This window comes from Salvia hispanica, chromosome 2, assembly GCF_029641045.1.
Source record: "Salvia hispanica isolate PSC_SH4W2 chromosome 2, Shi_PSC_v1, whole genome shotgun sequence".
In the NCBI taxonomy this organism is placed as follows: Eukaryota; Viridiplantae; Streptophyta; class Magnoliopsida; order Lamiales; family Lamiaceae; genus Salvia; species Salvia hispanica.
The window spans coordinates 18,663,266-18,917,069 of NC_142693.1; the positions used below are offsets into that span (position 1 = coordinate 18,663,266).

At 36.2% G+C, this 253,804-nt stretch overlaps 29 protein-coding genes, 1 long non-coding RNA gene, 3 other non-coding genes and 2 pseudogenes across 47 annotated transcripts; 20 read left to right on the forward strand and 15 right to left on the reverse strand.

Annotated features, from left to right (window-relative positions):
* The first annotated feature begins 15,953 nt into the window (after positions 1-15,953).
* On the forward strand, positions 15,954-18,403 carry LOC148931733 (sphingosine kinase 1-like; annotated as a pseudogene).
* Positions 18,404-20,047: 1,644 nt separating this feature from the next.
* On the forward strand, positions 20,048-28,099 carry LOC125200604 (B3 domain-containing protein Os07g0563300-like). The gene is made up of 14 exons (XM_048098271.2): positions 20,048-20,571; positions 21,692-21,773; positions 21,882-21,980; positions 22,640-22,976; positions 23,086-23,416; positions 23,651-23,744; positions 25,025-25,199; positions 25,524-25,603; positions 26,026-26,125; positions 26,221-26,426; positions 26,703-26,755; positions 26,865-26,978; positions 27,077-27,147; positions 27,216-28,099. Exons 1-14 carry the CDS (start codon positions 20,456-20,458, stop codon positions 27,896-27,898), a joined length of 2,541 nt encoding a protein of 846 aa, XP_047954228.2. The 5' UTR covers positions 20,048-20,455; the 3' UTR covers positions 27,899-28,099.
* Positions 28,100-28,213: 114 nt separating this feature from the next.
* Positions 28,214-29,948, forward strand: LOC125200605 (syntaxin-125-like). Its single transcript, XM_048098273.2, has 2 exons — positions 28,214-28,907; positions 29,385-29,948. The coding sequence occupies exons 1-2, from the start codon at positions 28,468-28,470 to the stop codon at positions 29,860-29,862; spliced, it is 918 nt and encodes a 305-aa protein (XP_047954230.2). The 5' UTR covers positions 28,214-28,467; the 3' UTR covers positions 29,863-29,948.
* A 2,707-nt stretch (positions 29,949-32,655) lies between these two features.
* On the reverse strand, positions 32,656-34,266 carry LOC125214472 (uncharacterized). Of its 2 annotated transcripts, XM_048115518.2 has the most exons (3): positions 33,592-34,266; positions 32,918-33,276; positions 32,656-32,833 (listed from the first exon to the last, which is right to left on the reverse strand). In XM_048115518.2, exons 1-3 carry the CDS (start codon positions 34,205-34,207, stop codon positions 32,801-32,803), a joined length of 1,008 nt encoding a protein of 335 aa, XP_047971475.1. In that variant the 5' UTR covers positions 34,208-34,266; the 3' UTR covers positions 32,656-32,800. The 2 variants fall into 2 exon arrangements, with proteins under 2 accessions (XP_047971475.1, XP_088920224.1); XM_089064098.1 differs by having other exon boundaries at positions 32,656-33,276.
* Positions 34,267-42,678: 8,412 nt separating this feature from the next.
* On the reverse strand, positions 42,679-44,927 carry LOC125202694 (uncharacterized). The gene is made up of 4 exons (XM_048101143.2): positions 44,534-44,927; positions 44,320-44,442; positions 43,853-44,140; positions 42,679-43,036 (listed from the first exon to the last, which is right to left on the reverse strand). Exons 1-4 carry the CDS (start codon positions 44,795-44,797, stop codon positions 42,827-42,829), a joined length of 885 nt encoding a protein of 294 aa, XP_047957100.2. The 5' UTR covers positions 44,798-44,927; the 3' UTR covers positions 42,679-42,826.
* Positions 44,928-45,877: 950 nt separating this feature from the next.
* Positions 45,878-51,798, forward strand: LOC125202692 (beta-galactosidase 8-like). 3 transcript variants are annotated; one of them, XM_089064766.1, is made up of 20 exons: positions 45,878-46,031; positions 46,165-46,265; positions 46,353-46,448; positions 47,033-47,132; positions 47,267-47,333; positions 47,399-47,491; positions 47,606-47,749; positions 47,873-47,961; positions 48,039-48,144; positions 48,237-48,324; positions 48,478-48,596; positions 48,836-49,000; positions 49,228-49,427; positions 49,529-49,635; positions 49,937-50,046; positions 50,180-50,287; positions 50,519-50,629; positions 50,767-50,978; positions 51,093-51,420; positions 51,518-51,798. In XM_089064766.1, the coding sequence occupies exons 5-20, from the start codon at positions 47,277-47,279 to the stop codon at positions 51,626-51,628; spliced, it is 2,148 nt and encodes a 715-aa protein (XP_088920892.1). In that variant the 5' UTR covers positions 45,878-46,031; positions 46,165-46,265; positions 46,353-46,448; positions 47,033-47,132; positions 47,267-47,276; the 3' UTR covers positions 51,629-51,798. The 3 variants fall into 3 exon arrangements, with proteins under 3 accessions (XP_088920892.1, XP_047957098.2, XP_047957097.2); XM_048101141.2 differs by having other exon boundaries at positions 47,403-47,491; XM_048101140.2 differs by having other exon boundaries at positions 45,901-46,265; positions 47,020-47,132.
* A 15-nt stretch (positions 51,799-51,813) lies between these two features.
* On the reverse strand, positions 51,814-54,149 carry LOC125202693 (uncharacterized). The gene is made up of 6 exons (XM_048101142.2): positions 53,817-54,149; positions 53,088-53,267; positions 52,861-52,942; positions 52,679-52,786; positions 52,387-52,545; positions 51,814-52,223 (listed from the first exon to the last, which is right to left on the reverse strand). The coding sequence occupies exons 1-6, from the start codon at positions 54,066-54,068 to the stop codon at positions 52,024-52,026; spliced, it is 981 nt and encodes a 326-aa protein (XP_047957099.2). The 5' UTR covers positions 54,069-54,149; the 3' UTR covers positions 51,814-52,023.
* Positions 54,150-56,076: 1,927 nt separating this feature from the next.
* On the reverse strand, positions 56,077-58,663 carry LOC125212258 (uncharacterized). Its single transcript, XM_048112368.2, has 6 exons — positions 58,352-58,663; positions 57,261-57,446; positions 57,026-57,107; positions 56,832-56,939; positions 56,548-56,706; positions 56,077-56,393 (listed from the first exon to the last, which is right to left on the reverse strand). Exons 1-6 carry the CDS (start codon positions 58,637-58,639, stop codon positions 56,194-56,196), a joined length of 1,023 nt encoding a protein of 340 aa, XP_047968325.1. The 5' UTR covers positions 58,640-58,663; the 3' UTR covers positions 56,077-56,193.
* Positions 58,664-71,160: 12,497 nt separating this feature from the next.
* PEL1 (Eukaryotic release factor 1 (eRF1) family protein) lies at positions 71,161-75,366 on the forward strand. Of its 2 annotated transcripts, XM_048104669.2 has the most exons (16): positions 71,162-71,345; positions 71,490-71,572; positions 71,720-71,795; positions 71,919-71,993; positions 72,071-72,127; positions 72,276-72,321; positions 72,650-72,725; positions 72,961-73,036; positions 73,142-73,174; positions 73,274-73,342; positions 73,432-73,538; positions 74,059-74,131; positions 74,275-74,313; positions 74,446-74,540; positions 74,830-74,936; positions 75,082-75,366. In XM_048104669.2, the coding sequence occupies exons 1-16, from the start codon at positions 71,295-71,297 to the stop codon at positions 75,153-75,155; spliced, it is 1,137 nt and encodes a 378-aa protein (XP_047960626.1). In that variant the 5' UTR covers positions 71,162-71,294; the 3' UTR covers positions 75,156-75,366. The 2 variants fall into 2 exon arrangements, with proteins under 2 accessions (XP_088919891.1, XP_047960626.1); XM_089063765.1 differs by lacking the exon at positions 73,142-73,174 and having other exon boundaries at positions 71,161-71,345.
* Positions 75,367-75,884: 518 nt separating this feature from the next.
* Positions 75,885-76,187, reverse strand: LOC148931734 (signal recognition particle RNA). The gene has a single exon (XR_016136134.1).
* A 466-nt stretch (positions 76,188-76,653) lies between these two features.
* On the forward strand, positions 76,654-79,979 carry LOC125188500 (endonuclease 1-like). The gene is made up of 9 exons (XM_048085366.2): positions 76,654-76,801; positions 76,971-77,151; positions 77,233-77,340; positions 77,420-77,475; positions 77,555-77,638; positions 79,107-79,202; positions 79,310-79,374; positions 79,454-79,527; positions 79,736-79,979. Exons 1-9 carry the CDS (start codon positions 76,688-76,690, stop codon positions 79,867-79,869), a joined length of 912 nt encoding a protein of 303 aa, XP_047941323.2. The 5' UTR covers positions 76,654-76,687; the 3' UTR covers positions 79,870-79,979.
* On the forward strand, positions 77,921-78,081 carry LOC125202932 (U1 spliceosomal RNA). The gene has a single exon (XR_007173261.2). It is a non-coding gene; the product is annotated as a U1 spliceosomal RNA (small nuclear RNA).
* Positions 79,980-80,658: 679 nt separating the features above from the next.
* Positions 80,659-80,960, reverse strand: LOC148931735 (signal recognition particle RNA). The gene has a single exon (XR_016136133.1).
* A 2,447-nt stretch (positions 80,961-83,407) lies between these two features.
* LOC125200687 (internal alternative NAD(P)H-ubiquinone oxidoreductase A1, mitochondrial-like) lies at positions 83,408-86,957 on the forward strand. The gene is made up of 9 exons (XM_048098421.2): positions 83,408-83,542; positions 84,502-85,149; positions 85,237-85,441; positions 85,523-85,683; positions 85,757-85,822; positions 85,893-86,056; positions 86,126-86,240; positions 86,363-86,542; positions 86,623-86,957. Exons 2-9 carry the CDS (start codon positions 84,538-84,540, stop codon positions 86,773-86,775), a joined length of 1,656 nt encoding a protein of 551 aa, XP_047954378.1. The 5' UTR covers positions 83,408-83,542; positions 84,502-84,537; the 3' UTR covers positions 86,776-86,957.
* Positions 86,907-89,600, reverse strand: LOC125200688 (E3 ubiquitin-protein ligase AIRP2-like). 2 transcript variants are annotated; one of them, XM_048098423.2, is made up of 6 exons: positions 89,253-89,600; positions 88,360-88,510; positions 88,215-88,281; positions 87,874-88,108; positions 87,225-87,431; positions 86,907-87,152 (listed from the first exon to the last, which is right to left on the reverse strand). In XM_048098423.2, exons 1-6 carry the CDS (start codon positions 89,339-89,341, stop codon positions 87,083-87,085), a joined length of 819 nt encoding a protein of 272 aa, XP_047954380.1. In that variant the 5' UTR covers positions 89,342-89,600; the 3' UTR covers positions 86,907-87,082. The 2 variants fall into 2 exon arrangements, with proteins under 2 accessions (XP_047954380.1, XP_088920890.1); XM_089064764.1 differs by having other exon boundaries at positions 86,907-87,431; positions 89,253-89,597.
* Positions 89,601-96,558: 6,958 nt separating this feature from the next.
* Positions 96,559-99,513, forward strand: LOC125202337 (uncharacterized). The gene is made up of 3 exons (XM_048100715.2): positions 96,559-98,516; positions 98,704-98,794; positions 99,001-99,513. Exons 1-3 carry the CDS (start codon positions 96,666-96,668, stop codon positions 99,189-99,191), a joined length of 2,133 nt encoding a protein of 710 aa, XP_047956672.1. The 5' UTR covers positions 96,559-96,665; the 3' UTR covers positions 99,192-99,513.
* Positions 99,514-100,532: 1,019 nt separating this feature from the next.
* LOC125200875 (mediator of RNA polymerase II transcription subunit 16-like) lies at positions 100,533-109,135 on the reverse strand. 2 transcript variants are annotated; one of them, XM_048098687.2, is made up of 16 exons: positions 108,616-109,135; positions 107,759-107,827; positions 106,998-107,086; positions 106,783-106,895; positions 106,551-106,652; positions 106,376-106,460; positions 105,178-105,774; positions 104,253-104,859; positions 104,021-104,100; positions 103,329-103,411; positions 102,972-103,208; positions 102,660-102,831; positions 101,982-102,502; positions 101,575-101,751; positions 101,041-101,418; positions 100,533-100,909 (listed from the first exon to the last, which is right to left on the reverse strand). In XM_048098687.2, the coding sequence occupies exons 1-16, from the start codon at positions 108,945-108,947 to the stop codon at positions 100,763-100,765; spliced, it is 3,789 nt and encodes a 1,262-aa protein (XP_047954644.1). In that variant the 5' UTR covers positions 108,948-109,135; the 3' UTR covers positions 100,533-100,762. The 2 variants fall into 2 exon arrangements, with proteins under 2 accessions (XP_047954644.1, XP_047954645.1); XM_048098688.2 differs by lacking the exons at positions 106,998-107,086; positions 107,759-107,827; positions 108,616-109,135 and having other exon boundaries at positions 106,376-106,455.
* A 9,652-nt stretch (positions 109,136-118,787) lies between these two features.
* On the forward strand, positions 118,788-123,099 carry LOC125202536 (cold-responsive protein kinase 1-like). Its single transcript, XM_048100943.2, has 7 exons — positions 118,788-118,992; positions 119,784-119,923; positions 120,874-120,986; positions 121,431-121,641; positions 121,727-121,961; positions 122,103-122,253; positions 122,612-123,099. Exons 2-7 carry the CDS (start codon positions 119,839-119,841, stop codon positions 122,936-122,938), a joined length of 1,122 nt encoding a protein of 373 aa, XP_047956900.1. The 5' UTR covers positions 118,788-118,992; positions 119,784-119,838; the 3' UTR covers positions 122,939-123,099.
* Positions 123,100-124,817: 1,718 nt separating this feature from the next.
* LOC125209491 (clathrin light chain 1-like) lies at positions 124,818-127,155 on the reverse strand. Its single transcript, XM_048109090.2, has 3 exons — positions 126,809-127,155; positions 125,457-125,610; positions 124,818-125,356 (listed from the first exon to the last, which is right to left on the reverse strand). Exons 1-3 carry the CDS (start codon positions 127,108-127,110, stop codon positions 125,018-125,020), a joined length of 795 nt encoding a protein of 264 aa, XP_047965047.1. The 5' UTR covers positions 127,111-127,155; the 3' UTR covers positions 124,818-125,017.
* A 1,825-nt stretch (positions 127,156-128,980) lies between these two features.
* Positions 128,981-135,947, reverse strand: LOC125209461 (RNA polymerase II C-terminal domain phosphatase-like 1). 3 transcript variants are annotated; one of them, XM_048109063.2, is made up of 17 exons: positions 135,321-135,946; positions 134,218-134,694; positions 133,689-133,899; positions 133,433-133,590; positions 133,286-133,356; positions 133,090-133,195; positions 132,824-132,907; positions 132,033-132,608; positions 131,864-131,927; positions 131,269-131,399; positions 131,132-131,185; positions 130,816-130,912; positions 130,420-130,655; positions 130,235-130,324; positions 129,954-130,019; positions 129,777-129,850; positions 128,981-129,676 (listed from the first exon to the last, which is right to left on the reverse strand). In XM_048109063.2, the coding sequence occupies exons 1-17, from the start codon at positions 135,594-135,596 to the stop codon at positions 129,568-129,570; spliced, it is 2,880 nt and encodes a 959-aa protein (XP_047965020.1). In that variant the 5' UTR covers positions 135,597-135,946; the 3' UTR covers positions 128,981-129,567. The 3 variants fall into 3 exon arrangements, 2 of the variants coding, with proteins under 2 accessions (XP_047965020.1, XP_088921856.1); XR_016135808.1 differs by lacking the exons at positions 128,981-129,676; positions 129,777-129,850 and having other exon boundaries at positions 129,971-130,019; positions 130,802-130,912; positions 135,321-135,947; XM_089065730.1 differs by lacking the exons at positions 128,981-129,676; positions 129,777-129,850; positions 129,954-130,019 and having other exon boundaries at positions 130,230-130,324; positions 130,802-130,912; positions 135,321-135,947.
* A 5,742-nt stretch (positions 135,948-141,689) lies between these two features.
* On the forward strand, positions 141,690-143,750 carry LOC125209499 (bifunctional bis(5'-adenosyl)-triphosphatase/adenylylsulfatase FHIT-like). The gene is made up of 5 exons (XM_048109100.2): positions 141,690-141,924; positions 142,044-142,154; positions 142,917-143,063; positions 143,251-143,349; positions 143,423-143,750. Exons 1-5 carry the CDS (start codon positions 141,781-141,783, stop codon positions 143,537-143,539), a joined length of 618 nt encoding a protein of 205 aa, XP_047965057.1. The 5' UTR covers positions 141,690-141,780; the 3' UTR covers positions 143,540-143,750.
* Positions 143,751-144,620: 870 nt separating this feature from the next.
* On the forward strand, positions 144,621-146,755 carry LOC148931736 (bifunctional bis(5'-adenosyl)-triphosphatase/adenylylsulfatase FHIT-like). Its single transcript, XM_048109112.2, has 5 exons — positions 144,621-144,868; positions 144,988-145,098; positions 145,909-146,055; positions 146,251-146,349; positions 146,425-146,755. The coding sequence occupies exons 2-5, from the start codon at positions 144,988-144,990 to the stop codon at positions 146,539-146,541; spliced, it is 474 nt and encodes a 157-aa protein (XP_047965069.1). The 5' UTR covers positions 144,621-144,868; the 3' UTR covers positions 146,542-146,755.
* Positions 146,756-149,389: 2,634 nt separating this feature from the next.
* LOC125209470 (wings apart-like protein 2) lies at positions 149,390-155,407 on the forward strand. Its single transcript, XM_048109073.2, has 12 exons — positions 149,390-150,416; positions 151,407-151,506; positions 151,619-151,964; positions 152,374-152,486; positions 153,064-153,192; positions 153,289-153,382; positions 153,491-154,038; positions 154,229-154,428; positions 154,537-154,687; positions 154,771-154,868; positions 154,950-155,031; positions 155,128-155,407. The coding sequence occupies exons 1-12, from the start codon at positions 149,581-149,583 to the stop codon at positions 155,209-155,211; spliced, it is 2,781 nt and encodes a 926-aa protein (XP_047965030.1). The 5' UTR covers positions 149,390-149,580; the 3' UTR covers positions 155,212-155,407.
* Positions 155,408-155,558: 151 nt separating this feature from the next.
* LOC125209480 (G-type lectin S-receptor-like serine/threonine-protein kinase At4g27290) lies at positions 155,559-159,210 on the reverse strand. The gene is made up of 8 exons (XM_048109083.2): positions 158,664-159,210; positions 157,394-158,194; positions 157,192-157,323; positions 156,988-157,124; positions 156,701-156,908; positions 156,290-156,527; positions 156,054-156,204; positions 155,559-155,989 (listed from the first exon to the last, which is right to left on the reverse strand). Exons 1-8 carry the CDS (start codon positions 159,151-159,153, stop codon positions 155,681-155,683), a joined length of 2,466 nt encoding a protein of 821 aa, XP_047965040.1. The 5' UTR covers positions 159,154-159,210; the 3' UTR covers positions 155,559-155,680.
* Positions 159,211-162,882: 3,672 nt separating this feature from the next.
* On the forward strand, positions 162,883-165,943 carry LOC125201346 (4-hydroxy-tetrahydrodipicolinate reductase 2, chloroplastic-like). The gene is made up of 8 exons (XM_048099418.2): positions 162,883-163,218; positions 163,351-163,588; positions 164,435-164,568; positions 164,658-164,732; positions 164,867-164,968; positions 165,296-165,405; positions 165,496-165,583; positions 165,715-165,943. The coding sequence occupies exons 1-8, from the start codon at positions 162,988-162,990 to the stop codon at positions 165,781-165,783; spliced, it is 1,047 nt and encodes a 348-aa protein (XP_047955375.1). The 5' UTR covers positions 162,883-162,987; the 3' UTR covers positions 165,784-165,943.
* Positions 165,944-166,270: 327 nt separating this feature from the next.
* On the forward strand, positions 166,271-169,315 carry LOC125200824 (protein RTF1 homolog). 4 transcript variants are annotated; one of them, XM_048098601.2, is made up of 3 exons: positions 166,271-166,501; positions 167,032-167,098; positions 167,206-169,315. In XM_048098601.2, exon 3 carries the CDS (start codon positions 167,222-167,224, stop codon positions 169,106-169,108), a length of 1,887 nt encoding a protein of 628 aa, XP_047954558.1. In that variant the 5' UTR covers positions 166,271-166,501; positions 167,032-167,098; positions 167,206-167,221; the 3' UTR covers positions 169,109-169,315. The 4 variants fall into 4 exon arrangements, with proteins under 4 accessions (XP_047954558.1, XP_047954557.1, XP_047954560.1 ...); XM_048098600.2 differs by having other exon boundaries at positions 167,216-169,315; XM_048098603.2 differs by lacking the exon at positions 167,032-167,098.
* A 1,012-nt stretch (positions 169,316-170,327) lies between these two features.
* LOC125201283 (uncharacterized) lies at positions 170,328-176,135 on the forward strand. Its single transcript, XM_048099331.2, has 18 exons — positions 170,328-170,665; positions 171,263-171,379; positions 171,511-171,636; positions 171,732-171,794; positions 172,495-172,602; positions 173,314-173,391; positions 173,500-173,592; positions 173,752-173,838; positions 173,950-174,051; positions 174,176-174,295; positions 174,384-174,446; positions 174,552-174,703; positions 174,820-174,901; positions 174,992-175,050; positions 175,138-175,186; positions 175,421-175,512; positions 175,604-175,673; positions 175,752-176,135. Exons 1-18 carry the CDS (start codon positions 170,426-170,428, stop codon positions 175,821-175,823), a joined length of 1,773 nt encoding a protein of 590 aa, XP_047955288.1. The 5' UTR covers positions 170,328-170,425; the 3' UTR covers positions 175,824-176,135.
* A 5,647-nt stretch (positions 176,136-181,782) lies between these two features.
* LOC125219531 (uncharacterized) lies at positions 181,783-183,762 on the forward strand. Its single transcript, XM_048121540.2, has 2 exons — positions 181,783-182,673; positions 183,161-183,762. Exons 1-2 carry the CDS (start codon positions 182,262-182,264, stop codon positions 183,433-183,435), a joined length of 687 nt encoding a protein of 228 aa, XP_047977497.1. The 5' UTR covers positions 181,783-182,261; the 3' UTR covers positions 183,436-183,762.
* A 448-nt stretch (positions 183,763-184,210) lies between these two features.
* On the reverse strand, positions 184,211-200,936 carry LOC125219928 (protein MOR1-like). Of its 2 annotated transcripts, XM_089064287.1 has the most exons (54): positions 200,625-200,936; positions 200,350-200,455; positions 200,118-200,241; positions 199,554-199,633; positions 199,279-199,456; positions 199,126-199,190; positions 198,763-198,845; positions 198,279-198,364; positions 198,074-198,187; positions 197,827-197,946; positions 197,518-197,620; positions 196,825-196,961; positions 196,405-196,470; positions 196,205-196,322; positions 196,075-196,112; positions 195,557-195,628; positions 195,307-195,414; positions 195,099-195,204; positions 194,196-194,308; positions 194,011-194,098; positions 193,697-193,797; positions 193,086-193,193; positions 192,893-192,998; positions 192,701-192,780; positions 192,469-192,615; positions 192,308-192,383; positions 192,097-192,221; positions 191,753-191,863; positions 191,518-191,667; positions 191,357-191,431; positions 191,175-191,256; positions 190,941-191,062; positions 190,767-190,868; positions 190,573-190,647; positions 190,233-190,328; positions 190,053-190,154; positions 189,644-189,745; positions 189,372-189,554; positions 189,170-189,281; positions 188,936-189,012; positions 188,781-188,860; positions 188,119-188,181; positions 187,846-187,969; positions 187,133-187,256; positions 186,976-187,052; positions 186,706-186,864; positions 186,444-186,602; positions 186,236-186,333; positions 185,968-186,124; positions 185,763-185,879; positions 185,563-185,658; positions 185,369-185,440; positions 184,814-185,105; positions 184,211-184,732 (listed from the first exon to the last, which is right to left on the reverse strand). In XM_089064287.1, the coding sequence occupies exons 1-54, from the start codon at positions 200,782-200,784 to the stop codon at positions 184,503-184,505; spliced, it is 6,045 nt and encodes a 2,014-aa protein (XP_088920413.1). In that variant the 5' UTR covers positions 200,785-200,936; the 3' UTR covers positions 184,211-184,502. The 2 variants fall into 2 exon arrangements, with proteins under 2 accessions (XP_088920413.1, XP_088920414.1); XM_089064288.1 differs by lacking the exons at positions 198,763-198,845; positions 199,126-199,190; positions 199,279-199,456; ... (2 more) ...; positions 200,350-200,455; positions 200,625-200,936 and having other exon boundaries at positions 197,827-197,915.
* An 8,089-nt stretch (positions 200,937-209,025) lies between these two features.
* LOC125203899 (polyphenol oxidase, chloroplastic-like) lies at positions 209,026-211,005 on the forward strand (annotated as a pseudogene). Its single transcript, XR_016135065.1, has 2 exons — positions 209,026-209,595; positions 209,742-211,005. The product of XR_016135065.1 is annotated as a polyphenol oxidase, chloroplastic-like (transcript).
* A 567-nt stretch (positions 211,006-211,572) lies between these two features.
* LOC125200975 (uncharacterized) lies at positions 211,573-217,302 on the reverse strand. 2 transcript variants are annotated; one of them, XR_016135914.1, is made up of 8 exons: positions 217,202-217,302; positions 213,820-216,537; positions 212,676-212,730; positions 212,552-212,581; positions 212,183-212,314; positions 212,047-212,105; positions 211,883-211,957; positions 211,573-211,777 (listed from the first exon to the last, which is right to left on the reverse strand). It is a non-coding gene; the product is annotated as an uncharacterized LOC125200975 (long non-coding RNA). The 2 variants fall into 2 exon arrangements; XR_007172819.1 differs by lacking the exon at positions 213,820-216,537 and having other exon boundaries at positions 217,202-217,296.
* Positions 217,303-222,750: 5,448 nt separating this feature from the next.
* Positions 222,751-224,698, forward strand: LOC125202666 (polyphenol oxidase, chloroplastic-like). Its single transcript, XM_048101114.2, has 2 exons — positions 222,751-223,314; positions 223,457-224,698. The coding sequence occupies exons 1-2, from the start codon at positions 222,769-222,771 to the stop codon at positions 224,630-224,632; spliced, it is 1,722 nt and encodes a 573-aa protein (XP_047957071.1). The 5' UTR covers positions 222,751-222,768; the 3' UTR covers positions 224,633-224,698.
* Positions 224,699-226,113: 1,415 nt separating this feature from the next.
* LOC125215877 (uncharacterized) lies at positions 226,114-230,125 on the reverse strand. Its single transcript, XM_048117463.2, has 9 exons — positions 229,607-230,125; positions 229,013-229,198; positions 228,856-228,942; positions 228,635-228,758; positions 227,382-228,549; positions 227,156-227,321; positions 226,920-227,084; positions 226,701-226,853; positions 226,114-226,616 (listed from the first exon to the last, which is right to left on the reverse strand). Exons 1-9 carry the CDS (start codon positions 229,997-229,999, stop codon positions 226,431-226,433), a joined length of 2,628 nt encoding a protein of 875 aa, XP_047973420.1. The 5' UTR covers positions 230,000-230,125; the 3' UTR covers positions 226,114-226,430.
* Positions 230,126-231,208: 1,083 nt separating this feature from the next.
* On the reverse strand, positions 231,209-235,962 carry LOC125201438 (COP1-interacting protein 7-like). The gene is made up of 9 exons (XM_048099549.2): positions 235,695-235,962; positions 235,429-235,605; positions 234,361-234,494; positions 234,125-234,165; positions 233,997-234,046; positions 233,763-233,915; positions 233,330-233,541; positions 231,715-233,246; positions 231,209-231,638 (listed from the first exon to the last, which is right to left on the reverse strand). Exons 1-9 carry the CDS (start codon positions 235,751-235,753, stop codon positions 231,453-231,455), a joined length of 2,544 nt encoding a protein of 847 aa, XP_047955506.1. The 5' UTR covers positions 235,754-235,962; the 3' UTR covers positions 231,209-231,452.
* Positions 235,963-248,006: 12,044 nt separating this feature from the next.
* On the forward strand, positions 248,007-249,182 carry LOC125188505 (putative 2' cyclic ADP-D-ribose synthase BdTIR). The gene is made up of 2 exons (XM_048085378.1): positions 248,007-248,458; positions 249,098-249,182. Exons 1-2 carry the CDS (start codon positions 248,007-248,009, stop codon positions 249,180-249,182), a joined length of 537 nt encoding a protein of 178 aa, XP_047941335.1.
* Positions 249,183-253,804: the final 4,622 nt, after the last annotated feature.

Consider the following 253,804-nt stretch of genomic DNA (forward strand, 5'->3'; position numbering starts at 1 on the left):
CTTTTTATGTCAACTACACACATATAATGTCAACTACATATATAATTTATGTCAATTACATATAATTCATGTTAACTACACACATATAATATCAATTACATATACAAATCATGTCAACTACACACATATAATGTCAACTATGTGTACAATTCATGTCAACTACATATACAATTGATGTCAACTATACATATATAATGTCAACTATAAGAGATTAATCAAAGCCAATGATCAAAGCCATTGAGTTATTGACATTCGATATTCTCGGTATTGATATGTAAATTATAAGTGTTATTTGTTAGTTGTTGACATTTTAATACGAGTTGTTGACATTCGATATTCTCGATATTGATATGTGAATTATAAGTGTTATTTTTTAGTTGTTGACATTTTAATACAAGTTGTTGACATTCGATATTCTCGGTATTGATATGTGAATTGTAAGTGTTATTTGTTAGTTGTTGACATTTTAATACGAGTTGTTGACATTCGATATTCTCAGTATTGATATGTGAATTATAAGTGTTATTTTTTAGTTGTTGACATTTTAATTAGTGTTATGTTATTGAATGTTGAAGATTTGAAGATTTGAAGACTTTGCAGCTAGAGTTTTAGAGGGTTTTAGAAAATGATTTCAAATACAATTTAATGAAAAGACAATTATACCCCAGTGTTGACATAATGTGATAGATGTTGACATTAAGTTAATCTTGTGAATTAGTGGTTGAGATTGCATCTCATTTCTCAATTATGCCCAAAAATCTCATCCTAACAAGACCCTATCCAAATAAATATTAGGTACTCCATCCGTTCACTAATTAATATTTCATTTTGCTATTTTCGTTCATTCACTAGTAAATGTCTGATGCACTTTTTATTTGCACTATAAATACCTGCAAGTATACAGAGTAGGTATAGTATAGCAAAAGGTTAGTACCGGGTATCGAACACGGGGAAGATGTACACAAAGTGTCTATCTTCTACTAGAACTCAATTACTATCTGGAGAAGCAAGAATTATTGGAAACTTTTTGAAAACAGTAAATATTAAAAACAGTAAACAACTAAAAACAAGCAAATCACGGAGAGAAAAGTATAGAGATAAGGGGAATTCCAGGGATGTGCTTTCGCTTTATGGTTATACAAATTCCAAACTACAATACCCTAGCACAGTTAATACTTTGAAAGGACGAGTCACCTAGCTTATGCTCATGCGATACAAACGTTGATTACTAACATTAGGGTTGTCAATCCTAACACGTAACTCCAAAAAGCTCCTAAGACCCTTGAAAAGTCCTCACTCTCAATTAACAATGCCGTTTTAAAGGAAGCTAATTGTAGTGTCTACTAAGTGGATCTAACTCGCTAGAACTCTGTCACAGTTATGAAGCAAGTTGTATTGAATCATACATAATTGTGTCACTCAATTATGAAGCATCATGATTAACTTAGGGAAGAAACAAAGTAAAAACAAAACGGGTATTAAATAGAAAACGGAATTGTATAACCAAAGTTGCTACTAACACATCCCTAGAATCCTATGAGTTTAGTTACACATGACTGAATAAACTAAAAACATAGATTGAAGGGAAAGCAATCTGAACATAAAACTAAAGCAAATAAAACCCGTAGGTTGAATCCTTGTCGTTCTTGATGTTCTTGAAATCCTTCTTCAACTCCTTGCACAATTGAAGTACTCTAGCTTTTGATCTCTATGAATGTGTTCTTGTTGTGTGTCGGAAAAAAACTCCTTTTTCGATGAAGCTTGAGGTCCTATTTATAGGGGAAGATTATTCGTCATCATAGAAGGAAAAGATCTTCAAAATTTGGTAAATCTTGGAGCAAATCTAGGGCTGGTCGGATTCGCCGCCTTTCTCCGGCGGGCCGCCGCACCTTGGCCGGCGGTCGCCGCGTTGGAGTCCAGAGACTCTGACCCTTCGGTGGCGGACCGCCACATGTCCTCCGGCGGTCGCCGGGCGAGACTCTTCCCCTAGCGTAAATTTCCGAGGCGGGCCGCCACATAGCTCTGACCGCCGGGCGCCGGCGGTCGCCGTACAACTTCGCGGCGGTCGCTGGTCGCCGTCTGACTCCAGATTTCCAGACTATGCGTTTTTACTCCCCTTTTCGGCTCAAATATGCACATTTCTCACAAAACACGTCAAAATACCAAAATGTATAGAATATGCAAATAATGGACATGTAGAGTGATTTTGATGACAAAAACGGACCAAATAATGGCCTTAAAACAGTGCAAAATCCGGGCGTATCAATGTCTCATTTGATTTTTTACTGTTTTTGGTAATGACCGCATATTCCATTAACTTTATTTCATTATAAAACTAGTAGTAATACATAAAAGCATGACCATCTTTTACAGTTTTACTAATCTTTTTCACTCACTACTATATTTTTTAAATTCGTTTAGATACATGTAACTTGGTTTTTATGATGCCATTTCAAATATTTATTTATTACTCAGGCATATCTGCAGTTTTTTATGCTGGAGGAAGAAGAAGTAAGAGCGAAGTTCATCAACTATTCAATTAGCTCTCCCCAATTCGATCCAAGTTCCTATGCAATCCGATCCAAATTCACTAGCCTCCCCCACCATCCATTCACTAGCTCATTGTATTTGTGTAAGTTTTACTTCAGTACCGTTTCATTTCTAATTGTTTACTTGCCACACAGAGAGTTCAATATGCTAATCGAAATCAGATTGCATTGCTAAAGCAGAAGGTATCTATGAGAAGCAAAAGAAACAAGAGGAAAAAGGTGAATTTTCTCTCATGCTATGTCAATTTATTCCATATTGGAATTAGTTTGTAAGCCTTGAAATCTCTTGTTATAGTTTATAGAGAAAGGTATCACTAGACCTTGTTTATGTGTGGGCTTACACAATTTTCTCTAAGAGCATCCGCAGCGGCGGACTTCCCGCCGGACGTCCGACCGGCGTGTTGGTCGTCCGCGCAGGACGTCGGACGCGGACGTCACACCGCTCATCCGCGGCTGCGGCGGACGTCCGTCCGCCATTTCGACGACGACGCGGACTTCCGATTTTTTCTCTTTTCTTTAAAAAAAAACTCTATATATATGGCTCGTTGAAGTATATTTCATTCGCACCACTTGTGTTAACAAGTTTCTCTCTCTAAATTTCTATTCTCAAGTATATCCAAAATGGCTAGTAGTGGTGCGGGTGGAAGTGGTGCAGGTGATAGTGGTGTGGATGAGGGCCGGCGAATTAATGAAGAATTGCAGGCCGCTATGACAGGGGCGATAGATCGCCTGCTACGCAAGGCGATGCAGCGGCAGCAGCAGGCAGCGGTACCTCGCCCCATCCGTCGTCGAGCTATAGCACCCCGAGACCACATTGTTGCACATCATCGGTTGGTTGCGGACTACTTTACTCTAGGGCCGCGTTTTGGGTATAACTTATTCCGGCGACGTTTTAGGATGCATCGTCCGCTATTTATGCGTATTGTGAGTGCTTTAGAGCCTCGATACGAGTATTTCAGGTTCAGGGAGGATGCGGGTGGTAAACCCGGTCACACGCCCATACAGAAGTGTATTGCCGCAATCAGGCAGTTGGCGTACGGAGGCACAACCGACACGTTCGACGAGTACCTCCACATTGGCGAGTCGACAGCTCGTGACTGTCTGAAGTATTTTTGCGAGGGCGTTAGAGAGATATTCGGGGAGTGGTATCTTCGGAAGCCCAGCCCCGTAGACTGCCAGCAGATAGATATGCACGGGTCGGTGCACGGGTTTCCCGGGATGTTGGGCAGCATAGATGTATGCATTGGGAGTGGAAGAATTGTTCTGCCGCCTGGAAATGGATGTACACTATCGGCTTCAAAGGCAAGCATCAGTTGTAGCTGACTACCGGACTGTGGATATGACATGCGTATTTTGGAGTAGTCGGATCGAACAACGACATCAATGTCTTCCAGTCGTATCCCCTGTTCAACGATCAGTGCAATGGTGTTGGTCCCGCAATCAGTTTCGTCGCCAATGGCAATCAACACAATATGAGCTACTATTTGGCGGATGGGATATACTCAAACTGGCCCGTCTTTGTGAAGACGATCAGATGCCCATCAGAAGATAAGAAGATCTACTTTGCGGGTTGTCAGGAGGCAGCGCGCAAGGATGTGGAGCGGGCATTTGGTGTGCTCCAGAGTCGATGGGCGGCAGTGAAGGGTCCTTCACGGATGTGGTATATTGACAGCATCGCTGATGTCATGTACGCATGTATTATTTTGCACAACATGATTGTTGAAAGTGAAGGTCCTAAACTGACTCAGGACCAATGAAGATGCTATGGGTGCCGGTCCAAGCCACGGCGTGGCCACCGCGAATGTGCGTATGGGGATACCCCGTGGAGAGGCCGATCGGGTCCGCGCATTTGCCGACATGGCCAAACACAAGCCCATATACGACTTCAGAACGATATCGTTGAAGAGCTTTGGACGCGGAGGGGTGGGCGTTGATATTTTAATTTTTTTTGTTTGCATTGTAATTTTTTTATATAATTATGTATGTTTTTTTAATGAAGTTGTTGCATTTTCCCTGTCAGTATTCGTGTCAAAAATTTGATTTCGTAACGTAAATTGCATATTTGTGAATTTGTGAATTTTTTTAACTGCGGGAAGTCCGCGCCGAAAGTCCTTGGGGATGTCCGCTATTGTACAATGGGAAGTCCTTATGACGTGGCAGGAGGTGTTTTTGGAAAGTCCGTCGGGAAGAGCAATGGGACATCCGCAGCATTGCGGATGCTCTTATGGCTAGTGGTCCAAGAGCTAATAGTAATGGAGGCTCAGTTGTAAGCTTGCTTTGATTTAAGTCTACCCTTTCCATCCTAAATTGTTTATCAAAGTGATGTGATAAATTAAGCAGCAATGATTTGGTTATTTGAACTTTCATGAAAATAAACAACCAATGATCTAACCGGGCTTACACGAGCACAAGTGCACTCAGTAGTACATAATCAGATTAACACATGCCTTATTGCACTATTTTAAAATACTACTCATATTTTAAATTCATATTATCGTACTGTATATGCAACTACATGTAAAAATTTAATTAAAATATACTCTACTTAGATATAAATAAATTTGCTAGAAGTATAATTTTGTAAATTTTTTATGTTGAAAGAGGTCAAGATATTTTCCAAAAAACTGAGATTTAATTAAGAAAATAGAGGAAACAGAGGAGTTTCATCGTTAATTAAAGTTAGATTATTTAAACAATAAAAAAGATTAGAAAAAGCTATCACGTACAAAACGCGGGTTGCATGATCATCTCTCTCCCTCTCTCTCCCACAACTACCATGCTCTCAATACAGCTGGAATCGACAATGGCAGTTGTTCCATGCTTCATCCGGCGCTACTCCACTCATGACATGGTTATTTTTTTAAATCCATTCCTCCATTTTCATTTTTATGCACTAAATTAGTGCAGTTTTATTCGTGCGATTTAAGTGAATAATCCTTCTGAAATCCCTCTGAATTTTAGTATAGTCATGAATTCATGAATTAAGTGAATATTTTACAGTTTCAATTTTATCATCTAAATAGGTGTATTTGTATCATCTTATATATTTAGGCGTGCGATATTGAAAAATCTAAATCGCGCTTTCAGAGTTTGATGAGATATCTCACATATGCTCACGATAATGTGTTTTCGAGACTCCTATAATTTATGTTCAAGTGTCAGCAACATGAAGAAGCCCTTAGGATGATTAAGCACATGATAGAGAACAGAGCACCTTTAAACCCACACTCGCTAGGCACTGTCCTTAGATGTTTTTTTGCATTAGGATCACCCTATCTTGCCTTTGGCTTGGTTGCGACGGCTCACAAGATTGGTTGTGTAATATCCCTAATCTAATTGGATGAAGTTTTATGTGTTATTATATTATATTGTGTTTTATACTATAAAAATAGTAAATTAGTATTAAAATAACGATTCAACTAATTAGATGAAAATTTACAGTATATGTTTATGTTTACATATATGTATACAAGTATGCTTGTGTACGTGCAGTAATGTGTGTGTGTATGCATGGAATGAGAGGAAGTAATATGTGCATGGAAAAATATATATAATGATATTTATAAATGAGCTCTACTATTATTTAAATAATAGTAAGTATAATTTGAAGAATAAATATGGTGCATGCACGTGGTCACCATATAATAGTGCCACTAATCTAACGAGACAAATGTCAAGTAAATAAACTATGTGACATGCATGTTGCCATTTATTTAAGTTATTTACGATTCATAATTTAATATTAACCGCTTTTCAATTCCTATATATGTGGAGTTAGTAAACAGTAAGAAAGAAGGAGAATAAAAGGAGGAAAAGAAAATATAAAGTTTAGTTTCAACGGAGAAAAAAAAAGAATAGAAAACGAGAATAGAAGAAAAAAAAAAAGAAGAATCATGCATAGTATAGTAAAGCAGAACCAAGAATTTAGTTAGATTAATTTCGTACTCAGGTGGGTATATATCGCTCTTTTAATTTTACATAGATTATGCGGTTGATTGTTATGTGTTGAGTTGGAGAGAGTATTTTGGAGTATGTGATGTTACTCTGATATAGTTACATGTGATTTAATATTGATAGTGGATATGATGGGGTATGTTACTGGTGCAATGAATACGTTTTTTTTTTTATATGATATTGGAAGTACATGAATTATATGATTAAAGAGCATCTGTGACGGTCTTGCCCTGGATCTGAAAATACAGAGGGACCTATGAGTCCAATATAGAGGGACCTTCGGGTCACAGAGGGACCTATGAGTCCAATACAGAGGGACCTTCGGGTCATAGAGGGACCTATGAGTCCAATATAGAGGGACCTTCGGGTCACAGAGGGACCTATGAGTCCAATACAGAGGGACCTTCGGGTCATAGAGGGACCTATGAGTCCAATACAGAGGGACCTTCGGGTCATAGAGGGACCTATGAGTCCAATCACAGAGGGACCTTCGGGTCATAGAGGAATCCCGGGCAGATACCAGGCTTGATGTGTCACAGAATAATAAATTGATCAGAGAGACCTATGCATATAGAAATGAAATTATTTATGATATATGCTTTGTATTGTGTATGATTACATACGTTATTTTGTGGTTAATGAAGTGAGAGAATAAAGTAAGTGAAATGAAAAGGTAGAGATGATATTGTTTTTATTTTTATAAATTTTGTTTATGGAACAGAAAGAATTTTTGTTTATTACAAATGTGTACGTCAGAGGGGATGAGGTGTGATAGGTTGTGAGTCGTATGGTGGTCAAAGGTCCAATGATTGAATACGAGTTGAAATTGGAAAAGTCTCTGCATCAGCACTATGAGTTCAAACTGTATAACTCCCCGAGTTGGAACCACGTGCTGAAACATATCGTGGACTCCCACGTCTGAGGGCACGTGTGAGGGCAGGTCCAAATTGGATAATCCACGTTAGAACTATATCAGTAACACAGTGGCAAAATCAGATTTCAAAATCCCTCCGTATCCCTTCATTTCCGTATGCGATTAAGTGAATCCGATAGCAAGATATGTGTATTTCCATTGTTATCTTATTTTAAATGCAATTAAGTGAATCATATAGCAAGATATGCGTATTTTACATATCTTATTTTCTAAAAACCCTCTGAAATTTCATTTCCGTTTACTTGCCCTAAATCGGTATATTATGTAGAATAATCAAGAATTTTTTCAAAATCCCTCTGAATTTTCATTTCCGTTTATTGCCCTAAATCGGTATATTTTGTAGAATAATCAAAAAAAATTTCAAAATCCCTCTGAATTTAGGGCAAAATCGGTATATTCTACAAAATATACCAATTTAGGGCAAGAATTTTTTCAAAATCCCTCTGAATTTTAATTTCCGTTTACTTGCCGTAAATCGGTATATTTTGTAGAATAATCAAGAATTTATTCAAAATCCCTCTGAATTTTCATTTCCGTTTACTTGTCCTAAATCGGTATATTTTGTAGAATAATCAAGAATTAAGTGAATCGGATAGCAGGGTCCTGTTAGGTTGAGATTTTTTAGCTTAATTGAAAATTGAGATGCATTTTCAGCCACTCATCCACAACATTTTCGAAATGTCAACTGCAAGTAGATTATGTCAACTCGAGGATATTATCGTCAAAGCCTGCATATCAAATGTCAATAGTCTGCACATCAAATGTCAACAACTTATAGTTGACATTATATATGTATAGTTGACATGAATTGTATATGTAGTTGACATTATATGTGTGTAGTTGACATGAATTGTATATGTAGTTGACATAGATTGTACACATAATTGACAGTTGACAAAAAAAATTCTAATTTTTAAAAAAAAAAAAAAAACTTAAAAAAAAGTATTTATTGAATAAAATGTACCAAGAAATTACCATTCCGCTCATTCATAATTAATTAATCTAAAATTATTTTTCATGTGGCAAATTCTAGACCACTCATTTAATAAAAATGAGTGACCGATAATGCATTTCAATTCTCAATTAGGCTAAAAAATCTCAATTGATCACAACCCTCAGATAGCATCTACATATGTGTGTTTTACATTATTTTAGTTTCAATTATATCATCTACATTTTGTGTCATCTTGTATATGATTAGGCACGCGATATCGAAGCATCCAAAGTGCGGTTTCAGAGATTGATGACATTTCTCCCCTTTGCACATGATAATACATTCTCAAGATTACTGTACTTTATGTAAAAGTGTGATCAATATGATGAAGCCATTAGAATGATTAAGAAAATGGTAGAGAACATAGCACCACTAAACCCACACGCCTTAGACGTTGGCCTTAGCAGCTTTTTCGCAGTAGGCTCACCCTTTTTGCCCTTGGGTTGGTTGCTACGGCTCACAAGCTTGGCTGTGAGCCGTATGGTGGACTCTGAGGTCCGATGTCTGAATTCAAGTTCAAATCGGATAAGTCCTTACATGGGAACTATGTGCTTAAGAAGTATGGTGGACTCCTACGTTCGATGTCTGAACTAATAGTAATAGAGGCCCAGTTGTAAGCTTGCTTTGATTTAAGTCTATCATTTCCATCCTAAATTGTTTATCAAAGTGATGTGATAAATTAAGCAGCAATGATTTGTTTATTTGAACTTTCATGAAAATGAATAACCAATGATCCTACCGGGCTTACACGAGCACAAGTGCACTCAATAGTACATGATCAGATTAACACATGCCTCATTGCACTACTTTTAAATACTACTCATATTTTAAATTCATATTATCGTACTGTATATGCAACTATATGTAAAAATTAAATAATTATATACTCTACTTAGATATAAATAAATTTGCTAGGAGTATAATTTTGTAAATTTTTTATGTTGAAAGAGGTCAAGAAATTTTCCAAAAAACTAAGATTTAATTAAGAAAATGGAGAAAACGAAGGAGTTTCATCGTTAATTAAAGTTAGATTATTTAAACAATAAAAAAGATTAGAAAAAGCTATCTCGTACAAAATGCGGGTTGCATGATCATCTCTCTCCTTCTCTCCCTCTCTCTTCTACAACTACCATGCTCTCAGTTCAGCTCAAATCGACAATGGCATATGTTCTCTGCTTCATCAGGCGCTACTCCACTCATGCCAGGTTATTTTTCGAAATCCATTCCTCCATTTTCGTTTTTATGCCCTAAATTAGTGTATGTCGTAGTTTTATCGATTTAAGTGAAAAATCACTCCGAAATCCCTCTTAATTTTAGTATAGTCATGAATTCATGAATTAAGTGAATATTTTACCGTTTCAGTTTTATCATCTAAATAGGTGTATTTGTATCATTTTGTATATTTAGGCCTACGATATTGAAAAATCCAAATCGCGCTTTCAGAGTTTGATGAGATATCGACCATATGCGCACGATAATGTGTTTTCGAGACTGCTACACTTTATGTTCAAAAGTCAGCAACATGAAGAAGCCCTTAGGATGATTAAGCACATGATAGAGAACAAGGCACCTTTAAACCCGCACGCCTTAGACGTTGGTATTAGCGGCGGCTCACCCCTTTTTGCCCTAGGTTGGTTGCATAAACATTCATTTATAAACATTCGTCCTATAATATTGAAAAGAAACTAAGTGAAACATGAAGAAGAAAGTTGAAGAGATATGTAGCTCAAAATAGCAAATGTGATTTTTAATGTTTCACCAAATGCGGATGACAAAGACAACACAAGCTTATATAGCTAGGTCAGGAAAGATCTAGAATCATTTCCTAAAACACAAGCTTATATAGCTAGGCTAGGAAAGATCTAGAATCATTTCCTAATCAAGTACTACAAGCTAATCATCCACTTTTATAAACAAACATAACAGAATTGCTAATTACTCATCTTCATGAATCATTGTAATGTCACGTCTCTCCAAGACCTTTTGTGGTCCTTCAATCCACCTGTTCCTTTGCCAACAAACTCAGCAATGCCAAGCTTGTATAGTTTGTCCACATTCAACCACTAAACCAAGTCTCGTGCTCCACACGTTGCAGTACTACCACTATCCAGCTTGGCTTTGTATGCAACCTTAGTTTAAAGTATCTTGTGTTCACAAGGTTTTCTAACACTCCCCCTCAATCCGAGCGAGGCAAATGACACCACACTGAGTCTGTCTATTAGCTTCACGTACTCAATGGCTTAATGAACATATCAGCTATTTGATCCATCGTAGGCACATGTCTCAACTCTATCTCCTTTGCTAGTACCTTGCACTCATATTGCACTCATATTGTCTACCAAAGCTATCTGATCCAATTTAATTTTTTAGTCTTAGCATGTAGAACCGGATTTGAAGCCAAAGCTATTACACTCATATTTCCTACCCAAATCACTGTACTTGATTTCCTTGGAATTTTTAGTTCCCCAAGTAACGAATTCGCCAAGTCACCTAGCTTGAGCGAGACTTCTGTATTCTGTATTCTGCTTCAGTGCTCGATCTAACCACTACACTTTGCTTCTTCACACACCAAGATAAGAGATTACTTCCAAAATATGTGCAGAAACCACTTGTTGACCTTCTATCATCGATATCGGCAGCCCAATCCGAGTCAGAGAATGCAGATATCACACCATTCGACTTGTGAATTTGAATTCCATAGTCCAGAGTACCAGAAAAATATGGTGGCCGTGAAGGCCAAAGAAGATCGATTTGATATCACCGGAATGGCCTGAGAGAAGGCTATCATACCGAAGGAAAAGACGACGAGTTATCCGGCTGAGAGGGCGAGATATTGACCAACCGGATGACTCATCTTCAAAGCAGAACCACTAGTGGAGAGAATACCGCTGGAAAAGAGCTGAATCCCAGACACAACCGCATGAAAGATTGGTAGCAAGACAACCCAGATAGGTAAAGCAGTCGAAGAATTATCTGGCAGAGGGAGAGAAACAATACCATGCCAGAGCAGATGGAGTCGCTAAGAGGGCGAGAAGTAATAAGTGAATACTGGTGAAGTTTCATCAAGATATCGGTGTTGAAGTCAGAAGGTCCTCAAGAAAGAGTGATGATCATCCACTGAGGAGAGAGAGAGAGAGAACCGCCACACTGTTGGAGGAAGTTTGGCGCCCGAAGTGGTCACCGAGAAGTAAATTTGAGCCTAGTGGTTATTAGACTCAAGAAAGAAAAGAAATGAAAATAATGAGCTCATAGTTTGAGTTTGGAATGGGCCGAAAATTGTCTAAGATGGCTCCTAGATACGAGCTAAAACTATCTGAGGCTCCTAGATACGAGCAAAAACTGTCTAGATTAGCTCCTCGACATGAGTTAAAACTGTCAAAGATGGCTCCTGGATACAAGTTAAAACTATCTAAGATGGCTCCTTGATATTAGTTAAAACTATCTAAGATAGCTCCTAAATATGAGTAAAAACTGTTTAGACAAGCTCCTTGACACGAGTTAAAACTGCCAACAAAAAATTAAAGAGCTCCTTGACACGAGTTAAAACCGTAAAATTGAAGAACTCCTTGAAACGAGTCTAAACTTTCAATGAAGAAAAATGAAGAAGCTCCTTGAAAAGAGCCTAAGCTTTCAATGAAGAAAAATGAATCCGGATAACTCGTCATCTTTTCCTTCGGTATGATAGCCTTCTCTCAGGTCATTCCGGTGATATCGAATCCGGTTGGTCAATATCTCGCCCTCTCAGCCGGATAACTCGTCGTCTTTTCCTTCGGTATGATAGCCTTCTCTCAGGCCATTGCGGCGATATCAAATCGGTCTTCTTTGGCCTTCACGGCCACCATATATTTGGAGAGGAGTTGTTTGGTTGTTCGGTCGCATTCTTACTCTCCCTCTCTGCTGGACAAACCGTGAAATCCTTCTTATCTTGACTGTTGTTATTTTCTCTTTGGCTGCAGTTCAGCCTTCTTCTAAGGGCATGGCAACTCTAAAGGAACTGGCAGCGGAAGCGGTATTGTCATGGATTAACATAATTTAACAATTATTAATCACACCAATAAATCACATAATAATCAGATCTATTTAGCAGATTATTTAGACAAAATCTATTCGCGTAATTCTTACATGTATCATGCTCATAACTTGAATTAATCATGCTTTAAGAATATTGAAACCTAGAATATGCTTTTCTACGGAGCAGAAAAATACCTTATTAATTCTCCAAAGAATTGAAGATGGCTAGCTGCTTTTCCACGTGACGCTTTGAATACTAGACCACAAATCTTCTCTCTGGTTCCTGAACTGTACTCCGATATCAGTGTGGGCTGATTTCACTAGAATACTAGGACTTAAATAAAGAAGACAGAAGAAATCCTTTTGGAAATAGGAGTAGAATTCGAATTCCTCTTCAGCTAGAGGGAGTCGAAATTTTCGAAATTTTTAAGTATAAAATTGTGATTATTCTGTCTCCTTTATTCTCCTATTTATATTAAGTTCCTTTTGGGCCCAGACAGGGATCTATGGAAGGTTTTGGATATGGGCTCATCCAATTTACTTTTTACTAATTAAATTGAACCCACAATTTAATATAAGTTATAATTGGAATATTACGAGCAGCCACTACAGAAGTAATATTGAACTTTCCCCATCCAAATCCGAAATTATAAGTAATCCGGGGTTCTGTTTAACTTTCATTTCCTGCGCTTAAGATAAAAATGTCCATTAATTAATTAATATCTGCTATGGACTTAATTAATTAACTTCTTATTAATTCCAAGAGTGGACTTAGCATGAAACGCTCATTTATTATTCATAGAGTAATCAAACTCCAACTAGCTAGGTTCCGAATAATAAAACCTTGTTTCGCGCTCCTCTTGGGGACATTATCAAACGAGACTCAGCTCGCGCACGATTCAATATAATAGCAATCCTAGCACCGCTAGACATTGATCACCACTACCCAATATATCAGGATCATTGGGTTACGAAAAACCCGTACCATTTGATAAGTCAAAGTAATGCATAATCAATACTGTATGCTCAATGCTAACCTACATTGATTAAGAAACAAATATTTATCAAGACCTCACCTTTCAGTAGATAGCATAAGGACAAGTCTTGCTTTTAGATCCATTCAGTGCTATACCACACCAATATCATCTTATTTCAGTAAGGCTTAAGACTTAGAAATATGCAGACTGACATTGCAACCTTTCTCGATGGATAGTCAAATTCCAACTAGGTTGTGAAATTCATCTTTTTCTTTGTTTAGAACTGACCGTGTTACCTTAAAGTGGACGCCGCCCACAACCGGTCTACTCAAACAAAGACTTAGACTTTGTTAAGTTAACTTATACATTTAAACATGCATTAACATCCATTAAATGTAAAACATAACAACATTATGACAAAAATAATCTGTTTTATTCATTGGAAAAAAAAAAGAGTTTTAGTATTCAATCACTCGAAACGTGATTTCTAGTATACAAACTCTAACAGACTCCTCATTCTGATGAGCCGCCTCCTTCTGGTTTCTCGGTACTGTGGGTGGAACTATCCGGCTGTGGTACTACTATACCCCTCAGCCGGATGGTTCATTAAACAGGGTTGATCCTATTGGTGCTGCAACACAATCGTCTCTTCTTTTAGCAATGTTTTCACGTCCACGGCCTCCACGGTCTCCTCCCATCAGCGTTTGCCTTTCCAGACGGTCTGCTCGTTCCTTCTCGGTGGTCGTTCCACCACTAGCATATTCATCTAATTTGAAGGGGAATCGTCCGGTCAGAAACCTTATTCTCCCCCTCGGCCAGACGTTCATTGAATTCAGATTTTATCTCTGGATCTATGGCTCGCTGCCACCTCCAAATAAGCTAGTAATCGCTGAACTCCATGGAGCTTTTGCTCCGTTCCTCCGTTGTCGGCTTCTTGCACCGAACAAAGTTTCTCTAGCAGCCTTTGTGGCCTTGCTACTGGCTCCACCATCAACGGCTTTTCTCAGCCACCTCGGCGTTCCCGATCTGCAGTTAGCCCTTGTGGCCTCCACCTCCTTCACCAGAATGCCTCCTTTCTCTCTTCCTCTGCTGTAGTTCTTGACTGCCATCCTCGGACTTTTCCTTGGTGGTTTGTGCATCTTATTTGAAGATTTGAAAAAGAACTGTCCAGCTGGAGACTCTTTTCTCTTCTTTTTTTTAATATAGAGACAGTGAACGATCCTTTGATCGAACCTGCTCTGATACCATGTTGAATAATAGAATTGAAATGCGGAAATGTAAATACTAAAATTAAAGAACATCGAAGAACTTTGAAGACTACATTTTGATAGATGGCTTGATTGGTTCTTCAATAATATGACACCCTTATATAGGATATTACAAAACTTGTGCTCCAAGTATTCTTGGACACCAAGCTAATGTATTTCTTAGCCTCTAAGCTAATATGTTTCTTGTCCTCCAAGCTAACACGTTTCTTGATCTCCAAGCTAATATCTTTTTCCTTACTAACACTTAGTATCCTTTTCACTACCTTCCAATGTGTATCAAGTGGTGCAACCATGTATTGGCTTACCTTGTTCACAACAAAATTTATATCAGGTCTAGTGATAGCAGCATATTGAAGAGCTCCCACAATACGCCTATACAACTTCGGATCAGAAACAGGCTCACCGTTAAGCTTACTTAATTCACAACTAGAGAACATAGGATTGACATAGATGCAATCCGTTTTGAGCAGTTTTGACGATCTCAACTCCTTAAAATAGGCTCAACCCCTTGAGATCTTTTAAAGAAAAATGAAAGTCTAGCTGAGAAATAACAGTCTTGATGGATGAGGAGGAGTTACCTGTGATCAACATATGAGTAGATAAATCACTTCATCACCTCTCTTCCTGAAAACATTGATGCATCTTCCTTTGATTGAGAGAAACCAAGAGAGGAAGAACATAATGGACTGTGAAGAACTAAGCTCTTGAAGCTTGTTTGAGGCCATAAATTGCCTTGTTAAGTTTGGACACCAAGTGTGGTCCACCTTATTCAAATCCCAAGGATGCTTCATGTATATGTCATCATCCAATTTCCCGTTCAAGAATGCATTATTGACATCCAGATGAGTAACACACCATCCATGAGAAATTGCTTGAAGTCAAAACCCGGCTGTTAAGCAAATCCTTGTGCAACAAGTCTGGCTTTGTGTCTAGCAATAGCACCAGATAAATGAAACTTGATTTTGAAAATCCAAGTACATCCTATCAAATTCTTTCCTGGTGGCAGAGTAGTGAGAATCCAAGTGTAGTTCTTAAGTAGAGCAATAAATTCTGAGAACATGGCAGCCTTCCAAATTGAAATTAGCAAGGCATGAAGGGCCGATCTAGGAAGTAGATGTGGGGAAAGAGTCAAGGTGTATATTTTTGGCTTATAAATTCCAGCCTTGGCTCTAGTTGTCATATGATGAGTGGGTGCAGAAGATTTAGGGAGTGAGGTTGAAGTAGTGTTATCAAAAGTAAGAGCTGATACAAAGGAACTATCATGAGATGAAACTACTTGCTGTGAAGTATCAGGAGGGGAAGAATTTGGAGAAGATGGTGAATGATGAGAAGATGGAGTGGAGTCGGAATGCAAATTTTGATCAGGGTGAGGAGAAGGTGGAGGTGTTGGTGTTGAGGAATGATTATGATCCAGAATTGAATTTATGGAAGAGATAAACTGATTTTGAGAGACAATAGGTATTTCCTTAAAATTGACAGATGGAATTTCTGGTTGAGGTAGGGCAGTATTTACAGTGGCATGGTTATTGAAGTTGGCAGTAAACTTGCAATTACATATTGGAATGTTGGTGAACTTGTATAGAACAAGATAGCCACACTCTAAAGGTCGGCTTTCTGTTGTATGAGTTGCTTTATTAGTATTAATTGTGATTCTCAAACTATGAATGTAGAATTAGTGTAGCTAAGAGTGGGCATGAAGAAGGTTCTGGATATACATAGTTCTGGAGAAATTGCATATTCATCAATGTATATATTGATTACTTGTATTTTTCAGTTTGCTATTAGCAGAAGTAACAGAAAATGCCTTGTAATTGTTCAGCTACTTATTGTTTCTTAGCACATTCTGACTGCTCAGCAGGGAGGATTGGGAAAAGGCAATAAGGATACCTCTTGAAGTAGTACCTGCAGGTTTGACTCATTTTATATTTGTTTATGTTGCACAAGTTAGGTCAATAACTTAAACTTGATAGTACATGGCATGGCAAGGTCGCTTGGCGAACCATGTGCAGCCGTTAATGCTGCTCTTTTTATTATTCGAGCTTAATTGTGTTCCCATTTAATCCGTTGACAGTTTTTCACAATTTTATTGAAACTAATATAAGTAAGCTATTGCTTGCTGGTGGATTGCAGGGCATGATTATACACTATGTTAGTGGTATGTATGAATTTTTGGGGCAAACCAATACAGGTATGGTGGTTGATATAGATATCGAGCCTGAGAAGTGCAGATGGATGGGGAGTGCTCAATTGGATTTCTATGTAACTTTGCATAAAACAAAGTACACATATGTTATTATTGCACAACTCATGCATGCCATAAAATTTTATATACTACATGTGATTCATACTCTGTACAGTAAAGTGTTGATTATTTATTTCTTCGAGAAGAGATTTTGCATTTCTGTATTTGTTTCTAATTTTCGTAGTAGTCATGTTGAATCTTGTGATATCATTATCTTAATTGAATACATCCATGTCTGAGATGTCTTTTTTCACTTAAAAGAATGAGGCTCTAATGTGAATTTTAGGGTCTTCAACAAATATTTGGTCTCAGGAGGTACAACGAACATATGATTATCGATGATGAAAGTGATATGAAATTTGTGGACGGGCTCGTTAGGGAACCAATGTATGGTTACCAGGCTCCTAAAGTGGATACAAAGAGTTAAAATTGGCGGATGATTGACAGACCTTTTGTTTCAATCTGGCTCCATAATGTACCTTGGTGACACTAGCGGAGCCAGCATAAGACAAGGGGGTACCATTGTACGCCAAATGATTTGATAATTAATATAGTATTGAGATTAATATTTCAAAAAGCAGGCATTGCAGCGATCTGTGAGGTAAGTTCTCTAAGTGGAGGGCTGAGTTCGATTCCTCCTTATACCACTAGTTTCCAATTGTTTTCCATTTTGATAAATTATCATTCGTCACTTATATAGGACTAGTAGATAGGTGCTGATTTAAGGAAGTTTTTTATGTTCTTTCTTTTCTATTGTACTATTTTTTTTTGGCAGCGTTTATTTACTAAGTATATTGTATAATATTTTTTTTGTTTACATTCTAATGTAGTAGTACTATTTTTTAAAATGTTGGATGTTTATTTATCATAAAATTCGTATCCCCAATATTACAAGTCTGGATCCGCCACTGCTTGGGGAGCTCAAGATACTAAGGTAGAGAGCCCCTCATGCTGAGGTATATAACCCTTCATTCACTCACTTCATTTTTTTGGTTTTCCACCGTAGTTTTATTGAACCACGTATAATTGTCACGAGTAATAACTCCATCCTTTTGTTATTCATCCGCAGTTTTCAGACGGTTACTTGGACCTGATGATGATAAACGATAAGTCCCAAACTAACATTGCTCAAGTTGATGAGTGAATTGAGCGGAGGCCATGTTAAACCCCCTCATGTTTCGAAGTTTTAATAACCGATATCGTTTCAGTATCTTTTTCGTGCAATAAAATTGTAACATCCCCTTATGTATTAGTTTTTAATCTTAGCCACAGGTGAAGGCATTCATTTTGCACCTTGGTCCACGAACCGATGATGCAACGAAAGGTTGGATCATAGACGTGGATGGAGAAGCTTTGGCCCGAGGGTCGAGGGAGAGGAGCATACAAATGCAAAGATGATACATTGATGACATATGACTGAAGACTCATTAGAATTGATCAAGGTTTGGCTACTTTACTTGCTCAATGTTGTTAATTTGTTCATCACATGTATATATATCTGTGTTTGTGACCCCTTTTTTTTATTGTAGATTCTTCATATGGTTTCTAACATCAGAGGTGGTTGCTCACTTGCATTTACTATTGTTTAATGAAACAAAGGTACATGCAATTTATTCGACATTTATTTTCATCGAAGTCTCAAATTCGTACACCTGGGAAAAGACGAATATATCGTGCTTATAACTTCTGTAGAAAAAGAATACTTGAATTGATCGAGTTTGGTTCCGAAACATTTATTGTTTATTTATATATGTAAATATAGAACTTGTGATAGTAGTATTCTAAAAAATGTTGCCACTACCAGTTTTATTGATATGTATAGAAACAATGCAAATTCAGTGTTCCGACATCATTGTTTAGCAGAAGTATATTATGTCATTTTTCTACAACTATTCGCGAAATTTATTTAGAGAAGTGTATATATATAAAAAAGTATTGTTATTATAGTAATTATTCTTACGTAAGAATATCAGATTACAAACGTGTCCGATCAAAGCTTCGTAAAATAAAAGCTTACAAGTTATAACAAAGAGTAAATCCTTTTTTTGTATAGTCGATGTGACTTTCAAAGGCCAAACGGCCAAGCCCAAAGAACCAATTGAGTAATGCAAGAAATATTTTAAAATAAATAGCATCTTCGTTCAGAGTTAATTTACGTACTAGTACATATTTTGAGCACAAATTTTTTCAAAAATACTACCTCCATTCAAAATAATGGACTAATTTGATCAATTCTTAAACTTTTAAATTAATAAACCTTACACGTCATTCTAAATATGAACCTAATATCTAGTAACACTTGTACACCATCCGTCCCATTTTAGGAGTTCCAGTTTACCATTTTTAGGTGTCCCACTTTACAAGTTCCGGTTGGAATATTTCATAAATGGTATAAGGCCTCACATTCCACTAACTTTTTTCCACTCACATTTTATTACATAAAACTAATACTCCATCCGTCCGTGAAATATTGTCCAGTTTTACCATTTTGGAACGTCCTTGAAAAGTTATCCACTTTGTTTTTTATTTTTTTTTATTTTTGGTAAATGGTCTCACTTTCCACTAACTCTTTACACTTACATTCTATTATAAAATTAATAGTGGTACTATAAATGTGGGACCCTCATTTTTTTCAACTTGTTTTTCTACACATTTCTTAAAACCCGTGTCGGGTCAAATTTGGATAATATTTTGCAGACACGAAGCGAGTATAAAAAAGTAGGACACACATTTCACTATCTTTTTTCACCAACTTTCCTTTATATTTCTTAAAACTTATGTCAAACTCAACTGAGACTCCTAAAGTAGGACGGAGGAAGTATCATTTATAAGTTTGTTTATTTTTTTTTGGATCGAAAGCAAGGAGTGGAGTAATATTTAATGAGTATAAAAAAATAAAAAAGTAGATAAAATAAAAAAGAATAAAACAGTTGAGGAAAAATAGAAGAAAAATCAATGTGTAAAAAGTGTGTGTGAGTGTGTGAGAGAGAGAGAGGGAGAGTATTCACACAGTGACATATGCATGCGCAGGTGCCTTTCTCACACAGCAGCACACACAGGGACACATATAATATATATATGAACGAAATAACTGCAACCTCACACAGTCACACTCACTTTCCATACAAATACACATTTATGGTGTATGTTCATATGTAGAAATCTCACACAGTCACACTCAATTTCCACACAAACACACTCTAATCTCTCTCTCTCTCTCTCTCTCTCTCTCTCACACAAACACATACACTCCAAAAAAACACACTTTCTCTCTCTATCCAACACCTTCACCCCGGCCCTCCTCCATCTCATAATGATATTCAAATCTTACTTATGTCTTTTTTGTCGCCTTTTCTCTCTCTAGCTTCGCCTAGGGTTTTGCGCTTTTATAGCTCACTGCACACCTGAGCTACTACGCAAATTTAGTGCTCAATTTATTCCTCGAGCTAACACAGAACCACAACACTCACCATTTCGTTTTTTTGGCTACTTGCGGATACACAAATTCGGCCTCTTCTTAGGGTTTATGACGGCGACGATGGAGGTGTGCTTCAATTCCAACTGCAGAGAGTCGTCGGAGAAGTGGAAGAGAGGCTGGCGCCGCCGCACCGGCGAGTACGCTCACCTCTGTGATCCCTGCGCGTAAGCGAGTTTTGCTCATCCAATTTTTTGTTGTTGTTGTTTGAATTGCAGTATTTGTTAGTGGTTTGATGTTTGACCTTTCGAATTTATGCCATATCTTGTTGTATGCGGGGAGCAGAGTATCTAGTGTGTTAAAAAGTTTTAATTGATATTCATTTTCCTTTGATCGTGTTCTAGTATGCGGCTGATGGTTGTTTGGGTGAATCTTTTGATATAACCTATTGCCAGATGTGAAGTTCATTAATTTAGAGCTAGATTACTGGCTTGACACTCTATAAAAGGGGAGTTGAAAGGGGAAGATATTTTAGAGCGAATGGACATTGCTGTTTACTTAAATTGTTTTTGCTGCTAGCATTTTACAATGTGGTTTACATTACCCCAGTTTCTGCCTGTGAGTGTGAACTGGGTATTTTGACCTTGGACCTTCTAGTCATGAAGTTGCCTTCTAATTTACCAAGTCGCCCTAAGTCATGAGTTTTGAAAGGAAAAAAAGAAAACTCTTAGTACCTGCAATTATTTGTTCTGTTCAGTTTGAAGTCAACTCTACTTGGCATAAGTGATATGATAAAATTTGTTCTGTTCAGTTGATAAAAATTATTTGTTCGTACTATTAGATGCAGGAGGAATAAATTATGATAAAAATTATTATTTGTTCGTACTATTAGATGCATAACGTGTGCAAAAAAGAGCTACTTTTGACACAATCCTTTGATCGTGTTCTAGTATGCGGCTGATGGTTATTTGTTCTGTCCAGTTGAAGTCAATTCTACTTGAAATCTCATGGAAAATGTTTTCAGAGGTTTCCAGGAAGAAATGGGTTTTGATTTCTTGATGGAGCTGATATGATAAGATTTAAATCAAATCTAATCTATTCAAATCCTAAGTAATTAAGAATAAGGGTAAGTATGAAGATTCTGCAAAATCATATCAAATCCTATTATCTCGTTTGCATCCAAATTCCATTCTGTGTCATGATATGATTGTTCCCAACTGGATTTTGTGTTAAATATGACACCAAAGTGGGTTGCTGTATCATGTTGGGCTCTATGGCTTTATACTTGGAAGATATCTGTCTCATCATGATTTTCTTTCAAATTGATGTAACATAATGTATGTGCAGTTCTGCTTATGAGGATGGGAAATTTTGTGAGACATTCCACACGAATGCTTCAGGGTGGAGATGTTGTGAGTCTTGTGGAAAGGTAACTTGCTAGATTTCTACATCGACTTCAAGATGTAATTTTTCCTGACATAAATAGGCTTGATAATTTGATGTCCTTCTCTTGTGAATTTTGGATTTCCTCATGCAGCAAATACATTGTGGATGCATAGTTTCATTCCATATGTTCGTACTATTGGATGCAGGAGGAATAGAATGCCTAACGTGTGCAAAAAAGAGCTACATGATGGTACAATATCATTTTCCCCCCTAATTTTCTTTTATGTTATGTCTATTTGTTGCCAGTTTTACTTTATTTGTTTTGCAATTACGGCTAGAACTGTATATAGATTGTTTCACATGGAAATTATTTTAATGTGTCACATCTTTTCTGAACCATTTTGGAGAATAGAGATGCATTCTGGATGCATTTGGATGCTCTTTCAATAGAAGGTTTTCGTTGCTTTTTCTCTTTTCCTTAGTTTTTCACGCATAATTGATGCTTGATCTGTTCACAGATTATCCTTAAAACATTAGTAATTACTACACATAGTTGAGTTTATAAGTACATCATTAATCTGAATGTGTCCTGCATGCACATTAGGATTTATCTATACAGGGTATTGAGTCTATTGACCACCTGGAACCTGGGTGTTTTTTCTAATATTCTCTATGAGTGTACAAAAATGTGCTCATTGGTTTGGAATTCCTTGGATAACCATAAATAAGTGCTGTGAATGGGTTTCTCCTAAAAAATATTAAGTACTCCAGATCCTGAAAAGTTGAAGCTAAACATCACCGCAACAGAGAGCACTTGCTATTTCACCAAACCAAATTTGATGCTGGCATATTCTTTTGTTAACTCATTTTGGATATAAGTCACTCATGTAATTTACCTTTTTCATATAGACACCAAATCCAGCATGGCCACCACCTTTGCATTTCCTTCCTTCGCATCCTGAAAGAATGAAAGACATTTCAATGAAAACATGGAGTGGTATAGCAGCCTCAGGTCCAGTTCCATGGCATCAGGCTCCCTCTTTGTTCAACGGTCCTAGTATCCAAGCTAATGACCAACTGAAGATGCCCTTCGAAGTAGATGTGTCTGATGGGATTGGCAGGTATGGCCTTTCTGAGAGATTATCTATGGCTTCACCTGAGATGAAACAAGAGCGCTCATGTGCAAGATTAGCTAATGGAAAGATGAGATTTGGCCCACCTGAAATACTTCAGAATGGAAATATTGGTAATATTTTATACTTATATTAAACAAAGGATTTTGGCTACTACAAAGTGTAGCTTGGGCTTAGCATTATATTTTCACTGTTAAAAAATGTTTTCAATTCTGATTCAAGGATTCAAGGTGAAGGAGCAGCATTGTCCATTCACAAGTGATTTTAAGCCCATCTATTCCAGAAATGATACTTCTTCAAACCAAAGTTTGGGCGTCGCTTCTTCATCCAAAAATGAAACAGATGATGCTCCAATTTCGTCTATTCTTTCACAATCACCATCTGTCTCGATTACTGTGGGAAAACAGGTGTTCAGTTCGAGTGGATTGGATTCATGTGGTGAGGGTCAGATACGTAATGAGAAGTCTCAAGGAGATGTGCGAAGTCGAAACCAGTTGCTTCCTCGCTACCGCCCCCAGATAACTAACAAAGAGCTTCAGAAAATCTCTGGAGAGTATCCTATGGTTGTAGCAGGTTGCATTGTTTTCATTTTATTTCTCAATGATCTCGACAAAACAGTTTATTAGTACTCACGGATTACCTGTGCTCCTAAATTGTTCGTATCAGCTTGTAAGACTTGCACAAATCATTTTTTCTTGTCGTTATATGTTGCCTGACCTGACACTAACCTTAAATCATGTGCATTTTTTCAATTTTACTCAGAGATTTTACCTTAGCTTATTTTTAGTTTAAAATGTATTACCCCATTGTTCGAGAAAATGTTAAGTGCAAGTGACGCTGGACGGATTGGGCGCTTAGTGCTGCCAAAAAAGTGTGCGGAGGTGAGTACTCGTGCATTCAAGTCCTTTCACCAACTTCAACTCATCAAACTTTTATGTTCAGAAGTTTCTCTTCTAGCTAAACTTGATCTGTTGATTTTATAAGACTGCCTTAAGCATTATTGTGCAACATGTAGGTTTGAACAATTAGTACACATACACCTATATACCGTAGCTTATAAATTGAGGCCTGTTATTTGCTGGCATGTTCCAAAGCCTTGTGGAATAATCTGAACTGGAATCTCTCTCTGAATGTCTCAGTCTATAGGGGGAGAATAATTATTTTGCTACTGGGTAGCGTAGATTGTTTTCTAAATTCAACAGTGGTTTCTATAGTATTTGTTGAATTTCATTAATTTGAAGTGCAAAAACTACATGCAGCAATCCATTTTCAGTCTGAACTTGATACTGATATTTCAGTTCCTCATGATTTTGAGGTAGTGAGTTGTTGGAGTGGGTTAGAGTGCTGCTTATACCGCTTTTGTAAAACTGTAGCCGGATATAGAGGTGCCCACGGTTCAGGAACCGGCGGTTACGATTCGGAACCGCTGGTTCCAGTTTTGGAAATTGTTGAACCGACACCGAACCGCGAGGGTGTTTTGCGGTTACGGTTTCGGTTCCGTACCGGCGGTTTTTCACGGTTCCAAACCGTCGATTTTTTGCAGTTCCGGCTTGATTTCACGGTTTTCCGGCAGTTTCTCACGGTTCCGGTTTGAAACCGCCCGGAACCGGCGGTTCCGACACGGTTTCTGTTCGAAAATTTTTGGACCTGAACCGAACTACGTTCAAAAATCGACGGTTTCGGTTCAGGTAAATTCTCACGGTTTCGGTTTTAACCGCCGGTTCGGTAAACCTTGGGCAGGTCTAGCCGGATATGGTTTATGCCCTTCTTCAGACAGGTCTATATCTTTTCAACCTCCCTGAAGAAATCAGAAAGGTGCAACGTAGGAAGCAAGTTTTTGTCTGCTGTATTTGTTTTCTTGTTGAGAAATGGGGTTCACTGAAGCTCCAAAGAGAATATGTGTGTAGAAAATTCAGAGGATTCCTCATGGGTTGGTTCTTCCCACAATTTGGTGTTATTAGTTAAGTCACAGTAAAAATATTTCTTAAGTACTATCCATTGGCATGAAAGAGATAATTTGAAATGATCCTGGTCCTTCACTTAAGGGCTAGAGTAGAACATCTTCTTTATGCAATATCCAAACACTTTGCAGCTTTTATTCAATATAGCCCACACATACAGGTTCCTTGTAACAAATTTTATTTCATTGGTGACTGGACAGGCTTATTTTCCATCAATTAATCAAGCAGAAGGGTTACCTCTAAACGTACAAGACATTAAAGGGAAGGAATGGGTTTTCCAGTTCCGGTTTTGGCCAAATAACAACAGCAGAATGTATGTCCTGGAAGGAATAACTCCTTGTATACAGTCAATGCAACTACAAGCTGGTGATGTTGGTAATCTTTCAGTACCACCAAATGCCATTTTATTGTCTTTTTTCCTCTGTGCTATTTGACTTCTTTTGCGGCCTAGAAGTTTTTATTCTTCTGAATTCATTGTGTCATTTTTATGGGTGCATCAGATCTGTCAACCACTAGTCCACTACCACCATTAATGTGTCATATCGTTTTTCTTTTTATGCCTTCACCTTAGCTGCTTGGTTTGACATGCTGAGTTTCTTGGTTTCTTTCAGGGTATTTTCCTTTTTATTGTTTATTTGCATATTCACTGCTTCATTCTTTTGTCTTTGAATCACAAAATGACTCGAGGACATTTTCCAGTAACATTTAGTAGGTTGGAGCCAGAAGGGAAGCTGATCATGGGTGGCAGAAAGGCGTCAGTGGTTCCATCATTTGATCAGGTATGTCCTTCTCCAAGTGCTTCTGCATCTTTTCAGGTTGGCACATACACACAACTAATAATTGCATGAATGGACAAAGCTACATAGAAATTTGTTACTCCCATATTATGTGGGGTGGCACCGTAGCAATAGGGCTGCATGAACTGATTTTTTCACTACCCCAATTTGTACACTGTTTAAGCTACTCTAATTCTTAGTTCAGTGCATACCCACTGTTATGATCCCAATATCACTTGATTCACTTCAATGTGCCAACTCAAGTTAGTATTTATCCTACAAAATATTTATAAAATGAAAATTACTTTATTGCAAATGAAAAAAAAAGTCATGGTCATCCTTGAGAAAAAAGTAAATATTTTTCTTTATCCATTAAAATCAATGTAAATTTAAGTGTGTGTCATATCATTTCTCTCTGATCACAGGGAGAAGTTAATGTGATAGGGAGTGAAACTTCAAGCCCAGGAGATGCTAATGCTAGAAATAAATCTGCCGACATTGTTACTGTAAATGGTCACATGAAAGGTAAATCTAAGTGGCACGTGTGTGGTCAGCAACGGGATCAAATCAGAGATACATCAAGTACATCTGTGAAATTACTGAACTTGGGTTGATTGCAGAGAAAGTACTTGAAGATAAACATGTCATTCCTGCTAAACGGAAGAATAATTACATAAATGCAAAAAGTAAACGCCTTAGGATTGAAAATGAGGATATGATGGAGCTGAAACTCACCTACAAGGAAGCTCAAAGCCTGATTCGAGCACCTGAAAAAAGTGTTCCGTCATCTTGCATTGTTGATGGGTGTGAATTTGAAGAATTTGAGGTACTTGGGATCTGTATTTAAAAGTATCTAAAAAATTCTTTAGCTGTTGTTTATTTCTAACAGATGTTTTTGTCTTTTGTTGCATCTTCTTGCCTTAATATTGGTTTTGCACTTTTAATCTGGGCCTCAGATTTTGATCTGATATATTTCTCATTCATATTGCTTTTATCTGTTTACAAAAAGGTTGTGTGAGTTTTTATGTACCATGCCGATACTATAATTTTCTGCACTCTAGCTTCATCATCATCATCTTGATTGGATTCGGTTCTTTTTCAGGAATGTGAGCCAGTTATTGGGAGGCCTACTCTTTTTGGAATCGATCACTCTGGGTATGTGTCTTAGCTTATGAGCAATAGCATTATCACAAGCCAGCTTTAACAGAGGTGAGAATTATAGTTGCTTGTAGAAATGTTAACACTAAGTTATTTCATGTGTAAGTGAAAAGATCCAGTGGGTTCAATGTGAGGACTGTTTGAAGTGGCGTAAGGTCCCTGCAAATGCTCTTGTTCCTTCAAACTGGACCTGTTCGGATAATGCGTGGGACCTTCACAGGTTGTCAGACCTTTTTTATGTTCTGAGTTCCGGGCCTCTGTCATGTTACTTACTTCACCCACCCGGAACCTTAGTTCTTCCATTTATTCGTGTATCAGATCTACGTGTTCATCTGCTGAGGAATTAACTAACGTACTGCTCGAACAACTGTTACCTGCCATGAACAAAGGTAGTCTCTTTTCTTTCTTGTCTAGCACTGTTATGTGTTTCACTCTAAAGTTTGCAAACTATGAGCAGACCCTAGAAATAAAGAAGAGAGCTCTGAACGGGATGCAGATGTATCTGTTGCTGTGGAAGGACACGATACACTCGCTAATTCAACTATTCAAGGGGAGGGAAAGGGCCTCATAGCTTCTTCAGAAAACAGGACAAAACACCCGTGTCATAGGCCTGGCTGTACATGCATTGTCTGCCTTCAACCTCCCAGTGGGAAAGGGACCAAGCACGGGCCCTCTTGTGACTGCGGAGTCTGTACTCCGTTGAGGTTTCGTTTTAGAACCTTGATGGAGAGACTAGAAAAGAAACAAACCGAACCATCATCTTCATCTCAGAACTCACATGAAAAGGAGCTGGATGTTGATGCATGTGTTGGAAGCAGCACTGTAAAATCCAGCTTAAATGTGGAAGAGGTGCCGAGCCCGAGCCATGTAGAAGAACCTAAAGGAAGAATATCATCAGCCTCGCCTTTGAAAGGTCAAATAGACCTTAACATCCAGCCTGAGCGAGAGGAAGATTTCTCACCTCGCTCAGATTGTGGGGTCGTGAAATACTCTCAGCCAGGTTCGTCCGATAGATTTTTCAGGCAGCAGCAGCGTAGATCGTTGGAGTCCGATGTGATCGGGAATTTGTTAGGGAAGCAAGATGGAGTGGGGTGTGTGAATATTATAGGTTGTGTGGCGTTAGACAAAGAGAGTGGTTAGATGAAATTGGAGGAAGAAAGTAGTCGAAATTTTGGTTGGATTGGCTGGATAAAGTTGTAGGTATAGATTTAAAGGGAGGAGATAGGCTTTTCAGTTTTCACAGTTGCTGTTATCGTATTTTTTTGCACAACTGCTATGTAATTATTATTCTTAATATTTTAAGGAATAGAACGCAGCAACTATTTTCTTTCCCCAAATAAATCAATTACTAATATTTTTATTCCAGAGAGATAATTGTAAATTGGTGCTGAGCTTCTCACCAACGGTTTTAACTAATTTAGATTTCCAACGTGGAGAAAAGCATAGCGCTCGGAGATGGAACTTCCCAAAAAAAGCCATGTAAAAACTCGAAAAAACAATGTCTCTCTCCCATTCCCAAATTCCTTCATTCCTCATCCTATTCCTCTTCCTCTTCGTCTTCATCTTCATCTTCCGCATCATCGGAGATACGAGGAACATCAACGATGATCCATAACCAAACCTCGTTCTAATCTCGAGAGGGACACACATCCCCCCAATTTCTCCTGGAAACCCAACCTTCGTTACGTTTCTAGAAGAAAATAAAAAAAATGGAGGGAGCAAGTTCCTCGAAGATGCACTCGGAGGCAGAGGCGGAGACCGGGACGAGGAGGCAAGACTCCTACTGCCTCGAGATGTTCTCTGTGGAAGTCGAAAACATGAAGCAGGATCTGACGGGTCTGGAGAATCTGTACAACAGCCTCTGCGAATCGAACGAGGAAATCAAGAAGGCCAAGGATTCGGCGACGATGAGAGCCATCCGGGCCCGGCTCGACGACGACCTCGACGACCTTTTCAAGCTGGCTAAGCAGATCAACAAGAAATACGAGGGAATTGTTCGGGCTAATGCGGCCCAGCGTGGCTCGGGCGATGACCAGGCTCGGGCGGGCATGATCTCGGACCTTGTCGACACGCTCCATGGTCTCATGAGGAGATTTCAATCGCTTAGGGGTGAGATGGAAACTGATCATAGACAGATCATTGAAGCCAAGTATGTATCATTCTCTATTTCATTTTATTTATGAAATCTATGCATTTGTGTGAATTGATAAAATGGGTAAATTATTGTGATTCTGTTGACCGACGGGATAAATGAGGAACCATTATTGATTTTCTACAGATAAAACTGAAGAGATTTTAGGATTTTATTGTTGTCCTTGTTGATGTATGTGTTTGAATTGATACAATGTTGATTCTAATTTCTAACACACTGATTTAAGAAAGATTGTATAAAATGGTTTAAGAAGAGAAAGAAGAAAAAATTGAATAAAAATAGACTACTTTTTTTCATTTTGATCCGTTCCGTAACTTCTATTTTATGAAACTTTTCTCTCTCTAATAAGGTGTACTCTATTAACAATACTTCAATTACTCTTTTCGTTCTATCTATCTTTGACTTACCAATTGCAAATTAAAATTCATACCGTTTCAAAATTTTCTAACATATTGTTTCTATGTCGACAATAAGGTTCTACACGATCACACGTGAGAAGCCGACGTCCGAGGCCATCGACAACCTAATCGCGAGCGTGGCGGCGAGGAGCCCCCTCCCCCACGCCACCCAGGAGAGGGACCCAGTGGCCGAGGCCGTGGCGGAGATCCAGGAGCGGCGCGACGCCATAAGGGAGGTCCGCAGGAACCTCATGGCGCTGCACCAAGTGCTCCTGGGAATAGCCGCGCCGCCCTCCTCTGCCGATGTCGGACAGGGGCAGGGCAGCGGTAGCAAACCCGCCGCGGCCGGAGATACGGCGGAGGCTACACAGCCGCCCACCGCGGCGGCGGCAGGAGGCGGAGGAAAGGGCGGCGGGATGGGGGCCCTTAATGATTACGAGAGGGAGACAAGGAATCAAGCTTATATTGCTATAGTAATTGCTTTGGTGATTATCATAACACTTGTCATCACCACTCTTAGAGTGGATATTGCATTGGAAAATACCACTCCATAAATTTAATGCTAGACATGGTAAATTATACTTCTGCATTATATATATGATGATTGAAATATATTTATATAAAATTGGTCTTCTTTAAATTCTTCATTTCTTTTCTATCATTTTGTTCCTTGATGTTTTGCCCCAAAAGCATAATATTATCAGACCAATACCTTATAGTACCTTATGATGGTATTATTTTTAATTGAAGTGGAAATGATGGAAGGAATTAAAAATACAGAATATTTTATTCATAACTACTAGCTATAAATTATAATGAAATAGAATTAATGCGCCATAAGAGAATAGTATGTATAGAATGTTATGTTATATGAGCCTCGTTCAAGCACCACTTAGCTTTTTTATTCTTGATTTTGGCATGAAAATCAAACATATTAATGAGTTTTCATTGAAGATCATGTAACATTTACATCGAATGACTCAATGAAATAATGTAATACATCAATATATTATTTATCAATGAAATTATATAGATATCTCTATTTTTTCGGATAAATATGTCAAAAGAGTACTTGCTTCCGACCATCAAATGAAATGCGAATAACCCATCATCCTCTTTTTAAAAAAAGATGCACTTCCTATTCCGTCGGTGCTTGAAACAATTTTATCTTTTTCATATTACTGCGAAAAATAGGATATTGCAATTGTATACCTTTGAAACATGAGATACGTTTATTTTCAAATGTGACACTTATTTATAGATGGAAAAAAAAGTGTGTATATGATTTTAGAATTAATCAACTTGAATTATTTGCTCGTGGCATCTAGAAATCATAGGATGATGAATAATTGAGGAGAAGCACTTCATATGTGGTGATTGAGTCAGTTTGTGTTGGCTAATAATCATATAACAAGTCGACACACTCCTATTTTTTAAATAAATTATTGGGATGACATAGACTGGCTCCTCGACATTAATTGCTACGTTGCCCAATTAATCATATGATATAATATAGAGTTCAAATGAAACAATGATGACCTTTTTGGAAAATTTTGAAGATTTGATTTTACTTGATAAGCACTAAGCACCTATCAAATCAACGGTTCACCGTCCACGACCAGCCTACCAATTAGCCTAATCCTAACTTAGATAAGTAAGAGATTTGGACCATATTAGCCAACCTTTTCATAGAATTTAGACCACCTAAACTTAAATTAGCTGGTTGGTATTTCGTTGTTCAAGATTAACTTATTTTGAAATTGACCAAGATTTAATTGATTTAATATTATCAGTAATTTTATTATATTTCGATAGACTTAAAGATAAAAGTCAAGATTAATCCTATGTGATATTGATCCAAAATTCAGTAGAGTCATATATATTTATCTTACTCAAGTAATATTCATAAAACTTAATCTATCTAATCATCATATTATAGAGCGGGAGTTAGTTTGTACATATTATAAGCCAAGATATATAAGTTATAGTATTTGGCTGTTTGATAAATAAAATAAGGTCCATTTAGACCATCAAAGCCCATCTCGACCTATCGAGGCCCGAAGTGAATTAGTTCAAAAGGGTGTATTATTTAATAGTCCAAAAGAGTGAGATAACATATTCTTATCTTAAAGTGCATCTTAAATAATTATCGTGTGCTAATTTAACATGCCTACCAAATATGTATTAAAGAGATGGTGAAACCGATTGAAGTTGCGAGCTAGAATTCAATCGAAATTATACACCACCATTTAGATTTAAAGGAGGAGAAGGAGATAGAATGAGATAATATATGCATACAATTTGATAGTATAAACGATGATATTGTTTCACGTAAACGAACGAACCAACATGTATTATCCTAATGGAGAGAAAATTAGTTAACTAATTGAATATCTATTTATTTAATAGTCATCACGTGTCAATCGTTAAAAAGAATAATTAAAATAAAAACATAGTGAGGTACAGAGTATTCTTTTGGAGAATATTTTTTGAAAGTATAAAGGTGAACAAAATATACATTTTGGACTGAAGATGGTCCCATTTTTTTGCAACGTGATATCAAATATTAACAATAATAATAATTGATCTTTAATATTATTCATACAATGATTTAAGCATTATCATTAAAAAGAACAGCATTAATTAATTGGTAAAATATGATTTTATTAGGCCTATATCGCGTAACATATACGCATTATAATAGTGTCAGATAAAATTTCGAAATAGGAGTTCTAATAGGGTCGTTAAAAACATGTTGAATTGGTGGCGTGACACTAAATCAAGTGGAATAAATTAATTAAATATTTGACTTTATATACACGAGTCGGCAGTCAGCACCGTGATCCTTTTTTATTTTTTTCCATTCAATTCTGTAAAAACGTCGTATAATATTGACCAACAAAGTTCGTAGTATTAGATTTATACGTAGAGAAGTAAAAGTTAATCTCGAATATAACCTCTCATAATCTAAGATGACACTTGACGGCCATGCAACGTATGCCACATATTCTACTTCACAATTTAAAAAGGCTGCTTTTACTATTATTCGAACCTGAAAGTTCGTCCATTTTTTCATTTTCGTCTTTCCCACAAAATTTATCTCATTTCACTTTTTACTATTTTCAGTAGTGAAACTTATATTCCACTAACTCAGTACTACTTTCTACTCACATTTTATTATAGAACTAATATAAAAGTAAGACTCATATCCCACTAATTTTTTTAACTCACTTTTTATTATATTTTTTAAAATCCGTGTTGAATCAAAGTGAGACAATATTTGAAGGACTGAGAGTATTCATCAGCATGATTTGTACATATACGTAAGAATAAACTGTAACAACAAATTAAATTGCAAAAACACTATAACAAATTCATTAATGTACAGAATGAAATAAATATTATACACAAACCTTTTTTTCTGTTAACCTGTAAACTCCTCTAACCAAAGAATTTCATAACTTCTAAAAATATCAAAAATTCCCATCATAATTAACTGTGATTCTGTTTTCGAAAAGAAGCTATCTGCATTATAAAAAAATAAAAATAAAAAAGCAAAAAAGTGAAAGAAAAAGGAAAATGCGAATCTGATTGGAGGTGAGACTATACCCCACGATTGATCATCTCATGGAATTGCTGCAGCGATTCCTGTCTCTGCATCCTCATATCTTCATTCATCTTATTGATGAACGCCTCCACTCTCCGATTCAACTCGTCCTGCCCCAGCGACGGCTCTTTTTTGATCCTCGGCGGCGGAGGCGCGTCGTAGCTGCTGCGATCCTTGAACGTCTCCGACTTTGGCACGACGGCGGCGTGATCCATGGCGGGCGACGCGTGCTGCTCAAACGTCTCGGATTTCTTTAGGTGTCGCGTGAGCGGCACGTGACGCCCCTCGGTTATCATCTTCCACGTGCTCTCCAGCGTCTCCTGCTTCTTCGGCCGAGCTACGCGCCGCAGCGCCCTCGCACCTGCAATTAATCAATCCATCAGTGAATTAGGATTACAGAAAATTGAAATTAATGACGATTTCATGCTTAATCGCAATCGAATTCAATGCTATTGAATTTTGCGGATTACAGAGCTTGGAACAGAGCGAGAAACGTAGAGATCGCGGAAATTGAGCTCTGAATCGCGTAACAACAATTGCATGTTTAATCGAATTCCATGCCGTTAAGTTTTGTGGATTTCGAAGCTTAGAACAAACGAGAAACGTAGAGATCGTTGAAATTGAGCTCTGAATCGCCGGAAATAGAAGATACAGTGAGATTTTCTAGTGAATTTACCTTCGGGAGGAGTTCTACTCGGCTTCCGGTGCACGAATCTGGAAGAAGCGAGCGGTTTCTCCCTCGCCGGAAAGAGCGACTCGAATTGAACTTCCGGCGAAAAACTCTCGCGCAACGGCGGAGTGTAAGGCAAAGCCGATTCATCGAACTCATCTTCAGCCTCCGCGCGAATCACGCGCAGATCGTCTACTTCCGCCGCGAATTCAACCTTCAAACCGTTCACCACCATCGGTTTCAAATCCTCTTCAAACGCCGACGCCGCAACCTCCTCCGGCGCCGTTTCCGGCACGTCTGCTGCGTCGACATTCTCCGGAGGCGAAATCGGTTGAAAAATCTCGGCCGGAGGCGTTACGGCCGAGATCAGGTGATCAGATCGAGCCGCCGCAGGCTCGTTGTGGCTCTGGCTGAAGTGAGACGTGGCGGCGATGGTGATGATGATGCCGTTGATGATTATGTACAGATACGGAGGCTTCATCCACGACAACACGACCGACCACAGCGTCGGAAAGCCGTCGACGGCTGCCGGAATCGACAGCTTCAGCGCCAGAGCTGCGGATAAAACTCCAGCTGATATCAGAATCGTCCTCATCGACATCCAACTGTTGATTGATTCCATAGGTTTCAATATAGAGAGCGATTGTGAGTGATTTAGAGAGAGAGGGAAATGGAGAGTGGTGTTTTGCTGGTGAAGTTGGTGCAATGGGGTATATATGTATGTATGAGGGTGGATCGGATGGTGAGTGGACGCGGTTTCATCAAAGCCGTGAAATCTGGGCCGTTGGATAACAAGACAATAGCAGTGGTTTTTGAAGATGGCCCACCTGTGGTTGTAAGTTGTAACTATATTCATTTAATTTGATTTTGAATTTTAACTGTAACTAGTACTATAGCTAGAATTGAAATTACGTACAATGATTTTATAGGGGTGACAAGTGAAAACTCAAATCAACGGATTTCGTCAATTTATCGGCTTTCGGACTAGTTCTATTCAAGATAGGAGTTACTGGATGCGGGCTATTTGAGTTATAAATTTTCGATCATATCCTTAGATACTCAGATTTTGAGTAAATTCAAAGAACTTGTTGAACTAAAAAGTTACTTTCTCCTTTCCATGTTAATTGGGTTATTTTTCTATTTTGAGAAATTCAAGATAATTGAGTTTTTTCTATTTTTTTTACAAAAAGTAACTCTTTCTCTTACTTTATTCTCTTTTAATCTCTCATGCTTATTCACTATCCACTTAACACACTATTATTGAACTCTTTACCGAAAAGAAGCGTCTCTCTAAATAAGAAATAGAGGGCATACTATAGTATTAAAATTAATTTGTGTATTTTTTAGTACGGTTAGTAGTATAAATTTTTTTAATACAACAATAGATAATGATGAAGTTTGATAAATCTTGAGTAATTGGATGATTTATCGTACTATAAGATTAGGTTATGATGAATATCGACATACTATTAGATCTAAGTATAAGATTTATACAACTCTAATAAAACATAAACACATTTTGATAAATTTGAAAACATGTTTTAGAACACATTTCTTTCCTGATTCGTCTATCTAGAAGTAGTACTACATTAGGTTATCTCCGGCGGCGCCCCTCCCATTCGCCCCTCCCACTCGCCCTTCCCATGCCACGTCAGCACTAGCCCCTCCCATTCCACTGCCACACCACTAGCCCTTCCCACTCGCCCCTCCCACTCGCCCTTCCCACAATTAAATTAATTCACAATTAAAATTCACGGAATTAAAATTCGACACAAATACGAACGGAAAATACGAATATTTCAATAAAAAAAAAACATATATCATTCGAAAAAAAAAATTATATAGTAGATAGAAAAAAAACAACCACATCAATGTCCACCCCTCCGCGTCCAAACCTCTTCGATGATATCCTCCTGAAGTCGAATATGGGCATTTCTTTGCCGCATGTCGGTAAATGCGCGCAACCGCTCAACCTATTTATAGAGTTTAAAAAAAAAAAAAAAAATATGTCGGACGTCCGAGTTGGGACGGGCGACCTTCGCCACAGTGGCGCCCGTCCCACTCGCCCGTCGACGGGAGGGGCAAGCTCATCGCAGGGGCACCCGGGACGGGCGTGGGCGCCCTTCCCGCCCACTATGGCGCCCGTCGGGTCGCCCGTCCCCGACGGGTGAACGGGAAGGGCGCCGTAGGAGATAACCTCATCGCAGGGACACCCGGGACGGGCGTGGGCGCCCTTCCCGCCCACTATGGCGCCCGTCGGGTCGCCCGTCCCCGACGGGCGAACGGGAAGGGCGCCGTAGGAGATAACCTTACATTGACTATATATGCGCCTTTTGATTGGTTGAGTAAGATTTAATTTCGTTCTACAATAAAATATCCTAGTTTAGCATTTAAAGATACACACGTTCACTTGTCTATTCCTGTAATATTAATCAAACTGACATTGCAAGGAGATGACAACATTTATAATTAATACTAGGAATTTCTAATAGTAGTATCATAAAAATATAGTATTGCTTTTACTATTAGCTAAAATATGGATTGTTGAATATGCAAGGTAGCATGTCGATAGTCAAAATCCAAAAAAAAAAATAATTAGCATTCGATGGCTGTAAAACCGAAGTTGAAGATCTTTCATGACTAAAAAAATTGTTATGTTCGAATTCAACCTTTTTTTAGACGTGTATATAATTGTGTGGTTCGAATGATACGGTAAAATTGATAAATAATTCAATTTTCCCCTAATTTTTCTTCATTTTGTCAAAATCCTTTAATTTATCTTAATCACAACCAACCAAACCAGACACAAAATTAAATAATTTAATCTTACGTTATTACGTTAATCTTATTTATCTCATCCACCAAACTAATTAAACCTTTCACTATTTGTCTCCATATCTATGTATTTGAAAATGTTTTATGAATAAACCTTTTTTTAGCAGTTTTGATGAAATAAACATAATATTTACACCATGCGTCCGATGATACAAAATACACGTTACTTCATTTAGGATAACTGAAAATATATTATTAATGTGTTGATAATTTATGAGGAAAAGAGGAAAACAGAAAAATTATATGAAGATTCATGGGTTGCGGGTAGGCCCATCACGTGGCCCACAGCCTGTTCAATGCGTAAATCGTAATGCGCAGCCCCTTTTCTTCACCGACCTTTGCCTCTTTTTATTTGCAGCTGAAAAAGGTGCACTTTCCTAAACAGAAAAATGAGCTGCTTTTAAATTTTTTTCAATAAATATATAAATACTCAAATTTTAAAATTAACAATTAAAGTTTACAAAAAATTACTGACGGTGCAAACAACACAAAATCAACGCGATAGACTATAATGTGAAAATTTACAAATGGCATACTTATTCACGCTAACCTATTTTGTTTAGCAAATATATCGATATTGTAGTAGCTACTTTTATTAATTATCACTTTTTTTATTATATGCTCAGATCCCACTACTAAAGCACACTGTATTACGGCATGTCCTCTAACGGCTCTTCTCCTTTTTCTCTTTCAAAGTTTTTTTTATTGCCACTATTATCAAATACTACTAGTAGTTTAAAGGAATGAAAACTGGTAAAAGAAGTTAATTATTTTAATTGGTTTGGACCACGTATTTTGGTGATGATATATGCCAATACATCTGGTTTAGTAATTATTGAGATTTAGGCATTTTTTCTAATGTTAGGTGTTCCATTTTTATCGAGGTATTTGATTATAATCGAGTGACATCCATTAATAATTTTTGTGTTAGGTAGTAATGTTGGGCTAGAATTGAGTCCTCTGATATTTCACGTGTGGATATTTTGCAGCAATATAACAAATCATGGAGTAGTATTTAATTATTTGAAAGTTGGGAATTTTATGGATGTGTGATCTAACTTTTAGAATACTAATGGGAGTCAAACGCAGTGGTGCATTATAATCATCTAATTAGCCACTTATATTTTATGAAGCAACATGGTGTTACTGATTTTTGCTATAAAGTGACACTTAAATAAAAAAAATAATCACTACTTGAATAAGCAATTATTATTATTTTTTAATTTGAAGATCTTGTTTGTCATCTCATGGCATTAAGAATTTCCTCGGCCAAATTAAGGATTTAAATATAGAATCTAATTGCATGTGACAGTGCTGGCTTGCTTAGTTAGATTTGGTATATTCTGCTATATTTGCGTGCACTCGATTGCAACTTGCAATTATTGACCAAAATGTGATGGCCATTTAATTATAAATTTATTTAACTTATTTAATTTAAGTCAAACTAGTACTATAACAATTGTCTCTTTAATTGCTGTTATTTTAATATTGTTCACACCTAAAGCATGTTGTAACTGTGGAATTCTATTTAGGACAAATCTGTTGAGTTTCATGCTCAATACAAATTTACAAGATTCATTCCTATTTATTTAACATTTATTAATACAGAATAAAAATTTGTATGCACAATGTATTTCAAGAATGTTACGATTCATGGAGTAATATGTATGGAGTCAAAAGATCCGAAGTGAATGCAAGATATGATTCATATGAACAATCATTTTCTTGAAAATACTAACCCATACCTATTAAATGGTTAAAATTTTGAAGATAATTAGAGAGTTGATTTTGCCCATAACGTGACACAGGTTAGAAATTTCCATAAGATATGGGTACAGTTCAGTGTATATGGCCAACGGCGTTATTACTTTAAACTAAAGTAATAGTATAATTTTTCAAATTATTATTATTATTATTATTATTATTATTATTATTTTATTTTATTTTTATTTATTTTTTTTAATAATAAAAGCGAGAGTTTATTTTATTCTATTCGCAATAGATAAAATCAGTTTAATCGCACCCTCATTTCATTCAACACTAAAGGCATGTTTGATAAGTTAGTAATACTAAGATAGAGAATTATATATGGACATTTTTAATTGTTTAATATCATAGTTAAGCTTAACTTAAAGCCCAATATAAGACCAGAGCCCTATCTAAGCTTACCAAAATTATAATATTAACCTTGTTTATGTAACTGAGTATCTCACCAATTTGTCAAGTTAAGCCATGTTATTTAATATACAATACAAATTTAGATAATTTCTTTTTTATCAAACAACAATAGATAAAATCATATCTTTGCATATCTTGACATGAAGCCCGTATTTCTTATCTTGTTTTACATATCTTCTCATATCCCATCTTTTTTATCAAACGAGTCCTAAGTATTTTATTAAAATCTCGGTCCAAATCGATTGGTTTATTAATTCAATCAATTTTTTTCAGAATTCACAATATTTTATCGATACCTATTTTAGAAGATAAATATAAAATTTTTATTTCTAATTATTTTTTTGAATTTATACGCTTCACTCATTCAAGAAATATAATTCTAGATTCATTTATGAATTTCAATGACTTTAATACTTTTCAAGTTTATCCCCTTAAGCATATATACTATACTAGCTACATTTAAGGCATTGTTAATTATTTCAAGTTTATTATAAACTCTACTCTATCACTAGTATTTCTTGTTGTCGATTTATATACAAGATTTAAAATTTTAAAATTATGATTATTTAATAGGAACAAGTGATCCTTTTATCAAACCTAATTTTACTAAATTTGATTCCTTATTAGTGCCTTTACATAGGAAAAAAGAGAGAGAACAACTGAACAACCAATTCGTGCCGGAAAGTTGAAAGAATCTTCTTCATTCCTCATTCTCTCAAATATTCTTGCACTTTCCTCCCCATTACCTACTTTATTAATGAGAAGATGAAAGGAAAGCTTTTTGTCCTTGAAAATTGTGAATCAATCTAAATCACTAATTTTTGTGGTCTATGATGGCCATAAAGAGATACTAATAATTTATAAAATATATTAAAAAGAGAAAGAAAATATATTATTATATATTCTTCATAGAAATCAACCATGATCTGATGATCACCCATTTAGTAAAATTGGAACCATGTTCCTAAAAAAACACATGCATGCACCATAGTACATATGTATAAACTTAATTAATTGATTATAGGTGATGGTTAATTTCAAAAGTTTTCTTAAAGTTAGAATATAAAATTATATTAGTTCGTAAATATATTAATATTAATTGACATTAAAATATATAAGCATTCAACTTAATATTAGTTTATGATTCAATAACAGCAACTGATACTTTTTGTCATGCAACTGATATTAATATATAAAAGAGTTTATATAATTTTCAGTTCTCAAAATTCTTATTTTAATTTTTCTTTTACTGAAACCGCCTCTATAATTATAATATTTTACTATCCCCTATGTATAACATCATATATAAATAAATACACTATAATAAATACTCACATGATTTTACATTTATATATAAGTATGTAATATCTATGCATTTAAAAAAATGAAGATGCAAGTATCTAATAGTAGAATGATTAATCATTAATGTATGAAACTAAAATCTTTAATTTTCTGTCCACTTTCACAAAAAAATAATCTAAATTGGATTAGATAATACAATAACAATACAGATTCTTTTCTTAAAAGGGGATGCCACTTTCCAACCTCTCTATTATATCATTGGTGCCCAAAATTTATGTATATGTACAATTTCACATGTAAATAGAAAACCAAAATTCAAGATTTTGAGATTGAAAACGACGTAGTGCGATAGGTTCCAAGATGTGGAACCGCCGACCAAAAGCTTTAATACAAATGCTTCTCTTTATCTCTTTCTGCATAATCATCCAACACCCCTAACTAAATGAAAAGGGATGGATCACTATAATATTATCTTTCATTCTAAATATAAAATAATTGCCTAAAATATTTTTTGGACCCCTCCAAATTAATTATTTCTAGGAGTTTCACAAATTGTCTACACCTACCAATTTTTGTTTCTTACTTTAGGACAAGTCGTTGGACCATTCACATCTCAAATTTTGAGATTTTGACTTGACTTCATTGTGAAAATTGATTGTAAATGGTTGATCAATATTATAGTAGTAAAATCACTATCACAAATGAAAAATCTGCATTCATATATACATGGAAAAAATCAGTATAAATCAGTATTTATTGATCATGTTCTCATGTCCTATAATAATTATTTGGTCTTAGTTTTGCATTAAGGATGTGGTTCTAATTTGATCACATCTATATATACCTTAGTAGTAGTTTAATTAGTGTATGTGAATCATGCTTCTAATAAACAAAATAAAAATATGAAACAACTAATTTAAAATGGAAGGACCAATATTTTGTAAATGGGGACGCAATGTGTGGCATGGGTGAAGTGTTGAAAAATGTGGAAAAATAAAATGAAAGGAGGCGTAATAAATAAAATTAAATAGTATGGGAAATTCAAAGGAAGAATCGAGAGTAATTGTGTATCCAAACGAGCCACATCCACTTGATGCTTAGGACAAAATGGATGATGCTTGATTGGATAGGATTACAAAGATTCCTATTTACCTCAAATTAATTTTTGGTTTTTGCTTACCAATTTCTTACAATTTATAGCCACAAACATGTAAGTTTGGATCCCATGACTTTGTTGCCTGATCAAGAAAATTTTAGTTTAAGATTTGGAAGCTCATACAATTGATACAAGGTGATGTGTTAGTTAATTAGTAGATATATATATTGGGCACCAATTCAATGTTTCACGGATTTTGCGTGTATAAAGATGATTCGAATCCCGATTTAGTTGAAGAGAAATGTCGTACCAATTTAATTGTAGTATATGCTTTCTCAAATAGAAAAAGAAAAAAAAGTATTAGAAATGGGCCACTCACCCCTTAAAAGGCCTCATAAGGGAGAGGGTTATCCACACTTATATAGATTAGATTGGATCATCACCAAGTCGATGTGGGACAGAATTGAGAGAATTTAACACGCCTCCTCACGTGTGGGCCGGAAAGGACATCGGTCTTCTATCACGTGGGTAGGCAATGCAAGAGATAAGAGAGAATCATCATCGATGTGGGCTGGAAAGGACATTGGTCTTCCACTCGTGAGGTAGATAAGAAATAAAGAGAAATCCATCATCGACTTGGACCCGCTCTAATACCATATTAGAAATGGGCCATGATTGGCCACTCACCCCTTAAAAGGCCTCATAAGGGGTTGGAGAATTTAACACGCCCCCTCACGTGTGGGCCGGAATGACACATCGGACTTCCATCACGTGGGTAGGCAAGAGAAGAGATAAAGAGATAAACTATCATCGACTTGGGCCCTGCTCTGATACCATATTAGAAATGGGTCACTCACCCCTTAAAAGGCCTCATAAGGAAGAGGGTTATCCAACTTATATAGATTAGATTGGATCATCACCAAGTCGATATGAGACAGAATTGAGAGAATTTAACAGAAGGGAATAAGCTTGTGATAAACACGCAGCCCATCGTTTTCATACTCATAAATGCTTACCAAATATTATTACATTATTAAAAATTTGATTGTTTTTTCATAATTTCATTGAAATTGCATAACACCCAATTCCCAGTGACCCAGTATATTTTGCATAAACATATCAAAGAAAATGCAAAGCATTTTACATCAAATTTAACATAATCGTCAATTGTTCATATGCACTACAGACATATGAAGCTACGAAATGCAAAGCATTTTACATCAAATTTAACATAATCATCAATTGTTCATATGCACTGCAGACATATGAAGCTTCGAAGCAATTTGAATTTGGTAAGTATTTAATTTGGGAGCTGTGAGTAAAGGATTAAATAGTAAATTCATAATTATATACTGCTATTATCAAAATAAAGGCTATAGCCTATATACTAAGTAAAATGAAACTTCTAAAGAATTACTACGCGCACTTTTTTGATGAGCTACTCCTTTTCTTTTCAGTCCATCATTTAATAAATGAAAATTCCAAAACCCAAAATAAGGCTTGGGCTTAGCTCTTTCTTTAAAAGCCCAAATTAGGCTTGGGCTTACTTAGCTCAGTCCAATATCAAGTACACACAAAACGAAAATAATCACTCTTTTTAAGGGTTTCATCTGATCATCAAGGTTGTGCTTTGTATATTGTAATCATTCCATTTTGAAAACTAAGGAAAGAATTGAGTACAATTGAGACCAGAAACATACGCCATATTGATTTCAACAAAACAAAGCTCAAACTGTACAAAAGAGACATACATCAGTTTCAGAACCTCCAAAAACTGCAAGAAGGATCATGTCATAAAAAATTGTACTCCATTGCAGCTTCTATCCACAATCATTCATGCTTTTTCTGCAACTTCAGTTTTGCTTCTACATCTCCACTGTAAGGTGCAGCATGGTAGGCATATTGATGGAGTACTGCAATGAACATCATCTCGACACATACTAAAACCTTCTGATATGCTTCGCCAACATTCTCTGTCTCTAACCAGAAATGATGAGATTGGAGAACGCCCATCGCGACCAAGATGTGTAGTAACACTCCCTGCATTTCATCACGACATTAGCAGAGTTCAAATAATTTTATTATGATGCCCAGTTGACAAAGAATCATCGTACTTTCTACCCCATGTTCATCATATTTTAAACATACAGAACCTTTGGAAGGATTCAAAATGCGAGAAACTGAAAGAAAGTTCGTTACATTGGAAATTTCAGTTATATTAATAGCAGTTTCCTTCCAGCAGAAACTGATAGTGTTGTAGTAATGCAGTAATATAAAGCAAATTTCTTCATATCTTAATCTTGAAGAACATGTTTTGAATCATTTATCATGACTTCTCAAAAGTTTAGTCACTGTGGCTACAAGAGAAGATTCATCACTTGATTTTCAGTGATACACCGAAACGATTAATTTCTCGTACAAACAATCAGAAGCAGCAAGGGTTTCTCCCAATGAGATAGATTAGTAGTAGTATCTAAAAACTTATTTTTTTCAAATATAACTACTGTCCAGGTAATAACTCGAATTATACATAGATCTGATTGCATTTATGCCTATATCACAAACATATACATTTTCCAAAACCTAGTTTTCAGTTGGTAGATATTCAACAATCGCCATTTAGTTGGTGAAGCTTTGCAGTCAAGCATGAATCAACTCCCATATACTAACTTCTTATTCAAACTAACAATCCCATAGATTTAACGAAGAAAGAACACATGTGAAGCATGCAACATGAAATGCAATCGCCATCCAATTTGACAAGCTCTAAAGATATACTCCCACATATTTATCTACTTAGTTGTGTTTATCTAGTGAATATAAAGCAGAGCACGAATTAAGAAAAGCCGCATTTACCTGCCAAAAACCGAAGAAAACAACCCCCTTGATGCAGATGAACTTCGAGAGTGGCTCGTGTGGTTCCAATTCTTTGGCAAAGGCGTAATAGAAGACGAGCAACGAATACATGGCAAAAAGAATCGATATATTCAGAACAACGGTGAATCCCCAACCGAGCCAACTGGGATACACCCCAATGAACTGCAATGCCATCATCAGAACAGAACAAACCGGACGGATGATCACAAATTGCCATATCCAGCTCTTCAGACGCCTCAACGTCTCCTGATTCAAACGAGTTCCAGGCTGCAGATTTCCAGAAAATAACACACAAATTCATAATTAACAATCCAGCTTAAAACATTTTTGCAGAACCCCCAAATTATTAAACTCAATTGAGCTGCAGAAACCCTAGTTTTCTTGCGCATAAAATTCAACACCAGAAAAGCACAAAGGACTACTTTGATTAAAGGGAAAAACCTCACCGGGAGAAGATTCATCGGAAACGGAAGGCGAATCTCCCTCCCCTTCATCTCATCAGGCACAGCATCTCCGCTCAACGAGAGATTCGAATAGCTATAGATCAAACTCAAAAACGTCGCAATTGCCTGCTCCGCCAACACCAAAACACACAATTCAACATCAATACACCAAATTAACACAACGATAAGAAGAAGAAAGAAGAAGAAATCGACTCACCAAAGCACCGTAGCAGTCTTTAACAGAGTCCAGGAGCATGAAAAACTGCTTGCTGCCGCGGCGATCGATGAATCCGAAAAATGAGGTAACAGCGTAAACCGGCGGGAGGAGGAGGAGGATGAGTATGGATCGCTGCTCCTTGGGATTCTTCCAGTAGAAGAGGTGCTGCGAAACCAGCTGGAAACTGTAGTGCAGAGTCAGCATCACCGAGAATCCGGCACCGGCTAACGTCAGCTGCCGCCGATCCATATTTGCGAAATCCATGGTTTTCTACAACTTCAATTTGATTCTTCTGTAAGAATTGCAGTGAATTGAGAAGCGTAGATTCGATTTTCTGAGTATATAGGGATGGAGATGAAGAATTTTGACTCTCTGAGCAATGAGCAGCGGATCAATGATCGCTCAACGGTCAGAGTTGAGATGCGAGAAAAGTCAAGGGTGTGTTTGACTTTTGACTGTGTAGAAATTAGAAAAATTGGAGTAATTTTTTCTCTCTTTTGTGGAAAAATGAAAGGTAAAATGATTTACTAATTCCTCAATAATTTGGTCTTTGACCTTTCAAAAAATGGTCTTTTACCTGTTAATAATTATAAGAAGAGATGATGCACATTTTTAAAAAATGTTCTTTGTTGTGTTAATTACATGTTACGTGTATGATTTTTGGTTACGATTTCCTTATCTTTGATTTACACAGTATTAAATATGCTAATTAATATTCACAAAATTTATGTTACAACATAGTTTATACTGCTTTATAAGGAAAATATAAGCTTTTCAATTGTCATCATTCTCTTAAATTAAGGTGGCAACAAAGCACCGTCTATTAACAGAGAGAAAAATATGTAATTAAAGTCTTGTTGAAAGAGATAAAAGATAGTTAGATGTATTAACGGATGATTTATTTTCTTCAAAAAAAAATATTATTTTGGGATGAATAAAAAATAAATGAAAATGCAACTGTTTTTTTTAGAGTAATAAAAAAAAAGGAAAGTGCGACATTTTTGTGAGACGAAAAGAGTACACTACGTACTACTCCATTTATATAATATTACTAATATTAGACGATGTTCAATTTCCTAGACAAAATAATACCAACATATAAAACACATTATCATACATTTGCGGGCATAAGATTAAAAAGTTCATTGTTATGTTCATAGCTTTTATGTAAATAAAATGGATCATTTGAATATTTTATCGTTGGTAAAATATTCTACCGGCAAAATTCTCTCTTTAGGTGATTTTAAAATAAATATTTCTACAACGGAATGTTTTTTCACATTCTTCCAGTAAGTTGGATTTCTTCTACGTCGCAATCACAAACAAGGTTCAAGTTTGTTTTTCTAGAACTACCGACAAATTCTTCACTCTCGCAATTATCAGTGAAATAATCCAAAGATTGCAGGCCACATTTGTTCCCTTCTAGCACATCACTATCGATCTCGACAAATACACCAAGACACATATCTATTCAGAGCTCAGACAGCATAAATACGAAGTTTAGTTATGCTTTTCTCTTACTTCGGTTGTAGTAATAATAATGTCTGCTTTTAAATCTTCAAAATCTATGTTGTTATCTGCACTTGTCTTTGCAGTTTTACTGTTTGATTGCGGTTTATTCCAAACTGCAGTTTCTAGGTCAGTGAGTTATGATAGTAAGGCGTTGATCATCGATGGGAAACGGAGGATCTTGCAGTCGGGATCCGTTCATTACCCGCGCACTACACCAGATGTAAGCTGTTATTTTAGTTTGTTTTTTGTTTATGTTAATTGGTTTGAGGTTGTAAAAGATGCAAATGGTTTGTGTGTTGGTTTGAAGGTTTGGCCGGAAATCATTGGGAAGGCGAAGGAAGGAGGGATTGATGTGATAGAGACTTATGTCTTCTGGAATTATCACGAGCCTGTGAAGGGAGAGGTATACTAGCTACGGTTTACTTGTGATTCGAGTGTATGCTTACATTGCGCGAAGTTTGAGTTCTAGGTTCAGTCTGGTTACATCACATGTGTCGAAGCAATCCGAAATACTATGTCAAGAGTAGTACTTTTAAATTCAGTTTAATTTAGTTGAAGAGTATATATATTTAGTTATTTAGTACTTGATTGTGTTCGAACCGTAGTTACTATTTCTGACATTGTTCTCTTGCAATTAAAGAGTGTTCTTATGTTACTATTTAGTACTATTATTATACTTACTTTATTGTGCTCATATGTGAATCAATTTATACTCTAGAATATGCAACAAGTTTATTATATGTAGTACTACTTAATTTCTTGTTTCATGGCTGTCACTCGTTGATCCGAGTTTAACGCCTTGGTTTCAGTATGCAGTTGATTTTACTTGTTTTTATCTGTTCTAACCGAACAGTAAGTTTCCAAGTTCACTAGCTTTATTGAAAGTATCAAAAACAAACAGAAGTGTAGCATGCTTCTACTTTCTTGCTGACTTCGAAATTGTAACCTCATACTCTGGCTTCTTCAATATGTAGTACTATTTTGAAGGCAGGTTCGACTTAATACGGTTCGTGAAGGAAGTTCACAAAGCCGGCCTCTTTGTACATTTGAGAATCGGACCCTATGCCTGTGCTGAGTGGAACTACGGGTTAGTCTTTCGTTTATTATGGGGCTCATTTTATTATAAACATTGTGAAGTTGGAAGCATTTTTCGATCTATCTTGAATCAAAGATGAAATCACTCAATTTAAACCACTTATGTTTTCTACCTTGTTTGAACAGGGGATTCCCAATGTGGTTGCATTTCATTCCCGGAATACAGTTTCGTACAAAGAATGATCTTTTCCAGGTGCTTTCCTAGTTAGTTTTTTTATACGTATCAACGCAGAAGCTCAAGATTTCGTTTGGGTGCAGACAGAAATGGAGCGTTTTCTTGCCAAAATAGTTCGCATGATGAAGGACGCGAACCTATTTGCATCACAAGGAGGGCCGATTATTCTTGCGCAGGTCGGCTTCCCCTTGTTTACTCGGTTGCTGCAATAATGAACATGTTCCTCTTGAACTCGCAAAAATTATTCAGATATCAAACATGTTTTGAATATACAGTTCGTATCGATATAGGTGGAAAACGAATATGGAAACGTTCAAGCAGCTTATGGAGCAGATGGAGCGTTATACGTCAAATGGGCTGCGGAAACAGCTGTTGGTCTTAATACTTCCGTTCCTTGGGTGATGTGTGCGCAACAGGATGCACCCGATCCAATTGTAAGTACATAGTATCTTATTACTATATGCATCACAAGTTTGTTACTGTAACTTTGTCGAAAGTGACATGTGATCATGGAAACCGTATGCAAATGCTTGACGATGAAATTCTCGCTGCTGCAGATAAACACTTGCAATGGGTTTTACTGCGACGGGTTTACTCCAAATTCACCAACCAAGCCATCGATGTGGACTGAGAACTACGTTGGATGGTAAAACTACACAATTCACCGATGTTCACACTCGTTTTTGTCTTTAGAGATTTCAGCAGTTATATGTTCTTTCATAGGTTCCTAGCATTTGGATACGCTGTCCCTTTCCGACCAGTTGAAGACTTGGCTTTTGCCGTTGCACGCTTTTTTGAAAGAGGCGGCACTTTCCAGAACTATTACATGGTTAGTTAGCCATAGTAGGTTTTATATTGTTTATTTGCAGCTTGTGACTTCTTAGCTAATGCTATCTCCGACATTGTTTATCTTTTTTGCAGTATTTTGGCGGCAGCAACTTTGGTCGAACAGCCGGGGGACCTTTGGTTGCCACTAGTTATGACTATGATGCTCCAATTAATGAGTATGGTAAACATTCTAATCTAGATTAGTTTTTTCACTTCATGTTCATGCGTTTCTTTCGAATTTCATTTAATCAAATGAATCTGCAACTATGTGCACTGTGAGAAGAGCAGAAGCATGTGTCTGAGTAACTTCCATCAAATGTGATAATTTATGCAGGTTTTCTCAATCAACCGAAGTGGGGTCACCTGCGCGACCTTCATATCGCAATCAAACTATGTGAGGAACATTTGGTCAATGCAGATGCAACCCAAATTTCTCTTGGTGAGAATCTTGAGGTATGTTTTATATCTAAAAGTCTGTCTTGCTACTTCTCAGCTTGGTGGAAAGTCTCTCTCTGTGTTCTCGTTCGTTCTACTCCCGTTCTGTGCTAAGAGGCTCAGATACGGAAACTAAAAGGCGAAAGAGGGAAACTAATAAGTTGTAAAACCTGGAACTATTGTGTACTTTTCTTTTCATGCACTCTTATATTTCTGATGGTTTTATACTGAAAATTAACCGTCGTATTTTTGATCAGGCGCATGTATACTACAAATCCTCGGATGACTGTGCAGCCTTTCTTGCCAATTATGGTAGCTCTTCGGATGCAACGGTAGATTTCAGAGGAAAATCTTACTTTCTTCCTGCATGGTCCGTGAGCATTCTTCCGGACTGCGTGAACGTTGTGTTCAACACAGCTAAGGTATATACTGTCGCCCCTCTGTCTACTTCCTCTTCCGAAGTTTCACAACTTCACATTTTTCATTGCTTGTTTATGTTTCTTTTTCGATATGATTTTGGGTCCCGGGATTAGTAGTATGCAGTCTATGAGAATATCAGATAGAAGATATCTTCACTAAGTTTAGTTCTCTAAAATCTAATAGTAGTACTTAGTTCTGTAAGCTTATAGAGGTTATGCCTTTGGAAAAGGTTACTTCACAAACAACACTCAATGATGAATCGTTGACTCGGAACATCACCATGCACGAGTCTTCAATGTCATCGGCATCTTGGAGTTGGTACAAAGAAGAGGCGGGTGTTTGGGGCAACAGCTCATTTGAGGCATCTGGTTTACTAGAGCATATAAATACAACGAAAGACACAAGTGATTTTCTGTGGTATACGATAAGGTAAATCGCTTCATTCTCCCTTTGTTGTTTTTACATGTTCCATATCAACAATACTATACTGAACTTGCTTATCTTCTCTGTATTGCTCTACATGGCCACAGCATAGATGTTAACGCTGATAACAAGAAAAATCGAACCAAAGAGGTAGGTTTGCTTATCGGGAGCTTGGGGCATGCAGCTCTTCTGTTTGTTAACAAGCAACCAGCAGGTAAGCCGTTAGTTCAACTAACTTTTTATCTCTATCGAATTTGTACATTAGCACATTACTTCACACACGTGATGCAAGAACTCCTCTTCTCAAAGAATGGACGATTAGCGTTGAATATGCAAATCAGATTCATCTGTAGTTTGCTGCTGCTTTTTTTTGTTGTTCGTTCTTTATACGAAACTATGAACAACGTTATAGTTTCGTGATTAGTTTCAAGCCATTGACATGCTTTTTATGATTGATCCAAATGCAACAAAATGTGTTTTTACTCTGATATTCATAGTGATTTCTTTGCTGTCAGCATTTGATTATGGAAATCATGATGATGCCAGCTTCAATTTGAGTGCTACGGTTGAGTTTCACAGTGGGAGCAACACAGTAGATATATTGAGTATGATGGTTGGTTTACAGGTACGAGGTGTTAGAGTTTTATAATTCTCTCTCAGATCTCATCAAGTCTATCACTTACAATGCAAAAACTCCTCTTCTCAAACATAGTATTGAAAGGGATATTACATTAAAGTTTGGAACATAATTTCTTCAGAACTATGGGCCATGGTTTGATATCCAAGGGGCAGGAATACACTCGGTTGTTCTAACTGGATTGAAGGGTTCAGAAGAGGATCTTTCGTCTTCACAATGGACCTATCAGGTACTCAGTTATACCTCGATTCATTGAAGTGTTTACGTGCATCACGTAATAAAAACCTAACTCGAACTGAACCTGGAATCAAATCTAGCATTTCTCAGATTTCATGTTCACATTCCTGGTGGATATTACAAAGAGAAAGGAACTGTGTCTAGTAATTCTAGCATATATTTGTTTCTATACACAGCATTTTCCATTGTAACAACTATTGTTCCACAACTTGTATTCATTCAGGTTGGACTTGAAGGTGAATATCTTGGGCTTCAGAATGTTTCTCTCGCGAATAGTTCAATATGGACGGACGAAGGTGATTTACCACTTAATCGCAGTTTGACATGGTACAAGGTAAATTGTATGCTGCAGCTAGTAAGCTAGAGATGTCTCTTTTTCTTTATAGAAGAGAAATGGAGTATGTATAACACATAGACATGGCATGCATTAAGAATAGCATGCTCGATTTGACATTCTACCTGTATCATCAGACCGCATTCCTTGCTCCAGTAGGGAATGGCCCTGTATCACTAAATCTTTCCGGGATGGGGAAAGGCCAAGCATGGGTGAACGGTCTGAGCATAGGGCGGTATTGGTCTCAGTATCTTTCACCATCAAGTGGATGCACAGAGCCATGTGACTATAGAGGAACTTATGACGCGTCAAAATGTTTGAAGAAGTGCGGCCAACCAGCTCAAACATTGTGAGTAGACACTTCACTTAGCTTCTTTCAAAGTTCTATAATCAATATATCTTCAGAAATCCACTTCAGCTCTTCTGCTAAACTCTTCGTTTCTCGTTAATGAATCTTCTCTAGGTATCATATTCCACGTTCGTGGTTGCAACAGAGTGAGAACTTACTAGTCATCCATGAGGAGCTTGGTGGGGACCCTAGGACCATCTCTGTGGTAGCTCAAATCGGGCAAGTGATATGCGGGCGTGTAACAGAGGATGATCTTCCACAGGCTGATACTTGGGAACAGGGAGTAGGGTTTGCATCCACGACACCAGAGCTTCGACTGTCCTGTGAAACGGGACAGCAGATTGATTCTATTCGTTTTGCGAGCCTTGGGAACCCTCAAGGAAGTTGTGGAGCACACCGGCCAGGGACTTGTCATGCCGATGTCTCAACATATCTTAAGAAGGTAATTTCATGTTAATGATCAGTAGACTGTATGAATCACTGTTGTGTTTGTTACATTTTATCTTGCTGAAGCTGACGTGGTAAGTGGTATCATACAGGAATGTGTGGGAAAGGAAAGATGTTCGATTCCCATCTCGACAGAGACGCTTGGAGACCCCTGTCGAAATCTTACCAAAACCTTGGCAGTTGAAGCTCTTTGTCTAGGTTGAGACAGTTGACTGCTTTTCAACCTATAGCTTTCAAATTTCATCAACCATTCAACATTGTATGTATGCATTTATCAAAACATTATCTTCTCAGGATGATTCTGTATGTAATCAACTGCTGATGCATTTTGTCATGATAATGGGTATGATTGGGATTGTATCCATTGCTTGAATTAATCGAAATCCCCTTTAAAACAATTGAACATTCTAATCAGAAACTTTGACAATAGCAGATGCAAATAACTTGTAATTTCCCGACAAGGGAGATTTTTCCCCATTATATTACATATATGAACAAAGGCACAACTGTGGTGAAGAGGCAGCTGTATTCAAAACAAGACAGACTTTGGTTCTTACAAACTTATTACTTATTACATAAGTATCTCCCCAACTAATCTTCATGGAACAAGCAGGATAATTTTTCCGATATGCTTGCTGCTTTCCATGATCCGGTGACCTTCTGCGGCTTCTTCTAGTGGAAGACGCTTATAAACCACTGGTTTAATCTTGCCTTCAGCTATTGCTGGCCACACATGTTTCTCGACCTCATTTACAATCGCGGCTTTGTTCTCTAGGCTCCTATTTCGCAGACCGGCAGCTGTAAACAAGTAAATGTACATTTATTTAGTTTAAAATGCCAGTCATCAACTTAGTTAAGTTGTAGGTAACTGTGAATAACATAAATCAAAAGAATGTGCCACAGCTCTCACTGGAGCTTCTATGTGATTCTTTCTAATGCCAGTAAGGCTCGAGCAACTTACCCTGCACTGTAAGGCGCTTTGATAGCAAACTGGCAAGGTTGATTTCGGTGGTTGTTCCACCCATAAAACCTATTATAAAAAGCCTCCCATCGATGTTTAGGCTTTCAAGGTTTCGTTGCAAGTATAAGGCGCCAATGTTATCTAAGATGACATCCACACCTGTTATTGATGAAAATCAGATATAGAACAAATGGTGTGTTGATAGGAAAGGAAACTTGAGAGCAGAAAATCTTTCTCAAGTACTCAACACCGAAAAATTAAAGAATTTTACTAGTTCAGTCAACCATACAACCTTTCCCTGCAGTTTCTTCCTTAACACGTGAAACAAAATCCTTAGTCTTGTAATTTATGCAGACATCAGCTCCGAGTTCCTTGCAAGCAGCTAATTTTTCTTCACTTCCTGTATGTCGGGTATAAATCATCAATAAAATATGCCAGCTTTGCTAATAAGTAAATGTTCATCTTTGCAGTAACCTGCAGTGACGAAAACCTTGACTCCAAGGTGCTTAGCCAATTGAATAGCAAATGTGCCGATGCCACTGGAGCCCCCATGTATCTGAGGTTACACGTGAATGAGTCAAATAACAGAAACAACAATACTAAGGCCAAAGCAGTAATACAGCCTCGTCGGATTTAGTACAATCAACAGATTTTGAACACGGCACTTGATTGATAACAAAATTCAGGCATGGAAAACATACCAGGAAGGTTTCCCCTTGTGACAGGTGGCTCATCATAAACACGGTGGACCACACCGTGCATGCTACCTCCGGAAAACTAGCTGCGTCTTGCAACGAAATATTAGGCGGAACAGGAAGAACTTGGCCAGCAGGAACAGCAACCTTCTCGGCGTATCCCCCTCCAGCAACAAGAGCACACACCTTTATAACACACAGCTACATCAGCACTTCACAATAATCACAAAGGTAAACACTTGTGTACATCCAGATGTACTGTGTAGCCATCCCAAGTAGAAATTTATAGCTAGCATAATCTCACTATCAACAATTAGGGTCATAAATCTCCCCCGCCAACAATTATGCACTTTCTAAAGTTGTAAACAGTGTTGTTAAACTCTCATTCAATAATAAGCATGATCATAAGAATCACCAATAGGAAAACGATGACATCGCCTGAGTTCATATTCAACTAGGCATTTCATCATACAGTTGATGCAAGCAACAATCACAAAGGTGAAAACTTGTGTACATCCATCCCAATTAGGCCCTGTTAATCCCAATTAGTAGAATTTCATAGCTCGCATAATCTAATTATAAACAATTAGGGCCATAAAACTCCACCATCGACAATTATGCACTTTCTACAGATGTAAACAATGCTCATCTCTCACTCTGGCATCGCCGGAGTTCAAATTCAATTAGACATTTCATCAAACAGTTTCCGCAAGCAACAATCTCAAGAGGAAAAACCTGATCGCCGATTTTCCAGCGGTGGACATCTTTGCCGACGGCTTCAACGATACCGGAGCATTCAAGGCCGGGAAACTCGCTCTCGCCCTTAGGGGGAGGGTACCTGCCCAGGCGCTGAAGTGTGTCGGCTCTGTTGAGAGCGGTGGCGGCAACTCTGATCAAAACCTCGTTGTCTTTGATTTTGGGGGCATCCACTTGTTGCAATTGAAGGACTTCGGGGCCGCCTGCTTCTGTGATCACTATCGCCTTCATGGTTTTCTTCGTCGCCGGCGGTTTATGTTCTGATTTTGGGATGAGAAATTATCAATCATTCAAGTGTGATGACTAAGAACTATGGTGAATCTTGCTGACGGAGGAATCATGAATGTAAAATTTTGAATTCAAAAATAAGAGTTACTGTAGTAAAATGTTCATATTTTAAGTTTTAAATTTAAAATATACTGCTCTAAATGTAGATATAAAATTTTGCATACAATTGTCTCATTTTTATAATAAAAGACAAAAGAAAATGAGGCAATGAAACGTGGATCTACTTACTATTCATAATAAAATAACCAAGATTCAAATAATGGATTGAAATGACAAGGCGATGAATTACGGACGGAGGGAACAGTATTGAATTAAAATATCATGTGTGAGCTCTAAAATTTAATAATGTGCATACAATTTATCTTTTTCTCACTACTCGAAGAGATTTAATCGTGAAATCATTGTTATCGTAATTTTGAATAGATTGAATAAAAAAGGTCGAGGGAATACAAAAGCTCAACAAATGAGATTGATATAATTAGCTTTATGTGATTTTTTCAATTTTTAACTATGTTTTGCAGGTCACTCGAAGTATCAATTAGTATAATTTCACCTGGAGGGAAAGATGTCTCAGTACGGAATAATCTAGTATCTCTATGGGATGTGTTATTAATCATATAAGTAGGGACGGAGTATATGGAAATGGACAAAAATATACATACACAAAATTTAAGAGTTTTAAATGGGCAATTAGTGAGAAAATAAAATAAATCTTACAATGTAATGTATAATTATGTAAGAGTTTTAAAAGGGGCAGTTAGTGTTAAAATAAAATAAATCTTACAATGTAATGTATAATTATGTGATGAAATTTGAGGATTAAAATAGTTTTAAAACTTGGATAATCGATGATTATTGATAATTTTGGGAATTAAAATAGTTTGGGAAAGAAGGGCGATAGTTTGGATTATTTGGATCCATAAAACCAAATTTATCAAAACAAGAATGAAAGGGCGATAATTTGGATGATTTGGTTTGCTTCTGTGATGAGTTCTACATGTTAAGTGGGATATATATAGAAAAGTGAAGCACAATGTAGTAGCAAATAATAAAAAATAATAAATTAAAATGAAATAATAAAAAATGAAGTAGTTCACGTCATTTTATGGAAGAGTGGTTCACATGATTATTTTGGAAGAATAATTCACATGATATTTGAAAAGATATATAGAGATAAATGTAATAATCATTTAATAAAATAAATTAATAATCAATAAAACAATCAAAATTTAATGTAGTGCAAAATTTTCAAGATTGAAAATGTGATGTAGAATTATATTGTTATTATGCAAATTTATTACAACATACATGTACTCCAATAATCAAGTAATAAAATAAATCAATAATAAAAAGTGAAAAAACAAAAATAACAAATATTTCAATATTTAGCCAATAATATTAAGACATGTGGCATGTGCCCCTCACTTTTTCTAGTGGCAGCAGGGTGCTCCCGAGAGATGAGGGGCGATTGCTTTTAATTATTTTAGAAATACTTTTATTTATGCTTATTTTGTTTTTTAAGTGTGACATTGTGTGGAATGTCACCGGTGGAGGTGGTCTAATAAAGAGTCAACCGGCAACCGTCACCAAGGTTAGACTTACTAGGTTTAACTTTTTTTAAATTGAAGATAATCGTTTGCAAGGAAGAGTCGGAAACTATTGAACACATTATTTTTCAACTGCGTGGTCTCTAGAAGTCTATTATTGCAACCGTTGAAATATCCCAATATGCTTACCCCGAAAGAATCGATGGCATGCTTCCTCAGTTGGTTGAGAACCTCTTTCCACAGTTTTGACAAGAAGTTGTAGATATTCATATTTCATATTTTATGTCAAATCTGCCTTAAAACATTTGAATAGATCCAAATCAGAAACATGGACAATAGAAGATGCAAGAAACTTATAAATTCCCAAGAAAATATAGATGGCACAATTGTGGTGAAGAGGCAGCTGGTATTCAAAACAAGACAAGCTTAATTGTTCTTACTTCTTACACACTTAATTAGTAGTGCAGTATCCCAGCTATGAGCATACATTTCAACTGGCCACAATAAATAAAACCAAATCTTCATGGAACACGCAGGATAATTTTTCCGATATGCTTGCTGCTTTCCATGATCCGGTGACCTTCCGCAGCTTCTTCTAGCGGAAGACGCTTGTAGACCACTGGCTTAATCTTGCCTGCAGCTATTGCGGGCCACACATACGACTCCACGTGACTCAGAATCAAGGCTTTGTTCTTCATCGCCCTACTTCGCAGACCGGCAGCTGTAACCAAATAATCCATTCAGCATAGCAAATCCTCGAGTTTTAAAATGTCAGTCATCAACTTAGGTTAACTTGTAGATAACATAAATCAAAAGAACGTGCGAAAACTTTCATTGGAGCTGTTAAAATATCATGCAAGGCTCGAGCAAGTTACCCTGCACTGTGAGGCGCTTTGCTAGCAAGGCAGCAAGGTTGATTTCAGATATTGTTCCACCCATAAAACCTATTATGATAAGCCTTCCGTTGAAGTTTAGGCATTCAATGTTCCGTTGCAAGTATGAGGCACCAACGTTGCATAAGATGACGTCCACACCTGTTATTGATGGAAGTCAGAGATAGAATGGAACCATCGGTGTGGTGGTAAGATAGGAAACTTGAGCAGAAAATCAGAGTTCAGAAAGAATTACTGAAATGAAATAGAACAATCAACCATACAACCTTTCCCTTTCGTTTCTTCCTTAACACGGGAAACAAAATCCTCTGTCTTATAGTTTATGCAGACATCAGCTCCAAGTTCCTTGCAAGCAGCTAATTTTTCTTCACTTCCTGTGTGATTGGGATAATCATATCATCAACAAAATATGCCAGAATTGCTAGCATATAGAATCAGTGAATGGTATCTTTGTGGTAACCTGCAGTGACGAAAACCTTGGCTCCACGGTACTTAGCCAACTGAATAGTAAATGTGCCAATGCCACTGGATCCCCCATGTATCTGAGGTTACATGTGAGTGAGTCAGATTAACGAAACAACAATACGAAGAGCAAAGCAGTAAACAGCTTCTGTAAGATACTAAGATTTAATACAATCAACAGATATTGAACACAGCACTTAGATTATAATACAGTTGAGGCAATAAAAACGTACCAGGATAGAGTGATCAGATTGTAGTGTTAGGTGGCCCATCATAAACACGGTCGACCACACCGTGCATGCTGCCTCAGGAAAGGTAGCTGCGTCTTCCATCGAACAATTGCGCGGAACAGGAACAATTTGCCAGTGATGTACAGCAACCTTCTCGGCATATCCCCCTCCATCAAGAAGAGCACACACCTTATAACACATAGCTACATCAGAACTTCATAATAATCACAAAGGCAAAAACTTGTGTACATCGAGATGTACTATTGCAACCATCCGAATTAGGATTCATTAGTCCAAATTACTCCCTTTGTCCCATTACAAGTGATTGATTACCCTTTTTAGGGAAAAACAATACTCTCAATCCTACTTTACTCACTCTCTTTGTCTCTCTAGTATTATATTCTCTTACCACTTAACTTAATTCGATAAATATCATTTTAATATATCCCGCGCGCAAAAGAAATCAATCACTTGTAGCAGGACGCAGGAAGTCTAAAGCGGTAAACAATATTACTCTCTCATTCAATAATTAGCACAATCTCACTATGAGCAAAGAATCACCAATTGCAATACGATGGCATCACCCGAGTTGAAATTCAATTAGGCATTTCATCAAACAGTTGTCGCAAGCAACAATCTCAATAAGAAAAGTCTCCAGTGGGAACTTAGGGCTTATCAACCTAATTTCAAATTAGGGCCACAAAACTCCACCATCAAGGCATCAACAAATTACTTACTTTCTAAAGCTCTAAAAATGTTAGTCTCTCATTCAATAACCAGCATAATCTCACTATCAGCACAGAATATCAGAGGCACTTTCAAATTCAATTAGGCATTTCATCATGCAGTTGTCGCAAGCAACAAATTAATAGCTAGCATAATCTCACTATTAACAATTAGGGCCATAACACTCCACCATCACCAATTATGCACTTTCTAAAGCTCTAAACAATTATAATATTACTCTCACATTCAACAACTAGCACAATCTCACTATCATCACAGAATCGCCAATTGCAAAACGACGGCATCGCCTGAGTTCAAATTCAGTTAGGCATTTCATCAAACAGTTGTCGCACACAACAATCTCAAACCTGATCGCCAACTTTATAGCGGACGACCTCTTTGCCGACGGCTTCGATGACGCCGGAGCATTCAAGGCCGGGAAGCTCGCTCGCGCCCGGAGGGGGAGGGTGCTTGCCCTGGCGCTGAAGTACGTCGGCTCTGTTGAGAGCGGTGGCGGCGACTCTGATCAAAACCTCGTCGTCTTTGATTTGTGGTTCCTCCACTTCTTGCAGTTGCAGGACTTCGGGGCCGCCTTCTTCCGTGATCACTATCGCCTTCATGATTGTCTCTGTCACCGAGGGTTTTGGTTCTGACATGCACAAGAGTGAATTATTCAAAAGAGGGAACTTCTTTTTTTGTCCACGAACTTTGCCAAAGTATCATTTTAGGTCCGTAGATTTTGAAAATATCATTTGAGGTCCATCAACTATGGAATAATATCATTTGAAGTATTCTTTTACTATTTACAAGTTTTTCTGGACGAAAATACCTTCAATACCTTAAAGGATATATATTTTTAATAAATTTATCATATACTCATATTTTTTATAAATATCTTTACAATATATTTTTGACGATTTTTCTAAATATAATTTGACCTTCAATATTATCACTTAATTTTGTGACATGCAAGTTAAATTGTTTCTTCAATTATTTATATTAAAGAATTTTAAAATTGAATATAGAACTTCTTTAATAATATAAAAATTAAATAAGGATTATTTCTTGCATGTCACAATATTAAGTGATAATATTGAAGGTCAAATTATATTTATAAAATTCATCAAAAATATATAGTAAAGATATTTATAAAAAATATGAGTATATCATAAGTGGGGTGCGTTAAAATGACAACACTCTTAAAATGACACTGTGACACCACGCTAGACTGCAATATTATATATGCTAGACTGCAATAGTATAAACGCTAGACTGCAATCTATAGATTGCAGTCTAGCGTATTGGATATTGCAGTCGGGAAAAATTGCAGTCTAGTGTATTGGATATTGCAGTTCGTGAAAATTTACCCTTGAGTAATTTTTATGATTGCCACATGGCAGCTTATTATTCGTCCACATGTACAAATGATTGGCTAGGAATGGTGGTATGGTGTTACTTTAAGAGGTGTTGTCATTTTAACACAATCCTATCATAAGTTTATTAAAGATATATACCCTTAAAAATATTGAGGGTATCTTCGTCCAAAAAACTTGTAAATAGTAAAGAGTACTTCAAATGATATTATCCCATAGTTGATGGACCTCAAATGATATTTTCAAAGTTTACGGACCTAAAATGATACTTTGACAAAGTTCGTGGACCAAAAATGATGTTCCCTCTATTCAAAAACCTTGAAATACACTTCTTTATTAGGGTTTAATAAAATGTGATGTGAAATGAATTATTTGACCCTAATATGGAATGATATAAATAAAATACAATATATTTTTTTAAGAGGATCAACAATGATTCTTCATCTATTTCGTGATGATTTGAACCTCCGATCTATTGGTTGGAGGGAAAGTACTAGACTAATTGAACTGCACTTTATTGTTAATTTGGGCCTTCAAGCCTCCAACACATGGCATGTGTCATAACGATATTAGTTTATACATTGGCTACTACATTTGTTACTACATTGGCTAATACATTGCCAGGGGCGAATCCAAAGAACGAGAGTTCATGGGGTTGGATAATATACTTCCTTTGTCCGCTATTATTAATCTTATTATGTTCGATACGGGTTTTAAGAAATATAAAGGAAAGTGGGAGAAAAGATAGTTGGAATGTGGGCCCCATTTCTATACACTCTACCCCGGAAAATTTGTCATTTATTTCCATTTTCATACATCCCTAGAAACTTGTCACCTTTCACTTTTATCATTTTTTATAGTGGACTTTATATTCCACTAACTCAATACCACTCAAGATATAAAATTAATACTCCTTCCGTCCACAAAAAATAGAGCAATTTGTGTATGGCATAGGTTTTAATGTAGAATTGGTAAAGTAAGAGAGAAGGGAAAAAAGTAAGAGAGAAGGAGAAAAAGTAATAGAGAAGTAGTGTTAGTGGAATGTATGTGCAGGATTATTATTTGTTGAAAACTTTCCATAAATGAATGTACTCTATTTTTTGTGGACGACCAAAAATAGTAATTATGCTCTATTTTTTGTGGACGAAGGGAGAATATAAAAGTAGGACCAATGTGCCACTAACTTTTTGAACCCACTTTCTATAAAAACCCGTGCCGGATTAAATTGTGACAAATTATAAGAAACGGGGGGAGTATTAGTTTTATATATAATAATGTGAGTGGAATAAGTGAACTACGACTCATAATGGCAGACGAAGTAAAATAATAAACCGGAATTCCTGGGAAACAGATGAAGTACTGTTTTAAATAATTATTTTAAAAAATATATAGGAGTAATATTTTTGTTATGTATGGTATCATGTCTTGAAAAGATAAGGAGTACATAATTTACAGACTAGTAATTTAGTTGTTTAGCCTATATCAAGATTTTAGTTTTTTAAAATATTTTTTATTTGTGATATGTTGTGTACTTTTATCTTATCATTTTTATTATTTTGATCATGTTGTTCTAAAATGATTAGTATATTATTTTAAATTTTATTTTAATTTTACAAATATTATTAGTATTATTTTTAACTACAACTAAAAATAAATTTAAATTAATCAAATAACCCTACTAATTAATGGTTTTACACTCATGGGGATGGGATCTACTAAATTAAATCCATTATGCAAATTACTAATAATAGCATAAAAATAAAAAAAATAAAATAAAATCCATAACAAAAAAGTACCTATATCCATTGGTGAGATGATAGAGGAGAAAAATTGTGTTGGAGGTTTCTTTTTTCACGTAACATCCACTTGGTCTGATTTACACAGGCGTATTTGTAATTGTTGGTGATTCCTTCAGCGAAAATGAGCTACGACTCACTATGTATAGAGTTGAGATAAAAGAAGTACAAAGTGTACCGCATATATTGTATCGTTGCTTAATGAGCTTCGACAAAAAATATATGGAGTAACCATCACATGGACCCTATGTATAATGAATGTAATTTATACTCATACTATGAGTTAATTAATTCATAGTTTGGATATAGGGTACAAGAGATGGTTGTTGCCTGTTGCTCCAAGACGGTTAGAAAGACTTGGTTTTCTTTTAAGGTCGACGGAATGCCCAAAATACTTTTAGTTACCTTATTAATAAAAGTAATGAATATTAGACCAACTACACATAATAGTTCCACGTATGGTTTAATCTTACTAACTAAAAAGTTACCTTACTAACTAAAAAGTTGATTTTTGAAAAAATCAACAAATAAAGAAATTAGGGAAAAACAAAAAATTATGAAGGGAAAAGAAACTTCAGATAAGGAAATAAGCCAAAACGACACCGTATGGTGCACAAATCCAACTCCACCGAAAAGGAATGGAATGTTGTTAATCATGAACCCTAGACTATGTTAATTGCAAATTTCCGTCCAAAATACTTTTACTTACCTCATTAATAAAAGTAATGAATCTTAGACCAACTACACATAATGGTTCCACATATGGTTTAATCTTACTGACTAAAAGTTACCTTACTAACTTAAAAGATGATTTTTGACAAAGATCAGCATATAAAGAATTAATAAAGATAAATTAACAAATATATTGTATTAATAAAATATCCTAGAATTTTAAACCGGTTTTTATTTAAACCGACTTTTTTTATCAACCATTATTTCTTTACGACATTATCCCTTTTTTTTATTTGTAAAGTCAAATCAAGCTAAAATTACATTAATTGTGATATGGTATGCAATTCTTGCACAATACAAACCATTCCATTATTAATCCAAATTTTATGAGGTAATCCAAATTTCAAATTGTCTTATGCATGTCTTAAGCAATTTAATAGCAAGTCCCATAAAATTTAAAATTATAAGATTTTTAAATATTTTAAACTTATTTCTTAAAGTTCTTGAAACCTCAAAAATTTGAGTAATATTCATGGCAACACCAACGATATTTTATACTACTAACATGTTTGGATCTAACGATGAAGAGAACATTGTTACGAATGAGTCGAACAACGCTCCGAGGATGAATCTCAATTCCGAAAATTTGTATGAAGATGATACACACAACTCAGAAGATGAGATAATACGAGAATGTTCACAGGACGAAATGATACGAGAAGCTTCACAAAACGAGATGATACGAGAAGGTATTGTTTGGATGGCAACATTAAGAAATTAAGAAATGATACGAGAATGTATTATTTAATTGGATGCGAATAATAATTATTATTATTTCATTAAATGATAACATTAAGAAATTAATTACATATGCATGTAGTCATTTTTATAACTTAGAATTTTAAGAATGATTTAGTGATAAAAAATTAGTTGAATGTTAATGACTATTATTCCATTGGATGATAATGTTTAGAAATTAAGTATATAAACATGCATTCATTTTAATAACTTAGAATTTTAAGAATTATTTGGTAATAAAAAATAATTGTATGTGAATGATTAATAATATTTTATTGGATGATGCGTCTAGGAATAAAGTATATGCACATGCAGTTGTTTTTATAACTTAGAATTTAAAGTTATAAACAATAGAATAATTGGATGTGAATGGATATGATTATTTCATTAGACGAAAGTAATAAAGAAATTAAATTAAAATTTTAAGTATGATTTCGTTATAAAAAATTTATTGGATCTGAATGACTACTAATATTTCATTTGGATGATAACGTTTAAAAATTAAGTGTTTGCACATGAAGTCGTTTTTATAACTTAGAATTTTAAAGATAAATTAATAATAAAATACTTGGATGATAGCACAAATAAATTAATTATATATGCAAGTAGTTGTTTTTAGAATTTGGAATTATAATAATCATTAAGTAATAAAAAATAATTGGATGTGAATGACTATTATTATTTCATCAGATGATAACATTAGAAAAATTAAGTATATATGCATGCAGTCGTTTTTCTACCTTAGAATTTTAAAGATGAATTAATAATTAAATAATTGGATGCAAATGGATATAATTATTTCGTATCTCCGTTGATGATAATACTAAGAAATTAATTATATATGAATGTAGTCGTTTTTACAACTTGAAATTATAAAATGGCGAAATTTATGAAATCATATATTGTTTACAATATATCCATTAATCTTTCATTATATAAAATGACAGTCTTTGGGTGGCATTTTTGGCGGGAAAATGGAAAAGAAGAGGAAAACCGGTTGTATTCTTTTGAGATGATCCATCTTTTTATGTAATGTTGCAGACGCTAATAAGGCTAAAGCTACAATGATTGTAGCTGCATCTAAAATGCCTTTTTTGTGCAGTTAGAGCAACTTCAAGGGGAGAAGATAAATGAAAAGGGTATATCATGTTTATACCTTCTCAAAAAGTGTAATATACATTTCTAAAAATCAATTAACTCCAAGGATAAAAGGTATATGGAAAGGTATATTATTTAAAAAAAATAAAATAGTAATACAAAAACATTAAAAAAACATAAAGTGTAATACCTTCTCACATACCTTCTCCCTTGGAGAATGATTTTTTATGAAAAAAAGGTAAATATGGTGGTTATATGATTTTACCTCTCCATTGATGTACCTCTTCAAAATGGGAAAAGGTATAATACCTTCTCAAATACCTCTCCCCTTGGAGGATAATTTTTCATGAAGAAAAGGTAAACATGATAGTTATATTAGTTTACCTCTCTATTTACCTATCCTCTTGAAGATGCTCTTAAGCGGGAAAAATGAGTGTATATGGAAAAGTTTTAGATTCATGTGTATGCAGTAAGAACAACTGACGAATAGATATATGCAGAGATGGTACATATTCCAATAAGAAAATAAAGCAGTGGTGTTACATATTCCAAAAAGAAACCTGGCAATCTTGATTTAGGGAAAAAAGTTTGCACGCCAACTTTCAATTTGCCCAATAACTACAAGAGCAAAACTGAAATATTTTTCTATAAATACCGAGCAAAACTTTCAAAACTCCATTAACAAATTTCTCTCTCTAAGTTGATGTTCTCTCTTTTTCAGTTCAAGATTGGTCCTATGATGGTTTGTTTTTGAGATTGGTATTGTGAATTGGTTATTAGAGCATCTCCAACCATTCCACTGAACTCAAACTCATTTTAGTGTAAATCTCACACTAAATATTGATTTTACTCTAATCATTTACATTAAACTCAAATATAAAAGAATATTCTCTATATTATGCCTTTTTTACTCACAAAATTTGAAAAACTTTTAGGTTTTGGTTTAGTGTAAACCTAAAGATAGGTATTTTTTTTTCAAAAACCAATAATATGATTGGTTTTTGAGTACTATTGGAGCTAAATACCTATCCAATTTTAAGTTTTAATGTACCCTTGGAGATGGTCTTAGTAGGTTGTCTCAACGTTATTAAGAATTTTTTAGTTTTGATGTTTCACAATATTGTTGTAATGATAGTAGTATTATTTTTTAGTTTTGATGTTTCACATTGTTGTAAACTAGTTTTAGCACCCGTGCTATGCACGGGCCAAATAATTTTTACGTACTGATTACATATTCTCAATAAATCAACATAAATGAGGATTGATAAAAACCACAAGTGTTACACACATACATATGTTGATCAAACAACCACAAATTTGACAACGATACATATGTTGATTAGAACAATTATGTATACTTATTTCAAATAGAACAATTATGCTTCCACAAACTGTAAATGAGACAAACTCAAAAGAAAAGTGAGACATCTTTATTGAACGAATAGACTATATAAAAAACATGAACATAAAGCGACCCTTAAAAAAACAAATACTACTAATATATATTACCTACATTTTTTAAAAATATAAACTTTCGAATTGCATGAATATTAAAAGCACAATTATTTTGTTTTTTTAATCATCTTCATAAATCAATGTTTTTGGCTGTGGAGTTACTTTGTTTTGGTTGTGGTTCTGTAGGTGCGTGTGGTTGTGACTGTGTGCACGATTTTTGTGACTTTCACCGTTTGAGAGAAGTGAGCATGTTGGCTTCGTGGAGGCAACGATAGGAAAATGAGAATGCCAGAATGGGTGATGGACTGGTTTCTTCTCTTGTTAATTTTTTCTTTCTTCGTCACAGATTTCCTTCGCACAACACCTTCGTTCTCTTATTTTTCGAAGAATGCTAAGATGGATTATCCGATTCTCTAACTTACTCTTCTAATGTAATTAGGCTGTAATGATGATTCTGTCACTTAGAGCATCCGCAGCGGTGGCGTCCGTCCGTCCGTCCGCTGAGCATGAGCTCGTCCGTCCGCCGCTGCGAGCTGTCCGTCCGTACCAGCGGCACGGCGTTGCTCATTGCTAAGAGCACGTCCGTGCCGCTGAGCAGCCTTACGTGGCGGCACACGATTGGCCAACGACAATTTCGTTTCTTTTTGTAATTTTTTAAAAAGATTCGAATTTAATTTTAAAAAAAATATTTTCCCACTTCTCAATAAATTATATCCGTTTTCTACACACTTTTAATTTATTTTTCAATTTCCCCCCCAAAATTCACTTTTTAATTATATATTTTTATTTTTTAGAATTTTAATTATGTATTTTTTATATTTTAGGATTTAAATATGTAATTTTTATATTTTAATATATTTTTATATTGTAGAAATGTTTTTAGTAATTGAAGTATTTAAATTAAATAATAGAATAGTGGGACCTTTGAACTTGTCCTTGCGGAAGAGCACGGATATGGGTGTTGTACTCTTGCCTAATGACAAAGAGTAAAAGTGGGCCTAGGCCCACCTCCATACTCTTATTTAAGAGCATGGATGGGGATGCTCTTACGATGCTCTAGAATTCCCTTTTACATTGCTCAAGATTGAAACACTATATAAGGATAATAACTTTTCAAAAGTACAACATTATCAAAAGTACAACATTATTAAAATTGAGCAAAAGAAATGATATAAAAACTCAAAAACCATTCGAAGCTTCGAACTAACAAAATACAAAAGGAATCCCAATTCATAAATATTGGTAAATTTATTATTAAATATCATACTATTATACTACTACTAATCTCATAATTATTACAAAATAAAAAATTAATACTAAAAACCGCCACCCATCAAATTAAACTAAATATCATACTATTATTATTATACTAATCTCACAAATTATACAAAATAAAAAGTTAGTAATACTTGAAAACCACCACCCATCTAATTAAAATAACAATTATGCATAAAGTTAACAAATAATTAAAACACAAAATTGAACAAATATAGCCCAAGTCATTAAATATAATAACCTAAAAAATTTTGTTTTCTTTCTCTTCAACCTTTTCTCTGTTTCATTTTCATTTCATCAGTTTCCGTCAACCATTCTTCAGGTAATTCATTGCCTCAATTCGAAAATACAACAAACCCAGTTGATGAAGCCCATTTCCTCCGATTCCACCAAAACCGTCGACAAAGTGGTTCCTCAGGTAAATTATTACAGAAAGTTCAATGACAAAGTGGTTCCTCAGGTAAATTATTACAGAAAATAGATATAATTAGGAGTTGCAGATGACCGAAACTCAATCAATTTAAATGCAAACCTGAAATTAACTAAATAATATATATGTACGTGCGAATTCTGCAGGCACCCTCTTCCCTCTCAGTTCGGTTTTTCCTTTTGATTTAGCTTATTCGATGGCACAACTCGCCGCTTAATTTTCCAGGAATGACGAAGATTCCCTTGACGTTCTACGTGACAACATTCGTCTGCTGCGGATGCTGCTTCTTTAGTTTCCAGCGCTTCTCCATCTTCCAGATAGAGCGAGGTGATTAGCCGGAGCGTAGAGGCATTGAAAAGCGTGGGCGAATGGTCGGATCTCCTTTCAGGGCCGAGATGGAAGGTGTTCATCCGCTGGTTCAACCACACCAGTGGCATTTGAGTAAGAGAAAATAAGGAGCACTCCATAGTTGTAGTTCTAATTCTGTTTTGTGTATCAGTTCATCAAATATTTATGATAGTGTTCAAACTTCCGGTGTAAGCTACTTCTTGGGAAGACCTGCAAAATAGGAGTAATTTCTTGGGAAGAAGCAAAATTTCTAGAGAAGATACAAAAGTCTATTGTGCATACATATACACACAGCTATATATACACGCAGCTACTCTCATTGTAGCTGCAGCCCTATTATCTTGTGCAGCTTTACATAAAAAAAAGATGGACAATACAACCAAATTTTTCCTTCCTTACCATTTTCCCGCCAAAATTAGCTCCCAAAAACTGTCCCTTTATATAACGAAAGACTTGTAATGATAGTAGTATTTCTTCCTCCCTTTTTTGTACTTTCGTTAATTCTTTATTAGTTAATCTGATGTAACAAATGATATAAATGAAGTTACATACCTGAGATATTTTCATTTCTCTGTACAGTGTAGTGGTGGAGAAATGGATTGGAGAAAGCTTTGGAACAATTCTCCTTATGTCTTCACTCAAGAAAATCTGGAAAGGTTATTCAGACTGCCTCGAGCATAGATTTGCTCGCCGTGGCCTGAGAGGCTCTGAAATTTAGTATTTCACAAAACGGACATCTTTTTCTCCTTCGCTCTCTCTCTCTCATTAAAGGGAACCTCTTGAAGTCAGAGTTAAAAGTGCTGGTTTTTAAGAAATCGTTTGAGCATTTCTGAATCCACGCAGGTGGGCGACGAAACAGCAAGACAGAGTGACAACATGGTGGCGATGCTGGCCGGATCGGCAATCAGGACTCTGATTGAGGTGGCCGAAGGCGAGTTGGGCTTGGATCGAGAGACAAAGAATTATGGCCCCACTTTATTATATCAACTATTTAAGCTATGTAATTTGTAAATGGTACGTATATGTTTATTTAAATTGCTGAAGGCAGTATACAACTTTAAAATTGAGTTGAGATTTGTTTAATTTTTGAGGTTTCACAAATTATCGAAATGTTTATAGTGAAGTGTTGTATCTACATCAAATGCGATTTTTTATGAATATTTTAAACTGCTTCCTTCGTTGCATTTCCGTTAAATTAAGTTTTAATATAATTATATGGTTTTACCAAGGAAAAAAATATTTTCTATATAGCTTTACAACATTAATGTTATTCCAAAATATTAAGAATTTAATTATGAAATTATATAGTTTGGAAGTTTAAAATTAAAAAAACTATATATAAAATTCTTATAATTAAAGTCATTAACACAATCGTTATTTAAACATATAATGTCAAATTTTATTATATTCTTAAAACTACCTACTACTCCATCCGCATTGTGGCCTATTTCTTTAATAAATAGTTAAGGTAACATCATTCTCTTCCGCCGTGCAATGCACAGGGGTGCAAATAATCTGTTTCATTATTAATAGTGATAATGTTTATTAAAATTTGTGTATGCATGTTAAATTTTCGATAATTAATAATATTCGAATATTAGATGTTACAATCAACATATGCGGCTATGTTATTTTAATTTTTAATATAAATAAATTTATATTTTTAATTACTATTTAATAAGATGTCACATTTTAATTTTTAGCAGTAATAGTTTTCTAGAATCGGATCCCTTTGTTTCTAGGTTGTATTACCAAAGTTGTTACATTTTTTTTGGAAATGGTTTCTCCCCCCCTCCCCTCCCCCTCCCCAATATTAATACTATAAAAAAAATTTCTCCACTTAATACACAAAATACATTTTCTAAACTTTCATGTTATTATTCAAGTGTGACATCTTTTATGAGACGAAGAATTATGCGCATATCTGATTTTTAAAACCCGCAAAATAATATTATTTCTCATCTGCATGTGAAAACAATTTTGGCCCGTGCATAGCACGGGTGATAACACTAGTTGTAATTAAGTTTTAATTTTCGGAAATCTCATTTAGAGATATACTATAAAGCAATTAAATTATGCATATAGATAAATAATCTATGATTTATTAAATTAATATCTGTTGTCGATTTTCGCACAACGATTTCAGAATCTAAAGAAGTTTGGCTGTTGAATAAAAACTAATTATCTTAGAAAAATAAATATTTATTTTTTCGCTCGACGTGAAATATAATAATTCTTGGAAGAAGATATTATGTGATGCGTATTTTAGAGTATCCGATTCAGTTCACACAAGATATCAAGTTTAATTAATTAACTCTAATAATACTACGATACTGCAAGATTACAGCGTCGTTAGTAGTATTTCAAGTGTCGATCTACAGGAAGGTAGAAGATTGTTTAAAACTTATGAAGTTAAAAAGATGAAACATAAGGATTTGATTTTTTTGGTTTTGAAAGATTCAGACAAACGAAAATAAAAGATTAACAAAAGATGGATTTCTCAAACGGAAAAGCATGTCACTCCAAGTTGCTCAATAGACTTGCATATTTCTACATCTATCAAAATCACAAATTTTGGGATTAATTCATCAACCTAATCGCTTGCACTGAACATGTTTGCGACGTATAGTTCACAGTCAGCTGAACACTTGTTCCATGAACTAATTTTCAATGTTTATAAACTCCTGCGGAAGCACGGGAGACATAAACATCTACTATATAAACTTACCTAATCCGTTGTCAAATTATCCTCTGAACAATTCAAATTCAACAACACATCAATTGATTAGTCCATCCAAGTCTATGTTAAAGAGACGATAAACAAAGATTAAACATCTATAACGATAGAGGCCTCTAAAGTGATAGAATCTAACATTAAACACATCAACGATGTCAAAATGTGAATTCAAAGGTGTAGATACATTCACACAAGCCTAAATCACAACTTGGAGCAACATTGAGAGTTTAGCCTAAACACATGATAAACATCACGATGAAAACCATAGGAAGCATGCTCTCGTTGAGTGGAATTGAGATTTGGAGACGGATAGTCGGAATGTTGGCCGGAATTTCTTCCTTCTCTTCTTCCTCCTCTCTTTCTCTCTTTTCCCCTCTCACTTTTCGTCCCAGGAAGTCTCTCTCCCTCCAAAAACCGCCCATAAACCAATTTGAACAATGAAATTCGGCAGTTATCGAGAAAAATGCCCGGCCCGGGCGAAATGATGACAATCCGGGCATTTTGTATGCCAACCCGGGCGTTTCCACTGTACCCGGGCGTTTTTTATGCCGAAAACGCTCGACCCGGGCGTTTTTGCCGATTTTGACTGCTTCGCGCAACCTTCGTCAAATGGTCATAACTTCTTCATCCGAGCTCCAATTGAGGCGTACAATATACCCACGCGAAGCTAATTCAAAGACGAAGATAATGGTGGTAAGATAAAAGAATTTGGACACCATCTTAATAGGCAACGAACAGTTTCAATTAGACCCTACTCCACATGTACATCTATCAACTAATATATAATAATCAAACCTTAATGATCAATTGATAGATGATTTAAATATACAAAATAGGAGAAAACTTGGAGTATAATCAGTATCATTTGATTATCATCATTATGCAGACATATACTTATATTACATGGATGTTAAGTTAATCTACATAATTAATTTCAAAGATCTAATACATTATTTCCTAAATGTGTGTATATTGATTACAAAACACTTGTTCTTTCCTAAATAATCATACAAGTAATCCGTTAAATCAATTAACAACTATAAATTTATTTTGAATGTAAAATATCTAAAATGTCCAATTTTGTATAAACAATTTTTGTGAATTTATCACTGCTCAAATTAAAAATAGGAAGCAACTTTATATAAGGAAATAAACCAAACGACACCGTATGGCGCTGAAATCCAACTCCACCGTTAAAAGGGAATGGAATGTTGTTAATCATGAACCCTAGACTATGTTAATTGCAAATTGCAATCTTCAAATTTAGCTTAAAATTCATCCAGCATCAGCTTGGGGCAACAGAACTAAGCACGCTAAAGAGAGAAGAACATGAAGATCGTCCGGAGAGACCTGACGCGAAACGGACCTGGAAGTGTGAAGGTTGATTTCTTTTAATTTTGAGAATTAATTATTGGAGCATAATCGATTTTCTTTGTGTATATTGGTGTCAATTTTTTATTATTTTATCTTGAATAATGAATTCTTAGTGCGTTTTTGTTTATTTGATTACTGATTTTGGTGCAGATGATTCCAGAAGAAGCAGATGATCTGTGGATTGCTTATAATTTGATTGTAGCGGGCGATAGTGTAATGGCCGTCACAGTCAGGTAGAATTTTCGTTGTGTTAAAAGAAAAGTAGTAATTTTATTTATCTGTTCTAATTCGGATTCAAGTTGACATGTTAAATGGTTTTGGAAGTCTAGGTTTGTTGAATTTTGAAAATAGATCTCATCTCAACATGTTGTTAATTTCAGAAAGGTTATGAGAGAAGCTGCTTCGGGAGGAAGAGATGCTGAAAGAGTGAAACTGAAACTAGAAATCAGTGTTGAGGTAAATGAGGAACTTCATCCATGCTCTTAATGGCTGTTGAGTTTAATTGAATGTAATGAAATAGTTCATTTACTTGAAATCTTTACTAGACGAGATAAGTAAGGATATTGTTTTCAATATCAGAGTGTCGAGTATGATAAAGAAGGAGCTGTCTTACGCGTACGTGGGAAGAATTTGTTGGAGAATGAACATGTCAAGGTAGGTGGCTTGGGTCTTCTACTCCTGTATCTCATATCCTTGGTGCTTCAACAGAACTTTTTTGTGTCATACTGCAGATAGGAGCATTTCACACCCTAGAAATTGATGTCAACCGGCCTTTTGTATTGAGGAAGGTATTCTTGTGTTAAATAATGCTTTCCCTTTCATGACCCACTCATTCTGTTGTGCTTATTCAACAGTATCATGTTTATTGCATCTCACTGAAAAGTTAGACTGCATAAATACATTTATGCTTATTAAATATTTTTTCACCTGTTTTAGGACATCTGGGACTCGTTGGCACTGGATGTTATTCACCAGGCATCTGGTACGGCCTCGTTATATTTGCTTTTTATCTCCTGTTTTAGCTACTACACAATCAAGATGAGGATTTAAGTTCCACTAAATATTTTGTTTTGACAAATGGACTTGACTCACCCAATTTAATGTTGTCTATAGCTGACCACCAGTACCATTATATAATAGCACTATTAGTTATGATAAAGTATCAAATTGAAAAATTTAAAAGAGTTATCAAAGGAAGAAATTAAACTGAGTATTAATAGATGTTAGTATATATTTCTCGCCACCCTTTGAAATCATTGTATGGGTAACTTGAGTTCCATTGTTCTTATTGTGACTTCATATTTTTGCAGATCCAAATGCTAGCGCAGACCTGGCTGTTGTTCTGATGCAAGAAGGTCTATGTCATATCTTACTTATTGGTAAAAGGTAATTTTAGTAAATTTGGTTGTAATGTATAATTGAGGATATTATTAACAGTATACCTATTAGTTGATTTGCTTTTTAGTTGGAATTCATGGGTTCTCTTCACTCTTCTATAGTTTAATGGCTTTCCAAGGCACTTATTTTGGTTTCTATGAGATGTAACTTAGATGATTGGTCATTTCAGCTTTATATACATTATTGTTTTCCATGTCTTATGGTCAACTGATGTGTGCAACAGCATTACACTTACGCGTGCTCGTATAGAGACTTCAATACCGCGAAAGCATGGACCTGCTGTTGCTGGATATGATAAAGTATGAGCACCTTCTTGCTATATGTAATGCTTGTCTGGTTATGTTAGTGGAACTTGTTAAACATGATGTCAATATAACCCTTTTTGGGATGCCTTTTTTTGGCAGGCCTTGACTAAGTTTTTCGAAAATATCTTACAGGTAACTTTAACTAATTCTTTGTTGTTCTGCCCAATCTTTCATTTTCAAAATTGATTCCGAAACTCAATAAGTATGGCATACAAACTTGTGCTGTTTTAGGCATTTCTTAAGCATGTGGATTTTAATGTCGTTCGCTGTGCTGTGATTGCCAGTCCAGGATTTACTAAGGTACAATTTGATCTCATTTAACTTATCTCTGTACGTGCTGACTTTCATCTGTGTGCTAATGTATGTAAAGCATTCTTATTCATATTTAGGACCAATTTCATAAGCACTTAATGCTGGAAGCAGAGAGGAGGCAGCTGAGGTCTGTCATTGAGAATAAGTCCCGCATTATTCTCGTCCACACTACCTCTGGCTACAAGTATGACCTCCTCATTTTTATTCTTACTGTACTCTCAAACTTGTTTATATTTCCTTGGAGAAATCAGTAGCAATTTATGTTTGTATGATAAAAATTGAATTCAAGCATTTCTTTGGTTCCACCATAAGTACTAGCGGCCATGTGTTCTCAAATGTAACCTCACTCTCCCCAAGATATAATAGAGACGGGCTTTGATATGTACTTAGAAATCCTTATAATGTTTAATTGTTATCTAGTTTGATCAGCGACTGAAAGACAGGTGAAGTTTGCACTTTAAAACCCCGTAGCGCTATAGCTACATATGCAGTCTATTCGGCTAAGCTTTTTTATTTAAATTTGATTGTTCATCATGCTTACCAGTGAAGACAATTGTATGATTTGAAACTAAAATCTAAAAAATTTACATCTTGTGTGGCACCAATTTTTAGGTTAAAAAGGTCAAAAGGGTTGCTAATGAGTTTCAATGCTACTGTAAATGTGTGCTACTTTTGTAACTCTTTATCTTTAAAAATTGCCGCAGGCATAGCTTGCGAGAGGTTTTGGATGCTCCTAATGTCATGAATATGATTAAAGATACAAAAGCTGCACAAGAGGTAAAGTTGCTCCTTGTGAACTTCCTATTAGTTATAGGCTTATAGCTGCCTTTTCCATCTTTGTTCTTATATGTTATCCTAGTACAACAACTTTCTTAGTCACACGAGTTATTTGAAGCTTATGTTTCATTTCTTTGATGCAGGTTCGAGGACTTAAGGATTTCTTTTCCATGCTTTCCAATGTTAGGCTCTATCCTTCATATTGATGTTCATATCATTATCTTGTTTCTAGTGTAATATTCGTATTGGATATAGTAAAAGTGGTAGGCTATAAGTTTCTTACTTATTTGACTTGAGCTTTTGCATTTTGCAAGGATCCTGAACGTGCATGCTATGGACCCAAACATGTTGAAGTTGCCCATGAGCGAATGGCTATCCAGACGCTTTTAATAACCGATGAGCTCTTCAGGTTAGTAGTCGCATAAACTCTTATGAACCTCCCAACCTTTTGTGAATGACCGAACTGAACACATTTAAACCGGAGCCATTTGTGAAGAAGTAAAACCAACAGAGGGACATTCTATCATTTTGTGAAAACCAGTACATCATTTCCTTATTCCTGACAGACGTATCGAGCCCTATTAGAGTTGATATTCATTCATTTACAAATCATGAACATACATTTCCATATGCTATGCAAAGAGGGGCACCATAAAATCTCCACCACTAAAGATGACTTCTCTTTCTGCAATTCTTAGGAGTTCCGATGTTGCAACAAGGAAAAAGTATGTCAATTTGGTTGACTCAGTCAAGGCTTCAGGAGGCACTGTTCACATCTTCTCATCGATGCATGTTTCAGGAGAACGTAAGTACTCAAATTCCAATTTTTTAGCTAATAGTTGTGTGTTGTGTGGTATTGTTTAGCTAATACAGTCTCGCATGCATTTTAAGAATCTGATTTTAACTAGCTTTTGTGAATTTATTGGCATGATTTTGTTGTCGTCGAGCAGAACTAGCGCAGCTGACTGGCATTGCTGCGATTCTTCGTTTCCCACTGCCAGACCTAGACGACATAGAAATGTAACACAAGGTTGAACCAGAGACGATCAACTAGTTTGTGACTCTGTTTGTTGTATACTATATTCTTTTTCTAGTTTTATGCACCGGTCTTTCTTGTATAGCATTGTGAGCATTTTGATTATTATAAATTATAGGCCTGATGATTGAATTTCTTTCTTCATAGTGATGTAAGGAATAAAAATAAAGTTAATTGTAGTTATTCCTTAATGTTTTTAGTTCTGGTTAGATGGTTCTATAATCGTTCATCGTTTTCTTATCATCAATAAAGAAAAAACTTTATTTGAAATTGTAATTTAGAAACTTGTTAATGCATGTCAATTAACCATAATTGTGAAGTGAAACATGTAATACGAATACTAAACCTTGAAACAACTTTGATCAAAGTTCCATTGACAAAATAATGTCAAAATAAACATCTCTATCACGATTGCTTCATTGTAACTTGAGATTTATTCTGTATAGATCACGTTTACATAGATAGAGAGGAAAACTATTACATTTACAAAATATTTTTATCGAGATCATCATTTAATAATTTTTTTACTCAAAAGTCATTACCTTTGTCTACTACTACGAATAACCTTAATAGCGGACAAAACTAGTTTCAATGTAAAACTAATAAATTTTGAAAGAGATACTAAAAAAGTGAATGTAGATTGTTAATGTTTTTGTGGGCAATAAAAAAAAGTAGAATTATTGATTATGAACAACAGATAAAGTAAAAATAAAACAAAAAATTGGTTGTCTAATTGGGCCAACACATCCGACTTTAACGGGCAAGCGACACACCGGCCTGTTATCCTTCCACTGCCGAGAGTGGGAAGTGGTCGTTGCTCTGTGGAACCAGCCTAACGCGGTGCCCTCCACACTATGAGCCAAGAAGCCCATGCCTTCGCACAGGCCCCGTGGGGCAACTCCCAGCTTGGAATGGGCAGGCCAGAATAAGCACCGCAAAGCCCAGCCAGTTGGTTCGGGCCAATATCCAACCAATTTGATGCCCCCACTTGGGTGATAAGCCCACGTTAGTAGGCTCGGCGATACGTATACACATTTCACTCATTTATATATTACCACAACTTATACTAAGATATTGATGTGGGATAACACAAGAAACTTTTGGTGAATAAACACCTAAGAGAGTTCAATTGTACGTATAGCTAAGATACTACTACAACTTTCGTGTTAGAAAAATATTACTTTATTAAACTATTAATTAGAAAATCAATGTAAAAATTTATCCAATCCCTAAAAAGTTATCTCTTTGAACAATTCCCACACGTCAAGATTAAAGTTGCCAAATTAAGTAGTTGGCTGTCTTGGAAGTGAACATTGCTGCACTGCTAAGAAAATAATGTACCTTAAATTCTGTTGCCAATTCTGCTAATTTGGAGTTGCTTTTGTGTAAAAACAACTTAGAAGACACATGAAAGATGAGTAAGTCTTTGGCTTGTACGCATTGTAAACTATCAATAGTTTCTATATATAGAATTAGCTTGTGATCTTGGTGGCTCGCAATACCATTTTCGAATTCTGAAAATGTCGTTTTTAAGAGATTGTTTCGTTGCTTTTCTTGCTTGTGTTGTTGTTTACGAACCCTGTGTTCGAGCATGGAGCAAAGAGGGTCATGCCATGACTTGCAAAATTGCCCAGGTATTAATATCATTAGATATACTAGTTTTTTGGAATGAATTCTTTTGTTTTTGTCCGACATCGGTTGCGTAGGGCAAGAAATGTGGGATTTATAGACCAAATGAACGTTATATATCTCCTCAAAATCTCTCACAAACTTCACATTCATAATTCCCATGAATACACACAGGACCTGCTGGAACCAGAGGCGAACCACGCCGTCCAAATGCTGCTGCCCGACTACGCGAAGGGAGATCTCTCGTCGCTCTGCGTTTGGCCCGACCAAGTAAGGCACTGGTACAAGTACCGCTGGACAAGCCCTCTCCACTTCATAGACACGCCAGACCAAGCCTGCAACTTTAAGTATCAAAGTAAGCCAACAAAATCGTCCTCACTTTTACACTCTCAACTGATTGTAATAACATCTTATTTTGACAATGAATGAAAAATAGGGGATTGCCATGATGCAAAGGGTGTCAAGGACATGTGCGTCGCAGGCGCCATCCGCAACTTCACCAAGCAACTCTCACACTACCATCATGGCTCCTCTGACCGGCGCTGTAAGATACAACATACTTACTAGTTTTTTGGTTCTTCTGTTTGGTGTGTCGGCTTAGAATTTTTTTTTATGATTTTCAGATAACATGACAGAGGCCTTGTTGTTTTTAGCACACTTCATGGGAGACATCCATCAGGTAATGACCAAACCAGACACTATCATGTCTTTCTTTATGTGTGAATTCTTGGCGATTGGTCGGGTTTCGTCTTTGTTAGCCGATGCATGTCGGGTTCACGAGCGACGAAGGAGGGAACACCGTGGAGCTGCGCTGGTTCAGACACAAGTCGAATTTGCACCATGTGAGTGTTTGCTATAAAATCAGGTTTTAGATCATTTCATAGTATAGAGAAAAATGGAAAATTACTGAAAAAAAATTATAAAGTTGGATCAAATTTTGGTACATCAATCGGAAAAATAATGAAGTTTTAACACTATATATAACTATCCAATCCTACTTATACATATGTGTTACAAGAAGAAAAGAAAAGAGATGAAAGAAATTAGGTTTCCCACATCGAAAGTTTAGTAGATGCAGTTTGGGAAGTGCACATATACAAAAGGAAGAAAGAAAAAGAGAAAACGTACTTACCTGGACGGGGTCAATTGGCGATCCATAAGGCCAATGGCCTAGGTTGGCGACCTCCATTGCACTTAGGAGGGGCGCCCGCCTAAGGTCGGCCCAAGTGGTCGAGCCTACGTCATAATTTGTGTTAGAGGGGGCTTGCGTTCGCGCAGCCCCTGCCAATCCAAGTCCGATTTGTTGCCATCCAACACTTAAACCCACATTAAGTGACTTTACTCAATCGTACTTCTTTTGTCTAGCTTTTTGCATTTTTTTAGGCTGTAATTTATTTATTTTTAAAGGTAAATAAAGTATTTTAATTGTAACGAAGAGACACTAAATTAACTCTAATTATCCTAATTAAATACCTTAATTTTAGTTATCATAATTAAATACTTTAATTCTTATTTGAAATATAAATAGTATAAGAAGTTTGAAATGAGTCTAAGTGATATTACATATCACATTTCTATCTTTATATTCATAATATTCTTCAATTTGATAACAAACTTCATGTTACCTTGAGACACGTATCACATAAACTGTATACTTTCTCCGTCATAAACAATAGTTCTTTCTGTGGACGACACAAATTTTTATAAGAAATAGATAAAGTATAAGACCGAGAGGAGAAAAACTAGGTGAAGTATGAAAAAGAAATTTTCTAATTTTTAGAAATTGGATTATTTTTTATGGACGTACCAAAATGAGACTATTTTTTGTGAAGATGGAGTATTACAACATAGACTAACTAAATTTTGCTGTAAGATAATTGCAAAGAATGTTAAATTTCATGGTTTTGAGGACTAATTTTCAAAGTTGTGAAATAAACCAGAATTTGACTGTATCTCATATTTTTCTTTTTCTGACCATTTGCCTTGTACTATAAAATACTCTTATGTCTACAAAGGAGCAGGGACGGATCTAATGTGCAATTAGGAGGGGCAAAACCCTCCCTCAAAATTTCATATCTATGTATAAATTCTATTGTAGAAAAAAATTAATATTAGTTTCTTCTTTAAATGCCCCTCCTCAAGCTCTTCAAATATCCCCACATGTATTTTTGCCCCTTCTATGATCATTTTCTAGATCCGTCCCTGCAAAGGAGGTAATCACCCTAGTTAAAGATCAAGATTAGATACTTCACTCTCTTGTCAAGTGGCAAATTGAGTGAGCATAACAGTATTGATTTCTTGCCCAATTAGGTGTGGGACAGAGAGATAATTCTTACAGCCGCCGCAGACTATTATGGAAAGGACATCAACCTCCTTCAACAACACATTCAAGGAAACTTCTCTCATGTAAGCTACCTAACACACTTTGCCTAAAACAAACTAAACCTTAAGCCCATCATTCATATATGATCAAAACATCAAAATTTACTTGCAAAATCCACTGTTGCTAACAGGGAATCTGGTCCAGTGATCTTGCCACCTGGAAGGAATGTAGTCACATTTCTTCTTGTGTCAACAAGTAAGCATATCAAATGCAAGAAACTATGAATGTAGTAGTAATGTTGGTGATCATAATCATAATGTATACATATTTGCAGGTATGCTGCTGAGAGTTTGGACATGGCTTGCAAATGGGGATACAAAGGTGTTGAGTCAGGGGAGACTCTTTCGGGTAAGGGGGGCCTGTTTTCCGATCAAAACGAACCCTCCATGGGTCTTAAGCCCCCACCCAAAAAAAATCTTTTTATAATATTATTGAAAAGCCCATATCACCAATACAAATTATAGAAAAAGTTCTTTTTTCAACATTTTGAATACGAAATATAGATTATACAATCTTTACTAAAAACTAATTTTGTGTCCGTCCCTATTGTTGACAGATGATTACTTCAACTCAAGATTGCCCATAGTTATGAAGCGGATAGCTCAGGGCGGAGTCCGGCTAGCAATGATATTGAACCGGGTTTTTGCCGGTGATAGCCTAGAGATGGAGGAGACTCTTGTTGCAGCTTGATTACTTAACTTTTAACAAATTAACTTCCTTCACTTTTGCATTATTTTTTTTATGTATATCATCTAACATAATTTATTTTTCTATTTCAAGATTTGTATATTCAGCTGTTATTCCGAAATATATGAATAGATAATTGCCTCGGAGAGAGAACTGATTATAGAGTGAGATAAAAAAAAGATTAGTTGTTTAATTGGGCCAACACATCTGTGACTTTAACGGGCATTATCCTTCCACTGCCGAGAGCGGCATTATCCTTCCACTGCCGAGAGCGGGAAGTGGTCGTTGCTCTGTGAAACCGGCCTAACGCAGTGCGTTCCTAGTCTAGGAGACCAGGACACCCATGCCTTCGCACAAAGCCCAGTCAGTGTTTTGGGCCAACACATAACCAAAATAATGCCCACCTTGGGTTATAGCATCGTTACAAGGCTCAGCAACAAAACTATACATTTGACACATTTCTATATTCCAACAATATATTTTATGATACCGATGTGGGAAAAATATTATTAACAACAAAGTCAATGTAAAATAATGTCCAATCCCTAAAAAATTATCTCTTTGAACAATTTCCATACGCCAAGAATAAAGTTGCCAAATTAAGTAGTTGGCTGTCTTGGAAGTGAGCATTGCTAAGAAACTTAGAAGACACATGAAAGAAGAGTAGTCTTTGGGTTCAATAATTTCTATTATATGACTCACCATATCGATTCTGGAATTCCAAAAATGTTGTTTTTAAGAGGAATTAGGCAGATGTAAAATTGATTTATAGCAGATATAGAAAAAAAAATAAAAATTGGTTGTTTAATTGGGCCAACACATCTGACTTTACGGGCAAGTGACGCACCGGCCTGTTATCCTTCCACTGCCGAGAGCGGGAAGTGGTCGTTGCTCTGTGAAACCAGCCTAACGCGGTGCCCTCCACACTATGAGCCAAGAAGCCCATGCCTTCGCACAGGCCCCGTGGCCCAACTCCCAGCTTGGAACGGGCAGGCCAGAATAAGCACCACAAAGCCCAGCCAGTTGGTTCGGACCAATATCCAACCAATTTAATGCCCCCACTTGGGTTACAAGCCAACGTTACAAGGCCCGGCGACATGATTATTCATTTAACTCATTTATATACTACAACAACTTATGTTATGATATCGATGTGGGATAATACACAAGAAACGTTTTGGTGAATAACCACCTAGAATTAAGAGCTCGATGTTTTTGGTCCTTAATGCTGCTGCCCGACTGCGCGAAGGGAAATCTCTTGTCGCTCTGCGTTTGGCCCGACTGAGTAAGACCCTGGTACAAGTGCCGCTGGACAAGCCCTCTCCACCTCATCGACACACCAGACCAAGCCTGCAACTTCAAGTATCAAAGTAAGTCAACAACATTATCCTCACTTTCACACTCTTAACTGATTTGTAGTAATAACATTTGATGTTGATAATAAATGAATGAATGAACATAGGGGATTGCCATGATGCAAAGGGTGTCAAGGACATGTGCCTCGCAGGCGCCATCCGCAACTTCACTGAGCAACTCTCACACTACCATCATGTCTCCTCTGACCGGCGCTGTAAGATACATCGGACTAGGTTTTTGAGATTAGTTTTTCTGTTTAGTCTGTCGGCTTTTATTTCATTTTTATGATTTTCACCTTTTCAGATAACATGACAGATGCTAACATATCTTTATGTGTGAATTCTTGGTGATTGATCGGTTTCGTCTTTGTTAGCCAATGCATGTCGGATTCACGAGTGACGAAGGATGGAACACCGTGGAGCTGCGTTGGTTCAGACACAAGTCGAATTTGCACCGGCTTATGAGATCATGCTACTACTATCTTATTTAGCTATTTTCTTGCTAAGAATAATACTTCACATGTAAGTAATTATATATAAAAATAAAAAGAGAGAAAAAGGGAAAAAACTGTCTAAAAACATGAAATGTAAATTTTGGTCTATTGGCAACTTTGAAAATCAGCCAAAAAAAATCTTGAAGGTTAACATTGTTTACAATTGTTCCTTGGATTTTAATCGTATCCGATATAGCATCTGAATTTCGAGTTTATATTTTCATCTGAATCTTTATATTCGGAATATTTGCTATTTCACAACAAACTTCACATATACTCAATCATATAATCTATTTGAGACATGTATGCGTCACATCAATAATATATTACTCCACATGTATACGACCTATATTTCGAACAATGTTACTTTATGACGGCATTGATTTCTTCCCCAATTAGGTGTGGGACAGTGAGATAAAACAACACATCCAAGGAAATTTTACTCATGTATGCTACCTAACATCCTTTGCTTAAAATAAACTAAACCCCATCATTCATATATGATCAAAACATCAAAATTTAGTTGCAAAAATGCATCGTTGCAAGCAGGGAATCTGGTCCAGTGATCTCTCCTCCTAGAGAGAATGTGGTCACGTATCTTTTTGTGTCATCAAAAGTATCTTTACCAACAAATACAAGAAACTATGAATGTATGCAGTAAAGTTGGTGTTTAGAAATTATAATTATGTAGTTTGCAGGTATACTGCTGAGAGTTTGGACATGGCTTGCAAATGGGGATACAAAGGTTGAGGCAGGGGAAACTCTTTTCGGGTAAGGAGGGCCCGTTTTCCGATCAAAACGAACGACCCTCGATGGGTCCTAAGCCCCTACCGAAAAAAATGTTTTTTATAATATTATCGATTATTTAATATTTTAGTATAAATTAGGTCTCATATAAAATCTCGTATCGCCCATTTCGAATACAAAATATGGATTATACAGTCTTTACTAAAAACAACTTATGTGTCCATCTGTGCTCATATCACCATATAAAAAAATTCTTTTCAACATTTCGAATACGAAATATAGATTATAGTCTTTATTGAAAGCTAATTATGCATCTACCCTTGTCTGTTGACGGATGATTACATCAACTCAAGATTGCCCATTGTAATGAAGCGGATAGCCCAGGTGGAGTCCGGCTAGCTATGATATTGAACCGGGCATTTCAAAAACTGGTGGAGCATTTTATAAGAGTACTAAGTAATAGTATCTCATTAACTCACATTTCACAATAAAATTAAAGTAGTAGTGTATAGAAATAAAAATACACAAAATATTACTCCCTCCATTCCATAGTAATAGGGACGTTTTTCCATTTCCGTCCGTTCCATAGTAATAGAGTCATTTCCCTTTTTAGTAAAAGTCAACACATTTTTCCACACATACTTTACTCTCACTTACTTTTTTCTATCTTCATCTCTCTACCTTTTTCATTTTTCACTTTATTCTCTCTTTACTTAACTCACCTAACACAATTTTTCTTAATCTTCGTGCCGAAAAGTTTTGCCTCTATTACTATGGAACGGAGGGAGTACTTATTTACGTTTCTTAAAACTCGAGCTGCCAAATAATACGAACGTCAATCTTCACATTTCTTAAAACCCACCCTCGTAAAACAGGACTAAAACAGGACGTGCATTGGTAGACGAAGGGAGTAGTATAATTAAGGCATATTCCCATCGCACACATTGATCAATAGGGTTTATGGCCAACGTATCTATTTACAGTAACATTTTTAAACGTATAAAACCAACCTCCTTTGAGATTTCAGCATTCGCAGAATTTTGACAGTAAGCAAAATTTGTCATGCCGCGAATCCACCAGGTATCTCACCAAACTTTCTTCTTCAGCAATGTTTTCCATTTTGTAAGCTTCGTTTCTGCAAAATATCGTAATTTAATTGATAATCATGTGTTTAATTTTAATTTATTCATCTCCGAACATGGCGATTGCATTTCGTTTCATCATTTTCGCTTTTTTTGCGTCGAAAAGCACGCATTCCGCCAATGAGGAGAGCTCATGATCGTTTTCTCTCACATAAACCCTGCAAACACTTGCACAAATTTTTATATAATTACATTTTGTATTAGGTGCGAATTTCTGCTCGCGCCGAGCAGATCTAAGTTCTAAACAACTCTGTGTTGATTTGAGTGCGTTTCTGGTTGTTTTTGTTATCAGTGATGAAGTCTGTGTTGAGATGATTCATTTCGTCATACGATCAGTTGTAACGTTTGGATGAGTTTCTAAACAAAGTAATCGGACTTAGCGCCCATGCTCTGCCGATTTTTGTTTTTATTGTTTTTAAATTCTGTTTTTTGCTGATAGTTATCGTTCTGTTAGAACAGAAAAGGCCTAGTTGTCGAACCCTTGATTTTACATAGTAGAAATAGGACTCTTGATGTTTGCTTCTTTCATTGAGACTGGGATTGAGGGATTGAGTATTTTTTTTTTGTCGGTAAGACTGTTATATACTTAATATCTGAGAAATCATAGATATGTTTTGTTGTTAGATCAGAGCTAGTTTTGTGTTTTCTTGAGTAATTCTCTGTTGATTCAGGTATGAAATTGGAAATTATTTTGAGATTGACAGCTAACAAGTAGACTTGATAGTATTTCATTAGGCTTACAATGAATTTTGCTGCTTCTTGCCTTTTAGTTAATGTATTTTTTGATGTCACTGTCTTTACTTCTCCACATTCTTTGGAGTTTAAGGTTCTTCCATAGTAAGATCATTTGGTTTTCTTCCTCTGTATATATAACTGGTGCTTGAACATTTTGGGCAGTGAAATTTATAGAGAAATTCTTCTTCGTGCCCCAAAATGGCGTTGGCGAGAATAGCTAGAAACGGTTGCCAACAATCCAGAGGTGCAGCAGGTAGATATGCTATAGTAGGGAACATGCTCGGTGAGGAATCATCATCAGTGAGCAAGTCTCATTCACCTTTCAGTGGGAGATTCACAGCTTTCAACCAAAATGTCACACCATATAGCAGCAATCTCCCGTTTTTCTCGACCACTGGTGGGCTTCCCACTGCAGCTCTTGGCAGTAGGGGGCTGAGGACAACTCCTCGATATGAATATGCTCACGCACAAGCTGCAGTCGAGGAATCTGATTCAGAATGTGAGAATCTTAAGTATCCTACCCTTGAAGCAACAAAGCCCGGTGAGAAGCCTCGGGTGGTTGTTATTGGCAGTGGGTGGGCAGCGTGTCGATTCCTTAAAGGGCTCAACACCAAGGTATATGATGTTGTCTGTATATCGCCTAGGAATCACATGGTCTTCACACCTTTGCTTGCCTCAACTTGCGTCGGAACCTTGGAGTTCCGTTCAGTAGCTGAGCCTGTTAATCAGATCCAGACAGCTTTAGCAAAGGAACCAAACTCGTATTTTTTCCTTGCTTCATGCAATGGTCTTGACACGGACAAGCGTGAAGTAAGTAGCTTCGTATATTCATGTTATGTATTTGAGTTGATTCAGAAGCACCATGTAATGACATTCAATCTACCTTTACCATATCAGGTGCTCTGTGAAACAGCAGCTGAAGGTGGAGAGACACACCGATTCAAAGTCGCGTACGACAAACTGGTAATTGCTTCAGGAGCCGAACCAGTGACCTTCGGCATCAAGGGAGTCGAAGAACATGCTTTCTTTCTGCGAGAGGTCTCTCATGCGCAGGAAATAAGGAAGAGGCTTCTTCTAAACCTGATGCTCTCTCAATATCCAGGTGATCTTTTATGCATATATAAATGATGATTTGGGTGATCTAATTGCGCTCTTGTACTAACTTTAATGGACGTTGTTGCAGGCGTGTCAGAGGAAGAAAAGGAGAGGCTACTGCACTGTGTTGTGATTGGTGGAGGACCTACTGGTGTGGAATTTAGTGGAGAGTTGAGTGATTTTATTATAAGAGATGTTTGCCAGAGGTATGCTCATGTCAAAAACTACATACAAGTGACTCTCATTGAGGTATGCCCAATCCTTGTGTTAGCTCATTAACTTGTCTTTTTTTATTATCTTTCACCATTACTATTCTTATTAGGCAAATGAAATTCTATCATCATTTGACGTCGGATTAAGGCAATATGCAACAAAGCACTTAACAAAGGTAATTTTCAAGCACTTATCCCTTTTGGTTGGAAGTATATCTATACTTGATCGTTGTTTACCCAAATCAGTGTGGTGTGCGCCTTGTGCGTGGGGTCGTTAAAGAGGTGCACCCGAATAAGATAGTTCTCAGCGATGGAAGCGATGTTCCCTATGGTCTCCTAGTCTGGTCTACCGGAGTTGGTCCCTCGAAACTTGTAAAGTCACTCTTGCTCCCCAAGGCTCCCGGTGGAAGGTAATACTACTGAACCGATCCTTTTGTTCTGCGTTCATCGCGGTTTATATGAAACGGGATGTATTGCAGGATTGGTATCGATGACTGGCTTCGAGTCCCATCAGTGGAAGATGTGTTCGCCATTGGTGACTGCGCTGGATTTGTTGAAGGGGTCGGGAGGCCAGTGCTTCCCGCTCTAGCTCAGGTGAGACTTCATTCGTCATCACTCGTCTTCTTCATTTGCTACCAAACTCAAAACTAGAGATATGCACATTATCATCTAGAAGGAGAAAATGACGCAGAATATATACCATTTATCTTGATCAGGTTGCGGAGCGGCAAGGGAAGTATCTAGTTGAGCTGTTCAACAGAGTAGGGAAACAGGGAGGAGGCAAGGCCTCGTCCGGCAAAGATATTCCCCTGGGTGACCCGTTTGTCTACAAGCATCTCGGAAGCATGGCGTCTGTGGGGCGCTACAAGGCCTTGGTCGATCTCCGCCAGTCCAAGGTAACTTTTCATGACATTCTATTTCAACAAATGAGCTCATAAAAACAAGTCATTTAATAGAATACATCTTGGTGTGGCAGGATGCAAAGGGTTTATCACTAGCTGGCTTCCTAAGCTGGTTCATCTGGCGCTCGGCCTATCTCACGCGAGTGATCAGCTGGAGAAACAGATTTTACGTTGCCATCAACTGGGCAACCACACTCGTTTTCGGCAGAGACAACTCCAGGATCTAATGTTGCAGCATCTAATGTTGCAGCATCTAATGTTGCAGCATCTACCACAACTTGAATTCTATGATGTTCTATTTCTCTATACTATGTCCAAAAGAAAACACATTGAGCAGCAGAAGCATGCCCATGTCATATAAACTAAATATTCACAAGTTCGATAAATTTATATCGTTATGTCGTCACAATCTCAAGTTACTGAGAAGAACTCAAACTATACAAGAATTTACAAATTACCAGACAACATAGGTACTTTCCTTCCCCTTATCTAAACTTAAACCTCTGCCCACAATAAATCAAGGCTGGGTTGTTCCTAAACACAAGTGGAATATGGATAATCTAAGTCTAACTCAAAAGAGCATCCGCTGTTCCTCTTGTGAAAGCTGAGAACGAAAAGAACCATACCATAATCCAGCACAGATAGCACAACGACTTTAAATATACAAGTCATTTACCTGACATGGGAATCGTAGGGATCAAATAGGTGGTCAGGGATAATCACTGGCAACTTATCAATGTACATAAACAGCCTCTTCAAATTCTCCCTTGTTATGGCAGCCATGTCTAGCACGTCCTTGTTTTCGAGAAGCACCCATAGATCACCGGAGTTTACCCTCTTTAAGCTGTCACGACAGAAAGGGCAAGATTGTGATCTTGAACGCCTGCAGTTAGAATTATAAGTTATTTAGTGGAGAGAAATCAAAGCCATCGACGTTAAACAGTTATGGATCTGGCACAGTCTCACATAATTGCATGTGCTCCTCTCTTTAAAGGGCCAACAAAAATTACATATGGAATTTAGACCTGCCTAGTTTCACCCCCGAGGAGACGAGCGTTAACCTAACCTAACAGAAAACAGATACCAACATGCATGGAATAGAAAAACAACAGCACTTCGATACTAAAAGACAAAAACTAAATATTTGATGTAACTAAAGTTAATGCTAAGCCAAGACATTATTTGATGTGTAGTTCTCTACTACGATACATGACGCAACCATATGATGGACCGCAACAGCAATAATTCTAATCCAGCAACAAAGATATCTGTTTTGAACTCTCTACAAAGAACTTAGAAAATATTTAAACAAAGCAGTAGCATACCATTCTCTGTAGCATTTGAGGCAAATGGCATGATTACAGCTGGGTAAGACAATCTTACTATTAGTCTCCATGCAAATACCACATTCTTCTTCCCTCTCGACATCCAATTCCCAGCAATGCCTGAGATCATCTTCATCCTTCCTTCTGTATCTCTCCAGACATACAGCTTTCTGTTTCTTATCTTCTGAATCAGTAACACCTTTCTGAAGTTGCATTAAAGATGGATATATAACAGCTGTGCACAAGATATACTTCTTTTTCAGAACAGAGCTGATTATAACTGCCTTAGAAGAAATGTAATCTATTAGAAAGTAAAAAAAAAAAAAAAACAGGAAGTTTACCATAGAACTCTCGAATGCTCGCTTTCCTCTCATGAGTGGACATAGTGGTGGTGCCATCAGCATATACCTGTGCAATTGAACAAGAATTAAGGTGAATCGCGACAGGCATTGTAGGAAATCACATTATACAGGGCATAAGACTAACCTTATAGATTAAGATCCGCAGCAGTCCGAGAGCTCCGGCAAGGTGGCAATCAGTCCATTGAACTAGAAATAGGAAAATGTGGGCAGCTGGACTGTATGACATTCTCATTTGAAGGCACGCGCCATCATACTCCCTCGGAAAATCAGATGCACTGTAAGGATGTTAGAACATTAATTATACTAATTCAACAGATGAAATGGTAATGGATAATCTAAACCAGGTTACACCTAGCAATTAACATAATTGAGAGGGGAACTCCAGTTGAGAGGAATCAAAATCCAAATACACGACTAATTTTTGGAGGATCATACAGAGAATAATTATAATTTTGGCAAGAGGCAATTAATTCATAGCAACAGAGTATTCCAAATTCCAATTAATATGAAATTTCCCCAAATTTTAATCCAAAATAGGAGGGGAACAGAAAAAATAGAGAGAAAAACAATACCACTTCAAGAGAAATATCTGAGAAGTTAAATAAAAAGTAGTGACTCCTGAAAATGATAATTATTGATACCAATACGACAAGCTGAAGCAACAGATAAAGTGAAAGCCAAACCATCATCATTCATTAATTACAAAAATTGCCAGATCATATGCAGAATCTGGATTCTAATCATCACACCAGCACAAAGAGCGTTTTCGATTTCATAGAAATTTTATAAATAAACAAATTATAGCTCCAAACACAGAAACCGCAACAGAAAATTTCCGACGAATAAGCGAAAAAGCAAAAAAAAAAAAAAACCATAAAATTGCGTTAATTATTCAAAAATAAACTGTAGAAAACAAAAAAAAAATCGAGCAATGAAATTGTTTGATCACGAGAAGCTCCAAATTATCCAACGAAAAAAAAGGAGAGGCAGAGGAAATGGAAAAAGAGCTTTACTCACATAGTATTAGCATGCTGAATATCGGCTTCAAGGACTTTGAGCGAGTCTCTGAAAGACTTTCGTATTGGACTTCCGCCGCTCACATACATCTCTTCTCCTACGAAAATTTTCCTTTTCCCCAAATATTTTTCGAGGATCAAACAATCATCCGCGCTGATTATAAACGGAAATTTTCAACTCCGTTGAAAATTGAAAACTGAACTTGGATTGGATTTGATATTTGGAAGGATAGATGTTTCTGGAGATGTTTTGAATTTTTATTTTATTTTGTATGTATAGAATTTGGAAGAAATTTCTGAAACTGTCACTCTCACTCTCACTCACACACTCTCTCTCTGAAATTTAGAGCTTTCATCTTGGATATATGAGAGAGAATAGATAGAGGGGACACGTCGACGGGAGTGGGTGAGTAGGGATAATTTCCCTTTTTATAATTTTGTACAGTACTTATTTAATTGCATTAAATTATACCCTAATAATTACTGTTATTAATCATTCTAGCATATATTTCAAAATATTGTTACAATTAAATTATGCCATGGGTATTACTGTACTAGGGTGGTTTCTTTGCATAATTGTTTTTCTATAAAACTATTGATATTTTATTTTACAACAAATTGTCTTTTTTTATATTTTTGGAAATAAGGTTATACTTTATCCGTTCACAAACAATACTTATATTTATTATTTTTGTTTGTCCACAAAATTTAATCTCTTTTCATTTTGGTAAGTTTTTTTTCTTCTAATCTCATTACTGATATTCTCGATTTATCTTTTTATTTTTCTCTTATTTTATTGATCATGCAACTATATTAAAATTATTGAGAGTAGAGAAAAGAGAATAATTGATAGTAGAGAAAGAGAATAATTGTCTGCAGTTTTAAAAATTGCTGGTATGGGAAAAATATTGATTTTAGCTATTGACTGAATTTTATAGTACTACTGTATTTGATATTTTTATACTATCATAATTCATAATTATTCTTGTTCTCCAAATAAAATTGTAATAGATTTACTAGTATAGAATATTTTAGATATAGAATTTTGGTTTAAATTTATTAGATTATTATACATGGTTTATATTATTTGATTCACCTAATCATACCTTATCTTAGCATTGACCTAAATTTAAATTCGGTAAGCTTATCATACTTTTATAATTTATTTAAAAAAAGTTGATTATTGACATTTTATAGCTTATCCAAACTTATGTAGCGTTATCAAAAGACAAACTATATACTATGTTGTCAATTTTCCTCATAATTTTAATCAGTTGACTACCTAAAGAGATACAATCATGCATTCATACACTTATTTCATAGTAGTAGTATTATGATAAACACAAATATTCTAAAGCATTATGATTTCACAATTATTAGTAAACACAAATTCAAATTATGATGTCTGGTGTTGGCCTATCCACAAAGAAAAAATTATATATTGTTTATTTTAATTGAAAAGATATGGATGGTGGTAATTAATTTCAAGCCACTCCCTTTGTACAGAAAATTCTAAACCTCTCTTTCTATATACAGAAAATCTTGTTATCATAGTTAAGTAACATAATGCAGCTTTTATTGGATTCTTCCCATCCAAATTTAACATTGATGTGAGATGAAGCAATATTTATTAGTGAATAGTGGATAAGTGGGGCAAAATTAGATGTAGTTCTATCCATAATCCACAGCCCCACTATAGCACCCCACTTTATCAATACTTAATGAATTAATAATTTGTCCAATACAATTATTTTAAGTTTATTCAGTTCCAACTTGAAGTTAATAACTATAAGTAATCTTTATTAAATTAATAGGATTGCAATCTCTCTCCTTGTAATAAGTAGAGCCTCTTCAAAATAATAGTATTACTAAATATTTTAACCGGTTCAAACATGATGTCATTAAGTAAATTAATAATTTTTAAAAGATTATTTTATAAATAGTTATATGATCCTATCAATATCATAAACTAATAATCTTATGCATTTCTTTATTTAATTAAATTTCAAATTTTGTCGAATTTAAGTGATACATAAGGGTGCCTGCCGAATCATTCTTAAACTACTCCCCCCTCTCACCAATAAATAATCTATTTTATCATTTTTCATCGTCAATAAAAGTCTCATTTACCATTTTTTATAATAAACTCTCATTCCACTAACGTCATCTCACTTTTATTAATAAAATTAATATATAAAAGTAGGACTCACCCTCCACTAAATTTTACCCATTCACTTTTAATTACAAATTTTAAAACTCATGACATGTCAAATGTGGACTTATAATCGATGACGGATGGAGTAATAAACTGTTAATATACCTGTTTATTAATATTTTTTAAAAATAAGTACTTCATTTAATCATGAAAATAGTCATGTTTTTTAATTTTTTTTTTTCTCATCCATCAAAATTAATGATGGAATTTTTACGCAATTTCTCAATATCGTACTATCTAGTAGGAGTATCTATTTACTACTACAACTTATATTTGACTTACTATTTATATTCATTTTCCTTTCTCTTATATATTTTTCTTAGATTTTATTAATTATAGTATTAAAATTTATGTTGTTCAATATTAAAATAATTTTTTCAAAGATGGAGTGAATATGATATAGTGATTTAATTTTTTGAGATTCTACTTTAATCGAATCAAAAAATATTCGGGTGTCTGCCACTTTTCATGCTTTTGCAATTGGCATTGTAATCCGTGGGCGAGTTGCTTTCGGCCCATCAATGTGCGCTCACTGGTTTCAAGAGTACTATTAAAAACTTTTTGTCTTTATATGGAGGACATCCGCAATGCTATCTCTTATCCGTGTCTCTTAACCGTCTTATTTCTTCATTATTCATAGGCTTCACTGTACTTTTCAGCTCATTTCTTAACTAAGAGACAACACCTGCATCCCTCTATCTCTTAACCATCTTTTAACCATCTCTTAACTATTCATTCAATTTCATTTTTTATTTTTAATTCCAACAAATTCAATTAATAAAAAACACACTTCATTATAAATAAAATAAAATTACAATTTAAATACCTAAAAAAATAAAAAAGACATAATTAAAAAACTAGAAATTACAAATTGCACACTTAAACTCAAATAAAAAAAATGGAGGCAAAGAAGCAGAAGAAGGAGTTCTCTAGTGACGATCATCTAACGGTTGCCAAATTTTGCCCAAATGTGCTACATTAGATCCTCCTAGAGTTGGGCGTGGACGGTAGAATCACGTGTCCCTGCCCGAATAGACAACCGCTCTTGCAAAGACGGATGCACTCCCGTTCGAGGCGGACTACTTGCGGTTGACCTTCCCGGGGTTTCAGGGTCGAACCAATTTTCCGCCTCAGGTCCTTCTTCGGCGACAATCATGTTGTGCAAGATTATGCACGTATACATGATGTCGACCATATTCTCCATAAACCACTGTCGAGCCGAGGCTTTGATAATGTTCCATCGAGCTTGGAGAACCCCGAACGCTCTCTCCACATCCTTGCGAGCAGACTCTTGCTTCTGCGCAAAAAGAGACTGTTTTTCGTCCGCATGCCTGTTGAACGTCTTCACGAAGGTTGGCCACTTCGAATAGATGCCGTCGGCAAGATAGTACCCCATTTTATACTGGCGATTGTTAGCGACGAAGTTGATGGCCGGCGCTTTACCATTCAGAACTTCAGCGAAGAGGTCGGAGTTGTTGAGCACGTTGACGTCGTTGTTCAAGCCGGGGACCCCGAAATACGCATGCCAAATCCATAGCCGGTAGTCGGCGACGGCCTCGAGTGTAATGGTGGAGTGGGTACCTTTGTGGCCGCTCGTGTATGACCCCCTCAACGCCACAGGGCAATTCTTCCATTGCCAATGCATGCAATCGACACTCCCGAGCATCCCGGGGAATCCGTGCACTTGTTCGTGAAGACGGAGCAGAAACTGACAATCTGCGGTAGTTGGCTTCTTCAGAAATTCGGCGGTGAAGGCTGCCCGGACGCCTTTGCAGAAGTTCAACAAACAAAGTCGCCCAGTGGATTCTCCGACGTGCAGGTATTCGTCGAACGCATCCGCCGTTTGTCCAGTAGCAAGCTGACGGATCGCCGCAGTACATTTCTGGAGCGTCGTGTGGCTAGGACGGCCAACAGCGTCGAACCCTTCTCTGAAGAACTCTTCCCGTGCCGCCAATGTAACAAAAATAGCGGGCGTGACATACAGAAACGGCGACGGAAGTAGATATCTCCCCACACCGGGTTCGAACTGAAGTAATCACGTTCCAACCTTGCGGCGGCTTCCTCCCGGTTACGGTGGATGTATGTCCGGCGTCGCCTAGAAGGCGCGGCGGCTTCCTCCTCCCTACGTCGATCTTCTTCTAGCGATTCTTCCATTATTCGACGCATTTGCTCAAATGGATCCATAATTGATTAAATTTGGGAGAAGAAAAAAATAAAGGAATGATTTTATAGAAGTGATTGGAGAGGAAAGAAAGAGAGATGAGAGAATAGATGTGTGTTTGTGTGTAAAATGGAGAATGGAGAAGAGTATATATAGAATATAAAAAAAAAATTAAGAATATGACCGTCCCGTTTTTTTTTTTTTTTCGAAAAATCTGATTTTTTTTAAAAAAATTGAATTATGACGTCATAAATCCGACGCCCACTCGCGGGTCGGCGAGTGGGCGTCACGCCAGCCGCCCGCGCGCGCCACGTGGCGCCGGACGCGTGTCTCGCTAGCTCGAGGCTAGCCTCGCCGGGACGCGTCAGGCGTCGAGACGAGACGGGAGCCGCAACGCTGTCTCGATGCCGTCTCGTCTCGTCGAGACGAGACTGAGACCGCAACGAGGCAGCGTTGCGGATGCTCTAATCTTTTATTACTAGTTCTTTTTATTGCAGCAAAAAAGGCCACGCCATTGCCTTAGCAGCCACCACCCTCCAGCCCAACATCATGTGAAGGAGTTAAATCAAAGTATGTAGTAGTTAAAAGAGAGGCCTTAATCCACTGACTGCTAGAAGCCCATCTCCCAAGACCTCACACTTGTGCCTGAGAAATAGAAGCAACTAGTGACTGAGAGATGGAAGCAACTACACGGCCGCAGTGGGATTCAAACCCAGGGTCATTGCAGCAAGATTTGCCCCTCCGTTGCCAACTGCGCTACGCACCTGCGGGCGTTACTAGTGAAAATCAAATACTCCCTCCGTATCCCATAATTTGACACCATTTGACCCGACACGGATTTTAAGAAATGTAATAGAAAGTGGGTTGAAAAAGTTGGTGGGATGTGAGTCCTACTTTTAAAGTATTAGTTTTATAATAAAATGTGAGTGGAAATGAGTTAGTGGAATATGGGGTCCACTATCAAAATTGGTAAAAATGAAAGGTGACAAAGTTTTTGGAACGGACTAAAAAAAAAATAAGTGACAAATTTTCAGGGACGGAGAGAGTAATATTCATTTTAACTTAAAAAAGGAAAAGAATGTAAAGAAGAGAACCGACTATATACTCTAGAGTAGTATATGTAAAATTATAGGGACGTGATTGATTGCTAATTACTCCCTCCGTTCCTCAAATATTGTCCCACTTTGACTTGACACGAGTTTGAATAAATATAATGAAAAATGAGTTGAAAAAATTAATGTAATGTGGGTCTTATTTTTATATATTAATTTTATAATAAAATGTGAGTAGGAATGAGTAAGTGGAATATGAGGTCCACTACCAAAAATGGTAAAAAGTGAAATGAGACAAATTTTGTGGGATGGACGAAAATGGAAAAATGGGACAAACTTTCAGGGACGTAGGAAGTATTTACTAACGTACTAACTACTTCTGTTAAAATATACTCCCTCCGTCCGCCATTAAGAGTCCTATTTATAGGCAGCATGGGTTTTAAAAAATGTTAAGAAAAATGGGAGGAAAAAAGTTAGTGTAATAGAGATCCTACTTGTATATATTAGTTTTAAATGAAATGTGGGTGAAATAAGTTAGTGGAAGGTGTGACCCTATTATCATTTAAGGTAAAAGTGAACCGAGATTCTTATTTGTGGATGGACTAAAAATAAAAAACGGAACTCCTATTTGCGGACGAAGGGAGTACTATTAAATCTTAAGGATTCAGTGGTGTCACGTGAAAATTCATTTCATATTTGTTAATTTGAAATTTGTCTTTTAGTCATTTCTTATGCAAAGCAATTTTCGTGATTCCCATATTGTCAACACACTTGTAAAATTGGCAAGGCAGTGTTTTGAGTATGTCAACTAAATTTAATTAACATTTTTTTCATTATAGTATTTGACATTAACTTGGTTATCGAAAACATTGAAAAAACTTTGTGGGACAGACAAAAACAGAAAAAATGGGACAAGCTTTCAGGGATAGAGTATATGTTTTGTGAAAAAATAATTTAAATCGAAATAATTATATGAATTTAAAGTTTTGAGATATTTTAAATAAAAGTTAGTTATAACTAACAATATTTGATTTCCATTAATACCACCATTTGATATATTATTTACCATTAGTACACTTTTTTGACATTGTTATAATAGCTTGTTGACATAGTGTGGAATTTGAACTTTTTCATTGTTTTCAGATAGAATGGACTAAATTTGGTAGTTATCAATTTAAGGTAAAGTTAATAGTCTAATAGTACCCTAAAACTATATCTAAGCATTGATATGGAGACATATGTATGAATATGAGTATACAAGTTAGAGCATCCTCATTGTAGTTCGTGGAGGCTCTATCTCGTCTCGTCGAGACAAGCCACCGACGGACCGCGTTGCAATGGTCCCATCTCGCTGAGTGTGGTGCTAGGGGAGAAAATCGATGAGTCAGAAAAATGGTATAGGTCATGAACAATGTAGATGAATTATGAAAGTACTGCCTTCGTTCCATTCAAGATGATCTTATTTTCTTTTTTGTTTGTCCCAATCAAGATGACCACTCTCTAATTTTAGTGATACGGAGTGAGTAAGAAATAAGGTTGTTGATAGCCTTATGAATTAAAATATAAATAAATAAATAAATGTGACGTTGGACAAAAAAGAAGAAAGGAACAATTTCAGCTCTATAAATGTTGCCATGACAATTGTTTTCAAGTAAGCATCATGTTCAAAAAAATTAGCTGAAATAGAAAAGACTGCAAAAAATTATAAATAGTTTAAAAGGCAAATTTATACCTATTCTTTTTGTATAAAATCTAATTTCGTGGAATTTCATAAAAATCAAAAAGTGAGAAAAAATAGAAGAAATGAAAATTTCTAAATAATAACAGTAAATTTTAAAATATGTTGCAGAAAAACAGATATTTTGATATTTTTATGAACAAAAAAAATCAAAACAATGTAATCTGCAATCAGCTTTGATCCATTTCAAGAAGAGAAGACTGTTGATAATAAGGCAATGTCAAACTAATTCTTCCCCAATTTCCATTATGCACTCCCTAATTCACCACAAAGCCATTTCCCGATTCCCTTCCCACACACCACTCTCCAATTACTACCTCTCACAAATCAGCAAGAACAATGATTTTCTCACGATTCACTCCAAAATTCGTTTCAGAACGCTGACTAAATGCTCCGCCGCATCTCTTCAACCTCTACGTTACAATGGCTGGGACGATTTTCAGCTCGATTCCGGTGAGGTAAATCAGTTTCGTAATCTTCTTAGCTCCTCTGGAATTGGCGATAAGAAGTATGTATTTGTGTATCTGTTTGGCTTTATTTGCGCACTGGCGATTTCTAGAGTTAAGGTTTCATGGATTATGGTGTTTCCAGCTTGTGCTGTGGTGTTTGCTGTTGGATTTTCGGCTGGATTGGTTAAAGGGGGTCACTTGAAAGGGTTGAAATTGAATGGGAATCGGAAGAAGATTAGTGATGAATCTTTAAGAGGTTGCATTGAGGAGTTAAAGAAGAATGAAGAGAGGGTTTTGGGGATGAAAAATGGAATTGGAAGATGCATTGAGAGAAATCAAGTTAGTTTAAGTGATTTAGAAGGCTATATTGATGTTATAGGATCTGTCAGTGTATCTCTTCGAAACACGACAACTTTTGTGGAGAATTGCGTGCAGAGTGTAGTAGGTGGTAAACAAGACAAGGATGGGGGTTTTCATGACGAGTCCGGTAGGAAAAGGAAGAAATCGGGTGAAAACGGGTTGAATTTCTCTCAGTATTTGACTGGTGTCTTTGGAGCTAAGCTTGATGATCCAAAGTCTGGTAAAATTGGGGGCGTTGGTAAGATGGAATCTGTGGATGCAGAGGTGAACAATGAAAAGCTAGAAAACATCTTAGCTTCTCCTGCCGAAGAAAGAAATCCAAATTCTTCATTAAGCGGAAATTTGGACCCATTTGATAGCTCTAGTAGAGCTCGAGATAGTGTTGGATATTCTGTTGATGAGTCTGGAATGGAATATATGTCTTTTGGAAATGAGAAGAAGAATTTCGTTGAGATGAATGATACTGCAAAATCAGTTTTTGACCAGACAATCTATACTTACCAGAATAAGACATCAAGGTTCGTGAGCAATCAGCATATTCACATGAAAGATTGTGAGGATGAGACTGAAACAATGTCGTCTCACAATAGTTTGTATGATTCTGTGGATGTTAGCATTAACATGAACCGTGTAAAAAGTTCAGCTACTTCTGGTCGCCAGAAGAAAAGCAAAACCACAAGTAGAAATTATCTGCATCCTGAAAACATGGAAGAGGAATTATTAGATTCCCATAGATATCCTTTTGAGAATGTGGCTTTTGAGCCCGAAAAGGAACCGAACTTTGCCAATCAAGACTCTTCATATGAGAATACCTTTGGTTCTTCTCCATCTTCGTCATGTAGTGATGATTTGAAATTCAATAGGTATCTTGTGGAAGCTAATGATCTTTTGAAAGAAGCAAAGAGGTGCTTGACACAAAAAGTTGATGATGGTAGTGCCGAGCATGCACTGCATAAGTCTGCAATGCTACTCTCAGAAGCAATAGAAATGAGGCCGATGAGTTTATTGGCTGTGGGCCAGTTGGGTAACACATATCTCCTTCATGGAGAACTAAAACTGGGAATGACCCGGTACTTGAGATCCCTAATCGTCAAACCTGATCAACTTGCTAACAAAGACAAGATTAGATCTTCTCTTGTGGTTGCTTGTGAAGAATGTGAAGAGCTCCTGATTAAGGCAGGAAGGAAATACAGATTGGCCATGTCAATTGACGGGAATGATATGAGAGCCTTGTATAATTGGGGCCTCGCTCTTTCCTTCCGTGCCCAGTTGATCGCAGATATTGGACCGGTAAGCAATTTTTCTCTAGAAAGAATATCTCTTTTCCATATTGATGTTAATTAGTTAGAGCCTAGTACTTTCTTAGCTCTACTTGATATGTATATAGTGCTAGAGTGAACCTATTGTTTTCAAAAAAATTTATTGAAGTTAGCCTTTTGGTCTTATCACTCATTCAGTCCTTATGTTGATACTACAGAGTGCTGCACGTGATGCCGACAATGTCTTCTTGGCCGCCATAGACAAGTTTGATGCCATGATGTCCAAAAGCAATGTTTATGCCCCTGATGGTACTTTACACCTAACTTGAACCAAGTTTGCATACTTTACTTTATAGTAATATACTGAGGTTTTGAGAAGTATTCGGATTTCTGCCGATATCTTACCTTAAACCTACTTCAACGACAAGGAAAAACTTAGACATTTGTATTTATCTGCACATCATCATAATATTCGGAGTATATGCTTATTTTATCAAGTAATTTGCGCATTGCAGCTCTTTTCAGATGGGGTGCTGCATTGCAGCACAGGGCGCAGCTGAGGCCTAGTCGTAGTAGAGAAAAGGTGAAGTTACTGCAGCAAGCGAGGCAATTGTACGAAGATGCTCTTCAGATGGATTCAAGAAATCCTCAAGTACGACGAGCCCTGTCGTCCTGCGCGTCGGAGTTGAACTCATGGTATACTTGAAAATAAAGGTATGAAATTGGAATACCAGGGCAATGAATATGGTCCTTCAATCACATTTTTGTGCAAGTTCTCTGCACTTTCTGTTGTGTGTTGATTTCATCAAAGAATAATGAATACCAACAAAATAAAATTTAGTGGACCACAATATGTAATTCAGATTTTACCCTAGTCCACTTATAGAATAAGAGGATCCTGTTTTGAGTTTTGTGATGAGCCATTGTTATTCTCAATTTGGTGAAAATTTTGATTTCTGAATATTGTTGTATCATTCTCTTGTAGATTGTTGATGAATTTGGTATGTATAATATTGAATTCCCATCCAGATAGTATAAGTTAAAAGTGCTATGATTGATAGATTAAATAGATGATCCATCTGTTATTTACCATGAGTACCATCAGCAATGCTGAGGGATATACTCAGAATTCCATGCCACGTAACTGTCCCGACCCAAACAGGATTGGTACCTCCTACAATTACTGCGAGGGTAAATGGAGAATCATTATCAATCTTCTTTCAGAAGAGATATTACAAGCAATGTGTAGTAGTTGAACGATATGCACTTGAAAAAGGGAAAATTATAATTTAAATCATGAGTAACTTTTAGTTGACGTTTAGTTAACTTATGATCAATCTCATAACTTATAAAAGTAGCTAATTAAATCTTAACTCTTGTACATTGAGATTTCTCAATTGTGTATACAATTAAAATTTCGATGAAATTTGTCGTGACTTTTGTACTTTTCGCCATTATATCTCCACCAATTGCATAAATAATCATCTTCTAAAATCGACCATTATAATATTATTCATATGCTAAATTTACTTCACAGGAGAGGAAAGGCGGCTGCTTCTTGATTATTGCTTTAACAATGAGAAGCCTGATTTTCAATCTTCAAATTTGAGAGAACCATATATTTTTTTAGGGATATTGGCATCTAATATCATGAAACATTAAAAAAGTTGAGTTTTTCCCATAAACTTTAAATTTGTCAAATAATATCACGAACTTTATCCTGGGTTTGTTTTTCCCCACGAATAGAAAATTTCATGTTATTTTAATAAATTGAAGAACAATTTTCGAGGGAGTGCTTCAAGAAAAACTATCTTCAAAGATTGAAAAACTTGAAGCTCTCAAAATTGTTGTCGAGAAATTACGAAAAAAAATCCGTATCATAATATTATTTGGAAAAATTTTCATTTGTGGGAAAAAAACAAACACGGGTTAAAATTCGTGATATTATTTGCCAATTTTAAAGTTTATGGGAAAAACCCAACTTTTTAAAAGTTTCATGATATTAGATGCCAATATCCTTTTTCTTTTATCATCATCAATACTAGAATTACTGCTTAATTCTTGTTGACAAATTGATTCCAAAAGTGACTACAATCTATACAACTGACTCACTATCCTAAAAGATGGATCCTAACTGTCGATTTTCTAGTGAATGCAGTACTTTTCCTATGGTTATTCTACATGTTAGGAAGCATCTTGGAAGGTTATATACAGAAAATTGTGAAGCATTTTTTTCCATCACCATCATCCATTAAAAGAGGGTAGCTGTTTGTCTACTTAGACGACCCGAACCCATGTTCCACCGCACATTGGGCACCCGTATGCCCAGCGGCTGATCCACCACGTTTCTTTCTCGTTCTGATTGGAGGGAGTAGCAGAGCCAGGTGAAGCAAAAGCACATGTCTGCCGCAAGCATCTTATGCACTGCAACCAAATAATGGAAAACTTTCATCAAGAAAGCTTCTGGCATTTGAAAACGAAAGTTGTAGCTTATTTGCAGTATTAACTACAGATTAGGAGGGTTAGGTTCGATGTTAAATGAGAGAAACTCCTACCTTGTACCAAGTTCCTTCGAGCCCAGCTTTCCAGACGGTTGTTACAACATCTCTCCGGGATCCCATGATACCGTAGTATGCTCCAAGGCCCACTGAGGTATTCAATCCAAAAGCTGCATCTCGTTCGGACATCCTACGCTTTCTTGGCCACAGGGTGTGAGTTCCATTATGAGCATCGACGTTTTCAGTTGAACTTGGCTCAACCAAACTCATTGAGCTGCTGTATTTCGTGCCCTCGTCTGATGGACTCGTGCCATCTCGATCTGACCAGGGCCCTCCGAACATGTTCCTCTTGTGCCATTCTTCAGCTGGAGGATGGAGTTCCAGCTCACGAAGAAGCAGGCCTGCTGCATCTGCACCTCTAGGCCGGGGCATATTCTGCAGAAGAACATAAGGGGGAGACCATACGATCAGTGATTAATATGCTTTGGCCAATTATAAGTTTCTAGTGCTCGGGCTCCAGCGTCATAGAACAAAATATCATGAGAAGTTATCAACCAAGTATAATTTCATCTACCATGAGAAGTTATGTACCTGCATATGAGGGCCAAGTGATGCTTCAACAACCTCTGGTAGAACTGTATAGTTTCCATCGATGTAATGAAGGCGGACCTGGATGTTGCTACTGCCGACCTGTGAAAGAGGCAGTTGATGTTGCAATCCTGATGTCCTCCGACATAGATCCATAAGTATGAGGAAAAGGACTTTGACCTGCATGGAATGCCGGAGATATAAACAACACAATTCAGGGTAAATCGCAAAGAAAGTTGTCAAAGAGAGTTAATATTTCTTAATTCTTATTCTTTCTAACTTAATATTTTTCTTAATTCTTTTTTTTTTCTGCTCCTAAAAATACAAAAAAACAGCTCAAATAAACATAAAACCGATTAGTTTCTAATTCTTTCCCTGTCTTAAAAAATAAATTGCTGTGACAACTTTACCTCCTCAAATGTATATCCTTGACCTGCATTACCAGAACCTAATCTTGACCGGCTAGTTGGGCCTTCTTCAGGTGCCTTCACACCATTTCCTACTTGTCCAGTCCTTGGCTGTGTTTCTTCTGATCTGATAGTATTTGATGCAGGTTTTGCAGTTATTGAGTTGGTTTCTTCTGGTTTGCTCAAAATACCAATCTGAGGCTTTTGGACTGACGAATCGTTATTTCTTTGAGCAGCTCCAATGAAGCGGGGAAGTTGTGTTCGACGAAAGAAAAAACAAAATAACAGAAGTTGGCATAACCGATGAAGGAAATGACAGTCACCAATGAGCCGAACAGCTGGAGTTCCTGGAAATGTTCCTGTGTTGATACTTATCGGCATAAAGGTGGAAGGGCCAGTTACGGGGTTCGGAGCTGTGCTTGGAACAGCAGTATCACTCGTACTACTAATCTTTGCAATAGCCCCTTGTACCCAGGCTTGCATCTGAGTACTACCTGTGGAGCTTGAGGTTCCACCTTGTGAAGCTGAAGATGAAGTACAAGTTGTGCAAAGGTCAGGAGTCAGGAGAACATAAATGACAAGGAGAAAACCCACTTAATTAGCTCAAGCTAAGGGCAGTAAAATTCTTTGCTCCAGACCACAATCTTGTAACCATATCCGCTACTAACATTGCATACTCACCCGGAGTTGTTGCAGGAGCAGAAGTACTTTGGGTAGGGCTTGTCACCAAATTACGACTCCCACCTGTACCTGAGGTAGGAGCATGACTTGCAAGTGTACGACAGAAGCTTGCATAACGTCGCAAACGTGTAATGAAGTGTGAAGCCAGATCAAGGACCGCATCAACATAAGCCTGAATCAGCACACTGTTACTGAGGTGGGTACTATACATGTAACACCAAAACATATACATGTCCATTGCACATGCAAAATGCAAGAATTATCAAAATATCAAGAAGATAAGGCAAGACAAGCCAAGAGTAAGATTTAAACCTGAATACTGAGAACAAGAGCTGGATCAACAGCCATTGCGTCAGCATCAATACTAGATAATGTCTCACCAGATGCTTGCCAAGGTTCTTGCACCAAAGCTGAAGGATTTATTAAAGCTGATTCAATTCCTTTACCGAGCATGTCCAACAACAACCTTGCTTGCATGTCGAGGACCATGGCTCTAACCTCTTGAGCAGTTGTTCCTTCAAGAAGCCTGCATTTTATTCTGTCCAAACTCTGCATTTTCCAAAAAATTGTTATGTAAGTTTCAAGATCCTGTGCTAAAAAGATTTACACAGCTTACCATCATATAATCAAACTAGAAAATGAAATGAAAATGAGCACCAATTAACATACAGGTCCATACTGCTGCCTGTGTTGTGTTGAGGGAAGGGAGTGAAAGTCAGCATCCAGTACAGCAATAACACTGTTCAGCGATACTGGAATATAAATTTTTACACAAATCAGCAAGAAGCTAAATCATAGTTGAACATAAATATTCGACAAACATGCAATTATTGTTTATGCACTAACAATTATTCTTGCCTTATCCATATTAGCAGGAGGGTGAACAACTATCAGCATCAATTTCTTAGTAAATGTGGTATAAAAGAGCATGAAGGGGGTGTTTGCTTAAATGATAGGAGGCTATCCAACACATACTTTGAGCACGTCAGATCATGTAATCCTTCAAATACTCAATCCTACATATTGTATAACTAAGCCATCATCCAAAAGTAAAAGCCCACTAAGGTGATGTTTGCTTCAAATATTTTAAGGACACTGAGAATAAGTATGATATACAGCAGGACTTTTTCTGTTTTTTCTTTCTCCTTTTTGTTTTGGTTTTTTTGGGTTTGAGTGATGGACTTGTTTTGATCCCAGACTCATACACTAATCAGTTTTCTGAACATGCCAACATTTGTGGCATCCTGCCACTGAGACATAATTATATGAGAAAGGTTTTGTTCCACAGTCAGAGCAAAGTGCTACTGTGTACTTGGATAGCATGGCTTTTAAACCTGAATATAGGAATTAAACCGTCTTACCAATGCCATCCTCTGCAGCACTCTGTGTACAGCCAACTGCATCCCACCAATCAACTCCAACCAAAAGACTCCACCAAAACCTACACAGGCATGAAGTAAAAGATTCAGAGGCATGACATGCATAATCACAAAACCAATTCACACTCAATATAGTATAGAAAGACTGAAACTAGATAAACCAATGTAGGATAATGTTCAACAAAATAACCTTTCAACTATTTAGTCAACGTACCTCTCAGCAATAGCTCGCTCCCACAATGCGGAGTTGGCTTTTGCTTGACTACTAGCAGGGGGAAGGACACGTATAATTTTCAATATAGTACAATCCTTGCTGCCATCATGCCAAACAGATGCTGAACAGCAACTGGTAGAAGAGAAGGCAGGAGCAGCAATGGCAGAGCCAACATTCACCTGGTAGCTATCAACAGCTGTGAAGTTTGCACCAGAGAAAACATGTACCCAGCCTTGAAGAAATGAAACAGCAATCTCGCCACCATGAGCAGAGTACACTATCCGAGCAAGCGTTCTTATATCACTAGGCAGATCAAAAGGATCAAAACTGACTCTTTTCTCAACAGCAGATTCAGGAGTTACTTTTCCATCATGGATTGGTGGTATAGACACTCCTCCAGGACATTTAAACTCACTGGGTGCTGCAATGCATTTATTCACTTTACTCACCCAAACTGTTTGCTTAGGATCCTGGCTACCAGAATTAGAGCTAGGATTCCCAAATATCTGATGGATCACAACATTCTCGACAGATGATTCCCAACGTTGAACTCTCCAGCCATTGACTGAAGGACCTTCATCGGGATCGTAGGGGGACATGTACTGCCCTACACAGAGAGTCAAAGCCATTACATTGTGATATATTATAGACACAACGACCTGAAGGAAAATTTTCCCCCACTACAGTGAAAATGCATTATCTCTCTCTTAATCCTCTGTCATGTATTGTGTTGGCCAAGTTGAGGTGAAGGGCACATACCGCTCTCGTCCCCCCAAAAAAAGTCTTTATAAAGAGTGCATGCGTATTAAGTATGTGGATCTAACAAGCATAAATCAGTATACATGTAGGCACCAGCTGATGAGAATTCAAGCAAACATGTAAAGGCGAAAAAAAGATTAATGTCAGTCAGTATAAGAGTAAATACCTTCAACTATCACAACAGAGATTGCGGAACCACCACGTGTTGGATCAAAGGCAACAGCAGTGACACCAGAACCCCAAGTTGTCGTAGCTTCTAACTGAGTAGCAGCCTCAGGACTCACATATGCAGAAAAGTTGGAAACGGGAGAACAATGAAGTATTACCATATCACTGTAATCCTGTTCTGTCTTCTTCACACCTTGTTTTGCTTCTAATAGCAAATATTCCTGCCAGTTAAACAGATACGCAGCCAGAGGGGCAAAACCATCCCAGGCAGGGGGGTTAAGTGAGGGGGGGACTTCATTGTTCACGCTTGATTTTGGGATGGCTTGAAAACCATTTCCAGGGCCAGGTGTAACTTCCCAAACAACAACAGTTGATGGATTTACTATGGGGACTCCAGCCACATGCAATGCTCCAGAATCTGTAACAATAGCATCAGCGGCCATTATTCCACTAGGTCCAGCTCCCAGAAGCCCTTTACTGGTGCAAAACCACTTGGAAGAGGTACCACTCTGATTGGGTGGCCATTGGGACCAATGTAGCTGAATAGATCCCGAAGAGAAAACAGCGCAAACACAGAGAAAATTTGGCCAACCAGCTGTCAACAGATGCAAAGAAAGTCACTCAGATAGTCATATGTAATTCTAGAAACAAGAGTCATCAAGGAAGATATTTTATGATTAACTATACTTGGACAATGGATTACAGTAGACATCAACCAAAAGTAGTTTCCAATTGCTTTTTTCTTAATAAGAGTTTATTTTTCTGAAGCAACTGAAATTGTCAATAGAACAATTGGCACACCAACTATCATTCTACCTTCTAAAGATTGCAATGCATGCATGAATAGGAGAAACTCAAATCTGCTTCTGGTTCTGAATTACACAAATGAATGTTTCTTCCTCATCATTTTCCTTACTGCTTGCAGCATATAAAAGGTTAAAAATTCAGAATTACACATAAAGGAGCCTTTTATATTAAAATGAATGGGTTTCCTAAATATTGTTACTAATAACATCAGTAGCTACTTTCAGTTAAATATAGAGTAATTTATGAACAAGAAAAGATGAGTATCTGCATATAAACATTTAACTATCTATATCCTGCAAATATACCAAGATGAGAAAAAAAACAGGGGGACAAAACCCAAAGAAAACAACTTGTAACATACTAGAAGAAAGAATGAAAAGAAAGATAACCTGGATCATGTGGTTGCTGCGAAAGGAATTTCTCCTCGAATGTAGACGTTGTCGAACCACTAGACCTAGCTGAGAGCCTCCTATACTAATTTTACGACAAACAAAGGTTAGCATGACAGTGATAATATATTTCCCACATTTTCTTCACATGCAAGATGATCAAAGATATACATACAGGAGAAGCTCCTGAGAGCCACTTCGTAACAACTGCAATATCCTGGCGCCACTCATATTCAAGCTGCCAGCAACTAGCTTCTTTTACAAGATTTGCAGGTCCCTGCAATACAACTGAGCAGTCAGTATGGGAGATGATAACTGCTCCAAGCAAAATGGATGGTCAGTCACAATTAAGTTCTACAACTATGACAAAGGCCACTAATTTTCAAGCATATTCAAGATTTGTGTACCTGGGAAGGCTGAGTCAAAATGGTTATCCGTCCATGGAAATTAGCTATGAGCAGTGCACGGGGACATGAAGTAGGTGACCACTCAATGAACTGAACAGAGTCACGAGGTGAATCTGTCAACCAAAAAGGATTAACCAACAATCTAATTGGAATACAGTTATAGTGCAATAGCATCCCTTCAAATAAACAATAGAATACCAAGTCAAATACTATACCTGCAATGACATTGAAAACTGTACATTCAGTAGGTCGCTCAGGTATGACTATATGTATTGGGATCCAAAATGGAGGATTGGCAGTTGAGCTACAATGACAAATACAATGAATCAGAATAATAGGTCAGCACAAAGCATAGTAGCATACACAGTTCCAACAAATCAGTTGCTACAAACTAGTTTATGGGTCAACATTGTGGCTCAGATTATCTAGTCTAGAATTATATATAGAGCAGAGAACAGCCCTTTACACAAAACGGAGCAAGAGAGAACATAATACTAAATATATGTAACTAGAAAAAATGAGTAACACATCCTGGATATACAATATTTTCCAGTATAAGTTTGAACTAGCCATAGGTAAATGTGAGATCAATACAATACTGATTATTGTAGCATGATTGCAACCAACCAACTACAAGTGTACTGAAGAAAATGTGGAATACTGCAGAGAGAGAAATGTGGATGACATTCTCCTAAGTTTGTTGAACTTGAATCATCACCAATAAACTACCACAAAGGGGATAGCACCACCACATAAAGCTCCATTTATTAATTGAAGTAGGCACACAGAAAACAAAATGAAGTAAGAGCCAAGTGTCATTTCTATAACGTAATGCTCGAGTGTATCAATCCAGAATATAAATAATGGAAAAAAACTTCAATTTGATGAACCAGTAGGTGAAGGAGAGGTATCATTGGATATGTATGCCATGCGAGTAAGATGCACAGAACACGGTGCAAAAATAAAATTTACTAACCTCGGGATTCTTGCACAGGTTTCTGATGCACAGGCTATGCAATTTAACTTCCCACACCAAGCAACAACACTGCAAGATAACCAACACAAATATCAAATATGTGGAGAAACTGCAAATCGTAAGTGTTACCAGTTAGGACAAAAAGAAAAAGATACATTGTTGATATATAAAACCCCCCAAAAGAAAATGAGGAAAATGAATAGCGGATATAAGAAAGTTCACATAGCATGTATACCAAATTAAAGACATAACAACTATGATCCTGTCGGGGTAATCTTCCAGCCAACACAATTGAATAAATAACAAGCACACCTAATTAAGATCCAAGAATAATGAGAAGAAATCAAGTCATTCATTTAAAACTTAATATTAACACCTTAAGTTATCTGGAGCTAATTGATATAGTTCTCCAATATTTTCAGCAGTTGATTGAGCACATGAATTTAACATATGAAGATTATACAATCCACAAAAATTGACTCAATCAAGTGCTAGCTCTAGTGCAACAATAACTAACCGAGAGGACGCATTTTAACAAGACATGAAAGTTGCAAGATCAGCACTCTAAACTCAATTCGATAAAAAGCTGACAAAATTTAAAAATAATCTAGGCAAGCACCGTGCAATCGTGTATCATACTACTAGCTAGTGAAGGTCCATGAAAAATGTCTCTACAAAATCTTAAGAGGCGAGTTCAAAGTTTGTTCTGTCTCATAATTATCCATTACTTCACTTCCTACAAATGCTTGACAAAGCCCACAAGCCAAAGATGCTAATTAACACTGACTGAGAAAAGTAAAAGCCTCAACCTTCATATCTCCCCAATTTAATTATCCAAATAAACCTCGAAAACACACCTAAAGGTTCGGCAGAGCTCGGGAACGCTCATCTTATGCTGCAAATTAGACTTGGGCTGCTTCAGCTTGATGTGAAAAACGGTTGCCGGGGTGCCGGAATCCTCATCCATGGAATCGCCAGTCGAATTCTCAGCCGCAGTGTCCTTTTCCGTCATCACCACGTCTTCCTCCCTGGCGGCCGCAGCTTCTGCTTCTGCTTCTGCTTTATCGGAAATGGCAGATCCGGGAGAAGACGGTTCGAGCTCGGATTCCACAGCGGCAGTGGGTGCTGATGGTGGAGGTGGGTCCGGTGGTGTTTGTTCCGAATTGGTTGTGTTGGTGGTGTTATTCATTTAGATTGAACAGTGATTGACCAAAAAAACCCTAATATATGTGAAATTGATATGTATGTGTAGAGAGAGAGACGGAGAGAGAGTGTGTGGAGGTGAGAAAGTCGCAATTGACGGCGACAGGAATGACTGTGGTGAGTGAGAGTGAAAGGGGCGGAAGGGATGATTGGATTTGAATTTGGGGGTTAGGGTTTTTGAAGACAAGTCAGCAGATTCAGCTGATTCTGTTGTTTGCTGATTTCTTTTGTTTTTTTATCACCTTTCCGTTAAATCTGTTGGCTCCTTTTTGTTTTACTTTTATTTGATAAAAAATAATTTTGATAAGGATAACTCTTGTGATCTACTGAATCGGTATCAATATATTAACTAATATATTAACTAGTACGACAATAATATGCAATTTAGTTGGTAAAAGTCATATTAGGGGACATTTTCAGTTCAAACTTGGGTAAAGAATGAAGAACATTAGTTAATCTTTTCAAAAAAAAATAGTTACAAAAGGAAAATATTTGGGTTTGCACTGCCACCTCCATCGTTAGCGCCGGCTCCTCACTGTCGTCATCTTCCTTCCTGCTCCATTGCTCGTTGTTTCCTCTATGTATCCTACCTCATTTCGTATCGTTGTCGTTGCCTCCTCCATCTTAGGTTGAACCCTCACGTGAGCACACAAGTATCTATCTTATATGAGTGAAAATTATCGTAAATTAATATTTTTAGTTAAGTATCCACAGTAGATAAATGTACATATTTAAATCATAAATGTTGATAGATTTCTTTATCTAAAGGATAGCCCTAGTAACATGTTTGTGTATAACGAAAACACCATTTTTTATAAAGTAAATTGTGGGTTGCATACTAGCAATAAACATACAAACACTTTATTGTGTTCTTAAACAAAAATAGGATGAAATTATAAAGAAGTGTCTCGTAATATTAATTGTAGGGGAAAAATTATTTTACTTTACTAATAACTCAAACAAACAACTTCAACTTGTTATAAAATTGGTGCTTTGGAAATGGCTAAATAACAAATAATGAGACAAGATTATGATGTCGATTTAGACTCAAAACAAATTTTGTTTTAAAGATATGACAAACTTAAGCACTAGTAGTAATTTTGAAGTGTTATTGTATATTGTGCATTTAAAATTTTCATTAGTTGGTTTTGAAAGATGTGTTTATGTCATTAGCAAACAACTATGGGTTGAATATTTTCACAAATAACATTATTTTTTAATTTACTATTACTACTACTATTATTATTCTAATCTATACCATATATAAAAGGGGAGTTTTGGGGGTATTTAAGGAAATGCCCACAATATATGAAAGGAGAGTTTTGGGGGTATTTAGAGAAATATCATTTTAAAAGATATTAGGTTATTTAAATAAATTGTTTTTTTTTAAATTGAATTTGTAGTGGTAAATATTAATCTCTCGTTTGTGTGGCCTCTCAAACTAAGAGTGGAGTGAGTGGGTTGTAACCGCCACATTTATGTGTGCAAATTGTACACGACCCATTTTTGTAACTGCCATTATTAACATAATTCGTTGTTCTTTGTAAAAATGCTCGAACTAACAATAACCAATGCCAATACTCCGACTAAAGGGACCCAGCAGATATTCCCTGAGATGATCATGGAGCTGAGTATGTTATTGAGTCTTCTGGAGTCTTTACAACTGTTGAAAAAGCTTAGCACACAAGAAGGTTAGTACCAGTAGGTCCAATAAGATTCTTAACCTCCCCTTTTTCATATGATGCACTTCTTATTAAAAGTTGTTGTGTAGGGTGGTGCTAAGAATGGATGTTGTTTCCAATGCTAGCTGCACCACCAATTGCCTTGCTCCTCTTGCCAAGGTTCTTAAGAAATCCAAGTTCTTTTCTATTGTAGATTATCCTTTAATTTGTATGAGTTTTCAAGAGCAGCTTCTTTTCAATCTCGTGGAATGCAAACATTCATCATCTACTATTCTCTAACAATTTGAGGGTCTGATGACGACTGTCCATGCAACAACGGGTATGTGTTATGCCAGTAGCTGCTTCCCTGCAGATTTTGAAATATCACTTTCGCTCATAATTATCCTTATCTATAGCCATGCGTGATCTCAGTTCTCTTTGTTTATGTCCAGCTACACAGAAGACTGTTGATGGTCCTTCACTAAAGGACTGGAGGGGTGGTCGAGGAGCAAGGCAGGAATACTGATTATAAATTTGTAACTACCACATTATTCAGAATTGTTTTGACAATAATTCGAATTGCTTCTTCATATTTTTTGTCTATAAAAATGTAAGTTTATTGCTCACTTCCACATTACCTTCTCCAGTTGCATTATTAAATATTCAGCAATTTTTTTTCAATAGGGTTCTTATTACTCTTCGGTCTTCACCAATAGTCAGTGGCGGAGGAAGTTCAAAACAAGGGGAGACGGTGGTACCCCCAAATTTTTCCTTTTTTTACTACTACTACTATTATTATTATTATTATTATTATTATTATTATTATTATTATATATATAATTTTATTAGGAATGTATTTTACAAAAATTTCCTAAAGATAGTATGAATATTGGAGGAAGATTCATCTAAGAAAATAAACCAAAATCTAAGCTTTGAGATAAATCTAAATTAAAAAATTAAACCCTAATTAAAATCTCTAAAAACCTCCATCTGTCAATTGCTAGACCAAGCCTCTAGTTCAACAATCCTTCACCTTCCCATCCGGTGATCAGCAGCTGCAAAAGCAGTGTCGCGCTCGGCGCTCCGTCAACTGCAGAACATTCAATCCAGCCATCCAGCCTCAGAACCTCTAGGTTTGTTTCATGATTTTGTGAAACGCTATTAAATTAGAGATTTGCAATGATAAATTTTGTTTCCCAATTCCACCGCCTAATATAAATATTTAATACTTTTCTCTAATTTCTATGAGTATTAAATAGCTTTACTGCAGTGCTGCTGTGTTGTTAAAACTTTAATTTAATGTTTGTTTAATGGACAATGATAAATTCCTCTATTTATCATTCTAGTTGTAGTTGTAGTCGTAGATTTGTAGTTGGAGAATGTGAAAACATGAGTTTTAGAATTGGATGCTATGTATAGCGTAGAGAGAGTATTTTCTGGAATGACGTTTGTGAAGAATAAGTTGTGAAATAAAATTGGCAATTAACCTTTGAATGATTGTTTGGTAACTTTCATTGACAATGAAATGTTTCTATAAGTCTCTGATGATGATATAGCCCATCGCTTTGAGGAAATGAAGTCTCGTAGAAATATAAATTAGATGTTATGTATAGTTTTTGGTTTATTTTATTTTAAAATGCACGAGTTCGAAATTGAATAATATTATATATATTATTTTATCGTTATTTTCTATTTTTTTTAGTGTTATGTAATTATTTATCATATGACTCGTACCTCCGAATGACAAATCCTGGGTCCGCCACTGCCAATAGTAATGCATTAATATTCATATATTTTACACATACTTGATTGTTATGTTACTAATTTTGTGCTCTTTTTGAAACCAAAGAGATCACCTTACTTACTTACTTCATGAGTCATCAAAGTTAGCTACGTTTGTTTTTCTTCTTTTTTTTTAACGTTGTCTTCAGGTTATTTATCAAAAACTGTTATTGTTACTTTTTTCCCCGCACCTGGCATTAGGATTCAAGGAACATTTTTCCATAAATTTAATTTCTATAATATTGCACTCAAGTTCTTTCTATAATATTGCACTCAAGTTCCGAAGTTCTAAAGCTAAGTGTGTTTAAAATAAAGAGAAAAGGGAAGGTAGATATTTACCTTGCTGAAATCCAGAAACTGGGAAGGAAGATGAAGAAGATGAATAATGCGGTGCATTACTTAGAGCATTATAAACTTGTATGGTTGTATATCTAGATTTTTTTATTAATGCGTAAAGCATTAATTTAATTATTTATTTATTTAATGGGTTATTTTTAATTCATGTAAACTAATTTATTTAATTCTTTATTTGTTTAATGTAATTGGATTTGCTAATAGTTAAATTATATAGTGTTTTGTTTACTTGATTCATCTTAACAGATTTCATTTATTCAATATTTTATTTGCCTAAAAATTTATTGAATAATACTTACTATCTCCGTTCCCCAAATTTTGACATACTTTGATCCGGCACGAGTTTTAAGAAATGTAATGGAAAATGAGTTGAAAAAGTTGGTGGAATGTAGGTCCTACTTTTAAAGTATTAGTTTTATAATAAAATGTGAGTAAGAATGAGTTAGTGGAATATAAGATCCACTACCAAAAATAGTAAAAGTGAAGTGTGTCAAAATTTGAGGGACGGACCAAAATGGTAAACTGTGTCAAAATTTGGGGGACGGAGGTAGTATTAATTAGTGTTTGTTAGTTAATTGACCTTTAAAATCAAACAATCCATAAATTTTTGTGATATTTAAACAAAATAAGTTGTGGTATGATTTATGTAATTTTGATATCTTTGTATCTATATATTTTAATTTAGAGTGAACTACAAAAATAGTCCATGGATTATGCGTTTATCTCGCCAATGAACCCTGGACTTTAAAAATATCCCCAGACAACACTGGACTAGACATTTATCTCGAAAATGGTCCTTTTTTCACTGTTTCGTGCCGAAAATACCCTTTTGGGGGTTATGGGGGGTTTGGGCAATTTGGTCTTTTTACATTTTAAATCTGATATTATTTCAGTTATGTACTAAGTCTAATATTATTTCAAAATTATCATTCTTCTTTCCTTTTGGCATCCTTCACTTTGTTTCTTTATTTCAATATTAGATTTAATTTTATAAAATTAAATTTTAAATTTCAATTTTTAAATATTAATAAAAAAATTTAATTATTAAAATTACAGTATTAAATAACTAATTAATAGTTTTAATCCATATTTGATAGTGTCTAATATTTAATCAATAAGGTATGACGACACCTTAGTTTTAATCAATATTTAATAGTTTTAATCATAAATAGATCATATAACACGATTTAGTCAACTACATAATATTTTTAGTCAAATTCTCCTATACATTAGATGCATATTTATTTCGGAATAAATCGTGTTATATGATCTATTTATAATTAAAACTATTAAATATTGATCAAATATAAGGTGTCGTCGTACCTTATTGATTAAATATTAGACACTATAAAATATTTATTAAAACTATTAATTTGTTATTTAATAGTAATTTTAATAATTAAAAAAAATTATTGATATTTAAAAATTAAAAATTAAAAATTAATTTTATAAAATTAATTCTAATATTGAAATAAAGAAACAAAGTGAAGGATGTCAAAAGGGAAGAAGAATGATAATTTTGAAATAATATCAGATTTAGTACATAACTGAAATAATATCAGATTTAAAATGTAAAAAGACCAAATTGCCCAAACCCTTCAAAACCCCCTAAAAGGGTATTTTCGTCACGAAACAGTGAAAAAAGATCATTTTCGAGATAAACGCTTAGTCCAGAGTTGTCTGAAGATATTTTTAAAGTCCAGGGTTCATTGGCGAGATAAACGCATAGTCCAAAGACTATTTTTGTAATTCACTCTTTAATTTATGTTTCAATATTATTCTAATATGTTTAATGTATTTTAATTTTTAAGTTAGTATAATTTTTTATATAATATTGATGTGAGAACTAAAATATCAATAAAAGTTTGCAAAAGTTGAAACTTCGATGAAGTCAAACCAAGTAAAGTGTATAGTGTATTTCATAAATATAATTATAAGTTCTTAATATCTTACTAATAAGTTTGTGTACAATAAATTTATTAAAAATTAATAAATTAAACTATATTTTCACTTTGTCACCAGTGATTGATTATCATAATAATAAGTACTTATGTGAAGTTGATTTATAATATTTAATTATAATTGAAATTTTAAAATATCTATTCTAAATATACATATTGTAGTAGAATTAATTTCAAATATTAACTACAACCAATGCCACCAATGCCACGTGTTGAATTATTTTTCAATTTTTACTAAATTTGTTAATATCTAATTGTTGTTTTATATATATTCATTTTTGTTTTGTATGGTATAGATATTGAATTATTATAAAGTAAATTATGATATGTGCGGTACACTGCTTTTGTATACTACTCCAGTTTTTAGCTAAAGATTGGGCTGTTCATGTCCATAATATAGAAATTTTTGAAGCTCGATTAAGATGGGCCCAACTCATTGCTAAATGGATTTTCTAACAGACATGTTCCTCAATAATCCATGATAGTCCAATTTCCTTTAAGTGGTAATTACTAATACTACATTATTTAATTAAAAATAAATAAAATTTGTAGACAAATCAAAACGGGGAATAGGAAATTATAAAAGTCAAAGCACGTTTCCGCCAGGCGCCAAATGGCCCTTAAATACTGTACACTTGTTTTGTAATGAAATACTTTACACTTGTAATTACAAAATATGTGCAGCTTCAATTGGAAGTGGACCAACTTTATTAGAACTTCGGAAAAATTTAAAAATTTATGTATTTTTTTTTCACAATTTTTAAAATTGTATATATAAAATTAAATATATTGATAATTTGTATATTTAGACATAATAATATTTATATTAAAATTTTATAGAGAAAATGAATTAATCGAGCTTTAATTTTTAAATATAATTACTAATATCACTAATATTTAAGTATTAAACTCAAAATAAATAGAGATTCAATAGTGACACTCTCAAATATATTTAAAGAGAACATTTCGCGTGTATATATAACTAGTATATTTTGTTGTATATATAAAACAATCATTGAAATGGCACTATTACAAACGCCAAAGATACTGCCTTCAAACTTGAAATTGTCACGTTGAATTAATCCACGTTATTTAATCATTATTCCCCTGCGTTTCTAGACGCAAGAGCAATATATACCGCTTAAAAGGAAAATTAAAGTGGTGATGAAAATGAAAAACAACGACTTTTTGACTTTTTGTGTTTCCATTTTCCAATAAAGATACTATTCCAATAACCACTTTATAGTGGACGACGGCGGAATTTATTTCGAAAAGTTGGTCAACCTATGACAAAAACACATAGAGCCAACGTCAAGTTAGTACTTCCTCATCTCAAGTTAAGAATGCAATTTAGTTACGGCACGAGTTTTAAAAAATTATTGAAGTGGGTCATAAACAAAGCGAGATAGTAATTGTTGAAGTGTATACTAATTGAAGTGAAGTAGTGGAAAGTGGGACTCTTTTGACTTTTTGTATGTAAAAGGTTTTTGTTTTGTTTTAATTTTATGAAAATAATGGCATTTGAGTGTAAATTTCATCAACAATAAGGTTAAATTTTATGTCCAAATATGGTAAATTCTAAATAGGACTCTTAAATTGGGACAGACGGAAATGACAAAACATGAGTCTTAAACTGAGACGGACGGTATATAGTAGTACATACTCCCTCCGTCCCATGAAAATATTGGTAATGGGTATGATACAGATATTAAGATAAATTTATAAATTAAGAGAAATGATGAGAATGGTATGGCAAAGACTAAAGTAAGAGAAATAGAGGGAATAATAGTTAAAGTAGTGTTAGTGGATGATGAAACCTATATTATTAAATTGATATAATTTTTTAAAAATGGAATGTATATAATTTTAATAGGATTGAAAAAAAATGGAAAGCATATTTTTATGGAAGGGAGAGTATTTTTCATGTAAACTCAATTTGTACAAGTCAATTATGAACATAAAAATTGCAATAAAGATTGTCCTAATAAAGTACTCCACACATAAAAGAATTGGAAAACCATTAAATATTAAAAAAAAATGGGAGTGGGTGGGAAAATTTAAACGTTCGGTTATGTGGTAAGATGACCCCACGCCAACCCACTTTCAACTGCACATGATAATAAAAGTATAAATTAATTTTATCAATCTATACATATATAAAAGGCGAGTTTTGGTCTTTTCTTGAAATATTTATATGTTTTGTCCTTATTCTGAAATATTTATAAGTTATGGACCAATTTGAATATTTTAAGTAACTCATGAATATTTATTTAGATATTTTAATGAGCATTTGACTAATTCTTAAATCACTACAATGACTCATTGGTGGTTACAAATATTTAAATAGAATAATGAGCATTTAACAAATTTTGTAACCTATATTGTCTTGATTTTAAAATTTATGATGTTTTAATTCCATGATCTCTCATGTACTAATTTTGTACCTATATAAGGCATAGAATTGTGGATGAATTACACTATACACACTAACAAAACATTCTTCATTCTCTCTGAAGCTCTCAACATTTTATTGCACATTTTAGAAACATTGTTTTGCTTGATTTTGGAGCCCCATCAAGTTTATAGGTGCCTAGCAGGTTTGAGATGTTATATACGTTAGGAGGAAGTCGTTTTCATTTCTGGGGAAAATATGTCAATCCGAGAGCACTAACCGTGATGTAATTTGTCTTGCGGAAAGATGGTTTTTCTTGACTAATTTTCATTGTAATTTCCATTTCATTTATTGTTGTTTTTTTCCTTTGATTACAAAAGTTAGAGTACCGCGTGTATATGGTTTCAGAATTTTACCCCAATATTTTTTACCGTTCTTAGAGAGAGAAGAATTGTAACATCCTTAACTCAAACATACATAGTATTTATCTTCATCTTTACACAGTTTATTATTTTTAGTAGAGAAATATGAAGGATTGTTTTAAACATATTTTTTAAAAATGTCAACACTTAATGTAGTCTCTTTATCATTGTCCAAATAATTGTGTTTGTCTCAATTCAATTTTAAATATGTTTAAGTTAATGTCTTTAGGTGTAAAATGAATTGAGGAGTATATATTTATTGAATTTTTATTACATAGTAGTATATTTTTCTATTTTAAATCGTATATAATTATATTGTTTCCTATTTTAATTAATCGATTAACAATTTAAAATTGTATGACAAAAAAATATTCCGTCGTGCATCGCACGTGGGTTAAGACTAGTGTTATATAGTACTCCACTTTTTATGGAAGGCTAATTAGATTGTTTTCTATGGATAAATGAAATATGGAGTATTGATTTTCAACATTTGTCAATTTATCTAAATTTATAGCAATCTTGGGGATTATATCCAATTGTTTAATTGGATGTACTTAGAGTGATGTTTAAACTGACATATTTTTCATTTTATGATATACTTTGAGTGATGTTTTTCTAAATACAGAAATAGAAGTGTCATTCTTTATTTTAATCCTTCTACTTTATTATGTAAAATTTTATGCCAAAAAAGAATTGCTATGAGATGGAGAATTTATTTTTTCATGTTTTAGTTTATACTATTAATGGAGTACATCAATTGTAAACATATACTATATCGAAAAATAAAAATTAAAGTAAAATACTACTCTATCCGTTTCAAAAATATAGAATTTTTTTTTGTTCGTTTCCTAAAATAGAAACTTGTCATTTTAGAAAATGGATCTCGGAATCCATTACTTTTTTGTTACCTCTTTCTTATTTTACTCATTTTTTTCTCTCTTACTTTATCAATTTTCAGAGTTTTTATTTTTATGAAACGGATGGAGTAACATTTTTTCTCGCAACGAAGTCTTTTCCACCAAACTTAATTATTAAAGTGAGATTCCGACAATAAAATTAATACAAGTTGTAAATATTGATATTTGAAATTGCTAACATAAAATGATACAATTATCAATCTGGAATAAAATTGACAAAATAGTTAGAAGATATAAATAAATAAATATAATAGATTGATCAATCTTTTCGAAAAAAATGAATAATGGTACATAATTCAATTAAAAAAGGGATATAACAGTAGCTATCAACAATCAAAAATAAAACACACAACACACAGTATTGGCGGAGCCGTGAGAAGTGAGAACGCGAGGCGAATCTTCAGCGTGAGCTATGACTTCGGACTCTTCCTCGCGCGTTTTCTCATCCTTCGCCAGTCCACGCTGCAAGGAGAAATCCCCAACCCCTCTCCATCTCAGAAACATCAACGATCTCTCCGTTACTTGAATGCGCCGACTAATTTGTGAGTTGCGAACTTGCGATCGTGTTTCAATTTTGCCTCTGGTGAATTCGCTTTCTCGATTTCTTATTGTCGTTTTTCGTTTTCGGAGTCCCACACTGTTGCTCGCTGAATTTTCGTGTTAGTTTTTGTATGCGTCGTTATTTCGTAATTTGAGCTGATTTAGAATCCAATTTTGAGTTCCGATGGTGATTTTTCGCCATATATATGTGTGTGTTTACTTTAGTTGAAATTATTATAAGGAATTAATTACCTGTAGATTATTTTCGATTTTGATTGAGGATTGTGAATTTGTGATTAGTGCATATCCGCAAAACTTATATTTGTAGTAGCTACTGTGTGTTTTGTGTGTGTGTGTGTGTGTTTGTGATTGAGAATCAGTATGCAGATTTGGAAATGTGTCAACCGTGTAAACCTATTTGTAAAAGTATTGCATAACTCAAATTGTTAATCAATCATCATAACTTCTAATAAAACAACCTAATGTGCTGAGAAATGGCTCATGTGATAAATTTGAGAGATTTAATTCACTTACGTATTATCACATCATTTGCTTGTTGAAGGACTTAATATGCCTTGATTTTACTTACTATAATACGTAGTATCGGTTGTTTAACTATGGCAATACATGTATCCATCTGCCGAGTATACAGGTGAAGACTTTGCATTTTGGTGAAATATTTCTTGTTAGTGTGATGTTTAAATGTGTGCAGGATTAAGAAAAGCTAATTTTGGAAGTAATGTGGGTGTGAACTTGATGGCTAATGGAAATGTATTGGTCGTTTGTTGTCCAGATTCGAAGTCACTTGAGTTGGATTAGGAGATTATTGCTGCAGGCTGTAGTGGGACATGAGTTGTAGTTGTTTTGGTTCTTCATCTGTGCTAAAGAAGAGACATGACAGGCGTGCTAATGAATCCACACAAGCTGAAGAAGGTAAAGTACTTTGTGATCTGTATAAATGATAGATTATGTTGCAACAACTGAAGTGCCTTACTAAGTTTCCAGTTCAAGTAGACGTGCATTGTTTTGGTTATTTCCAGTAAAATAATAAGAGCTGGTTGACTGACTCTGGCATAGATGTAAGGAGTTTCAAATTCTGCATCTTTTCTATCTTAAAACCCAACAAAACAGTTCTTAAATAATTCCACCTGGTTCAATCGGCATTTCTAAGGCCTAAGGGATCATTTGAATATGACAAGTCCAGTATTAATGGTGAACTTAAAGAAGTCTAGTATTAATTGTGCCTGTTGCTTGAGATGATGACTAGATAATCAATTAATGGTTCAACTCTTGTTGCATTACTACAGGGATCACTGTGGCTAACCATAGATGAGTAGGATGTCTAACCTGTGTTCAACCTAGATAGTATTGGATATCTTTGATCATATCAGTGTTCTGAGCTGTAGTTTTAGGTACATAGTAACATTGCTTTCCAATACTATTACCGACTTTAGGAAAAATGCAAGAGTTGTTTGGACTGTCGGTGAATAACGTTGCAATGCTGCTGTTCAGCAAGTGTCATTGCTACACCAAGGTCCACGATTCTAACTTGTATGGAGATATACACTCACCATAGCATGTCCAGTCCGCACTAAAGCAAATCATGTGGCAGTGTGGCACCGGTAGTGTTATCACTAATATCATGCTGCAAGAGGGTGGGTGAGTGCATATATTCATAAGCCCATTGGAATAACATTTACAGTCTAATTAAGAAACATAAGTATTTGGACAATGAGTGCTTAAGGTTGAACATTGCAACCTTGATTGAATATCTATGGTTGGTTGGGCGCCTTACTTTATTTTCTGTCATTTTGTTTACGTAATCTAGATGCTCTTAATGGTACTCTTGTTTCTATCATATTTGTTTACACCTTTCTCCGTAGGGATCTCAATTTCGAAGACGAAAAATTTCACCTACAATTCACTGGTAGGAGCAACAAACAACTTCCATCGAAGTAATAAGATAGGAAGAGGAGGTTTCGGTACAGTTTACAAGGTATCACTCTATGCAGCATATTATTTCCCTTCACATCTATATTGAAGCCGCTCTCTCTGTTAAGCTGATTCCAAAGTGATGGCAGGCTGAGCGGTGCTTTTTCGTTTTATTAAAATATAGTATTCTCAGTATTACGATCAAGGAGCAGTTAACCTTTCAAGTTGCAAAAGGCTTAACCTGAGATATAAAGTCAAGTTTAATTCATATTTTTAGCATATTGGAACCTACTTATTTCTTTTGAAGGTCAAGCAATTGATGTTATTACTTAAAAGTATCCATTCTTTGAAAGCTTAATTGGGTCCAATGAAGGAGCAAGTTGACTAATTTTCACTGGATTTTGTGCTACGTATATAATTTTGGTGCATCTCCTTTACACTGTTATTTTCTTATTCCCCAGTTTTGAATTACCTTAACTTACTTATGAAACCCAGTTATATTGCACAGGGGGTTCTCAAAAATGGAAGAGAAGTTGCTGTAAAGGTGCTTTCAGCTGAATCAAAACAGGGAGAACGGGAGTTTATGACTGAGATAGAAACCATATCTAATGTCAAGCATCCACACCTTGTTGAGTTACTTGGTTGCTGTGTTTATGGTCATAACCGGATTTTGGTGTATGAGTATTTAGAAAACAGTAGCATCGATCGCGCACTATTGAGTAAGCTTGTAGTTAGTAGCACGAAGCAAGTTAAAAATTTTCTGCTTCCCATTGGACGCTCAGCTTATTCATAGTGTATCCACAGGTTTTCGAAAGTCCATTAATTTGGAGTGGGAGAAGAGGTCTGCCATTTGCATGGGGACTGCAAGAGGCCTTGCATATCTTCATGAAGAACTTGTGCCTCACATTGTTCACAGAGACATCAAAGCTAGTAACATTCTTCTGGACGAGAACTTCCAACCAAAAATTGGTGATTTTGGATTAGCTAAGCTTTTTCCTGATAATATTACTCATATCAGCACAAGAATAGCAGGAACAACGTATGTTTAATTTTATTTCTTGTGACTCTACGCGCATCTTTAGATTAGGCTTGCTATTAGTCAGGATACCCTTGTCAATTTTGAATTGGGCTATATTTTTAGCAATCTTTTCTAAATTTGTATCGGATTTTATCCTTCCAGTGGTTACCTGGCACCAGAGTATGTCCTAGGTGGTCAATTAACTCTGAAGGCAGATGTTTACAGCTTTGGAGTCTTGACACTTGAAATTGTAAGCGGAAGAAGCAGTGGAAATAGTGATTATGGAGGTGGCCAGAAATTACTAATAGAATGGGTGCGTATCATTTTATCATTATTTTGATATCCCGGGGCATTATCATATGTACGAGTCTATATTTGCAAGAGGTTCCCCTGATCCTTGTTGATCCATGTATCAAGATCTTTGATCGTAATGTATTTTCATGATCAATACCCGTTACCCCCAACTCCCATGCCCTCATATGTTGCTGCTTGCTGGATTAGCTTTAGCTTTTGGCAGTGGTCTACTGGTCTTCCTACCAATAATAACTCAACTTTGGGATATCGATATTTAAAAATTATGTGGTTCGATAACTACTTGTTTGATCTGTTTTATCGCTTTGGTTGGTAAAATTTAGTCCTTGTTTTGCTGATGTGTAATGGTTGCTTCTTAGGCCTGGGAGCTTTACGAACAAGGGAAATTGCTGGATCTTGTCGATCCAGAACTCGAGGAGTTCCCAAAGGATGTGGCGACCAGGTATATGAAAGTCGCCCTATTCTGTACTCAAGCGAATGCGAGCAGGAGGCCATTGATGAGCCAGGTCACCGAGATGCTTTCCAGAAACGTAAAGCTAAATGAAGATCAACTCACGCCGCCTGGCTTCTTCGAAGATTCAGGCCGACATAGTGGTAAGGCGTCGAAGAATAAGTCGAGTGACACCTCAACCAGCCGCCAGATGAGTTCTGTTCCCATCACAATCACTGAGGTTGTCCCGAGATGAAGTTGAATAGCTGAAGTCAGTGTGATGATTTTGCATGAATTTTTCGAAAACGATAGTTTCGTTGAGTTTGCATTCGAGTTCCGAGGGCTGGCTTTCGTTCAGCCTTCTGCGTAAATGATATTATTGTTATTCAGCTATTTATTTGCATCAGGCGTTACATAGTTTCATGGTACAACTGGATCTGCTGTCATATAGTTTGTCAATAATTAATATTCTTCTCCTATGTATGAGACAAGAATTTTTGAAAGAGAAATCATAGATAAATATATTCAATCATGTTTCTTCTTCAACCAATAGGTCGTGTTTTGAGTCGCTACAACGACGGATTTTTTAACTAAACACAGAAATACTTAGACAAAGAGGATTACAACAACAAACATCATGAATTTTTTAAGAGTAAAGGCCAAAATTGGTCCTGAACATATGATCATTTTACGTTTTTGGTCCTAAACATTATCTTTTGAATTTTTTGTCCTGCACATATGTAACTTTGATCATTTTGGTCATCCGTCAACATTTCCGTTAAAAACTAATGGTCAACGAGTTTATTCTAAATTTTGACCAAATTAAACTTTTAATTTTGATTTTTTACTTCTTAATTAATTCCCTAATTATTTTTATAAATATTCTAAACTCGTCATCAATTTTTTCAATTTTGTGAAACCGGCGAAGGGGTATTTGAAATTGAAGGGGAGATTGGGAGGATAAGGAGGTCGGAGCACATGGGGAAGATGCGGTGGAGGTCGGGGATGGTGAGGCCGGTGGATTGGATTTGGGAGACGGGGGTGGAGAGGAGGGGAGGGTGGGAGTGGAGGCAGTGGAAGGAGTCGACGCCGAGGGAGTCGAGGTAGAGGATGATTTCTTGGATTTGGGAGGTGTGCGGCGTCAGCGGAGGAATGGGATTAGCAGGGGACTTGATTGGGGGAGGGAGGGAGATGGTTTTGGTTGAAGGAGGAGGGGAAATTGGAGGTGTTTGTGGCGGGGAAATTGGGATTGGGGAGGGGGAGGGGGTTGACGGCGGCGGTGGAGAGGTGGAGAGTATCTTGCATAGTTGCTTGCTACATTGTTGCGGTGGAGTTTTATGAATCAATGGCAACAATGTCGATATTAGAAATGGGCCACTCACCCCTTAAAAGGCCTCATAAGGGGGAGGGTTATCCACACTTATATAGATTAGATTGGATTATCACCAAGTCAGATGTGGGACAGAATTAAGAGAATTTGAGAGAATTTAACAGTCGAAGAAACGGGAACGCTCGCGAATCACGAATCCGGAGCCGTTCTTGCCCTTGGGCTCCGACGCATTCTCCACCGGCAAGAAGCGGAGCAAGTTGCCGAAGCACCACCAGCTGGAGGACAAGCTCGTCCCCTCGGCCGTCAGCGCTAAAATTCTCAAGGAAGCCCGTCTGCAGCAGAAGGAGGTCCAGCGGGAAGAGGACGACGACAAAAATGTCACTGACCACGACGATACTGCCAATAAAATCGTGTTTCCCCAAATTCACGGCCGCAAAGACGACGAAAACTGCGATGATGATGGAGAGGTCGATGATTTCGAAGGCTTTTCCGAGACAGAGAGTCAGTTTGGCCAGTTAATTTTTGAGGTTAGATTATAAAAATAATTAGGGAATTAATTATGGAGTAAAAAATCAGAATTAAAAGTTTAATTTGGTCAAAATTTGGATTAAACCCATTGACCGTTAGTTTTTAACGGAAATGTTCATGGAGGACCAAAATGATCAAATTTATATATGTGCAGGACCAAAAAATCCAAAAGATAATGTTTAGGACCAAAAACATAAAATGACCATATATTCAGGACCAATTTTGGCCTTTACTCATTTTTTAACTCTAACAATGAAATGTCGGATGCAACGATAAATGTAGAATCATTATTGATATTGTTTTAAAAAAATATTACAGCAACAAACATGATAGTATATTTTTAACACGGCAAAGAAATGCTGGATACAGACAGGTAAAATTCCATTTCCCTGCATCAAAGGCAGACACAGAAAGGAGTTGGAAAAATGAATGTTTTTGAAAAAATTGGAATTTTGAAAAATCAAAACTTCGCCCCAATTATTTAGCCGGCTGATGAGTGGCTGGAGCAGAATTAGCAGCAGCAGCATTTTTGTCCTTGTTTTCCTTCCCGTCCGAGGCAGGAGCAAGCGGGGACGGTAGCATGTGTGCCGGAGGATTGTGCTTGAGCTTCACCAATATTCCGCGCATCCTCGAGAGATCAGTTGGTTTACCAGGTTTGGGCCCCTGAATGACTGCGACCAATGGCTTCTTATCTTGGTCCTTCTTTCTCCTCTTCTCAATGTTGGGGGCCACCTCGTTCGGGACGAGCTCCGCAATGGCTTTCCAGTACTGTTTGTCTGCCTCTTTGTGAAACTTTTCTTGATTGGCCAGGGATAACTGTTTAATAGAGGAACGTTCAAGAACGACTGTTATACTAACTTCGATCATCCAGGAAAAGAAAAAAAAAAGAGTGAAGCTCGATATGAGCATAACAAACCTTCTCTCTCTCTCGGTTGTTGGTTTTGTTGGTCTCTATATTGAGCTTTCTTTTGTCAAAGAAAGCTTGTTTATATTCTTCAGCTTCTTCCATGATTTGGCCCCGCATTTCTTTTTCCCTCTTCTCCTTCTCCTCCAGCCGAATAGCATTTTGCCTGCGCCCAAACCCTTGTATGATTAAAGACATTTTGGATCAACGTATCACAGATTCATAAAACCGTAAAGCAGTATTTGGTGTACTGATGGGTTGGTAACACATATTCATCAAAGATTCGAACACAGTCCCTATCCCATTTTTGTCAAGATTTATACATCATTGTTATTCAACTGGTCATTCATGTAAAGAAAAATTACAGAATAGCTTTCATCTGACAAAAACAAATGATCATAAAAATTTATCAGCTACTAGGAGATAAAGATAATCACATAGATATCAAAGATATTGATTAATTTGAATCAGACACAATGGAGGAAGTACGACACCAGTAAACATTTTGAAACAATGTATTCACCTTCTCCAAATATTAATTAGAAGAGTGATACTGCATACGTTGGCACAAAGGTTCAAGGATGCAGTATAATTCCACATATATACAGCAGTATCAGCAATTTTATACGTCTGATGTGGTATTACAAGGGGGACTCACCGACTCACGATAAGAAGAGGGTACATTTGATCCCTCTCTAATATAAATACATATATTTCTTAGATGTGCAATAGATTATTATCTTAACACTTTGCTTCAAGTTTCTTAAAACATCTTAGTGAAATGTTCCTACTAGATTTAATCTGACCTCACTCTTAATCTCAAGCTTGTGCAATGTGATTTCATGAAATCTAAATAAACTCTTCCCCCTAGTGAATTTCCATCAACATTTAAGCTTCTTTGAAAAGATAAACCATCACAAATCTGAAATAGAACTTGTATCATTGCCACTTCATGAAATGCTTCCAATCCTACCTTTTTTCAATTCAAAAACTACCTCTTCTTATACCATAATCAATTATAGCAATGAACATCTTACGATTGTAATAGCAACCAATTCAACTAGAAGGATCATTAGGAAACAATTATCTTACTCGCAACATAGATTTACAGCAAAATTCAATCCAGATCCTTAACATTAAGCAAATAACAACAACAAATCAACGAAAACAACTTCGATCATGAAAGATCCTCATCTATATCAGATTTCCATCGCCTCGCACTATACCATTACCAGTCTATCCAAAGAGTTCAATTCACAGTCGAATCCAGCAACATTTTATAGCAGATCAAACTATACACACGAGCAATCAACAGAAAAACTAATCAATAGCAGTAAAGTAGATAAACAGAGAAAAAATCTAACCTCCGCCATTCGCGAAAAGCAAATCCTACTTCCTGCATCTCGCTAGGAGGCGGAAGGATAGATCCGTCGAAGCTGAAATTCCCCTCCGAATCCTCCCCAATGTCGAAAGGCGACCTTCCGTTGCCATTGGCGTGATAATGCACCATCACTTCCTCAGTCTCGCCGTATACAGGAGCGGAGTAAGGCGGCGCGTCGGCTGAGGAGAAGGCGGCGTAGGAGTAATCAGAGGCGGCGTAAACACCGTTGTCGAATCGACGCGCCGAGGCGTCTGCGTACATGCTGTACGCGCCGAATGATGCCATCTCTCTCTATCTCTGAAGTCTAAAGAATAAAAAAAATGATTTGGCTTGGAAAACGAAATTTCTTTTATAAGAGCGACAAAATAAAATTAGTGTGAAAAGTTAGATGAATCTTATTTTTATATATTTATTTATAATGGAATACAACTGTAATTTTAATAGAAAGCAAGATTCCCATGATAAATTATAAAATTATAAAAGTGAAATAAGATTTTTAATGATAAAATGAGATTTTATTTTATGGGGTGTATTATTTTTTATTTTGATTAGTTTTGAAATTTGGTGTTTTGTGCATAGCCGTTTTTGTCAATTTGAATTTTTTAATTACAATTTACCAACATATCTAAATTATATAATAAACTTGATTTTTTTAGTTGATTTTTAAAATTATCAAACAATCTAAAATTCATCCCACATTTCATTATACTCCCTTCATCCCACATTTCATTATGTCAAGACTACGGAATTTTTACTCCACAATAAGAGTCCTAGTTGTGGATTCTAATTATATATATTAGTTGTAGTACTCCCTATGTCCCATAAAAGTTGAGTCACTTCATTTTTTGCGTTCGATTTTTTAAAAACGTAATAAATAGTTAAAGTGGATAAATGATGACCTAAATTTGAAAATAATGTAGAGAAGACTTTTATCTACATTATTCTCGATTTTATTTTACTATTTATCCATTCTAACTATTTATTACGATTTTTTCAAAATGAGGGCAAAAAATGAAGTGACTCAACTTTTATTAGACAGAGGGAGTATAATAAAATATGAGTAGAATAAATAAGTGAAATGTGAAACTTATTTGCCATATATGATAAAAATGAAATAAGACTCTTATTGTAGGACGTAGAGCTGCCCAAGGTTTACCGAACCGGCGGTTAAAACCGAAACCGTAACCGGCGATTACGGTTCCAAATCGAAACCGCGAAAAATATGCCAAACCGAAACCGTGAATTTTAGAACCGTGGTTCGGTTCAGGTTCCAAATTTTTCGAACCGAAACCGCGACCGAACCGCCGGTTCCGGCCGGTTCCGAACCGCCGGTTTCACAGTTCCGAACCGCCAACGCAATGATAAATAAATAAATTTAAACATAGTTAATCCTTATATTAAAACTATACTCCATTAAATAAAAACATTGCTGAATGATCCGGTTTATGAGTTTTATACTCTTATATAAATAACTTTCATTTTTAGATTTGGTAATATCCGTAGAAACGATAATGTGGGACAAAATTTTGTAGCCAAAATAACTTTATAATACTATTTGGTAAAATTGGATGGTAATTTGAAAAACATAAGATAAAAGATAATAAAATATAAATAACTAAATTACAAGATGGAATCTATGTTGTATGGTTTATGGTAATAACTTTATAATACTATTTTCGATTTTATTAATTAATATATTTTTTTACGTATGGAATCTATGGAGTATGGATAATTATTAATAAATATTTATCCAACATTTTAATAAACTTAGAAGAATTGATTACTTTAAATAAAGTATAATAAATTAACATTGGTTAATGTTGTAGTCTTCAAAATTGATTAGTTGAGTCTTCAAAATTGATTGGTTGACGGTGGGCGATGGCTGCACTATTCAAAATTGATTGCACAAAACACAATTTCTTTTATTTTTATTTATCTATTTATTTATTCTTAAATGTTGATTTTATATTCAAATTGGATCTCATTTCTCTCTATTTTATCTATATTAAAAACCGTGAAACAGCCTCACGGTTCGATTCCGATTCCATATTTCCCAAAACCGGAACCGGCGGTTCCAAACCGTGGACACGTCTAGTAGGACGGACGAAAATGGCAAAATATAAATATTGGGAGGGAGAGTAATTTTTTCCAACAATTTACCCTAAAAACAAATATACTCATTTCATGAAAGTTATAGTTTACAGTGTCAAGGACAAAACTCCTACTTGTGGTGGTGGTGGTAAAAAATGATTAATGGACAATTTCCCTAAGCTGGTTGGAGTAGGGCATGACAAATACTATCAAACTACATAATGTGCATTGATGCGGTGTCATATTTACTGATGAATTTTTGAATCAAAGATGGGATTCCATTAAAGTTTAGTGCATATCGGCTTCTCCATGACTTATATCACAACATTGCTTCTTCCCCGACCAATTCCACCTTCCTCGTCTTCTCCTTCATCTTCACACCTTCTAAGACCGGATTAAGATTCAGGTCTGATACAACAACAGTTGAAGATCCCATGTCGACTTGAAATGACAGAGGCGTCCGCCTCCTCAGGCTTTCTAACCGTCATTGGCAAGGTGCAGTTCCACTTCAGCAAAATTCTTACTGGGAGCTAACTGCAGCCGCAGCCCAGCCTCCACCATCCCCACATTACAGGTTTCATCATGCAAGTTGCACTTGTGTGTGGGCTAATGCTATAAATGCAAGCACAAAAAAACAACGTATAGGCTGTTTCACGGTATAGGTGATCCGTTTCTTGAGTATCTGCCAGAGGATGAAAATCGCTGAGGACCTCGGGGGAACTCTTGTTTCATCCTCTTGCTCGACACGCCATGCATTGATCTGAACCAAAATGATTTGATCAAATACCGTTGTGCAAAGCCATAAATGTAAATCAGCAGAAACATGGTTGCACGTTATCATCAGCAAGATAATCACTCACCTCGGGGAATTCTGACGCCTGTAAGGAAACTGACCCGTCATGGATTTCAAGACCCCGAGAGCTTTTTCAGCAGCCTAATGAGAAATATTTGAGTTAAAATTCTACTAATACCAGAAGAATTCTGTCCGGGCAATTCTTAAAAGGGGAAGAAACAAGATTTATGGGAATACACAGTACCTCGGATTTAGCTTCATCCCATGTTAGGCCCATTCCCTTACCCAGTACTTCTCCATTTATTTCAACCTATAAATCAGAGAAGGCAAACCACTTAAACAATGGAATTAATAATATCTTAGAATGCACCTATTTAACTAAGTTTTATTATATATACTGTGGATGCTTTTAATCAATTTAATTACTGAATATCAGTAGAATGCATCTTTATGTACATGATTAATGACATGAAAATATTGGTTTGTAACATCTATTTGCATAAAAGGGGGACAGTATTTCTCGACCTGGGCATAAACTTCACTTTTATGTCCTGAATTAGCTGAAAACTGAGGTTGATGTTCTTGGAATGCTACACCAAGGCCCTCCATCATGCACTGAAGTGGCATTAAAAAAGTGTATGATTACGGTCCCAAAATATTGAAATTAGTTGTGAAAACCATGGACAGAACTATTAAAGTATGATACTTACCAACTCTTTAAGTGCAGCAATGGAACCTATTGGCTTTTTGGAAGGCTCAATTCTTGGATCTCGAATTCTTGGAGATGCTGCAACTGTAGAAAATGGAGCACCCTCCTCCTTAGACAGTGACTGATATCCAAAAGTGTTAGGATCACTAATGAAGCCATTTTCTTTTTGATTAGCAACAATCCTACTCCCATTCCCAGGCACATAGTTGTCAGATCTACGATAAGACATATATTTATCTGCAGGTGAACAGCTCATTATTGTCAGAGACAATATTAGTGATTCAGGAAATAATCAGCCTTTTATATTGAAATGTATCAGTATATAGATTTGTTCAAATTTTAATTGAAAAACATCTTAAACATTTCAACATCAGGAAGCTAACATTTTCCATATTACCAGCCAGACATAAAAGAGATCCTTCTGCAGCCTGACGTTGTGCTTCCCTTCTTGTTCTACCAATCCCTCGACCAATTCTCTCACCTGCAAACAAGACCTACAAAAGACCAATATAATACAATCACATGCGATGATTTAAATTACTTTAGAGGTAAAAAAGATGAAAAGAATTTGTGAGAAATTAAGAGGCAATTCAAGAATTGATAGGTACAGAGTGAGATGGCAAGTGAGGTAGAACATAAGGTTATCATAGTTTTAAATTTATTTCTTCCTCAGTAAAATGTAAAAGAGAAGTGCGACTGGAATATGGAATCACCTCCACTATGAACTGAAGTTCTGCACCAGATACCAGGGCTTGCTTGAACTCCACCTGCATAAGTAGCCGTAACATTAAGCAAGACAAATAATCCCAAAAGGAAAGGAAAGAAAAACACATGAACTGCTTGTTTATGCCTTTGTTCCACACTTAAATGCAATGTCCTGCAATGCTCCAGGCCATGTCTCAGTATACGGATCTATTTGTCCAGCTTCGAGATCAATATCCTTACTTGCTAAAGATGATTGGGCCACAGGACTTTCTTGACCTTCAAAATTAACAATACATGAAATGAAAGTAAACATCAACTTCTACAGAATGAAGTTAATATAGAAGAAGAAACAACTTCAGCCAAGAATGATGTTCTGTTGAAACAGGACATGGTGGCATCAAATGTTTTAATAGATTTAAGTTTGGATCTTTAATTGGAGGTGGAAGTGACTTGAGATCCAGAAGAATAAACCTCCTAATAACCAGATTATATATGTCCTATATTCACATACAATTCTTAAGGAAGCACACTTTCAACATTATCCTGCCCAAGTTTTTATTGTATGAGTCGTCTCTGGCCCCTTTGAGTGGGAGACTGGGAGTAAGAGGTACGTAGCATAAATTGGGCTTGTATAAAAGGATGTCATGCTGTACATGTAATCTGGAACCCGAGGTAATGTTATGCCCACATAAGTTGTTAATAAATGCAATTGGCAGGGATTTATAAGGGCCACAGCTTACCAGAAAAAGAAGGAAAAGTGGATACTGCTTGATTCAACCTTAATTGATCTTCTCTGGAAAATGCCTGTAAATGGCGAATAGTATCAGGAAACTTGCCAGACATCAAAAGGAACTTGACTTCTCAACTAGCCAAAATGTGTAATGAAGGACTATAGAGAAGTTAACAAACCTCCCTTGGTAATCTCTGACTTTCATGCAACACTCTAGCAGGCGGGATAGAAGGCTCCACTTTGTGGAGGAAGGGTGGATGAGGAGACCGATTCTTGTCAATAGGAATAGTGTCTGCATTCAAAATGAATTCCTTCGGTGGTGCCACACGGTCCAGTTGTCCCGGGCTCATCTCTTCTTCAACAGGAAACCAGCCATGGCCCTGACCTATTGGTAGTGATACTTGCATTGGGGGCCTGGCAGGAAATGTAGGTTCACTCGGAGGGTGTTCTCTCATGTCTTGACCGTGCTGCAAAATTAACAGTCTCCTTCTTGTATCAGGATCTAGTTCTGATTCAGGAACCTCACCCTCTTCCCTTGCAGGAGAACTTTGCACAGTCATTTCTGCTTGGCTAAGCTGAGCCACTTGAGGTAATAATTGCTGATTAACGAAAGACATAGCTGGTCCTGGTACTGGTATTGCTGGTAGAGGAACTGTAAAAGAAGAGGATGATGCAGCATAATGGAGTGCTGAGGCGAGTCTTGGGTCTAAATTAGCAGTTGGCAACGAAGCAGCTGAAGAAGCGGAAATCGTCTCCTGAATAATTACACACAGAAGTTATGATACCACTAGGATTCTGTTTGCAATACATTCAATGTACTTTTAACATACACGACCAGGAGCAAAGAAGAAAGAACTACTACAATATTAAATACACGAAGGAAAAGAAAGCAAACGCATATGCCCCAAGAGGCTGCAGAGTATCTCCATACTAAAGCAACACAACAAAGATGCTCAGCAAGACAGCACACCTTCAGTCTCCTTTCCACCTCAGAATCTGCCATTCCATCAAAACCAAGGGAATCTTTATTCCCATTCAAACTTGATGGATCATCCTGTAACACAGAAAGGCATTGTTGCTTAGCATATAATTTTAGTGACTAGCAACTTTCATAATGCGAGTCATAATAGAAAAGGGAATGCCATCTAGGCACAACTCCAACTATTGGTGAATGCAGCTGCCTAGACTACATTTACCAGATAAGGGTGAATAAGTGGAGATGCTAAATAGACTTACCTCTGAAACTAAGTAATTGCTCACATCTGGTGAAGAAGGCACAGTCCGAATATCATCTTCATATGCAAGCTCAGTTATTTGTTGCAAAAGCCCATCATCAAAATCTCTGCGTTGAATATGCCAGGTCAAATTGAATAGAAGGTAAACAATATACATACAGTGAAATATGAAATAACACAGGGTAACATTATCTTACTTGAAAAAACCACCTCTCACATTGCAAGCTACATTTCTTGCAACACAGAGCACAGGGACACTGTTGTTGGCCTAGAAAAAGCCTATACAAGTTAGAAAAATACTGAGTTATCCTTGCAGACAGAGATTTGAAGTAAGTTGCCATTACCTCAGCTTGAGGAGCATAATATGGAGCAAATGCAGGAACAACATGGACTCGTGGTTGATCTTTCTCATCCCACACTTTTAAGCGGTCATCAATTACCAATGCCATCTTAGGATGGCAGTTTCCATCTTGGAAAACATTAAACAGTGATTTCCTAGAACCTGTTTAAAAAGTAATAGTCATCAACCAGCGTCACACATGTATGTATGTATGTATGTATTGACAACAGACCCCAAGACAACAGTTCCAAGAACCTTACCAGACTTGACGCACACAATGCGATTCAAGAGCTCTCTAGAGTTTATCAAGTTAGATCCTGGATCAAGAAGTCTCCACATTTCTAAAGCATAATCCCTTTCAGCCATTGTGCAAACAAAAACTTCAAAGCGTTTTCTCCCTTTAGCAGTCAAGTAAGTTCTAAGATCCTCCCAAGCAGGTCTCAGTCTCACAAGAACACTTGTATCACGTATCTGCATAAGTGAAAAAGAACCATCCTTAATCTTAATAGCGACAAATTGACGTATGCAGTAGAAAGTTTACAGTTTTTATGAATTGTTCCTCATTAGTTAAGTTCTCACAAGGAGCTAAGTGCTTTGTAATAATATGCCACACAGAAACCCCTGAACTGCTCGTATTAATTCCACTGACTGATAAAAGAGTCTAAACTGATAAATTTCTTAAAATGCACGTTTTAGACACACTAAGTAGTAGTTCACCCAAAATTACCAGAGCACTCACAAGTGAACAAAACCAAGAAGGGAATGAAACCTTAACATCTTGATGCTTACCAGTGGATTGATACGAGTAAGAATAATATTTCTATCTTGAAGACGTATAAGATGGCGAACAATAGGTTGATGAGTTTCTGACAGAGCAGGAACCACTTCAGACTGTGATTTGATAATTTTCCCATTGTCAGTCACCTGATCACTTTCTGCATATTCCTTCAAAATAATTCTGTCATCATGATATCGTTTGATCTCTGCCTGAATCCCCAAAACACGCTGTGGATCAGACTCTGAATTCATTTTCCGCTGCAAAGCCTCTATCCTATCCTCAAACGACCGCATTGTGTTAGCTACTACGAGTGTTTCATCAAGATCAAACACAATGCCAAGACACCTGAGATTCAGCATAACAAGGCAAGAATTGTATATGCTTGATGCGACATTGAACCCCCAAAAGCATGGACCTTGCCCTTGATCCTTTCTCGAATGCATGGCAACTAAATGAATTTCCCCTCCACCAAAGGATGCTACAGCAGTCTGAAAATTTGATTGCATTGAAATTTAGTGTTGAAACCGAATAAACCATAACAGATTAGAAAGATATAGAAATATTGAAGGATTGCTATAACTATGAGCGAAATGCATCGGAACCAAAATTAACACGCGTAAGAGGTCAACATATTGAAGTAGAACACAAAAATCTCAAGGCGGCATAGAGCCGTCCATTCCCATCATCAGTACAAACAAAACCACATAATGCAAACAAACAAAGGTTCTCTCAGACTGGGTTTGCTAACTTAGTTCTTTTCAATTTTCAGGTGCTGTTACAACTGAACATACCATTTCCAGAATCCCAATTGTATCGAAATAATGCTCTCAACATCCAATTTACTATCATCAGGTGATAACTGTTTTCACTGGAGCCTAAATTCCTCCATATTCGAGCAATAGTAAACAATTAAATCAACAAAATCACCATGAATAATCTGTTTTTTGTCCTCATTCCTTGTCCAAATGAAAATTTAGAAATTATGTATCTTCTCTACTTAAAAAATTAGAGTTTCTGCAAACACTCAATCACAATGTCATAAGAGTAAGATTTGCTGAATCAAGTTATACTTATTTTAGGTAGTTCTGTGGTTTCTGTTTCTGGTGGGCAATACCTTGTTTTCTCTGAGACAGGTGGCGTGCAAAACAGAAAGCGGCGAGTCCTGATTCTGATTCTTCATATTGACAGTAGATTTCAGTTTGAAGCATATTCCGGTGGAGTTTATCGTCAAAAGCACGGCGAGCGGCGGGCACCTCTCACTCGGCGAAGTGTACTGACAAATTCGAATTTCCTTCAGCTCCTGCGCCCACACAAATCCCTCCTGCGGCTGCAACTCAGCCTCTCCCAACAACCTCGCCCCTTCATACATCAACACCATTTTCTGATACATTTACGAAATTTTCTAGTTTCAATCCCAATTTCACTACTTCAATGTGGTTTTGTAAACAATCGACCAATCGGCCGAGTAATTGGGCTATGTATTACCCCTTCTCTAGAGTAGTTCGTTGAAATTCATCGGTCCGAATTTTCGAGATTTATAAATCGATTGATAGTGAAATCCGGAAAAAAAAAGTTGGATTGAAATCTAGATTGCAGCTATTCCGTTGTCCCCGATTGAATTCTCGATTGTTGAAGTATCTAAGATTAAATTTAGAACTAGGGTTATGAATCTGGTGAGATTTTTAATAGCAGAGTACGTGAGTGGTGACGACGATTGAGGAGAAAACCCTAGATCCAGAATAAAAAAATATTAATTAAAATAATAAAATTAGGTCAAAGCAATGATATGATAATTCTGAAATTTTCTCCTACTCTAATTTCTAGGTCTATCTGGACCAACTATTTATAATTACCATGTTATATGTGTAACAAGATTTTACAATTTACTCATTGTTTTACTTTATTTTATTTTAGATTAATTTAAATTTAAAGAATATCGAAATGCTTATATATCTTACATTTTTTTGGTAGTAGTATGGAGTAGTGTATTTTTTCAATGCTCCTTTTTATCCCCTATTAATTGGGATAGTTCTTTTGGATATAGGAAAGAAAAAAACAAAGCTTTATTAAGTTTTTTAAGTATATCGATATGCTAATATCTTGCATTTTGTTCTTAGTTTTATCGTTTTTTTTTTGTCCCGCATTAAATGAGATTGAAATTGAAAGATCATAAAGTAAGAGAAATATTAAAGTGGGACGAAGATCAAATAATAACATAATGAATGAAGACGTAATTTTAAACATAATGAATGAAGGTATATGTATCTGTATATAGGGATGTAATTAATTGCTAACTAATTACCAATCTCAAATTGAGACCAATTTTCAACCATTAGATTAGAAGATCTTGTGGTTAATATGATGCCAAGTGTAAAATATTTTAAATTTAAATAATTATTAATTAAATTAAAAGGGTATTAATGTCAAATCCTATATGTAGTAATTATAACTAACTATTTTCTCTCTCCTCAAAATCATCTCAAATCTTTAAATTTACGTAACTCTCTCAATTTAAATTATTTTTCGCAAAAAATATATCAAATTAAAGATAATTTAATAAGGATTCCAACGAGATCTCAATTGCATATGTTCCGACGATATTCGGGTGATGAAATTTGATAAATTATATTTCAATTTTCGTACATGTTGATAAGCAGCTATTTTCAACAAATGCAACAAAAAATCTCAATATATTGTAGGCAAAATCTCAATATTATGCATGTCCAATCTCAATAAAAATGTGTTGATATTCCAATGTCATATTGTTGATATTTGTAATACACAATGTTGATATAAAAAAACACTCACGAAAATTATCATATGATAACATAATGACGATATTACCTTTTTGTTGATATTTTGTCTACTATTTATTGAGATTTTGTGAGCTTTAATCTCATCCACTAATTTTAAAATCCAAGGGTGGAGATTTAGTCTTGATTTTGGATTAGGGTGCTAAAAGCATTAGAATAGGACTCTCTGTACATATACATTGATGCTCTTAAATTATAAATTCAGTTAAATTAAATCACAAAATAGTACTACTTCGTATATTATTCTATAGCAATTAAAAAATTATATGGAAATTTTATGACAATATTTTACACAATTTCAGGCTTGAATCAAAATAATTATACAATATTCAATAAAAATTTAAATCTATAGTCTATAATAATATAAAAGACAAATTTTGATCTTATTTTGAAATATTTATAAGGAATTGGATGAATTTGAATATTTATAAAATAGTATGTCATAATCAATTAAAGGTTAGAAAAAACGGTTCATCCATTCGCTTATGTTTTATACAATTATAATGACATTTATGAATTTGAATATTTATACATTTTAGATGATGACTACTAATATTTTTATAAAATTGTGAATATTTATATGTACGAGTGTAGAGGAATAATGACCTTTTGTTGTATAAGTACGAGGATTAATCGAAAAGTTGTAAAGTAAATTATGAGATTATTGCTTCAATGGCCTTCCATTTCATTTTCCAAATTTATTATACATTCGTTATAAATAATTGAATTTCCAACTTGATTATGCATTAATGCATGCATTACTCATTTAACAGAAATACAATGGCAGAAATTGTTGTCATTCATTTTCCAAAATTTGATAACGTTTATGTAACGCTTAGGTTTAATTTTTGAGAAATTAAAAGGTTTTAAATTTTTTTAATAATAAGTGAAAAAAGTGAAAGGTTTCAAAGAGTTATCATATTTTGAACTATAAATATAGTATGACATTTGGTAACTTATAATCCACCCACACATTTCTTTTTTTTTTCATCACGTTTTTCACTCCCTCCGTTTTTTCCAATACTCTTCATATTGTTTTAACATGAAGTCATGATATTGTTTTTATATTTGTCTATTATTAAAGTTTGTTTTAAAGATTTCCTTTTTTCTTTAGTCTATTGATTTGTTATCCTAAATTCACCACTAATATCTATTTTTTCACCAGTTTGAACATTTCTTGTTATTATTATGTTAATGTATGTATTGTAGTTGAGGATTTTAAATCCGGTGTCTTTTAATATATATTTATATTATAGTATCTGGCTTTTCTTTTGATTATGACACACTTATGGTTACACTATGTTTCTTTCATTTTAGGTGAGTGAAATTTTTAGTGGAAGAAGAAAGCAGAATCAGACAAGGCAAATGCAATCCAACATCCATTTGCTTACCAATTTTTTTCTTGTAAAAACTTTACACTATGTTTCTTATCATTCTAGGTGAGTGAAATTATCTCATTAGATGGTGAAAGTGACCAAAAGATAATCTTCTCTACCACAATTCCAAATGAGATTTTTCTAGATATAGAGTCTTACTAGAAAGGTCAGATTAAGAGGATCCATTTAGAAGAAAAATTTACGACACAGATACGGGAAAATGCGATAATATCCAAAACCTTCCATAGATCCATGTCTGAGCCTAAAAAGAACTTAATATAAATAGGAGAATAAAGGAGACAGAAATAACACAATTATTTTACTCAAAATTTCATCCCCCCTTCCCTTTAGGAGTTGGACGATTTTTCCTCTCCTCCGTAGAGTAGAATTTCTGTCTTCTATATTTAAATCCTAGTATTCCGGTGAGATCAGCTCACACTGATATTGGAGTACAGTTCGGGAACCAGATAGAAGATACGTCGTCTAGTATTCAAAGCGTCACGTGGAGAAGTCACTAGCCATCGTCAATTCTTTGGAGAATTAATAAGGTATTATTTCTGCTCCGTAGAAAAGCATGTTTTAGGTTTCAATATACTTAAAACATGATTAATTCAAGTTATGAGCATGATACATGTGAGAATTACGCGAATAGATTTTGTCTAAATAATCTGCTAAATAGATCTGATTATTATATGATTTATTTGTTCGATTAATTATTAAATTTTGAAACTCGAATGCGCTTCCGCTGCCAGTTCCTTCAGACACTACCTTCTAAATTTATATATAAGATTATTTTAAGTCAAGTTCAAAGAGGAGTAGTTATGAACCTTGTAGACCATACCCACGGGAGTGGTTAAGAGCGAGTCCCAATTGGTAGAAAAAACCCACAATCCATTGGAGTTAGAGCATCTCCAATGGTTTTAGGCCAGTCATAGCCTAGCCAAAAACTCCTCCTAACATATCATCAGGACAAGAAACTCCTCCTGCCACATCATCAGCGCAAGAAATTGGACAAGCAATAGCCTAGTCATAGGCCATCAACATTATAAAAAAACAAATAAATTACAATCACGCAAAATACGGAATTAAATTTACGACACAGATACGGGAAAATGCGATAATTTTATTTATAAATTAAAAAAAGTACAAAAAAATACATAATTTTTTTTAAAAAAATACCATCTTGCTTCAACACACGATCCCCGGCTCACTCCTCGTCGCCGCTACCCGGGATCCCCAAATCTGGCGCAGCTGAGTCCCCCTCGTCTCCCCTGGCCCTACGTGTGCGGGCCAAATCGGCCTGCATATTCTGAAGGATCTCATAAGAAATCCCTTCTCCACAGGGTCCTCTGCCGCCTTCCATTGATTGACGATTTTCCACATGTTCATCGTCGTTTGTTGACACGCGAGTTCGGCGAGCTCGACTGTCGACTTGCCAATATGGGGGGATGCCGATTGGACCTCCTGGGAACCATGGGCGACTCCCCTAGAACGGGCCCGTTGCGCCGTCCTTAGACCAACCGGACGGGTGCGGCGAGTAAACGATGGAGGGGACGGGAACTCCCGAGCATCGTCGGGGAGCTCGTGGGAACCACCGCTGCTGCTGTAGTCACCGGCATAGTTCAGCCGCTGCTTCTTCGGCCAGCCAGCATCGACACCCGCTCGAAACTTCTCAGAATCCATCAGCAACATATAGCAGTTCCAGAAGGTGAACTCCTTATAAACATTCTTCAAGGAGAACTGGGCCTCCGCCATCCTCCTGACATCGTCTTCAGTTTTGCCGCTGGTCTTCATGCGGAGGTTGTTGGCGTACAACCCTGCAAATCGGGAGATCGCAGCCCTGATTCGCTCCCACTGCTTCCGACACTCCTCCCCGCTGTGTGTCTTACCGTGCGGGCAATGTGTCTTATAGGCTGCTGCAATCTTAGCCCACAAGTTGACGATCCTCTGATTGTTCGACTGGAGAGGATCATCGCAAACAGTCACCCAAGTCTTGGACAGCCCGACGTTCTCGTCATCCGTCCACTTCCTCCGTACATTGTCGTCATCAGCCGGCTGCGACGACTCGCCGACCATTTTCTCCGTACATTGTCATCATCAGCCCGACGTTCTCGTGCACCCCGACCCCGACCCCGACCTACTCACCCTGTCTGAATGGGAGTGTCGTCGTATCGATTGACTTGTTCCAACAACTCCTCTAGGGAGAAAGTGTCATCTCCAGTGAATTGAGTCTCCATTGGGGTCGATGTGTGGGAAGACGCAGTAAAAAAGTCAAGACTTGGGCGATAGACATTGTCCCCCCCGGCTGCACCACCGGCTGCACCCCCCGCATCCCCTGAATCCCGGGCTGCATCACCATCATCCCCAGCTGCCGCCCCTGCATTATTGGTACCCCTTGCATCCCCGACATCCCCCTCGGCTTCCCCTACCCGCCCTGCCACACCGGCATACTACTACCCCCGACTGCCATCCTCGGCATCATCTGTGGCCAAGGGTACATATTGTAGGACCCAGCCATCGGGTTCCATCCACTTCCCATGGGTACCGTGGGAGTTTGCGGCCCATACGTCACTATAGTAGCTGGAGTGGAGTCGTTGTTGTTCTCCATTTAGCGATATTGCTCTTGTACAGAAATTAAGAGAGAGAGAAATACTTGTTAACACAAGTGGTGCGAATGAAAATGACGTTAAAATTGCGTATATATAGAGTTTCGAAAATCAAAAATAAAAAATAAAAGAAAATTACCGCTCGCCGATCGCTAGCCGATCGGGAGCCCACAATGGCGGCCAACGGATCAGCTAAAGAATCGGCTAGCGCCCGCGAATCGGCGAGCACTAGCCGATTCGCACGCCGATTTGTCGCTAGTCGGTCCTAATGATCGGCTAGCGGACCGGCGAGCGCTCGCAGAGTGGCTAGCCGGTCCGCTAGCCGCAATTGGAGATACTCTTATCCTATACTTGGAAAAAGTAGAAAAATGAATAAATATAGTGATAAAATAGGTAAGAAAATCAAATTTCTTTTTACAAAAATCCAAAAAAAAATAAAATTCCTTCAGCTCCTTTATGAAAAGTGATAAAATCTTAGATCTAAGATGTGAACAAAACGGACAAAATTACACTCATAACATCTAGTCAGTTTTTTATTCGAATAATAGACAATGTTATAAATTTTTCATATCAAAATTTTTTATTGCTATAAAATAATATAATTAATAATAACATTATTTGTTTAAATTTGATTTAATTTAATCAAATTTTAAATTTAAGTGCATATTATTATTATTTCACAAATTGATGCACGCGACTTGATTACATTTTCAACACTTCTGAGAGTATAAAGTGAACCCCACGCGCCGCCGCTAATTCTGTGCAGAGCTGCCCCGCTGATGTTAAACGCGTCGCCATTCCTTACTTTCCGTCATTTTCCGACCGCGTTTCTCTACCTACGCCCCACCTCCCGCGGCCTGTTCCTCCGCCAACACTCGCCGTCGCTCCCGCCGTTTTCCTCCTTCACTCGCAGCGCTCACACGGCAAGTACAATCGATGCCCAATTCTATTAAATTACGCCCTAATTACGTAGCCAGACGAGATTTTTCGTGCTGTATGAGTGTGTTTTCATTGATTTGTTTTTTCAACTGAGAGATCGCAGATGGAATCTGAGAGTTTCACATTTGGTCCATACAAAATCGACCCCAAAGAAGTCTTCTACTCTACTCAACTCTCGTATGCTATGGTCAATTTGCGCCCACTTCTTCCCGGTATGCGTTTCCAATCCAATTTCTGATGTTTTTGCTATGTGAATATTTGATATTTCTGCACGAATTAATGTGTTTAGGGCATATCTTTTGAAATCTATTGTCTCTGATGTGTTTGATGAATTGCCTAGCTGTTCCTGGATTATGATGCCGTTTCGATTTTGAGCTCAAATTTCTAATTACCGATTTAAATTTCATTTGCTTATGCTGAGCTGAATGTTGTACCTACAAATTGTTGATGCCAACTCATCTGTATCACACGATTGTTTGATGAGTATAGCTAAACAAAGAAAATTGGAAGACACATGAATGCGTTATCGTTTCGAAAAAAATATTGATTTACTTCACCATTTTCGTAGCACCTTTGATCTTCTGCATATCTATCTCATTGACTGTATTTTGTTTTTATTTCTGCTGCAGGTCATATCCTTTCATCTGTACGTATTTATAGGGGAGTCTTCACCGTATAATTTTCTGGTGATCATGTTTTGCATATTAACCGTAGTGATTAAGATGCATTAGGAGGAATGACACGAACATCCTTGAACTCATTCTAGCTTCTTGATTTCTAAATTTTGGTATATTTCTTGGCCTTGAAAGGGTTGCTTTTGTTATCATGAAATTTATGCCCTCTGCTTTGCTTGACTTTCTACACAATGGTTAATCATCATGAGAAAGAGAAGAACATACTATTTATGTATAGTGATTAGTGAAGTAGTGCCTTGCCATATTCTATTTCCTGTAAATGTTTGACTTGACACAACATACATGTGCTTGTCTGCCCAAGACGTGATGTTAAGCGCTTCATTGATCTCACTGGTGATGAGACGAGTGATCTATGGCTCACGGCACAGAAGATTGGGCGCCAGCTTGAGTCCTACCATAAGGCATCTTCATTGACACTCGCGATCCAAGTAAGATCAATTATGAGTGAGAAGGAACCTTAATCGATTTCCTCCTTAACACACTCAGTGATCCTTTTCTTAGTTGAGAATGAGATTGTTTGTTTCCGCCTTTAGCTGTAGACTAAAACTCCTCTTATAATATAGCTTTGAGGAACATTCTGACAGTGATATCTGGTTATTTCGTCTTTCCCCTTAGGACGGGCCTCAGGCTGGACAGACCGTTCCTCATGTCCACATCCACATACTTCCACGGAAAGGTGGGGATTTTGAGAAGAACGATGAGATCTACGATGCTGTAAGACAAATAGCTACCTTACCTTCAACCAATCATGAATTTTCCTCCCACCACTAATCCTTCCCTTGAACAGATCGACGCGAAGGAGAAGGAACTGAAAGAGAAGCTTGATCTCGACAAGGAAAGGAAGGACAGAAGCATGGAAGAGATGGCTGAAGAGGCGGATCAATACAGAAAACTATTCATATAGGAACCACTTGATATCTTCTTCAGGCGAGGAAACCATCATTACATGCACGTATTGTTCTGTTCTGTAACCGGTTTGGCTAACCTAACCTTGTGTTGAACATTTTCATTTTTCGACTCTTTATTAATAGATGTACGGTTCAATATAAACAGGTGTGCTCTTGCCTTGTTAATGACTAAAATCATCATTTGCTATGTATACTGTTTTCTTTTCATTTAGTAAGTTACATTATTGTTTTTTCTCAATATTTGGTTGCTAAATGTAGTGAAATCTGGACCCATAAAACAAGAAATTGATTGCTGATTTTTAGGGAAATTAATTAGATACATCTCTGTTTCGGTCTCCTCATATAGCTTTACTAACACAAATGTCCATAGACACGTGTCTCTAGAAAACCACATCTCAACTTCCACTTCTTTTATTCCAGAACGAATGATTTCATTTTCTTTTTGGTTTGTACCAACACAAATGTTCATTTTATGACAAAACAAAAATCAAAGTTCATGGCGACCTTAAACCCACCTCGTGAAATGGCAACATCCCGCAAATCTAATGGGGAAGGGTGGCGGGGGGTGGGGGGGGGGGGGGGGGGAATCTAGAATTTGGAGGATCGTGACTGGATTATTTCAGAATATAGTTGAGACACAGGTCAATTTTTTTTGTTCTAGCATTGTCGAATGAATGGTCCATGGATGAGACAAGTTATTGCGATAGTAAAACTAGTGACAGTTTGAAAATGGGCTCCAACAGCTGTGGAGGTGTAGTGTTTTGGTTACCTCCACTATGGAGGACGGCCATACAGCTTCTATTTTTTTTTTAATTGGCAAATACACATAAATTTTAAAGGCCGCATCATGATGGTTTTGAATCTGTGACCTTTTATAAATGATCAACCACTTTGAATTTGAATAAGTTTTATGGAGTATTATTTTTTTTCAAGTACGGAGATATATTAATAAAAAAAGAAATACATTCAAAGTTTATAGTATGAATTTTCAATTTTAAGTTGAGATAGTAATACTTATGATTATAGTTAAAATTTTGTAGATGATCTATAAATCAGAAAAATGATGATAGAAGGTGTACAAATTATTGCGCGCGACATAATGTCAACGCTTGTGTGACTGTGTGAGTGTGAGTATAAAACGAACTCCACGGCAGCATTTTCTACGGAGAGCTGCGCAGCTGTTGTTTAAGGTTTCGCCTCTCATTACTTCCCGTCGTTTTCCGATCGCGTTTCTCTACCTACGCCCCTCCACGCTTGGCCAGTTCCTCCCCCGATACTCGCCGCCGCTCCCGCTGTTTCCCTCCTTCACTCTCTGCCATCACAAGGCAAGAGTACTATCGATGCCCAATTCTATTCAATTACGCCCTAATTACGTAGTGATGCGTGGTTTTTCGTGCTCAATACTGTATTTTCACTGATTTGTTTTTCAACTGAGAGATCGCAGATGGAAACTGAGAGTTTCACATTTGGTCCATACAAAATCGACCCCAGAGGAGTGTTCTACTCTACTCAATTCTCGTACGCGATGGTCAATTTGCGCCCTCTTGTTCCCGGTATGCATTTCCAATCCAATTTCGGATGTTTTTGCTATGTGATCAAACATTTCTGCGGGAAAAAAAATTGTAAGTAAAAAACAAATGTGCTTAGGGTATATCTTTGTATATCTCTTGTCTCTTATGTGTTTGATGAATTGCCGCGCTGTTGTTTCTGGATTATGATGTTACGTTCTGATTTGGAGCTCAAATTTCTGATCACTGATTTGAATTTCATTTGCTTATGCCTTATGCTGAGCTGAACGGTGTATCTGCAATTGTTGAATGTTGATGCCAACTAATATGTTTCTCACCAGTGTTTGAACTTTGATGAGTATAGCTGAACAGAGAAAACTGGAAGAGATGTGAATGTTTTCTATTTTTCGTAAAATATTGCTTTTTTTTTCTCCATTTTTGTAGCAGCTTTAGATCTTCTGCATTTCTGTCTTGTTCACTGTATTTTGTTTTAATTTCTGTTTGCAGGTCATATCCTTTTAAACCATATGTGTATTTATAGGGCGTCTTCACCTCAATTTTTTTGGTGATCGCGTTTTGCATGTTAACCTCAGTGATTAAAATTCATTAGAAGAAACGGCACAAACATATCACGTATCAGTTCTAACTTCTTCACTGCTAAATTTTGGTAGGTTTTCTTGGCTTCTTGACTTCTTGAGAATGTATGCCTTTGTTATCATGAATTTTATGCCCTTGAAAGTGTATACATGGTTAATCGAGATGAGCAACAGAAGACTATATATATGTATGTATTAGTGAAGCAAGTAGTGCTTTGCCATATTCATATTTATCTTAATCTGTTGGCTTGACGCAACATACACGTTCTTGTCTGCCCAAGACGTGATGTCAAGCGCTTCGTTGATCTAACTGCTGATGAGACGAGTGACCTATGGCTCACGGCACAGAAGATTGGGCGCCAGATTGAGTCCTACCATAAGGCATCTTCACTGACAGTCAATATCCAAGTAAGACCAATTATGAGTGAGAACACTGAGAAGGAATCAATAATCGTTCTCCTCCCTAAAATGCTTAGTGATCCTTTTTCTTAGTCGAGAAGGTTTCCACTTTAGCTGTTGAATAAAACTCCTCTTGTAATCTAACTTTGAGGAAGATCTAAATATTCTGACAGTGATATCTGGATTTTTCGTATTTACCCTTAGGACGGGCCTCAGGCTGGACAGACCGTTCCTCACGTCCACATCCACATAATTCCACGGAAAGTTGGTGATTTTGAGAAGAACGGCGAGATCTATGATGCTGTAAGACAAATAGCTCTCTTACCTTCACCCAATCATGAATTTTCCTCCCACCACTAATGCCCCTCCCTTTAACAGATTGATGCGAAGGAGAAGGCGCTGAAAGAGAAGTTTGATCCCGACAAGGAAAGGAAGGACAGAAGCATGGAAGAGATGGCTGAAGAGGCGGATCAATACCGAAAACTATTCATATAGGAACCACTTGATATCCTCTTCAGGTGAGGAAACCATCATTACCTGCCTGTATTGTTCTGTAGCCGGTTTGGCTGACCTAACCTTGTGTCGAACATTTTCATATCGACTTTTTATTAATAAACCTAAGATTTAAGCAATCCAAACAGGTGCGCTATTGCCTTGTAAACGACTTGTTATTGTCAGCTGGTGATTTTTTAGGGAAATTAATTTGATATGTTTTAGTCTTGTTTAGCTTTGAAAAAATGCACAACTTAGACGGTAAGACGGTTCCTCTTCATCCAATACATCTGGGTTCGAGTCACAAGGGTAAACGGGACTACTATTGATCCTCTTTTAAGTATAGAGAAAAGCATCATTCTATACATGTCTCTCTTAAAAATTGCATATTCTAGCATCATTCATATACACGTGTCTCTCTTAAAAATTGCATATTCCTTATTTTTACCTGTGAATACTATTATTTCATGAGTATCATTTTAAAGATTTTGGCTATTTGTAAACAGAACTTTTTTTTATTGGGGTGAGGACATTTAATGCGTATAAGCTATCCAACAAAATTCAAGTAATTTCTTTCTTTACAATATGACTAAGATTTGATATTCTCTTTTACATTGTACATCAATGAATCAAGAGTAGATTTTGTTCCTTCCTCCTTGGACAAGTAAGTACAATTATTACATCATTGATTTTGTTCTTTTACTGTTTATTATAAATGCTTACCTAACTACGATGAATACTCATTTATTACAATTATTTTATTTTAATTAATTCCAATGGGTTAGACAATTAGCAAGTAGTACTACTATAAATATAAATCTTTCACCATAAATGGCTTCTTTTATACTACTCCTTCCGTCCCATGTTACTTGAGGCGTTTCTTTCGGTATGAGATTTAAGAAAGTTGTGTTTAGTGAGTTAAATAAAGTAGAAAAGAGAATAAAGTAAGAGAAAGAAGAACTCAAGTAACTTGGGACGGGGGAGTATTAAACTCATTTTGTAGTTCATAAATTTCTTACAAGAATGTCCAAAAAGAATAAAATATAGCAAGACGTTCATCAAAATAAATGCGAAAAATCGAACAATCCGAGGATTGTAAAGTTTTGGGTTCGAAGTTAGAAGTCGAGACACAATGCAAGAGGGTTAACAATAATTTTAATCATGAAATTTGGTCTCATTTCAAAACATCGTCTTTTGCTCATTTAAAAATGACGGATTTTGATAATAGAGTGAGTTGCAAAAATGGTCTCCAAACCTAAACAGTATACGATGCATATTTGCGGTACTTCGTGAAAAATAAGTTGCATCCGAAGATCTGGAATTTTTTTTACCACTCATGAGAGGTAGTACCTTTTTTCTTTCCCAATATGCTCTTGACCTTCTCTTTTGGAATTCATCAACTTCTTCATTTGTTGTGCCTTCTATCCATGATAAAATGAAGTACCGAAAGTAAAATGAAAATGAAAATTTAAAAAAAGAGGGAACATCTTTTTTGGTACACAAACTTTGCCAAAGTATTATTTTAGGTTCGTGAACTATAAAAATATCATTTGAGGTCCATCAATTATGGGTTAATATCATTTGAAGTACTTTTTTACTATTTTCAAGTTTTTTTGGACGAAAATACCCTCAATATCTTTAAGGGTATATATTTTTAATAAACTTATCATATACTCATATTTTTTTATAAATATCTTTACTATATATTTTTGATGAATTTTCTAAATATAATTTGACCTTCAATATTATCACTTAATTTTGTGACATGCAAGAAAATATCCTTATTCAATTTTTTATTATTAAAGAAAAGTTTTTTATTCAACCTTCAATATTATCACTTAATTTTGTGACATGCAAGAAAATATCCTTATTCAATTTTTTATTATTAAAGAAAAATTCTTTATTCAACTTTCAATATTATCACTTAATTTTGTGACATGCAAAAATATCCTTATTAATTTTTTATTATTAAAGAAAAGTTCTTTATTCAACTTTCAATATTATCACTTAATTTTGTGACATGCAAGAAAATATCCTTATTCAATTTTTTATTATTAAAGAAAGTTCTTTATTCAACCTTCAATATTATCACTTAATTTTGTGACATGCAAGAAAATATCCTTATTTAATTTTTTATTATTAAGAAAGTTCTTTATTCAATTTTAAAATTCTTTAATATTAAAAATTGAAGAAGCAATTTTACTTGTAAGTGATAATATTGAAGGTCAAATTATATTTAGAAAATTCGTCAAAAATATATTGTAAAGATATTTATAAAAAATATGGGTATATGATAAGTTTATTAAGAATATATACCCTTTAAGGTATTGAGGGTATTTTCGTCCAGAAAAACTTGAAAATAGTAAAAAAGTACTTCAAATGATATTAACCCATAGTTGATGGACCTCAAATGATATTTTCAAAGTTCATGGACCTAAAATGATACTTTGGCAAAGTTTGTAGACCAAAAAAGATGTTCCCTATTTTTCTAATATCAAAACTACAAAATGAAATAAGAGAGGGATATTAAAATTACAGCCTATACAGAGCGTAAATATAGAGAAGAAGTTGTACAAAATTAAAATATCAAATCACGAAACGTTTCCATTATCTCTGCAAATAAATACCCAGGATGTTGAATGAAAAAATATACTACTACTATATTATAAAAAATTTAAAGTACATCCAAGTATTCAACTGTATTAAGTGGCGGTTAAAAAGTAAAAGGCCAATTATGCCATTGAGCTGAAAGATTGAAACTGGCAAAATGGGCAACATCGAAGTGACAAAAACAGAAATAAATACTGTAGTAAATAAATCCAATAAAAGTATTTACCCTTTCAAATTTAAATCCGAATAATCCGTTTCCCATCCTTGAAATCTTCCCAATTTCGAATTCATCGTCGCAGCGGAGGATTGCACAGCCTCACTCCGTTAATCCGTTTCCCGTTTTGCCCCTCGCTCCCAACCATTTTCCGATTCGTAAGCGGAAACGGCTGAATTCCGTTTGAATTGAAAAATAAATCCATAGTAAGTAGTATTATGATAGTGAGAACATACGGCCGGCGCAGCAGAGGGCTGACGCGGAGCTACTCCGACGTCGTTTCGGAGCCCCCTTCCCAAGACGTTTTCAATTTCACTTATTCGTCCCAGGATTCCGCCCACTGCCACTTGTCCGATCCCTACAGCCTCGATTCTCCGCAGGAATTGCCGATTTCGCCCCCTGCCGATTTGTGGAAGCGGAAGAGAGCGAAGGTGAGCGATTCGGAGCCCTGCGTTTTGATTTCTTCTCGGGAATCGGAGGATTATGCGGTGGTGGAGATTTCCGATGGGGAGTCGGAGGAGCCGGAATTGGTCAAGAAAATCGACCGTGATTGTCTCGATAATGATTCTTCGCAGGAGGTGAGGGAGTTTGAGGGTTTGCCGCGGAGGGGGAGTGTGGAAAATGGCGTTTCTGGGTTTTCTGAAAATGGGGGTTCTTGGAAACCTAAGTGGAATGATGCACATGGTTTGAATTCGTCGTTGGGGCTGCATGAATTGGAGATTATGGGGAGTAGAGTGGGCTTGGGTAGTAGTAGAGTGGTTTCTCGAAATCATAAGGAAGAGAATGGGGCGTTGAAGAAGAAGAAGAAGAAGAAAAATAAGAAGAGTAAGAAGAAGTTGGAAGTGGAGGAGGTGGGATTAGGCGATTTATTTGTTACCTCTACATTGATGGAAACTCAGGAGTCTGGGGAAACGGACGAGCTCCTGGAGGAGGTGGAGTACGCATTGGATGGGTTAAAGAAGGGGCAGAGTGTGAAGGTTTGGCGGGGGAGTCTTTTATCCTTGTTGTCGGCGTGTGGAACAGCTCAACAGCGGCGAATTCTAAGGGTTCATGGGTATGAATCACTTGTAGTTTTGGACAGGCATAATAAGATTATGTGTGGTGTCTTATCTCGTGTTGTCATGTATGCCTTTATAGGGTAATATAATAAATGAGCTAAAATGTCGATGGAGTATGCTGTTTATTGAACTTTAGTTGACAATCAGTAGCATCTGATTATTGTATAATCAACTTGAACGATATCTAGATATTCACTGTCTAAGACTCGTAATGCTATATGTAGATTTTCTTTATTATGTTTTGGCTAGTTAAACTTCTCTGCATCTATTGACTCTGAGCTGTGTCCTCAATACCTATTAGGCTTGGGTATTTTTCGTAACTCATGAAGGATGTATGTGGTGGCTGGTTGTCTGTTTGTCATGGACTCGGTGTTATTGGAATGGGTACTATTGTTTTACGACAATGTGGAAGATTTTGGTTGAAATAGATCAATGGGGCTGAACACATTCTATATAGTAGTACTCCCTCCGTCTCACAATAAGAGTCTTATTTTGCCATTTCCGTCCATCCCACAATAAGAGTCCAATGTCACTTTTACCATAATGGTCTATTGTGGGACAAAGGGAGTATTAATTAGTGTCTTTCTGCTTCTCGATATTGATCAAATATAGACCACTGAGAGTCTGAGACCGAACGTATTCTGCAGATTAAATTTCATTCTGCTTCTGTGATAGTTCTCAAGTTAGCTACTGTTCTAGTATAATTTCTGTTGTTTCACTTCTTATGCCACTGCTTGCAGTGGAAGTTTGTTACCCTTTGTTTCTGAAAACTTGAAAGGGAAAAGGCACGCTCCTTTAATCTTTGTTCGTTTAAGAGAGTGAACTTTTTTGACAATCAATGATGCCAGTAACACGTGTTATATTTGTAGATTTTTACCTTAGTGAATTAGATTTACTAGTGAATGAGGTTTCTGATGTACTACTCACTGAAGTTGCATTTGGTTTTATCTCACCTCATTTCCAGTATCTGCTGATATCTTTTGTAGGTCAACCAAAGAAATTGTTGATGCTGTTTCGGGACTCAATTTTGATGACCCTCCAAGCAACCTCGCTGCTGCTGCTTTACTTTGTCTACTGACAACTGATGTGAGTGATTGAATGCCATATAAACGACTGAACGATTTGATGACTTTTCATTTTGATTTGAATGTATAAAGAGCTTAATGTTTGTGTATGTTCTTGATTTAATTTCTTCCAGGGTCAAGGTGACCATCTTCTGGAGTCACCAAGTTGCATATGCTTTCTGATAAAGTTGTTAAAACCACAAGAAAGTGGAGGTGGAGCCACCAAAAAGAAAGTTCCAACCATTGGTAGCAGGCTTTTAGGGCTCTGCAGGAAATCTGGTCTTATACAAGACTCAGCCAAGGGAACTGATTCCAGCTCTACTGATATCATGCTAAAGGTTCAGGATATCCTTGTCAGTCTCAAGGAAATGAAGCCAAAAGATGCTGCTGATCATAGGATGGAAGAACCCAAGTTGACTCCTAAATGGATTAGTTTGCTTACAATGGAGAAAGCTTCCTTATCGACCATCTCTATTCAAGGTTAGAAGTCCTGATACAATTTGTTTCTGTTGCTTCCTAACTTTATTACTTTTCGAACTTTCCCTCTCTCTCTCTCTCTCTCTTTTTAAAATAAAAATAAAAATTAGATCTGATTAGGAAAGTAACTCTATTTCCTTGTCTGTTAGTTTGAAGCTCTTAATTATTTCTTTGGGGGCAATTGATTGCACATGTTTTCACAAAGAGCTTTTGCTGTTATGATTAAAAACTTCAAATGTCTTCATGGAGATATAAGACGTTGTGTAACAGACAGTTTCACATTCATTTATTAAATCTCAGATTCTCAGGGGGCATAATCTATTTATGGTAGTGTTCACGTGAGTTATATATATATTGATGTATTCTCATTTTACTTCACTTTTCTTTTTCCTCTGCTCTGAATCATCACCAGACACCTCTGGCACTGTAAGGAAAATGGGGGGTAACTTCAAGGACAAATTAAGAGAGCTTGGAGGACTTGATGAAGTGTTTGAAGTGGCGAGGAATTGTCATTCCACAATGGAGGTACGGACCCTGAATGTTGGTCTATTTGATACCTATATGTTATATTGTTATACATTTCTTTGCTGAAGGTGCAACACATACGAACAAATAGATAAGATTTATGTCTGCTGTGACCTGATTAGGAATGACTTGATGATATAGTTGATTAGTAACTTATTTTTTGTTAGACTGGCTCCCCAAGGTTCTTTTTCTTGTAATTACAATCTGTTATGCAGAAGGTTTTGATATCTTGTCTCATATAATGGATGTAGCTTTGGAATTTCTCTTTCTTGGTAGGAGCTGATTAAATGTACTTCTATTATCTTTCTTGTAAATGATCCCAATAAGTCTGTAATTTATGAAATAATTGAGGCTTTGTGAAACTTTTTTGATAATGTAGGATCTCATCAGCCTTTCAACATTTCCGTTGCCCCTAATCACCATTCTTCATATTTTGCCTATAATGCGTGGTCTGAGATTTTTTGACAGAATGCTCTCAAAATTCTGTAGATGAGTTCGTACTCATCATGTCTACACATTGTTTCTCTCCTTTTGCTTTTCTAATGTTATGTTTTCTAAATCTCATTCTTTTATGCAGGAATGGTTGGAGAAGAGTCCAATTTTTGCTCTAGATTCGAAAGATAAGTTGGGGCCGGATAGTCTAGTAGTGCTCTTGAAATGTCTAAAAATAATGGAAAACACTACAATCCGTAGCAAGGATAACCAGGTATGTGATGTTTGTATGCATACCTAGTTCTTATATTTGTCTCCAAAAACAAGCATTTCTTTCTGAGTTCCCTATCAATGTGATACTGAAATGCAGTGCCATTTGCTTGGAATGAAAGGAAAATCCGATGGTCAACGAGCTCCACATTTCTTCACAGAGCTCATTCTGAGCATCATTAAGATTCTCTCAGGTATCACCATTGTTTATATGTGGAATTTAAACAGAATCACATCCTTTGTTGTTTTGGTTGTTTTGTTTCTTGTTCTGTTGCCTAACAGTCTGTGGAGTTATTGTCTAGGTGTCACCATACAGCGAAGATCTTCAAGAACGTTAAATGATGAAAAGATGGGCGGTACCTCTGAGGAGGACATTAACTCTGGAGGGTGCTGTAACATGGCTGGTTCTCAGAAAAGCTCAAGTGCATCTCCTCCATGCAATCAATGGCAGTCAGGATCAAGGACTAGTCAAGAATCTAGCCAGGCGTCTGTGGATCCGCTATTGCTAAAAATGAGGGTTGAGTCTTCTTCAGCAGTGTCATGTAGTGGATCATATGGTAATTCAGATAGACTACTAGAACAGTCCAACGACCAGGACCCTTTTGCATTTGATGGGGGTGATGAGGCAACAAACTGGGAGTTGCTATCAGGGACTGGAAGAATGAGGAAATCTCTGGCTCAAGATAACAGGGGAAGCGCAAGGGAAAATGAAGAAATCCATCCCTCTGGCTTGATGTGCAGCCAACAAGAGTCGAGTAACATGGAAATTTATAATCCAGAGGATGCGTCATGTTCTTTTGCTAGTGAGGAAGAGGAAGATTTGATTGATCTTCTAGATACTGCTGTTAAGGTACTTTTGAAAAAAATATTTCTTGATCCTATATTACATTATAGATAAATACTTTTAGCCATAAAGACTGTTATGGAGCCCTTCCCCCAACGTCATAGACTCACTTTGAGATCTTCTAATACTGATTTGTATGCTTTTTGTGTCATCCACCTTCAAAATAGATTGAAAATTAGTTTTCATTGATTTTCAGGTTCTTGTTAACTTGTCCAATGACAACCCTAAGGGCTGCCAGCATATTGCAAAACTTGGAGGATTGGAAATCTTATCTTCTCTGATTGCTGGCCATTTTCCATCATTTAGCAACACACTTCTCACTGATCAAGAGTACAACCTTCTTGTTAATATTCTGTGCTTGCTTGTGAATATGGTAGAGAAGGACGGACAGAACAGGTCAATTTTCATTTGTTGGCACGTTTTGACTTTCGAGAGTTTTTTGCCAGACATGGTCAAAAAGCTGATTGGTTACCCATCTCTTCATTTCTTTCTGTTTCATTGTAGATCTCGGCTGGCATCAGTTACTGTTCCATTACCCAGCATCAGTGGTTCAGAAACGGAGGATGAAAGGGATGTGATCTCTCTTCTGTGCTCAATCTTCGTGGCTAATCATGGAGCTGGTCAGGCTGCTGGAGAGGATGAATGGTTATCATTGGTGAGGAACTGTCTCATGTTATTTCTGGGAATTGAAATCAACACATCGTGTAGTACTATAAAACTTGAAATCTCGTTCTACAGGAGGATGAAGAATCCGTGTTACAGGAAGTAAAAGAAGCCGAGAAAAGGGCTGTGGAAGCTTATTCAGCTCTTCTTCTAGCGTTCCTCTCCACAGAAAGGTCAGTGTGGTGCCATACATTGTTACGTAATTTATATAACCTACGCTCTCTCGTAAAATTGCTTTCTTTACGTGGCTTCAGTAAGAGCATACGTCGCGCCATTGCTGAGTGTCTTCCCAACCAGAAGTTGTCCGCTGTTGTTCCCGTGCTGGAGAGATTCGTGGTATGTGTTTTACATCCGATAACCAAAATCGATATTTGAAATACATATAAATCCTAGTTTCTTATGTATATATATTCTGCCTCATTTCTTATGTAGGAATTTCATAGGGCGATGAACATGATCTCACCTGAGACATACATTGCAGTTCTTGAAGTCATTGAATCGTGTAGGATTCCATGAGAGGTGTTATGTACAGACACAACCTCTCTTTCTCTCTCTACACTGTGCTTCTCTTGTTTAGTTTGTAGTAGTTTCTTCTTTGGTTTATTTGATTCATTATAAATCTTAGAGATATTGTGAGGATGATACTATTGTATACGACCAATTACAGTATTCTGTCCATTTTTCTTGATAGTAGTAGCTTCTTTTATGCCTATCTATTTATTTTTTATTTGAGATTCTTGTATCTTAATTTTTTTCCCACCACACTCCAAATTGCATTTCATTGCTGTATAGTTTCTCCTGTGCAATCCACTAGATTGAAGGATTTGGAAGTGATTTTCCGAAAGAAATGCCTTAGCTTGGAATTGTTAATCTTACATTTTTCATTCAACTCAAATTCCAACAACAGGGACACTACCAAAGTATGCACAAATACTTGTTTTTGTAATTATACAAATTTAATCTGTAATATTTAGTTTGAATTTGTTTAACGAGCTTCCAGCATTGAAATGGACATTGCATTAGCGGTACCAGCAGTGTTAGAGCTGTGCCATGTTTCACTTCTTATTACTACATCTCTTCCTGTGAAGAAACCAGGATGTTTTGGTTGGGGCAGAACCCCATCATTGTTCAGCATCAGCACTGCTGAAGACATGTTTGGCCTCTCTTCCGTCTCTTCTTGAACGCACAAAAGACCCACATGTATCGATCGCGCTACTTGTGATAAATAGCTTGAATATTCCAAACAAGAATCTGCTAGCTCAAGTGACCTTTCTTCTTTGTAAAGCATCCATGCCTGTCATCATTCATTATAAGGATGATTTCCATAATGAAGAAAGACGGGAACAGAGAATACTTACATGTCCAAGAAGGTTGTGGCAATGATTCACCAGAGTGAATCCTCTGTTTCTTTTGCCACTTATGATTTCCAGCACCAGAACACCAAAGCTAAACACGTCTGATTTAACTGAAAATAAGCCGTCTACAGTGTACTCCGGGGACATGTAGCCACTACAAAAAGTGTTACCAAGGATTTAAGATAGCAAGCAGAGAACTGGAATTTTGGTGTGTAACGTAGTAAGGTTCGTATACATACTATGTTCCTACAACTCGGCTTGTTTTGGCTCCAGTTTCGTTGCCTCCACATATTCTTGCAAGGCCAAAGTCTGATATTTTTGGAATCATGTCTGAGTCTAGTAATATATTACTGGCTTTGAGATCTCTATGGATAACTCTAAGTCGGGAATCTTGATGAAGATACGTAAGGCCTCTAGCAATTCCATTAATAATATCGAAGCGCCTTGGCCAGTCTAGTGTCCTTCTCTTCACTTGATCTGCCATAAAAGTGAGGAAATATAAACACATTTTTTTTTACGAAATTGATAAAGATTTGCTACATCTCATTTTGGTAAACTTTGCAACAGTTATGTGTGATTTATACATCATAGTTCTTTCCTATGATGTACTATAAAATTGAGGTGGATGCTAAATGTGAAAGAACGTTAACCGAATAATATTAAGTCGAGGCTTTTGTTGGTCATGTATTCATAAACGAGCATCCTTTCTTCTCCTTGAATGCAACATCCTAAAAGCTTGACTAGATTTCGATGCTGAAGTTTGGCGATACAGATTAACTCATTCTTGAATTCATGTGCTCCTTGAAGGGAAGTTGTTGATAGTCGTTTCACAGCAATGTCCTGTCCCTCCAGCAATCCCTAGTTCAATAATGTAGTTATTTGAATTCTTATTCTTCAACTTCTCCAAAGAAGTAAAACATTGCGATATGGACTTTACCTTAAAAACCGGCCCAAATCCACCCTCTCCCAACTTATTACTGACTGAAAATCCATTAGTAGCACTGATCATTGTGGATAATTCAAACATTTGTATCTTTTGCTCCTCGTAAGTTTCATTAGAATTCCTCGGATTGTCTGAAAATTGAGGGTTAAAGAAGGGTTAAAACGAAGAAAAGCATTGCATAAATCATCACCGTCTCACCTGTTTCTTGTTGTTGATGCTCCGGATTCTTTCTAACACAATAAAATAGAATCAAGCCCAGGCCTAGCAGCACAATACTCGTTGCCACCGACAACGTCACTATAATTATTTCTCGTTTCCTACTTCTCGAGCCTGTACGAAAGAATACATTGGCATCAAAACTATCTGAAAAACCAAGTAAGGCTTGTGATTGAATTCATACCTAATTCAGATTTAGCCAACCTGATGTAGATATCTTGTCCGGGCGAAATCTCTCTCATGTTGACAAGCTCACCGAACCAGAGTAGACACCCACTTTCACCGTTGCTTATATTCAGACTTGCATAGGCTGTGCACGAGCAATTTCCCGCGCAAGATACCATGCACTCTTCAAGGCTCATACTCGTGCTATACCAGGAACCCTCCGTGTCCGGCAATTTGACACCTGAATACTTAAGAAAACCGTTGCCACCGTCTTCACAGTTCAATGGGGTTCTTCTAATGCATCCATTCGAAAAATTACCAGCATTCCAACCTTGAGGCTTGGCAGGCATGAATTTATCCAAACAAGAACATTCAGGCCAAGTTCTAGTGCTACAAATACCATATGCACCACACACTTTATATGAATCACAGTTATCATTGGGAAAAGCAAGATAAGGTTTCCAGCTTTGGGACTGATTAGACCAGATCAATCTCTGTCCAACGCCAAATTCGTTCAGCACCAACCTCGTATACACATCATCTTCGAGGAGTTGGAAGTTATAGTAAACCTCGTTGTCGTTGATCACCACTCCAAACGTGAAAAGAGCGTTTCTCACCAAGTTCGGTGTGCCACTGAAGCTAACACCATTCCACGGCCCTGCTTTGTATCGGAACGAGTCACCTTCTTTGATCACAGTCTGCGGATAGCCACTGGGATCGCAGCGATACGTGAAACCACCTGTTGCCGGATCATCATTGCTCCTAGCCGACGAGACGTAGACTTCATGCCCGGACACAAAGTTCTTACCGAGCCTCATCCCTGGTGTTGTGACAGAATAGAGCTGTTATCGAGACAAACAGAAACGTAAAGAGACACAGATTTACGTGGTTCACCAACATTGTGTTGGTTACGTCCACGGGTAGTAAACAAAGAACAAATCGTGGTAACATCATCTGAAAAAATATAATCATAGTAATAAATGAAAGAAGATGGAAGAAACGAAAATATAATTAAAATGAAAAATTATCAATAAGTTCATATATTAAGAATAGATATGATATTTTTATCAAAATTGATTAATGAATATGGTGAAAGAAACAAAAAAATATAGTTAAAAAAATGGAAAGAAACGAAAAACATAATAAAAAAAAAATGAAAAGGAACGAAAAATATAATTATAAAGTAAAAATAACAATATGTATCAAGATTGTATTCAGATTTACCCAAAACAGAGACGTAGCATAGCAAATTCCAAGGCATACTATACAGATTCAAGGCATACTAACACCTGGTAAGAAAGTGTCGGTTGGATAGTCGAAGCTCTGCCATATCATATTGCTCTCGTCGCTTTCATCCACCACAACGAGATTCCCAGAGTCGAGCAAACGTGCCAGAGGAGAGTGCTGAGCGTTGCGTGACGTATTAGTAGACCAGATATTAGCATTGGTAGAGTTGTTGAGAAGGAGCAGGCGGCCTGGTGGGACGACTCTGAGCACGCCTGATCGATCGGGGAGCGGGTCGTCTCGGTTGGCGACCCACACCACGGTCTTGTCTCTCATGTTGTTGTTGTACCATATGCCCACGTAGCGATTCTTGGAGCTCCGTGGGCTGTAAAAGCCCAAGGCAAAGGCGCCGTTGGATGAGATGAGAGTGTCGTTACGGTTATCGCTTAGTGTTTGAGAAGTTGTGATGGTGTGAGCTGAGATAAAGGAGGTTGTGAATAGGAACAGAGACAGGCTAAAGCTAATAGTGCTGCTTTTGCTGCATAGCATGGTCATTTGTGCAGAATTAACAAAGGAGAAGAACACTTTCTGATTTAGTTTTAAATTTATATCTAAAACAACATGTGTGGATGAGTATATTTTGGGCTATGAATAATTACTTAGTACTCCTATATATGGTTAATGGTCGTCCAATGTTGCCTTGTTAGCAAGCTACTCGAGTCAACACAAAGTGAAGACCTAGACTATCCATCGTTATTGAAATCTTACTAATCTAAAGTGACAGTTGGGTGAAATTTCTGTAATATCCTTTTTGGCGGGAAAAATATATGTATGTGAGATGGTTGTTTTGGTAAATCCAGTTAGCCCAATTTAGAATTTAATTTGGAATTTATTTTCTAATTCTTTTGTATGTATCGAGACTGCAGACTATTTTCAGCAGTTTCCAAGAAGTCTTCAAAAGAGAGAGAGAAATTTAGTGAATAACAGCTGTGCGACGATTTTCAAGAAATAAAGAGTTGTAGCCTTGCAAAGCGTATCAGACAATCTTTAAACTAGAAACAAAATTTCTATATAAACCAACGCAACAAAATCTCTATATAAACCAAACACAGAAACAAATAACAATAAACTTCAATGCAATCAGAGAGAAAGATGAGAAGAAAAAGAAGAAGGTGAAAAGATCTGATCAGCGGCAAGGTTGCGAGTACGGCTGTGCGACGCTGCCCACGAATCCGGACCAACGACCTGCTGCAGGAGATGACGGCGTTTGATGATGGCGAGTAGCAGCTGTCGTTCTACAATACACCCTAAGGCACAACTCCCTCCATTCCCACATCGCCGGACGTCATTTTCTGCCTGAGCACGAACAAGGAGACCGGCAGAGGAAGGGCGATGGAGGAGCGGTGAGGCATGACGGCGATGCAGGCTGATAGGCTTGCCGGCGTGGCGGCGATGCACGAGTCAATTCCGCCGATTGAGAGAGAAAGAGGGAGATGGAGCCGATTTAGGGGAGAGGCAGAGGGAGGCGCCGCTTTTTCATGTAGGGTTTGTAGGGAATTTTAATTTATGGAGTACTATTATTTGGGTTTATTTGTGTTGGTATTTTAGTCTACCAGTGTATTATTTGGGCTTCATTTGTGTTGGTATTTTAGTTCATGAAGTGTGATATTTGATCTTTATTTGTGTTGAATTTTATTTGTGGAATGTAAATATATCATCAAGTATTGAAATTAAATTTGGCTAAACTAAATAATAATTATAAAATACTATAAAATAATAATGATAAAAAACTAAATTAAATTAATATCAATATCAAACCAAGAACAATATACATGTTTTTAAAAAAAATTTGGTGTTACTCCAACTCAAGAGGAAAGATAAAATGTATACTACTCCCTCTGTCCCTCAAAATTCGTCACTATTTGACTCGGCACGGATTTTAAGAAATGTAATAGAAAGTAGGTTGAAAAAGTTAGTGGAACGTGGATCCTACTTTAATATATTAGTTTTATAATAAAATGTGAGTGTGAATGAGTTAGTGGAATGTATGGTCCATTACTAAAAATGGTAAAAGTGAAAGGTGACAAATTTTTAGGAATGGATGGAAATAAAAATAGGTGACAAATTTTCAGGAATGGAGGGAGTACCATTTAATAAGCGGAGTTGAAAGATTGATGAACATTAAAAAAAATCGCTAAAACCTCGCCTCAAATAGTACTCCGTTCATAAGTATTTGAATATATTATATTATCTTATCTTACTTATCTAATATATTTAGTTGGTTTTTTTAGTATAATTTTGATTTCAAATAATGGTATAAAATTATGCAATTTATAGTAGGGGTTCATTTTTATTAATAGAATATAGTATTAATTTAAGTGTTGTGCTCAATTATTATATTCATGCTAAGTTTTAATTTGAAATTTTAATTTATTGGACTTTACATTTTTTGAATTAATCTTTTGAATTAAGTAATTTTATTTAAGTGTTGTATAGATTGAGTTGTTTTTTATTTACTCATATTTATGTTTTTTTTACTTCTCAAAATTTTGAAATATGTTTATATTGAATTCAAACGTGGCTAAACCAAGTAATTATGAAACGCCAATAAATAATGATATAAAGTGAAATTAAATTAATATCATTATTAAACAAAGAACGATATTGCATAACATTAATTGTTCTTGTGTATAGTAATATATAATTTTGTATATAATATATTAATTTAATTAAATATGTTGAAACTACTTAAATATATATATAGGGGCATGTTAGGGTGCCACCACCCCTTAAAATAACACCATACCACAATTCCTAGCCAATCATTTGTACACGTGGACGAATAATAAGCTGCCACGTGGCAAAAATAAAAAATAAAAAAATTATGGAAAAAGACGGTCGGCAATTTGCTGGTCTTTATCTAGCAATATTTATTGTCCAGCAATATCCGACACACTATACAGCAATCTATAGATTGCTGTGTAGTGTTTGTAATATTGCTGTGTAGCGTTTATAATATTGCTGTATAAGCGGTGTCACAGTGTCATTTTAGAATGGGTTGTCATTTTAACACAAACCTATTCAAGGTAATAATTCATAAATATATTTATATTTAAATTACTAGAAGTACACATAGTTAAAATTGAGTTGATTTAGTTAATTGAAACTGGTGAACTATTTATTCCTTCAAATAGTTTGCTTTTTTTTTTTTTTTATTCTTTTGTAAATAGTAGTATTACATTTTTCTTTATTTGTATGTCTTATTCTATTTCATCCACACATCTCTTCTTTTGTTATTTCTTTTATTTTATACTTCACTCATATCAAAAAATTAAAATAGTATACAATCATCTGCTAAAATATAAAATGTTTCTTGAGGGTGCGCTGAGAGAAGTACAATTGTACAATTTTTTTTTGTTTATAATATTACAAATACTTATTTTAATTAGTTATAATCTGTAAATATATGTTTATACTTATTTACTCTATATTCTTTATTTTAAGTTAATATACCATTATTATTTAAAAATTTTTTGTCCCGTGCATAGCACATGTGTTAATACTAGTATAGACATATAAATGAGAGTTTTGAAAAAAAAATACTCAATCAAAATACCATCATATATTCATGCTTAGATATTTTATAAAGTTTGCAAAAGAGAAAGGTTTTGAAGATAAATTAATATTCATATTCATATATTTATTGAGGTGAGAGATGAAATTAATAGTAAAATATGGAAAGTGAAAAAAAGTTAAGAAGAGGGAGAAATGATTAGGTTTTTAAATAAATCTACTTGAAGTTATTCATAACACTTTACATTTACATTTACATTTACATTTACATTTACATTTAATACGATTATAGGCTGCTTTTGAGTGAGGATGAACCAAATCTACTATAGATGGGAAAAATGGAGAATCAAAATGCAGAAAAATAATTGAAGAAGATGAAAAGATGGAATGAAGTAATCCACGAATAAGAGATAGGTGAGAAAATTAGGAAAATATCTTTATTGACTAAAGAACTGAAGAATTGACTATAAATTACTCCGTCGAGTCATTTTTTCTATTTTTGATAATTCTTTATGAGTCTTTTTCATATGTGAGTAACACTATTTTTCTCATTTTAAGCTCTATATAGAAAACTTTTGCCTAAATTATGAGGGAACGTACAGTACATTGCTTAGGATAAAAAAACTGCTAAACTAAATAAAAAATCCTATAGAAATAAATTTTCATTTTCAATTTTAACATAAACTTCAATTTAGTACTATTAATTTTTTTAGCAATTTACCAAATAACAGAAGTTTTAACTCGTCTTAAACCCTAAGCCAACCGCAGTGCTGAGCTCAGCCGCTTCCCGTCGCCGTCGAGCTTCGTCTTCTCTAAATGGCATTTCTCGCGAGAGCCTCGTTAAACTCAAGCTTCACAACTCGTCGAGAATACAGCAATTTGCAGAATCCATGCATTGATTTGAAAATCGAAAATACGTTTGCTAATAAATTGAGCTGCAGAACTCCCATTCCGAAAAAATCTCTCATCGCGATGGCAAGCAGCTCCGCGCAATCTGCCGCGGTGGTGTCTACGCCTGAGCCGAGGAATGCTGGAACTTCGATAATGGTAGATTTCTGTATATTTCATCCAGTTGTTTCCGATTTTAATCCAATTAGAGATTTTAGTGAATGTAGAAGTGAGCATTTGAATTCTGCTTTATAGCCTCATTGTTGGTGGAATTTATTATGTTTGCTGTAGGTAAATGGCTGTGCTGGGAAAATGGGGAGGGCTGTGCTTGAAGCGGCCATGGCTGCGGGGCTTAACCCGGTGCCTGTAGCGTTAGGCGGTCCTGAGGATGCAGGGAAGGTCCTGGATTTCGGTGGGATGCAGATTGAAATTCACGGTCCGTCTGACCGAGAATCTGTATTGGCTTCGACATTTAAGGATCATCCGGACTTGATTGTAGTGGACTACACAGTGCCAGCTGCTGTGAATGGTAAGCATTTATTGAGTGGTTACTGATTGAACAAGTTCTAGAACACCTTTGAATCTCATTCCAGTAGATGATATTGCAGTGTTACACAACTAAGATTATACTATTGCATAGAGTTATGTCTTGATTGTTCGTATGATTGGATTATTTGTTCCCTCATGCCTATTTGTTAGTCTTGATGCAAAGCTTGTTTTCTGAAAAATATGTAGCATGGAGTTGAAGCAAAAATTTAACTGTGAATGACACTTCTAATCTAATCCTCTCTGTTACTTTTTATTTCATTTGATGCATAGTTTAATGTCCTATGCTTAACATGTAATTTTATACTCATTTCCCCTGTGTTCTAAGAGTCTAAGACATGGAAGATTGTAAGGTATTCAAATCCTCCCCTATTTTACATCATTTTACTATAAAAAGATTTCAATTTCATTGCATACTGGCCTTAGGCTTTCCTAGAAATAAAAAACCTGAATACTGGTGATGGATTTGTTAAGCAACCATTTTCTTGCTGACCTCTTATCGAATTTCTTAAGTAAACTTTTAGAATCAGAAATTTGTTATGTTAGGCTTATCTGAAAATTTTGCTATTCTTGTGTTCTAGAGTACTATTTTAGAAGATAAGAATAATAAGCTATGAATCCTCCATGCTGATATACTGATATCAACTCGCAGTTGATTTGGATGACATGGTGTTTAAAGTTGTTGGTTACCTACTTACCTAAGTTCTCGATAACTTTTCATGCATGACTAGGAATGTGTATATTGTTTCTTGTCCCGTATCCTATTTTTCTTCTAATATTTCAATCCAATATCGATCAACTTCTGTAAAATTCATGTCATGGTATACAGATAATGCTGCTCTTTATAGCAAAGTTGGGGTACCCTTTGTCATGGGAACTACTGGAGGAGACAGGGAGCTTCTGTATAAGACTGTTGGTGACTCGAATGTTTATGCTGTGATATCTCCCCAAATGGGTAAACAGGTGCTCAGTCCTGAGCAACTGATTTTCTGTTCCCTATCATAAATTCTCTCATATTTCACATGAATAACATTTTTGAACTGATTTTTTAGGTGGTAGCATTTCTTGCAGCCATGGAAATTATGTCAGAACAATTTCCTGGTGCCTTTTCTGGGTATGATCTAAAGGTAAATTCTCTACACTCATGGTTTTTTTATCATGTTCTTAATGACATCTTACAATGTCTTTATGTTATACGTGTAGCAACTATCTGGCTTGACATTTTACGTTTTCCTCTCTCTTCTGTTGAACATTTGTATAGGTAATGGAGTCTCATCAAGCTAGCAAGTTGGATGTTTCTGGAACTGCTAAGGCTGTCATCTCATGTTTCCAGAAACTGGGGGCTAAATTTGACGAAGAGCAGGTAGTGTTTCTGCTAAAAAGTACTCTGTTCTTACTTCTTTTCATGCACCATTGGGAAGCAAGTATCATAGTTAAATACCGCTGTCCAGAAGGAGTTGCTGATATGTCTTGGTTGGGAACATTTTTTTGGGTGGTTCATACTCGTCATCAGTTATTACTATAATCCAATTACCAGCTAATTTTAGTTATAGATGCCCACCATTCTGGGAAATCAGGATATCTCTAGGTTTTTTGTGGCTTATTACATTGTGTTTGGAAGGATTTTACTGAGATATGGGGTGTAATTGGTTTTTCAACACTGTATTTATCGAATCTTTTTCTGGATCAGGTGCAACTAGTAAGGGACCCTAAGTTACAAGTTGAGATGGTGGGTGTCCCCGAAGAACATTTGTCTGGTCATGCATTTCACACGTACCACCTAACATCACCCGATGGAACGTAAGTACTAGCCCTCTCTCTGATTTCGGATTCCCTTGAATAGTTCATTGCACGTTTCTCATTATCACATCTGTATGTCCACTGGAGCAGGGTCAACTTTGAGTTTCAGCACAACGTATGTGGTAGATCGATCTATGCAGAGGGTACTGTTGATGCCACTCTATTCCTCGCCAAGAAGGTAATCTGTTGACTGTTGTATTACTAGTAATATCCGATCGGTTCTGAGAAATAAAGTTGGAGTCCTTTTGGATTCATTTTGCTCCATTGCTGTATAATTGTCCTAATTTAAGCCTATTTTGTGAAACGCAGGTGAGATCGAAAGCTGACAAGCGGATTTATGATATGATTGATGTTCTTCGTGAGGGTAATATGAGATAAAGAAATCGACAAAGTTTTTGTAGGAAATATCCACAAAACTCAGAAAGGTTTCGTGCCACTTTGTATTCAATGCGGTTAATGTGTCGAAGTTATGTTAGTATTTATTTATAATGTAATTTACTATGATTTCGATTCAAATAAAATTTAGTTATTTTTGTTAGTTGTTTAGTAGTACAAGCATTTAATTCACCTAAAAAGCTTGATTTTTTTACTACACTATTATTATTGTTAGATAAACTATGATGGGCTATGTACGTGTGCGTAAAGGAAAAACACATGCCCGCAGGGGCGTAGCACAGTTGGCAACGGAGGGATAGATCTTGATCTTGCTGCAATAAAGGAAAAATACTTAATCATATAGTAGGAAGTTAAAGGTACATTAATGTCTCGGGTTTAAGTTCTTCGTGATACTGCCTTTAAATTTCTATCTATAACTAGAAATGGAAAAGGAAGTTCCAAAATTCGAGGACCGGAATTGGAAGACTTCATAGTTCAGGGACCGAACATGCAATTTATCAATAAGTTGCAAAACTTTTTCAACGATCTCATCAATCTTCTTCTTCATGTTGCCTTCTGAGTGCTGATCTTCCCAAACGATTTCGAGTTATTCTGCCGCCCACGCTTCGTCGCCGGCCCGTAATTGAGTTATTGCGGGTGAAATAGTGCGACGGCGTTCAATTTCTTCGCCAATTTCGATCAGAAACACAATTTATTCGAGGTACGAAGATATTTTAGGGCTTGTACTTGCCTATCACTGACGTAGTTAAAAGATTTCAGCTCGTTTCAGTGTGGAGATGTGTTTACTTTAGGAATTTAGTACAAGGAAGAAAATATGCAGTACAGACTTCCCATATTGATTTGGGGAATAGGTTAAAACTACGTGTTCATCTCTCTCTCGTTTCCCCTTCTATCTCTAATAATTCATTCTTCTTCGCAAAATTTTGGTGAAACTCAGCCTCAGCTCAAAAGCATTTATTATATTTGTTCATCAGGTCAACTTCTTCTTCACCGACATAACTTTTTCTTCACATCTCAGTCCAGTCTTTGTTGGGGTTTTGTGATGAGATCTGGAAGTTAGCTCATTTTTCCTGTATTGGAATTATAAGTTTTGTGAGATATTGAAATATGATGTGAGATTGGTTGATAATAATTCACGAATGTATAATTTTGAATGATTTCATCTCGTGATCAACATTAGGTTCTGAATAAACGTTTGATTTTACTGAATTGGAATTTGATGTGTAACAGATTTCGATCAAGCTTGTGGCTTTTAGCAGTAGAGCTTGGATCTGATTATTTTTTTTGAAAATTTCTGGTAATGGCTACTCATCAAACTCGTGGCTTTTAGATTTATATGCTTCATTGTTGACAGTTCTATTCAGGCTTACTTTTGCTATTGAGCGATTGATTAATCCGTAATAGGTGTCTTAAGGTTTGAATGGCGGACTTAGAGAAATTGCTCCTTGAGGCGGCAGGAAGGACAAGTACTCCTGGGAGGAACAGGCATTCATCTCCGCCATCGAGGAGGAGGCGAAAAGGCTCATATTCTGACGATGGAAGTGACTCAAAAAATGATGATTCTGATGGTGATCGTGGCTATTCTAGTAGAAAGCCTTCGGGCTCACAGGTGCCTCTAAAGAAGAGATTGGACCCTGCAGATAGAGATGATGACCGTAGTAGTGAGGAAGGTGATGAGAAAGATGATTATGATCGTGATCGTGACAGTGACAATGATTCCGTTGGGAGTGATTTATACAAGGATGAAGATGACAGGGAAAAATTATCAAAGCTTACTGAGCTCGAACGTGAAATGATACTAGAAGCCCGTGCTACCAAGAGGAGTGATCGAGATTTGACTGAGAAGCTGAAAAAAAGGAAAGGCCAAGACAACAGAAAAGGAAGTCCCCCTAAAGCGCCTACACGTAACATGCGGTCGAAAGCTCAAAGGGCGGGTGCATTGGATGAATTGGTTAAACGAAGAAGAGAGTCAGCTAAAGGATCTGGCAGCCGATACTCACCTGTGAAGAGAAGAACTATCACTTCTGCAACCTTGAGTAGCCCTAGCAGGAGCGAGAGTGGATCTCGCAGTGATGGAGATTTGACAGGTGATGGTGGATTGGCTGATAGTGATGATGACAAGATTCTGTCGGAGTCCAAAGTGCCAACATTTGAAGACATCAGGGAAATCACAATTCGCAGGTCAAAACTTGCAAAGTGGTTCATGGAGCCCTTCTTTGATGAACTTATTGTTGGCTGTTTCGTGCGAGTTGGAATTGGGAAGTCAAGGACTGGTCCTATCTATAGGCTTTGTGTGGTACGGAATGTTGATGCTACAGACCCTGATCGACAGTATAAGCTTGACAATAAGACTACACACAAGTACCTGAATGTGGTTTGGGGCAATGAGAGCTCTGCTGCTAGGTGGCAGATGGCAATGATTTCCGATGCTGCTCCTTTAAGGGAGGAGTTTGATCAGTGGGTTAGGGAGGTTGAGCGCAGTGGTGGTCACATGCCTTCAAAACAGGATGTTTTGGATAAGAAGGATGCCATCCAGAAAACAAATTCATTCGTCTACTCTGCAGCCACTGTAAAGCAGATGCTGCAGGAGAAAAAATCAGCCACGTGGAGGCCGCTAAATGTTGCAGCAGAGAAAGATCGTCTGAGGAGGGCGTTGGAAGTAGCCAAGGAGAACGATGATGAGGTAGAGGTGGATAGGATAAAGGCGAGGCTAAAAGAATTGGAAGCAAGTCGCCGGGTCCAGGTGAAAGACTCCAAGGCAATTAAGCTGGCAGAAATGAACAGGAAGAACAGGGTGGAGAATTTCAAAAATGCATCAGAGCTGAAGCCGATAAACTCTGGTTTGAAAGCTGGAGAGGCCGGGTATGATCCTTTCTCCAGAAGATGGACTAGATCGAGGAATTATTACGTGGCGAACAGCAATGGAGGAGGAGCTGCTGGTGTGCCGAATGATGAAGCAGTTGCTGCTACACGTAGTGACAATGGAGCGGGAGGAGGTCTCGCAGAGATGGGAATGGAAGCTACAGCTGCGGCCATTGAAGCAGCAGCAGATGCTGGTAAGTTAGTGGACACAAGAGCTCCAGTTGATCAAGGGACTGAATCATACATGCTACATAATTTCGAACTGCCCATATCGCTAGCTGTGCTTCAGCAATTCGGGGGCCCTCAGGGAGCCCAAGCCGGATATATGGCTAGAAAACAGATGATCGAAGCCACTCTCGGGGTGAGAGTGCCTGAGAGTGATGGGAGGAGACACGCACTTACCCTGACCGTCAGCGACTATAAGAGACGGAGGGGTCTGCTCTGAATCCTCGCTTGTCGGCTGTTTTACCCCGTCTTCGTCTCAGCTTCGTACTCGCCTTTGAACTGGTTATGTTATCTCAGTTGTGTGTTCAGACTAGAGTGAGTTATGGCAAGACTACTTCTAAGATGAAAGGAAGATTGTTATTGCAAGAATTGTCAAACATTATATGTAAGGGGACATCGTTTGCTCAATAATATCCTCATTGCTCTATCTTTGTCTTCTGCCTTCTAGCTTCCTTGTGATTATTAATTATCGTGAGGGACTCAGCCTGGTCCTGAAGTCTGAACTGACAAATCGTGCTGGTTGTTATCGGTTCAACGCCAAAACACAATAGGTCAAACACGAACAAGACTTGTTATGAATATGATCGAACACAAACAACACGCACACTCGAAACGTGATGGACTCAGCATGGCCCTCAGATCTAAACTTACAAATCATGTTCGGTTGTTACTGGGTCAACGTACAACACAATAGGTCAAACACGAACAAGACCTGTTATCAATATGCTCGAATGCAAACAACACAGATACAACATAAACACGATACATTTCAAAGTTATGAGACACAATAATGACTTGATAACATGACAAAAATCTTATTCCACATGATAGCCATACAAAATCTTAATTATTAAATTTAAATGTCTAATATTCAAATAAATCCTAGTTAGTAAAATAAGAATTTTATTTTGTATTGCCCATAGTTACTCAAGTATTATTCCTTTCCGGATCGTTCCAAATTATTTAAAATCAGTTCTGTTATTGGCAAAAAAATTATTCTATCTCATATTTTACTCTTTTTTTTTGACTCATGCCCTCCGTTTTCAAAAAATCAAAACATTTGAAATGGCACGGGTTTTAATTCACAATTGACAAAGTAAATGAGAAGAATTGGTAAAGTAAGGGTGAGGAAAGGAAAAATTAGTAAAGTAAAAAGAAAAGGTTCTCTATTGTGTGGTCCGTTCTAAAATAGAATGATTCTAAACTTTCTATATTTAAGGAATGACCCAAAAAAGAAATAACGGAAGGAGTATTAAGCTTTAAACATCAATTTCTCTATTCCAAATTTGTCAAAATAAAAATAGAATCGCCTTTTGTGGGATCAGATATTTTGTTGAATTTGTCCACAAAAGGGCCGTTAAGTTAGGCCCATTTAGGGCCCAACTTCATAGCACCGACAAATATATAGCCTGAAAATATAGTTAGAACTGAGAAAAGCCCAACATATTATCCGCAAAACTCCACAGATCCCGGCAAATTCAATCTACACCCGAAAGGGGGAGAAAATTAGGGTTGATTCAGCTCGTGCAAATTCAGGATGCCGGTGGAAGTTGCAAACGGCGTCGCAGAATCTCTATCTGTCCCCAGCGGCGATCTCAAATCGCAAAACCCTAAGGCCGCCGCGAAGAAGTCACGGGAAACCGAGAAGCGCAGGAGGAGGCGGAAGCAGAAGAAGAACAAGCAGAGCAACGCCAACGGAAATGACAGCGATACTGCGGCGGAGGACGCCGACGGCGGAGCGCATCACAGTTCTAAGGAGAACTCTGACCCTGCCAAGGTACTCAAGTTTATGCAGCGGTTTGTTTTTTTTGGGGCCCTGAGCTGGGGGAAATGATATCTAGCCGGTGTGGAAATGGAGTTGTCTTGGTTTCGTTTCACATCTGCTTAATCTAGGTTTTAGCATGCTGAAGCTGTATGAATGGTATACTGTATTGCTAGTTGAATAACAGATGATTTATAACTTGCACAATTAGAAAAAAGTGAAGACATGGTGTTCTAGAAAAGAAATGTGAGGAAACTGTTATTTCGAGTCATTGCAACTTATTTATTAGCTTCAGACCACTGAATTTCTGGTTGGTAAAATTGCTGTATGCATCAATCTGGATTTCTGATTTTTATAGCCACGCGTAACAGTTACTGGTGATTGAAGTGTTTCTTCAGCTTGATGAACTCTAGAATTTTCACCATTATTTTCTCACTAGATCAGTTCCATTACCTTAGAGAATTGCTAGTTTCAGTGTGTTAGTATTGGATGTTAGACAAATATATGAATGGAAAATGGACAGGTTTTGTTATATGATTACTTTGTGGTAGCTGGTTGTTAACTCATTAAATAGACCTGACGTTCATTTCATCTTTATTGTGTAATCATCAGGCTTTGGAACTAGTAGAGGTTGAATATGTACCAGAAAAAGCAGAATTAGATGGTGTTGATGAGGAATTCAGGAAGGTTTTTGAGAAATTTAATTTCGTGGACAACACGGTTGCTGAGGTAAGAATACAGAATATCTTACTTCCAGTTGTTATCGACTTTGGTGCATTTTTCACGATGCCCTTTTTTGTTAGTTCTCTATGTTTCTCTGATCATACACCTGATCTGTACTTCCATTTTTGTTTCTTCAGGAAAATGATAAAAAGGATGAGACTGCCCCCGATCCAGCATCAAAGAAGAAGGCGGACTCAGATTCTGAAGAAGAGGAACAAGATACTCAGCAAAAAGAAAAGGGAGTCTCTAATAAAAAGAAAAAGGTTCTCCACTAAGAGACATGGTTTTTCGTGTTTGATCTTATCTATCACAATTCCCAATGATCTCGTAATACTTATATAATCTTGTTCTCTTGCAGCTTCAACGTCGGATGAAGATTGCTGAACTGAAGCAGATTTGTACAAGACCTGATGTTGTTGAGGTTAAAACTAAATTTCGTAAATATTTTTTGTATTGCCTTCATACCTGCCTTGTTTGTTGATTCTTGTAGATTTATAGGTTTACCATCTCCAACCTTTTTATCTTTAATATTTGCCAATGTTATGGTGCAAGCTTTGATATGCTCTGGTAATGGGAGTTGTTATGTCTATGGAATCAGCTTTTTATTGAAGTCTCCTACTTCTAAATGAACTTTACTCCAACATGTCTGCTAATGCAAAAGATGATGGAACTAGTAAACTACTGTTTCTGTCTTTTACATTTTCATATCTCAACTCATTCAAGATGCATGGTAATTGCTGTACAAGTAATGAAAATTGATGAAGGATTTGGTCGCGTTATGCTCCTCCATTCCCAATTTCAGACCAGTGTTTTTATGATGACATTGTGTATCTTACAGTCCTACGTTTATCAATGCAGCATATATGATACTCTTGTTAAGAGGGTCTATTTCGGTCTTTATTAATGATATTTCTCAAAATCCCCTTGCCTTACTGAAAATAATGGGGCTGTCTCGGGAGAAGTGATTTTCCTGACAGTTGAAGTTCTAAAGCGGCTGGTGCATTTTTGTTTTTATCAGGATCAGATTATATATGCTACAGAACAACTGCCTTTTTTCTCTACTTTGGAATATAACTTGTCTCTTTCCAGTAAACCAAATACTTATATTTATTTCATTCTAGGTATGGGATGCAACTTCTTCAGATCCAAAGCTGTTGGTATATCTCAAGTCATACCGAAACACTGTTGCAGTACCACGACACTGGTGCCAGAAAAGGAAGTTTTTACAGGTGAATCATTATGTCTGAGTTGCATGGTGGGTTGAGTATGGCTTGTTTTACTAATGAGTACTGCGTTTATTGCTTGTGTGAACATATTTCTAAGAGGCACGATGGTTGTTTAATTATATAATGGGGGTTAGGGAAGACTGTAATGGACGATAAGTCAATGAGGTTTGTCTTATATGTATATATCGTTCTTGCAGGGGAGCTGCGGTGGAACTTGTGGAGCCTTGACATGTAGGTGTTTACAAGGGGAACCTTGTCTGAGTTATGTTTATTGTATTGGCTAGTGTGGGTTGGGTGTTGGCCGTACCATAATCCTTTTTAATATGCCCTTAAAAACAGCCTTATGTGAGAAATAAACTTTGAATTCTGGATATCACAATCCTAGGAATTTGCTGGGGATTCTATATTTTGTTTTATTTGTTTCAATTTGACACGCTTAAGTGGTAATAGGGCATGAAGATTTTGAATGTCTCTGCAGTTCTTGATGAAGAATGTCTTTTGTCATACAGTAACTGAAAGTATCTAAGTAGCTCTGAAGTGAAGATCTTTGCTTCTTAAATTAGATGTTATTGGTTGATGCTAAAATCAGAAGTTGGAACATTGAGTTTACAAGCGGGACCAAATATTATTTTGATGCATTTTATGAATATTAGATTATGCTTAAAAAGTACGTGCTTGTCACACATCTCAACTTCTTTGATGACTGCTTTTCAGGGAAAGAGAGGTATCGAAAAACAGCCTTTTCAACTTCCTGATTTCATTGCTGCTACAGGAATAGAGAAAATTAGACAAGTAAGATTTTCCCCTTTCTGTTCTTATGTGTATCATTGCAGATTAGATAGTTACTTATTATTTTGTATCTTAATGTAATTTCTGCTGCTTTGTTATTATATTTGACAGGCTTACATTGAAAAAGAGGATAGTAAAAAGTTGAAACAAAAGCAACGTGAGAGAATGCAGCCTAAAATGGGAAAGATGGACATTGATTATCAGGTATTTGAGTATAAAATAAGTCTTTAACCCTACATTTCTGGTTATAATTTAATTGCTTATACTGGAGGATGTATGGATTTGTATGATGTGCTACGTTTCTTCTCCACTGGCTTTGCATCTTATTTCTTGATAATCATTTTCCTATTTTAACTTTTGTAGGTTCTTCATGATGCATTCTTCAAGCATCAGACTAAGCCGAAATTAACATATCATGGTGATTTGTATTATGAGGGGAAGGAATTTGAGGTGTGGAAATCAACATAGCTACTTTTACTTAAAGTATATTTTGTCTGTTCATCTGCATTTTTTTATAATATCATGAATTCTGATATACCAATTTTCTTTGGCTGCTATCAGGTGAAACTACGGGAAATGAAACCAGGGACATTGTCACATGAGTTAAAAGAGGCTCTAGGCATGCCTGATGGTGCCCCTCCACCATGGCTCATCAATATGCAGGTTTACAAGATTATTACCTTGTTTAGTTCATTTGGTTGTTTCATTAAAGTTAAATTTCTAAATTGTTGCGTCACTTTCTCGTAATAGAGATGAGTTGCAATTAATACTTTCTTTTGTCATGCAGAGATACGGTCCTCCACCTTCTTATCCTCATCTAAAAATCCCCGGGCTTAATGCACCTATTCCCGCTCGAGCTAAATTTGGCTATGGACATGGGGAATGGGGCAAACCTCCTGTTGATGAAGTGAGTTTACCTTAAATACTTTGTTGTATTACCTTGAGTTTCATCAACGACTCTCCCTCACATATTTGTATCTTCTTTTGTGAACTAGTATGGACGTCCCCTCTATGGAGATGTATTTGGCTTCGTACAACAAGATGAACCCAATTATGAGGTAAAAATATACATCACAACCATTTTCATGCATGCTCCCCACTTTCAAAGGTGAGCCTTTTGTTATGATTTTTTCTCCATGTAATTTAAACGCACTGATTTGCAGGAAGAACCGGTTGATAAGAGTAAGCACTGGGGTGACTTGGAGGAGGAGGAGGAAGAAGAGGAAGAGGAAGAGGAGGAGGAAGAAGAAGAGGAGGAACAGATGGCAGAAGAGGAACTTGAAGATGGCATACAGTCCGTCGACAGCCTTTCAAGGTGAAAGACATGCTTTGTTCTTTTATGCTGAGATTTTTTTGTAGTACTGTACTCCAGTGACTGGTGTATATATCTTCTTGAGCTGCTCTAACTGTTTAAATGGTGGCTGCTTGCAGCACTCCTACTGGTGTTGAAACCCCTGATGTTATTGATCTTCGGAAGCAGCAGAGGAAGGAACCTGATAGACCTCTCTACCAAGTAATTAATTTTCCCTATTTTTTCCTGGCATTGTTACCATTTTTTCAAGGTTTCTATATGTAGTAACTTTGTCTTTTGTTTTGTGTCAAGGTCCTTGAAGAAAAAGAAGAGAAAATAGCACCGGGAACCCTGCTTGCACCAGGCCACACGTATGTCAAACATCACAAATTTGCATTTTAGATATGTTTTTGCATTCTGTCTTCTGACTTTTTATTCTCAATTATGATCTAATACAGGTATGTCATTAACACTGGAACACAAGACAAATCTGGTGGTGCAAAGAGGGTAAGTAGTTTTCTTCTGGTTCTATACTATTTACTTATAAAGTATGTATCTGTATATTAAAACTGAAGTTAACTTATATTAGAATCTTGAAATCATTTTTATTTTCTTCTTTCGGTTGTCTGGTGAGATATACTGTTGTATCATGTTAGCTATACCTATAGAGAAGGAACAGTTTCGGATATTATTTGGATTAAACAATAAGCTGAATTTATCGTATCAAATTGATTATGCCAGGTTGATTTGCTAAAAGGTCAGAAGTCAGATAAGGTGGATGTCACATTGGCACCGGAGGAGTTGGATGCGATGGAGAATGTTTTGCAAGCCAAGTAAGTTACAGGACATTTATTTTTCCATTTTATGTAGTAATACTTTGTCGGGCATATCAGATAAGCCTTACTCATATACCGTCTTCTCTAGGTACGAGGAAGCCAGAGAAGAAGAAAAGCTGCGCACTCAGAAGGAGGATTTCAGTGACATGGTTGCTGAGGTAAATAGTACACCGTTATCGATACATTTAGTCCTTGTGTCTTTTTAAAGAAGTTGTGACACTTTGAGATTATTGCAGAATGCGAACAAAAGGAAACGAAAGATGCAGGAGAAGGAGAAACAGTCGAAGAAGAAGGATTTCAAGTTTTAACTGCTGCAACTTGGCTGGAGATTCGATGGATGTGTGGGGGGTATTTGAATGCTTATACAATGCTATCTATGGGTTATCGTCTTCTGCAACCGTTGTCTTTACCCGACTAAGGGTCGTCACATGTTTGCTCTGTTCCTACTAGTAGTAATTTTGCTGCAATATCTGTTGACTCTGTTAGAAGATGAATATGCCCTTTATCTCTCTGTTAAGCTTCCTGGTTCATCAAGGAACAGTCGAAATTTGCTTTTAAGAGGCGTGTATGCAAGTGTTTAATGTGTTATAATCAAAGTATTTGCATATTGAGTTTCTTAATGAAGATCCTAGCTGATTAGAAACTTGAGGACATAATACGTTGGTAACTTAAAATTAGATACTTTGAATTTTATAAAACTTTTTCTCAAGAGGTGGGACTTATTTTTTTATTAATAATAATTTAATAAATTGTGTATTAAAACTCGTGTTGTTTCAACAGTTTTTATTTCTGAAAAACAGTGGAAATAACACTATTTTCTTCCTGAAAAAGATTTTTTTTGTTATTTTTATCAGTCTGTCAAAGTATTATTGATGCTATGAGTTTTATTATTCACTAACATTATTTAAATTATGTTACTCTTTCTTTTATACTTTATTAATTTTACATTAAAATTTATGTCATTCATAGAGTTTCTATTTTAAGGTAATGGTGGGAGTGTATCTTTTAATTGGAAGCAAGTTGTGTAACATTGGATATAGTATGAACTAGGTGTTTCCCATTGCTAAAAGAAAGATGGTGGAAATAGTAATGAGGTGGTAGTACTAGTTTTTGTGTTATACTTGTAATTTTACCAAAAAAAGAAACTATAATTTTAATTTTCACCAACCATCATCATCTCCCTAAATATAGGATGACTCACAATTCACAAATTCTCGATAACATATGATTGTGGGTAGAAAATTTTTAGTCGAGTAAGTTAGGAAAGGCCGAAAGTAGTGTGATTTGTGCTTGATCTTAGGCTGTTGTCGCCTTGTCATGTTTATTGCATATGCCATCCCACAATCTTTTCCATCTCTTCAACTTGAGCATTCTGTCTTTTCATCATGTTTGGATTTGGATTTTTCATCCTCAAATTAGATATACAAGATAACATTAAGATATTCACACGTGAATTGTCCAGATATTCACATGTGAGTTGTTCCACATTAAAAACGTGAAGTAAAAAAAGATCAACTTGAATATATAATCAGTCAGTTTTAGGATAAAACATCAACAGAGTAGGGTTGATCATAGTCAGTCGGTTTTAGGATAAAACATCAACATCAACAGATATTAACAAATACGAAGGACTCACATGTGGTTTGTCCACATCAGTAATACGAAGTAAAAAGAGTTAAATTTATACTAGTAATATTTAGTGAGTCAATTCTCATATTTCGCATTGAATTTAAGATAGAATCTCACTAGGAAATCCACATGTAATTACTCTCACATAGATAATATGAAGTAAACAAGAGTTCAATTGATCATGTTTAGTGAGTCAATTCCCATATGTCTCATTGAATTTAAGAAGGAATCTCACCAGGACTTGGTTACATATCAATTAAGCCCATATCCCCACAGACTTCATTGGATTTAGTTGATCTCCTCTTCACGTATGAGTACGTTTATATCAAGTATGTTTCAATGAATGAGATCAAACTTAATCCCCGTAAAATCTAACACACAATATTGATGTATAGCCATGTTGTGGTCCACTTTGTTGGATAGGTTTCCTTTATGCCTTGTTGGTCACATGGGCATGTGTGACCTCTTCCACTGATTTTTAGGTTAGCAGATCTCAATTTTTAAGGGTGGGTTCACTCGGGAATAATGGATGAAAGGATCTACTTCTAGTTTGCCTTAATAAAACTAAAATCCGATTTCTTTATTACTGAGTACAAAATTTAACTTTGCTTAATGTGCCCCAGTGTTATACTTACAATTTTCAAATTTTTAATACGCTACAATCTTCTTACAACTACCATGGAAGCATGAGTAATTTTCCTTTCAGTTTATTCATAATTATCTGAATATATATGCACTAGAATATTCTATCCTCATAAGTTACTTTTCTTTGTTTTGAAAATCTGAGTTTCTAATTGTAAAACGTACTTAATACTTTTATTAGAACCTAGATAGCGCACACATAGAAGAGAAAAGAGACATCTAGCACAAAGTAATAGACTTAGACATAAATAATATTTTTGTACTCCTATATTTTACTTACAAAAGATGTGCGTATTGGTTACCCTGCAAAATACTACCTATGTCCCACATTAATTGACACATTTATTTTTCTACACTCATTTTATAAAAATAATAATAAATAATTAAAGTCCTTTAGAATCAATTCTTTTGGTTATAATTTATCTATTCAACAAATGCATTAATAATGTTGAATGCTTTTTAATTTTAGTAACAAAAATATACACTACTTATAAATTATAATCAACCATGGTTGATGGTGGAATGCCAAAATTAATTCAGCACAAAAATAGTTATAAACCCTTCTCCCACTAGTACAAAGAAAAAGAATAAAATATCACAATTGTATGCTTATTTATGTTAAATCAAAGGTGAGGGATCCCCACATCTAACAATGGAATAATCTTTGTGATAATATTTATACACACACACATCACACGATTACACGTGCAGCCGTAAAATTTGATCATCGCTTCGCTGCACAAAATTCTAATTCTAACATCTCCACAGTAGTACAATAACAAATAAATAAATCATAATATAATCAAGAATAATAAAACAATATAGGTATTCACACTCAATTTTCGACCATTTTATGTACTAGACTCCGAATCGCCTATGCAATCCGGTATCCCGATTACCCGAGTGAAGCCTACACTTGTGCATATCCGCACCTGATTGCTCCTTTGTTAAATTTGGTATACCCAATAATATTCGATCAAGTGTACCACGTATCCTACTCCTTTTGATACCTCTAATCAAAATTGGTATAATACATGAAATACTTAATAGATTTAAATTAGTGCACAGTTCAATTTACATATGGAGTAATATTCTTATGAATTTAGAAATAGAATATTTTTTAGTCATCTTAATTTAATCAAATAACAATATATGAAAATAAATAAAATAAAACGATCGGCGTGCGTCTACATAGAATGAACGGTTGCTAATTAATTAATCAATAAAGGGCCACCGAATTATGAAAACACGTGGTTGACTCAATTTAAAACCTCATTACGACATTGATTTTGTTAATTAAGCATAGATTAATTGAGGAATATTGTAATGTGGGTTAATAAAATAGTAGAGAATTTATGCTAATGATTCTTAATAATTAAAGGTGAAGTGTAGCATAAGGTCTCTATCTATCAATTCCGACAATTATTCGGTTTCAAACTACTCGTGATTAAACAATTCGTAGTAGTGGCCTTACCTAATCGACCAACCATCTTCATTTACTTGTTTTCCTATTCATTTAAACTAAGAGTATATTATATGTGAAATTTAACCTTCATGTGAATGTGAATGTGAATGTGAATTCGAATTTGAAGTTCAAATTGTAATTGATGTTACAATCATTATGTTTTAAATGTGGATATATCCGTTAGTTGGAACCAAGAAATGGACCAGACCAAGTTTAAAATCCCTAGATTTTCTTCTGTAAAATTTCGTCGGCATTTTAGTTTTTTTGTTCATACTAGCTAGTGACATGGTACGTGTCATTATCGTAAAAATACTAAATATAAACACAATAAAATAGGGTTGCGTTAGTGTGTTAACTAATATACATTAATAACTAATAATTTTCAATTTTGTGTATTAGAATTATCGACATAAAGACATAATTATATCAATACAACATGTAAATTTGAATATCAACACAAAGACATAAGTTTATCAACACAAGAATATTGATAAATTTTTGTATTTGTGTTTGAGATTTTTAACATACAAAATTGATATTAGTAATTAGTTATTACTATAAATTAGTTAGTATTTGATCACACACCCAATAAAATATAACCCACGCTTTCCGGCCTCTCCTCTTCTCTGTCTCCTCTACCTCCTCCTTTCCCTTTCTCTACATGAGTCAAACTTAGATGTGGGTAGAGTTTGACTCGCGCTCTATTTGTGCGCGTACAAAAGCGTTGCTCAGATACACGCTCATCGTGGGTAGCTTTAGCGCCAATTTTGAGTAGTCGATGTATAAAACTAACATAATTTGCCATTTAAAGACAAAGCGAAATTAGAAGCATATTGTAGACCTAAGTTATTAAAAGACTAACTGGATTAGAGGATGATGTCCTAAGTTTTTTTTTTTACAATATCAATTATAGATAGTTTGTGTGTTGTTAGGAAGTGGGCAAGCTCATATACCTCAATAAAGAGGTGAGAAATTGAATTCACTATTCACTATTACTAACTCTTGTGCATTGCATATGTTGCTATTTCCATTCTATATTTTTAAAATAGATTGGATTTAGGCTCTTGTACAAGATATTCATTCTATAAGAAAATAGTAGTTGCATCTCCATCACAAAAATGGGATGACATATATCATCATAATCCACACCTAAAACATTGTGCATGTGATAACATGCATAAATCTAAGGCAAGAATGGCCCATTCATTGGTCACAATCAACCTCCAAAATAGGGTTAAATATTCGTGACCAACCACGTGTTGACAACTGGTGATTTTCACTTAATTACATTTACTTAGGCTGTCTCCAACGGCGCCCTTCCCGTTCGCCCGTCGGGGACGGGCGACCTAACAGGCGCCATAGTGGGTGGGAAGGGCGCCCACGCCCGTCCCGAGTGCCCCTGCGATGGGCTCGCCCCTCCCGTCGACGGGCGAGTGAGACGGGCGCCACTGTGGCGAAGGTCGCCCGTCCCACTCGGACGTCCGACATTTTAAGGTTTTTTTTTTTTTTTTTTTCTATCTACTATGTAATTTTTTTTTCCGAATGATGTATGTTTTTTTTTTATTGAAATATTCGTATTTTCCGTTCGTATTTGTGTCGAATTTTAATTCCGTGCATTTTAATTTAATTGTGGGAAGGGCTAATGGGAGGGGCGAGTGGGAAGGGCTAGTGCTGTGGGAAGGGCGAGTGATGTGGCAATAGAATGGGAGGGGCTAGTACTGACGTGGCATGGAAAGGGCGAGTGGGAAGGGCGCCGCCGGAGACACCCTTAGTTTACTTAGCCACATTAGCATTTCCACCTACCTACAAATTGGCATAAGACATGAGATCACAATTCAGACCGACCAAACATATGATCCCATTAAACGACAACGAATATTATTCCACTCTACTACTATTTAATTAATCAATGCTTCAAAATAATAATATGCATATATATTTATTGTGTATACAAAGAGAGAGAATGTTGAAGATTTGATTGAACCATATATATGCACATGTTGGAATCATGACTTAGGATTGAAGTAACTGCCTAGGATTTAACTTTATGGACCATTAATATACATAACACTCAGCATGCATATATGGTGTATCATATTTATGTATACAAGCCGTACATGATGGCGATATATATATATATGCATATGTGTGATGTATGTATTTCATAAAGTGACAACTAAGGGGGTGCACCCACGAATTAAGACCCTTTCATTTGGACCACATAAGCTTGTTTGATTGTGATATTTAATTTGGAGTAATAAAATTGTAAAGTTTTAAGACCCTTTGATTTGGACCACATAAGCTTGTTTGATTGTGATATTTAATTTGGAGTAATAAAATTGTAAATTTGATCAAATTTTGGAGATATCCCAATTTTAAAAATTAATCTAAAAAAATAATGAAGTTTGAATTTGTTCGCATTTATGAAGAAATGATCTGGCTGGCTACACACATCTTCATCTTCTTCTCCGGTCTTTCCCCTTTGTTTTTAACGTCACCATCTCTTCCTCTCCTCCCTGCCGCCACCGCCTCCTTCTTCCCCACTCCTATACTGTTATTATCTCCTCCCCTCTCCCCCACCACTCGCCACATGCTACCTTCTTCGCCAACGACATTGTTTTCCATATAAATAGGTGACATCATTTAATTCACTAGCAGCAACATCCACAACATGATTTCTCGATTGCCTTGTCAGAATACAAATTAACGAAAAGTTTGGTATAGAATAATTGCAAACTATCCAAACTTTTTCGACCAGACTTTAAGTTGCGAGACAAACCGGAATTTGATATTTTTTCAACAATTTACCTTTATTATTTGATCAAAATACATATAGAGAGAGAGGGATGCCCTTCAAACAAGCACTACTACTACTATAATACTAAACCAATCTCCATATCCTACCACCTTCCTCTCTCACAAAATCCCAACACCATTAATTTCTCATTCTTCATCTCTCTCACTTCATAAATCCAAAAATCCATCATCCAATTTGTTAATCTCCTGTGGCATGGGATTGAGCAATCAACCACTAGACTGGGCGCAAACGCTCCTCCCTTCCGAGACGTCGAAGCCGCCCCAAAATCGCCGGCAACAGGCGCAGACGTCGGAGGCCTTAAAGTGCCCTCGATGCGCCTCAACCAACACCAAATTCTGCTACTACAACAACTACAACAAATCGCAGCCGCGCCACTTCTGCAAATCCTGCAAGCGTCACTGGACCAAAGGCGGCACCCTCCGCAACGTCCCCGTCGGCGGCGCCCGCAAAAACAAACGCCCCAAGCCTTCCAAATCCGCCTCCGTCAAGCACACACCTGCCGCCGCCGCTGCTGGAGAGAAAAACATCTCTAGCATTCTTTACCAAGCGTTGATCGGCCGCTCCTCCTCTGCTCCGGCAATGCATGAAACGACGTCGTCGAGAGGTGTTGATAATATCACTAATTCCCTCTACAAAAAACTTTTTTTCACTATAACACAAAAATAGTTACATTATTTACTTGTGTGTGAATTTTTTTTTAAAATAACCACGAGCAATTTTTTATTTTTCTTAACTATCCCAAACTCATTTTTCAGTATATGTCACACTAAAAAGTAGTTTTACTCCAACAATTTACATCAAATTCAAAATTTACACCAATTTTTGAGTTTTTGTCTCATGAAATTTTTGCATAACATCATATTTGGTATAGTTTCAAAAAAACACCAAAAATTGGTTTGAGTTAGGTGTATGGTTGGAGAAGATTTCTATACCAAAACTCATTTTTGGGGCATGGTTGAAGATGGTCTTACTATCGGCTTCCACTTGTAGCTCCTAATTTTAGGATATTTTTAAGAAAATGGCGGATAATTAGAAATACAAATTAGCATTCTTAATTGTATTAAAATATATTCTTAATTTTTTTTTTGTAGTGTCCCCTTTCGCCGGAGGAAATGTGGCTCAGGTGATTCCGGCTACGGAATTTCAATTCACGAGTTTAAACATGAATGGTTCGAGTTCGTATGGATTTGATCAATTCGCCGGAAATCTTGACTCGGTGGAGGAGTCGACGATCACCACCGTGAATGCTCCGGTGAGCGGGGGTTGGGAGATGGATTTGCCTAGCTATTGGAGCTGGAACGACGTCGATGTGTTGGGATCATCAGGTGATCTGAGTGTGTCTTGGGATGAAGTGATCAAACCTTAAGTTAAAATTCAATTTGGTAATAGGTGAATAATTAAGAGTATAATAATATTGCCCAAATTTGAAGAGTTGTGACAGTTAAATTTGTATCTATCATAGTAGTTTGTGGAAGCTGTCCTTTTTAGAATCAGCTTCGGAGGTACGTACGAGACATATTTAATGTGTCGTTTGTTTGTATTTTTCACTCTTGAAATAGAATGAATTCATGTGAAATTTGGATTGTTTGTGATTTGTGAAAGAGAGAATGGGGGAAATGGGACCTGCTACAGCGAGGAAGATTCTTGTGGATATGTATGTTTGTATAGAAATATATGTTCGCCATTTTCATTCTGGATTTTGTTGTGGCTCATGTTCATGGGGCCCTTCTCACTTCTAAATTATTGACAAATTCCCTTTGATTTTTTGAGGCCACTATTTTTGCATTGCAATTATTTGACGTATTCTAGAATTTCAAGAGCTTTATAATTCATGCTTCGTTGGAGTTTTGGAATTTATACTGAAGTGAAGTATAATCAAGACTAGTGCTAACCCTTTAACTCAATTACTGTGAGATAACCAAAAAAATAAATGCTGAAATGGATGGTATAAGTTTTTTTCGAGATTTGGGGGAAGTGAGCTGATGCCATTCACGAAAAATGAAGAATAATGTAGTACTAATGAATAACTCAACTATAGTGGAACGACAAAAAAAATAAACGACTCAACTACAATGATGCGAAGGTTGTATTATCTTTTTCGAGATTTGGGAGGGGGGAGGGGGTGAGTTGAGGCAATACACTAGAAGAAAAATAAGAAACATCACTTCACTTAAAATCATCAGTTTCATAGGACTAGCACGAGTTGCAACACTAGGGTTATGTTCTCTCGATTTCTTGAATTAGAAACAAAAATTACATGAGGTTGCGCTGAGCTACTGCAGCCTCAAAATGTGCACAATTATAATAGTAGTAATAATAATAATACTAGGAAAATGTAGTATAGTAGTTACTTACACACTCTCCATTTACAAAATGAGCATATCCCATCCCGAGGGATACTTCACCGCAATAACGAAAGAATACTCTCTCTACCTACATAGAATCGAATGAGCCGCTCTTTAACCTTTCCATCCGGGCCTGAAGCCCGGATAGCGCTTTCTCGTCCATAGGTAGTATCCCGCCCTGCATAGTACCATGCCCTTCACTAACGTTCCCGTTTACTTGCACCAAAGGCCGGCTTCTTGATTCTGGATTCACTCCGCCAGCTGCTAACTGGATGCTCTTCATCCTTTCCCTGATCGCGTCTAGGGTTCCATTTGATACTGCAGTTTTGGGTAAATAATAAGGTGAGAATAAGGCTGGGTTGGAGATAGAAGCAGATAAACTCGATGAGTTTGACTAACCACCAATTGGCATTCTGTCGTTTCTGGGCTCGTCAAAGTTCTGTTGCAACCCAGATGGATCGTATGATGCTTTCTGGGCATTGACAAGCCGATGATCGTCTTCAGCAAAAGATGGCGGTAGTGAAAAATTTGGGGGTTCACCACTTGCATTCATGTTTCTCGAGTTATTTAACGGGTCTGCATTCACAGGAGGCACAGCGCCATATCTTGGAGAAAGATTGAGCGTTGCTGGTGGAGGAGTGGACAGAGGTACGCTTGAAGGAGTCCTTCCTTCAGCTGCATTCTTCTCCATCTGCCAAAAGAATGAAATTCAGAACACACAAAAGGCACAACAGAATGAACTAATTGATAAACTGAACTAGAAAATAACAAATCATACGTCAGTCGCCTCTGTTAGAACTCTTAACTAAAGACCCGTAAACATACTCAAATTATGAAAAGATAAACTAAACATACGAAGAGATAATAACTATAGAAAAATAAGCAGGAAACAAGGAAATTGACGGACATCATATAAAAGGCGCAACAGAATGCAGCAATTAAATCAGAGCAGACCTGAGCCAAACCATCTCTAATGTATGTTCGAAATGCCTCACTAGCATTTTGCAACTGAGCGAAAATATCAACCTGGGAAAAGATTGAGGAAAATACAAATTATAATATAATAACACAAACTATCACATTACCACAGATATGTATATATATATAGTATATATGAAGTCATTTACCCATGTATATACACTGCTTACCTGAGGATACAATTGTGTTATGCGATAAAGCTCGTACAGACCAATGGAGCAAGTCTGCTTGTCGCCAATTTTCTTAAATATTGCAGCAAGTTCTTGCTGTTATAGCAAACATCAAGTCCAGATTTAGAAACGGGAGGGATGAATGGGGTGAAAGGCAAAAGGCTAAAAAAAATGACGACCAACAAAAGACACAGCTGTACCTTCAGCTGAGCATCTGCAGAGTGTGTAGCCGGTGCAGCATTGTTGGCAGTTGAGTCACTCCAGTGAGTTTGCCCAACAGACCCAGATGGCGTCAGCATTCTAGCAGCTGCGAGTGTCTGCTCAATATTATCAAGGGCATGATAGTGAATTAGTGAGCAAATAATGAAAGTAAACACCATGTCATAAAGCATACACCAAAAATACCTGTAGATTTAGATCAATGTAGGCAAGAATGATAGGTTGGGGTTGCATGTCAATTGGCACCATGGAAAGATGACCTTTGATGGCTGTGCCACGCAGTTTAACAAGCTCGTGGAGAACAGTTTTAACCATTCGAAGTGGTTTGTCATCAGCTCCAGCTCTTCAATCATTCCATAAGAAAAAATAATTAACACGCATTCTTGTTCAAACCACAATAAAGTGGCCCCAAGCCACACCTAAAATGTTGATCAAGACTGTTAATTTACTGTACCTCTTACGTATTTCATCCATTCCTAGTTCTTGCAGATATACATGGATACTCTGTAGGATACGATCAAGATCTACATCATATATGGTATTTTGCAAAACCTGTTTCATGCGAATATTAGTGGTGTTAAGTTATTCGGCTTTAACGGGAGAGGTTAATTGAACTACAGATGAAATACCAAACATCAGTAAAACAGGTCAAGATATAATACCTTTGTAAGCTTTATCAAACATTTAACAACCAAATCGGAGAACTTCTGGTTTCTGATTGCAAGAGACTCATTCGATGCTGGAGATGGCCATCTTGATGGATCCAGAGGTCTTAAAAGATTTATAAGCACAGCAAATGATGAAGTACGCTCTGCGTTATCCTGCACGTGCAATCCGGCCATACAACGGCAATTATATTCACAAGAAGAGAGGAAGGAGAAAAACTAGCCATGCTTGCCTCATAAGTTTTACAATAATAGTTACCAGAATCTTTAACATCAGAACATTCAAAGCTCTCAAAAGTTGACTTCCATCATCCATCTGTGGAACCCTATCATCCAAAAGCCATAGCAAAAGTTCCGTGATGAGACTATCAAGAGTACTCTCCTTAACTGCATAAGCAAGCCTCTTGTTCTGAAAAGTCTGCAACGAAAGCAATAACAACTTCAGACCTCAATTAACACCCAAATAATCAAAATCATGACACGACTCTTCAATTTTAGGCATTATTAGTTAAAAGGTCAGACTACTTACCTGCATCAGAGTATTCAGGACATATTTACAAGATCTTGAAGAGGCACCAGTGAGGCTGAAGTCAAAAGTCTTCGCAACCTGCTAGAAACGATACAATTGTGAGGATCTCCTGGAAGCAATACCAAAGAGGTATGTCAAAAAAATAGCAGAATAATTTCCTTATTCGCCAGGCATGAAACAAGTCTATCAGCATCTTTAACTATATCATCCATTGTGCTCCCCTCGGGGTCAGCAGTTGCTTGTGCCAATTCATGGCACACAACTTTCATCCCTTCAACAGCCTGCAGGCGAAAAACAACTATAAGTTTCTCAAAAGTTAGCTATAATTTCCCAAATAAATATAGGAATGACATTGGACACACAAAACAGTATCAGAGACATTGTCAGTAAACAAAATTATGAAGAAAAAATAGACATTAGATAAACAAAGTTCTAATTCAAGCAATAAGATTATATGAGATCACGAGAACATACAGAATCAGAAGGTCATGCCAAGGTCATAACAGATGAGCAATTCTTTAACATTATCAACCACTCAGTCTTGTCAGATCAAAAAAAGGGCAGTCTATTTGCTTCCTCAGTAACGTACAAACTTTTCAAACTAAATCCAAAAAGTTATTTACGCAGTTAAATGTGATTCGAAGACTATTGATTCACCATAACAGATATTCAGAAATTATCGCATTATTTGGTTCTTTGGAAAACTTCTTTCAAATGCACCGATGAACAAATCTGAACAGATATTTCAAGGATATACCTAATCTTTTGAAAAAGCATTCCAAAAGAAAATATTTCTCATCTTTACCCTATCCCCAATGAGACTTAATAGCTACATTTTGACACATCATGCATAGGTATTTATTTATATACCTGTTCAGGAGAACCATATTCTATGATTTCCAAAGCTTCATTCCAGTCTGTGATGCCAACACCAGAATAAGCCCGCGGCATTGGCAGTCTATCTGTGTGGATTTCAGGAAGGCCATAGTTCTCCCTAAGAGAAAAAATGACAGAAATTAGTAGATAGCAAACACATCTATAAATTACTATGAGACAGTGGGTTCAAGGAAAAATAGCAACTCAGTCTGGATAATGGTGTTGATAATAGACACTTAGTAATTCAGTACATAAAAGTTTGAGTACCGATTGAAAGTTGGGATGCCCATGGATCTTGATAAGTCCCCACTTTGCTCAGCTGGATCAGACCTGTGGGCATTAATGAGGTCATTAATGATCTTTCCCTTCAATGTTAGGAAAATATAAAGCACTGCAACACTTTACAATAAATGTTTGACTTGACAGAGAACAACTTGAAATAGATTTGGTTCCAAAGACATTCCTTTCCATCATTTTAGTATATTCTAGGGTATACACATATAACAGCAATTTCAACATACATAAGCTGTTCATTCAGTTTTTCTGTCACAAGATTACTTGGCTCAAAGTTCTAACCACTTAAAGAAATTTTAAACTTCAATGGGAAATGAGCCTTAGAGGGGACAAAAACATGATGGATAGATTAAACTAGGACTCTAGTTAGTAGTAACAACTAGTATATCCACATATGTTGATATTCCCACTTAATGGTGTTCATAAACTAAAACCAACATATAACTATCAAGTGTATATATAATGGATTTCCAGGTAGGTTGAGCCAGGAACTGGTTGAAAGATGTTGATGGCACACCTTTACATGAAAACTTAATTGGACCTAGTCAGATCTAGACAAATAAAAGAAACACATATGCCCATGAAATAATCATTGTTTGGCTAAACAAAATGCAACTGTGCATGAAAAAACGTACACATTTTCTCGCACTGAGCGTCTTAGGGCAGCTCTAGCTTCTCCTGGCCTGCCTTCCTTCCTCTTCTCCATCTCTCGTGCCTGACGATCCAAAAAAACACAACTGTTTAGTGGAAGAACCGAATTAAATATTGACATGAACCTCAACTGACTGACCTTCCATTTAAATCTATCATCCAACATACTTCTTTGTGCCTCAGTAAGCTTTCCAACATATCTCCAAATATCATCACCTACATTATTTGCAGAATTGTCAAGAAAGACGATGTTCAAAACAAAAGTAATAACCATGCATTCACTTGCTAAAACAACTTCCTTAGCTTATGAAACAATGAATACCATATAAATAGTTTAAATGAACAGCCCAGCAATAGTAAGTTATAAACTCACCAAGAATCTTATAGCCTATAGCCAAAGTATTTAATGCAGCTTTGCGGGTATCACCATCTCGTTCAGCAGTTAAACTTGCGACAATTTGCAAGGATTTTAACTGGCTACTTATCTGCCAAGAGGAATACAAGGAAAGATATAGCACACAAAAACAACAACGAATTAGAGACTTAATGCAGTGAAGGACTGGCTAACTCGTTACCTCAGCTCCATAGTTATCTAATAAGAATCCAACATGGTCAGCAGACTCGATCCTTGTTCTGTTGTTCCTAGAACGCAAACCCTCTAAAATATAAGGAAAAGTCTTTGCAGCAGAATATGTTTGGATGACTTGCTTCATCAGTTCCCGCATTTTTTCTCGAACTTTTTCAATGTTATGCCCAGACTGCAGTAAAAGAGAATAAGACATTGGATACTGGTTGAGACAGAAATTTCTAACAAAGAAAAGCATATCATATATAACACATCAGTTACCTTCTCAACCAAGCAAGGGAGAAAGATGGTTGCCTCTGCTTCGGTCATAGTGTAGCCCTCATTTCTCAACAGATCCAGAAGCTCCGGAAGAAATTCAAGTACCTTACCAAAGATACAGAAGATCAAGATTTAAGAAAGGATTTGAGATGGTTAAAATATGATAGATAAGAATTATCAAGACCTATATATTCACAGCCTGTAACATCATTAGAGAGCTAATGTTTTAGCAATAACAATTTGTAATTTTAGCAATTCCACAAACAAGATGAATGAACAAATGTTTTAATAACACTCATCACATATGCTACCAATCATTCCTTTTTCAAAGATATCATTTGATAAATTCAGACAGCCAAGCACACAGGCATGCTGACAAAAAATAACAGAAAAAAATAAAATCCTATTTTACCTTTAGTAAGCATGATGTATTGGATTCACAAAACCTCAACACAAACCACTTCAAGAGGATATCTAATACTTCAATCACCTCTCTTCCCATGGATGGAAGAGCCTGTATATCATAAACAAACAGAAGGTTAAAGGAAATTTCTAGTTACACAATCAAAACTAGAATTTATTTTGAAAGAACCTTTTGCAACATCTCGATGCCATCAACTTGCTTTTTGAAGTCAGCACTTAAGAGCCTCCGATGCAGATCCTCTCGGAAGTATTTCATGACATCATTCTGTTTGAAGAGTAAGCAAAATCACTTACTAACATCTAAAAAGTTGTACATGCAAAAAATTACACAAGCCACACAAAAGTTCTAAAAAGTTGTATAAAGGCCTCCTGTACGATATGAAAAGGCTAATCCCACAAATTATAAGAACCAAGATACAGCAGACACTTTACAGTACACCAAAAAAGGATCAAACATAAATCTGACGAGCACAACATTAATAAAGAAATCTTAAAAGAGAAAAAAAAACCTCAAGATCTTGAATTTGCTCAATACGTAATTCTTCGAATTTGAATCTGCGAACAATAATTCTCTCTCTCTCATCCTGCGAGAGCAACACTAAGTTTACAATCTACTTTGTTTGCATCATAGATACAACAATGTTAGCAGCCTGCAGTTACCAAAATAATTGCACTTTGTTTCCCTAAAAAAATAAATGTGTACCTTGTTTGAATCCTTCAGACTAATCAGAGCTTGTGACTGAATGTTGATGTCTTGAACAGACAAGATGGATTCTTGCCTGGATCCCTTGCTAGGAACAGCTCTCTAAATAAACAGGACATCAATTAACAAATACATTATGTTTCAGAAGAAAGATATTAACCACAGAATACATACTGAAGGTGCATTTCTGCTGCCATGCCGAGATGCACGGTCGCCATGACCATTTGGCTTTGCTGTCTTTAGGCTGCTTTTGGATGTCATGCTTGATGAAACAGATCTACCAGAGTCATAATTATCTGCAATGGATATGTGGCACGAAAAAAATCAATATAATGATATGGATAAGTGGAAAAACATTATATCTTTTTTAGTAGGAGATGAATGAGTTAATGGTAAGAAGCATAATACCTTGAAAAGCTCCATATGGCTTCAGTCGCTCGCTAATTATAGCTAAAGCAGAACCTTGTATGTCTCTCAAATTTTTGGAAACCTATAAGAGGACAGATATAAGATACTAGTTCAATAGCCACCTAGCGGCTAACAGAGTTAGCAAACCTTAATCAAGTAATAAAAATTTTGGATGTTCATACCGTTTCTTGACCACAAACCCTCAATATTTCATTAAAGCATGCTTCAGCAGCTTTACGAACATCTGCTGATTTATCCTGGAGAGGTAACCAAGAAAAAACCTGAGACATAAAGTTGACACAAGCAGCTACCTACAAAATAACCACTTGGCATAATGAAATACCGTCATAGCAGACGCAGTGGGTTTGAGCAGCTGTATTGCATCGGGAAATTCAGCCAATCCAGTAAGTTGTCTTGATAGCCAATCAAAAAGATCCTTGCGCCCTTCTGCGCCTACTTTAGCGTCTGTGAGAACAGCTGTAACATATGGAAGCTGAAGACAGCAACAAATGATGAGGTCAAGGATACTCAAAGCAGGAGGAGGACAAAAAACACTATTTTCCAAATCGACTACAGACCATCTTATCAAGATGAGCAGCACCAAGCCAAGCATCTAAGGTACTCAATGTACACTCACGCATAAGCTTTTTGTTGTCGCCAAGACACTTCAAGACATCTGAAAGAATGCCCTGCATGAGCCACATTCATGTAAATGATCAAGCGTTCACAGGAGCTATGTGCATGGCAGAAGAGTTTCAATATTGGTAATTTGGTATTTAAAAGTACAACTGATGGCTTTTAGGAATTTGGGATTGCTTAATGATCCCAAGTGTTTAAAATTTATCATATTGGGATTGTATATCACAGTTAGTTAGCGCAAGAGACTCTTAATAAACCTATAACTAATAGTATAAAAGAGTACCTTGCTTGACTTCTCAACTGGCTGTCCCATCGCAGTCGCAAGAGCACCAATAGTGGACAAAGTGGCAATAATCAAATTTTTGTTACTGTCATGTAGACGCCCTTTTAGAGCTCCAAATAAATCTCCTAAAGCAAGATAACCAGGCATATCATATAGATAATATTATATATAGAAAAGTTGATAGTTATTTCAAATTTTTCCCTAAACGTACCAGTTCCAGCAGGCAGAATACGTTTGTTCGCCTCTTCCAGAATTTTGGTTATGCTTTCAATAGATTCCAAGCGGATCTAGAAGAAGATAAAGTCAGATTAAAAGCATGCCCTCTCAAACCATTCACAGATTTGATGATTAACAAACATATATAAAACAAACCTTCCAATCAGAACTCTCTAAGCCTTTTAACAAAGTGGGGGTGATCTTTTCACTGATATCTTCACGTGGAAGACCATCCATGCCACCAGTCACCGCAGATGATGTAGAATCAGTTACTTTAACAACCTTCTTTGGAACTGCAGATGCCTGCAAAGAGTAATGTTTGATAATTTGAGATGAAGAACAAACTGATCATGGGAAAAATGACAGTTTAACACCGAAAAGAATTTACCTCATGCGGGTTTTTTTCATACTCGGCATCAAGAGTACTTAGTAGAGCAGGTTTCACATCAGACAGAAATCCCTTTATATCTTCAAGGAGAGTAAAATATAGTTAATAACTCAATTCCTCTTAACATCTGACTATAATGATTCAATAAACCCCCTCTTAACATATGAAAGCTGAGATTAAAAAATGTATCACCTGGACCAACAAACTTATGAAGGACACCGATCAGTTTAACTGTAGCATTTCTAGTTGCAGCTGCACTAGATTGTAATCCAACATCCTTGCAGAAGTCAATTAAATCCTGGAAAACAATTTTTACTCATGTTAAAACCAAGTCAGAATCTAAGTCAGAAAGTAATGAGAGAATTCTTATTAATAAGTTGAGCACCTTCAACTTAATATGAGAAGTACCAAAGTCATCCACTGCGGAAACCATCCACAACAGGCCTTCACTAAGAACCTTTGGATTCTTGTGCTCCTTCATAATTTTATACATCTGAAAGAGCCACATGAGAAATAATAAATTCAAATATGTTTCTCAATGTGACAAATTACCTTGGGATATTGGTCCCTAAAACCACAAACTTTGGCCTAATTCTGGTGTTTCCCATAAACTTTAAAATTGGTCTAAAATATCACAAACTTTACATTCCATCTGAAAGAGCCACTCTCTCTCTCCATTCTCCAACTTTCCTCTACGAGACATTAGCCTGAACCCTAACCCTGATTATCAGACTTTACTCTCACCTTCTCTCTCTCTCAATTCTACAACTTTCCTCAACGAGACACTAGCCTGGACCCTAACCCTAATTATCAAACTTTAATTTGGTTATGAACTTACAATATTAATGTGTTTTTGTATATTTGCTGTGTTTTAATGTGTTTTCATATATTTGCTACATTTTTATGTATTTAATTATATAACTTATAATTTTCATTTGTTTACATATGATTTATTCCTTGAGGGGCATAAATAAATACAAATGAAGAAGGAACTACCCTCTCAAAAATAAAACCAGGACCCACAGCTTCACAAAAAGTGGAAAGACACTTCATGGCTTGAGCACGAGTCTTTATGTCAGCTACTCTTTCAGTAATACCTATCAAGTAAAAACTAGCACATGTAAGAAATAACCAAAAGCTTATTAATTTTAACTCAGAGAACATCAGACAACTATGAGCATTTGCATCTCAAAGCTACATGTAAGATTTACACCTGCAAGAAATGACTACTTAAGCCAATTAAAGAAATGCTATAACATAGTGTTAAATTTTCAAGTTACTGTTTGCACCAAACTACAGAAGTTTCTGACCTGAAAGGCAAAGCACAACACACTTTTTAGGAAACTTTGATGCTGTCGCAGCAATGTGAGTGACAATATCTATAACTTGTTGCTGGACCTGCTCAACAGACAATGCTTAGGCTAAGGTCAGTAGTCCAAGAAGTCCATAAAAACAAATAAGTTATATAAAAATTATAAGTTTCTGGATGTAGCACCTGCACATTTTTCTCATTCCAGCCAGGAATAACACAAAGTAAACGGATCAACATTTCAACAGATGGATCCAAATCTGTTTGTGATTCAACCTGCTCCTTAAAAGACACAATAGCTGAAACAAAAAATTAATAAATCAAAATTAGAGTACAGATTTTAACAGTAGCAAGATAACAAAGATAAATTGATTACATACGTGCAATACTCTAACATCAAAAAGCCAAAGATAATATGCATATTATAATGTAGTAATGTCTAGCCTTATTATAAAAGATCAATAAATAAAGGAGCATTTAAATATTCACCGGATGAAGCAAAGAGAATATCAAGAAAATTAAAAATATAAAGGCAGGATATGAGGATTAATCTACACCTCAGATACTACTTCGCTTCAAATATCCATGATAAATTTATCCCAGTTAAACAATGGCAAAGGAATGGATAAAGGTTTTTCTCAAAAGCGGAAGAAAAATACAAACCAAGTCTACATAAACTTGTAATTTTTGGAGAAAGAATGACTAAGACAGAACAATACCAGAATAAAGTTGCTAAACCTATAAAATATTTAGGAACTAGAAAAGGAAAACCACACATAGAAAAACTAACAATTTCTTCCACAAGAGCATAGAAAATTCCTCAAGAAAAAAAGAATGATAAAATTATATTGAAAAATGATCTATGAAATGATCAAACGACACCAACTGACTTGCAAAACTGATGCACAGGTCAAGAGTTCTTTTTCTAAGCATATATCAGCATCAGAGCCAGATAACATTGTTGCCATACGTACAAATTTCTATGATGCATGATATTGTGTCCAAAATCTCAGTTGAGAGACCAAACACACAATCACTATTTTCTGTAAGCTGTCAAAAATAAAGTCAAGCAGTAATTTGAACCCTAACCTTCAAGCCGCTCTTTCCACACGGCACTTTTTAGTTGAGTAATTGTCTCTGCTTGAATAAGAGATCCTAATCTGCTCTCAATCTCTTCCAAACTCATTTCTGTCGGCTGTAAAGAAAACTGGGTCAGTTAATCAAAAAAATCTCCCTAATAATGTATTCAGCCATCATACAACATGTAGAGGGGAAAAAAGAAATCAGCAGCTCAGACCTCAACATCTTCATGCTCCACAGGCTTAGAAACTTTTGTTGTTTGTCCTCCATCACTCTTTTTGTTGGTACTAGATTTTCCAGATGCCGCTTTCTTAGTGGCAGCTGGCTAAAAGAAGATTGGCATACAACAAGCAAAAAGGGAGAGTCAACAGTGATTAACCATATGTGAATGTGAAGTAGCTAGATGTCTCTAGAATAGGTGCTCGTAATCCGTCTCCTAGGAAAATAACATTTAACATTGTACTTACAGCTGCGGCAATAGGCTTCTTTCCACTAAGCATGCTAGCTGCTGATCTTTTAACAAATGATGAATCAGAGGCCTGCATAAAGCGATAGAAAGCAAAACGTGATCAACATGAAAGCAGTCCACATCATACCTCATTGACAGTGCAATCTGGCACAACTTACATCAGCAATGATTTCAGGAGAAGCAGGAGAGTGCATATGGAATCGCAGATACACAAACTTATTAAAGGACTAAGTGTTCCGTCATATGATCAAAGATTTCATATATAACTAGATCGAAAGCTACTGAACAGTCTATAAAAGTCATGAAAATTTAAGATCACTAAATGTGGTTTCAAAGTTATACGTTAGGCCCTGATGACTAAGATACTAATCAATTTTATTTGAATGTCAAAAGATTATAGAAAATGATTCTAAATTTCATGATCTCTTTTATGTTTCAGATTAGAGTGAAATCATAGTACTTCGCAATGAGCTCATTCCACAATAATAAGAAAAAAATGCTAAGTTAAGTATTTACCCCTGTGGTCACAACTCCACCAGAAGATTGAGCCACACCTGAGAGTATTGTAATGACAAAGATCAAAATATACATCAAATATAACTACAATTTCAGTTACCAAGTATACAACAAAAATCAGATATCAAACCTGAGTTTGGAAGAGTAGAAGGATCCCCTGTCGACCCCCCAATCATTTCAGATAACTTCTTTTGTCTGACGTCATCCAGCTTTTCTAGAGACTTCTCCAAAGGTCTCATACCAACCATCTAAATAAAAGAAATGGCAAAACTACTGAATTGGCAGTTAAAATTATAATGAGATGTAGATGGAAAACCTTGAAATAATTACCTTGGCAATAGCTGCCAAAGCTGAGAAAGCTGCATCCCTCACATCAGGTGTTCCATCATTAAGGGACTGAAAATTCATACAGATCAATTTAGAGAACACAAAAAGTAGCCAATGGCCCATCATAATGATACTACAACGATAAATTAAACGATTTGAGTAGTGGCTTAACAGAAAATTGTTCATGCTTTTAGCAACAATGTACATATAGCTAAACAAAATCAAGAACTGAATATTTCTCACTAACATCTCTGACATATTTCTTTATGATATATAAAGTTTGTTTTACACTGGAGCTACTCAATTCAAACAATGAGATTCTGAGACTTATTATTGATTCAATATAAGGTGTGAAAGAAGTAATTGATTGAAAAATATGAAAATAAATCTGCATGTTTGACAAAAACACTTTATGCTACTAACCTCCATGCATATGGGAACATATTCCTTGTGAACTTTAAGTATGACCGCTTTGTTACTGGTTTCAATACAGAATGTAACCCAGCTCAACGTCAACGACCTTACAAGAGGAACTTTGTTTTTCACTGCTACCTTCACATCTGCAGGAAGACTATAATCAGTAGGATTCAAACTGTAGAAAAAACTTTCTCATTACGAACCCAAATAAAGACCACATCTTCTTTTTTGTACCTTGAGTAACCATGCATATAATCAATTAGTTCAACCAATAGGTAAGCCATATTTCCAAGCAGTTAAGAAACTATTAGAAAATACATTTATATGTTATGCAATTTATAACCAATAATTCCAGTGCCCGAGAACACTGCTTTCAGATAGCATGTGATCAATAATGCAGCACAAGGAGACATATACATCTTGATGTCAATGATTGAGGCAAATACATGAAAATTTGTGGAAATGCAATTGCTTAAAATGTCCTATATAATAAAAGTCAACACGATGATGAATGAGCTAAGCTAGAACAAACATAAGGCCTGATACATGATAAAACACAATAAAAAATGAAAAACAGGAAAGTGCAGGGGGAAAAAGCTAGAAAGCTAACAAGATGTATTCTAAGCACAACTGCACAAGGAAATGATGTGATGCAGAGGTTAAACAACAGTTCAGAATTGAAATAAAGGTAGATCATGCCTTCAACAGTGTCAGTCAGACTCAAGCATCCGGACTTGTGCATTGCCTGAAGAGTTTGGGTAAGGGCCTCGGTTGAAGTAGGCTTCTTCTCTTTCAATTTCTCCTACACATCATCAGCAAAGATCCAGCTCATGTCAAGCAATAATCAAAACTCACAGATTATATCTTATCAACTCTAAGGGTTGTAGGGTATCGGCTCTATTCCAATTCCAATTAGTAAAGGACAGAATCGCAAAACATAAAGATGACATTTTGGGGGATTTTTGCAACTGTAATTTCAAAAAAAATATAACATGGTACTGGACTAACCAGTAGTACAGGCAATAAGAAGCGACAACTGGCCGAAAAATGGGTTCTCAGACCCCTAGCAAGGTTTCCCAGTGCTTGAATTGCTTCAACTGCAACAGCAATGTTTACATCTGTGATAAGCTGCAAAATTCAAAATGTTGTGCAGGCAACACCAATTCCATGGTCAAGATATTAACACAAACAATATGTTCTGCATGAAGTCAAGAAAAATCTGGATTGAGTTGTGGTCAAGGAAACCATAGCATACCTTCTTTAATGTTCGACATACTTCTGAAAAATCTCCAGGAGCAATCTTTTTGGTGGATGCAAGTTTGGTTAGTTCAGCAACGGCCTCTTTCCTCTCAGACCATTTTGAAGCTTTCTGAAAAAATACAAAAAGTATGAATATAAGGCTACATCAAATAACTTTTTGAATATTTGTTATGGGTAAATGACAAGGACAGGCCACTTACCACCCCTTCCCAAAATCCAGACTTCTCCAAAGGCGTCAATATATCAACTGGATCCACCAGGTCATACTCATCTATCTCTTGAGGAGCTGATAGGGAAGATATCTTAGACTCGTAAAAGACAGCATAATACTAAGCCACTAAGGTAAAAAAAAAAAACCATGAAGGTACAATAGCAATATCATTTACAAAGCCAGCTTCAATTTATTATAGCTTAAGATGGTTGGGCCGGAATCAGTGTTGCGTACAAAATTGTGGTTCACGGAAAACCTAGAACCTGACCCAGGATTGGGCTAGGCCAGGGGGTGGGCAGATTCTGCAAAAGTAAGAGGTTGCATTGAATTGCCTCGATCCTAGGCTACGTGGGGACTTTACAATATTGAATTTGGCCAGAAACATTGTTCAAATACAAAACAATATGTGGGGACTTTACAATATAGGCCAGAAACATAGATCAAAGACCAAAATGATTTCAGAGTACACATACCATCGGCTACACTCTCTTCAGTGGGTACAGAACCCACAGCCTCAGAAACAGCTTCTGGTTCGGGCTCCTTGTCCTGCTCAGACCTGACGAATAGAAAATGCAACAGTTAAAACAATAACTATTAGCACTTAAAACAATAACTACCAAATCGACTACAAAGACATTGCAAATGCTCTCAAACACTGACGTCAGAGTGATCATCAAAATATGCAACATAACTTTCTTACAAAAGGAAGATTCACTATATCAATGTACTAAGAACACTGCATCATTAAAATTAAAAATAAAAATAAAAACAAATATCAGTGACAGGAGAGCACGACAGAGTATCAATACCTCAGTAAAATTGAGAGAAAGAATCACCTGATTTTGCGGGTTGGTTTTGCATTTCCAGTGACATTACCAAGCTCAGCCTCCAACTCTTTTTTCTTAATTATAAGAGAACAAGAAAAACAATGACATAAACAGCATAATTGTAGGAAAGAAGAATCTAACACAAATCTGAAATTGGAATACCATTGTATCTCGCATCTTTTCAAACAATATTGACTTGACAGGATCTTTTCCTATCCAACGGCAAAGCTCTAGTGTCAGCCCTTTCGAAGAAGCACGAACATTCTGATCTTGATGATCAAAAAGTTCAGGAAGCATCTTCAATATTCTTTTTGGCGGTATTATCTTTGACCCAAATTCACTGACGATATCCTCGGAAATGTCATGGTAATTCAGGAGGAAATAGAGGCATTTTGCTTGAGAAAAGACAAGAAAAAATAGACTAATAAATAACCCACCTTAATGCCTGAAACATGACATCAATCGCAGGTACAACAGCTTTGGCCACTTTATTTTTAATGCCTTTCTCCATAGCATCCTAGAAAGTAGACATTGTTTAACCAATTAGGAATATCAAATCAGAACTTCATCATCTAAAACAATGCAGATTGTGGATGCATCAAATATACATATCAAATGTGATAAGGGAAGTTTTTCATTTTCATTGAAAAGACTTAGCAATTAAGCATATAGACTACACGAGTAGTTAAAGTTATCAGAAACCATGCATCATAGACATGATCTAGCCAGAATAAAGAGGACTAAAAGTATTTCTCATGAACGATGACCTGATTTGTGAGGTACCAACAAAGATATCTTAGCCTAAGTTTTTGTTCCATCCCTCGTAGTAATACTATCAATTTGATATTTACACGCCTAATCGGACAAAGGTGGCATGCAATGGGATGAGTTAGACAACTGATCATCTAAGAGCCAGATATATACTTGCCATTGTTACATAAGCAGAAGAGAAGAACAAATTAAGTCACTGAATATAAACAGATTATTGATTTGACAAGTACCAGGAAAGCTTCGACAGCCTCCAACTCCACCCAAAGCATAAATGATATCTGTGCCTTCTCCACCGTTTTAGGTCTTCCAGTCAGACATTTTGTCACGATTGCATCGCATACCTCTTTTGCATATCTGCAACCGAAACCAAACCATTAACGACTCAATGAGCAGCTCATTCAGCAGTATTCAAAACAAATTCAGTTGAATTCAAAAACAAAATCCTATAAAAAAACAATTCACCTCCCAGCATCAGCATCTGCAGCTTTCAAAAACGCAATGAGCGCATCCAGAGCCTTCTCCTGCACCGGTGCATTGGAATCAGCCACCGCCTTCCTGAAAAACGGACCTAACAAAAAACCGCCAGGATTAAGCCAAAAGGAATAGCAACGAGCTGCAGTAATCCAAACCACATTAACACCTCCGCATTCGCCGTATCCTTCCTTAGATCAACTAGGCCCGATCAAACAGCCACAAAACAAACTAGATCTATCTCGCAAAACAATCAAAATCCTCACCGAATTCACGAAGGCGCGGGTCCTTGGGATCTGTTATACCGTCGCAAACGGCCGCCAAATCGATATTCGCATCGTTCCGCACTTTCCAATTCTTGTGCGCGAGCCGATCCTCCCACGGCAATTTCTTCGCCTCCTTCAGCAGCTTCTCATCCTCCGACATTTCCTATACTTTTCACCGACGATGAATACCTCAATCGAATCCGGCACCGAATGACGGCGCGATTTCGCAGCTGGAATCTCCGGCGATCGATTCGCCACACTCAGGCTAGTGCCGGCGAGGGTTCAGTGTGGGGGAGGTGGGATGGGAGGGTGGGTGGGTGCGACAGTAATATATTTTCTCTCTCACACATTCGAAAAAGAGAATAAAACAGAGGAGAGAGACAGAGAGGGCTAATTTTATGTTTTACGTTTCGGGGCAGATGGAGGGTTGGACTCGAACATGAGCGCGTGTATCGACGAGCGAATCGTGGCCGTACATGTGGCGGATGCTGCCAGGTGTAAGGAGGATGGGCGATTAGGATCACAAAGAGCGCGTGCGGGCGAGTGGGTGGTTGAGCGGTGTAATTTGAAGAGGATTGGAGCGGGGCCTATATTAAAATATTTGGAATTCAAAATGTTTTGATGGTTAAAAATTTAAAATTGAGGTGGAATTATTGCATTTGTTAATCCACCTTAATAAAATAATATGATAGGTAAGCTGCCGCTATGATTTTTTGAAAATCTTGAATTAATTTTTTTCCATTAAAGAAAAGTTAGTAGCTTGTCTCATCGTCCGTTAAAAAAATAAAAGAAAATATATGAGGTGATTATATTACATGCGACATTCAGTATGATCATCGGTACTCACTTCATTCCAAGAAAGATATCCCTTCTTTGAGTGATACGGAATTTTATACAGTTTTATTTCATGTGTTGAGTTGAAAGAGTAAAGTAAGTAAAATGAATAAAGTTGAGATAAAGGTGATTCTATTTTAATTCATAGTATCTTAATTATAACAAACAAAAAATAAAAGTGAGTCATCTTTATTGGAACAGAGGGATAGTTTTTATTGATTCAATCCTTTATTTTTAAAGATTTAGTCATTAGTTTTAGCTAATGAAGGAGCGAGGTAATGAAATTGGGAAACACTTGTCATTTGCAATTTTAATTTTTTTGGATTTTCGATTTATAGTCCATTTTATAAATTGGAGAGTCGCATAAGAGTCGGCATGATTGGAGACAGCAGCAGGAATGCGGTGCATGAGTCACGAAAGCGGCGGTGGGAGGTTGTGAACTACACAACGACAACATCTCATTAAGCTTCTCTCTATTCATACGGTTTTTTAAGAAAATATATAGATCGTATGCGGGTCGACATTACTAGGAAGAGACGTGTGTGTTATAAGCGCGCAAATAAAAGATTTTGTCTAAAATAAATATTTAATCATGTGGAGTAACAATCTAGTAGATCAAACTATTAACTCTTTAATCAAAAAAATTCATATCTCATTGCATTGATAGCTCATTTTAATGTTTAAAACTATTGTGACTGATAATATACACATATAAATAGGTTTATATTAAAATGACAACCCTTTTTAAAGTGACACTGTGACACCACTTATACATCAATATTATAAACGCTACACAGCAATCTATAGATTGTTGTATAGCATGTTGGATATTGCTGGCGAAAAAAATTTGTTATATAGTGTACAATATATTGCTGGCCGTCTTTTTTATAAAAAAAAAAATTGCCATGTGGCAGCTTATTATTCATCCACATATATAAATGATTGGCTAGAAATGATGGTATGATATTATTTTAAAAGGTGGTGACACTCTAACACTCCCCATATGTTATACTAAATTGTATGTATTTCAAATGTAATTCATATCAGTACTTCATACTCATTTATCATCGTCTCAAAGTACATATACAAGTAAAGTAACAATTGCTTTTATTGCAAAATGGTTGTAGTTTAACATATTTGGTAAAAATACTATTTTTATTAAGTAATAAAAGTTTTTATTCATTATTTTCTAACTATCAATAACACAAACATGTATATAGTCACTGAATAGTATACAAAAAATTAAGTACCACTTGTCTTGCAAGGGGGTGATCAATTGTTAACTACAACTAATTTAAGGCCATAGGATTTTAGAAAACGTGTGGTCTATAATTTGCCACGTGTAATTTTCGTTTTTATTAATAAAATAAAAAAAAACTCCAAATTAGGGTTTTGGATGAAAATGTCAATATAGTGTTTCGAAAATATCAACACAATGCTTTGAGAATGTCAACACAATGCTTCAAGAATGTTAACACATTGCTTATATTGACATATTTTGTATAGTATGTTGACATTTTTGCTTGTACGAAAAAATTAAAAAATTTCAATTTTTTTTTTCAAATTTTGATGTCGGAACATATGCATGTAGGATATCGTTGGAATCCTTATGAAATTATCTTTAATTTGATATATGTTATATGAATTTAAACTTTTGGGATTTATTTTAAAAGTTAGTTATAACTAAACATGTAGTTAATTGACATTAATACCTCTATTGATATTTTTTGGAATTAATCCTATGGTCTTATTGACGTTTTTCGTTGATCGTATTGAAATTTAGGGATTAATGATCTAAGCCCTTAATTTGAATATCTAATGGCAATTATTTAATTGTAGTTAGCAATTAAGTTATGATTTAGCAATATAACACTCCCCTGTCTCGTAATATATTCAGTATCAGAAAAATTAAATATTTACTAAGTTATATTTTTTTGATATTACAATAAATTCGGTTTAATTTAATTTAGTTTGCATGTCTAATTTAGTTGTTGGATCATTGAGATTGGGTGAAGGCATGGGCCGTGTAAGGTAGGCCCATGAAAATAGGCTAGTATCTGAACATGACAAATTCTAAAGCCTAATTTAGACGATGTCAGATATCTAAACATGCTCTGCGCCGTTTCATAAGCCCTAAACTTATCAAAATTTACAATTTTGGGATTTCTGATTTTTTTAGTAGTAATATATCATTTTTACGTATGAGTAGTTAAAAATGAAAACAAAAGAGAAAGACATAAAAAAAAAAAAAAAATACTCCCTCTTTTCTCTAAGAATATGCATTTTAAGATCGATACGAGTTTTAATGCAAAATTGATAAAGTAAGAGAGAAATAAAGAAAAAGTAATTAAAGTATTTTTTAGTGGAAAATGAGTCTCACCTCATTAGAAATAAAATAGTTACCGAAATTGGAAAGTGCATATTTTTGTAAAATGAACTAAAAATGAAAGTTTGTATATTCTTATGGGACGGAGAGAGTAAATAAAAAACCCTTTCAAATAAACCATACCGAGAATAAATTGTTTAAAATAATGTAAAATTTTATATAAAATCGAATCCAAATTTTAAAAATTATAGCTTATCATCTCAAATGTTTGAGATAATAGCTTACCATATCAAATTGTTCGATTTTTTTGAAACAAAAGAAAAAAGTTTTAAAAACAAAAACAAACTATGATTTGAAACTATATATTGTGTTTACATTTGATATCATTTTACCGACCGTTGATTAATTTTCATTGAAACAATTAGTCAATGCAATCAATTGCAAATTGAAATTCCCTCTCTGAATATAGTGCAGAAGTATAGATTTCAAATTTAACGGACGGATGAAACATATATAAAAATGAGTTACACGTGATCTATAAATAAAAGATGACTAAATAAATATAAACATTTTGCTTATAACGAGATTCTAACCTAAAATTGAAATTCATAACTAAATTATTTAAATCCTTGTAAATCTTCGTGATTGGAGAAAAAAAATGATTCTCCTTTTTTAACTATATTAATCATTCTCATTGGATGGTTGAGTATATATATTAAATTAGGGTAGAACATAAAAGTACTCTAGTCTTAATCACAGTATATACTTTTTTGGATTATAGTTCGTGTGGTACTGTATAAAATTTGCAGCCCACTACGATATTTAGCATCAAACCATTTGAAAATTACAACCTAGTCAAACAAATCTTTATGCCTAGGTTTGAAGTTTGAACACTCTAAGAAACAGACCATTCATACGCGTCCAATCAACATCTAATGAATACTAAGTCATTTGATCTTATCTTATAATATTGTGACAATTAAAGAGTTAAAATCTTCAAACTTTTTAATTAATGGAAAATGAAATTTCTAAATAGCCCCACGAGGAAGAATATTACTGAAATAGACTATAGTTTTATGTATCTTCAAACTTCTTAATGGAAAATGAACTTTCTAAATGGTACAACTTCCCCACGAGGAAGAATATTAGTACTAAAATAGACTTTAGTTTTATGTATCTTCAAATATGGTCCTTGTATACAACAAATAAAAACCTAATTTTAAATAAATAAAAATATGAATTAATATTTTCTTCGTCTCACTAAAAATGACATAATTTTGTACATTGTAATGAAGAAAATAAGTACTCCGTATTTAGTGTTCAATTTCCACTTGATTAATTTAGCACAAATACACCATCACATGAATTTCCAGAAATTCAGTACGAATTCAAAGACAAATCTCCATCTTTTACGCGTTGTATTTTGCTTTTTGATGACTTTGGTTCAAGAAGATTATAAAATAGAAAATTTTGTAAGTGGAAATCATGAATAATAAATACTTATTTTAGTTATTTTGATCAAGTGGTCAATATCAAAATTGTGTTTCGTCCCAAAATTGTGTTTCGGCAATTCATCATCCAACGACTTACTCGATCTATACCAACAACCATCGATGTGATTTATTTTTATTTCTTTATTTATCTTCCCAATAGTAGTATAAGCTTAACATGATGATTAGCTTACTAAACCAACACCTAATCTAGCTTTAATTGGACGGCCCCCGTGCTAACGTCTTCGAATTGATTTTGTGACATTAATCACCATGTTGAATTTCGAAGCACCTTTATTCCTAGATAATAGTCTTCCTAATAATATAATTACAAGGTTCATTTTAATCATATGTGAATTTTATAAATTACTACTACATATGAAAATTAATCGAATATTAGTTTTGTTTTTATACTAATATTAGTTTTATAATTGTATAATATTCATCTGTTCGTGAATATGAGTCTCATTTCTTTTCGGCGCGATTTAAGATATGTTAAAAAAATGAGTGAGAAAAAGTTAAGGGGCATATATTATGATTCTCACCTGTATATATTAGTTTTAAATTAAATGTGTGTAATGAGTTAGTAAAATCTGAGACATATCATTACTAGGGATTCATACTCGCGAAAAGATGGAGTATTTATGAACAATTTAATAGTAATATACATTTCCTAAAAATAGAAAAGTGAAGTTGAAATTTTAATGCAAGCTTTTATATTTATGATAAAATGAGATTTTATTTTACAAACGAAGTATTAATTAATTTGAATATACCACTTACCTTAATACAAATAACTATATACATTACTTATATAATTAGCTATTTGTGAAAGATAATTTTGCATTTCTAAGAAAAATCAGAATCAGGTTTGGGGGCCGGCTTATAAAAATGGAAAAATCGACAACGTAACCTAAGTTGAGTAACTAGAACATTGAAGAAGCATTAAATTAATTAAAGTGAAACGTAGAAATCAAAAGAGAGAGATAAAGTTTTAATTGGCGAAGTCAAAATAGATGTAGTGAACCCTAATCAATTAAAATTCCCAATTAATTATTATCAATCGGGATTTGTACTTTTTAGTGTATAAAATTATTTATTTATTTGTTAATATATACTTAGTAAATGCTAGCATCTAGGCCCGTCAAAATGGATACTGGGTATTGGATACCCAATATCCGAACCCGAAAAATCAGGTAGTTGGATACCCAAAACCCAAAAAATCGGGTTTCGGATCGGGATCGGGTATTGAGAATTTTGGTTTTTCGGGTATCGGGTAGTAATTGGATACCCAAAACCCAAAAAATCGGATTTCGGATCGGGATCGGGTATTGAGAATTTTGGTTTTTCGGGTATCGGGTTACCCGATCGGGTATACCCGAATTATCTGATTTTTTTAAAAATTAATATATAATGAATTTATTTAATTTTCAACAATTTAAGTAATTAAATATTAAACATGAGCGCCGACTATTCCTACTTCCTATTACTAATCATATTTTAAATAATTAAACAATAAACATTAGCCGACTAATCCTATACCTAACCATATTTTAAATAATTAAATATTAGGGTTAATGAGTTACTGACTGCACAGAGACGCCGTCGCCTTCTTTCCCACTCCCGCTCTATCCCTCCGCCGCCGCCGTCTCCTCTCCCAGCGCCGCAACATCTCTCCCTTCTCCTGCTCTCTCGCCTTCGCCGCAGCCCATACTGCCCAGCCACCGCCACCACCGCTGCCGCTCTCTACCTCCGTCAGCTCTCTCGCCTTTTTGTGGACTTTTGATATTATCAATTTTGAATCTTTGATGGTTATTGTAGATGGATGTTATTGTTAGATGTTATGAATTGTGAAGGTTTTTGTCTTATTGAACTTATGAATCATTGAATTGTGATGTTTGTTACAGACGAAGTTTGAACTTAAGAGTGTGATGTTTATTGAGTTAATTGTGGATGGATCAAAGTCTTTTTTTTTAATATATGTTACAACTAAAGAATTTTTTGTTTCTAAAATTGTATAGTTGTTTTCTCTTAAATACAATTTCAAGTTTGTATTAAATTAGACTTACACGTTAATATTTCTAAAAGTTTGAAGTCAATATTTTTTTTTTGAAAAAAAGTCAAAATTGGAATTGAAATCCGGACTGGATACCCGATCATTCGGGACTAGATACCCGAGTCGGGTAATTGGGTACCCGAAATAAAATTCGAATCGGGCATCGGATACTATATTTTGAGAAATTCAGAATGGGTACCCGAAATTTTCGGATCGGGTATCCGCGGATACCCGATTTGACAGACCTACTAGCATCAATTATTAGATGATTGAGACTTGAGAGACTGGTTCAAATTAGTATACTTGCCGTCTTTCTTCGAAATTGGAGCTCGTGGTCGTGGATATAATATTATCACTACAATCTAGTAGTATAAAATTTGTTCAAGTAATTGACTTGGATAAGATTTTTTAACTCATGATCATCTTAAATAAACTACTATTAATTTGTTATTTATTAATTTAACTAGTAAAAGTGCATCAAGTTGATTTACTAAATTATTCATCATATTAATGCATATATAAAGTCTCATTAATTAGGTAAAAAGTGTGTAATTTGTAGAGTTTCTTAAGCTTTTTTCTCTACATATACTCGTCTTTCCTTTTTCTTTTCAAGAGCAAGGTATAAAAAAACCACAGAGTTTGTTTTACTGTTTAAATGATTAGTGAGAGTTGTGCTTGTGAAGATTCTATGTAATTAGTTTCTTGAAGATAATTGCTTAAGTGAGTGATTACATGCGTTTGCCATATAAAATGTTAAAAGAAGTAGTGGAGTACTATTTTTTTTATATTAATTTTCCAACTAATCACGACATGCATCAATTAATTAATAATAATAAAAATGATAATACTAATCTTTTATATAAAAAAACTCTAATAATATTTGGAAACAATTACTATTATATCCCAATTTGTCGCAATAAACTGTTACAAATAATATTCAACTAAAGTATACACAATTGAAATCATTGGAAAGACTAATAGTAATGTACTATTCCACTAAAATAAAGTGGTAAATGGTGTGTTGTCGTCAAATTATTTGTTGGACGCGTTTATACAATTTTACAACTACTTCATTAATTATAAGTTGAATGGTCCATGCATGTTTGCATCAATATAAAGTTGAATGGTCCATGTATGCATCAATCTATTGTTCAATACTAGCTATATAAGTAATTATATATCGTTCGTTCGATTTCAAAGATTATATATGATGGTTGAATATATATTATATTTATTTTATGAATTGAATTTTATAATTTATTCTGAACAAATAATTATATCAAACTGAGTTTTAGTCACACTTCTAACTAAAATAATTTCATAATTTAATATATACAAATAATCACACAATACGTCATAGTACCCCTCTTCTTAAAATAATTTCACAATCATATCTAATGTCATATGAATAATAACTATAAGTTAATAAATCATTACTACAACTTCCTCCTTTGAATTAAAGTAATAGTAGTATCATAAAATGAATAATTATATAATAACGAGTCATAACTAGCGATCCACCTAAGATCCACCTAGTAGTACAGATTGAAATGTAAAATGTAGGTGTTTGTGAATGCATTAATAAATAAGAAGGTTCCGTGACGTAAATAATAGTCCACGGTTTGAATTAATAATGAATTCAATTCCAACTATCCAAACATTTTTCTATATATACTAATCCCAACTAAACAATATGGCCATAATCAACCAAACAAAATGGCTTCATTCACTCTCTCAATTCATCCCACCACCACTCTCCACACCATCACCACTGCCACCGCCACCAAACCCCGCCGCCGCAGCTATAACATCTCATGCAAATCATCAAACAACGATCATCAAGAATCCCCTCTCCCCTCCAAATTCGACAGAAGAAACCTACTAATCGGTCTCGGCGCCGGACTCTACGGCGCCACCACCCTCGCCACCTCCCCCTTCTCCTTCGCCGCCCCGATCTCCGCCCCCGACGTCACCCAATGCGGCCCCGCCGACCTCCCCGCCGGCGCCACCCCCACCAATTGCTGCCCGCCCTTCACCGGAGAAATCATCGACTTCGAATTCCCCCCGCCGCCGGCCAAGCTCCGCGTCCGCCCCGCCGCCCACCTGGCCGATGACGCGTACATCGCGAAATTCAACAAAGCCGTCGAGCTTATGCGCGCCCTCCCCGATGATGATCCCCGCAGTTTTAAGCAGCAGGCCAACGTCCACTGCGCTTACTGCGATGGCGCGTATGACCAAGCCGGGTTTCCCGACCTCGAGCTGCAGGTAACGGCTTCAGCTCCTCTTTCTTTTTTAATTTATTTTAAAATAAGTAAAATTAATAAAAAATTATCTTCGGTCCTTACTAAGTTAATATTTTTTAAATTATAAAATTACTAATATTTTTTTCTGCGTCCGCTTCTGTGGTGCAGGTCCACAACTCATGGCTCTTCTTCCCTTTCCACCGCTACTACCTCTACTTCTACGAGCGGATCCTCGGGAAACTCCTCGGCGACCCTACCTTCGCGATGCCCTACTGGAACTATGACGCGCCACGTGGAATGCCGATCCCGTCCATGTACGCAAACCCTAAATCTGCCCTCTACGACCCGCTCCGCGACCGGGCCCACCAGCCGCCCACGCTCATCGACCTCAACTACAACGGTACCGACCCGAGCACCACACCGGACCAACAGGCGTAGACGAACCTAACCGTCATGTACCGACAGATGGTGTCGAACTCGAAAACCCCGCGTCTCTTCTTCGGAAGCCCCTACCGCCGCGGCGATGACCCGAACCCGGGCGGTGGGTCCATCGAGGGGATCCCCCACGGCTCGGTGCACGTCTGGACTGGCGACAGGACCCAGCCGAACATCGAGAACATGGGGAATTTCTACTCGGCCGCCCGGGACCCGATTTTCTACGCGCACCACTCCAACATCGACCGGCTGTGGAGCGTGTGGAAAACCCTGGGCGGGCGGCGCGCGGACATCACCAACCCGGACTACCTCAACGCGTCCTTCCTTTTCTACGACGAGGACGCGAGGATGGTCCGGGTCAAGGTCCGGGACTGCCTCGACCCGAGAAAGCTCGGGTACGAGTACCAGGGCGTTGACATACCCTGGCTTAACAGCCGCCCGACTCCCAGGGTTTCTTCAGTTCAGCGGAAACTGAAGAAACTCGGGAGGGCGAACGCGGCCGACTCTCCGGCCCAGTTTCCTGCGAAACTGGACCGGGTTTTAAAAGTGATGGTGAAGAGGCCGAAGACGAAGAGGAGCAGGAAGGAGAAGGATGAGCTCGAGGAGGTATTGGTGATCGAAGGGATCGAGATCGATCGCGATTCCTACGTTAAATTCGACGTCTACATCAACGACGAAGACGACGTTGTGACAACGGCGGATAACACGGAGTTTGCGGGAAGCTTTGTGAATGTTCCGCACAAGCATAAGAATGAGAAGAGGATTAAGACGCAGCTGAGGCTGTCGATTTCGGATATTATGGAAGATCTCGACGCGGAGGATGATGAGCATGTGCTGGTCACGTTGGTGCCGACTAACGGCGGCGACGCCGTCACCATTGGTGGCATCAAGATCGAGCTTGATGACTGATTTTTCAATTTGTAATATCCTTTTTTTTTTCAATAAATTGATAAAAATATTTCATGTGTATTTTTAATGCAATTGATCGTTGATTTTACTGTTGTGTGAAAATGGAATGGAGAAAAGGTGTCGGAATTTATATGTTTGAATATTAATTAGCTGTATTGCAAGGTAATTAATATTCAAAGATTTTGACATTATATTTATAGGGTTTGCCCAAATTAGTACCTCTCACTACTCGTAGCCCACTAAAAATAAAAACATTGCTAAGGACGCTTTTTAGTTAATTTATTTTATGTTTCTAAATATTTCACCAACAATTCAAAAAGCGTTCTTATTAGGTTCTTATTAGGTGTGTCAAATAAATATAAGGACGCAAGTAACAAGCGTTGGCGAATTAATTCTTTTTAAAAGCATCCCCAAATTCTTAGAGACACTATCTAAAAAGCGTCCCTAAATGCTTACTTAGAGACATTAATAAAAAAGCGGTCCCTAAATGTTTAGAGACATAAAGCATCCCTTCAAGCATTTAGAAACACTTTCAAAAAGCATCCTAAACCCAACTTTTGTGTTTAATATCATATTATGTAACATCAAAAGTACTCGACTGCTTTCCTCTTCCTTCAATAAACTTTTGTTCCTAAATTAGTTCAACACCAATTAGTGAATCTCACTAACCAAACACTTACGCATAAATTTTCAACGTACAGTTATTACAATGGAGTTGAATGCCCCATAAAAAAGGCCAAAACAAGCAAAACATACTTGATTCTAACAAATAATAATTTTTTTGAAGTCCCAATCTTCAACCCATCGACATACTGCACGCCTTTCTGTGGTCCACCTCGCAAAAACAGGTTCATAGTGTCCTATCAAGTAAAAAAACAACTAATTTATAATTTATGCTGCAGTGAATAGAGCAGCAGAGATATTTCAGCAGAACACGAACATTAAGTTAGAGTTTAGTGGGGAACCTTGTAGGAAATAAAACAACTTTTGCTTCCATACTTTGATGGAAGGACGCTTGACATGTTGCTGAAATAATGCCTCTGTTCAACAAGAACAAAAATCATAAATATACTATTTCACTATCATAAAAGTATGAAAATAACATACTTAAAAAATTGAACTTTCTTACCCACGAGTTCGATCTTTCACCTATGGAGATCCATAACATATAAGGTGCAAGACTCTAATCTGCAAAAATGGTTACAACACAAAACCCTAAATAACATAAGCAAGATATTACGTGGTACCAAAGTTCAAACTCATACCTTCTTCTACTGCAAATTATGTTGATAGATAATATATAATCCCTTTAGCCGATTCAAGCACACCACGAGAATCACCAACTGAAGCAACAGTTATGACCCGTCCCTTAATTATTACAAAAGTTGTCGATGTTCCTGCAGTTTGGGCAGAGAAAGAATCACCATTAACAAACAAACAATGACTTTGGCAGATAAGTGAAAAACAAAAAATAAAATCTGTAACACCATCAAATAATATAATAGGTCTTGTGTAAGAAAATAGGCCTACAAAGTAAGTGAAAAATGAATCATGTCCAAATTTGATACAAATGACAAGCTCCACAATGATCTACATAAATATGGAACTAGAATAGACATTATAATAAAACTAACCTCCATCAACTCAAACGCAATCCAAAGTACCTACGAAAGAGACAGGGGGCTAGAAGCTTAGAGGCATGAAACGGAAGCTACAAAACATTAGAGTCATGAAAGTGAAGGTACAAAAGTTTCTTACCAGCACCAGGACTAGGGCGCCTGAATATCATGAATTGCCTAGCATCATCACATCTCTGGAAGAAAAGAATAAATTTATGCATCAGAATCTTCTGAAACAACTGTTAAAATGCTATATTGGTCATGCAAGAAACAAGGTTGAGTCAAATCTCAAAATCAGTCCTTATTATCTTGAGATACATGTACTTGCCCCTGTTCTCTTCAACTAATCAATACATTCTTAGCACTCAACATCAAGATAGAAAGTTTATCAGTGTTGAACTCCTCCTCCTCTGTCACGACCGCATTTTTGCTAAGGATAGCGAAAGCGGGTAAATCGCGACTAATAAAAGGATTTAAAGGAATTAGGAAGAAATGAAAATGGAACTTGCACATTGAAAAGTCAAACAATATCATAAGATAGGATCCAAGCATTCAAATACAAGGATTTAAATGACAATAGCATTTCATCAAAATGAATCAGAGTTACGATGTTGAGAGTTTACTATTCTCTCTTAACAAACTGCAGCGGAAAAAGTCCAGAGAACGACTTCGCGTATGAAGACACGAAGCGTCGAGAGATCCACACTTATTTTCTTAAGTAGCATCGACTCTGATCAGCACGCCTCCGCCCTTTTGCTTAAATCTCCACGTTTATAAATACATGCAGGGCTGAGTACAGAGTACCCAGTGGACACATGCCGAAAACAAAACATACAATATATAGTTGTCATCCATCCACAGTATCACACGGGGATTTTTCTTAAAAGGCCCGAGCATACTAAATTCTTTTGTGAGCTAAAAGTTCGATTGATCAATCTAAGTTCTCCAAATCACTCGCCAAATCTGAGAATCGTGTACCGTGAAGGTGGCCACCTTCAGCGGACACATCGCCGGCCAACAACTGATGGCTCACGGCTCTCGTGCACATTATTCCGAACAGGATTTGCGGTCCTATTGGGAACCGAATTCGTTAGACTCGGGCTGGCATCGCCAAAACCAGCGGGTTACAACCCCAACAGATAGGCCTCAAAACAAACATTTTATGGCATGACAACAACTTTAAAATAATCACTGCTTCATTTTTGAGAAAATGATTTTTCATAACTTCAAAAGTATTTGCTTTATATCCACGCTATAGTGCTGGATATTAAAAGAAAGCCCACCTGATATGCTTATCTCCAAATAACAACTCTAGTGTTGGCCTCACTTTGCCCTCGAGCAAAATATCCTTTGAAAATAAATAGCGTAGCACGCTAATTAGTACTTGAAATATTTCTCGTGAGAAACAATGCATGCATCCTAATGGATAGCACCTATATCTTAGTCTCGGCTTATAGGATTTCTAATCCTACCTCGGGCTTCACTACTTCATAAGGTTTGATTATTCACTTCACTAATTTCGGGGAAATCTCTATTTTCTCGAAGATAATCACTTGGGTATTTATTTACTACAGTATGGATTCATGGAAAATCTCTCTCTAAATCATTTCTTTGAATTTTCTTAAGGCTGCCCACTCGCTCCTCCAACTTCAATATTTTCCATCTTCGAAAACTTAGTAAATTATTCGGGAATTAATTGATTGAGCTCCAACTCAAGTCCTTAAATTAAATTCCAATCCAACATAAATAATTCTTGGCCCAATTACTAATTTAGGACAACACGCCTCTTTAGTTAAATTTCAGTCCAAATCCTCCACTAATAAAATGGCCCAACTCATAATTTGCTTACTGGCCCAATTTTAACTAAAACACTTCAGCCCATACTTTTAATTCCTCCGGCCCAACTATATCCTTTCAATTACTATGGCCCAATTAAAAAAAAATAAGACTGGCCCAATATACTCCTTTTCCTTCTTCTTCATCGTGAATTTCCTTTCTCTTCACCTTCTCAAATTGAGATCCCCAATTTAGGAAATCAGCGGCGCCGATTCCGCCGCCAATACTCCTTCGGCCGGCGTCACAGGGTCGCCAGCGACTCGTGCCAGCACCCTCCATCTCCGCCCAGCTCTCTCGGCGTCGAGCTCTTTCTCGCTGTCCAGCTCCACCACCGTTGGCTGTCCATCACCGATCGAATCGCCGGCGCTCCCTATCGCCGGTGATTCTCATCGGTCCTCTCTCTCCGTTTCTCATTCACCACCGAGTTTTCTCTCTCCCTCGGTGACTCCGTAACCATCCTCCGATCTCTCTGCCGGATCAGAGGCGGTCGAATCCAGCGCCGCCTCAGCTGCCTCTTCCTCGTGACTGCAGGAACACCTCCGGTGACATCACTGCCTTCGTCGAGCTGGCGTCCAGCGGCTGTCCTTGCCGTTATCGCTGCTCCCTGCCGCTCGCCTCCTCCGTCGAGCCTCTCGTCGGCTGCGGGTCTCTGGTTGTTGACGAGGAGTTTCCCAGCGCCCCTCGCGATGGCCTCTGTCGAGCTCTCCGGCGCTCCGCCGTCGCTCGACCATCGCCAGACAGCTCCCCGTATACTAAGCTAAGTCTTCTAACTTAGCTATTTTACTTAGTCCTCTTAAGGGCAGTAGCTATGTGTGCTAAGTTCAAAAGTTGGATTCTTGAGATGAGTTCTCATCCTTAACTGTTACTTGATGGAGAGAGTTCTCTTATTTCTTTGAAAGGTGCATTGCTACTGTCTTATGTTCATGAGCAGCCTATTTCTTATTATTGCAAGTCCTTATGTGTTGATGCTGCTGGGTTCCATCGTTGCTTGGCTAACCATGCTTTACAAATTCCCACTAATTGTTGAGGCTAGTTCTAAGTTTTCATCTAGAGCTTGCTATGTTGAAGTCTATATGAATGCTATTTACGTAAAGGATGTTGGGGAGAATTACCTTGCTTTGGTGATTCCTTAATTGTTGGGCAGCTCAAGAGCTTCCTCCCTCTCCTCTCATTCCTTGCTACTCTTTCCAGAGAAGTTTCTAAGTGGTAAAAAGGTGAAGCAAGAGGTGTGGTATGGCTCTTTATATAGCCAACTCTTTTGACTTGCTGGGGAAGATACCAAATTCTCTTTTGAGCTAATTGTTCATCTCTCTTTTTGAATCTTGATAAAGGCTTCCTTACCTTGTTGGTGAAAGTCTTGGGAGGTGTTATACTTGGTGATCAAGTTTCTTAATTGACCATGTGGTAGAAAAGGACTTTTCACTCTTTAGATTAAGGGGATGACTCATCATTCTTTATCCAATTGTCATTACATCCACTTTGGGAAGATTTGAGATATCTTATTCATTGTCTCCTTGCAAACACTCTTGCAAATCTTTAAATGGCTCCTTACCATTTTCTTGAATACCATTTTTCATTGGTTTTTGTTGAAGAAGGAATCTAACTATTTTGGGAATTTCCTTGGCAGGTTAAGAGACAACTCATGCTATCTCGAAGAGACTACTAATTGACCTCTTGGCATGGAGTGGGGATCAAGAATCGAGATGTGTGTAGAGAGGATCCTCAATGAAGATTTAGCAAATCCCTACTTTTGTTTCTTTACTTCATTTAGCTTTCTTAGGAAATTTCTTTTGTAAAGTAGATATATCTTCTCTACTTGTTCCAGCACCGATATCCATGTAATCTTTTTCATGAAAGGTAGTTCTCCTATATTGTAAGGTATACCTCCAACCTTTCTTCTTTTGAATAAATTTCAATAACACTTGCACACCTATTTATGTGAAATTCTTGGCATTCTCCTTTCTCTTCCTCCAACCATTGTAGTTTATAAACTTGAAATTCCTTACACTTTAATTCCATATTGTATAAGAACCAAACATAACTTAATTCCTTTACTCATGATAAAATCAACTTAACATAGATTCGATCATCTCTTCGTCCAATTTTTTTTTATACTCCAAAAATCTATGCAAGAAAACTCGGGGTGTTACATCCTCATTCTCCACCTGTAAAAGTTGTCCAAGGTAAACTAAACAAATGTCCAATTGCTACAAAGGTTCAAAAAAACAGCTGAAACAATGTCATATAGGATTGCAATTTACAAGAGCATCTTCATCCATTGGCAGACCGTAAAAAAGGAAAAAAATAACAAAAATATTTAAAATAATTGAAATAAAAATCATGATGGTCCAGAAAGCTTCTTAGTTACACATCATGGTTAAAATATTGAATCGAAACATCCATATAATTAGATAAATATGAAAACTTTCAACTGCCAGTAATAAATTTCAAATATAAGACAAATCCAGAGAAAAAAATTCAAATGCATGTACAATGCTCCAAATTACAGGATGTAGCCCGATTAGAACTCTTACAACAATTCAGCAAACTCTAAAAATCAATAAGTGCAACAAAAAAAAAAAATCGAAACAAACAGATAAAAATTTCCTATAAATCAACTAAATCCACTACATTTACATTCAAAAAAATTAAAATAACTCAAATAGATAAACTCATGTAAATTGAGTGATTGTTACCTGAGGAAATCGGAACAAACAGACAGAAATATCCTATAAAACTTTAAATCTCCTAAATCCACTACAATTTCAATAAAAACGATAAAAATAACTCAAATAGATAAACTCATGTAAATGAGTGATTGTTACTCACGGTGGCGGAACGACGGTGTTGCGCGGTTGGGATGCAGCCAGGGCTTTGGGCGGCGGCGTTGGGGTGAGTGGGAGGGGGGAGAGAGAGAGAGAGCCGATTTGTTGTTTTAATCCCTAGCATTTTTATTGATTTTACAATTTACAATTAGATATGCTTAATTAGGGATATAACTTAGAAGTAAAAAAAAATTATTAGTGAAATTAGAGACGCAACCACATTTTGCGTCCTAAATGATAATGATTTTAAACGTGCAATGTTAATTCTGTCTTATATCAGATTTGTTTATCAAATGCTCGCAATAATTTTGGATATAATCATCTGTGATTTTATTCATGGAAAGCTTAAATCAATTGAAAATTTTATTTCTATTTTCGTGATCTTCTAATCACCAGCAAAATATTGACTATTGGTGAAACTATATCATAACGATTATTAAATCATTGCATAAAAGTTACAGAGTTATAAAATAAACTTTTATTATCTAAGATATTTAATATCCCTATGATAATAATTGATAGCTACTGCATATAGAAAACCAATTAAACAATTAAAAACAAGTCTATATCAATAGAGGTGATACATCTCTAATTTAAACACTTCGATGCGTCTCTAATTTAAGGACGCTTATTTTTGCATCACAAATTTTAGTTATTTATATAAAGTTCCCAACGCAAGCACCTGCGTCCCTAATTTTGCGGCCTTATAATATATACTCCCTCCGTCCCGGCTAAAATGACACATTGCTTAGCCGGCACGGGATTTTAGGAGTTATTGGTTAAAGTGTTTAATTGGAGAGAGAAAATGTGAGTGTAAGTATAAAAATAGAGAGAGAAAGAAAGATGAATATTTTAATAGGAGTGATAAAAAGTGGCTGGGTATATTAATTGGAAAGAGAAAGTTTCCAAAAGAGGAAATATGTCATCTTAATTGGGACAAACTAAAAAGGAAAACGTGTCATCTTAAGCGGGACGAAGAGGGTATTTGTTATAGTGGCCGTACGGTTCGAAGACATTGTGACTTTCAATGGTCTAATTAATCACTTGGTATTACTTTTTGTGTTTATTAGATTGCTCATATTATATGTAATGAAAATAGACAAAATTGATTTTGTTTGAAAGTTTTATGATAAATTCACATGCACGTGAAATTTGACATAGAGATAGTTACGTATATAAGTAAAAAATTATTTGGTCCATCGTTCATCTAGATAATTCAGACGGAAGCATTTATAGGAAGATCAAAAGTAGAGTCAGCTGCTGCTTCAATCTTCATGTCGCGCGTAAGCGGTTCTGTACTTCAATATCACAAAATTGCAGCGAGAGGATGCGATGGTATTCATGCCTTTTTATCTTGGTATTGTGTCTTCAGGATTAACTCTACCGTCCAAATAGTAGAGCACAAGGAAGCGTTCCGCACATCAAACGCCTTGGAAATTATGAGAGGGTATGGTATTCTTTCTAAGTTTTGATCCTCAGAGAACATGTATTGTTTGTGCCAAATACTGAGTTCAACTTCATTTTTGCGGTTTTCGGTGTATAACAAGTATGACATTGTCATTGATGCAACAAACAACGTACCCAGTCGTTACATGATCAATGATTGTTGTGTTGTGTTGGGAAATTAGGTGAGCAGTTGCTTATTTATGTACTATTTCTCTTGGACAATTAATTATGCAGAATGCATGGTATTGCTTTTCTCTTTTTATCTGTCGCTTAGATATTTGTTTGTGGTCTGAACTTATAACTTTTGTCAATTCAATTCACTTCTTATCATTCAATGTTGTGACATGGACCTTGAAGTGCAAATATCATTCTATATTAGGCTATGAACTTTTTCATGATACGATTTGATTTCTTCTCAAAAGCCATAATGTTATGTTGCCTGATCTTGTTTATTTGCATATGGACCTATGCTCTACTGACCAAATATTTTAGGGAAGGATGCTTCTGTTTGATGCACTATCTGCTCGACTTCGTGTTGTACGTCTTAGTCTTGTTCTTACCATTCAATGTAAACTATTCATTTACTCAGCTTTAGCATTAAGAAGCTGTAAATTCCTCAAAAAAAATCAAATCATCTTTTTACAATAATTACTAATCTATAAAAGATCTAATTTTTTTCCTAACTTTTGTCCCTTCATTTTAAAGGTCAAGAGGAAGGTCGTGCCTGACAGCTCAGCAGGAACTTAAGGAATTAATGCTCCTGCCTCAGGCCGACTTAGATCCTTTTGTGCGAGCTGAAATAAGAGAGGAATTGCGCCAAGAATTTCACCAAGAACTACGACAAGAGGTGCAAGAGATAGTGAAGGAGATCGTGATGACGTCGCACAAGTCCAGCCACTTTTCTGATTCAGCAAGTATATGATTAACACACGTACCAGAGAGATGATGAAAGAGATCATGATGACATCGCACAAGTCCAGCCACATTTCTGATTTAGCAAGTATATGATTGACACACATATCACAAACTTGATATGATGTACAGATGTAGGATTTCTTTTGAACGTCATACTTCTGTTACCTTAACTACTTTGATCTCCAATCATTACAAGTTCTGGATTTAATGTTTATATAATAGATTTAATGTTTATCTAGTCGATTTTATATTTGCTAGTTATTGATTTTATGTTTATTCGAATATATAGGTTAAATAATGATTAAAATAGAATATAAATTGATCCACCAGATTATTGACAGAGTACGGCGTCACTAATTTTTGAATATGCAACACCAGATTTAGTGACGGATATAAAGGCAGTAGTCTCTAATGCTGCCTTCCAAACGCAACCCCCATTAAGTTTTGTGAAGGCATATTCTGTCAGTGAAGTTGTCGCTAAATTTAGGGACGGTCAAATCCGTCTCTAAAAGATTTTACTGACAAACTTTTTAATTACAGTTTCAATCTGACCTTAATCCGTCGCTAACACTATTTAGTGACGGAAATTTGCTGATTAGGACCGGTATAATCCGTCTCTAAATGTGTAATTTTTTGTATTTGTTTTATATTTATGATAAAAATGAGGTTTTATTTTACAAACGAACTAGTATTAATTTGAATATACCGTTGACCTTATACAAATGACTATATACATTACTTATATAATTAGCTATTTATGAAAGATAATTTTGCATTTCTAAGAAAATCAGAATCAGGCTGGGGGCCGGCTAATAAAATTGGAAATCGACAACGTAACCTAAGTTGAGTAACTAGAAAATTGAAGAAGCATTAGATTAATTAAAGTGAAACGTAGAAATCAAAAGATATATATATAAAGTTTAATTGGCGAAGTCAAAATAGATGTAGTGAACCCTAATCAATTAAATTTTCCAATTAATTATTATTGATCGGGATTTGTACTTTTTAGTGTATAAAATTATTTATTTATTTGTTAATAGTAAATGCTAGGATCAATTATTAGATGATTGAGAGACTGGTTCAAATTAGTATACTTGCCGTCTTTCGTCGAAATTGGAGCTCGTGGTGGTGGATATAATATAATGACTACAATCTATAAACTTTGTTAATAATTGACTTTTAGATTTGTTGGATAAGATTTTCCAACTCATGATCATCTTAAATAAACTATTGATTTGTTATTTATTAATTTAACTATTAATGCATAAATTAAGTCTCATTAATTAGGTAAAAATTGTGTAATTTGTAAAGTTTCTTAAGCTTTTTTCTCTACATGTTCTCGTCTTTCCCTTTTCTTCTAGAGAAAGGTATAAAAAACCACAAAGTTTGTTTTACAGTTTAAATGATTTAGTGAGAGTTGTGCTTGTGGAGATTCTATGTAATTAGTAGTTTCTTGAAGATAATTGCTTAATTAAGTGAGTGATTTCATGCGTTTGTCATATAAAATGTTAAAAGTAGTGGAGTACTCCCTCCGTTTCGCTATAGTTGAAGCGAAACTTTTCGGCACGGAGTTTTAGAAATGAATATTGAGTGTGTTAAATAAATAGATAAAGAAGTAAGAGAGAGGAAAAGGTAGAGAGAATAAAGTATAAAGTGAATAAAATAGAGAGAATAAAACAAGAGAGAGTAAAATAAGAAAGAGAAAAAAAAAGTTACTCCCCATATAAGGAAATGACTCAAATATAAAGAAACTTTCCGAAATAGTAAAATGGCTCAACTATAGTGAAACGGAGGGAGTACTATTTTTTTCTTAATTTCCCAACTAATCACGACATGCATCAATTAATTAATGTGGAAATGTCGATTGACGCAGTGAATGGGTAGTTAGATCACGTGTTGGTTAACCATCCCATTTTTAGTGTCTTGTGTTTCATTTATAAATTAGTACTAATTTTAATAATATCGAATAAAATATATTATGACATACTACATCACAATTAACATTTATTTGAAAATTTTGGAATTCTAAAAATTAAATACGCTACTTTTCAAATTATCAACTCTAATAATATTCGAAAACGACTGTTATATCCTAATTTATCCAATAAACTGTTAATAATAATATTCAATTAAAGTATACACAACTAGCTGAAATCAAACAAAAAACTAATAATAATAGTAATAGTATATAAAAAAATAATGGCATATGATGTCTAGTCATCACATTATTTGTTGGACAAGTGTGTGATCAAATACTAACTAAGTTATGGTAATAACTACTCCATAACTAATATCAATTTTGTATGTTAAAAACATCAACACAAAGACATAAATTTATCAATCTTCTTGTACTGATAAACTTATGTCTTTGTGTTGACATTTAAAATTTACATGTTGTATTGATATAATTATGTCTTTGTGTTGATAATTTTAATGCACAATATTAAAAGTTATTAGTTATTACTGTAAATTAGTAAACACACTAACGCAACCCTTGTTGACGCGTTAATACAACTTTACAACTACTTCATTAATTATAAGTTGAATGGTCCATGTATGCATCAATCTATAAGTTATAGTCACATTTTTAATTAAAATAATCTTAAAATTTAATTCTAGCTATAGTTAATTACATAATAAGTCATATTCACTTTCCTTCGATTAAAACAATTTCACTAATTAAATTTTATATGAAAAATTATAAGATAATAAGCTATAATTACTTTTTTTTAATTAAAATAAGCTCATAAATTAATTTAGATAGAATAATTTTATGAAAATTAGTGACAATTGAATTATCCTTCCTCCGTCCTATAAGAATATGCATTTTTTTCATTTTTAATCACTTCCATAAGAATTTACACTTTTTAGTTTTAGAACTATTTTCCCTCCAATGCGATGAAACACATTCTCCATTATAATGCTTTAATTATTTTTTCTTCCTACTTTTTTTCTATTTTATTAATTTTGCATTAAAACTCATACAAATCCAAAGTGCATATTCTTCGGGGACGTAGGGACTACGCCAATAATACAAACTAAAATGTAAAATATAGGGTTTGTGAATGCATTAACAAAGAAGAAGGTTCCACGACGTGAATAATATAGTCCACGGTTTGAATTAATTATGAATCCAATTCCAACTATCCAAACATTTTTCTATATATACTAATCCCAACTAAACAATATATCCATAATCAACCAAACAAAATGGCTTCGTTCATTCTCTCACATCATCCCACCACCACTCTCTCCACCAACACCACCGCCGCCACCAAAACTCCCCGCCGCAGCTATAGCATCTCATGCAAATCATCAAACAACGATCATCAAGAATCCCCTCTCCCCTCCAAATTCGACAGAAGAAACCTACTAATCGGCCTCGGCGCCGGACTCTACGGCGCCACCACCCTCGCCACCTCCCCCTTCTCCTTCGCCGCCCCAATCTCCGCCCCCGACGTCACCCAATGCGGCCCCGCCGACCTCCCCGCCGGCGCCACCCCCACCAATTGCTGCCCGCCCTTCACCGGAGAAACCATCGACTTCGAATTCCCCCCGCCGCCGGCCAAGCTCCGCGTCCGCCCCGCCGCCCACCTGGCCGATGACGCGTACATCGCGAAATTCAACAAAGCCGTCGAGCTTATGCGCGCCCTCCCCGACGACGACCCCCGGAGTTTTAAGCAGCAGGCCAACGTCCACTGCGCCTACTGCGATGGCGCATATGACCAAGCCGGGTTTCCGGACCTCGAGCTGCAGGTAACAGCTTCAGCTCCTCTTTCTTTTTTAATTTATTTTAAAATAAGTGAAATTAATAAAAATTTATCTTCAGTCCTTGCTAAGTTAATATTTTTTAAATTATAAAATTACTAATAATTTTTCCTACGCTTCTGTGGTGCAGGTACACAACTCATGGCTCTTCTTCCCCTTCCACCGCTACTACCTCTACTTCTACGAGCGGATCCTCGGGAAACTCCTCGGCGACCCCACCTTCGCGATGCCCTACTGGAACTGGGACGCGCCACGTGGAATGCCGATCCCGTCCATGTACGCAAACCCTAAATCTGCCCTCTACGACCCGCTCCGCGACCGGGCCCACCAGCCGCCCGCGCTCGTCGACCTCAACTACAACGGTACCGACCCGAGCACCACAACGGACCAACAGGCGCAGACGAACCTAACAGTCATGTACCGGCAGATGGTGTCGAACTCGAAAACCCCGCGCCTCTTCTTCGGAAGCCCCTACCGCCGCGGCGAGGACCCGAACCCCGGCGGCGGGTCCATCGAGGGGATCCCCCATGGCCCGGTGCACGTCTGGACTGGAGACAGGACCCAGCCGAACACCGAGAACATGGGGAATTTCTACTCGGCCGCCCGCGACCCGATTTTCTATGCGCACCACTCCAACATCGACCGGCTGTGGAGCGTGTGGAAAACCCTGGGCGGGCGGCGGGCGGACATCACCGACCCGGACTACCTCAACGCGTCCTTCCTTTTCTACGACGAGGACGCGAGGATGGTCCGGGTCAAGGTCCGTGACTGTCTGGACCCGAGAAAGCTCGGGTACGAGTACCAGGGCGTTGACATACCCTGGCTTAACAGCCGCCCGACTCCCAGGGTTTCTTCAGTTCTCAGGAAACTGAAGAAACTCGGGAGGGCGAAAGCGGCCGACTCCACGGCCCAGTTTCCTGCGAAACTGGACCGGGTTTTAAAAGTGATGGTGAAGAGGCCGAAGAAGAAGAGGAGCAAGAAGGAGAAGGATGAGCTCGAGGAGGTATTGGTGATCGAAGGGATCGAGGTCGATCGCGATTCCTACGTTAAATTCGACGTCTACATCAACGACGAAGACGACGTCGTGACGACGGCGGAGAACACGGAGTTTGCGGGAAGCTTCGTGAATGTTCCGCACAAGCATAAGAATGAGAAGAGGATTAAGACGCAGCTGAGGCTGTCGATTTCGGATATTATGGAAGATCTCGACGCGGAGGATGATGATCACGTGCTGGTCACGTTGGTGCCGACTAACGGCGGCGACGCCGTCACCATTGGTGGTATCAAGATCGAGCTTGATGACTGATTTTGCAGTTTGTAATATCCCTTTTTTTTCAATAAATTGAATAAAATATTTCTTGTGTATTTTTAATGCAATTGATAGTTGATTTTACTTGTTTGAATATTAATTAGCTATAGTGCAAGGTAATTAATATTTATAGGGTTTGCCCAAATAAGTACCTCTCACTACTCGTAGCCGTACGGGTCGAAGACATTGTGATTTTAGATGTAGAGATCTAAATGGTCTAATTAATCACTAGGTTCTATTACTTTATTAAATTGCTCATATTATATTTAATGAAAATAAACAAAACTGATTTTATTTGAAAGTTTTATGATAAATTCACATGCACATGAAATTTGACATTGAGATAGTTTATGTATATAAGTAAAAAAAATATTTTTTTCTAAATGAATACGTATTTAATATTTTTTTAAAAAAATCCTAAATTATTGTAAAAGGGCATGTAATATGTTATTTCATTTTAAATTAATTAATTTTCACGAAGAAATTTTAAATGTAAAAAGAATTCCAGAACAATATATGCATTGAATTTATAATATGTATACTTTAATTCATATATTTATAATGATAAAAACATATTTTGTTTTTATACTTATGCAAATTAAACCTCATTTTTAGGATGAATTTATTAATTTATATATGTATATATATAACCTATATTTATTAATTAAACTTATCTATTTAAAATATATTTAGAGTTTAAACCTTTCTAATTATTATTTAAATTAAATAAAAAGTTTTGTGTGTATTGACGTAGATTCCTACTAATTGCAGTGTTCTGGTTGGATAAGATGGAATAATGCAAGTTAACAAGAAATGTCCAAGTGAACAGCTAAAAAGCATAAAAGGGATGGATCATAATATTAATTAATTTGATTGATAACTTAAAAAGCGATTTTGCCAATGCACGATCCATTGACTATATCTATAACTACTTCATCCGGAGCATATGGTCGGCTGCTTTATTTAATTTAATATACAATTATACGTGGAAAAGCTAATCAACCTGCTCTTGGTTTTGATTTTTTGAGTAAACAATTATTATCTTCCAACTCAGACAAATAAGGCTGCCCAAAAAATGTGTGATACAAATAAGAGTCCCATTATTCACAAATAGTTGGAATGTTGGACTATTTTATTGATTATGCATTACTAATTCCTAAGAAATAGATAGTGTATATTATTTCATCAAATTCAAGGGCACTAATATATTCCCATTGCAATGACGATACAGACGCATGAATTTGCTTGTTATAATACTATTATTACTATAACATAATTAAGAATAAAAGCATGCCAACTTGTTTAATAATCTGATCACTTAACATAAAGTCACTATATTACCTAAGTATGATCATATAGTCTTAACATTGGATTGACCTAATAACAATATTGGTAGTGATACACCAAGAAGAAATAGAGATGGCAATTTAGACTAATAAGCAACCCTCAGATTGCATTTAAAAGCTAAACAAAAAGTATGCAAAATGAATAACTCAAATCAAGCCAAAATTAAATAAAATTCCCTCTAAAATGGTGGTGATGCAAAGCTCACCTTCCACACACAGACACAAAGTCATTGCTACTTCTCTACACGAAATAATTTACTGAACCATATACACTTGAAATCCCAGCAAGTTCAATAAATAGACATCTCAAATATCTACATTTGTTAGGTCGACGTGTTCATCTAAGTATATATTTTATGTGTATGTATATATTTTCTTTTTTCTTGATTTTTGGGGTCAGTTTTTGGGGCTTTTCATGTGACAAAGCGAACACGGGGTATATCGTTTGACTAGTGTTCGGTCTCGATTTCATGTGCCACTTCCTTGGTGAGCTTGTCGGCCCGGTCGTCGTGCCCACCGGCGAACGTGTAGACACGGAATGCAAACTGGAAGGCCCTCCACAGGATCTTCGCTGATCCACCCTTCCCTCCATTTTTCTGTTCTTTCACTTCTTTAGCCTTGGATTCTCTCATCTCCTGCATGCATCAATCACATGGATACATATATATACACATATGTATTGAATATAAAACAATGAGTTTGTGTTGGAAATAACTGACCTTAAGAGCCAGCTCCATGCAGCCAGAAGAAACATCAACCAACAGTTCTTTGATGCGTACGAGGATCCCGAAATCAAAATTGATCTTTTGAGCTTGGAATCTCTTAAGATCCTCGTCTTTGGTCCGTTCAAGTGCATCGAGTTCCACCTTGATCTGGATGTGGCAGCCAGTTAGTGAAATGAACAAAATGGATCTTAACTAGTAATTGATGAAACTAACCTTGTTGAAGTAGCCTTCAGTTCTGTCGAGGAGTTTACCAACGGGCCCGACTAGTTGCCAGTTCTGCAGAGTGGTGACGATTCCATCCAACTTTGAGTGCAGAGCTGCAGACATCCTTATAGCTTCCAGCTTCTTGCTGGGGAACTCTTCAAATCTTGCTAGCACCTGTCATAAATTATTATGATTCTTGATTATGAATTGATGTCAAGACAAGGAAGTGACTTGTATGATCAGACCTGAGTTTCATCGGTTAGTTTCTCGAGGTGGGACTCGACATGTTTGCGGAATTTGATGAGCTCAGCCATGTCGGATGTCTGGAAAGAACCGATGGAGGTTTTCAACTCCTTTATCACTGACTCATATTTCTTGACATCTTCTTCAATTTGTATGAAGTATGATGACCTGAGGCAATCATGTTTCAATACTTTTGAAATGAATGGTGATCATATATTTGGTGAATACCTTTTTGTTATCTCTGCCAATGCATCGGCCATTCCTTGTTTCCCTCCATCGGAGGCTCCCCCTCCTCCTCCGATTTTAGCCTTTCGTCCTGCTGATTTCCCATGCACAGCCAATCCTTCTACTTTGCCTCTGAGAGTTCGATACAGATTGCCCATCTGTGAAGACCTCTTCAATCTGGAGGCTGCTTTCTTCAGACGAAGGCCTGCAGCCCCGGGAGGGGGTGGTGGGGCTGAACCGTTTTTACCAGTTGGCGCAAATGGTGGCGGTGGTGGCTGCCCCTTTGATGCACCAATGGGCGGAGGAGGAGGCGGTGGCATAGCTGGTCCCTTTCCGTTTGATGCGGTCATCATGGGTGGAGGAGGTGGTGGAGGAACAGTTGATGTGTGTGTGGGAAGAGGAGGGGGTGGCGGTGGTGGACGATTAACCACGGCCATTGGCAGTGGGGGTGGTGGCGGTGGAGGGGGTGCAACTGCAATACTGCTTGGTGCAGTGAGTGGCGGTGGCAATGGTGGTGGTGGAGGAGGAAATGACGCTGGTGGCAGAGGCACTGGATCTGTCAAAACATGATCATTTTTGGGAAGCAATATGGGCTGCGATGGTGTTGGAAAAGGCAACTCAAGCATTGTTTGCAAACAAGGCCCCATCACCATCTGTGGAGTTGGCTGATTTATAACACCAATCCAGTTTCTTCCATTTCTTCTCACAAGAGAAGAAATCTTTGTACCATCATTTTGAGAATCATGAATAACAATATCGACCATTTCCATCTCGTCCAGCACTTCATCCTCTCTCGGTTCCTTGCCAAAATTATTCATTAGGACCATGTATTGAGGATCTTGAGCAGTAGCAGCTCCACGAGTAACCATATGGAAGGAGAGACGATTCATGTCCACGGGGCTTAGTTTCCCAACTCTAACCGGTAGGAGCACAGGGGGCGAACACGGCTCCCCCTCAGAGCTTGTCGGAGACCTCCACGCTCCTTGAAGGACTGAAGTAGGAGTCATTGGAGATCCACAACATGGTGATCTGATATCAAAATAAGGGCCAGACCGCGCCTTTGAAAACGGATTTCCTGCAGGGCTGTAGTCACTCATATTGTCATCATCATCCACCTCATCAGATGACCTCTCCCGAGCTAGCTTGATGATATCTTCGAGCATCAACCCAGCTACAAAGTGACAAAACCAAAAAAAATGCTTTATCCACTTGAACAGATTAATCCTGTACTAATTTGTGCCCATCATGCAACATACCAATATGCTCTAACTCGGAGTGTTGCAATTTTGTAGATGAAACATAATTGCAACGGAACATCCACTTCTCCGTTGTCCACAGATTTCCCAGTGATTGCAGAGTATCACAGAAGATTTTCAAAACCTGCCCCCCAACAATATCAAACACTACCAATTTTCACTTTTTTTCCAAACAATAAAATCATAGCAGTATTGCAAGAGTTGTGACTAGAAGAGGTAACCTCATGAGTGCATGCATCCTGAAATTCTGAAGCTGGTTTGATCTCCGGATAGCGTTGGAAAATATCATGAAGGGTCAATACCAACAGCTACGTAAAGACAATGCAATAAGGATCAGTTTAAACTTGAATCAAGCAAAAAGCAGCAAGATTTGGCTACCTCAAGCAGAGTAGCAGAGCCGGAGCAAGGTGAGAAATCGAGCAAATCTCTGAGGCAGGCAATTTTGTTCCTAATCTCACTCAAGGGAGCAAAATTGCTAGCCACTCCAACTGTTGGAACATTCCTGACCTTGACATTTCTAGATGTAACTATGCTTGGAACTTTTTTGGTCTCAACCTCACTTTTCTGCCATTTTTCATCACAAAATTCCATGTCAATATCATACTCCATTATAAGTTTCATTTCAGAAACACAACAATCAACACTGAATTTCTCAATTGACACATGTGGAAAGAAACAAAATAATCATGTACATGGAAATAATACTTAGATAATGATCACAAATTTTCCATGCTAAATTCATATTCTTAACTTGCAAGCTTCATTTCAGAAACCACAAATCAATCAACACTGAACTTCTCAATTGGAAACATGATTTCTTTTGAATTCCGATGATCAATCATATTGTTAATTTAAGCTTACAATCAACGCAGAAATACCATAAAAAACTAGTACATAGAAATAACCCTAAGATGATGATCATCACAATCAAAATGATTAAAAAAAAACTGGAAAATTGGAGAAAAAACAAACCTCAAATCCAGAAGGCTTCTTCTTACGAAAAATGAAAGGCGCGACGCCACAAAGGGCGCCAGCTGACATAGCAACAACAATGAGAACTTTTATCGAGCTCTCGAAAAAACCCCTAAATTCATGCCTCCTATTGAGGAAGGCGCCGATTACGAAATTGAAGAAATTCGTGAGCTCCCCTTGGTTTGACAAAAACTCCGAGAATTGATCGAAGGAATATTTGGTGAGCTCCCCTTGGTTTGACAAAAACTCCGAGAATTGGTCGAGAGAATATTTATTGGAATAAACTGTGAAGAGAGAAACGATAAATACTCTCGCGAAAAACATCAGAACTGAATTTGATTCAACCCAAAAAATGCACATAATTCGATAGCCCAGTGTCGTTTGTCCCTTCATGAATCCCCAGTGGGCATCTTCGTTCTTCGCCTTTTCGATTTTTTTCTCTCACTGGGGAAGAAATTGGGAGCCAAACTCTGAGAATTTCCATTAACGTCTTTTTTCAACAAACAAAGCCGCGAATTGCCGTTGTTTTCGCGGTTTTAGGGGTTGAATTTTGTTTCCTATTTAATTATTATTATAATACGTTTGTATTTTAAATGCCCTCGGTCCCACTTTCGGAGTCCATTTGAGTTCGACACAGATTTTAATAAATGTAAAACAAAATTGGTAAAAGAAATAGTGGAATATGAGTCCTAATTTTATACTACTATTAGTTTTATAATAAAATGTGAATGGAAAAAGTTAATGGAATATAAGGCCTATTACCATTTATGGTATATTTTAAACGGGACTCCTAAAAAAAGACACCCAAAAATGATAACATGGACTCCTAAATTATGTATGTAGTAACAGCATCCACAATTCCACATATATATTCACGACCACTTATATTTCAGAGATGAAATAGTATTATAGAAAAATGATATCCTACATATCTTACGTGAGTTCTTTATGTGAACATTATTTTTGTTTGATGCCGTTTAGCCGTGTTTGTTTCAATTTATGTATTTAGTTTGATTTTAATACATTAAAAAATGTTATTGAAATTTTTAATTTTATAAAATTCGTAAAATTAAAGCTTGATTTGTTATTTTATCAATTTAATAATTTTAAATTAAAGAGAAAATGAGTCAATCGAGCTTTGATTTTTCTAAATTTTGTGAAATTAAAAATTTCATTAACATTTTTTAATGTATTAGAATCAAAATAAATATATAAATAAAAAAGAACAGCACTAAACGTGCATTAAACGAGAATGATGCTCACATACAAAGCTCACGTAGGACATGTAACCTATCAATCCTCACTATAGTAACGCTCACTATTGCATATATATATATATAATATATATGAGCTTTCTAAATTGATAAATTCTCATATATTTACTTCATGAAAAATAATCTTAACTCCAATTTAATGAACACAAAGTAAGCAATCTTACATTTGGGGTGAGCTAACGAGGATATAATAAGAAATATTTGTATGTTGTATTTTTTCAATTACATTAAATCATGGAATGGGAGTATTTAATATAGACTTGATAAATAAGTTTATTTAACAATAATATGAAACTCATTAATATTCCAATAGATGCAAATAGTTGAATGAGAAAGAAAAGAAACCATGAAATTTCCAGCAGTCAACTTCAGTTTGTGGTGACACGACACAAGTATATTATCCAATTTATTTTTATAGATACACACTATTAGGAAAATAAATAAATTGAATATACAATCTCAAAAAATGGCATATGCAAAACCAAGACCAAGACTATACAACAACAGTTCAGCTCAACTCAACTCAACTCAACTCAACTCACACAATCATATTGCAGTGAGTTTAGGCTGACTTAGCTTTTCGGGGCACGGGCAGCAGACGAAGATCTGACCCTGTCGAGCTTAGGAGGCGCTGATTTGCTTCCGACTGGAAGCTTCTTGGATGCTGCAGGAGATAAGCCGCTGGCAGCTGACCTTTCTGCGATTCTCTTCTGGCGTTGGATCAGCGCGTCTTCCAGTCTCTTGCGCTCCTCCTCTTCCTGCACGAGATCTTAAGAATTGAGCAAGAAAGTAGGATAAAGAATATAATTTTATGCAAATATGTAGTTTCAATACCCTCTGCAGCTTGCTCTTTTGAGTCAGTAGCCTACTTGCTGAAGATATCTTCTTCGTCTTCGAATAAGGATCCGGTTTAGCAGTGGGGACTCGAGATCTCACGGGAGGTTTAGCTGCAGTTTTCTTGCCATTGGCTTGTTTACCATTGACAGCAGCTTCCTCTGCAGCTTCACCGTTCATCTTGGAGGAGGGAGATTTTTTATCAGCTTCGCTGTAAGAGATTTCGGCTTCATAATCCATGTCAGGCGTCCAGGAAGCACCGGATTCTTGCGACTCCCGTACAAGCACCATACAGAGGTCATCAGGCTCAGCAGAGCCAGAAATGGCCGGGCTTCCATTTTCTGGCTGGGGGGCTATGTCCATCTCGCCATCCATGATGACGTCTGATCTCCAGTGAGAGACATACTGATCGTCAGCTTTTGATCTCGACTCTATGATGAAGGAGTCGTCAACCACAGCAGCTCCTCCGGCAGCTTCTTTCCTGACCATGTCACTTGCATAGGAGGAGTCGTGGTTGACAAATCCCGATTGCTTTCCCTCTTGCGTTTGCGAGTTGACAACGAACCAGTCTTCCTCTCTCCTGTTCCGAATAGTGGCTGATTCCGAGGAGAAATCTTGTAAACCTCCCAGTGTGGTGGTTCGTGATCCTATGGATTGCCGTGCAAACAAAGCGTTCTCGTTTTCAGAAACAGTTCTTTTCATGGTCGTCTGCGTTTCTTCACCATTAGCAAAACCTACAATGTCAGTGTTGCTACCATTCTCCCCCTCTCTGTGAATCACAAGAGCTGAATCATCACTAGCTAAAGGCTGTCTCTTCACTTTCTCGGATCCCAAATCAAATGCTTCGTGTGAAACTCTGCCACCATTGGAATCGTTCATCATAAATTGTTCATCCATGGGATCTCCAGCGTGATGCTTCGTTGGATTCGAGTCTTCATTGCTAAGCAGAAGGTTCTGAAAAGCACCCCAAGGATCAGCAGATTTCCCTCCTTCAGAGACATCAGCATCAATGCTGTTCCCGAGTTCGTGGTTTCCTCTACTTTTACGAGTATGTTTCTCCAACGACACTGTTGCATCATCTCCCATAGACTCCCCAGAATGCTCGTTATCATCTCCATTGCGCCTCTGGGAAGTTATGTAGTTTATGTTACGGATAACAACCGTTTTGGAAGATTTCTTCTTGTTCTTCTTCCCCCTCGAAGAAGGCTTCTTATCTTGCTCTTGTTCCTCGTTTGAATCGGTCCCAACATCTGAATCACCAGAAGCAGTACTTTCATCTTCCTCAGAATTATCTGTGTTAAAAGTTTTCTCCTTCCTCCGAGATGATCTGTGATTCTTTGTTGAATTAGGGCCACCTGGAGACGGCCACCCCATATTGCCTGGATAATACGGCGGCATACCTGGGTAAGGATAGCCTTGGTAAGCCGGCATTTGCTGCATCGGGCCTTGAAAGTTGTACATATACGGAGGAATCTGATTCATCCATGGAACCTGCTGCATATTCGGCCTCTGTTCACCCGTAGAATTACTTTCTGCAACAGACCGAGCTCATAGATTAGACACGCTGAACCCTATGCAAGAGGAGTCATCATCATCGTTGTAATGTAGAACGTACCTTTGCTCTTATCTGTGTCGGAGGAGCCAGTTCTCTCGAGTGGGACGGAGTATCCATTGCCATGAAAATTCTCACCAGTGAGCATAACTCCAGATGTTGCCAGATATGGAAGATCAGTCATAGATGATGCTTGCACTGCTGCTAACTCATCCCTCCATTGATCATCGGAATGTTTCCTATTATAAAGCTCCTTGAAATCGATGCACGCCTCCCTACACGAGTAAAAGTTATCAAGGCCGAGAAAGATCGAAGAAGCCATCAAATTAGTAGAAAGTAGTATTTTTTTTCATTGCATTGTTTCAGTTGTTACTTATGTGCCCACCTCACTGAATGATCTATTTCTCGGCATTACCAAAGCAAGAAAAGGCAACACCATGTTTAATTTATTCATCCGTTTACTAATTCAGAAACAAGGAAGAAGTAGCAGTCACACCTTAATCGCGAGGCTCCAAATGTATCAGCAAAGCATATAAGATCCTCAATGTCCTCCATTTCATATCCAACCACAACTGCACGGGCGTAAGCCATGGCTTGCTCTTTCAGAAGCAATGTTTTTCGTGAATCCATCAAATTTTGAAGACGAGCCCTGCTCCGAATAGCAAGTAAACGACTTAGTTTCCAGAGCTACAACACAATCAACATAGCTTCAAGAGTGAGAATAAACTACCTAGAATGTCCTCTCAGCTCAGCCCCATGATCTTCTTCTTCAGACAATAACTAAACAGCCATTATAAAAAACTGAGTTAGGTGAAAACTTAAATATGATCATCTACCTCTTACTGTTAGTTAAAATACCTTAGAAGAATTAGTCGATTTCCTCAGACTCCCATCAGTCCCTAATAACACAATGTTTTCTTGATAAGTAAACTCAGAATTGATTTACATCTCAAAACTTATCAACACTTTCAATCTATCATGAATTTAAATCGGAAACATAATAACTTACCAAGTATAGCCTAAGAGACAAAAAAAATCTGCTACATCATATGATACTCGTATTAAAAGGGTATTAAAAGGGTGTGCTGGTATACCTTCCACTGGATGCCCTGCCTCATCCACTGTAGTATTTTCATTAGATTGAGTTGAACTATCAATCTGCAAAATTTCTCGCTCTATACGTATAATCCTCTCAAGAATCTCAGGTGTGCTCACAAAACGAACAAATCTGCAGTTACAAACAGATACAGAAAAAAAATGAGAAAACAATATCCTCTTTGACCCACAGCTATCTATACACATAAACCTTCACCAAGATACAAAGTTAACCCCAAATCTCTTTTCTTTCTCAGCACCACACTCTTATAACTTCATAAAGATTCAGTAAACTGAATATTTAATCACCGAAGAGCCAAGAGAAATTCATAAAGATTCCTCAGCAAAGCAAATAGCAACAAATGTGTACTAATGCTTCAATATCCATCTAAATCACACCCAAAATACCGATCCAACTACTGTTTAAACCTCAATTATTAGATAGTCCTCCATAATTAACTTTTATAATGTGGCATCGGTGAAGATTACCAGTAATTGTCTATCTAATCACCCAAGAGCCAAGAAAAGGTCACAGAGACTCTATAGAAAAAAGCAATTTTGGAAACAACAAGTCTCACTAATGAATATTCATCTATATCAAACCAAAAGACGAATCCAACTACAGTTTAAACCTCCATTATTAAATTGGTCTTACAAAATTCCTTTTTTGAAATGTGACCTTGGTGAAGATTATCATAATTGTCTATCTAATCATCAAAGAGCCAAGGCTCATAAAGGCTCCAGAGCAAAGCAACACTAAGATCAAACAGGTGAGTCACTAATGCTTCAATATCCATCTAAATCACACCAAAAATACCAATCCAATCACAGTCTAAACCTCAATTATTAGCTACAAAGTTACCTTCGAAATGTGGCCTTGGTGAAGATTATCAGTAATTGTCTATCTAATCATCAAAGAGTCAAAGTTCATAAAGACTCCACAGTAAAGCAACAGTAAGATCAAACAAGTGTGTCACTAATGCTTCAATATTCATCTAAATCACACCAAAAATACCAATCCAACTACAGTTTAAAGCTCAATTATAAGATAATTCCTACAAAATTACCTCTGAAATGTGGCCTTGGTGAACCATGAGGCATCATCACGAGGGGGGCGAAGAGTAATCGAATAACCCCCTTTTGGAATCTGATCTTTAGCATATTGCAAGTGAGCAACGAAGGGCTCCAAAAGCCCAGATGCCAGTTTCTCACTCCTCCTCCCACAAAACACAACAAGATCGCATCTTTTTCCCAATCCAACAGAAGATTCAATTAGACACATCCAATTACTCAAGAATTCGGTTGAGATGGAGCAGAGAGTGAGAGGATTTACCTTGTTCTTGTCGGGGTGAGTTGGAAGAGAGCATAATCGAGAATGGCATTGGAATCCATGCTCCCACAGTGTGTGTTTGTGTGTGAGAGAGAGGGAGATATGAAGCTCTAAAGTTGTGGTGTGCTGAAATGCAAGCTCAGTTCTTGATTGTGAAACTCAAAAACCTTTTTAATGCCTAAACTGGACATGAGAGAGAGAGGCAGCAAGACCAGATGGAATAGTGCACATGTGAAAGCGTTCAGTTCTCTCCTGTGTGTGTGTGTGTGAGAGAGAGAGAGAGTAAAATTTTCAATTTTTCATTGATTTTATTTTATTAGGTGATAGTACTAGATGAAAGTGGGCCCACCTTCGCTACATTATTTAGCAATTAGTGCTCTAATAATTATTCCTATAGCCCACTTCAATAATATTATTCCTAATTTTCTGTCTTTCTAATATACGTGCATTATAAACTTAAAAATATAATACTCCCTCCATCTCTAAAGAATATGAACAATAGATTCAATATGAATTTTAATAAATAAGGAAAAAAAGTAAGAAAGAGAGAAAGAGTAGTAGAAATAATATAGTAGAGAGTGAATTATTATAATGGTATAAGTTGTAAATAAAATAATGTGTAGAGATAACGTGTTGTTTGATTTTTTTTAAATTAGAAAGTTCATATTCTTTTGGGACGAAGGAAGCACAAAACTTTTGGGGATGAAGATTAAGAAATTGTGTTGAATAGATTAAATAAAAGTAAAACAAAATAGGAAAGAGAAAAAGATAGGAGAGATGCAGAAAGAGTAAAGTAAATGATGAAATAAAGTAAGAGTGATTGAATGTTTTATTTTTTGTCTAAAAAGGAAAATGACACAATTTTATTGGGACGTTCCAAAAAGGAATACGACTCAATTTAGTTGGGACGGAGGGGTAGTATACTAATTAAAAACGATATTATAATATCTTTTACTAGTAAGAATTTTTGTTTGTTGGAGTTATATACAATGACAACAAATTAACAATACAAAAATAATTTCTTTAAATAAATAACAGCAAAAAAAATTCATAAATTCTCTACCAACGTTGCTACACAATGAAAAAGAATCAAAAGATGAATAGTCCTTTAATAAAACAGAAACAAATGAACTATACATGTCATTTACTTATAAAAGGGAGTGGTATTCATTATTAATCGTCAAATGAAAAAATCATTATGGATATTAAATCTAATCCTCTTTGAAAATTTACAATCGTCAATTATGGCTATATTATAATTAGGTGGTACGTACATAGCATGAAAGATGACATGATTAGTAGTGTAATTAAATAGTATAACAATAACAATTATACTAAATACTATTCATGCCCCAAGCGTGTGGCTTTAGCCTTTAGCTAGGATAAGCCTTCTTCACGTCCTTACTTTTTAAAATTTTTTAATAATAGTAATAATTTCACTTTTTAAATTATTTGATATTTTCACTAATACATGGTATAGTTATTATTCGAATAATTCTAATATACTTTTTGAAAAAAAAATATGATGTGATTATTTATGATGGGCCGTGAGAATTAAACCACATATACCAAATACACTAGCTGGATTATTTTATTTTGAAAGGGGACAGGTTGGTTGGATTGTCATTATTGGTATCAGTTTTGGAAATCATACTTTTTTGACTTTTTTGGCTCCTCTTTAAAATCTTTTTAAGATTTACAAATTGGATATTTTTACCTTTTATTTTTTTCAAATTCTATTTGATGCATTTGTAGTACTTTTTATTTGATTAATCAAACATGAACTCGGAAGAGCTTGGATAAAAAATAAAAACGAATAAGTTTTTTAATACTAGTATTTAAGAATCATTATAAAAAAAGATTTAGATTTGACCTGACATAGTTTCATGAAAATATCAAATACGTTTTCTACTATATATCTCTTTGTATATAATAATTAATAATTTCATTTATAACCAAATATGATTGATGATAACAATTAACACGTGTTCTCTCAAAAACAATGGTTTAGATACACTACCATGATACCATCACAATCATACATTAGATGCATGGTTTTCATTAAAATAAACTTTAATTATTAATGTATAATATATAGAATCCAATGTAGCCACTACCTATCAAATGCAGTGAAAAGAGATTGTGCAATTTTATTAAACGAAAACAACAAAATATTACCTTGTATTATTGCACCGTCATGCCCTACACATTAATCAATCCAGCTTGCACATGGATTTTCAGTAATATTTTAAAATATTATAACAACATAAGAGAAAATGGAGGGGTTGTATAATGTATTTGGTAATTGATTAAAAAAAAGTAAGAAGCAAATGGTAAACCTAGAAAGCAATTTAATTCAATTGTGATTTGTGCAGATTGAACGATACATAAATTAAATAAACTGAAAATTGCCTCATCGTTTCCACTATTTTTTATGAGAAATTAATTATTCTCCCTATCTTTTTCATTTTTCATGTTAAACTTTGAGTTGCGTGGAAATGAAGAGTGGAACCAAAATAAAGTAGGCATGGCTCCATGACCACTTCTTTTCAGATCTTACTGAAGTTTCATTTACAAGTATAGTTGAGAACTTTTGAAAATCCTTATTATACTCAAAAAATTATTGAAACTTTTTTATTTAAACATCGTTTATGTCAATGGAGTTATGATGGTATACTTGAGGTTGATGCATACATTGACTAGTTTAGGATCAAACCCATTAGAAGCCCAAACCTAACCCACAAATGGCCCATCATAGAAATTAGCTTTAGTAAACTTTTTTAGAAAAAATAAAAATTTATTCCATAGAGGATTGGATTAATGACCTCCAAGTTCATTTAAACTTACATATTTCAAAACACTCTAAACCATAGTAGGACCCTCTCACCACTCTATACACTACACATTTATCTATATGCAAAAATGATGAGGAGGAGAAGGTTGACAAAATGTGTCAGCCGCCGTCCCTTATAATAACTGTAACACACATCAACCCACGCATCATTGATATCTTATTTCCTGAAAAATATTAGTGGTTTATATGAGTCACAACTCAGTGTATATAAACCTTACATTTAATTCCAAATCTCAAAATCAAACATATTCTTTAATCAATATATATATAACAATAACCAACAAATATTAGAAATAATTTCATATACATATGCATATGCCACTCTGTTCAATTTATTATTCTGTGACTGGTCAACCTGGTATCTGCTCGGAATTTTCATTGTATACGACGCGAAGGTCCCTTTTTTATTATTTGACCTTTCCACGAAGGCCCCTCTTTGATTTGAACCTTTCCACGAAGGTCCCTCTTTGCATATTTTCTTTGACCCGTAGGTCCATTATCATTGTATAGGATCCGTAGGTCTTTTTCCATTGTATATCAGATCCAGAGCAAGACAGTCACGTATCCTCTTTAATATCATGATTCGAATAATTCCAATACCATACATCAAACATATCCATTGCACCAATTACATATCCATATATTCCATCAATAACTCCAATACTATCGATAAACATATCCATTGCACAAATCACATATCCACATCATATTACATCATCAATATCAAATAACACATAACCATTTCAGGCTCACATCGTATAATTCAAATAATCACTCCAATTTAACACATAGCAATCAATCACATAAAATATATAAAATTAAAAGTGTGATTTATATACACCTGATTAAGATAGGTAAACTACTCAAAAGCTCGATTCCTTCTCTTCGTTTGCCACTCTCATATATATAGTTGTTGCTTCAAAAGTTTTTCTCCTTCCATTGTTCTATTTTTTTCTCCGTACCTTTCTCAAATTCCCCCTCTTTCATTCTCATAAAAAATTAACAATATATATACTCTACAGTCCTAATACATGTCCCCTGCAAAACTAGGTGACTCACTTATTATTTGTTATATTATTATAAGGAAAACACGTATAAGTGAAAAACTAAAAAGGTGTAATTTTGTAAACACTTGAGCTGCAGACTCATGCATGAAATACTCATTTTCTATGCCACGTACGTATATGTTTATTTATTTAATGTATATAACCTTAATCCAAAAACAAAATTTATAATATGTATGTGTAAAGTACGTACTCCCTCCGTTCCGCTTTAGAGCATCTCCAATCATTTACACTAAACTCAAACTCATTTTAGTGTGAATGTCACACCAAATATGATTTTACTCCAACCATTTACACTAAACTCAAACTTAAAAGAATATTCTCTCTATTATGCTCTTTTTACTCACAAAATTTGAAAAAGTTTTAGGTTTGAGTTTAGTGTAAACCTAAAGATAGGTATTTTTTTCTCAAAAACCAAAAATGGGATTGGTTTTTGAGTACTATTGGAGCTAAATACCTATCTCATTTTAAGTTTTAGTGTACCCTTGGAGATGGTCTTAGGAGTCCCGATTGAGTCGGGCACATGTTTTAAGAAAAAAGTGTTTAGTGTGTAATAAATAAATATTGTAGTGGATGTTGAGACCCACTTTTAGTTGAGTGTCCAATAAATAAATATTTTAGTGGATGTTGGGACCCACTTTTAACACTTTTTTATTAGTTTTAGTGGATGTTGGGACCCACTTTTAACACTTTGTAGGCATTTTTTATTAATTTATCTCAACCGGGACTCCTAAAGTGGGACGCTCAAAATTGATCAACCGGGACTCCTAAAGCGGGACGGAGGGAGTACTATATAATCCAATTTACACATGCATACACATTTATATTAATTATTTAATATATAAATGTAATTTATATTTATATAGAATATATATATTTATCTATAAAAAAAGTTCTCCTGAATCGAAACTATATATTTATTCAACTATAATGATTAATTGTAACACTAAATATATCCTCTATGGCACACACTTATATACTATAGTAAAAATGACAATATAACATGCTAATATGCAAAATAATGCATGATTTTGGTTTAGGGATGTCACAATTTGGACAATTGTTTTGGCTGTTGTTACGCATTTTGTGGGGTTGAGACTTAACTACTAGACTGGGGAATGTAAATACTCTATTCTAACAGCTAGACCTAGGCAAATATAACAGGAACATGCACGACAAAGAACAAGACGCAAACAAGATAACATTCCAGTGATAACATATTACTAGACCTAATGAACAACTTTTCCTAGAAATGCCTAGACAGAGGAAAGACAGATCGTGGGGACCATTTCCCAAAATAGCAAGGTACGAATGAAAAGCTGCAGAATAACTAACTAAAGGCTCAACTAACAACTAGCTTCATCTTCTCTAACGATCCTTGATCACAACATGCAGAGAAAAACAGAATAAGCTATTAAACGGTGCAGAGCAAGCTGAATTTAAGCCATTAAACTACGATTAACTAGTAAAACTAAACAGATCTACTATTGCTAGACGAGGTAAATGAGAAAAAAGAAACTAAACACCAAAACCATATAGAAATGAACAGATCCAAACACTGGACGCTTCATCCGCTCCGGATCCAAGCCATCCACAACAAACCACAGCAATTTCCATCTTCGATCACACAGATTCAACTAGATTCAAACGATCAACGACTATCTCCACACAATTCAACTATAAAACTCAGATCAGTCGCTAAAAGCATCCAAAGTAAACAGAAAAACAGTAATGACATGAAACGAAACCATAGCAACAACTTCCATAGCTAATCAAGTGCAGATTCAACAGAAATTTAACAAAACAAGGCCGAGCTTCGAAAACGAAATCTCGGAAAATTCAGAACGAAAACTTAAAGCAGAAACTAAATTGTATCTTCGCCTCGCGTAGAGACGGTGTTACACAAGCTGATTCTCAAACCATGAACCGTAAAAACCCCCAAACCGATCCCCCAAGTGTGAGAAAACTGAGCTAAAAGCTAAAAGGATGATGATGGATGCCTTCATGTATGCATCAGGAATGAAGCTTCTAGATTCTTCCTTGTACTTTCCATTCTGCCATTTATCTAGGATGCTACCTCAGTCCGGTGAATTTCCTTCTTCCTGCTCAGTTCCTCTCCAGACTCCTCTCTTCCTGGATCTGGCATTTTCTCTACATACCTGACTTACAAAAACCTTGTCAGACCCGGGAAATTACAGAATTTAACCCCATAACCAATGCATGAAATTAGCCTTATCAATAACTCTATCTCTATCTCGAGATCAATTCTACTTCAAAATTCTTTATGAAGTTTTTAAATATACATTTTTTCCTTGTGGATCAATACTCGAAATACTATACTCGATGCGCAGAATTCTTCCATTATCATTGTGATATTAGAGTATTGTATTAAACTTGAGTGACATTACACATTGATATTCCGCAAACTCTAAAATAACACATAGTTGCAAACATTGACTTAATATTTCGACAACATAATTGAGGTTAACAATTCATTTCCTATGGGCCTATGGCTAAACTTGATCACTGTAATATTTTTTCACCAGACGACAGATTATAGACCCAGAAAATTACACCTAATAAACACAATTTATCTTGTTCCCTCCCTTGCCCACAAAGTGGCATCATAAAATTTCAATGAAATCTTCGTTGAATAGTGAAGCCACATTTTCTGTTTGTCCAAATTCTCATCCTTGTCATTATTGATGGATCTTAATCGTTATGAAAATTCAAAATTGGGAAAATATCTTTCCTTTTCTGTAGCAAATAGCAATGGAAGTGGGAACTTAACTTCTACAACATAAATCAAAATGCTAAGTTGACTTGGTTGAATTTTATAACTTAGTGCCATTGACTTGGTTAAACTAAAAACAAAACGAAATTAAAACATATAATAGGACTCCCTCTAGTTTACATTAACTGTCTTATTTTGTCATTTTAGTATGATTCCTATAAATTGTCTTATTTCATCTTTAGTATTTTTAATAAATGAATTTCATATTTCACTGATTCATTATAATCATAATTAATATAAAAGTAAGACTCATATAAAATGAGGACTCATATATTACTAACTTTTCTATCCCATTTTTCTTGTTAACAAAGACAAACAATTTTTTAAAATTCGCAACCGCGCTATGAGACAATTAATGTGACCGAAGGGAGTACTACATATTTTGTACGGTCGGAAGTGTTGGCAATTGAAACTAAAAAAATAACTTATAACTGTACCACATCGGTGTCAAGAGAAAACTGAAACTAGTATATAAGTCTCATGGGCCCCTACTGCTACCACCAATTGGTTTTAGGATGAAACCAATGGATTTCTATCATGGTATCAGAGCGGGTCACCGATTGTGGGTTGAATTTAACTGACTCAGCAGTATATCTGGGCCGAAACCGAAAAAAATGACTGACCCAATAGTATATCTGGACTTAAAATTTGGGCCAAGTGGTCCAACCAACTGAAAAAAAATTGGGCCAAGTGGTCCAATCCATTAAAAAAAAGTCGAACCCCTCCAAAATTCACCTTGAAGGGTTTAAGGAAGGGTGTTGACAATTGAAACTAAAAAAGTAACTTATAATTGTCCCACTTAACCCATGGTACTACTGCTCCTATTAATTAGGATCTCATATGCAATGCCTTTCAAGCTTGAAACTTGAAATTATATTCGTTTAATTCTCTAACTACTAAATGAAATTGACTGTCATGTCTTGATAAGTTTCAGTCTATCCATTTCCTTTTAGTTGGCTGATCCTAGGGAAATACTTATTCAAAATTATAATGTTTACACGTGAGATGAAACTATTGAATTTTCACAGTGGAAGTTGGTCTCTTAATATTAGGTATGAACCTTTGGCCATAACTTCTATAGGTATATAAACGAAGAAATGAATTAATTCATATGGTGGGAGATTGAAAAGACAAATAAGTGGGGTTAGAGAAAATGACTAATTAGATAAATCACAAGTGTTATAGTGTGAGTAAGTTAAAGTACACATGAGTTGTTCGTACGACAGCGACGATATTGTATTAAATGTTGAATTCCATGCTTGAAAAGAATACCACATGATATACATATAATGGAGATAGTTCATATTAGAGCCTCTCCAATAAGGAAATGGTAAATAAAAGAGGTGTATCGTCTATATACCTCCTCGAAAAGTGAAATATACTATTCTGAAAAAATATATACTCCAAAGGAAAAAGGTATATAGAAAGGTAAATAATTTTTTAAACATAAAATAATAATACAAAATGTATTAAAAAATATAAAGTGTGATACCTTCTCCCTTGGAGAATGATTTTTCATGAAAAGAAGGCAAATATGGTAGTTATAAAATTTTACCTCTCCATTGATGAAGAGGTAAAAATATCTCATAAAAATGGGAAAATGTATAATACCTTCTCAAATACCTCTCCTCGTGAAGAATGATTTTCATTGAAAAAAAGGTAAATATAGTAGTTATATAACTTTACCTCTCCATTTACCTCTCCCTTGGAGATGATCTTGTTATCACAAAACATATTAGTATTGACGCTACAAAAGAAGAGGATAAGAGCATTTTTTAATGCTATTACGAAAAGGAGAAGTACGATGAAGATTTGAGTTCCAAGATTTGAATATTTATCATGCCTTGTTCCAATTATAGTATGGTTCCAAGAACACATTTATTGTAGATCTTAAGAGTCTCTAAGACCATCTCCAATCATACTATAAAAATGAGTTTTGATGTAGAAATCTTTTTCAATCATACACCAAATTCAAACTTATTTTTTATATTTTTTGGTGAAACAACACCAAATATGATGTTACTGCAAAAATTTTGTAAGACAAAAACTCAAAATGGTATAAATTTTGAATTTGATGTAAATGATTGGAGTAAAACTACTTTTTAATATGACGTATACTCAAAAATGGATTTAAATTTGGTGTAAATAGTCGGAGAAGGTCTAACATCCATACAATCAATAGCTTTGCAACATTCTCTCCTTTTTGATATGTTTGATTGAACCATTTAACACAGATTCATAGTGGAATATACTATTACTGTAATTATTACTAACCCACCGTACAATTTCTAATTAACCAGATTTATAGTGGAATTACTATCATTGTAATGATTATTAACCCACCGTACAATTTCTAAGTAACCAGATTTATAGTGGAATTACTATCATTGTAATGATTGTTCAATACATCTATGATGATAGTATATGATTTGATTTGATTAAATCTCATCCATTCATATTCATTGAATTAGATTCATATTCTAATGCAATCATGAGTTGAATTACTGTGATTATATTATTACAGTAATATGTAAAATACACTAATTGTAATGATGATTTAACACATCTATGATCAATTTAATCTCACCCATTCATATTTCCATTTGATTTAAATCATTCCATTCATATTATAACAAACAGTAAATTAGATTTTTGTCTTAGATGTGCATCAAGATTCTAGTTTCACCCCAATAAACTTTTACATAGTAGTACTATATATATAGTTATAATAAGTGTATACATGATACATCCGTACAAAAGGTGAATATCAATTGTACCTAATATAAACTGATCAATGGTTAGACTCTAATCGAAATCTTAATTAAGTTATTAACAATGTTCTTGGGCATGAGAGCCTTCATTTTGATGGAAAAGAGGACAAAAATTTCTTTTACACACTTTTCCACTCTTATTCGCATAATTAATGAAAACTAACTTTTTTTTGGTAATGAATGAAACTAACTTTTGTTTATAAATGGAAACAAATGTCAACAACAGCCCACATTTTCTCTTTGTCACTCAAAATATTCATGATAATAATTATACTCTTCGAGAAGTTAGATATTTATTGTCTCTCTTTTTTTTTAATCTGTCTTTCTCATATGGATACATTGCATTCAAAGTACACTCTTGGTTAATAATAAAACTAGATCATCTTTTATTTTCTTCGATCAAACTATATTAGGGAAATGTTTGAGTCACGCTTAGTTTTTGTGTAAATATACTATGGTCTATGGATGATGGAATATAAGTGGTTTCTTGTGTGATAGGCTGATAGCAAATCAAAATTCACATTTTTTAGAACAGACTAAAATGGTATAAACAGCACTCCTATTTTTCTTTCATGACAGCTGACTAATATTCCCAATTTTCCTAAGTATAAAAAAAATCTTATTCACACAAACAGATTAGATCAGAATTGGACAAGAATTTGGATATTAGTTTCTCGAGAAAAAGAATTTGTAAATTGGAAGAGGTCAACTGCAAATTTTATTTTGAAATCTTTATTTTTGTAATGCTGAAATCACATTGAAAATCCTATATATTCAATCTTATATTTTATTTTCATATTTTAGTTTTATTTCCCTTATATTTTTTTATCGTGACAAAACTAGATCATCTGTTATTTTCTGAAGTTAGATAAAAATATTATCCTGATCTATTACTTTTGCTTTCTCTTTGAGAGTAAATATTTAATATGGTGTGGCATCTTTATGTAATTTATAAATTTGATGATTAATTAGACGGGGGTGGATCCTCTGCTGTGGTAAATAACAAAATTTACCACAGCAGAAGATGCTGTGCATGAAACGCATAATATCATGAATGCAACACAGACTCACGCGTATCAGTTTTATTCTTTTTTTTCCTTTTAATTACATGAAGTAAACTAATTCAAATCAACATCACTGCCTCCACTTTCTCATATATAATAATATAAACATAAGGTCGGCCATTCTTTCCCATATATAGATGTAATATAAAAATACAGTTACATAATCATTACTTTTACAAACAAATTTGCATTATAAATACATTTATATAAAAGTTGTGTAAAATTCTTTTTTCACCGATTACTTAAATGATTTACATTTTTGATATTTATAGTAATAGGTGTAATTGTTATAAAACTAAGTATTATCGAATATAAAAATATGTAATCATAAAAAATATTATTCCATGTGTTGGAATTTTATTCAGCACAAAAACCATTAATGAATACTATTTATTAAGTAAAAAATTTATAATTCAAAGTTAATTTATAGAAATTAAGATATGATTATTTATGTCAAAATTATAATTAGATATATAGATGTATATAATGCGAGAGTAAATCACGATAACATCACAAATTTGTAATCCATACACCTGAAAGCTAAATTTCATACGATGATTATGCTATGCTACTTGTTTTTATAGAAATATATTATATTACATGTGAGAAAGTGGTCGGTGGTGGTGGAGATTTGAATTAGTCTTACTTCAAGTAATTGAAAAAAAAAATATAAGAGAGTAATTAAAACTGAAATAATTTGTGTTGACATTTTAATATACTGTGTTGGTATTTCAAATACACTGCATTGATAAGTTAGCGAGTTGGCAATTTAAGAAAACGCAGCCTAGGCGCGTGTATACATTTATTATAGATATATATTATAAATAAAAATATATTTGTTAAAAAAGATTGTGCTAATACTTTTTAGTCTGATTGGCCTGGGGTAGCCCGAAACCTGAAAGTTAGGGTTAGGATTGAAAATCTATAACCTTAAAAAATTATAACCCGAATAGTCCGTATTCGGATGATCCAACAACGCTAGTGAATTGACCCGATCGACATCTCTATTAAAATGTATACAAACTATTGTCGTATAGCCTATGTTCATACCAACGTACATATCACTATACAAATTATTGTTAGTATAGCCTAAAACGGCATCATCGAATAAAAAATCTACTCTATGTTCATACCAACATATCACTTTGCTCTCTGTATCTAGCTAGGGTTTTATATTTTAGGAACAACTTACAATAACCAAACCCTTTTCCAAATGATTCTATAAGTTAATTAATGATTAAAAAATATAATCAAATGTTACCCCTAATATGAACTTAATATAACATACTCCATCCGTCCCACAAAAATATGCACTATTTCCTTTTTAGTCTGTCCCACAAGAATATGCACTTTCTAATTTTGAAAACTCTTTTGTCTCTAAAGAGGTGAGACACATTCTCCACTAACAATACTTTAATTACTTTTTTTCTCTACCTCTCTTTTACTTTACCAATTTTACATTAAAACCTGTACCAAAGTGCATATTCTTTGGGAACGAGGGAGTATAGAACAAGCGTCTTCGAAGGATTAAAGAGTAGGAATCAACACACCCTAATAGATTCAATTCATTCAACCCTTTTACTCTTTTTTTCCTCCACTACATATTTTTCAAACATTCCAATTTTTCCCACGTTCAAAAAATCAAACTTCCAACATTTATTAATTTATGTCACCCCTATGTATAAATACGCCTACATTTATTAATTTTCAACATTAATCTAAACTTACATATACAAAAACCCCAATTCATTTTTTCTCAATTTTCACCATGCAACGCCCATCCTTCGCCGCCGCGCTCCTCCGGCGGGCGGCCCTGCCGTGCGACGTGTTCATCAACCACCGTGGCGTGGACACGAAGAGGCACGTGGCCGGGCTGCTGCACCACCGCCTCCGCTGCCTGGGGCTCCGGCCGTTCCTGGACTGCCGGAGCCTGAAGGCCGGGGACCGCCTTTTCGACAAGATCGACATGGCGATCAGGGAATGCAGGGTCGGGATCGCGGTCTTCTCGCCGATGTACTGCGACTCGTACTTCTGCCTCCACGAGCTCAGCCTCATGGCCGAGCTCGGGAAGAGGGTGGTCCCCGTGTTCTGCGACGTAAAGCCGTCAGAGCTGAGGGTGCGGGACGACGGGTCCTGCCCGCCCGAGGATATCGTCAGGTTCCGCGCCGCCCTCGAGGAGGCCAAGTACACCGTGGGATTGACGTTTGACACCTTAAGAGGGTAAGTGCATTGTTCCGATATAGGGACGGACGCAAGAAAAAAATATCGATCAATTCGTGCATGGATGAGACAATTGAGAATAACTGAATTAATATTCCAATTTTGAAGTTCGTGGGACAGACGACAATTTTGACCAGACTTCGTGATATAAATGGCTATTATCCCTTTCTTATATTATGTCATTATATGTACTTTTTTATTCAATTAAGGATGTTAATTTTTGTTTCTAAATGCATCACTCGCGATTTCATAAGATATCGTTATTCCTGGCTTTCGGACAAAAATAAGGGATGCAAATGAAAGCGTTCCAAAAGCGTTTTTCTTTTTACATTAAATTTTAGCAATTTTTCGTAAAAAGTTTAACGCAAATAATTGCATCTCCAATTTTGTGTCCTTAGGGTTTGTTGTGGTGCGTTATTACAATAGTTATGTTTTAACATTTTCTTCTACTCTCAATCTTCTCTCATCTCTACCAATTTGGTGTTACAGTCGTGTCAATTTAGTTAGGGTTTGGAAACGAACAAATTCGAATTTAGAATTGATGAATTGTAAGTGAATTTAGTTAATTGACATAATTTTTCCTATATTTGTTATAGTAATAGCTTTGAGTGATTAATAATGTTGTGTTTGTGCATGCAGGGACTGGTCAGAATTTCTTGCTAATGCTACGGATGTAGTGATCAAGAACTTGATCGAAGTGGATGAAATAAATAGATTAAATTAATTAATTAATCTCACACATTTTGGAAATAAGATAAGATTAATGGTGCTGCTAAATAAATAACTTGTACTATTCTCTAATATAATTCCTTGACCGGAGCAAATGATCCTTCTTTTCATTTTTAAAGAGTTTGATTCGGATAAGTGATGCAACCTTTTTCGAGCTGCATTCAATGGTTGCACCTTCAAGCTTCAATTGATGTATATCTATAGAATTCTCCATAGTTGCAGATTAAAATAATACTCTCTCTATTCGCCATTAAATGTTTCAATTTTCCCTTTTTGTCCATTCGCCATTAAATTTATCTTATTTCATTTTAAATATTTTTGGTAAATGGACCACACATTCTACTAATTCATTTCACTCATATCTTTATTACAAAATCAATATCCAAGTAAGGCTCGCATTGCACTAACTTTTTCTATACACTTTCTTTCACAAAGTTAAACAATTTTTTAAAATCCGAGCCGGTCAAATATGAGATATTTATTAGTTTCCGAAGGGAGTTTATACTCCAAATAATAGTAGTAACTAGTAAGTAAATGGAAATGATTATATTGATAGCTTGTACCAACAATTACACAAGAACTCTACGGAAATAGAATAAACACAAATAGGAGACAGAATGAAAGTGCTTAGAATCGCCAGATTAGCCACACACAAAATTCATGAACGAATAACTAAACCCTATAAAGTTGATCTCCTGTGACTGTAAGAAGTGGTACACATTTTTATATTTGTTAAATGATTCATCAATTGAAAATTTCATTAATTTTGTAATTTCACCTATTGTGGAAATGCGAGAAAGGATAGATGAAGGAGTTGCAAACTGCACAAATATGGATTTTGGTGACAAAATGTAGTTTACATTTATTAAATTCCTTAATAGAGATGTGATCAAATGCAAACTCTAAATATTGATACAAACTCCAGACTATGATCTGGACCGTTGAAAAATGTCAATAGATGATAAAATTACATCAACAGAAAATGTCAACACAACGTCAACCGTTGATGTTGTGTTGACAATTTGTGTTGATGTAATTTTATCATCTGTTTATATTTTTCAATGATCCAGATTATAGTTTGGAGTTTGTACAATATATGAGTTTGCATTTTATCACTACATTTTTTAATATGTGTAAAGTAAGGTTTAGTAAATAAGAGGTTAATATGTTTCTCCATAATATAAGTTAATTTTAAGTAAATAGTTAATTCATATTTTCATTGGAACAAACTAACTAAAATTAAATGTATACATCTTGGATAAGACTGAAGAAATATTAATTATAGTAATATATTATGGAGGATTACTATATTAATAATAAAATTTATTTATATAACGATATTATTTTAAAAAAATATTCATATTAAGATGAATCTCGATAAATATAAGATAAAAACTGGAATACTGCATAAGGAAATAAATAATATACACAATATACAAATGAAACCAAAGTACTGTAATTAATACTCCGATGCTACTAAATAAGTCGCTTATTTATAGCCCATTTATTTCAGGCCGTGGCCCATAAATTCAAATTCAGCTAATACGTATAACAATCGGCCCAAAATACATGTATCGTGTAAATTTCTAGTAGTATTTGATCATAAATTATCTTATTAATTCTCTTTTACTACTTTTAATAAGTGGACTTCGTTACCTTCACAATTAGTACTACAAAAGTAGTTATTCATATAAAAGTAGCTAGGATTCATATTTGACTAAGTTTTGTATTTCATTTTTCTTATTAATAAAGTCAAACAATATTTTATAATTACTCGCAACCGCACTATAGGAAAATTAATGGGATCGAAGAGAGTACTACATATTTTGTACGGTCGGATGCATAATACTATTATTAATTAGGATCTCATATGCAAAGCGTTTCAAGCTTGAAACTTGGACTTATATTAAGGTTTAATTCTGTCTACTAAACTAAATTGACTGTCATGTCTAGATAGGTTTCAGTCTACAAGTGATCGATTATTTCCTTCTGGCAAATCCTAGGGAAATACTTATTCAAAATTATAATGTTTACACGTGAGATGAAACTATTGAATTTTCACAGTGGAAGTTGGTCTCTTAATATTAGGTATGAACCTTTGGCCATAACTTCTATAGGTCTAAACGAAGAAATGAATTAATTCATATGGTGGGAAATTGAAAAGACAAATAAATGGGGTTAGAGAAAATGACTAATTGGATAAATCACAAGTGTCATATGAATGAAAGTGTTCGTACGACAGCGACGATATGGTATTAATTATGTTGAATTCCATGCTTGAAAAGTATTTCAAAACTCTTTTAAATTAGAACACAAAAGCATATCAATTTATAATATATTAATAATATTATTGTATATCACAAATCATATTAATATCAATACTACAAAAAAAATCAAACAATGACAATTTTTAATGCTATTAAGAATATTAATTTATGCGTCTAATTATACTATCAATGCTTTATAAATTATTCTTATTATTAGTGTTCCAACTAAAATTGAAAAACACAAATAGAACCGTCTTTAAAAATAAATCAACTTAAAAAATTCTTATTTGAACAAAGTTCTAGCCGCTATCTGTACATTGGTCTAACCAAATACGAATCATATTTAGTGCAAAATTAAGATAAGACTTAATTTCAACTACTCATGTGACAATCTGATGGATATCCTCGTCGCCACGAGACAATCTATTTTTAAAGAATATAATCGATAAGGGTGTTTAAATCAATTTACCCAATTTTGATTATGCATGGTATGATCGATTTTTTAGGCCTTGTAGTGCTTCAAAATAATTAATACTATATAAAACTCATAATATACTTGCAGAATAATGTTAACCGTAAGAGGCATCTCCAATAGCGGCTAGTCAATTCGCGGCGCTAGCCGGTCGACTAGCCGAACTACTGCAACCGGCAAGCGCCGAATCGGCGAGAAATTAGGCAAGCGCTCGCCGATGCGCTCGCCGCCATTGCAGGCTGGCGATCGGCGAGTGATCGGCTAGCGCAATTTTTTATTTATTTATTTAATTTTTTTTTGAAACACTATATATTCGCGATTTTCACGTCATTTTCATTTGCACCACTTGTTTTAACGAGTTTTCTCTCTATCTAAATTTCTGTACAAGAGCAACAATGCGAAATGAGTAACGCGGGTGGTAGTGGTGGGGATGCTGAGGAGTACGAACGGCGAATGAACGAGGCATTGGAGGCCTACATGAACCGCGAGATAGAGCGGTACATGCAAAGGGCCTTGCAGCCGGCGGTACCTCGCCCTCGACCCGTTGTCCACCGCTGAACAGTGATTGATCGGGATCATGTAGCTACACATCAGCGGCTATATGACGACTACTTCTCAGAGAACCCGCGGTTTGGGGCCAACCTGTTCAGGCGGCGTTTTAGAATGTGCAGGGAGTTGTTTATGCGTATCGTTGACGCTTTGAAGCAGCGATATCCGTGCTTCAGGCACGATGTGGCTGACAGACCCGGCCACACCCCTATTCAAAAGTGCACGGCGGCAATCAGGAAGTTGGCCTACGGAGGCGCGACAGACATGTGGGATGAGTACCTCCACATCAGTGAGACGACTGCCCTGGAATGTCTGATGTTTTTCTGTCAGGGCGTGATTGAAATATTCCGTGATCAGTACCTTCGAAGCCCTACCCCCCAAGAATGTCAGGATCTGATGCAGATGCACGGGGAGCAGCATGGGTTCCCCGGGATGTTAGGCAGCATAGATTGTATGCATTGGGAGTGGAAGAACTGTCCGACTGCCTGGAAGGGGGCCTACACAACCGGCTACAAGGGAAAGAATCCCACGACGATCCTCGAGGCCGTAGCTGATTACCGGCTGAGGATCTGGCATGCGTATTTTGGGATAGCCGGGTCAAACAACGACATCAACGTCCTCAACTCGTCGCCCCTATTCAACGAGCAGTGTCAGGGCATCGGTCCGGCCATCAGTTTTGTGGCCAACGGCAACCGGCATGATATGGGCTACTACTTGGGGGATGAGATATACCCTAGGTGGCCCATCTTTGTGAAGACGATTAGGCACGCAAATGATGACAGGAATGCCTACTTTGCGGAACGGCATGAGTCGGCGCGCAAGGACGTGGAGCGCGCATTTGGTGTGCTCCAGTCTCGATGGGCGGCAATTAAGGGTCCAACGCGTTTGTGGGATATCGTCTGCATTGCTGATATAATGTACGCCTGCATTATCATGCACAACATGATCGTCGAAAACGAAGGCGTACAACTGACTAATTGGGCCAATGACGATACTGGTGCAGCCGGTCCAAGTCACGGAATGGCCACCCCTAATGTACGACGTGGGGTACCTCACGATGAAGCTGGCCGCACATGCCGACATGCGCCAAGTGGATGCTCATATTCAACTCCAAAAGGATTTAATTGAAGAGTTGTGGGCACGGAAGACTGTACGACGATAGTTTTTTTCTTTATTATGTAATTTTTTTTAATGAATGTACTTTTTTTTAAAATGAAATTAATATGTCTCGTAAATTTAATTCCGTAAATTTAGTTGTTTTTGAATTATTTTTATTGTGGCTAGCCTATTTGCTTAAAATGATGATGTGGCAGGTGGAATTTTAGTGTT

Bases quoted from the DNA above. Each gene is read 5' to 3' on its own strand.
- LOC125188500 (XM_048085366.2), top strand. From the start codon at position 76,688: ATGTCGTTTTTAAGAGATTGTTTCGTTGCTTTTCTTGCTTGTGTTGTT. The intron at 77,152-77,232 runs GTAAGCCAACAA...AATGAAAAATAG, and splicing joins CTGCAACTTTAAGTATCAAA to GGGATTGCCATGATGCAAAG. The intron at 79,203-79,309 runs GTAAGCTACCTA...TGTTGCTAACAG, and splicing joins TTCAAGGAAACTTCTCTCAT to GGAATCTGGTCCAGTGATCT.
- LOC125202666 (XM_048101114.2), top strand. From the start codon at position 222,769: ATGGCTTCGTTCATTCTCTCACATCATCCCACCACCACTCTCTCCACC. The intron at 223,315-223,456 runs GTAACAGCTTCA...TCTGTGGTGCAG, and splicing joins TTCCGGACCTCGAGCTGCAG to GTACACAACTCATGGCTCTT.
- PEL1 (XM_048104669.2), top strand. From the start codon at position 71,295: ATGAAGATCGTCCGGAGAGACCTGACGCGAAACGGACCTGGAAGTGTG. The intron at 72,322-72,649 runs GTACGGCCTCGT...ATATTTTTGCAG, and splicing joins TGTTATTCACCAGGCATCTG to ATCCAAATGCTAGCGCAGAC. The intron at 73,343-73,431 runs GTACAATTTGAT...ATTCATATTTAG, and splicing joins CCAGTCCAGGATTTACTAAG to GACCAATTTCATAAGCACTT.
- LOC125200875 (XM_048098687.2), bottom strand. From the start codon at position 108,947: ATGAATAACACCACCAACACAACCAATTCGGAACAAACACCACCGGAC. The intron at 105,775-106,375 runs GTTATCTTTCTT...ATCTGTTGACAG, and splicing joins GCAGCAACCACATGATCCAG to CTGGTTGGCCAAATTTTCTC. The intron at 101,419-101,574 runs GTACATAACTTC...GTTCTTCTGCAG, and splicing joins CACTTGGCCCTCATATGCAG to AATATGCCCCGGCCTAGAGG.
- LOC125200688 (XM_048098423.2), bottom strand. From the start codon at position 89,341: ATGTATGTGAGCGGCGGAAGTCCAATACGAAAGTCTTTCAGAGACTCG. The intron at 88,511-89,252 runs GTGAGTAAAGCT...ACATCCTTACAG, and splicing joins ATTCAGCATGCTAATACTAT to TGCATCTGATTTTCCGAGGG. The intron at 88,109-88,214 runs GTAAACTTCCTG...TCTTGTGCACAG, and splicing joins GAGCATTCGAGAGTTCTATG to CTGTTATATATCCATCTTTA.
- LOC125202536 (XM_048100943.2), top strand. From the start codon at position 119,839: ATGAGTTGTAGTTGTTTTGGTTCTTCATCTGTGCTAAAGAAGAGACAT. The intron at 121,642-121,726 runs GTAAGCTTGTAG...GTGTATCCACAG, and splicing joins CATCGATCGCGCACTATTGA to GTTTTCGAAAGTCCATTAAT. The intron at 121,962-122,102 runs GTATGTTTAATT...TTATCCTTCCAG, and splicing joins ACAAGAATAGCAGGAACAAC to TGGTTACCTGGCACCAGAGT.
- LOC125209470 (XM_048109073.2), top strand. From the start codon at position 149,581: ATGATAGTGAGAACATACGGCCGGCGCAGCAGAGGGCTGACGCGGAGC. The intron at 150,417-151,406 runs GTATGAATCACT...TATCTTTTGTAG, and splicing joins CGAATTCTAAGGGTTCATGG to GTCAACCAAAGAAATTGTTG. The intron at 154,688-154,770 runs GTGAGGAACTGT...CTCGTTCTACAG, and splicing joins AGGATGAATGGTTATCATTG to GAGGATGAAGAATCCGTGTT.
- LOC125200687 (XM_048098421.2), top strand. From the start codon at position 84,538: ATGGCGTTGGCGAGAATAGCTAGAAACGGTTGCCAACAATCCAGAGGT. The intron at 85,684-85,756 runs GTATGCCCAATC...TATTCTTATTAG, and splicing joins TACAAGTGACTCTCATTGAG to GCAAATGAAATTCTATCATC. The intron at 86,241-86,362 runs GTGAGACTTCAT...TATCTTGATCAG, and splicing joins TGCTTCCCGCTCTAGCTCAG to GTTGCGGAGCGGCAAGGGAA.
- LOC125202694 (XM_048101143.2), bottom strand. From the start codon at position 44,797: ATGGATTTCGCAAATATGGATCGGCGGCAGCTGACGTTAGCCGGTGCC. The intron at 44,443-44,533 runs GTGAGTCGATTT...TTGGCGGAGCAG, and splicing joins AAGACTGCTACGGTGCTTTG to GCAATTGCGACGTTTTTGAG. The intron at 44,141-44,319 runs GTGAGGTTTTTC...GGAAATCTGCAG, and splicing joins TTCCGATGAATCTTCTCCCG to CCTGGAACTCGTTTGAATCA.
- LOC125214472 (XM_048115518.2), bottom strand. From the start codon at position 34,207: ATGGAATCAATCAACAGTTGGATGTCGATGAGGACGATTCTGATATCA. The intron at 33,277-33,591 runs GTAAATTCACTA...GATTAATTGCAG, and splicing joins GAGTAGAACTCCTCCCGAAG to GTGCGAGGGCGCTGCGGCGC. The intron at 32,834-32,917 runs GTATAGTCTCAC...TTTATAATGCAG, and splicing joins ATGAGATGATCAATCGTGGG to ATAGCTTCTTTTCGAAAACA.
- LOC125209491 (XM_048109090.2), bottom strand. From the start codon at position 127,110: ATGGCATCATTCGGCGCGTACAGCATGTACGCAGACGCCTCGGCGCGT. The intron at 125,611-126,808 runs GTTAGATTTTTT...GTTTGGGCGCAG, and splicing joins GCTTTTCGCGAATGGCGGAG to GCAAAATGCTATTCGGCTGG. The intron at 125,357-125,456 runs GTTTGTTATGCT...TCTATTAAACAG, and splicing joins ACAACCGAGAGAGAGAGAAG to TTATCCCTGGCCAATCAAGA.
- LOC125201283 (XM_048099331.2), top strand. From the start codon at position 170,426: ATGCCGGTGGAAGTTGCAAACGGCGTCGCAGAATCTCTATCTGTCCCC. The intron at 174,902-174,991 runs GTAATTAATTTT...TTTTGTGTCAAG, and splicing joins CTGATAGACCTCTCTACCAA to GTCCTTGAAGAAAAAGAAGA. The intron at 175,513-175,603 runs GTAAGTTACAGG...CGTCTTCTCTAG, and splicing joins GAGAATGTTTTGCAAGCCAA to GTACGAGGAAGCCAGAGAAG.
- LOC125188505 (XM_048085378.1), top strand. From the start codon at position 248,007: ATGCAACGCCCATCCTTCGCCGCCGCGCTCCTCCGGCGGGCGGCCCTG. The intron at 248,459-249,097 runs GTAAGTGCATTG...TTGTGCATGCAG, and splicing joins ACGTTTGACACCTTAAGAGG to GGACTGGTCAGAATTTCTTG.
- LOC125209499 (XM_048109100.2), top strand. From the start codon at position 141,781: ATGTTAAACGCGTCGCCATTCCTTACTTTCCGTCATTTTCCGACCGCG. The intron at 141,925-142,043 runs GCAAGTACAATC...GAGAGATCGCAG, and splicing joins TCACTCGCAGCGCTCACACG to ATGGAATCTGAGAGTTTCAC. The intron at 143,064-143,250 runs GTAAGATCAATT...CTTTCCCCTTAG, and splicing joins CATTGACACTCGCGATCCAA to GACGGGCCTCAGGCTGGACA.
- LOC125200824 (XM_048098601.2), top strand. From the start codon at position 167,222: ATGGCGGACTTAGAGAAATTGCTCCTTGAGGCGGCAGGAAGGACAAGT.
- LOC125209480 (XM_048109083.2), bottom strand. From the start codon at position 159,153: ATGACCATGCTATGCAGCAAAAGCAGCACTATTAGCTTTAGCCTGTCT. The intron at 157,324-157,393 runs GTATGAATTCAA...TCTTTCGTACAG, and splicing joins GTTGGCTAAATCTGAATTAG to GCTCGAGAAGTAGGAAACGA. The intron at 156,909-156,987 runs GTAAAGTCCATA...TTATTGAACTAG, and splicing joins GATTTGGGCCGGTTTTTAAG to GGATTGCTGGAGGGACAGGA.
- LOC148931736 (XM_048109112.2), top strand. From the start codon at position 144,988: ATGGAAACTGAGAGTTTCACATTTGGTCCATACAAAATCGACCCCAGA. The intron at 145,099-145,908 runs ATGCATTTCCAA...TGACGCAACATA, and splicing joins TGCGCCCTCTTGTTCCCGGT to CACGTTCTTGTCTGCCCAAG. The intron at 146,350-146,424 runs GTAAGACAAATA...TCCCTTTAACAG, and splicing joins ACGGCGAGATCTATGATGCT to ATTGATGCGAAGGAGAAGGC.
- LOC125202337 (XM_048100715.2), top strand. From the start codon at position 96,666: ATGCACTCCCTAATTCACCACAAAGCCATTTCCCGATTCCCTTCCCAC. The intron at 98,517-98,703 runs GTAAGCAATTTT...TTGATACTACAG, and splicing joins TGATCGCAGATATTGGACCG to AGTGCTGCACGTGATGCCGA. The intron at 98,795-99,000 runs GTACTTTACACC...TGCGCATTGCAG, and splicing joins CAATGTTTATGCCCCTGATG to CTCTTTTCAGATGGGGTGCT.
- LOC125201346 (XM_048099418.2), top strand. From the start codon at position 162,988: ATGGCATTTCTCGCGAGAGCCTCGTTAAACTCAAGCTTCACAACTCGT. The intron at 163,219-163,350 runs GTAGATTTCTGT...TGTTTGCTGTAG, and splicing joins ATGCTGGAACTTCGATAATG to GTAAATGGCTGTGCTGGGAA. The intron at 165,584-165,714 runs GTAATCTGTTGA...TGTGAAACGCAG, and splicing joins CTCTATTCCTCGCCAAGAAG to GTGAGATCGAAAGCTGACAA.
- LOC125209461 (XM_048109063.2), bottom strand. From the start codon at position 135,596: ATGTATCAGAAAATGGTGTTGATGTATGAAGGGGCGAGGTTGTTGGGA. The intron at 133,591-133,688 runs GTAAGGTTCTTG...CTTTTTAAACAG, and splicing joins CATTGTGTGCGTCAAGTCTG to GTTCTAGGAAATCACTGTTT. The intron at 133,196-133,285 runs GTAAGATAATGT...TATTCAACGCAG, and splicing joins GTGAGAGGTGGTTTTTTCAA to AGATTTTGATGATGGGCTTT.
- LOC125200604 (XM_048098271.2), top strand. From the start codon at position 20,456: ATGACGGCGACGATGGAGGTGTGCTTCAATTCCAACTGCAGAGAGTCG. The intron at 22,977-23,085 runs GTAATATTTTAT...TTCTGATTCAAG, and splicing joins ACTTCAGAATGGAAATATTG to GATTCAAGGTGAAGGAGCAG. The intron at 26,126-26,220 runs GTAAATCTAAGT...GGTTGATTGCAG, and splicing joins TGTAAATGGTCACATGAAAG to AGAAAGTACTTGAAGATAAA.
- LOC125219531 (XM_048121540.2), top strand. From the start codon at position 182,262: ATGGGATTGAGCAATCAACCACTAGACTGGGCGCAAACGCTCCTCCCT. The intron at 182,674-183,160 runs GTGTTGATAATA...TTTTTTTTGTAG, and splicing joins TGAAACGACGTCGTCGAGAG to TGTCCCCTTTCGCCGGAGGA.
- LOC125202693 (XM_048101142.2), bottom strand. From the start codon at position 54,068: ATGAAGGCGATAGTGATCACAGAAGCAGGCGGCCCCGAAGTCCTTCAA. The intron at 52,546-52,678 runs GTTGTATGGTTG...CATCAATAACAG, and splicing joins GGAAGAAACTGCAGGGAAAG to GTGTGGATGTCATCTTAGAT. The intron at 52,224-52,386 runs GTAAGTTGCTCG...ACTTGTTTACAG, and splicing joins AAAGCGCCTTACAGTGCAGG to CTGCCGGTCTGCGAAATAGG.
- LOC125212258 (XM_048112368.2), bottom strand. From the start codon at position 58,639: ATGTCAGAACCAAAACCCTCGGTGACAGAGACAATCATGAAGGCGATA. The intron at 56,940-57,025 runs GTTACCACAAAG...CCAATCACACAG, and splicing joins CAAGGTTTTCGTCACTGCAG to GAAGTGAAGAAAAATTAGCT. The intron at 56,707-56,831 runs GTTGTATGGTTG...CATCAATAACAG, and splicing joins GGAAGAAACGAAAGGGAAAG to GTGTGGACGTCATCTTATGC.
- LOC125219928 (XM_089064287.1), bottom strand. From the start codon at position 200,784: ATGTCGGAGGATGAGAAGCTGCTGAAGGAGGCGAAGAAATTGCCGTGG. The intron at 197,947-198,073 runs GTATGCTATGGT...TGAATTTTGCAG, and splicing joins TATGTCGAACATTAAAGAAG to CTTATCACAGATGTAAACAT. The intron at 195,415-195,556 runs GTAAGTACAATG...ATCTTCTTTTAG, and splicing joins AGAAGCCTATTGCCGCAGCT to CCAGCTGCCACTAAGAAAGC.
- LOC125200605 (XM_048098273.2), top strand. From the start codon at position 28,468: ATGGAGGGAGCAAGTTCCTCGAAGATGCACTCGGAGGCAGAGGCGGAG. The intron at 28,908-29,384 runs GTATGTATCATT...GTCGACAATAAG, and splicing joins AGACAGATCATTGAAGCCAA to GTTCTACACGATCACACGTG.
- LOC125202692 (XM_048101140.2), top strand. From the start codon at position 46,074: ATGTCTGCTTTTAAATCTTCAAAATCTATGTTGTTATCTGCACTTGTC. The intron at 47,492-47,605 runs GTCGGCTTCCCC...GTATCGATATAG, and splicing joins GGCCGATTATTCTTGCGCAG to GTGGAAAACGAATATGGAAA. The intron at 47,962-48,038 runs GTAAAACTACAC...GTTCTTTCATAG, and splicing joins ACTGAGAACTACGTTGGATG to GTTCCTAGCATTTGGATACG.
- LOC125215877 (XM_048117463.2), bottom strand. From the start codon at position 229,999: ATGAAGGGACAAACGACACTGGGCTATCGAATTATGTGCATTTTTTGG. The intron at 228,550-228,634 runs GTATGTTGCATG...GTCACTTTGTAG, and splicing joins CTCCGAGTTAGAGCATATTG to CTGGGTTGATGCTCGAAGAT. The intron at 227,322-227,381 runs GTATTCACCAAA...TGATTGCCTCAG, and splicing joins TTGGCAGAGATAACAAAAAG to GTCATCATACTTCATACAAA.
- LOC125201438 (XM_048099549.2), bottom strand. From the start codon at position 235,753: ATGGATTCCAATGCCATTCTCGATTATGCTCTCTTCCAACTCACCCCG. The intron at 234,047-234,124 runs GTATTTTAACTA...ATGGCTGTTTAG, and splicing joins AATCGACTAATTCTTCTAAG to TTATTGTCTGAAGAAGAAGA. The intron at 233,247-233,329 runs GTACGTTCTACA...GGTCTGTTGCAG, and splicing joins CGACACAGATAAGAGCAAAG to AAAGTAATTCTACGGGTGAA.